Genomic DNA, 261183 nt, shown 5'->3' with positions numbered 1-261183 from the left:
TTTATGTAACGAAAAAGGTGTAACCACAATTTTGGCAAACTTAAAATCTTTTAAACTTGCAAATATAATGAAGTAAACCATAAATATACACAAAACATACTTTATACGAGGCAATAATAATAATTATAATAAATAGTTTTTAAGTTAACAATAAGTTAAAACTACAAGCTTAAAGTCGCCCAAATAATACAAGTTTGTTGGCGCTATTTTGAATTTTTTCAGTTTAAATTATTTTATGTTGCAACAAAAGCTACCACAGACTTTTACAAACACAATTGAACACAGTTTGATTGAAATAAAAGAATCTAACTAAGTCTAAAATCTGCATACACTGTTAAAACTGCAACTAATTAGATAATGGAAGAAAAATAAGCGAATCAATGCAGCCAAACATAATCTTTTGACCCATGTGTGTTCTCTATGGCAACATCAACAACACAAATACGCTCAATTAACAAGTGAGTCTTGATATGTAAAGGAAATAAATAAATTACAGAAAAAAATGATATTTGAAATTGACATGGGCTAAAACTGATGATATATTTAGACAGTATTCCTTTCGAGGTCATTGAGAATTGTTCTATGAAGTCAGCCTAATATGCAGTTGAGTTTGCATGGTCAGTGCACAAATTGGGGCTGAGTAGGTGATTTTGGAAATTTAGCGATCAGAGCTCTCAATTGTTTCCTTGATATTGTTATTGTTTTTGTCTGAACTTTTGCTCCTTTCACTCACTCTTCCGCGTACCTTTTCAGTGTGACGTTTAATTTCTTTTTTTTAAAAATATATATTATTTGTTCTCAGTCAATATAAAAACAAAGCACATTGCACTTACTGTTCCATAGGAAAGTTTTTTTGTCTTTTCAAATGATTATTGATGTTGCTCAAGCAGTGTAGTACTATTTCCTGTCATGGTCCTTGCCTCTCTATTGTAGGCGTAGGTCTTTGTGTATGAAAGGTCATTTCGGGCTGTGAGTTCCACATCTGGACACGGCTGGGTAAGCAACTCCAGCTGCAGTTCTGCAAGGCCTGTTATCTCCACTGTTCCTATCGTCTATCACTGGTCTCACTCAGTGCTCAGTCCTGCAGTGCTATCTCATGCAAATCGCCCCACCCTGGCGTATCTGTATTAGGCTTATACGTATATGGTTGGCTTGGGATATAAAAGCAACAATCATTCCGTATCTGTATTTCAGGAGGCGAAATTGAGTCAGATTCAAAGATGCCAGAGTAAGTGGTCACAAGACAAAGCATGATATATGTTGGGGGGGGTGCATAATGTGAATGCTTGCAGTTTTTCCCTAGTCAAGAGTTGAATCGATCTTTGATAATTATGTACTTATGATATGCCTTTGTTATCATTTGGTGCCTGCATGAAATGTGTAAATGTATAATTTTTTAGCATTTGGTTCGTGTCTTTTATGTTCTCCAAACGCAAACCGATATGAACAACTTAGATATAAAATAACGATAACTGAAATCTTAGAGGGTCCCTCAATAAATAACACAGATTTGTACAACAATTTTTCAGGGATTCATACAGTCAGTCTCAATTTGTAGTTCTCGGTACTGACTTGTAAAGCAGTTCTTTGGCAAAAATATTTGATCTATCTAATTATGAAGAATCCTGCTTGATGCTCATTCCAAATCTGTGGGCCTCTTTATTTTCAGCAACTCTTAAGTTTTTTCCAACTGGATAATGAGTTGGTCTCACTGCAGCTGTGTCTGGGATTCTCAAGTCAAAGAACTTCACTTCACCCCGCCATTATTGAGGCAACACTATACACCACTTCAGGACAAGAGATGCACGTGTATCTAAGCACTCAAACGTATAGATGCGTCTGTCAGGTCACAAACCAACTGTTTAACTTTGTTTGTTTTATTTTGTTTTTACATCAATTATTTCGTTTCAGTTGTTTTGACACGGTTGAAGGGTTAAGTTTGTATGAGATACAATGTTCCTACACCCTATCCCTAAATCCCCTCCCATACACTGGATGTTTATTCCCCCTTATCTGCAAAGATCAGAGGGCTTTAAATAAAGCCATGCGATGTCACAATTTTTCCAAGCTTAAGAATCTGTAAAAATTCAGCTCAAGGTCTTGTTCCTTTGTATGTATAAAAATAGATTTATCTCTACTGTAATCCTTTCAAAGAGATCGTCCTCTTTGGCTTACACAGCGTCATTTAGAAAAGCAAAAGCAACAATGTCTTGAATATACTTAACCTTTAATCTATTATTATGTGCAAATGTCTTGATATTGAAAGACATAAGCCCTCCCCACAGTAAATCTCAAGCCTGTTCCATAACAGACATTTCAAAAAGACAGATTGGCCTTAACATTTCATGAGGGGTTCCATAAATAGTTTTCGTGCTGTTGGGTATTGATTATTTTTAGGAATGCTATTTTTGTGGTCATGCCAAAGAGATCTGAAACAAACAAACAAAAAAAATCCTTCTGTTGTTAACAGAAGTGCAATTATTACACATTTGTGGGCTTCATTTTATGCAGTCTTATTTTGAAAGGGCAGACTTTGAATGTTTCTGGGAAGCTTTGAAAAGAATAAATGGCTTCTTACTGTAACCGAAGGGCATTTGGTGTCAATCTTCTAATCGTCCTCTTCAGAGAATCAGTGATCATTTCAACAAGGCCAGATAAAATTGTTCATACGTGTGACTACATTTTAAATGTTCAGGCATTTGCAACGGCACATGTTAGCATTGACAGTATAATCTAGTCGTCTTAGTAGATCGTCTCTCTTGACCTTTGGTTGGAGGGATTTCACACCAAATCATGGCTGAAATGGCCTGAGACAAGCAAAAATAAATTTTCTTTTGGCTTGGCTGCATTATGGTGAATTTGTTTAACCCTTCCTGCTCTTTTTGGCCTTATCCAAAAGGGAAATATGAATAAACACTATCACCGAGAGAGAACTGCCATGTCATGAGATATTAGAAGAACGACAGGAACCTTTTGTTTTTGTTGGCTAAATATGTGTATATGTTAGTGGCCTGTGTCTCTGTCGTATGTCCTAATGTATACTAGTGTGTGTTGTTTAGTGTGAGGCAAAGAGTGATTCTGATGGCTTTCGTGTTACTCTGTTCTGTGACCAGTATTCGTTGCTCTAACTAAATCTTATTGGGTCTGAGCTACCAATATTAGGGCAGATGAACTACCTTTATGCTAGGTGCCACCTAATGCAGGTCAGGAAACAGTAGTCAAAGTTTCTAGAAAATGCTTACATATCTGGCTATTATAACCACCTTAAATATTGAATATATAGTTATATTTTAATAGACGTATATAAGAGAACACTGTTTTTCAATTTCATTTTCTTTGATCTAAACAAAAAAATAATAATCACTGATTCAAAATGCCCAAGTGTAAAAAAAGAAAAAGAAAAAGTGACTCCATCCTCTCCGGCAAGATAACGTGAGAGATGTTGGGGAAACGGTTTGGGTAAATTGCACATATTCACTCATTTCAATTTTTGATCGTTTTGTTCGTTATTTGCCTGAATTCAATCAAACACATTCTCTGTCACATTCGTTAGACTGTCTCCTAAATAGATCGCCCTTGCTCCTACCCAACAACCAGCTACGCACCCCTTCTAATTAAATCCAGGCAAATATAGGGAGGGACGAGCATGTTTTGTAAAGAGAAAAGAAAAACTCCACTCTTGTGTTTGTTTGAAACTGACTTGTATATGCTTGCTTCTGAATATGTTTGGTTATGCATGTACATGTTTGTGTGTATCTGCATGTCTGCCTTGGTGGTGATATATTATAGCTTTGTGTTAGTGTGTCCACGAGAGACTCAGTCCAGGCCCATATAGAGTGATGGCGCAGGGAGCTCAGGTTGCCATCCCTGCAGGTTGAAGGAGCTGGTGCAAGCAGCCTCTCTTTCAGGCCTTGTGCTGCTTGCTGGTCTTAAAGGATACCTGCAGCACTCGGTCACCCAGACGGTAGCCGTTGAGGCTAGCGATAGCCATGGCGGCTTCGTCGTAATTGGTCATGGTGACAAAGCCAAAGCCCTTACATTTGTTGGTGGTGAAGTCACGGATAACCTTGACGTTGGTGACGGCACCGAAGGGCCCAAAGAGCTGCCACAGGACACTCTCGTCCGCCTCGGGGGACAGGTTGTATACAAAGATGCACCAGCCTGCTCCAGTCGGACCAGTAAGATTGACCCCGGCAAGGCTTGTCATGCTGTCAATGGTGATTGGGGAGAATCTGGGGAAGAGAGTGGGAGAACTACCATGGGTGTCATTCTGAAGTTCAACACAGGATTCAGTGCTCTACACCGACTCTTACGGGTGTGTTTGATTAAGATTGTCGTTTGGTCTGGAGTCAGGAGACGCCATCTCCTTCCCCTCTGCTGTACAGCAAGTAGATAAATATTTCTGGGCAACACAGCAGCTCCAAACTACCTTCTTTCATACAAAATCACTTTTTACCCTGAGACACAAACACCAACAGAATGCGCACATTTGCTCATGTTCCTTGCTGACCAAAGCCTCTGAAAGAATTAAACACATGAATCACAATGTTCAAAGAAAATCACGGCATAGAACAAAACACAGAAACCTAGAGAGGGATGAAAAGCAAATCAGAATCAAATCATACACAAATTGGAGCAAACAGAGGAGACGCAAACGGAATCTGGTATGTCCATGCTGGTGAAAAAAAGGGGACATTAAAGCAACTAAAACTGACAATGTTAGTTCATAAATAAATACATACAAATTATTTATATTAATTCAAACAAAGGAATGAAAAAGTAAAACAAAGCCATGCCAGAATACCCTGCAGTTTAAAAGCTGCTCAGTACCCCCCCCCCCCCTGGGCTTCTTCTGTGAGGTTTACGGGAAGTGGGTGTTAAAAATTATGGCCATTATATCTGATTTTTTTTAGATGAAGTCAGCAGGCGGTATTCCTGGCACTTTGTTTGAGGTTTTATTTGGCATGGATGCTTTTGAAAGTACACCTTTGGCATTTACCTCTTGACTCCGTAGCTGGCGTTTAGTAAATTGTCGAGTCTGCAACGCAAGAGGGAGAATGAAGGGGATGCAGAAGTTAGTTATGAGATCTACAAGGAAAGGGGGGCTTTCAGTTAACAAGTTGCTCCTTCACCAGCTGGCCTCCAGAGGGCATCCTTTACTGCAATGCAGTTCCAAACCATCCAACCTCAAACTGATGGCATTGGAAATAGTCCTGCGAAATGCGTCTCAGTTGATAATTTGTATTTTTTTCCCAATTGTGATTCAAAATATATTTCCCTTTCCGTTTCATCTCAGCTCTGCAGGTTCAATAAAGTCATCCACACTGAGCAAATAATCATTCCAACTTGAGATGTTATGTACAGTTGTTTGTGAGGGTACATGAAATCCTTGACACTGGAAGCCTTTTATGTTTTCAAAACACTTAAATCTATTTAGCTTTTTTTTTTTTTTTTGGATTGTATTCCGAAAAATCGTTTCTCTTACATTGGTTTTGAGCTGTTATTTGGATCTGGTCCCTTTCCAAGTGAAGGGATCATGCTGCAGTTTAAAAGAAAGTCAGAGAGACAGAGTGAGAGGCAGGAAGGATGCAATGTTGCCTGTTCCTTCTGCACTATAAAGCAAGAAAGTAGCTGAAAGAAACACTTTACAGTTTGTTTGTTTGTTTGTTTTTACACATTTCTTACACAATTATATCACATTTGGTATTTTCTTTATAATTTTTTATTCCACCTTGTCTAATATTTCATATTTTATGCCACACATAGCTTGGTGTAATCTTAATTATTGCACCAAAAACCTTAAAAACCTGTATCATATTACAACAAATAAACACACAGCACTTGTCACAGTAAAATACACAAGGCAACACAGCAGGAGGACATGTGGTTCTTTCTTCAAACAGCAGCTAGGATCAAACAGGATGCAGGATGCATGGGGCCGGTAACGGTTCAGTACCTGAAACGCTGAGTCTGGTGGTGCAGGGGTCCCGTGTATCGGCGGGCAGCGGTCTGGTACAGCTGAGTCAGTAAGGCCTGGCCTGTCTTCTGGCTGGGGTTGTTGGCAAACTTGACAGTGATGGGCTCAGCAGCACCCAAAGGCTTCTGTCCGTTCAGACCTTTGATAGCTTCCTCTGCTTCATTTCGCTTGTCAAACCGGATGAAGCCGACCCCTCGTGATATGCCTGCTCCGAATAAGAAAACAGACCAATGTTACTACCTTGGCATCAAGGACCATGAAGGACTGCCTACCGGTCTGTTGTTCAGAAATGGTGCTTGTTTGACATCAGAAGTGATATAAGGCTGTACCTGTAACTTGATCTACTAGGATGCGGGATGTGATGATGCGACCGTATTGGGAAAACAACTGCTCCATGTCCTTCTGGCTCATGGTTTTGGGGAGTCCACTCACGTAAAGGTTGGCATCGCGAATAGAAGCCGAGCTTGGCCGGGCATATGATACCTATAGCACCCAAAAAAAAGAAAGAAAAGTGCATATTTATACAGAAAAATCAAAAGGTTTGTCTCTGGGACTAAAGAATCCAATTTAAGGAACAAGTTAGTAAGATATGATAAAGATATGACGGAGCAGGCCCTACTTTGTCATTTTCACAGACCCTGCTGCCTTCTCTGTGCGTGCCTTTAAGCTCACACTCACACACAATGCGAGTCACAGACACACTAAGATGACATTAAACATGACCCCAAATAATACCAATAGAATATTAAAATCAACAAGTCCAAGACTCAGCCTTGTTTTGCACTGAAAAACATCAACTATAGTTGCAGCATTTTCCAGTATTCACTGGTGACTTAATTAGTGCACAGCCATTTTTGTTGCATCTGTGCTTACATCCCTTATGGGTTTCCGTTGGTCTACTTTTCTGTTTTACCTCCAGAAATACAGGGGCTATCAAGATCGATTGAATAAAGGCGCGAGCATTTTCTTATGTTATCTTCATGGGATTGCATGAACGCATGTGTGGTAGATAGTTCAGCACCGCGCATTGCCGGAAGTGCAATGTTTGTGTGCGATGGAGAGACAGAGTGAGTGTTGTCTGAGATAGGCTGAGCTGCCCTCCGTGCCCTGCCTCTTTTCTTTGTTCAGATCCTCTGGGGGGGACAAAAGCTCCACTGGCAAACGGCAAACAATCCAAGTGCATCACAAGACCTGCAGGATCCTTGACAACTTATAAACACACTTACATACAAGCTGTGTATTTACGCATTTGTGTGGTGACTATAAATAATAATAATGATAACACAAATATTGGGGTCATTAAAAACTGCAATCTGAATTAAAATAAGTTGTGTTTTGTCTGTAAAATGAATACAGGTGTTCTAATTTCATCCAGCACCAGTGTGTACACAGACAGACTGTATGAGCAGGAGGGATGTGTGTGGTGCAGTGATTAGGGTGTTCTGGACGAGTCAGGGGGGGGGGGCTGCTGTGTTCGGGGAGCAGAGGCTGCCCTATAATTAACCCTCTCCCGGTCGCTCCCACAGTGCAGATGGTGCCTGAAGCCCATATGGCCTCTAATCCTGTCATTGGCATTCTGTTCACTCAGCTGCCCCCTACCCGTCCGCTGCTGCCCCCTCGCTATTGAAGCCTCCTGCAAAATCTTATAGATGAATCTATTGTGTCAAGAAGTTTGGTTTAGTATTTCAGAAAATAAATAGCAGATGTTTGAATCACAGATCAATACATAGGTTAAAATATTAATCCATATTTATTATTTGCCTTTTACTGCATTTTCACTTAGATGCCAAACTGTCAAAAAAAAAGCAAAATCATATTTAATATCTGTTATAATATCCAATTTAATCGTGTCTAACTTTATATCTGTCATGAAAGATGACTTATTATTTCACTATTTTGTCCTTTCTAAAATGAAACAGATCCATGACTCAACTTTTCCCGTTTGTAGATTATTATTCATAAAGAACGTCTCTATTCATGACCAGCTGCTGGTAGATCGCCTGCTCTGCTACGTCAGATACTGAATTTCTCCACCCTGCAGTTCGTCTCGATCTTTGATCTTTCTATGTTTATTTTTTGTACTTTTTATTTTGGGGGTGGGGCAGGAGGGAGGAGGGGGAGGAAGTAGCATTTAATAATATGCCTCTGCTTTCCCCTCATCTGATTTTGAGACAAAGACGCCCCCTAATTAGCCTAGATTGGAGGCAGATGGGATAACCTGGACTGACCCTTGTGCACTGCAGTCAGCCTATCTAATTGCATTTCCATCACAATAACTCACGCCTGCTCTCCGCCCCTTGCTTTCTGACCTCCACTCTCCTTCTCTTTTTACCCTTTCTCTCGCTCTTTGTTCTTAGCTCCTGCCCCCTTCCTGCCTCCCCTCCCAGAGTCCCTCCCCTCCCTCTGTCATGTCTGCTGCCACCTCTGATGCTGCCCCTCTCAATAACCCCCCTTGTCAAAATGTCCACTTCCTTTCTTTTTTGCCTTGCACATCTTGAATAATAAAAAAGAGAGAACGATAGACATTGATGCGGGACAGGAGCTGCTCACCTTGATTGTTTTAGTTTGCAGTTTGAGACCATTCAGTGTGTTGATGGCCTTATCTGCATCATTTGGATCCACGTAGTTTACAAAGCCATATCCCAAACTCTGACCTGAGACAAAGAAAGAAATCGTGGTCAGTCTTTCTCATAACCAGCGACAGACGTTATGTTTCTTCCAATGTGGACAAACTGTTGTACCTGTTATCTTGTCTCTGACAAGCTTGCAGGACTCGATCTCTCCGATGCTACCGAACAAACTTTTGAACTCTTCCTGGGTCATGTTCTGAGGCAGATAGTTGACGATCAGGTTGGTTTTGCTGTCATCCGTGGAGCCGTTGGTGCTGATGACTGGACCGTTCGGCAGACTGGTTCCGCTTGGACCGTTGGACACCTGGGTTTCCATGGTGCTGATTATCTGCTGAGGAAGAGTGTGGGGTTAGATTCACGAGTCAAAAAGAGACACAATAGGATGCGGAGGTGATATGACTGTGTATGCATCAGCTAATACTTAACATAGTACATACACATATATAACTCACACACCTAACTATACAGATTGCCTACTTTGTCACTGTCAGAGGCAGAGGTATGGAATCAGCATAGCTAAAATGGAGATGGATGCTAGGCCTGATTTATCATCTGCTCCCTCCCCCCATTTACCCCATCTTCTCCTTCTCTCTCGCTCCCTGCCTCTGGTCCTGCAGATGTCACAGTCCTTTTTCGTTACTACTCCCCTCCCCCATCCTCTTCCGGGGTCAAACGCCATTACATCATTACACTAGGATGGATACTAGTGATGATGGTGTAGGACGATGGCAAGAGGCTGGGGGGGGGGGCAGCAAGGGTTGACAAAAGAGAGAGTGATAGCATTAAATAGATTTTGTGCTGCAATAAATGAGGAACGTATTTTTGGACAGTAAAATAAGTTGATGACTAATTGTTTACTCTTCTGACTTTGTTAAGATTTATTGAAAAGTGTCATTCATTCCTGCAAGTAGGGTTATGGTGTGGGTTGGTGTCTGCAGTATAGTGTCTCCTGTCTCTGGAAGACACCATTATGATATATTTGATCCACACGGGATTCTCGAGGAAGATGTGTGGTCAGAAACTAAACGTCCTGCTCGACTCCACTCATTATTTCTATAAATCTATGTAGAAAGCCATTTCAAACTTTTTAAAACAAAGACATAATAATTTAATGTTATTTTGTAATTATATTTGATTATTGTACTGCTCACAGTAGCATCAATGCCATGCATAATGCCATGATAGAGTTTAGGTTCAAGTTGTTGAGCTGCAAAGTTCTAACTTGTTGGTGTTATGTCTATCAATAAAACTAACTATGTTTCCCTTTTAATTTCTTATGATGTAGTCCAAACCAAAAAAAGAGACTTCAGAATTATTAAAAAAAAAATGTATTGAAGAAATGTCCAGAGATGTGAGAAACAGTATCTGTATCCCAAAAAAAAGAAAACCATCTTAGTTTGTTTCATCTAATAAATCATATCCATCCTAATTTCAATTTTGGAAGAGAAGTGAACCTTTTAAAATTTAATAAAATAAAATAAAATAAAATAATTCATTTATTTCTCCATCTCTGATAAATCCTCAGTTTTATATTTGCTCTGCTTCTTTCTTATAATCACATTAGTAAAATAATCAAATTGCGACTTTTCATCCGCTTTCCATTTCATGCGTTCTCTTTTCGTGCCTTTCTCCCTTGTCGCTGTGACCTGCCGTCTTGCTCAGAGTCTCACCTACACTCAGGTTGCCCAGGTAACAGCTCCTCAAAGACCGCTTCGTTTCTAATGACTGAATGGCTTCATGACTTCAAGGTCAGTGTGTGTTTTTGTCTGCTCTTATTAGGAGCACAAATACAGGTCAAACATTTTTCCTTCATGTTTACAGAAACAGGAAATATCAGCAAGTCAAATTGATAATGACAAGAAGAAAAGAGGAACTGCGACGGAGCTCATTTTTGCAGCCTAAAAATAAAATACTTTAGACACACATTTAAGCAAAAAGGCAGGGAAACTCTCATAGTAGTCACATTGAGATTTTGATGCATGCTTAAAATGAATAATGATAGTGTACACATACTGGCAAAACAGGGTAGCATCAATGTGTAATGTTGTGATGCATTTGACTGAGACAAATATTTGGAACACTGAATGTGTGCCAAATATGACAAAACCCTTTTAGAACAGAAAACATATTTGTGGGAAATTTGACTATAACTGGAAAAATGCTCAGCGTGGCAGAACACACATCCTGAGATGTTATATAATTCTCAGAGTCTTTGTGTATGGGCAGGGCACGGAGATCGGCTGACACAAGCAGCTACGGTACTTAAAATAAGATTCCCATATGAAAATAGAGGGAAACAGCAGGCTTTGAAGATGAATCAAATAAGATAGGCTGTCACGTGTTTACCAGTTACAAATTTAAAATAGTCTAAAATTTGATTTGTAGTAAACCACTTACTATGACAAAAAGAAAAAGAAAACATTACATTTATTCTAATGCTAAATTACGGATCACAATGGCACAAACAAATCTATTCAGCTATACATTCCAGACATTTAAAAAAATAATAAAGACAATAAAATTGCTCCCGTTTCAGATTAATGGTCTAATAACAATGGAAACGCCCAATAACATCATCTAAAAAAGAGAATTTTCAAAGTTTCTATTTGTTAGGATAGCACTACATGTCCCGCACTGCTTTGTTTTGTCTATTTCGGGGTTCTTTGAGATCTCCCTTAATATTTAATGTACTGCATCAGCATCGCCCACACATGGTCCCAGACTTGCACGCAAACAAGAGCCCTGCCTCCTCTGCCAAACACATGAACTCAGACTCGCACGAAAACAAGAGCCCTGCTTCTACTGCCATACACACCTACACTGTGCACAATCGAATTACAAAACAGAGAAGCATAGGTGGACTAAATGTAAATGTGGTCTATGTTTCCTGATGCCTATAATCATCGTTTCCCTATTCATTTCTGCTCCAAATGCATCACACCACTGGAGGCTATAATATACATAATAACTATTTGTGCATGATATGTTATAGTGCACCATGAATCATCACTGCTGATTCACTTTGAACGTCTAATATAACAAGTCTTTATCTGTATTATGTTTTTCAATCAGTCCCATTAAAACGATCAAATGATCAAATTATCTGAGTTTTTGTAGCTTTCAATTACCTTCTGAAATATTTCATTTAGGTGTCTTTGTCCAGTCATGAAAAACCGTACACCAAGAAGGACACTTAATAAATCACACCAATAATTATAAAAGCGTCGACAACATTTTTATAAATGACCTTGTCTCCAGTTCAGAATATATAAATATATACCTTTCATAACGCCCTGGAAGGCATGAATCAAAACTGAACGCCAGGCTGACGTGTAAATGAGCCTTCTAAATAACACAGATTACAGGATTAGCCCAAACAAAGAGCATTAGCCACACTTTCTGCATCTTAAGGGATCATGGTGGCAGCTGTAAAACAACAGGCCGACAGGAGTCACCGCTGCAGCGAGGCTCCTTCCCATCCCTCACTCCGCATTAGAACATATTTCTACAACACCCCGGCTCTCAGATCCATGTGCTGCTTTGATACAATGGGAGACGCACAGCGTCGAAGGCTCGGAGAGTACAAATCTGTCCTTCCTCTCGTCGTGGCGAGCGAGGCGCTATCCAGGGTGCTGAAAAAGGGAGTGGCTTTCCACGCGCTCGTTCGAGGCTACGGAGGCCCCGTGAATCCAGCAATCACAGACCAATCGTGTTGTTTTATATTTTTCTGCTGACGATTTAAGTAAGAAAACAAACAACACGTTATTTAAAGGTGGCAGATGCGCGACAGAAGCCCTCAATGTCTCCGTTTTTAAAAGGCAAAGACTGGAGGGATATGCAGGCATTCATGAAGCGGAGCGCCTTTTTTTTTTTTTGCTGAATAAACGTATTGAAACGACCAAACAAAAGAGCCACCCGTTCCTCCTCGTCGCCTCCGCCGAGGCTACGGCAGCACTATGAATATTAATGCCAACAGTGGCGCTTTGTGTCGCGGCCAGGGGCCGCAGGACTCCCAGGGAACAATGACTGTTCCAGAAGCCAGAGTCAAAAACCTCCATGATTAGACCAAAGGTAAATCAGCCCGGAATGCTGGATCGATTTAGTAACATTCTTTGAACTGATAACTGTATATTCAAAACTGGGTGAACACGTATAACAAATGTTTTTCCATAGCCGTAATAAAGAGATATAGCAGTACAGGCTGCCAACTTGACTTTCATTTAACTGTGCGATTAAATAATTTGACCGATATTTATTGCCTAGACATATGATTCTAAGAAAAAGCAGTCCCAAAGATTATCTTGCAGTCATGGAGGTGGACGTTCTCCACCTCTTTCTTCCCAGCAGGCTTTATATTAGTATTAATTACGTGGATGCTTTGGCAACAGGAGACAATTCTCCACTTACATAACATAATTGCCTTTAACGCCTCCTATAAGTTAGATGCCATTTGTGCTAACTGTAAAAAAATGATATTAAGCATTCTATTCGTTGCATTATGAGTAGAGCGTAAGATTTGTTTCTGGACTTTTATATCATAAGATGAAATGATCTCTGCTTATTTGTTTCGCCCCAGTGTTTTAACCTTCCGTGGAACCACGGTTTAGACTGGTTCCCAGTCAGGGCCTGGCTGCTCTCGTCCTTGGATTCTGTCTTTTATGTGCTTGGCACTGCAGTACAGGGATATACGACCGCGGCCCATGTGAAGGAGAACTACAGCCTCTGTCGATGAGATTGTTTTCGAGGCCTTCTGGAAACAATAGGTAATGTATAACAAAGAGAAACTAAAATTGGAACGAGAAATGTGTCGAGTGGGCACGTGGCGCCTCACAGATGATGAGACAAAGCAAACATAGTATTCTGAATATTTAAAATCCAGTAAAATAAGGGCTTAAGGTTTTCTCTAATGTCCTGTTCCTTCTACTATATATTGAGTCTCCACCATTAGTCATAGAATAAATAGCCAATATCTTATCACGTACAGATCACATGGGCATCAATTAATCCATTTCCCAGCAGTTACCTCATCAAATAAAATATTTTCTCGAGCAGGGTTTTTTAACAGCAGCAGGTGCATATTTCTGCTGATAATTCATTTTCTTGCTTCTGTAATTTTATGGAAATGCATCTGCTCTTAATCGGTCTGCTTAGATAAACTATCCGGTGACATCAAGCGTGTCAAGAGGTAGTGGAGTGGGCCTTTAGAGGCTTCAAAGGCCCTCGTTTGGATCTCCAGTCCAAAAGAGACACGCCCAATCCAGCCGTCTGCTGAGAGCAAAGATAATCTATCACCACTCGCTTCTCCATGCGCGATGCAACCATGGCCATCTTGTGAGTATGCAATGAAATACTTGGAGAATGCGCTTAAAATGGAGATGTCCGTGCGTGGACTCGCTGTCGCGGCCTCTAAGATTTCCAGCCCATTTATTCGGTTACATCGCAGCAAGAACCCTGAGGAATTTGGACTTTTTCTGATTCAAAGCAAACCTATGGATGCGTAATACGCCCCCCTCCTCCTCCCCCCTGGGAGTGACTCGACCCTTTTTTCTTTTGCTTCGTGGGATGGGCCCACAGCCTCCGAGGCATCATGTTTTGTCTCAGAAATCCGTCTCCAGCATCCTTATGCTGCACCGGGTAAAGAAAGACTGTCCTCCCCCCACTGAACCGAGCGCATCACCGCCTTTCTGCTTCCACCTCACTGTAATTCTACGGAATTCCTCAGCCTTGACTCCTACAACATTTGATAAATATAACCAGAGCTACGACATTTAGGGAGTCAGGGAGGCTGTGATACAAAATATAAGAGCCGTACTATCTAAAATGGCAGGATAAAGACATTATCCATCACTGATGGTGACTGGGGCGCAGCCAGCATGGCGCATAGCTCGGTATGAGATCGGCAATTACTACTCCAGAGTCTTAATCTTATCATAATAAAATGAATATTGAACAAAAATACATGACATTAATACGGCAAGTTGGAGTAGCCTTGGAGCCCCATTTAAATATTATACAAAATAACATAAATATATATATATCAGATGTGAAATGTATCTGTCTAAGGCTACATCACGTCTACATCTATCCAATTTTAGTGCATAAAGGTCTGAAATCTGATGCAGGCACGCTGCTACAACACCCCCCTTGAAAGTGATAAAGAGTCATACGTACAGTAACCATTCTTGATGTGCAATGAAAGAAATCTAGGTCCCGCTTAGTACTGGTCTTGAAGCTGAAGACAGAGTCTCTTCGGCCTTTGAATTATATGGCCCTTTTGTTCTGTCCGGAGTCCAAATGAAAAGAAAAAAAAAAAGAAAAAAATACAATCTTTGCCAGGGAATCTCAGCTCTCCGAGATTGTAGGTGTCCGATATAGAATGAAAATGAGGAGAAAGGGGTTTTCTACTGGATGATGTTGAGAGAGAGCGTTCTCTCCAAGTGGCGTGGGCGATGGTTCAGAAAAAAAAGAGAAGCAGTGATCCTCAGCAGGGTGTGTCCAGGGGAGGGTGTTCTGGTACTGCTGTTTTTATGTATAATTCCCTGCTCCTCTTGCAGTCTCCTTCTGTGCCTCTGCTGCAATGTTCTTCTTTTATGCATCCTCCTGGCTGGCAGAGGACGCTGCTGATTGGCTAATTGTGCAGGGAGGGCACTACACGGCAGCCATTGCTAAGCGCTCCTCTCCCATTATACCCGTCAGGAGAGATCACCAAGAGTCCCCCCTCCCTATCCACCCTCCCTCCATCTTCCATCCCTGCCCTTCCATCTCTCCACTCCCTTTTTCTGGCTGCCCTTCCTTTCTTCCTGCCCCCCCCCCCCCCCCCCCCCCGCCCCCTCTTCACACACATGCGGCGCGGAGTGAATAGGGCTCCACCTGCACTTTTACAACAGATGGGTGAAGCAAAAGACTGCAGACTTGTCTCTCTCATTCCCCACATTTTGCTCTTGCGTCTTTCTCTCTCTCTCTCTCTCTCATCTTCTAGCACGTTTTTTTAACCATAGTAAACAACTTCACTCATTATCCCTTTGTCTTTGCAAATAAAAAAAAATAAAAAAGATGGGAGTGTCAATTGAAAGACGTTCCACATTCTTGGCTGATACACATTGGAATAACACACTGAAACTATGCAATAATTTGCTGTGAATTGTACCGAGTAACAAAGCATTATATCCACACTTTGACTAATAACTGGATGATTTCTGGTCCTCTTGAATGCAAGGCAGATGGCTCCCCATAGGGTCAGGTGCAGACATGAGAATAACAAATTAGATTCCCCTGAATTCATTCATGTCTTTTCAGTGAAAAGTTGAGAATGGAGCAGTTGTAGCTCTGTTTCAGCTGTACTGAAGGATATATCTTTTTTAAGTTTAGGAACAGGAACAAGCTGCAGGGATTTTTTTGTATACTTCATGATAGCTCAGCATCCTCTTCCTGAGGAGTTCTCATCCTCCTCTGCTCGCCTCCTGCTGCTCCCTCCTGTGTCTAGCTGGGTGGTGAGTGCTCACCGAGATGTGCTGTTTGGGCTCATCTATAATGCATATCCCTGCCTTGGGACATCATGTGTGACAAATGACCTATTTTTGTGCCGACCCCCATTGGGCCTTGACCTGGGGCCTGTATATATATATATATATATATGTTTTTTGTTTGTATGTTTATCTTTTGTAAGAGTCTAGTGCTCCTGTTCATGTGAGAAATTGTGATGGAAAAAGGGGAATGTGCTTTTTTGAATCTGTTGATATCTTCCATTTGAATGTTCTATTTATCACTTGATGAGTGAACAAGCGGTGCTGATGCGAGCCCTTCTGTAATAGTGATCCTTTTCTCTGCTTTTCTTTCACAAGTTGACCTTGAGGAGTCCTCAGGGTTTCCTCATTGACATTGACAAGTTGCCTTCAATGCATCTGTGGATGCACGTCACTCTGAGCTCAGACGAAGACACGGCACAGGACACACGACCTCCTTGTCTGACTGTTACTGTCTCTCATCTTTCAGTCAATCCTTCCCGGTCTCTCCTGTATCCCCCCACTGTCTTTCTGTCATTGTCCTCCAGCTCTCTCCCAGTCAGGTTTTGAGCATGGTCCCCGTCTGATATTTTACATAATTGTCTTACATAAGTAGCAAGCTCGACTCAGAGCTTCGATGATATTAGTGGAGATGAATATTGCATGAGGAAGGCACTCGTTAAGCGTTAATAAGCGGATAGAGATGGAGCCCCTCTGCCAGTCTGCCTTAACCCCACCCCCATCGTTCTGTCAAGCAGTGACTCAACTCAGCCTGGATGCGTTGGAGCCTTTGAGTCAGTTTGTTAGAGAAAGAGGATGAGCGTCTGTGTCTCTCTCTCTCTCTCTGTGTGTGTTAATGAGTATCTGAGAAGAGACAGAGAGATTTGGCCATTAGGTACTCGAGTTTTTCCCCCCATCTTTGTTTGTTGAATAAAAATGGCTCTTGTATCACAAAGACAGCCAGGTCCACAACTGACTGCAGCCCCACTTAGAGTTCACACTTATTGTGAATAAAAGCGCTTAATTGCGGGCCCCTAATTAGGGCTGCTACTAAACAGGGCTGTTTAGTAGCACAGCAGCTGAATCCTCCGTGTGGGTAAGAGGGCATTTAAAGCACCTATTGTATATTACTGAATCACAGAATCAAGCATTGGTTTTGCTTAAAAGGTTGTTTGCTATTCTACTGATTATTTTTCTTATTGTTTAGGCTCTTTCACTGGCCACCACTAGGAGTCTTGATGCGGTGGGCCTGTTCGCTCAGCATATCGCAGAATTCTTGGTGCCAGAGGGAAGAACTGTAAGCATGAGGAAAATCAGTTCCCTGACTTCTTTGACTGAGGGAGCATGCGAAGCATTTGATCTGATTTGGTTTTTATTCTGTAGTATTCTTGGAGTAATATGTAAAAAAATGAATGTTTGTTGCCATTATCTGCAGTCAGGTAGTGGCCTTCTGTGTTTGTGTGTGTGTGTGTGTGAGAGAGAGAGAGCGAGAGAGAGAGAGCGCTATGGAGAAAGGGGGAGAGTTAAGAGTGACACGATGACAGCGTATCGGGGGTCGGATGGGATGATCCAGCCTCGGGCCTGGTTAGTTCAGCGATCTCTCCACTGGGCCCGGCTCTTGGCAAATGTAGGGTTTTGTGGCAGCAGCTCTTGCTTTCAGGAAGGGTTCCAAAATTAAATTAGCCCTTTTAAAAGGACATTTGTTGATAATGGCAACTGGCCTAATTCAACCCATTATGTATTATTTCACATTTTCCTGTAGTTCCCCTCATGGCTTCATTCTTGCACTTTCTCCCTGTCTCTCTCCTCCTTCTCTCCATGTCTTTCGCTCCCTCTGTCTGTCTGGATGCGTTGTCTCTGGGCTATTATTAGAGTAGACAGGCTGGTGGGAGTAAGTCTCTGAAGGAGATGCTCTTGTCATCTTTTTATTTATGGATTATATTCTGCTTTCCATGTGCCAGTTTAATTCTCAGTGAGCAGTTTTGTTTACACTATGAAATTATATTCTTATTTTTTTTTTTACCTTTTCAGGTAACACTACTGTGCTACATTCTTATTATTGGATTAAATAATCATGCATGTATATATGAATGTTCATGCGGCTTTGATTTTGGGTGAAACTCTCCTTCTGAGAGAGCGTTTCACTCAAAACCTTTTCAGATATAAGGCCGCTCTTATTAATGTTTAATTTTGTCCTGTCTGAGTCGGTATCTAGGGAGAGACCTTAAATACACAAAGCTCTTAGACATTCTCTTTGTTTTTCTCTTGTTCCTTTTCTTACTGCTTTTTTTTCTATCTGACAGAAAGAAAACACACACATGTGACCGATATATAACAAATAAGAAGACGAACGAGTATTGCTGCTTCTGTTAAACTGAGCGTCATTAATCATGTATATGCCCTGGCTTTTAAACGAACGCTAAATAATATAAAACACATTTCCAGCCTCAACCTGAAATGAGCTCACATTTAGCTTTTATGTAAGATTTGTTTCATCTTTACTCGACAGAAGAAGAATAGATTATTGGATGGATAACATGGGATGGAATATGATAACGCCTCTTAGACAAACTGGCTGGTTTAACCACTGCATTCAATTCTCTCCCCCTCCATCTTCATCCTCCCTCCTCTCTTCTATGAATCTCTTGCTCTCATTCCCTGTAAGTCCAGCACCCCCCCCCCCCAAATGGCCCTCCCCATTTCAGTAATAGGAGACGTGAGATCAATAGCACATTAGCCTTGCCGGAAACTCTTCCAGAATTAAATATGAATGACTGAGATTGCAGCTGTACCTGCTGCTGAGAGAGATGCATGATGGCTCCTGGGAATATGTTTTTTTTGTTTTTCTTTACCCCCCCCCCCCTCCCCCAAAGTCAGGCCATTTTCTGCTGTTCTTACAGGCTTAGGCTTTCAGTTCACCGAACTGCCCTGTTATGTCAGAGATCAGCGTGCAGCAATGTGCACTTTAATAGGTATTTGTTTGGGTCCTCAGTGCAGAGCAGTGACGGGTCAGACGCATTTTCTGATAGAGCAAATGGGATCGTGGATCGTCACAAAGCCGCGACAGCACAGGAGGCTGAAGAACTGACGGGCCACACCCAACCTCCATGCAGAGCAGCAGCAGCATTTGAATATGAAAGAGCTCTTTGGTTATTAGCAGACTGTATCTAACCCTTTTTTTTGTCATTTCCTTCACATGCAATACTAGCTTTCCCTTTCATTAAGTTTCAGGTTTCGCCACTCTGCACATTCATTCTGGAACTTTTTACATGCAAATTTCACTCTTCTGTAGCATTTTGTTTTCAAGAACCAGTTTGGCATGTAAAGTGGAATCATTTCTTTTAAAAGAATTGGCTTAAAAGCGTGATTTTCTCAGTGTGCTTCAGGGAATTGATCAAGGCTCAGGCACCGGTAAGATAACACACATAGATGATATAGAGCTAGACATATTTGTGAGCTATATTTCATCTCGTCAGAGATGAAACGGTTTGTGACAGATGGAGTGATATTGTTCCCCTGTACAGCCCGTGAGTGCAGCCCCTCCTGCTTCCCCTCCCTGACAGATGTAGGGGAGGAACAAGGTGCACTCTTCTTTTTTTCAATTGATTTGGGTGCTTGAACCCTTGGGGACTGGTGGATGATGACTTGCTTTTGAATTTCTACTGTAAAGAACTCATAAACACTTTATCCATATATGCATTTATTCAAAGATGAAGCACACTATTAGCAGAGTTCTTTATGCACGTCAATGTGTAGAGCTAGAAGCTAATATTTCCACACATTATGGTTATTTAGTGACATCTTAATGGGAATGCATGTATGTAACATTGGCATATGAATGTATATAGAAAGTAAGCTTGTTTCCTTTTGTGTGTTTTTCTTTTTTTGCCAGAGAAAGCAGGAGGAGGAGTGAATACCAAGCTATGTAGGTTTGTGTGTTTGGTGTCAATGAAGCAATTTTAAAGTGATTGAGAAATGGTCATTTTCCAGCAACCCCCACCATCCATGACAAAGGAATCAACATTAGAGGACGTAACAGCTGTCTTGTAGCAGATGTTTTCTGTTTCCATGCTTCTCTCTCTCTCCCTGGAGGAGAAAGGTCAAGACAGGGGTGGAGGTTGGAGTAGAGATTCATTTTGAGGATGCTACATGTTGAAGCTACGAGTAAAAGAAAAAAAAAAGCATCTGCCTGCTCCTTGCATGAGAGACACCAACAGGAGATTATAATTAAAAAATATGTGTTGCAATAATTCAGTCGGTTGTAATTCCCCTGCTTAAAGAGAAACTGAACCAGAAAGATGTATAATGAAGGTAATTAAAAAAAAATGCATTTTCTCTTTAAAAATGTTTTATGTTTGCATCTCTATTTAATTTAAAAACAGTTACCGTTAGTTTGTGTTTCCTTTTTAGTAGTTAATGTGTTTACATTTTTACTGCTACCATGTCCTGCTAGCAGACTCCTGTTAAAAAAAAAGTGGTTAATAATTTTAATGGGACTCCCTGGTGGGTCGGGATAGATAGGGGGTGTGCCCTGGCCACAGGCGCGTGGCAGTGGAGCAGGTGGATGACGGGCAGCTGAGTAGTGGGCTCTGGATGAGGGGGGGGGGTCCTTTTTTTTGGAGGACTCTTGGGGTTGGGAGAAACCCTGAAAAAAGGCAACCCCATCTGGAACGGCGGTGGGGGCTCTGGTGTGAAAGAGATCTAGTGGGTGGTGTCTGACACTCTCTCTTTTGTTCTTCGGTAACGCAGCAGTGATGCTGGTGGCGGAGGGGGCTCTCACTGCCTTGGGGGCTGGGCTCTCAGACAATAGTGCCGATCTAGGAATTGAAAGCCTTCGATGGACAGAAAGGCAGGGAAGCAGGCAGGGAAGGTGCAGACAGAAGGATAAAGCAGGCATAGGGTCAGCCCTCTTATAATTGGTGGGTTGTCCACGATACAAGGACGCAGCAAAGTCAAACAGACACACAATATACCTACCCAACGGTAGATGTGGAGACATATGGTTTTTCAGTTTAGTTTAATTTGAGATCTTTTTAGATTTATCTACATATTGAGAGAAGAATGGGAGTATTTTTAATTGACAAACAAATCAATATTGGAAAGCACCATTGCACAATCAATTGGAATTCACTGAGATTTAACGCAGCAGAGATAGAAAGATGTGCTTTGGCATTGTGATGTAAGGGTGCCTGTGTGAAGGAGAGATGTGAGCTTCATGTATTGTCATTAGAACCATGTATGGGCAGGACTCACGCATGCTACAAGCTCTTATGCTGCGCTAACTGCTGCTCCATGCACAAACATATCCCTGAGATGTCTGTCTCCCCTCTGCCCAATTTTCACATCCCTCCTATACAATTCATGCAATTCATTCATCAGCCATCTCACAGAGGACAGTCCATGTACCTGCAGCAGCTCTCCGTGGTGCTGAATAGGATGTCTGCAGGGTAGAAGGAGTGAGCAGTAGTCATGTGGGTCTGAGTGATTGCAGGGTGGGAGGAGGGAGATGCAGACCTGCCATTACAATGAACAGTCAAGTCTCTACTCATGGGAAGAGACACTGTCATTTCTATTTCAGTCAGGAGGAATGGAAAAGTATAAAGTATTAGTTTCACCCACGTTAAATAATCCACATCGTCAATTTATGGAAACTTGTTTGAGGAATTTGATTCTAAGCGACACCCGTGCTGCCCATTCCTCCTGTTCTTGTAGAGGTCAAATATAAGGACTAAGCAATAACGAAGGCAATGCGATCTTTCTTTTCGTGGTGAACAGCCCCACCTACTGGTGCTCTCGCGGTAAATCAGGCTTGATATTTCAATCAATCAATCAAATCTTTATTGCAGACACAATGGTCCAATTAAAAATTGAAGCTTGAAGCTTTGTTTTCTAGTGCGTTTTAACTTCATTTAAACAGAAAAGGATACAACAATGTTCACGTAATTCCACTGCGTATGAATCCATAACGAAGTTATCATAAAAGCAAGTCGGACTTTATTTTTGAAAGTTTACCGGATGTGCTTCAGTCATAAAGGCTACCTTGATGGCGCGTTTCCGCTCCCAGGCGCCCGGAGGAACAAGGAGGGATCCATGCCCAGTGCCAAGCGTGGTGGACAAGGAAGCGCTCTGACGCGCCGCATCCCCGCTGTCGGACGAGGAGATTCCTTCCAGTTTCACTCGGGAGAGCTTCTTTAAATGGGGACAAGAAATGACAACTACGTCGAGTGAAAGGAGGGCGTTCGCTCACAAGATCAATCGGTGAGAGAGCGACAGAAGTTCTCGTTTGACAGACGGAGTTCGTGCCGCGCTAGTGGACGGAGGTAGCCTGTATGCTAGGAGGCATTACCCACAGTAAACATGGCTCTATGGACACATCTGCGTGCTCGTTTGAACTAAACATGCAAACACCGCAGCGTTCCGCGCTCAGTAAATGACCTCTGGCGCTTTGAAGAGTTGGCGGCTCGTTCTAAATGCGTTGTCGTACGTCTCACGATCGAGCTACTAAAGCCGTCAAGCTGAGGAATCGCGTGTTGACGGCTCGACTTTGAATATTAAAATGTAGAAAATAACCCCAAGTGGGCCAAATGGCATTCGGAAGTTTTGTTTGCGTTTGGATCAAACGCCTCGCAGCGTTATGGTTGCAGCCTGTCCCCACACGTCGTGAACTGCTTTCCCTCCTCGCACCACGCAGACCGCGGATACAGTAGCTCGTATTATACCAATTGAGTATTGATCAGATCCCTTGACAAATCCTAAATCCCTCTCCTATCTATCGACTCGATGAGTAACGCTATTTGCTACGATAGAGAGTCTTGCACATTCTCCAAGATGAAATGTGTTCTCTGTTCCATTTCCAAGGAAACGGACTGCAGCTCCAGTCATGTGAGAAAGTAAACAGGAAGTTAGTCTTATCCTCAAAGTAAATATTAGTTTCGATCTAGTGAGAATCATGTTAAAGTCCGTTTTGTGGTTAATGTGAACATCGGACAAAGCTCCATCTCTATCCGTTGATCATGAATATCGTCTTTGGTTGTGCTGATCAGCATCGTATAACGCTGTCGGCAGCCACCGCGTTCCAAAAGTGTGGTCTTTCCTCTCCTTGGCTGGACCCTCCCCATTGTTCGGTGCCGGATGCAGGAAAGGGTGGAAAGGGACGTTCTCGTCGTTACCCTCGCTGTCGATAGGTTTCCTTTCCTTCCTGTTTTAAATTTCAGCAGGAATGTTTTCCACGTCTTTTGAGGATACAGGCCTTATTTTAACAAACAGCTATGTAATCATCATGGATTGTGAGACGATGAAGCATCTGTGCATCTGAGAGAAACGGACACTGACATCATAGAGCAGCAGCTGCCGGCCGTCTCTGAGAGGATTGTTTTTTTTTTTTTTCCTCTCATGGCTTTGCTTCTCTTTGAGCATCCCATTTGCTGTTCGTTCATGAAGGCCAGCGACGGAGCTCTGGCTCCATGCCTATTCCCCGTCGCAGCCTTGCCACCTCTCTGAGAACCTGCTTGAGTCCCGACCCACGACAGCTGCTGGGTTTCAGCATTAACAACCAGAAACCAAAAGCTCTGTGATGGGAAGCCAAGCAAATGCACAGAGTCAGTGAGGAGGGGGGGGGGGGGGGGGGGGGGCTCATTAGTGATTAAACACAGAATCAAAAATAATAATAATTGGCATCAATGTGAGATTTTAATTTAGAAAGTTTTTTTTTTTTAAATGCCGTATTCTCAAGCGCTGCAGAACAAATAATTTAGGCCTGTAATCTTTGGCAGCGTGTTTGAATTCTTGTTTGCTTAGTGTGTAGTATTCATAACATGATAACGTGCCGTGTGCCAGTCCTATTAATCACTATTCTATTTATCTGGAACAACTCCTCTTCTGGATTTATTGTTGTTTTTGCAGCATGCCTTTAAAATTGTGCCCGTCTCGCTTTGACTAGAGGACTGATTTATTTTTGCTTTTATTTCTCTTTCTCAGGACGGTAGCTTCAGAGGTCAGAAAGCAAGTGTCCAGAGACTATGGCTCGCCTCAGCTGACAAAGAAACGAGGAGGTGCACACCACCCTGTGAGTCACCCTGTGTTTAACTTGCCAGAGTTTGAAGATGGCAGGTCGAAAGCATGCACTTCAGTCCGTGTCTCCAGAACGCGATGGGAGTTGCTTCGTGAATTATACTTAAGGTGACATTCAACACGTGGGAACCAGATGAGCGCCATTAGTGTTTGCAGCAGGAATGAGGGGAGGTGAAATATGATATACTTGTTCTCATTTGTATGGTTTCAGCTATGAACCAGAGATCCCAGAAACCCTCTGCCTGTACCGGCATAGGGTTATGTTTGGATGGAGTTAGGTATTAGTCTTTAAGCTGAATTACCAGACCAGTAGGACCTGGTAATATTTCCTGGACAATGCCAGTAAGTCTGCGTTGAAGTGACGTCACAGGGACAAGCCTGCAAACGATTTTATTCATCAGACAAACGATGCTTTCATGCAGAGTGAGTGAAGCAATCATTATATTCTGCTGCTGGTGCATTTGAATCATGACTTCATGGATCAGATGCATGTTTCTGATTCAAATACAGGAGAATTTGTCCTCGCCTCACCTCGGCGGAGGGTAGTAACTAAACTGGTCAGAATCACCCAAATACAATTTCTTGTTCACGAGAAATGATTACTTGTGTCTTAAATTAGTTTGTTTTCCATTGTGATGTTAAATATCCTCCATGACTCTATCCTAACGGCGTCCCGTGTCCTCTCCGCTGCCGCTTCGATGTCCTTCTGATCAGATTAGGATCTCCCATTAAAGCCTTGTACGCTGGCACATAATGATCCGATGTTGATTGACAGATCCCACTGACAGAGGTGGTTGACCCGGTGGACTTTGAGGAGTATGTGACTAGTCACGCTCCTGGGGTGGAGCCAGGCCCCCTCAGACAGCTGATGGAGTTTCCCCAGGATGACCTGGAGCTCCTCCACGTGGACAAAGAATGTATTACACTGGAGCCCGCACTGCCTGAGGAGGAGGAGTGAGTCCCATCATAGCCATTATACTTTAACACGCATCTGTCATCTTGTCACTCCGCACAGATGGATTAATGCACCCTAATGCAGGTCAAACACCACTGTCGATAAAAGCTTTCTCCCTGCGGTGTGTCACAGAGACTTGTAACGCATTATTAAAAGCTTGCTTTGTTCACTTATTAATGCATTTGTCTTTGTAGCTCACTGGATCCCAGAGTGAGAGACGCCTTGGCAGTCTACACAGATGACTGGCTTGTCATTCAAAGGAGGCAAGTGTTGTCAGTTCGTGTTTTATCTATTGTTTAACAGTTATACATTTTAAAAGGAGCATTTATTTTTCCATGTAGATATCAGCGCTACAGTACCACATCTACCCCGCAAAACTCTGAGCGACAGAGGGAGAGGCAGCGAGGCCTTGTCAAACAGACCTTTGAACTTGACGACGTCGCTGCCGAGCGCCAGGATGACCAGGTAGCTGATGAAGAGTGACCTGGATGAAGGCGCGCCGAGAATAGCCAGCAAACAAAGCTTGTGTCTAGTTGTGATGGGGAAGGCAGTAAGAGCCAGTTGAATGTTGGAGAATTAGTCATGGATAAATGGACATACCGTGCCTATTTGTCATTATTCCGTTTCAATCATTGAACGGTAATAAGATAATTGAATCATCTCAGCTATCCATCTCGCTGTTGTCACAGGAAGAGGCAAAGCGGCAGTCGGTCGGCCTTGATGAGACTCCTCGGGGTAGCTGGGCCTCCAGTATCTTTGACCTGAAGAACTCTTCCCCGGATGTTCTCCTGCCGTCTGTGTTGGAGCGAACAGCTCCAGAGGACATGGACCGCCGCAATACCGAGGCACGCCAGCAGGGGCGCCACAGTGACCTGCTGGGCCTGTACCCTCCCCCAGATGAGGTTTGTCTTAAAGCACAGAACAGACCATGTCAAATTAAAGATAGAGCTAGTTTTAAACGGACCTGAATGTTACAGCTTGGCTGAGCAACAGAGCGCAACACTGAAATGAGCATGATCAGGATAAACGCTGATCTCTGTGACGGCGATGCTTTCATCTTCAGAGGGCTACACTAAAGGGCATTTTAAATTTGATGCATTATCTAATGTACTGATTGATCCCCCCCCCCCACACACACACACATCGACGCTTAACGCCATTAAGACTCCATCTATAGAGAGCAAAATTTGCTCAACGGTACCTTTTAACAGGAAGTGCTGATGATTGTGTTTGCCCTCCGTTCCGTCCAGAGATTCCCGCAAAGCATGTCGGTAACGTCTGCGAAACCAGCAGCTTCGAGAGAACCATTTGCTTTTCTTCCCTCGCTGTTCTCCTTTTCTCACTTGATCCTTCTTCCTTGTCTGTGTTCACGGCATCACTTTCTCTGCTCGGATGTTGCCATGGCGTCTGTGTAAATGTCGTGAGTTGTACGTGTTCCTTTTGTCTTTCGGTAGGATGAAGCAGTAGAGAGATGCTCTGCCATCGAAGTGCCTAAAGAACACTGTGGTCAGAGGATCATGGTCAAGTGTCTGTCTCTGAAGTGAGTAACATTTGGAATATAACAGCTGACATTTCTATGTTCCAGCCCTGATTCATTGTTAGCAATAATCCCGACACAGTCGATTTTTGACAGCTACTTCGAAACTTTCTGTTTTTCAGGTTTGAAATAGAAATCGAGCCAATATTTGGAACAATTGCTCTGTATGACGTCAAGGAAAAGAAAAAGGTAATCTTTGTTCCAGACTTTCGCTCTGAAATGCTGAGCTCATGGATAATTGAATTTCCCGTTTTCAAAAATGTCTAAGTGGTCTGGTGGCTGAGATCACTGAGTCAAACTAAATTAAAATCATTTCCTTTCCCTCCCTCTGCTGTTTGCCCTTTTTTCTCAATCTTCCACCACTAGATCTCAGAGAATTTCTACTTTGACTTGAACTCGGATCAGATGAAAGGACTGCTGAAACCCCACACACCTCACATAGCCATTTCTACACTGGCCCGATCTGCCATTTTCTCCATCACATACCCGTCCTCTGATATCTTCTTGGTCATTAAGGTACTGTTGTTGTTGTTTTCCTTTGATTTGAATGTAAATAAAGATCAAACTTGTGTGCGTGATTCAGAAAATACTTTAATGTGTTAAAACTGTGTGCTTTTAATCCAGCTTGAGAAAGTGCTTCAGCAGGGAGACATTGGAGAATGCTGTGAGCCCTATATGGTCATGAAAGAGTCCGATTCCTCCAAGGTAATGGGGCCAAAAATGTGTTTTAAGATGTTGCAATGCTCACGGCTGGCAGCCAGCATGCTCCTTTAATCTCAAATCCAAAAGCATGACTCAATACTGTACAGCCATCTTCAATATTTACCGTCTGTTGCACATCTGTTGGCTACAGCAGATATTTCTCTTACATCCTTTTCTCTTATCTCATCCCATCCACTCTGTGGGGTCAGCACAAGGAGAAGCTGGATAAGCTGCGTCTGCAGGCGGAGCAAGCATGCAGCCGCCTCGGCTGTTTCCGCATGCCTTTTGCCTGGACAGCCATTCACCTCCTCAACATCGTCAGCACTGTGGGGGGTCTGGACCGGTTGGACTCTGACTCAGACTCTGGTACTGCGGTCTTCAAAAGTAACATTAGTCGATCAGCAATTTATAGTCATGTACATACCTCTCTAACATTATATTATCGTATTCTATTTTTCTTCATGACAGAGCGAAAAAGTCATGGGACATGGAATGAGAGAAAGAAAAAGGCCTATGAACGGATGAGCGTGGGGGATGACATCTGTAACTTTGCCACTTTCCGCCCAGCGACGCTGACCGTCACCAACTTCTTCAAACAGGTCGGACTGTCTAGCGGTTAATGCTAATCACTCATTTCGTAATCGGTGTTGTTACTGTTATTGTAAATAAATCATTGTATGGTATTTGTTGTGGCCAGGGTACAAATGACTTTACTGGTAAAGATGAGAATCAAATAAATCATTTTAATTGCATGTCACTGATGAAACAAAGGAAACAACACAAATATGTATTTGTACCTGTACATGTTTTTTGTAATATCCATATAAAGTGTTTCTGTTTGTGTTCATGCAGGAGGGGGACAGACTAAGTGATGAAGACCTCTACAAGTTTTTGGCAGATATGCGCAGACCATCTTCTGTTCTGCGACGTCTGAGGCCTGTCACAGGTAAACATGATACTCGCGTACTTGTGTCACTTTTATTCAAAGACATTTTGTTCTCGGGTTTTTCCATCAGCCATCTTATTTCCTCAGGAACGGCTGAATGTAATTTGATTCTGGCACAAATGTCCATTTGGATTTGTTCCTGGCCATATACTCAAGAATTAATATGCTAATTATGAGATGGCATCCAGACGTTAATGGTTGGATCAGCTTGCTCTAGATATTTACGAGTATGCCGGTATATTCAAAAATACATGTTGTACGTTTTTTGTTTGATTTCCTCGATGACAACTACATTTATTACATAAGTTTGGACTTAAATTACATAAACTGTGGCTATTGATTGCGTCTTATAATATCAAGTTGGTAAATGTAGTTTCTGTTTTTGACTTATTTTCCCACGCAGCTCAACTGAAGATTGACGTCTCTCCAGCTCCAGACTTGCCTCATTACTGTCTGTCACCAGAGCTTCTTCATGTGAAGCCTTACCCGGACCCACGCGTTCGTCCAACCAAAGAGGTCATGGAATTCCCTGCTCGCTACGTATACACACCATATACCAGCTATGGGTGAGTGCTCACCTGTCACACACACACTAGTGTTTAGACCTATGTTTTGATATGGGAAGATCCTTGATCTTGGTAGCAGTGTTGGGAACAGTACAGAAGTGTGGGCTTGTTAATACTTTTATTCAGGAGAAGGTGGGGAGCAATCTGGAGTTCTCTGAGTTTGCAGTTGAACGACCTGCTTTGGTGGCTCAATTTTTTGTGTGGATCAGGGGATCGAATTAAGTGGTGGTATCAAGACTCTAAAGTGTCTGGCTCATTAGAGGCCCTAAACGCAGAGCTGAAGGTCACAATTTGGATCGTAGCAAAGGTGCCTGGGGAGTTTCTGTGCTGGAGAAGAAAGTGCAGCAGGCAGGCCAGACTGTGCAAAGTCCCACTTAACCTTATAGGCAAATTGGAGTGGTCCAGTTGTGGGACACCAACTGTAATGAGCAGCAACCTCTCCAGGTTGACAAGGTGATGCACTGAATCTGAAATATGACCTATTGAACAAATCTACATTGAGCCATTCATTGCACGCGTGATATGTTTGTTTGACTATTGATTTTCTTTCTGCTTCAACTTAAAACTGACATTTTGAGCAAATATGAAAGTAGGCCACTGAATTGCAAATTTAGTCATATTTTAATTCATATTATTGTATAAAATATTGTACAAAAAAGTATTATCTTGTTTTTAAACAAAAAAACAAGAATTTAAATCATATGTACATGTATACACAGTACATTACAGTTGAACAAAGTAGAGACACAAAACTGTTCCTTGAGAAACTGAAAAAATATTATTACTAATATGTGATTAGAATTGTAGTCCATGGGCAGGTTTGGGTCCTGACGTGGAATGGTTTTGGAACCAATGATCTGCGGCATACAGAGCAGGCTCAGAAGGGAGTGCGATGGAGCTACAGAGTATGGATCTTTATCTCATTCAGACCTCTGTTGAAAGGAGACTTCAGCGGTGAACCGTAAAGATGCCTATGCCACACCTTCACTCTGCCAAGCAGGAAATAAGGGTGTTAATTTTATTGTCTAAAAACATCACAAGTTTCAAACATGTTTTGAACAAGTGATTTACCATATTCTGCAGTTTGGTGAGTTGATTGCTCTGAGTTTCAATATTTTCTTTATGGAACTGGACCAAATGCTGCAAACCCTTCAGGACATCCGAGTGCTCCTGGGCTCGCTCCTAAAAGCAGGAATAAAGACAAACGTAAAGCTGCACGATGCCTTCGCTGTTTCTTCTGTCTTGCAGTTGTAACTCTAGAGAAGTTTTTATCTTCCTCTCACCTGCAGCTCTTTTACGCTAGTGGGTACGGAGTTGTTGAGATACATTTCCAACCTCTCCATTTTCATCTTCAGCTCCTCATCCTCCTGTTCCAGAATAGCCATCTGGTCTTTCATTGTCTTTGTTTGAGCCCATTGCTCAGTCAAGTGTTCCTGTGAAGAGCATTGGTCCATATTATACGCTTCCTGTGGCATTTTTATGACCTGTAGTTTAATGCGCTCAGCAAAATCAATAAAAGAAAAATCAGATGGTGATTATGTGTCACACAAAAATAAATGAATTCCCCAGGAACGGTTACATAAATGTAGAGATTTTGAATTGTTATGGTGTTGCACATTTTTGCGAATCGCCAAAGACCTGCTTTATTTCGTCTGTTTTCCGTTATTTTCTCTCGAGAACCGAGAATCACTGACCGTAAATCTGATGGGGACTTTAGATTCTTAACAAACTGTGCGTGCTGTTGATGTTGTGTCTGCTAGATCTGTCCTTTGATTGTAATGTCGGTTATCTCTCGTGTAATTGTACCACCATTCGGCAGCATATGAGGCTTGTTGGTTCGCATTTTGAGTTTCCTTACCTGCAGCAGCTGTATAACTTCTTTCATCTGTTTCTCCACTTCTGCAGCCTGCTCCGTCTCCCGCTCCAGATTTTGCAGAGTTGCCTCGTGATTCTTCACAGCCTGTCTGATTTTAGCTAACTTAGCCTCTGTGGTTTCATAAATATGGTTCAGGGATTCGCTGAACTGTAAGACCCCAAATATGAGCAGGTTTATTTCTTCCTGTGTTGAAAACTTGTCTTCTATCTTGAGCGGCTTCCAGACCGGACCTGCGTGGACCGCTCTCAATCCTCCGGCCAAAAAAAGCAGACAGAGCCCCCGGATCATTTTTTACAAAAAAGCAGTCCTGTTGAATGCGCAGAATCATCGATAAAACCTGCGAAGACAGCATTTCCCAACTATCTGATAGATAATGAATTTGGAAAGGGGGCAGGGCGCTTTATATTCGAAGTTTACATGCAATACCGTGGTAAAATATTAGCTTGGCTGTGGTTCGATGACGGCTCCTGTCTGCGGCCTTCGTCTCATTGACCTTGCCTTGAGATTCTAAATTTGTAATTTAGGTCACGAACATGTTTGACATGCAACATCGGTAGCCCTCTTGTTTGTTTCAGAAAATGGATGCGAGCGCGGCAGTCAACATTGTAAATGTTTGTCAAAGATATTTTCCTGTGGCTAAGTGGCTAAAATCAGCTGTCCCAAAATATGGACAACCTTTACCTCTAGTATTTGCCTTTGAGTTAAGGTGACTTTTTCTAGGCGAAGCCAAAAGGGGGTTAAACTCGTTCAGAGCTTTACTTTTCTGAGTATCGACTTTTGTTGGTAGGTTAGAAGTGTGATGTTGTTGACAACAAAACAAGCTGAAACTGTGTTTTGGAATAAATTCTCTCCTCTGTCATGTTTCTCTTTTTCTAATTCTCTTCCTTTGCCATTTTGCCTTTAGAAACTTGCTCTATGTTTACCCACAAAGCCTGAACTTCAGCAGTCGTCAGGGCTCGGTGAGGAACATTGCTGTGAAGGTTCAGTTCATGGCAGGAGAGGACGCCAGCCAGGCTTTGCCGGTGAGTCACAGCAACAGGTAATGATGATAATGAGCGACACGATCGCAATGCTCTTCAGAAAATTAAATTACAGCCACAGAAAACAGCCCAAGGCAGTGAAATACTGCAACCACAATCTATTCTTGGAAGAGTGAATGCTTTATTTTAAACAGAGTAGAAAGAAAAGTATAGTTGCTTAATACAGTTTTCTTCAGATAGTTGGGGCATAAAGGTTTTCAAAACATCTGGAGAAACCTCTCAAACCACTTTACCTTTTCTCATTTGCTGTTCTCATGCTTGATGTATTCAAAAGGCAAAAACACATCTGCTGTAATGCCATTAAATACACTGTTTGAGTACTGCAAGCTTTTTACAGCTACTTTCCAAGTCTTCGCCCGTGTTATCGTCATTCACGATGTTGAAATTCATTTAAAGTAGGCTCAGCGTAAAGTGTTTTGCTTTTAAAATATTTGTATTGTCTTTCACAAACGGTGAAAGTATGCGTTTCATTTGCAAAGTGATTAAACGTTTTTCCATCCAAGGTGAAATTCTGAAAGTGATGGAACAACAATATTTTTTTGCTCTGCTTGACCAGGTCATCTTTGGGAAGTCGAGTTGCGCTGAGTTCGTGAATGAGGCCTACAGTCCCGTTATCTACCACAACAAGTAAGGCTCCGTTTCCTACGAATCCTCGCTATTGACCATCTCATGGAGTCGCTCCAACTGTTATCCTTTGAGCATTACCTTTCCTTAAATGTTGTGTTTAACCCTCGCCCTTAAGGTCTCCTGAGTTCTATGAGGAGATGAAGATGAAGATTCCAGCTAATCTGACAGACAACCACCACCTGCTGTTCACCTTCTACCACATCAGCTGCCAGCCCAAGCAGAACACTCCTCTGGAGAGCCCCGTGGGCTACACCGTGAGTCAATACTCCCACACACTCACTTGTTTGATAGTTTCTTCTGTTGTCTCGCCATGGGTGCGAGGGTTGTGTGTCTTTCTTTCTGCCTTCAGTGGATCCCCCTGATGCAGCACGGCAGACTACGCACCGGTTCTTTCAGCTTGCCCGTCTCCGTGGAAAAACTTCCGCCGAGCTACTCCGTGCTCACTCCTGACGTGAGTGTGTTTTTAGTGTGTCCGTTTGCTCAGCAAATTACCTGCTCCTTTACGATGTGGTTGAGTGTCAAATGACTGATTTCACTCCGTCGCAGGTTCAGCTCCCAGGCATGAAGTGGGTGGATAATCACAAAGCGGTGTTCAATGTTGAAGTGACAGCGGTCTCCTCGGTTCACACGCAGGTACACAAATCTACTCCTCCTACTTTCAAAAGCCCTGTGGCATAACTAAAAAGCAGGGTTTTTTTCACACAACTAAGCACCAAAATAGTGCCTTTTGCAATTAGGGATTTTTTAGTTTCCATGGTTACAAGGTAATCTCAAGTTAATGGGTGTTGATTTCAATTATGCTTCCACACAACAATCAAGCGCTGAAGTAAAGGTAGGCATATTACCTGCAAGAGATATTGGTGCTCAAATAATACTTCATATTTATTCTGAAACTCCAGGATCCCCACTTGGACAGGTTCTTCACTCTAGTGTATGTTCTGGAGGAGTATTCCTTCCCCTTCCGCCTGAAGGACGTCATCATCACCGAGGCAAACATGGAGGGCGAGCTGAAGGCCAGCGTCGCTGCGTTGAGGGGGGCTCTGCTGGATACCTGTGTCCGGTTTCTGCACCAGCTGCTCAACAAGCTCATTCAGCTCATTGTTTATCCACCGGTGATTGCTGGACAAATCGGTAAGTGAATTCTGAAGGATCAAAACTATATCAATAGATGTTGATTAGCATTTACAGTTGTTGATCATTAGGGCAACTAATCCAGCTGAACTCATTATGCCTCGTGTCTTCCTGCCCTCAGTGAACCTTGGTCGGACTGCCTTTGAAGCTATGTCTTTATTGATCAACCAAATCCACAAGAATTTGGAAGGAAACCATGATCAACATGGCCGCAACACTCTTTTGGCGTCCTACATCCACTACTGCTTCCGTCTGCCAACTGCCGAGCCCGTGGTGCCGCAGACAGGTGAGAGTCCACCAGCCTCTACCTGAGAGGCCGAGCCTTCCATTGGGCTGTTGGCCGTCCTTCGATTGAGCGAGTGACTGTTGATGAGTTAACATCACTAATGTGACCTCTCCATTTGAAGCTGGTGCACACTCCTACGAGATGCCTTTACAATATGCCACCTTATCGAGAGCAACAGCCCGCCCAAGCAGCCTGCTCTTATCCCGATCCAAGAGCATAAGCAACTCCAACCCAGACCTGGCAACCACACCGGTTTCTCCTGATGAGGAGGTGCAGAGGATCATGGGGAGCAAGGTGAGTGGAGTCTTCTCTTGAGAGAGCTGTACAACTAATATTCTTGTAGTTCGGGGAATTTGAAAGTGATTATAGATTCCGCTCTGTAATAGAGACAGCGATAGAGCGAACTTTGTTAATTACTCGGGGAACATTCCCGCAATGATTCCCAAACATCTTCTGCTCCATTTTAATTTGCAGTGAGTAGAAAAGAAAGACCAGAATAAAATAAGTTGTTAAGTTTTGTTTGTTTTTCAGCCCTCTTGTGTCATGCTCCTATACTTTCTGTTTCTCTAGTATCAGGCTTTTGATAGCTTTCTCAGCCAACTGTAAACCAAGGTTGACTGAGAGCTCTACCAACAGTTAAGCATTTTGCTGTGTGTGTGTTTTTTTTTTTTTTAGCCTTTTTTCTTTCCTATGTCACCTCGACCTCCCTCCTTTGGTCTCCCTTCTCTGCCTTTCTTTGTTCTACAACTCCAATAGCTGATTTTTGGTTCAACCCACATTTGACTTTCAGATAATCTTGTGATTTAATTACAGGTAGCCTCCCTACTCACTGTGCCCTTGCCTCTTGCCATTCTTTGTTTGTGTGTTTTGTCTCTGGTGGCTTATGGTAGGGCATTGATCGCTCCCATTCCTGGGTAAACTCTGCTTATGCCCCCGGGGGTTCCAGATCTGTGTTCCGCCGGAACCCAAACTCCAGCTGTGAGCTCAAGCAGGTGCCAAATCCCTCCTCCTAATCAGCTGCACACTCTCACCACTTCCATCCTGAACCGTCTCTAATCACCTCAATCTCACACTTTCGACCTGTCATACCTTTTTAGCCACAAAAAAACACCTTTTCTGTCTTTTGCCATTCATCCTCTCATTGACAAGTAACTGACCGTCTCTTTCAAGAGACGTAATCTCTGCCTGGCGCTCCTCAGCTCTGTTCCTGCCATGTGCTCATCATAGAGACTTCTCTGGGCATCATCCGTCCACTTCCATTCACCCATTTTCTCATTCATTTGCTCTCATCTCTGTGTGTTCACCTCACCGTCACTCCATGTCAGGCAAACGACCGCACCTGCAATCGCATGTCTGCCTACCTGGACAGCGTGGCCTTGTTTTCAGTTCCCACAAGGCAGATTGCAAAGAAGGTAAAACTGACACTTACTGTAACATGTAAAAGTGACATTCTTCATGGTAAACTAACCCCTTTTAAACTTCGAATGTCATGAACATTCTTCACAAGTCATGCCATTTTAACAGCTAACAGACTCGGTACTCTATTAATTGGGTTCGTCAATGAATTCATGAATCTTTTGTGTTGACTGCTCCACAATAAATTTATTTAAATTTGCTTTTATATTGTCTTACACAATTATATTATATATAAGCACTTGCACTCGTTTGAACAAACACATGTAACAAATTTGTTATTTTACAACGTCAAATTCAGAAATATGTAAAATAAGAAACAAGTGTTGCTCCCTGATGGTTGCAACAAACAAGTTAGGTAGGAGGGATAGGAAAGAGTGTGACCGTTGAGGGGGCTCAGAGTAAACCTGTTTGAATCATTCCACATAAATTAACACCGTTTTTGAAAAAGGGCCTCTTCAAAATGTGTCCACATTCACAAGCAAGCATGGAGCAAAGTATTATCATTTTAACATATCATTGTTCAGAGTATATCACTACATTGGTGCAGAAGCACCTCACGAAACCGCAGTTAAACATCTTCCCAGCATTTGTGCAATCTGAGCTGTTTCCTCTTCTAAGCTTAGCTTTGCTCCGTTTTCCGTGCAGCTGCTCCACGAGGAGCTGGCGTTGCAGTGGGTGGTTAGCACCAGCGTTGTGAGGGAAGCGGCGCTGCAGCAGGCCTGGTTTTTCTTCCAGCTAATGGTTTGTATGCTTTTCAAACCCATTTCCAAAACAAAATTAGGCATCAAAATGCTTTTCTATAACGGACTACTTTTTATTATGTGCCACCTGACCAGACAAAGAGCATGGCCCACCACTTGTTCCTGACATCAAAACTGGACACTCCTCGCCGCCAGCGTTTCCCGGACCGCTTTGTGGACGACATCGCTGCGCTTTTGTGTGCCATCAGTGCAGACATAGCCAGTCGATACCACAAGGTACACAAACAACAAAGCTACACTGCTAGTAATTCAGGATGCTAGCCGCTGGAAGTTTATTTGTTATTTTTATGAATAAACTAATCTGTAATTAGTGATGAAGGTAGTTGTTCAATTCGAAATTTGCCCAATCATCGCTTGCTATTTTTTAAATCACTGATTTGAGTACAAAATGTACAATCACCAGAACATCATCTGGGTTTCTTCTTTTAATTTCTGGCTTGCTGTTTTGTAATGATATAAAAATGTTGATTTTGCTCATTTCGTTCCTCTCTTTTTTCCGTATAACTATCCTTTCAAGGACGTGGAGCTTGTGGAGAGGTTGAATAGCAGTCTCGCGTTCTTCCTCAATGACCTGCTGTCTCTCATGGACAGGGGTTTTGTGTTCAACCTCATCCGCTCTTACTACAAACAGGTAACTCCTGTCTCTCCTCTGTATTCCATTCATATCTAACTATTTAAAGCCCCATGCTCTCATGCATGTTTCAAAACTGCCTTCAATGGCTCAAACAAACGTGTTTAACAGATTGCCAACAAGCTTCACACGGCACAGAACCCCAGCTCTCTGAATGCCCTGAGGATGGACTTCACTCGTATCGTCTGCAGTCATGAGCACTATGTCATCCTCAACTTGCCGTGTTCCACTCTCAGCCCTCCATCCTCGCCCTCCCCCTCCACCTCCTCCACCACCTCGCAGGTACTGGAGCAGGCTTAGAATTGTATACGGCTGATTTACATTGCTATAGTGTCGTTTTCATATTACTCCTGTCCTTTGACTCATCTTCACTGTCCAACCTGTTGTCCACAGAGTTCAGTGTTTTCCAGCATCGTGCAAGACCAGGGTGTGGCGACCATGTTTGAGCTCTCTGTCCCTTTTCGTCAGCAGCATTTCCTGTCTGGCTTGTTGCTTAGCGAGCTGTCTCTCATTCTTGATCCTGATGGGGAAGGGTAGGCTCTCAATATTTCATATATGAGAAGCCGACTTGTCATTTGGTGTCCCCATAGTACAACAAATTTAGCAATTAAAGGAAAAGCAGTATGTTTTTAATTGAATGAGGACAGAAACAAACAATGTACTGGTATGTATATATATATATATGATACTGTACTTGTATTTTTTTTGCCTACAGGCTTTTCTTTCTCCATAAAAAGGCCATTAGTGCCATTCACTCCCTGCTATGCAGCCATGATGCAGACCCTCGCTACACTGATGCTCAAGTCAGAGCCCACGTAGCTCAGCTCTACCTGCCCCTTATCACCATCGTCATGGAGACGCTGCATCAGCTCCACGATTTCTCTGGTCAGCCCATGGCTACTAATATTGTTGCAGCTGTTCACTTCCCACAGACGGCTATTTCTTTTGCACAACATTTTATTTCCAATGTTCTTGCACCTCAGAAACTTTTTCTTTGCAGACTCCTCACCCACTCGAGTCCGCCATGCGTCAGCCCACGTTGACGATGCTGACCCAGACAGTGGCAACCATATAAGTCAGTCTGTTGCCATGGCAATCGCCGGCTCCCCTTTGCCCCATACCAAAGCCAGCCCATTTCCGCTGCCCACAGTGGTGAGTGATAGCAGCTGGGGTCGGGGGTGTTCCCCCAGCCTCCAAAGACTGACCAGACATAAATCGGCCTCAGTATGGGAGGAGGCTCCCTCCGTTTGAGGGACGATCACTCTGCCCTTTCTGTAACTCCTTACAAACACTCATTTAACTAGCATTTGCATTCCTTCCCATGTTGCTGCCGTTCTTCTCTGAAGTGCTCCTTCATGACTGTAGATGGCTCTGTGTCCCTTTCCTTCGCATCAATGCGTAAACAACCGTTTTGTGATGAAGCAGATTAAGACTGCCACTGAGTGTGTATGTTTTTCTTCTGCAGCCCGGGCGCCAGTCCAGCTCTCTGTCTGCCGAGTGCAGTAGGACTCTACTGGTTTGTTTCCTGTGGGTGCTGAAGAATGCAGACGCCACTCTCCTGGAGCGCTGGGTGTCTGATTTGTCTGTTCTGCAAATCAACCGCCTGCTGGATTTGCTGCATCTCTGTGTCTCCTGCTTTGAATACAAGGCACTAAAACCACACTCTGCTATGACAGTCCTTTATCACTCTGATAGGATCAAAAACAAAATGCAGTTGTTTAATTTAGACATGACAAGGCAATGGTATCTTTGTGAGAAACATGTCCTCTTATCAATCCTTCAGCATACTGTACTTTTGCTTTTCCGCAGTAGTTCAGCATACTATACCATTTCTTTGTAGTTGTATTTTTCTTAAGTGCTTGTGTGCATTTTTGTTTAATAAATAACTTTAGTTCTCTGTCTTTTGATGGTTGTAGGGAAAAAAGGCTCTGGAGAGGATCAACAGCCTAACATTCAAAAAGTCACAGGACATGAAGGCGCGACTGGAGGAGGCTATTCTGGGGACCATTGGGGCTCGCCAGGAGATGGTCCGTCGCTGCAGGGGTACATAGAATGAGAGCAGTGTGTGTGTGTGTGTGTGTGTGTGTGTGTGTGTGTGTGTTTGTTTGAGGTGATCATTCATTTGGACTCATGGAATTTGTAATTTGCTTGCTTTTCCAGAAAGGAGTCCCTATGGCAGCCAGGAGAATGTTAGATGGAGAAAGAATGTCACTCACTGGAGACAAAATGCAGACAGAGTTGACAAGTGTGTTTGTTTGTTTTTGCATTTTTTAGATCTTGAATTGTCAAGTTTGCATCATGCATACAACATAGTAACTTGAATTGAATCCATTAATATGTTGTAATAAGCTATCGCCTCATTTGTGTTTAAATTATGAACTAAAACCGGCTCTTGTGAAAACATCACAGGACTAAAGCTGAGATGGAGCAGGAGTCTGTGGTGGATGGAAACTTGGCTACTGAGGCTTCTCTGATTGTACTGGACACACTGGAAATTATAGTCAAGGTAAAACAATGAGTTAAACAAACACTGTTCACACACAGTATCGCACACTTTTTCAATGATTATTGATGATTACTTTTTTTTTTTTGACATGTGTGTCCTTCGCCAGACTGTGGTGGCATCTGAGCTGAAGGAGAGTGTTCTGGGTGGAGTCCTGCGAGTCCTCCTCCACAGCATGGCTGGAAACCAGAGCGCCCTCTTCCTGCAGCACTGCTTCACTACACAAAGGGCTCTGGTTTTCAAGGTATGTGATGTCATTTGCTGGTCCATGAGGAGCTGTTAGTTTATTTGTGCAGCTTGAAATTCTCATAGAAACTCAACATGTCATTTTTCTTCTTATTTATCACTATTACGAATGAAACCTCCTGAATTATTTTTGTGCTTTTCAGGAAAAACTAGCAACCAAAAAATTTTTAAATTTATATTTAGTCGGTCTTTACACCACATGTAGTGGATATTCCTATGAAGGCCTTGACTTTTAAAGAAACAAGTAGTCAATCGTTAGATATTTGTGTATGGAGTATACAAAACAAGAGTGTCTGTGAATGTAGTTCCCAGAGATGCTTTTTGAAGAGGACACGGAGCTTTGTGCTGACCTGTGCCTGCGTCTCCTGCGTCACTGCAGCAGTTGTGTTGGTTCTGTGAGAAGCCACGCCTCAGCTTCTCTTTACCTGCTCATGAGACAGAACTTTGAGATTGGCAATGTAAGTCTTACCAATGTCTTTATGTTCATTTAAATATTTTATTCACATTATGAGCAGGGACAAAAAAAAAAAACGTGGATGTATATGCATATGAGATGTCTGAGAAATTCACACTATTGCGAGTGAAGCCCGTCTTAATTATTTCCTTGGACCAGAACTTTGCTCGAGTGAAAATGCAGGTTACCATGTCCCTGTCATCCTTGGTGGGAATGTCACAAAACTTCAATGAAGAGCACCTGCGACACTCACTCAAGACGATCCTGACGTATGCTGAAGAGGATGTTGACCTGCGTGACACTCCCTTCCCAGAGCAGGTAGAAACCAACCTCTGTCTCATCACAACCTGCTGGAATGCATAAAACCTGACTAACGCGCTGTGTCGCTCTTTTGAACAATCAGGTCCAAGATCTGGTGTTCAACTTGCACATGATTCTCACTGACACTGTTAAAATGAAAGAGCATCAGCACGATCCAGAGATGCTCATTGACCTGATGTACAGGTACTGTGATGCATATTAATAATCCTCACGTAAAACCAAAAAAGGTTGCAAGAATGCTCTCCTTTCTCCAGGATTGCAAAGGGCTACCAGAACTCGCCTGATCTGCGACTGACATGGCTCCAGAACATGGCAGGAAAGCACTGCGAGAGAGGAAACCATGCTGAAGCTGCCCAGTGTCTGGTCCACGGTGCAGCACTGGTGGCAGAATACCTGAACATGCTGGAGGATTGCCGCTACCTGCCAATTGGTTGTGTCACGTTCCAGGTCAGGGCCACTGTATCATTTGGTGACTCATTATATGGGAGGCAGAACGAAAGCTGGATGTTGGACTGAAAATTCTAACTTTGCTCCGACTCATCTGTTTATCCCTCAGAATATTTCATCCAATGCATTGGAGGAGTCTGCTGTTTCCGATGACGTCTTGTCTCCAGAGGAGGAAGGGATTTGTGCTGGGAAGTACTTCAGCGAGTCTGGCCTTGTGGGCCTCCTGGAGCAAGCAGCTGCCTCTTTTAACATGGTAGGACGCACTTTCTCCGACCACATGGTGGTCTGCTAACGCAGCAGAAGGTTGCAGCGGTCATGTGATCTGGTGGTTTGTATAAAACTGGCTCTCTGGTGCTCTGACTCCAGGCTGCTATGTATGAAGCCATAAATGAAGTGTATAAGATTCTGCTGCCCATCCATGAAGCCAACAGAGATTTCAAAAAACTTGCTGCTGTCCACGGGAAGCTGCAAGATGCCTTCAACAAAGTCTACAACCAAGTGAGTTTGCACGAGTAACCAGCTAATAACTGCACTGATAGTGTTCTAAATCAATTATCCTGGATTCCTCCTCATGCATCTTTTTTTTCTTTTTTTTTTTACTTTTCCAGAGTTCAGGATGGGAGGTAACAATTTTATTTCTCATAGTACATTAATGTTAATCTAATTCAGCAACTCTTTTATATTGTAATAATATATTCTCATTCTCCTCTTCCCTCTGGTCTTAATATTTCTGGTGAGTATTACTACTACACTATTTGCTCTTGTACTACAAAATATCCTATCTGTATATATTAATAAGATACTCTTTGTTTTAGCATAGCGATCCTTCATGCTTACCTAGTCGTCACATAAAATATTGGAGAAAAGCAGAACATTTTAAAATATGTTTGAACAATGAAACCATGCTCTGCATGAATCTTATTTCTAGAAATCTAGGCAATTTCTCGAGTCAAAACCGTCTTATTTTTCTTTTATCAATGTAAAATAAGTCACATAACCTGCATGGTTGCAGAAATTAATTATCTGAATTTCTACACTCTTCTGTCATCTGATCTGTTCATTCTTCCTCAGTGTTCAGCGAATGTTTGGGACCTACTTTCGGGTGGGCTTCTACGGCTGCCGGTTCGGGGACCTGGATGAACAGGAGTTTGTCTACAAGGAACCATCAATCACCAAGCTGGCCGAGATCTCCCATAGACTTGAGGCATGCTGGCTGGTCATAGCACCAATAAAGGTGTCGGTAGTGGTTTATGAGCAACACATTTCTGAAGATGAATCTCTTCGCTCCTCAGGAGTTCTACTCATTGAAGTTTGGAGATGGTGCAATTGAAATTATCAAGGACTCCAACCCAGTGGACAAAAATAAACTAGATCCCAACAAGGTGGCGTGAAGTATACATGCTGTATGTGACTGATCATATCTAAGCTTAGATAGGATTGTGTTGCTGAGCTGGTTGTTGTTTCAGGCCTACCTCCAGATCACTTACGCCGAGCCTTTCTTCGACACGTATGAGCTGAAGGAAAGAGTCACCTATTTCGACAAGAACTACAACCTGCGTACCTTCATGTATTGCACTCCGTTCACTCTGGATGGACGAGCCCACGGCGACTTGATTGAGCAGTACAAACGCAAAACCATCCTTACAACATCTCATGCCTTCCCTTACATAAAGACGCGCATCAATGTTATCCACAAGGAAGAGGTGGGCGTCTGTTGCGGAGTGGGGTTCAAACAGTTCCTGTATGACTAGGGCATGTAGAGAGCTAACAGCTACTTTGAATGTCTTTGGTTCTCCAGATAATTCTTGTTCCGATAGAGGTAGCCATTGAGGACATGCAGAAGAAGACTCAGGAGCTCGCCTTTGCTACCAGTCAAGATCCTGCGGATTCCAAGATGCTGCAGATGGTGCTGCAGGGCTGTGTGGGAACCACTGTCAACCAGGTGCTTGTTGTTCTACATGCCTCTGATGATGCATCATCAGAAGCCTCAAGCGCCTGTGGAATAGGAATCTTATCCTAAGGGGGTGAAACATCTGTGTCAGTGTTTTAAGTTGTGACAGACATTCCTTGCCGTATAACTTAACAGTGTCTGCCCCCCCTCATAGGGCCCCCTTGAAGTGGCACAGGTCTTTCTCTCAGACATTCCTGATGATCCAAAGCTGTTTCGCCATCACAACAAACTACGCCTCTGTTTTAAAGACTTCACCAAGAGGTGATGACACAGACGCAGACTGCTGTGTGAGTAAATAAAACAAAATCCCATCTCCCTGTGTCTTCATGCAGGTGTGAGGACGCCCTGAGGAAAAACAAAGCCCTGATTGGACCGGATCAGAAAGAGTACCACAGAGAGCTGGAGAGGAACTATAATAAATTAAAAGAAGCTCTGGGTCCTCTCATCAACCGCAAGATCCCTCAGCTGTACAGAACCCTGGCAGCTCCGACTACGCAAACACAACGGTAACATGAGACATTACATACACACACACACACGCCTACGCATAGAAACGCTCAAAATGATCTCATGCTCGTACCGTCAAAGCAACATAAAACCAAACTTTATGACACTCCAGGCCCGAGGCTTAAACATCTCGTTAGTCACAATGAGAGGAAGAAGACTCAAAATCTCGTGTTCTTGCTCACGTTTTTATATTCATTTACAAAAGTGAAATGGAGCTCCAGAAGTCGTGGCTTGTTAGACCATAAAGACTATCATTGTAAGTTTTTTTTTCTTTCTGTTTGGTATGAGGGTATGAGATATGCTTATGGTATGAGGGCTGAAGGCAGCTGGTTCATAATCAAACACAGACTTACAGCACCTGCCAGAACTATGCTTTGATACTGAAATGCATATGCATTTTTAAGAAGATCTGTCTTCAATACTTAAACTAAATGCAAATGTATATAAAAAAATTTAGTGCATCAGCATTTTACCATAATTCTGTGTTGGCACTCCTCACTTATTTTTGCAGATTTACCCAAGTAAGCCAAACACTCAGTCTTTATCGTCTTGCTTTTCTCTCACAGGAACTCCTTCAGTAGATCTAGTCTCCGCTAAGTGGACTCCTGAGGAATAAACTGGATAACAACTCAGAATGAGAGCTTTAGAAGTTTGCTTCATCCCGTCCGTTACCCCTCCCCCAGCGTATCGCACACCAACTGTCGCAAGCAAACATCCTCGTCTTCTTCCTGCTCCATTTTACCCTCCTGCCTCCTCCTGACCACCCAGTCATGCCATAATCCCCCAACATTTCCACCACATACATGTAAATACACACACACACACTTGCCACCCTGCTGAAGCATCTCTCCCCCCATCAACACCACTCTCACACCTCTGTAGGAGAAAACTTCAGCTGTTTATACTGGAAGGTTATCTGAACTGTAAACATCTTCATTTGGAGCGAGACTCAGACGTGTCAGAGTCTTAAACCAAAGGTAAACCAGAAGAAGAAGAATCCTCTTAGTAATCTCTCAAAGCTTGATCTAGTTTTATCTTTTTATATGTCTGGAGCCGACAAACATTTTTTTTTATCCAAATAATTTTTGTGGTTTTTTGCTGGTGCATCTGTTTGCCTACTTGCTGCAAGCGTTGGATTTTGGAGAGGCATTAAATTGTCTGTTTTGTGTCTCAGCCTTATTTAAATTGTGAGATTTTTTATTTTTTTTTACTGTGTCTGGGAGTAGTCACTGCCAGTTGGTTTGTAGATAGTCCCGGGGAGTTTTCTCATTTGTTATCAACTGACCAAATAACTGGCATTCCTTCTTTTTTATGTTGTCACAATAGGGCTGCCTATGACTTATGAGAATTTACTGCAGAGTAGAGGTGGGACCAATCTGTCCAATGTTAGGCCTGTAGTGGCGGTTTAAGAATTAAAGGGAATATTGTCGGGAGGGGAAGGCTGGATTGTATATTTAAATGTTTTATTTTTGTTTATTTTCTAACTGTGAAATTGTCTTGTAATGCACTGTAGTCACATCACATGTAATTATCAGAAGCACTGCCTTAAGCCAAGCTATGTTCCTGACCCACGCAAATCTGTTCCAACTGTGACATTATTACCGTACAGTAACTGATTACATGTTTGCTGTCGTGTAAGGCAAGTCCTGTTTTTAAACTAATGTCAAAAAGCACTCCAAATGCCTTGTATTATGTCAACACTGTGTTTATATAGTCATTGTAGCTATTTCCAACTACTGTATCTAAGATATTGCACTATTGTAAACAAACTACAACACAAATATTGTAACTATTGAGATATCGTGATCTTTTGTTAATTTGCAAAACTGCAGAATCTTTTTTTTTTTTTTACCAATTAGATACTTTTTTGTATTTATTTACACTGTTTTGTACTGCTTTCTATTACATTCCTCTTCCTTCTTTCAGCAAGTTTTTATTTATAGAATAAACACTAGTCGAGTGGTTGAATTTTTATTGGCATGCATTGTGATTATCACATTAAGTGTAGTTTGTCGTGGCAACAAGGGAAAATATATAATTTTCCCAGTGTTTTTATACTGCATCATAATTGGCCTGTTTAGAGTCTGGAATGTCATGACAATACATGTAAAGGCACTTATTTTGAATTAAAAATAATCTAACAGTAGTTTGTGGATTGGCTTTTTACATATTGACACAGAACAGAAAAAAAATAAAGGATGTGGAAGATTAAAGTGCGATCAGATTTAAATTAAGTTCAGGACAATTTTTTTTTTAAATCAGATTAAGTAAACACTATCCGTTCCTCATTAGGTAAAATACTTGTATCAAAAAATATATCGAATTATATTTGAATATTTATATAGTGAAAAAAAATATTTTACTTGTGTTTGTAAGTTTTTGTCCAGTAATCATCTGATTACGGTATGGATGTTTTCTACATCCATACTGAGCTACGCTCTTCACTAAAGTTTGTGTCATGGTTAAAAAGAAAATAAATATCTCTATCTTACAGCACAAATCTTTTTGGGAGAAAAAAAAAGTGTATGTTTTAATTACATTCCTCTTTTGGCTTGTCCCGTCAGGGGTCGTCACAGCAAATCTACCTCTGATGCTGCATTGACTTCTGTGTTTGCACATGCCTGTATTAAAGTGTTTTCCCTTCTCTTTTGTCCTTGAGGGGCCTGAAGGTTTGTACACTTCTCAAATACCGCATACTGGTGGTATTTGTAACAATGCTTGTTTTGGTAAATATATCATATCCTTTAGATATTTGTCAGAATTGAAGTTTGATTGTTATCATGGCTTAACATGTTAAGAGCATCAGTTGCTGTAATTATTTTCTACGGATCTAAATTGCTGACTGTCTGTATACTAGCATTGTCAGGATTGACAACCAAAGCTAATGATGACCTTTCCAATGGGAATCATTTCTTAAAAACAAGAGGTTAGGACTGACGAATTCAGAGGGACACCATATACCAGGAAAGGCAGGAAAGGACATTTTACACATAGTTGACAAATGTGTAATTAGCCTCAAGCTTTTCCTGAAAGATCCCATTTATTTATAATGCACACCATCAGCAGCATAACCCACAAGTTTTCCAAGATGAACATGAACATGAATATTTTTAAATCCTATTGTTTTATTTTCTTCAAAGTAAAAAAAACAGACACAATTAACAGATGTAAGGCTTGAATTGAGATGCATTGCCTGGGCTTGAAAAAAATATATGGTTGACGTCGGAAAAGATATTGATGGAAACAATGTGTCTCTTTGTCGGAGGACCCACGGAGGGTACATGAAGGCTTTTCAGACGCTGGCCCTTTAAGAGGAGTGGGCGGGGCCGCGGAGCATCTTGGCTGCAGTGTTTTTGTCTCTGTCAGTGAGCGCTCCTGGGCCCAGGCGGCGGATGAAAGGATTTCCAGAGGACAGGTAGGAACCGCGAATAAGTTTCCTTCTTTTTCTTTTTCTTTTGTCTTTATCCACCTGCATTTTAAATCGCTTTTTCCGTGGCGCTTTTTTTTTGTGTGTGTGTCACTTCTTTTCTGACGCGTCGGTCCTCCCCATTCCACCCGCTCCCTTCTCTCTCTTTGAAGCAGCCGCTTCTTTATTCACCGCAATCCCTCCATCGGTAGTCTGATATATATTACAGCCTGTAAATTAGGTTCCTGCATTTCCTGCTCAGCGTCGCTTCATTTTAGGAGGACTCCAGTCTCCAGTCGCGCCTCTTTTTGTTCAGAGCATCATCGATTCACGCAGCACGACGGTGAGAAGCGCAGCTGCCGAAAACACGCCGTTATCTCTATTAGAATAAAACTCACTTTCCTGTATTAACCGGAAACAGGTTTTTTGAGACAAAATATGAGCCAAATATTAATGTATAGAAGTATAGAAGGTATTTTAAAGGAACATTCCCTTGCCTCTTTTTTTATCCCTGTTAAATTCATCAGTGTACTGTATTGTGATTTTTACTGAGGGTTCATCGGGAAGGATTTTATTTTTTGCCACAAGGCCTCAACTTTTGTGGCAATTTGTTATTAAAGCTCAATCCAGTTCTGTTTGATCTTTCTGCATGCTTTACTTCTCCACGGCATTCCTAAACTAACGCCACATTTCGGTGTGTTTATCTGTTTGCCTTTCATCATTAAACTTTCCCCTCATGCCTCATGCGTGATCATGTGCAACACTCTGGGTCGAGCCACTTTAGAATTTCACACACAAAAAAGGAAAAACTCAGCGAAGGCTCGTGGGAGAGGGTGGGCCCGTGCACGCTGCAGGTTTTCACTACTTCCAGATGTTCATCGGCTTTTCGTTGCCGCTTCTTGTCCTAAAATTTGCTCGTCTCGCCGCCTGAACTCGTCGCTGGTCAGCGAAGGGCGTGACCTCTGGACACTAGTCATCTTCTGGCCTGTCCCAGCGAAGAGGGATGAGAGCTGATGGAGGAGCAGCAGGAGAGCGTGAGACTCTAAAAAGGTTTTCCAGACGTGTATATGATCGGAACTAATGATAAACTCTTTAAATGTCACTTTATCATCATTCAAATCTAAGTCCTGATGGGTTTTCTGCTTCGAAGAAGAGAGTTGTGTTGGCGGCGCGAGTGAGTCGGTGAGGTACGCTGTCCTGCTTCATCAGTAAACACATCAGTTGTTGTTTTGATTTCAGCATCGGTCTGGTGGACTGTATCATACAATACACCGCTGTCCTGCTAATGTGTCCGTGGGCTGCCGACTGTATAAATCACCAATGAATAGTCAAAGACTGCTGCAGATGGTGTCTGTCCGGTCATTGGTGTAGCTGCATATGCAGGATGGTTGTCTGTTAGTCTAACACATAAGATGTGACAAGGGAGGACAACATGGCCGTTTAAACAACAAACAGCAACTGTAGAATCCTCGGGGTTTATTGCAGAAGTCTTAGCTGGACTTTACTTATAGACACGACTCAATACTTCATTGTTGGGGACCCCCCCCCCCCCCCCCCCCTCCCTTAAGAGTTCAGTCGGAGACTCCTGGGAGTCCCTCAATCCGTAGCTTGGGAATTTCTCGACAGGTTTGTCAGCAGCTGGAGTTCCCTTCAGCCATTTTCACGCGAGCTGGAATGCGATTGTCTCGCTCCCGTGTTTGAACCGAGGGGTGCTTCGCTGGAATGCAGGGCTATAAACCCCATTTGCACTCTGGGACACACGCCGGGCATTTAGAAGGTTTAGCGGGGCTAATGAAATTACTGACTGTATGAGACTGTCTAGGCCCTGTCCACTGATTCTCTGCTTCGACCTCATGATCAATTAGCCGTTCTATTAAAACCGATACAGAAAATGATCATTTCTGCCACTTGGGGACGTTTCCCCTTTTCCGTCACCTATGAATCTATCTTCTTCAGACCATCTCAGCCTTTCTTTGCTACCAACAATTCTTTAGTATTAGAGGTTATTTAGTTCTTAAGATAAAGATCAGAGGCAGCATTGTAGAAGTAGCATCTGCCAGTAAAAGAATGTTTTCAGTGAACATATGGTTAATCTGGCTTTGCAGCTCATTCATTATGTGATTGAATAATCTCACTTGATCTCTTTTAATGCATTGATACCCAGATAAGCACAATTGTCTTTGCAGTCTAGTAAAGCAGACTGACATGTCGCTGTGGTCGGCGTTATGGATGCGTTCCCCGTCCCGTCCTTTGATTAGCAACAGTCGCTGAATCAGGAAGTATTTAATCAGATTCCCGAGAGGGGCCTACTTTAGCTCTACTGTTGCAGCAGTGAGATTACTTCCTTTGCTCTGCCATGCTGTCCCGTTGGTACCTCAACACGCGCTGACCTGAGCTTTTAACCCCAGCCCTGCTGGGAACGCCCTACTGCCGTCTGGACCTCGTCTTCTTCCTCTCCAGCCCCCGGCCTCCTCAAAGCGCCGTGGCCTCTCTGCTCGGCATCATTTTTAATCCCCACCTCCGCAACAGCTCAGGAATTTTCTCCCAAATGCCTTTTTTTTGTTCTTTTTTTTTTTTCCGGTGCTGCTCCTTGCAGCTCAGCCCCACCCTTGCTCAGTTTCCTGTTGGAGGTTAGCACAATGACCAATAGCAGGCTGGCGGGTGTTTACTCTGCTCCTGCTCCAGGAGTAATGGGAGATGGCCGGTCCCTCCCCTTGGCCATACTCTTGCCTGCACCATACCACTAAGTCCAGCAAAGTCTGTTCCTCCACACCGCCACCTCATAATGTAAAAAGCAGGGCAGAGCTCTAGGAGGGACGCGCCTCTGGGTTATGATTTCGCTGGAAAGCACCAGCAGCAAGAGCAAACTGTATGACAAGCGTCCTGTCTGCCAGGCGGTGATGTGCAACAGATGACTGTTGCTGCTTCTGCACTGAGCATCATTTAGCTGTTCTGAATAGACGTCTGATACAGTTTTTATTCATCGAGAACCGTTTGGCTGAATGAAGCCATCTGTCCTGCAGAGGAAGAGGACAAGAAGTCTTCACAGACGGACCAAGAACGGTCTCCAGTGTCTTTCTGTAACATTTAAGACTCATCTATATGTATATATTCACGTATACTCGGGGCGGGGGGGGGGGTTTAGCTGGTTTTAGTCAGACCGAGTGCATCTTCTCGTAAGTATTGTCTAATTTCGGCACGGAATGCACAGATCACGGTCGTCTTTGAGGTGGAGGCATTTAAGATCGAGAGGAAAAGTCTTTTTGAGACTTTCTGAAGCCGTCGCGTGATTCTTCTTTCTGCTGCGACGGCAGCAAACCGCACTGTGGTGTCAGCATAAGCGTTTGCTGTGATTCATGCTAGCGGAGTCCAAATATGAAGGCAGTCATGCGCTTTTCTCATTCGTGAAGTTTCCATCTAAAACCATTTAAGTTTTCTTCCCTGCTCCTCTTGCACTTCTGCCTTTCTTTCTCTCCCACCCTCCATCACATACGACAGTCTCACTTTTTTTTTTAAGTTAGTCTCTCCCTCTGCTTGTTACTCTTTCTCCCGGGCTTAGAGGAAGTGGCTGTATCCTTTGGGGGATAGAAAGATGGAGCTCCCTTTCCTGTAACCCTTTCTTCATCAGACCGCAGATTAGTACACCAGTTATGTGTGTTCTTCGTCACATCAATTATCTTGTGGCACATGTACCGCTAAAATCTATCTACTTATTTAGGGTATAGTAAATCAGAAATGTATCCTTGTGCTGTCAGATTAATCATCAGGAACACAAACAAATTAAAAAGCCTTAAATCACTTAGCTTTCCTCTTATGGGTGCCCTCGAGTAACTAAATCAATGCAAAGGCTATGGCTGTGTCTGTGGAGCTGTGGGAGTTTCAGGCCTCAGCCGGTTGTGATGTGTTGGGAGATGTGTGTTTTCATCTCTATCGTGTGGGAGTCGATGGGAGTTGAAGTTGTCTCTCGTAAAGTTTGGCATTACTCTTAGACAAGTATTTTCCATCAGCACCAAGGCAGGGTTATAAGTACAATGTCCACATCGCTCACTGTCTTAAATCCTATCATTAACAGTAGTTCTTTGGCGTTGATATATATTCACGATATTGTGTTTGCTTACACGGATAGAATCGCAACCATTTTTGGAGTCATGGACACGTCTCTGTTTAGATATTAATTATGTGGGCTAGCCCTTTGTAATCCCAGAGTCCATAACAGCATCTCATCATCTGTTTGTTTGTTTGGAGGTAAAGTTCCTCGCTGCACCCGCTCGTCTCCCTCTCCCTCTCCCAGATGCCCCTCCTTGCTTTATATTAGAACCAGCTGTGGAACTGGAGGACCGAATGAATGGCTCTTTGTGATTTGGCTGTCATTCCAGTCTAAAAGGTTGGATTCTCCTCCTACCCCTCCCGTGACAAGGAGAGGGTATGGGGGGGGGGGAACGACAATTGACAACAACATGAGACAATAGACAGAACTGAAATTCTTATCGTGAAATACTGCATAGGTCAACCACCGGTGTTCTCTGGGCCGTGAGACCCTTCTGACAAAATGTCGACGACACTTTGGGCAGCCTGAGCCAAGATATTCAGCACAAGCCACGCTGCTTATCTGGTGGACGGGTGTGCGGGAGCTGCAGCGCACCATTCGAATCTGTGTTGTCCATGAAAGGAGCACTTTATAAGGCTCATGAAATCAGCCTTGGTTCAGGTCTTCAAAGCCGATCTGTGCAGATGACGGCTGTTCCCACAGAGGCTGGAGGGTGTGTGTGTGTGTGTGTGTGTGTGTCTACCAGTGGATTTGGGAGTGTTAGTCACAGAAGCAAGAAAACAGAAAACATTGCCCAATCACATGGCAGGGAGGCTCCGATTGATTAATGCTCTAAATTTGAGGGAGGAATGGGTTGGGGGGGAGGGGGGGGGGGAGGGGAGTCTTCCTAGACATCTGGGCGAGCGGCTATGCATGGCTGAGACTGCATTCAGGCTGTTTCTCAAGGAGGCCGGGCCATGATTGCCTTTAATGTCGGTATATTGTTCACAGCCGGCAGGTCGGTCCAAACCGCTGGATGTTTTGAAATGTTTTTTTAAGTGCCTGTTTTACCCGTGTTTACAAAAGAGCGGTCTGCCACAGGAGACCACTCTTCTGTAACCTGTCAGAAGTCTGTTTGTCTCCGTCAGCGGAGTCACACGCCTTGTAATGTTTACTGACGTCGCCTGATGACGACTTGTCTGGAAGTTTCCTTTTGTTTGTAATGCAGTTTTTCTGGGCTACGAACAAAAGCTGGGACTTGTGAAGTTTACTTTGTTTCTAATGTCCCACAGGTACTGTGTGTAAAAGTGCAAGAAAGAGAAGGGGAGCGCAAGGAGCCCGGGGAGCAGCGGTCCCATCCGTGCAGCGCAAGCAGCTGGTATGAGGCGGAAAATAAATCCCCCTTTTCCTAATTCACAAACCATACCCAAACCTGAACAGAATAGTAATCATGAACTTTCAGAGACTGTGAAGCAGTGGAAAAATCCACGAGGGTCTTCTCTGGGAGGTGGGACGGTTCTGAATGAGCGATACTGAGATCTGATCCTTTGTAATGGCAATAATATGAGATGCTACTCGATAGATGGAAGTAACCAATTTGATAAACTTGGGAGCGCTGACCTCCAAATGAAGCTCGGGATTTTAAAAGACTTCTCAGGGTGGTCTCGATCCATCAAAGGCATCAAAGAGGGAAATCTGTGTGCGTGCTGTGAATTCAGATTCTAATCCTCCAGATGCTGTCATAGAAATGAATAAACCTTATGCTGCCTTGCATGCCTTCAATGTTTCTCCAGTTGCCCTTAGAAGCCAAAGGACCTATGCTAGGATGCATTTTTCTCGTGACATCTTACAGGACATACCACAGACATGTAATTTGTGCTGGATGACCTGCGTCTTATCCCCAGAGGGGTTGTCTTAATCTTAATGGAAGGGAATGGAGGGAGTAAACCAGTCTATGTTGACTTCCGTTAGCATGGCATGCAGCTGTGTACGGAGGGTGGGGGGTTGTAATGGGGGGCAAGGCATTTGTGCCGGATGAAGCCAGCCAGGGGACATTATCGGAAGAATGGCAGTGTGGCGCTGAGGGAGGCTGCGCGCTGGTGTCTGTTCAGCTGTCATCTCAAAGGAACTCTGTTTGAGAGCTGGGCGAGAGGGAGGAAGGTCAACCGCTCCGCCCCAGCCGCACAGATTATACACACTCAAGAAGAGTATATTCATGCCCAATGAGCCGCTGCTGGAGAGGCAGATGTGGAGCATCTGGAGGAGGTTGTGTTGGGAGGAATGGTACCAGTAACAGAGAAAGAGACAGTTCAGGAACAGGGTAATGTGATGCCATTACTCTGTATCAAGTAAAGAACTTTAATGTAAGGATGTCTTAAAATTTACTCCACTAAGACATCTGACAGATTCCTCAACTGGATATATATGCCGCTATATAAATAGTAATAATAAATATTTTATGCTGAAATAAAGTTGTCTTGGTGTCTGTGGCTTATATGTTTTTCATGTTTTAGTGCTTTCAGTTTGGCAGCGTTCAAATCTACGTGCATTGTTTCCTTCCCTACGTGTGAAATGTGGGTACGAGAGGGTGATGAAGGGGCACAGATAAGGGGCCTTGCTCCAGGACATTAAACTATCTACAGGACTTAGAAACAGTGACTAACTTGACTTGGTATTTTATTTTTTTTCCCCAAGTGCCCTACTTTTTACAAATGAGCGAGCACTGTGCAGAGTCACGGGACAGAGAGCAAGAGCTGGACTTAAAGAAGAGGCACCGTGCTTTCTGCAGTAACAGCAAACGGCCTTAGAGTGTGCCCACGGAAAAAAAACAAAGGGCAGATTTCATCTTCTTTCATCCAATTTAACAATGTATCAATGACTAATGCCGTTACATTCCCGTTCCCACAACGTGATGACCTAGAAAGTTAATCTTTTGCAAGCAGACGCCAACCCGGGCGGCCGTGGCGCTGTCAGTTCAACGCACCGCTCTCGCGTGGAGTAAAACGCCTCGTCTTTTGTTTGCGAGTTGTCAAAATGCACTAAATCGCTTCTGTGGCGATGCAATGACAAGACAATGGGGGGGGAAATGAAAGGGACGGTGAATGGCTGAATTCTCGGGATTATCAGCTGGAGCAGGAGGGGAAGGTGTGGAGAAAGTGAGGGAGAGAAAAAGGAGAGTGCCTCCAAACCCCAAATCGAGAGGGAACGCCAGTGTGCACATCTGATTCCTAATAAGGTTGTAACTGGCAGTCTCAATCCTCTGTCCTAGAATCAGCTGCCAGGAAAACTTTCCCCTGTAACTCCGCTGAATGCTTGGAACAGAAACAAACACACAATCCACTGTGACCCTCCGCGCTCCGAAGAATGAACGGCTAAAATTAGGAGGGGGTGCAGGAGTGTGAAAGAAAAATAAACTATTTCTGGACATTCAAAAGAAACAATGCAGCCGCAATCAGTCATTTATTCTTAGAGTGCCAAATATAAAGTGGTGTGTTCTCATTTGCATTATGTTGTCGGCTTATGAGACGTCCATATGATGTTGTCGGGGTTCTTTAGACTGTCTTATGTGTATGTTTATTTATCATTTCAACACATCTCTGTCTACACAGGTCCGAGAAAGGGGGCGACTGAGCCGCCACGGGATCATCATGGCTCAGGTGCTGCATATGGACCCCAGCTTCCCAGGTGCAACTTCCTCGTCTTCCTAATATTGCTCTTCATGATAATGAAGTTGTTTTAAGGTCACTATTTTTAGTAGGATTTAAGTCATCGCACAACTTCTAATCTTCTAGTCATTTAATAGTTGTGTTATTCACACACTTTCGAGCAACGGTACCGTTTCCTTTTCGTACCTAATTTGGTATTTGTTTGAGAAATATGTTTGAGCTCAAAGTTTATACTTTTTTCTAAAGTCTGATTCCAGGATTGGATGCGAATTTCCATTTGTTTAACTCTGATTTCCCTCCCCCTCAGGGAAACTCAACGTGCCTGTCCCCCCTTCACTCCACGGCAAAGAAAAGGAGGCACCTTACTCTGTTGAGACCCCCTATGGCTACCATCTGGACTTAGACTTCCTCAAATATGTCAACGACATAGAGAAGGGAAACACTATTAAGAAGGTGCCTATCCAGCGCCGGCCGCGCTATGGCTCCCTTCCCCGGGGTTATGGCTACGCTGGCTCCTGGTGGACTTCCACAGAGTCCCTCTGTTCCAATGCGAGCATGGACAGCCGGCACTCTTCCTTCTCCTACTGCGCCCCAGGCTACCACACGATGCAGAGGCCCAGCTTCAGCACCGCCCGGGTGGAGAAGACCCTGTTGGATGCGCGGAGGAAGCTGGAGGAGGAAAAAGAGGGGCGGAGATTTTCCACCCTGGGAAGCATGCACAGCAGTGTAGCGGGGTCTAACACCTCTCTCAGCAGTGCCCACAGCTTCAACAGAGCCCAGGGTGGAAGTGGATCCTTCACTCCAGTTAATTCTGGCCTGTCCACGCCAGTGACCCCGACGCCAGCCCACCTGCAGCATGTCAGAGAGCAGATGGCTGCGGCCCTCAGGAAAATAAAGGAGCTCGAGGACCAGGTGAAGACCATCCCTGTGCTGCAGGTAAAGATCTCTGTGCTACAGGAGGAGAAACGGCAACTCAGCGTCCAGCTGAAGAGCCAGAAGTTTCTGGGCCACACGCTGGGTTTCAGCCGAGGTCGTCCCAGAGGAGAGCTCTACATCGATATCCCTGAAGAAGAAGGAAGCAATGGAGGAAAGAGCAGCAAGAAGCCGGCCGGGCCATTATCTCCCACAGCACCTGAGGGCTTAAAGCAAGATTCGGGGTGTGAGATTGAGGACACGGTGATTGTGGGTGGAGCACGGCCAGATGTAAAGCTGGAAGTCCGCACTGTGGGAGTGGGACCAGAGGAGGCGAGGGGCAGTCGTCACGTGGGAGTCGGGGTTCGGGAGGAGGATCTGGGCCTACTTCCTCAAACAGAGGCTCTTAAGAATCAAGTGGGTCAGCTTGAGGGCCAGCTAAAGAGGACGATGCAGGAGCTGCGGGCTGCACAGCACCAGGTTACTGCAGTCCAAAGCACCCCTCAGGCAGAGCATCCGGTCATGGCTACCAGCATGGGTTGGAAAGAGCCACAAGGCTGCAGCCTGCACAGTCTGGTCAGCTTCACACAGCTGTCCCACCAGAGAGAACAGAGAACTGTGGGAGTCCAGGTATACACACTAGAGCAACCTACCGTCGTAGAGGTGGGCACTCTGCTCCATGCGAAGACTTGCAGCTCCCTTCGACCCACTGGTGGATCGGTGGAGGACGACCACAGAGGACAAACTGAAGGTCTGTTTCGAAGCTGAAACGGCTCCTCTCTGAAACTAGAATCTTACTTGCATCCCAGGATTCATTGCGTTTCCTTTCTATTGTGCAAATGTACTTTGTAAATTTTACCTTTTATTTCTCAACAAGATATTTTATTTGGTGATGCTGAAAATGCTATTTTCGGTCTCACAGACACCCCTGTTGGATTACCGATCGCAGTTAGCTCCAAGCAAGTACGTGATGTCCTGAAGAGCGAGTTGTCCACCTCAGAGCCTGTGACTACGCCTATTGTCACTGTCGGCACATCTGGGAATCGGGTCGGTTTGCTGCATTGCAAAGATGGAGAGTCGCACCTCCCTACATCTACAGGGGCTGTCCAATTACAAGAAGGCCTTAAGAAAGGTAAGTGGACTCAAAAAAAAAATGCATCTTGACCATCCATCGAACCACGTCAGGATTTTGCTGTATGCGTGATTGTGGTGTGTTTTCCAGCCTCGTCTCCACAGTCTTCCCTGCGATCCATTATGAAGCGGAAAGCAGATGGAGAGCCAGGATCTCCCTCCACAAAGAAAAACCTTCAGTTCGTTGGAATCAATGGGGGGTAGGTTCCAGTCATTACTGTCCGCCAATCAGTCGAATGCTGAGCTGCAAAGACTAGGAGTTGTGAGACGGTGACACGCGTTCTTGTCTTTCAGCTATGAGTCTGAATCAGACGACAGCAGCAGCGAGAGCTCCGACGAGGGCAGTGACTCCAGTGAATATCATGAAGCCAGGGAAAAGCTCCCAGAGTCAGCCGCCCGGCACCAGCAGATATCCCACAGCGAGGCTTCTCAGCCTCCAGATAACAACAGTATGCCTCAACAGAATGTTGTCAAACTACCAGCCATCATCCCGGAGTTGCAGCAGAGTCGAAACTCTTCTGGTACTGCGGACGCAAGACTTCCAGACGAAGCCCTCCAGTCGCCAGAGATGGATACTGTTGTGCGAAATTGTGCTTCTCAGCCACCAGCCTCTCCTCTACGTCCAGCGAACGACTCTGCCTCTAAAGGACCTGCAAATCTGCCATCAGAAAAACACACAGTTACCCATGAGATCATTAGCATATCGTCAAGCACCGATTCCACTCCTGATCAAAGCTTCATTAAGTCCCGTGTCGCTGCATCACTGTGTGACACTGAAACCTCAGAGGTTGCCGAGCAGCAACCTGCCGTCCAGTCAGAAACAACTGCCCTCTCCAGCCAGTCAGAGTTAAAGCCAGCCGCAAATGAAAACGCCACAGCATCTACCAAACAATTCAGGTGAACAGGACTGATGTTGGTTTGATAATAACATATGTAGTAACACTTTATAACACCTGCGCATGAGCATCGGTGACTGATGTTGACTCACTGTCTGTCTCAGACTGGAGCTGAGTGACAGCCTGATGTCAGCACTTCATGCTTTGCAGAAAGCCCTGGGGGAACCCAATGCCTTCAGTCAGCAAGGAGCAGTAGGTGTTCATTTAGTTCACTTTATTTAATGCAGGAAACTAAGAGAATTCACACTGGCGACAACAAGCAGAAGCATGATCAAGAAAAAAAAGGCCGATTCTCAAAAATGTATCACACTGAAACATTTTCTGAATATTAAAAAAAAATTGTATTTAAGATTTTGGAACAAAAAAAAAGAAGCGCTTTTTGTGCTAGGTTTTAGACACAATTCTCCTTACATTTATGTCACGATTTTAGCAGACAGCGTAGTTCCTTGTATTTCTGCCAGATTTAGTTTCCAACGCACGGCATTCTCATTTTTGATTTAAAGAAATATATGTATTGCCTAGGAGTTTAGCAGTTTTATTTCTCTAACACCCTGGAACATTTCCGTGTCTCGAATGATTCTTCTTTCGTGTCTGATCTCAGAGAGCGGCTTACACCACAGTGCTGCAGGAGTGGCTGCGCGTGTCCTGCCACAAAGCGGCGGACACGGCTGTCGTCGAGGCCTATATGAGTGCCTTCGCCTCCATCTCCCCTCAGCTGCTGGAGTTTGTGATCAACATGGCAGATGGCAACGGCAACACGGCGCTTCACTACACCGTCTCCCACTCCAACTTCCCTGTGGTGAAACTGCTGCTGGACACGGGTCAGCTTTTAGTTCATACGCACCATTTTGCACGAGTGAATGATACGTTTATAGGATGGTGACTGAAGCATTGAAAATCCTTTATGTAAAAATTAAACTAGTCACGTCTTTGCCCAGTATACAGCCATTTGTCACATGGTCTAACAATTCACATCCTTCATGTCATGTGTCAGCCTGTGTCTTTGTCTATGATGCTGCTACATCACCTGTCAAACTGCCCCATATACCTGACAGGCCTGTGCAATGCTGACAAGCAGAACAAGGCGGGCTACACAGCCATTATGCTGACGGCTCTGGCTGCCTTCCACTCAGACAGCGACCTTCAAACCGTCCTGCAGCTGCTGCGCACTGGAGATGTTAATGCCAAGGCCAGCCAGGTGCGCCCTCTACTGCTCAGTCATGAGACTCGTAAAGATGCACGCTGCAGCTTGTAGTCTGCCTGGCAGCAATTTAGATTTGAAATTGGATCTGTGTGATTTTAGATTTTTCTTTTCTTTTTTTTTAACGTTGACAATTGTAGGCTGGCCAAACGGCGCTGATGTTGGCTGTCAGCCACGGGCGAGGGGACATGGTGCGGGCGCTGCTGTCATGCGGAGCACAGGTCAACATCCGTGATGACGACGGCTCCACAGCGCTTATGTGTGCCTGCGAACACGGCCACGTGGACATCGTGCGTCAGCTACTGTCTGTGCCCGGATGTGATGCCACTCTCACTGATAATGTGAGTACAGTATATGTTTCTCTGTCCTCTTTCTTATAAACCCGACGATCCAACCGTTGTCCTCTCTTTTCTTACAGGATGGCAGCACTGCTCTGTCCATTGCGCTGGATGCCAGTCAGAATGACATTGCTGTGCTGCTTTACGCTCACCTGAACTTTGCAAAGCCTCCTTCCCCTGTGAGAAAACGGACACACTACAAACACACATTGATTGTTCTCATAAGGGCCTTGTTTTTAGAGTAATAATTTACCAACATTCATACTGGGAGAAATCCGCAACAGACATTGTTAACTAACATAGAGGCAGTTCAAGCAAACCGAAGGTTAAAAAAAAGAATATCAACACAATAAAAAGTGCAATCTAATGTTGAAACATCACAAGCGTTTCGTATAGCCTTTATGAAACGGTTGTTTATGTTTCTGAACTTGGGATTTTCTCCTTAACACATCAGCTGACATTCTTTTGTGACAGCCGAGAGTAGAACTATGCAAAGTATGTTTATTCCCCTTTTAAACCGAGTCTGCAAGATTTTGCCTGTAGTTGATAAACTAATACATTTTTTAACTTGTGTAGGTCTCACCAAAGTCTCCACTATTGGGGTCGTCTCCTCCTACCAATGAAACAAGATAAAACCTAATCCTGAAGCGGATGACGGCAACCCGACAGCCAAGCCGCAGAAAATGTTCATGTTACAGTGATTTTGTTTTAATGCAAAGCATGAGTTTGAGTGTGATTTTCACCCACCACAGTTCCTTATAATTTACAGATGGTTATATGACAGCTCACACATTGTTCATCACTTTTTCTTCGACAATGCTCTAATTTTATTACAGTCGTGGTAGAAAACACCGATCTCTTTTTTTGTGGTACCATTTGACAAACTGAATATCTACTGGACTGTGTAAAGATCGGTCCAGTCTTGTTAGGATTAAGTACTGTAGTCATACCTGTTTTTTATTAAAAATGTTAAGTCAAACATGTTTGATAAATTCCCATTATGCGGTTGATTAATATGCAAATCTTTAAATTAATGTGTAATTAGAGTATTGTTATCATTGTAATGTGTAAAATAGTTTTTACATATCACCGCAATGTGTGTGTGACCATCACATCAATTTGGAATAACAAAAGCCGCCTTTCTCATATATGTGGCCTTCCATCAACTGGCTCATTGGTGCTACAAAAATGTAAGACAGACATTCCCATTTAAACAGTATATCGATATTTATACAAAAACATTTTTTACTTAGAATATTTTTGATATTTTCTTTTTTATTCCAACTCAATTCAGCACCTCTGCTGATCAAGATTTTTTATTTCCCATGCAATGTTTAAAATATTGCACCATTTTAACTGCAAGAGGCAAATAAGTAGTCAACCACACCTCCCAGAATAATCTCAGATATATTTCTCCTATCGGCTGTGACACTGTATGCTATGGTGACAATATTAACACATGACTATCATCAGTGTGAGGGAGAAAGATGTCTACAATGAAGGCTATGTTGCTATGATCTTTGTCTTTTTATACATGGAGGTATTTTGTATGGTTGTACAGAAACATTGGGGTGTATCTGTGTAATACTCTGTACTTTTAAGATTTAACAGGATTTAGTTGAATGACTGAAATGAAATGACTTAAAGCACTGGTGTAGCCGCCTGCGCCGCAGTCATGTGAGTAGGATTTGTCAGGGAACCAGTAAGTGACTGATTGGAGTCTATTAAGGATGTGGCATTGTCAGGTTTGTGACACTGTAAAAGAGAGAAAATCAGACCCAAGCCTCAGGACTAAACACCAATGATCATTTACTTGACTTGCGGCAAGAAACGAGACTAGTATTCTTTCTTTCAGCAAGGGAGAATGGATGCTGCTCATGAGCCGCCTCCTGCGATTCTCAGCGAGCATCTCTCCCACACCTAGTTTTATTCACAGATAAGAATGGGTACAGCATGAAACACACACACACATCCCCGAGGCCTCCGACATGAGGCCTCCACCCTTGAACAGAGACAAAGAGTGCACAGTCTAGTCAGCATATAACAATGATACACTTGTACCGTTCTTCAAGGATTATACGTAAGTATGATTATAAGTATGATTATGACGGAAGTGATTATACATGGTGTTAAAGAGAACCATGACATAACTACTGCTATACATTGGTGAAGTAGTGTGAATTAATGATAAACACATTCGCAGATTTATCTAACAGGCATGTAAGATGTGAATATCAGAATAATATATGTCAATATAAAGTGCTGGTTATTATTCCTATAGTCAAATTACTTGACAAAAAACTGTGTAGGCTATTGATGTCAAAACCTTTATTACTTTCACAAGATTTTTTCACAATTTTCATATTCACTTTTAGCAATTTTTATAAGATTTGAAAGTTTTAATTTAAGTGACTATCTTTGTATACATTTAAAATGTTAAGCTCTCACCTATGTAATCACGCAGCTCTTTAGTTAATGGTTTATTAAGGTTTTAGATTGTGTTTCTTAATTGATTAATAAATGTTGACCACACTGTTTCCATTGCATTTATCCAATGTTGCATGTAAATTGCCAGTAACATATAAAATATGGTTCTTTCAGTTAATATTAATAATAATGTTTCTGCTTTCTCTGGCTTCCTCCCACCACCAAAAAATATGCAACTTCGGTTAGTCCACAATGATTTGTAACAGTGAGCGGGGGTCTTTCTTTCTGTGTAGCCCTGCGATGAACTGCCCATTCTCCAGGGTGTACCCCACTTAGCCGGAGTCGGCTCAGATAGGCTCCGGCAAGGCCCGTAACCCCAAGGCAGATAAGATCATCTTCAAGCAGATGAATAAATAACAATACATGGCTAATTATTTTTCAATTGATGATTAATGTTTGCCACCGATCGGGACGCCATGCCTTGAGAGAATAGATACCGGTAGCTTATAATATATAAAGAATAATGTATGTATTTCTTTAATTCTGTTTCTCTCCATGTCTTCCATAAAAATAGTCACATTATGAACATTCAAATAGAAAAAAATATAGATGATGCAGAGATGTTAATCTATTAATTTGACTGTAATGGTGACATTGTTTAATATCGTTGGTATTTAGGTACAGGTCAGGGTATTTGTTGACCCATATTTTTATACCCAGTTCTTTAAATTTTCATGTTGTTTACGGTTTATCGTCTACTGTTTTTCACCTGGAAAATATTTGTACATATTTCAGATCATGTGTCTGAACATCACTCTAGAATATTCTTTTTAATCTCAAAGGCATTATTTCAAGTTCTTTTGGTAATTACTGACAAGCACCTTGTTTAATATACTGATTGTTTTATTTGCTTTATAGACCATGACAAAAAGCCTTTACTGAGATGATCGACATATAATGGTTCTCTGTTGCAGCTCTAATGGTACTGTCTTCCCAGGGCGGACACCACCACAGCCATGAACTTCTGGAATGCTGCCTGGACTTCACCGGTGAAGGATTTACCCATCTTTGAAGCAATCACGATGGTCAGACAATCAGACAGCAGCTGCAACACAAGAATCAGGAAACATTAGCACAAATATTTGAACGTTTAGGGGCTTCCAGAACAATCATAGAATAGTTTAATGACACAATTCATCCAATTTACCCTGAAATTGTCAGGATCCACATGCAGTTTGTCGGAGTGCAGCACACTCAGCTCAGCATAGGTGTTCTTGATGTCGTCCATGTTCTTCACAGCCCGGTCCAGACCGTGGAGAATAGTAATTCCATGTTTTGCTATCATTGGATTTGTTGTGATGGCAGTGGCATTGTAGAGGTTTCCAAAGTTGCCAAAATATCTCTGAGTCCACGGGTAGACGATCAGACACCTGAGGAAAATGTGGAAACATACATGCTCCAAAGTCAGATGAAGTAAATTTAAGTCCCCATAATCCTGATCATTAGTTGATATTAATGCAACAAAGCATGCATGCCTCACCTGGCCAGAGACGCAGGTCCCACTTCTTCATAGTTTATGTTGGCAAAGATTTCCTGGATGGTAGCACGCTCAAACTCTGTCCATTGAACCATTTTGCTGGCTTTAGATTTTCCTGTTCAAGTCTGGAAATGTGTTCGTTGGTACCAGATGCAACTTTTAAAGCAGTCCTGCTCTCCTCCCAGAAGCATGTGACAGGTTTGGGCGGTGTCTGAAGCCCATCTGCAGCATCAAGATTGTTTTTGAGACACACCTAGACACTTGTTTAATTGTGAAGTTTAGCAAAAACATCTGTTTGCTGAATGTTAGCAAACGGATGTTTTTGCCTAAAAAGATTGGCCTAAAAAAAACTTGCTGTTAGAATGACTAACGAATGTGATTATTGGCATGAGAAATGTAACTAGTTTTATTTCCATGTGGGCTGCAGACAATTGCAGAGATGATTGTCAAGTACAGGAGTTTATAATCACGGAATCGAGGAGCAGAACTCTGCCTGTAAAGATGGAGCATCTATTGTTAGGATGGAAACTGGCACATCTGCTACAATTCGTTATACAAGTGGAAGCAATATTATTCAAGCCTCATTAAATGTTAGGTTTATTGTCTGAATATTTTACTTAGCAGCTGTTTATATCATAAACAGATCCCACAAGAAAATGTTGAAAAGCTTGACAGACTCAACATAAAATGCAACAACGAATGATTGCACTCGAAATTATTTAACCACCTGTGAAGTGTCCCTCATATAAAAGCATATCCTTGTAAAACAGATGTGAAAATACTATGCCCGCCTACATAGTATTACTTTAGCAGGAACTTCCTTCGGTACCCTCTCTTTAGGCTTCGTACAAAGGCTCCATGCCTGAACTTTTAAACACACACAATTGCTGACCAAATATAGCCAAGATGCAGATATTTCTAGGATAGTGGTCTGTTGAGTAATGAAACTGGAACTTCTTGTGGCTAGGGATGAGCAGTTTGTCTGAAGGAGGAAGACTAAGGCATATTTTGAAAAGAACTCCATACCTTCATTGAAGCATGATGCCTCCTTTGCTTCCTCAGGCACTGGACCCCTGCAGGATGTGGAGGGTAAGTTGGATTCCTCAAAGCATCAGGAAATTCTTGAGGAACATGTCTTGCCATCTGTGAGGAAATTGAAGGATGTGTATCACTGGACATTCCAAAGGGACAGACATCCTATAAAAGAGTCAACTGAGACTTGGATTGAGAAGAATTCCTGGAAGATTCTAAAGTTACGTGACTTGAATTTCCTAGAAAATATTTGGTGGGATTTGATGATGATGGTTGAAACATGATAGCTACGGAGTATTACAGTAAAAGAAACTGGTGCTTGGATGTGCATCACATTTGTACCAGGTCATAGCAGCAAAAATGTTCTCTCCAAAGTGTTAGATATGTAGGTCATTACAGGTTAAATCGTTTAGTCAGTAAAATAAGTATTTTGTGTTTTATTTGGGGAAAATATTGAAGATACCTTCAGCCAAAATGAGATTTGCATCTGATTCCTGCTGATGGAACAGAAGTGTGAACAGTCAGATGGTTGTTAATGTGTCTTTTGAAATCAATTCTCATCAGCTGCCATCATCAGTGGACCAAATCAAATATGAAGATTGCAATGACTACTGGGAGAACGTTGTTTTGCATGGTTCTCTGATGCCATTACATCATCATTGCTCTACTTAGTTGCTCAGAATTGTCATTTTACGTTAAATGAGTCAGCAGTTTGGAGCTTTTCTATAGATATCAGCCTACAGAGCTTATCTATATGTTCTTTTGTGCGGATCCACCCTCACCGCTGTATGCTGCGACATAGGAGGTTAGATAAGGGTTAAGAACAAACCTTAACATGAATTGGCAGGAAACCAAGACTTATATGATCACATTACATCATGTAACTGTGAAATCTAATAATATTACTTGGTTGAAGCATTTTTTTATTTTATGTTTATGTTAAATATACACATATTGAACAAAGGAGAGACAGATGTTTTGTAAATGATTATGAGTCATCTAAATCATATTTTACCTCACCCAAACTGTGGAAATCATTTATGTTCGAAATAAACTTTATTCAATTAAAAAACGAAACAAAAAAAAAGTTCAGGAATGGCACACTTTCTCAAATTGGTCAAAAAGGAATTGTGAGGCTTTCTCGGCTGCTCTGCTATTTTAACTAAAGTAACTGAACAACTTGTATTTTACACTGAAATCAAAACAACACTGCTGCCTTTGCAGAAGATAATTAAATCATAAATGGTCACTGTTGTATGAGTGCAACATGGGCTCAGTCTATCCCAGTGCTCTGTGTTTTCCACATGGACATTTACAATCGTTCTACATTTGTTGTTTGTGCTACAACTGTTGAGCTTTCTGATGTGACTTGAGATTATCTTCATTACAGTGTTTGTTTAAAATAATATTACAGTGAAATAGATCCATTTTTCTTTTCCTTCTGTCTTTCAAATGATCAGAAAAATTGGAGTCAGTTCATTTCGAATCAGCAGGCTTCTTTAATGACAAAAGCAATGTCCATTTCTGTGCTGTTTACTTTTCTTGTGTTAATGTTAATCATCATGATTTTTAAATGAATTAGAAACATTGTCCTTTTGTCATTTCTTGGTAGCATTATAAAAATAGGACATTTGCACTTTACATGCTCTAACTATATCGTACTTTACTGACAACATTATCATCAGTATTATATTGTCAATTTGCAATATGATAAATAACTTTATATTTATTTTTAATAATGTACTGAACTGAAAATTGAATTAGTACAGTATTATGTTTAAAACTGCTGCCAGTTAATTGTTGTAAATTCAGCATGCTCATTGTTTGCTATTTTTTAACCTCATCTGAAATATAGGAATTTTTACATAGCATAATAATTTCTTGAAAATGTTGATATGTGTCCTTGCCGTGTTAATTTACATTTTACTTCCATTATTGTTTATCTCATATTAACTGTGTCTGATCTTTTGGCACGCCCTCTGCAGCCTATCTTGTAGGCTGGTCCAGGTGTGGTCATGATCCGTTTAAACCATAAAACCCCATGGGTTTCTGCTCAACAGTGCATTGAGGCAAAAACTCAAAGACAAGATGACCAGTCTCACTCCAAAAGACAAGGATGCTGTCAGAGCTTTCTGGAGCAAGGTAGCAGGAAAGTCGGAAGACATCGGCGCCGATGCAGTGTGCAGGTAGTTCTGAGAAAATACCACTGATGTTGGCCTAATCTGGTCCAGCAATGATTCATGAAGAAATTATTATTGTTATTATTAGAGTTTTTAGTATTGTTATTGTTGTTATTGCAGGATGCTGACTGTGTACCCGCAAACAAAGACTTACTTCGACCACTGGAAGGATAAAAGCCCAAACTCTGCCTCTGCCAAGAAGCACGGAGTTACTGTGATGAGTGGCGTTGCAGAGGCTGTGGCCCAAATCGATGACATGAAAGCAGGTCTCCAGAGCCTCAGTGAGCTGCATGCCTTCACTCTGCGTGTGGATCCCGCTAACTTCAAGGTACAGAACCAGTGTGACTGAAGAATGCTAATACATATGATGCTTCCTCGGAGCTCCATCTATTGGTGCCATTTAGAGTTTAAAGAGCCAGATTTAGTTAAACCTGTAAGTTGAAAGATCAGAGTGAGGAGAGGACACTGATAATTAAAGGCAAGGTCTGACGGATGGACGGATGGAGAGCTAAAAGCCTTTAAATGTAACATCTGTTTGTCTTTTTTCACAGATCCTCTCTCACTGCATCCTCGTGGTCATGGCCAGCATGTTCCCCAACGACTTCACCCCTCAGGTCCATGTGGCCATGGACAAGTTCCTGGCTTTTCTGGCTCTGTGCCTGTCTGAGAAATACAGATAAACTGCAGCAGAAGATTATGGAAACTGCAGTATTCACTTGCAATGCAGAATGATTAATAAATGCATGAATGCAAATATGTGCATATGTTTTTTTTTTCTTTTCTTGTTGCTTTTTGATGATTTGTGTCAAAAGATACAATTAAGCGATAAAGATCATTTCAAATAACTGGGTCACATTTTAAAATTAACATTACCTACAGCAATTGTTTGATTATAATTAAAGGGTCTTGTGACAAATATAGACAAAGTCAGCAGTTGAAATTCTAACCAATAATAATATATCCAAACCTTTTCTCTAACAGAGATCCACATTGTAGACTTGCCCCATTTTCCCACTGTTAATTATGTAGTCAATTAAACCTCTGGCTCTGGCGGTCAGAGCACATAAGGAAATGTCATTTTATGTCCAATACTTATGTTATTGATAGCTCACTTTCTGACATGTGTACTGAAGTGAATTGAACAGCAACATTTGATCTCACTCATTCCTACTATGTACCATCCATTTTTTTCTTACATAGCGAGAAGCGTATGTGTGACAGCAAACTGCACCGATACAAGAGTGTGAAAAGGCGATGTAAAGTCTTACAAGGTCTACCCTGGCACCTGCCATACCCTGGTCGCTGATAACTTTTCCTTGAAAGGATCGCACCTGTCTTCAAACATGCTGAGGTCTATGAGGACATTACTTAAATGTGTTAACAATCACAAAACTCTTTCTTTGTCTTCTGCTGTTGATGCAGGTCCGGGTTTTTTCACAGATTTGAGCGAGATTTGAGAAGTCTTTACGTTGCTTTGTTGCTGTAAAATTTCACATCATGCATTTTTGCAGCTTTGACTTTCTTGGTGAAAAGCATTGATTCCATTTACATGGCTGATGAATATCCAAGCATCACTGCTGTATCCACCTTGAACATTAAAGGTGTCACACGTGAGTGGGATTCCCCCCAATCTACATATGAGATTCCAACCCATAGAATAATTTCATCTATTATTTGTAACATAATAATATGAAAACAGTGTTATTACATTTTCATTTTACCTAATTATAATCTCTTTTTTTTGTACGTTCACAAACATGCCATGGTAGCGCGGTTAGCAGCGTCCTCTGGTGGCACGTTGGAAGGGTGGCAGTTTCTTTCTTGACGCAACAACTAACCAACCAGGCGAACCACGGTCTATGGTTAGATGATCTCAGTGCATTTCCTTACAGTATTTACAGTTCTAAAACTACATATATTTTTTAAAAAAAACTGTTTTTTAAAAATATATGTAGTAGTATTTAAAAAATCTATATTTTAAATAGTTTAAAAACTATTTAAAAAAAGTTAAAAAAAACAAAAAAAATGCCCCCAATCCTTACCAAAACTAAAAATAAATAACACCGACAAACCTTTGGAGAAGGGGCTATATTTTGAATTAATTAACGTCCTTCTTATTAATTAATTGTAATTAACGCGTTAATGTCCCACCCCTACTTAGAATATATAAAATAAGTAATTGATGAATCCAGATCCGTCCAGAACGTTTTGATTTATCTTACTAACGGACGGAGGCAGACAGAGACAAACGTCGGCAGAGGTAATAAATAATGCATGCCTCACCTGGCCGGAGTTGCAGGTCCCATTCAAGCATGTGGCCGACTTAATGCGCTCACTGGACCAGATGGAACGCACTTAAAGCAGTCCCGTTCTCCTCTCAGCAGCATGTGACCCTTTCTGGGCGGTGACTGAACCTCGACTCGACTACACCTGTTTTGAGACACATACAAACACAAGTTCTGGAAAAAACTTCTGTTTCCTGAATAGCATCATACAAGGTCATACGTCCTAAATCTTTGATTTTAAATTTATATGAATACGATTGTTGATATGAGAAATACAATTGCCTGTATTTAACGTGGCCCGTAGTCAAATGCAGAGACGGTTGTAACCTCAGTTCACCAGTAGAGGACGCGCCAGACCATGATTGGACGAGGGGGCGTATTACGGTTCCAATCATTTCGAGTGCTGTCACATTTTTTCCGCATTCAAATTATGAATTAACTAAACAAAATAGTGTATAACCTTTGTTACCAAATATTTAATGATTTTGTGACTGAGAAATTATTATTATTATTATTATTATTATTGTTAGTAGTAATAGTAGTTGTATTTTTCATTTGATTAATAGTATTGGTCATCAAGCAGGACACTATACTTTGAGAGAAACATATAATAAATAGCATATAGATGAATAATGTATTTCATTAATTTTGTTTCTCTCCATGTCTTCCATGAAAAATAGTCACATTATGAACATTTAAATGAAAAATCATACAAAATGCAGAGACGTTAATCTGTTAATGCGACTCTAATGGTGACATTGTTTAATATTGTTGGAATTTATCATATGTTGATTTATTTCTATCACATTAAGACACTTCTTTCGATTTTTCATCTTTAATAACATTTCTAAGATAATGCATCCACTTTTACCACATTTGAACATTATTGTTCCTCATGCATCTAAATATTATTTATGGGTATTTGTTAACCCATATTTTTTATACTGAGGTCCATCAATTTTCATGTTATTCATGATTTATTTATTTACTGCTTTTCACCTGGAGAATATTTGTGATTTTTTCAGCAGCGTTTTTAGATCATGTGTCTGAACAACACTCTAGAATATTATTTTGCATCTCAAATGCATTATTTCATGTTCTTTTGGTAATTACTGACAAGCACTCTGTTTAATATGCTGATTGTTTATTTGTTTTAGAGACCATGATAACAAGCTTTTGAGGAAATGAGAAATGTGATGGTTCTTTGTTGCAGCTCTAGTGGTACTGTCTTCCCAGGGCGGACACCACCACAGCCATGAACTTCTGGAAAGTTGCCTGGACTTCACCGGTGAAGGATTTACCCATCTTTGAAGCAATCACGATGGTCAGACAATCAGACAGCAGCTGCAACACAAGAATCAGAAAACATTAGCACAAATATTTGAACGTTTAGGGGCTTCCAGAACAATCATAGAATAGTTTAATAACACAATTCATCCAATTTACCCTGAAATTGTCAGGATCCACATGCAGTTTGTCGGAGTGCAGCTCACTCAGCTCAGCATAGGTGTTCTTGATGTCGTCCATGTTCTTCACAGCCCGGTCCAGACCGTGGAGAATAGTAATTCCATGTTTTGCTATCATTGGATTTGTTGTGATGGCAGTGGCATTGTAGAGGTTTCCAAAGTTGCCAAAATATCTCTGAGTCCACGGGTAGACAATCAGACACCTGAGGAAAATGTGGAAACATACATGATCCAAAGTCAGATGAAGTGACTTTAAGTCTCTATAATCCTGATCATTAGTTGATATTAATGCAACAAAGAATGCATGCCTCACCTGGCGAGACACGCAGGTCCCACTTCTTCATAGTTCATGTTGGCGAAGATTTCCTGGATGGTGGCACGCTCAATGTCTGTCCATTCAACCATTTTGCTGGCTTTAGACTTTCCTGTTCAAGTCTGGAAATGTGTTCGTTGGTACCAGATGCAACTTTTAAAGCAGTCCTGCTCTCCACCCAGAAGCATGTGACAGGCTTGGGCGGTGTCTGAACCTGGTGTGTTGGAGACAAGACTAGACACTTTGGTGTATCTGATTTGAAGAAACCTCTAGGGTGCAGGGAAAAGTCTTCAAGCTTTTCTTACAAGTCCAGTTGATTGTATTCTATACAGAGATTAAATTAGACTGTGATGAATTGTGAATTTCCACAAAACTATCTCTGTCCTGAACGTCAGCACACAGGAAATGAGATTATCCTAAATAATGCTGAGCATCAATAAGCTCCAATAATTTTGTGTAGCGTGACAGAATGAGTTTCTGTATCAAAATCAGGGAACTTACAGTAATTATACAACATAAGGTTAAACCCCTCAATACAAAATAGTTGGTGACTTTGAACAAATAACTGAAATTTAATCTCCTGACATTTTGTCAGAGAGATGCAAATCAGATTTGAGGCTAAGATTCCCCAGAAGCAGAAGATTGTGTCTGGCTATGCATCATGTTTGCAGCATACCATGCAAGACGCTGCTAGACCCAGTGGGAGCAATTTGGGATTCAGTGTCTTGCCAAAGGACACTTCGACATGCAGACAGTCAGCGCTGGGATTCAAACCACTGACTTAGTGATCACTGGACGACCCACTCTACCAACTGAGCCCCAGCTGCCCCAGAGCTATGTGAATTTTGTTTGAATTTCTGTTTGAAATTTTCATTTCAAATTTAGGATGCATATGCTAAATTCAATATGCATCTGATTTCTGCTGATGTGACAGAAGTATGATGATGAATATATGAACAATTATAAGTGTTGATGTGGCCTTAAATATAAACAATACTCAACAATTGTCATCAATAGTAGATCAACTCAAATATGGAGCATCTTGAAGACGGAGACAGAATTTATCAAAAAATAGCGCAGACTGTAATCTAACTACAAAATTCCTTATTATAAGATAACATGCATTGAATGCCTCATCACTACTTTTTGCTATTGAGTATAGACTGTTGCACCTATAATGTTTCCTGTTGTTCAGATGCTTGCTCATAAATGTGACGTCACTTTCCAGGACAGATAATTCCATTTTTTTTTAGCACATCTGAATGAAAGTGACAAGGCTTTACATTAGACATACAAATATTTTCTGTGCTCCATCAGCACTGCTGCTTTCTAAAACATATCTTGTTCCCTTTGAGCGTATCCACCCTGAAGGCACCAGACCTTCCCTCTGATAAGCCAAGTAGTATCGCAGAAAAATTCACCATAGTTGACCCCAGTCGTAAGTCACCCAAAGATGAATTGAAACTGATTTTTATGAGTAAATATATTATAAATTTCACACAGCTCTCAGCTAAAATGATCAACATTCATCTTAAGTCAGATGTAAATGTGTTTCCAGCTGACGTGACAGAAATATGAACAATTATATTTCTTGATGTGCCTTTAAATTTAACCAGTACTCATTAGCCAGCAATGGTGGACCATATCAAAGATAGAGAATCTGTAGCTTTTAATTTTAAATGCAAAATTCCTTAATAAATGAAAACATGCAGTGAAGGCCTTCATTGCTATTTTACGACTGAATATAGACTGTTGCACCCATAATGCATTCTGTTGTTCAGAAGCTTGCGTATAAATGTGATGTCACTGTACTGATCTGTTAATACTTTCATTCAATAAATATGTAGAAAAAAGGCAGGTCAGTCGAAACAAATGGCTGAATCAAAGTTAGGAGGTCTACTTCACACATACACATACACATTTTTTATGCTGTATCATCACTGCTACTTTCTAAAAAATATCTTTATCTCCTTCTTAGCATATCCACCCTGAAGGCACCAGGCCTTCCCTCAGATAAGCACATAAATATCATAGAAAACTTCACCTTATATGACTCCAGCCTTCACATTTGCCTCAACTGAAAGATAACAACATCAAAATACTGCACAGCCTCGATTTCACATCGAAACGCCTAACTGTTATAGTTCAGAGGTTAAGAGCCGATCTTTTCATCCCAATCTGTGATTCAAATTTCCCTTTGTTGTAAATTTGGAAGAAATTCAAAGAAATAAATATGTACTAAATGACAGATAAGTCTATAAAAAAAAACTGCTGAAACAAATTTATGAGATCTACTTCAATGTTTTTTCCATGCTGTATCATCGCGAGTGCTTTCTAAAAAATATATTTGTCTCTCCCGAGCGTATCCACCCTGCAGGGCACTATGCCCTGTCACACAGCTAAGCCCACCTGCCCAGGTGGTCTTAGTATCCAAACACACAAACATTGCTGACAACAAACAAATGTGGAAAAAATGCAGAAATATTTGATTTCAATGAGAGTAAAGTCAGACATCGATCAGCGCACCATCCTGCAACTTTAATTAACAAAATTGTGACCCTTTAGGTTGCGATAATGAGGCTAGAGAATACAAAGCAGAAGACGAAAGTAGAGAGTTGGTCACATTTTAATTTCAGTTTTGATAGAGCCCTCCCCAACCTGACTATTCTAGATTTATTAATATTGAACGTGTCACACATTGATCAAATTGCACCAATGTCAATCAATAAGTTACTTTCCTGGACCCGAGCAAAGTTAAGTGTGTCTGATCTTTGGGCACGCCCTCTGCAGCCTATCTTGTAGGCTGCAGAGGGCGTGCCCGTGATCTGTTTAAACCATAAAACCCCATGGGTTTCTGCTCAACTGTGCATTGAGGCAAAAACTCAAAGACAAGATGACCAGTCTCACTAAAAAAGACAAGGATGCCGTCAGAGCTTTCTGGAGCAAGGTGGCAGGAAAGTCGGAAGACATCGGTGCCGATGCAGTGTGCAGGTAATTCTGAGAAAATACCACTGATGTTGGCCTAATCTGGTCCAGCAATGATTCATGTAGAGATTATTACTGTTATTATTAGAGTTTTTAGTATTGTTACTGTTGTTATTGCAGGATGCTGACTGTGTACCCGCAAACAAAGACTTACTTTGACCACTGGAAGGATAAAAGCCCAAACTCTGCCTCTGCCAAGAAGCACGGAGTTACTGTGATGAGTGGCGTTGCAGAGGCTGTGGTCCAAATCGAAGACATGAAAGCAGGTCTCCAGAGCCTCAGTGAGCTGCATGCCTTCACTCTGCGTGTGGACCCCGCTAACTTCAAGGTACAGAACCAGTGTGACTGAAGAATGCTAATACATATGATGCTTTCTCGGAGCTCCATCTATTGGTGCCATTTAGAAGAAGAAGAAGAAGAAGAATCTTTATTGTTGTTATTGCCATGCATGAATATTAAAGGAACTGTCTGATGGATGGAGAGCTAAAAGCCTTTAAATGTAACATCTGTTTGTCTTCTTTCACAGATCCTCTCTCACTGCATCCTCGTGGTCATGGCCATCATGTTCCCCAATGACTTCACCCCTCAGGTCCATGTGGCCATGGACAAGTTCCTGGCTTCTCTGGCTCTGTGCCTGTCTGAGAAATACAGATAAACTGCAGCAGAAGATGATGGAAACTGCAGTATTCACTTGCAATGCAGAATGATTAATAAATGCATGAAAGCAAAAATGAGAAGTTGTTTTTTTCTTTTCCTGTTGCTTTTTTGTCAAAAGTTACAATTTTGCGATAAACAGAATTCCAAATAACAGTCAAATTTTACACTTAGCATTCCACCTGCAGCATTGATTTTATTAGCAAATTTAGAACAGCATTTAAAGTATTTTATTTTAGTGAAGGCCAGCATGTCAGGTAAAACATATATTTTGCTCCAGTGCCTCAAATTGTCGACATTTTCAAAGCTTTTTTTCATTTTTTGATAGACTTTTGAAATGAAATAATTTATTGTTTTATTTACAAAATGATCATGAGAGTATTCCAAAGACAAATTTATCAATAGTTGCAAACCGGCACTTTCCATTGAAACAAAAATAAGCTACATACATTAGAAAACATTAAATGCTGTCTGTTTTTACAAATCTAAAATATCAACTAATTCATTGTTTATTAATTAATGACTAATAAATCTCATCGTTGTATTAGGCTATATTTTCTTCTTTATCATCTTATTATTACTGAATAAATAATGTTGATCATCAAGCAGGATGCTATACTTTGAGTGAAACACTTAGAAATATAGCCTGTAGCTGAATAATGTATTTCTTTAATTTTGTTTCTCTCCATGTCTTCCATAAAAAATAGTCACGTTATGAACATTCAAAGGAAAAATCATACAAAATGCAGAGACGTTAATCTGTTAATGCGACTCTAATGGTGACATTGTTTAATATTGTTGGAATTTATCATGTTTATTTATTTCTATCACATTCAGACAGATCTTTAGATTTTTCACCTTTAATAACTTGTTTAAGATAATGCATCCACTTTTACCACATTTGAACATTATTGTTCCTCATGCATCTAAATATTATTTATGGGTATTTGTTAACCCATATTTTTTATACTCAGGTCCATCAATTTTCATGTTATTTAAGGTTTATTGTCTACTGCTTTTCACCTGGAGAATATTTGTAATTTTTTCAGCAGCGTTTTTAGATCATGTGTCTGAACATCACTCTAGAATATTCTTTTGCATCTCAAATGCATTATTTCATGTTCTTTTGGTAATTACTGACAAGCACTCTGTTTAATATGCTGATTGTTTATTTGTTTTAGAGACCATGATAACAAGCTTTTGAGGAAATGAGAAACGTGATGGTTCTCTGTTGCAGCTCTAATGGTACTGTCTTCCCAGGGCGGACACCACCACAGCCATGAACTTCTGGAAAGTTGCCTGGACTTCACCGGTGAAGGATTTACCCATCTTTGAAGCAATCACGATGGTCAGACAATCAGACAGCAGCTGCAACACAAGAATCAGAAAACATTAGCACAAATATTTGAACATTTAGGGGCTTCCAGAACAATCATAGAATAGTTTAATAACACAATTCATCCAATTTACCCTGAAATTGTCAGGATCCACATGCAGTTTGTCAGAGTGCAGCTCACTCAGCTCAGCATAGGTGTTCTTGATGTCGTCCATGTTCTTCACTGCCCGGTCCAGACCGCGGAGAATAGTAATTCCATGATTTGCAATCTTTGGATTTGTTGTGATGGCAGTGGCATTGTAGAGGTTTCCAAAGTTGCCAAAATACCTCTGAGTCCACGGGTAGACAATCAGACACCTGAGGAAAATGTGGAAACATACATGCTCCAAAGTCAGATGAAGTAACTTTAAGTCTCCATAATCCTGATAATCAGTGGTTGATATTAATGCAACAAAGAATGCATGCCTCACCTGGCGAGACACGCAGGTCCCACTTCTTCATAGTTCATGTTGGCGAAGATTTCCTGGATGGTGGCACGCTCAATGTCTGTCCATTCAACCATTTTGCTGGCTTTAGACTTTCCTGTTCAAGTCTGGAAATGTGTTCGTTGGTACCAGATGCAACTTTTAAAGCAGTCCTGCTCTCCGCCCAGAAGCATGTGACAGGTTTGGGCGTTGACTGAACCTGGTGTGTTGGAGACAAGACTAGACACTTTGGTGTATCTGATTTGAAGAAACCTCTAGGGTGCAGGAAAAAGTCTTCAAGCTTTTCTTACAAGTGCAGTTGATTGTATTCTATACAGAGATTAAATTAGACTGTGATGAATTGTGAATTTCCACAAAACTATCTCTGTCCCGAACGTCAGCACACAGGAAATGAGGTTGTCCTAAATAATGCTGCGCATCAATAAGCTACAATAATTTTGTGTAGCGTGACAGAATGAGTGTCATCACATGTTTCTGTCTCAAAATCAGGGAACTTACAGTAACTATTCTAAATAGGGTTAAATTAAATGAAATGGAGCATCTTGAAGACAGCTGGGAGGCAGAATTTATCAAAAAATAGTGCAGACTGTAATCTAACTACAAAATTCCTTAATATAAGAAAACATGCATTGAATGCCTCATCACTACTTTTTGCTATTGAGTATAGACTGTTGCACCTATAATGTTTCCTGTTGTTCAGATGCTTGCTCATAAATGTGACGTCACTTTCTAGGACAGATAATTCCATTTTTTTTTAACACATCTGAATGAAAGTGACAAGGCTTTACATTAGACATACAAATATTTTCCGTGCTCTATCAGCACTGCTGCTTTCTAAAACATATCTTGTTCCCCTTTGAGCGTATCCACCCTGAAGGCACCAGACCTTCCCTCTGATAAGCCAAGTAGTATCGCAGAAAAATTCACCATAGTTGACCCCAGTCGTAACTCGTAAGTCACCCAAAGATGAATTGAAACTGATTTTTATGAGTAAATATATTATAAATTTCACACAGCTCTCAGCTAAAATGATCAACAGAAATATGAACAATTATATTTCTTGATGTGCCTTTAAATTTAAACAGTACTCATTAGCCAGCAATGGTGGACCATATCAAAGATAGAGGATCTGTAGCTTTTTTTTTTTTTTTCAGAAATAGTGTGAACGATAGTCTAAATGCAAAATTCCTTCATAAATGAAAACATGCAGTGAAGGCCTTCATTGCTATTTTACGACTGAATATAGACTGTTGCACCCATAATGCATTCTATTGTTCAGAAGCTTGCGTATAAATGTGATGTCACTGTACTGATCTGTTAATACTTTAATTCAATAAATATGTAGAAAAAAGGCAGGTCAGTCGAAACAAATGGCTGAATCAAAGTTAGGAGGTCTACTTCACACATACACATACACATTTTTATGCTGTATCATCACTTTCTAAAAAATATCTTTATCTCCTTCTTAGCGTATCCACCCTGAAGGCACCAGGCCTTCCCTCAGATAAGCACATAAATATCATAGAAAACTTCACCTTATATGACTCCAGTCTTCACATTTGCCTCAACTGAAAGATAACAACATCAAAATACTGCACAGCCTCGATTTCACATCAAAACGCCTAACTGTTATAGTTCAGAGGTTAAGAGCCGATCTTTTCATCCCAATCTGTGATTCAAATTTCCCTTTGTTGTAAATTTGCAGGAAATTAAAATAAATATGTACTAAATGACAGATAAGTCCATAAAAAAACTGCTGAAACAAATTTAGGAGATCTAATTCACACATACAAATGTTGTTTTCATGCTGTATCATCGCTACTGCTTTCTAAAAAATATATTTGTCTCCCCTGCTTTCCACCTGCCCAGGTGGTCTTAGTATCCAAACACACAAACATTGCTGACAACAAACAAATGTGGAAAAAATGCAAAAATATTTGATTTCAATGAGAGTAAAGTCAGACATTGATCAGCGCACCATCCTGCAACTTTAATTAACAAAATTGTGACCCTTTAGGTTGCGATAATGAAGTTAGAAAAGAAAAAGCAGAAGACGAAAGTAGAGAGTTGGTCACATTTTCATTTCAGTTTCGATAGAGCCCTCCCCAACCTGACTATTCTACATTTATTAATATTGACCGTGTCAGTCATTTATCGAATTGCACCAATGTCAATAAGTTACTTTCCTGGACCCGAGCAAAGTTAAGTGTGTCTGATCTTTGGGCACGCCCTCTGCAGCCTATCTTGTAGGCTGCAGAGGGCGTGCCCGTGATCTGTTTAAACCATAAAACCCCATGTGTTCCTGCTCAGCTGTACATTCAGTCACAAACACAAAGACAAGATGACCAGTCTCACTAAAAAAGACAAGGATGCCGTCAGAGCTTTCTGGAGCAGGGTGGCAGGAAAGTCGGCAGACATTGGTGCCGATGCAGTGTGCAGGTAATTCTGAGAAAATACCACTGATGTTGGCCTAATCTGTTCCAGCAATGATTCATGTAGAAATTATTATTGTTATTATTAGAGTTTTTAGTATTGTTATGTTATTGTTGTTATTGCAGGATGCTGACTGTGTACCCGCAAACAAAGACTTACTTCGACCACTGGAAGGATAAAAGCCCAAACTCTGCCTCTGCCAAGAACCACGGAGTTACTGTGATGAGTGGCGTTGCAGAGGCTGTGGCCCAAATCGATGACATGAAAGCAGGTCTCCAGAGCCTCAGTGAGCTGCATGCCTTCACTCTGCGTGTGGATCCCGCTAACTTCAAGGTACAGAACCAGTGTGACTGAAGAATGCTAATACATATGATGCTTCCTCGGAGCTCCATCTATTGGTGCCATTTAGAAGAAGAAGCAGAAGAAGAATCTTTATTGTTGTTATTGCCATGCATGAATATTAAAGGAACTGTCTGATGGATGGAGAGCTAAAAGCCTTTAAATGTAACATCTGTTTGTCTTCTTTCACAGATCCTCTCTCACTGCATGCTCGTGGTCATGGCCATCATGTTCCCCAACGACTTCACCCCTCAGGTCCATGTGGCCATGGACAAGTTCCTGGCTTCTCTGGCTCTGTGCCTGTCTGAGAAATACAGATAAACTGCAGCAGAAGATGATGGAAACTGCAGTATTCACTTGCAATGCAGAATGATTAATAAATGCATAAAAGCAAAAATGAGAAGTTGTTTTTTCTTTTCCTGTTGCCTTTTTGGCAAAAGTTACAATTTTGCGATGAATAGAATTCTAAATAACAGTCCAGAGCGTGGAGGATAGTTTTTGAATGTTTTGCTATCATTGGATTTGTTGTGATGATCTGATTAATATTTTGTTAGACAAGCTCAGAGAGACAGGAAGATCAGATATTCGGTTAAGATTCTCCAGGATACTTGCAGAAGATGGTGTCTGGCTCTGTATCATGTTTGCAGCAGGTCATAGCAGGATAAAGGTTTACAAAGTGCTGGATATATGTAATCATTTTAAGATTGCAATGTTTTATTTTGGGACAATACTGATCACTGAGCTCTTTAAAACGTGCATGTGTGATCTGATTATTGCAAGGATCAGATAAATAAGATATCTTGAGAATAAACATGATACATAAGTGGGTAGGAATAATTTGACACATTTTTAGTTTCGTTTTTTTTTTCAAATCCACAATACTTATTCAACAGAGAAGCATTATTTGCCATTGATTTTTTTTTTCTACATCCAACTCTCACAAAAAAAAGTCAGGCTGATTAAAAAGCAAACGGAGCAGAGAAGCTGCCCTTTCTGCTGCTTCAATGGGCCGTTCCTCTGTTTATTCTATATTTATTAATTTTTAACGTGTCGTGTATTATTGAATTACACCTAAGTCGAGAAATAACTTTTTTTGTACTCAGGTAACGTAAATTAAATCCACTTTGATGCCTTGCCGCCTGTACTTGAAGAAGTGGGAATCTTATACCCGAGTCTCGTTTCCAACCGAACCGTTTTCAAAGTGACACAAAACAATCGCGTGGATGGATATTTATGCTACAGTATAGCAACGACTGAGTAGGCCTCAATTCAGAACCTGTGGGGGACTTTTTTGTTTGTTTTTTTGTTTATATCGTAGCTTTACATGGAACGATCTAACTTCATCTGTCAGGACACATAGCTCGCGACAGACTTCTCTGTGTCGCAGCTAACGTAAAGTTAGCGAGAATGCTAGTATTATGTTCAACCCATTAGCCGGGTTACCTGACGACCGACAATCCATGTACAGTCAGTCACAAAGTAGCGGGTTTAAGAGTGGCGATAAAACAAGCCCAATCAGCGTCATACTGGTTAGTTCTGGGAGTCGAGGAAACAAACTGCTTTTTAGATACCCTTTCCAAAGAGTGCCAGAATGCCCGTCATCTCTTTCAGGTAAGGCAATAGTTAGCATTATTTTTTATTTTTGACCAGTGAGTCACAGTTTCGTTTCTCTTCAGTCACGAAATATCAGATGATTTCTAGATTTACTTTGTTACTGGAAAACATCAATGATCAAACCAGTTGCAAATTAGCGGATGCCTTAATTGGGTTAAAAATGACGTGATTTATTGATTTCAATAATCATGTGAACTACCAGTATTCTTTCTGTTTACAAGCAAAACAACGGAGTCCATATGCTCTGAATACAACCGGGGATGGTCCTGAGGATCAGGATGGTGATTCAAGGTATTTTCGTTCCTCATTTCTGGGCTTAGAAACTTATTGCAGGGATATTAACAGCAAATTTTGAGATCTGCACTGTAATTATGCATTATGACCAATTGAACAATCAGCAATAACCATGGCTGAGGTTGCATGAAGAAACTGTGCAAACCGCTTTAACTCTTCCCTGTTCGTACACTAAACCATGTTGATATCTGTTTGTAAAAAACACACAATAACAAGCCGAGAACCATTATTTCTCATCTCTTGTTTTCCAAAAACGTTTCCTTTTACCACACTCTAAGGATGCTAATGTCGATCAGTTTAAAAATTTACTTTGGTAACGGGGTTGTGATAATTTATACTCTTGCAATTTTTTTCAGACAGGAGTTTATAATATTTAAGAAGAAGAAGCAGTAGCTTTATTTGCCATTACTGTATACAACAAGGTTACGAGTGTAAAGTTAGCCCTGAGCCGCTGCAACCTGGCCGACAAAGCCTAATGTTCCTGTTTTGTTTTTGATGGGCAACTAGAGTATCTGGTGAAAAATCCATTCATACATGGAGAGAACATGCAAACTCTATACAGAAAGGCCATGTTAGGGATGCCGGGATTTGAACCCGTGACCACCTAGTTGTGAGGCAACAGTGCCAACCACTGTGTCACCATGATTTTAACCATAAATAGGGATTAATCAACTGTACTTTATTCATGGTCTTAGTTAATATAATATAAGTTATATATATGACCTGACAATCTTGGTATGAAAGCCTTGGCTTTTGAAAGTCATCTTAAAAATCATCTACTCTATTACTGTCTTACTCCATAAAATAGATTTTTAGATCTTTTGACGAAGGAAGACTTTACTAAAATGTAAATTCATATATTGTCATTAATTCCAAATAGGTGGCTTATTCAGTTAGATCAGGTGTGCAGTTCGACAAGCAGACCAACATTTTCACATCACACTGTCACCCGTTTGTTCAGATTGTGTGTTGTATTTTTCTTTTGTTTGCTTTATTTATTCTTTTTATGGCCCAATTCCCATTTCAGAGAACATTCTCCACTAACTGACGAACAGTTGGTAGCAGGGTAAGACCAAATCATTCTAAACCACCTTTCCTTTGCTTAGATCACCCATGTCCATTGTCAATATCCTTCTTTCCTATTTCGTGTCCTATATGGAACTCCACCTCCAGTCTCAGTAAAGTCCTGTTTAATTATAAGGAATGGATCCAGTCGGTTAGTGCTATGGTTAATTATGGGTTTCAATTTTGCTCAGTTCTTTACTGTACACCTTTTATGGCAAAGTTTGAATTCAAACCATAATTAATTTTAATTGCCATTGATTATATCCTGTAACATGAAGAAAATGCTGATCACTACTGCAACAACTTGTGTTTGTGGGATTAATCTATAGTGTGTTTATTTTATAATATTTTTTGGGAAGATAATGGCTTCATCTTCATCCAATTGCTTTGAGTCACTGAAATAAAACCAGCACCACCAGTCTATCACGTTCTTTATTTATTTATTTATTTATTTGAAAGGATGAAACCATCTCGTTTATGCAAATGGAGACATCACTGGTTCAGCAAGGAGGTCTCTTCCTCTTCTTTTTCCTCTAGTAGCCACACAGGTTTTTGATGTACTGTGATTATTTTATAATATTGCAGGCAGATGTATCTGATTGATGTAACCACTGTTCAAGACAGGAATGTCAAAATTTAAATTTCAGCTAATTTACACACTCTTTACTTGTCTCAGGTGTCAATTCTGTCGCTTTTAATCCCAACCAGTGCACTTTTCTTATTGAGTCTGTTCTTCCTTCTAAAGGTTCTCTGACATCATTCTCTCCACCATCCTGGCCACAAAATCTGATATGTGTGGAAAAAAGTTTGAAATGAAGATAGACAATGTTCGATTTGTGGGTCACCCGACTCTGCTCCAGCACCCTCCTGTCATACAGGCACGTAAAAAATGGTTGCTACTAAAAACAGCTGAAGTCATGCTTGGTTAGAAATTAAATTAATTATTGAATTCTTTATCATTATATTATGTTTTAGGTTTTCTGTCTGACTCTACTTAATAGGGCCAGTTTTTAATCAATGTGACCTTCAAAAAAGATTTTATATTATTAATTTTCTACTGCATTTTTCTGTTCTGCGGGTCACGGGAGTTGCTGGAGCCTATCCCAGCTTGCTCATATTAAAAATCACTGAAAACAAATCTTCTTTCTCTGTAGGTTTCAAAGACTGATCCTTCACCTAAGAGAGAAATGCCTACGATGATCTTGTTTAATGTGGTGTTTGCTCTAAGGGTATGAAAAAAAAAACTTCTCAGTCACATTTTAATTGGGCATCTTTACTGTTTGCTTTTTACTAATTTAAGAAATTATGAATTTAAATTAATTTAATTTATAGATGTTTATTTAAATTATGTGGACTATATACACATTATCCAAATACGTTTAATTTTGATAGCAAAGTCAGATGACTGTGGGTGATGTGTGTTAATCTGCTTCATGATAATATTCCACTATACACTATCTGAAATATCTGGAAACTCTGAGGGTGGAGGGGCAAATTTATAATGCTTAGTCATGCTGTGCAGGCTATTCCTACCCATGCTGAGTCACACCCAGTTTCTTTCCCACTATGATGAGGTAGAAAATGCTCACTCATATTCTGTTTTTGTCTACCAAGGAACTGAGTTATCTGTAGCCTGGAAATTTCCTCAACAGTAACAGTCAAAATTGAGTGACTATTTTTAACATACAATCTCTGGGCAGATATGATTCGAACCCGGTACCATCTTGGTATAAGGTGACAGCACTAACCACTCCGCCATCGTTCCGCCGGCTAATCACGTATCATGTTTTAAAACATAAAAACGACAAGCATCCTGTATTAAGTATGTATTTTAAATATTTGGTGTATAATTCAAATTATATGTCTAAAGTTTGTTACTGGCTAAAATCTTTATCTCTAAAAGAATTACATTTATGGAATAAAAACTCACATAACAATGATTGTTAAACGACACTGTTTAACTTGGTCTCGACAGGCAAATGCTGACCCGTCTGTCATCAGCTGCATGCATAACCTGTCACGCCGCATCGCAATAGCCCTGCAGCACGAGGAGCAGCGCTGCCAGTACCTGACTAGAGAGGCCAAACTGATGCTGGCTTTCCAGGAGGAAATTACTACCATGACTGAGAGTGAGATAAAAACTAGCAATTTAAAGCTCTGTTCCATTCTCTAGATTTTGAGCACACAACATTATTAATTTGAGCTGTAGCCCAGATATTAAAATACAGTATATATTATATGTTTCTGTTTTTCCTCATCTAAGCTGATGGAAGCCCCCAGTCCCCATTTAGACAAATTCTTCCCAAATGTAAGCTGGCCAGAGACCTGAAGGAGGCGTATGACAGGTATGTGATGAAACACATATTACTTAGTTATTTTTGTTTTCTTATTTCCTTATTTTTATACCATTGTCATAAAAATGAGCAGGAATATGGGCTTTATAGTGTTCATCTGTCTGTGCATAACTGTTTTATGTATCTCACAAGATGTACACACGGAGTTTCACCAGTTCCTACACATTTATTAAGCATGATATGTAGTTGCACCTTTCAAACCTTGTTTTTTGAGTTTATCATGTTCTCCATAGGATAAAACTGAGCATTATACAGGGGGTCGTCGACTTGCGACCTATGCGACTCGCGACAGTTCGACTTTACGGTCGCACCGGTCTGTTGTTTTATTTGTCTGTTTACAACGTGTTTTTATGACATACCGGAAAGCGAGCGAGCGAAGATGAAATTGTCTCTTTCTGCTCCTCATTTACAGTATAATGTCGTAGCATAATATACTTACGATAATTTAACATGGGGTGACTTATGACCGTGTCGGCAAACAACAAAACCCTCGGAACCAATTGTGTACCCTGTGCAGCCTGCTAACGAAAAGATGGAGGATATATTATCTTCAAACGCTTTGTGTTTTGCTATGCTCACTTGATTATGTTCCTTCAGCTGATGTTGTTCTTGCAGCCTTTGCACAACTGGTGTGGTGCGACTTCATATTAACAACTGGCTCGAGGTGAGCTTCTGTTTACCACACAAGATCCACAGGATTGGTGGCAACTATATTCCCCCCGAGGCATTAGAGCGTAGCCTCAAGGCTATAAGGTGTGTATTTTGTTTTTAAGTAAGGTTATTGTTTTGTTTTTTTGTATGTTTTCATAAAAGTCTATTTTCATTGGCAGGATCCCTGAAATATAAGTTAATGAAGCAGATCATTCATACATAATGTACAAAGAAATGTACAACATTTACTATATGTCACGATAATTATCTTCTTTTTCTGAACACAAATGCAACACGTTTTCTAGCTAGATAATATAACATTTATTTTTGATTTATACTGAATGTAGGATTGTGAACTTTGCTCATCTGACTTACAAAAATGTAAACTGATGAACTAATAAGCCGAACACATGCACACTTATGTAAGTAAGCACAGATTATTATTATTATTATAGCATTATTGTATCACAGTTAAGACTGTATAGCACTTTAAAATCTCAGATCTCAAAAGGTGTCTAATCCCCTTCAGTTTGCTAAAACAAAGTAGAATTGTGTCTTTTTAATCTGATTCAGGCCTGCTTGTTCAGTGAGCTTCAGTATTTGAAGCGTGAGAGAAATCATGACGTTTTTTGTGGACCACACTGCCACCTACTGGTACCTCAGCAAACATACATCAGAGTTGTCATAAATAATTACCTCCGCCGATGTAATCCTCAGCGTTTGTTGGTCTGTCCGACTGTTAGCAAGATAACTCAAAAAGCTCTGGATGGATCTGGATGACATTTTCAGGATATATTGGGAATGTTACCAGGAACAGATGATTATGACAGATGATGGTGAAGATCCAGGAGAGATGCTGGATTCTGGATCGCTTTGGGATTTCAGCTAACATTGCAGTCAATGGAGCTTCAAGATTTGTTCCTCAATATTTCTGTTGATTATTGACCGATGTTTATGGATTTTGGCACAGTCATGTAGGGTGGGGGACCTCTATCATACTGCCTAATTTCATCCAGAATGGAGTCTGTACAAAAATATTTAATTTTAACATTGACTGATTCACTTACTTTTCATGGGTTGTGTATGACGATACCAAGAACAATTCGGAACCTTTTGATGATAGTCCAGATCACCATGTGGATGGTGTAAATCCCATTATGAGGGGAATGAGCTGCTTAATGAGCTTAAATCGAAAAGGCTGTAGAGGGAAAACATTTTATTTTTAGTTACTCAGTGATTTGTTTCCGTTGGATATACAATTCCGATGGAAATGTGCAGACTGTTCAATTAGTATTAAAGGAATGTGGTTTTATAAGTTCTACTGATTCACACACAGTCATATGTTGTTTCATCCTGCAGACCCTATCATGCTCTGTTACTGCTAGAAAGCGAGAAGGCACTGCTGAGCCAGCTACCTCTGGACTGCTCACCTGCCATGGTGCGCCTCATCAAAACCTGCTCAGCAGTGAAAAACCTGCAGCAACTTGCACAAGATGCTGACCTGGCCCTACTTCAGGTTCTTACCAAAGATTTTAGTTCCTTTTTATTGAATATTGAATATCAATTTAGAATTGCATACAACTGTAAAAACAATGTGAAATCAAATCAGAGACGACACAAATCTAAGAAGTACAATGTCTTCCTCCCTACCATTACATTTTTAATTTCAAAACATTTTGTTGTTCATCTTAATTTCATTAAAAAAAAAAAATCTTGCAAATAATTACTAGATATTTCAAATTGCTGCTCACTTGGTGTACTGGGGCAAAGCAATCATCATCTACCCCCTGTGTGAGAACAACGTCTATATGCTGTCTCCGCATGCCAACATCTGTCTGTGAGTGCTCATTTGGTGGAAACTACTTTGCTTTACGTACTTCTTACTTTAGAATAATGAACCATAATAATGGTAGAGCAGCCTTCTGTAGTTTGCATCATAAATAAAAAAAATATCTTCGTTATTGTTGTTAAATTCACAATTAAATAACACTGAAACACTTGCCATATCCTTTCCATAACAAAGTGTCCCATGTCATTTTGGATAGCTACTCGCCTTTTGCTGAGCAGTTTGCTCAACAGTTTCCTGGTCATGATCTGCCCTCCATGCTGGCTAAGTTCTCACTGCCTGTGTCACTGGCTGAGTTCAGAAACCCCCTGGAAGCTCCTGCACAGGAGGTAAATGACGGTACTCCTCCACCATACACACTACCGGTACATATATATGCCCCTGGGGTAATAAAGTCCTGAAATATGAATACTAAGAGTACAAACTTATGTTAGGACTGTGCAAATCGACATGCTTCCCCTGGTTTCTTGGTTATTTCTAAAGTTGGTGAAATAATCTGATTTATGTAGAACGCTGTTCTCAGGAAATATTCCAAAATATTTAGTAGCTGTAATTATGAAAGGAATATTTGTAGGAATACCTAGCTTTTACATTAAGACATTTATGTACAAATTATAAATAAGGTACATTTCCAGTACATTTTTAAAATATAGAACTATTACTGTTTCATCATAGATGCTAGAGTGTAAATGGTAAACGGACCAGCTAAATCTTTCAGGAGAAAATGTTTAGCGCCATGGCTCTCTTTTGTTTGTATATCTACATCACGTATGACCTAGGAGGGCCTGCCTCAATTGTATGTTGCTCTGCTCCTGACCAGATCCAGCTGATCCAGATGGTGGTGTGGATGCTCCAGCGCCGCCTGCTGATCCAGTTGCACACTTATGTCTGCTTGTTGGTACCGCCCAGTGAAGAGGAGCCTGGCGTGAGGGATGAAGACCCTCCTTTGGCTACCCGAGTCGGAGGCCGTAGTCTGAGCACCCCTAGTGCTCTCAGCTTCGGTTCCCCAAGTAAATATCCTCACTTGCCCCTCTCTCCAGTAACAAATAGCCACAGTAATAAATAGTGTTTGATCATCTGCCTCTTTTTATACAGCCAGTAGTGATGACATGACCCTCACCAGTCCCAGTATGGATAACTCCAGTGCAGAATTGCTGCCTGGTGGGGACTCTCTGCTCAACAAAAGGATGACGGAGACATTACTTGCCAGCCTGTCAGAGCATGACAGACGGGCTATTCTTAACATCCCTTCTGCACAAAATCAAGAGGATCTGCGGATGTTTGCCAGGTAATTAATCTTCCCCATAGTAGGAGCCTGGTGCACATTCTGTGCACTATTTAGGGGATTAAATATTTCTCAGCTCTCTATTACTCGCTTTAATGAGTCAGTTTAAAGGCATTTATAGGCCACACAGTTTTTGACAAACGTTGACATGTGTTAAAATCTTCAGCCATCAATTTCAAACAGTGGTACTACTAGGTCGTGAGATATAAACACTAATTGCCTATTTAGAGCTATGGTGACCAAATAGCCAGTATCAGGAAGTTAGGGTCACATTCTAAATTGTTAATTGCAAGAAAATAGGAAATTTCATTCAAAAGTTAGTCTTGAGAGTTTCTATAATTTTCCAGCTATTTGTTCTGCTTATATTGAAGACAGTACATTACTAATATATTTACTGTTCATGTTTAACCCATTTTTATGCCTGTCATGTTGACTGCTTCCAGGCTGCTTCATTATTTCCAGGGACATCACCATCTGGAAGAGATTATGTACAATGAGAACATGAGGCGCTCGCATCTCAAGACGTTGTTTGACAAGTTCCGCAGTGTTCTTGTGGTGACCAACCACGAGGATCCTATCATTTCAATCTTTCAATCACCCACGGAGTAGTGGCAAAGACACTGGATCAGCTGACAGGTGGAGAAGATGCCAGTTTGAGAGCATATAATAGGCTGCTGTGCTCACAGCTTAGTGCTGTATCTAACAGTCTTGTTTTAAAATGAACTTGTTTGCATGAATGTGCACAACTTCTTTTCCTCTTTATGAGCCAATGCTTGTTTACAATATTAAATTATTTTGTGCATACATTTAATCACTTGCGTATTTATTGGGGGGCTTGGGTGGAAGTAAAGTATCATCTGTTCTGACCGTAGCGGGGCACATGGAGAAATTATCCTTCCAGATGTCCAGCTCTCCTCCGGAATCCCAGAAGTGGGAAAAGAAAGACAGCATAACTGCAAACATCAGACGGGCTGTTCTTGCTTTGAGGAAAGACAAAAACCATTCCAGACATCTGTGAAATCACTGAGAGTGTTTCTCAAGTGTCTTTATTAAATCTAAACCCCCCAAAAAGATTGAAGCAAATAAAGGCCAGTCCCTGCAGTGAGAAACGATGTCTTGAATCCAGCCTGTAGCCCCATCCAACAAAGACTCCACCGCCCCTTCAACCTGCTGTTACTCTTATCCTCACAACATAGAACTCTTATTTAAGCGTCTCTCCTCGTCAAACCTGATGATACCGTTTTGTTTTTTGTTTTTTCATCTTTTGTTTTTTAATTTTTTTTAAATAAAATCGATTGTTGAAAAAATGGGCTGCTTTGTTGTGTATATTTTAGGATGGTGTTTAATCATGCCGCAGATTTTCCACCAGGGGGCGTCGTTCAAGTCTGTGACTGTCTCCAGAGTCCATTTCCTTTACGTTTGTGATTTGAAAGGAATATTCGCACAGTTTAGACATATACCTGCTGAGATAAATAACTCCGGGAGGGGGGGTGCATGGGGATGTACCAGGAACAGGAGATTGCATTTTGTTGGATCCCAGAAGAGATGATAGAGATGATGTGTACAAATGACGAAATGTTGTGGAGGTTGAATTCAACCTCCACAAGCTATGAGAATAGATCATTCTGATCTGAGAAAAACGACTGAGAGAAACTAATCAGGCTGCAGGTTCTCCACAAGGGGGCGCCGTTCAATCCGTGACTGTTTCTCCAGAATTTGGATCTGCACCGTCTAATTAGTGCTTTTATATTTGTGATTTTACTTTGAAAGGAATATTCACACATTTTAGAGATGACACCTGCTGAGGTGATTCTAATTTTATTCTGTAACCATGTTTTGTTTGTGTTTTAAAGAGTGTTACTTGTCGGTTAACAGCAGAAAATGCCTCGATTGCATGAGCAATTAGTTAAACCTGAGGTCTGTAGTCTCTAATACACACACATGTACCTTCTCACCTCCGGTGCTATTTTGTCCTGTCAGGAAGAACAAAAAAAACTAGAAAACGACAATCAGAGATTGCAGACCCTCGCCTCCAATACACTATTGGATCTTGTGAGACAGTAAACAGGGCTTCCGGATCAGAGGGGCCAAACCTGCTCTAGCTTGCTGCTCCGGAATGTACTACAAGACTCCTTCTGGACTCGGACAGACAAACAAACAAACAGACAGACAAACGCACCCAATTGCAATACCCTCGCCTCCTCTTCGGCGAGGGTAACAACCAGGTGACTGTGAATGGGGACGCCTCGCTGGCAGAGGAATTAAATCATTTCTTTGCCCGCTTTGAGGCTGACAGACCTGTGCTGAGGACGGTAAACCCCAGGAAAGCTGCAGGGCCGGACGGAGTACCTGGGAAGGTACTCAAAAAGCCTTCACCACCATCTTCAACCGCTCCCTGTCAGAGTCCATCGTCCCCCCCTGCCTGAAATCTGCCACCGTCATCCCGGTCCCCAAGAAGTCGGCCATCGACAGCCTGAATGATTACAGGCCTGTTGCACATACGCCTGTGATCATGAAGTGCTTAGCGAGGCTGATCGCTAACCACATCAAAGACACAAGGAGATTCTAATCTGGGTGGGTGGGGGGGGGGGGGGGGGGTACCTTCTGAGGAGAAGACAAATGAAATTTCTCCTCATCATGGATGGAGGTAATAAAATGGATGGCAAAATGTGTAAACTAAAAACAGAACCTCAAACTTCACCATTCTAAGGGAAAACAAACAGAACAAATTGTCTTCATGAGCTCAAAAGTGATCATTGTGGCAAAGATGCTGGTAATTCTCTCCTTGATATTATCTTCAGCATGTTGATATGCATAGGTATAATAAGTCAACACAGCAGTCCTTATAATAAGTCTCGTAGAGATTTTGAAAGCATGGATTAAAAATTGAGAAGCAAAAAATTTGCTTTTATCACTAAAAGGTATATTAGTTATTGTCTCCATAGAGCAATCCAAACTGTCTTGTGCACAATTCAGTCAAATTTATAAGATGCCATTTCAAAGGACATGACTTCAAAGAATGTGGGTAAGAAGAGATCAAAGTTCCGGGGGAAGTTCCGCCGAGGCGTTTTCTGCTGTTAAAAAACAAACAAAACTAGAAAACGACAATCAGAGATTGCAGACCCTCGTCTCCAATAGACTATTGGATCTTGTGAGACAGTAAACAGGGCTTCCGGATCAGAGGGGCCAAACCTGCTCTAGCTTGCTGCTCCGGAACCTACTACAAGACTACAATTATATTAAATACATTTAAGAGTACACCGATCCTTTTGATATGGTGGAGGGAGAGAGTTGATCCTCTCCGTTGGACCGCGGGCTACCGGCCGCTGCTATGAACCGGGGGGCCGCAGCAGCGCCTCCCTGCGTGCGCACCGATTGGTTGTCAATCTTGACGGCCTTGCCTTCTTCGCAGACCGTCTCCGGTCCAGGGCGGGGCTGACTCTCCGTCAAACTGGATTAGGCTACAACCGGCGGAAGAAAACTTACCCCGGGTTGATCCATGGAGCAGTGCGGGAATGCTGCATCCGTAGCTGGGACGCGGAGAACCGGACGGGAAGCCGCATTTTCGTCCACAACATTCCGGTCGGCCTCAGCTGCCGGTGTGATTAAAAGTGAGCAGAATTAATAGCGCGGCACCGTGCGTCTCTGCTGGGTGGGAGAAGAAGCGCGTTCATTCCTGCGCTGCTCGTAAGGATGATGTGAGAAGAATCACTTATCCGCTGCCTGGGAGAGAAATCAGTGAGATTTGACCACGGGGGGGGGGGACATCGGAGCTGGCTATAAGGGTAAGTTGTCATTATTGCTTTACTGTCTCCCGTGGTCGCCCACACGGAAGGTAGCACGCGGAGGACGCGCCGGCGCGTCGTGATCGGGGAGAACTCGCGATTGGAACGCGACCGGGTTGACTGTCCGACATTGGAATCCTTCTCGTAGGACCCAGCGCATCAGTTGAGGTTCAGATTGTTGGGCCTCGAACTGCGTTTAGAGGAGTTTTGATACTAAAAGTAGACTGTTTTAAAAGGTCACGTGGTGTAATTGAATCTAACCTACTTCTACGCCTAGTTGCATCCATAATAGTGAAATATGCGACCGTTCAATACACGTTAACTTGGAATTACTGAGCAGTGAAATTTATTGTCAGACACTTTGTCGTCATTCTTCTAGTTCCTCCTCATCCCACCCTCTGGTCACCGGCATCAACATCATCTTCCTCAAAGCTGCCTTTGAACGTTTCTGCACGTTTCCGTGACTCACCATCAGCACCTTTCGTGTGTCATAAGTAGGCAAACCAAGCAGCTCATTCTGAACCTGCTGGTATCATCTCCCTGCCCTGAACCACTATGAAACCTGAATGCATTGTTCTTCCTTCAGTCAAACAAAGAACAACACAAGGAATTCCACAAAATGCATGGTAGTGCCACCAAATGTCGAGATCTCACTCGTCAGAGGTTAAAAGCTCCAGGGCGGTATAGCTGACATATCGGCGAACTGCAACACATGTTGACATCAGAAATGCTACATGCTTTAGTGTCCCACAATACCTGGGCAGCCTGAAGTGAAACTACACACATACAGTATTAGAAACTACTGAGTTATTTTGGCACTGAGGAGTTATTTTGGCAGACAGGACATAGGAGCACATGGCCTGGTTTGTGTGCCCAGTGTTCCTGAAACCTTATCACACGGAGGGAGGAGAGATCATGGTCGGGGGTGATGTAATGACACCAAGAAAAAGCAGGACCCCAATGTGTGATAGTGGTATTTGTGCTTATCCACCACATCGTCTCCACCTTTACCCCTGAGCGAGTATTCCCAATGTGTGTGGGTTTGCGAATGTATTTGGGTATGTGATACTGTGCAGCCTGGACTCGCTCCGCTGAGGCAGGTGGACTGTCCAGGCTGGCCTGTGTTGACTAGCTGGTATGTGAGTTTTTCATGGGGCTGCTGAGGGGCCAACGCTGTAGCCATACCCACATGACTCATGGCGCGGTATCTGTCTGACTGGTGCACAGTCCTGTACAAGTGCTTCATGATGTTGCCCTCAAAAGAACCACAGCGCATGGTTCTACATGCAATTATTATGTAAATGGCATACCTTTTCTGCAGTCATCATCAGATTATGCATCACTGTCCAATAGCACAATGCTTTTTATATGTGGCCTAATAGTTTAAGTGATCAGCTTTTTCTGTGAAATCGGTGAGCTCTTTTTGAGCATGATTTTCTTTAATGTTTAGATAGAGCTCTCAGAGTTCAAGTTTAAATTATGGCTGGACATCACCATATATGCAGGACGTAAGCCTGCATATAGGCAATTTCGCTCACTAACATATCTATGTCACGAGTTGAATATTTAACATGTGATCTAAAGGTCACACGTGTTACTGGTTATCGATTAACTAGTTCTGACTCGTAATTCCAAATAGTGGACTTTTACAATGTCATACTATTTCATTTTTCTTAGAGACCACAAAATCAGTTTATATCCTTTAGGATAATGTGATAACTGTGTGCTTGTCATTTCACATTGCCCCTAAACACTCACCAAGATACTGATTTTCCCATAAACTTTGTTTTTACTGCATAATGCCACTTAATTCCATATTCTGCATTTCCTGTGTCAAATTATCTTATCACATGGTAATATTCTAGGAGGTTCGTGCAATTTTATGTTCTCTTTTCAAAACGTCTGTTTGAGGTATTTGCTTTTCTTTGTAAATTTTGGGTCCTAAATTGTGGGTGTTAAGTGTTTACCTGCTCATCCTACTTCTGTAATGATTGATAAAGTTTTTTTTTTAACTCATTAGCAGTGTACAATGGAAACATATTACATATTTGCATTAGACTGTGATGTGCAGGTGTCTCCTTTGTGTCACAATATCCCCTGGGCTGATTGGTGAATGTGGGGCATGGCAGCATTATCTGCAGAGGTTGAACATGTTAACCGACTTGTTCTACTACTTTAGAAACAATGAGCATGACTTCCTGCTAAATATATTATTTACAACTGCTCCCACTACTGAACTCTGTCAGACTTTGGCTCAAAAAACATGTCAGGTATGATTTACAGCGGGTTGATGGTGAGAGAGCCCACAGGCAGTGTTTGATATAGACCTCGCCAATGCTCGCTGAGCTCGTACCTGTTCGACTTTGATGTGGCTACGGTTTTTAACTAAGTTGTCAGGAAACTGGATTTTTTTTCCACGTGTCAAACAATGTGGTATTTGTGGGAAAAGCAGAAGCCAAGTTGTTTTTCATGCAGACCATGCATGCAGTGTAAGCAGATTCAGTTTGTGTCATCGTGGGAGGAGAAGACGCAGCATCAAAAGGTTTTAGCTGGATGTTTGCTCCTTGTACAGACCGTGCTATCGCGGCTGGTTTTTCTGTGTGACAATAAATCACACCAAGTATTACAGGACCTCATAGTGTTTCCCCGTTTCACAGCTCAGTTTGTGTGACTCACTGACATAGCATTCAATTGTTCACGCCCCATGACATCTCAGTGGTGGATGATGCAGCGGGTGCCATGACAGTGTAGTCAGTCGTGATGTAATGCAGAAGCAGGGCTATTTCAGGTCTACCTCTGAGCCTCCAAGGAGTCTGTCTGCCAGCATGCCGTGCTGGCAGACCCTGTCCCTCGCTCAGTCAGCGCCACATCCATCATGAACTGGTATCCTTAGAATTCACTAGAAAACCAAACTGTAAATACAGGTTACTGTGAATTATATTCTCATTGATTTAATTTAAACAAAACTAATAAATAATTCATGAGTGGTGTTTCAGGATGTTTTTGTCAAAGTTGCTTGTTATCAATGGTATATGGTGTCTGGAACTGGTTAACCACAGGACAAACCTAATTTTCAGCCCTGTGGGAATGATGAGTGTGTTTTTTTTTTTCACAAGGCTGGCGCTAACAGACGTGCAATGACTCCCTGAACTTTGATCTTCTTCTTTGAGTATGAAGAGATCTCAGAGGGAGTGCCTGCAGATAAACCGATCAATGTATTTCTTTACTAGGTGCTTCAAAGCAGAAATGTATATGCCAGATAAAATTGCATATTTATTTTTTACCTCAGAGGATTTTGTTTCAAAGCTTACACATATTTGCACTAAGAGAAGCAAAACTAGATTTTTGACCTAATAATAATCACTGCAGATGTTTATTTTTAATATCTATTATTTCATTGTTGTATTTGCCTGACCAGTGGGAGAGGGGTTGCCCTGTTGCTGATCAATTACAAATCTACCTATAAAGGTAATTTATCTTTTATAAATTTTAACTTATTATGACAGGCCTAACAACCATCTTTAATGGGGTGATGTATTTTGTGTTTCTTGTTCTTATATTGGGAGTAAACAAAAACTATTTAATGGCTTCTCCTGAAACTTTGCAGGGCGGTTGGGCATGTCGCCAGGCAGATCCCTTTGAATTTCAAAGTGGATAAATTAAGAAGAGGTTTCAGGCCAGATCATAAATGAGGGAAGCCATTTAATGGTGCACGTGTCTAGACTGTTGTGCATGGCTGAGGTATGCAGAGGTGTGCTCTCTAGTATTCAAGATGCATTCATTACATTTTTTTCATGTTGCTAATCTGTGTCGTAGATTGCAGTGCAAGGTCTCGACTGCATTAGTGGCAGCACTACATTGTGTCTATTAACTTTTTCCTCAGATTGTCCTTACACTAGTGATGGGACAGCAGTTTTAAATGAGACGGCTTTTCCCCCAGGTCCCTTCAGCAACCCCCCCCCCCCCCCCCCCCAACACTATGGCAGAATTGATCGTCATACCCAGAGGCTGTGAATCATAGTTGTGTAGACTGTTAAACTCAAGTTGACTGTTCCCTGAATGGAGCTGCTGTTATATCTGGACAGTTTCAACAGTCCCACCAACATCACATACCATGCACCAAACTCACTCCAGCAGCCTTCCCAGAAATGAGGGTGTGTGTTGGACTCCTCTGTGACTTCTCTTTTACCGTTTTTTTTTTCAGAAGAGATGAATCTCGCTCACTTTGAATACTGTTTTCTCTTGACTTGGCATTTATAAAAATCCCCGTGTTGGGAGTATGCCTGCGGTTTGTCTGAAATCCCGGTTTATGGTCGAGTTGATATTGTTTTGTACAAATACCGCTCGATTTTGTTTAATCTGCAGGACTGTATAGAGCTCATCCAACCAGGCCCTGTAGGCATATTTGAACAACTACCTGGTCCTAAAGCTCTCAATTTTCATTTTCTATTGCCACTACATTTCTTCACATCAGTGCCAACTTTCCTTCCCATTTGCTGGTGGCGCTTGTAATACTGCATGCCAAGGAAAATGATGTAAAGCCTCTCATTTATGTTGCCCAGTCACGCCTGAAGTGAAGGCATCGCTCCTGAAGCCTAATATGTGGTGTCCAACTTAGAACTAGGCAAACGTAAACATGAGCAGTAATGCAACTCAAAAATCATTTGTTACTGGAGGCTATTGGGGGGGGGGGGGGGGGGGGGGTGTTACGTCCACTAGTTACACTTTTAGTTAGACATTGTGTCTCCACTTCAATAATTACTTTTCCCAGTCATTTTTTTGTCGCTTGCATGTTAAATCTGCTTGTTGACAAACCATGAGCAGAGAAAGGAAGAGTTCCTACATGTGATCTCTGTGACACGGAGGGAAAATCTGACTTTTTTCCATATACAAAGAGTCTGTGTGTTTTCTTAAGTCATGGCTGAGGGAGGCCTCCCCTTCGCTGGGGCTGTGACTGTCCCAGAGGATCTGACCCACCTTTGTCAGGAGTTTTCCATAGATCTCTGAGCCCAGCTGCATGACTTTATTCTTTCTCCTTCCTCCCCTTCATCCTTGCTTTGATAACTGTGTCACCCTGCTCAGAGACCCCAGCTTCCCCTCTGGGTATTTCCCTGAATGTGCCCTTGCTTCCTCCATGCCTATGTCGTGGTCTATATTATTATTTGGTATGCATGAAGTTATTATATCATGGATAATATAGATGAATGTCTTGTAAATGAGGTTAATCTGCTGTGAGCATTAGACAGTAGTAGACAGAATACAATGATTTTCTGTTGTCTCCTTTGATGTGGATAGAAGACGTAAACAAGGGATCAGAGAATCTTGAGATAAACCCTGCATTTAAATGAACAAGTTTTCATTTATTAGGAAATTATCATCATAATTAGAATCAGATATATAAAAAAAACAATTCTGTTGATTGTTTGATTTAGTGTTCCAAATTTAGCCTTTCAATTAGCTGGATGGATGGATAGATGGATATTGGTATTGATCCCAAGGCATTTGGGATTATTTGAAATTATTTTCTAAATGCTTTTTTTTTATGAGTTGTCATGGAAATTAATTTTCATGTCATTGTAACGCCATCTTTTTAATTCGTAATTCTTAATGTGCACAGTCTCTGCTAAAATATATTGTGTCCCACCGCTGCGACAGAGCTCTCCAAATGTCAGAGGCTTTAACAATGAGCTATAGTATATGAGGCTAAATTGTAGTTCTGGGATTGATGTATGCTCTTCCCACCACATGCGGTGCTGGGAAGTAGAACGCATACTTTAGGTGTGAATAATCTGTAGGTCAAGCCACTTTATCTTCTGTAAATCACGCCCAACCTGATAAACACCATACACAGGAGACTCATTTTCTTCATGACTCTCTGCCCTTTCTTTACATGCATTTATCTGTGTAATAAAGGAGCAATATTCAACTATTCAGGAGTTGTTTTAATTTTTTGTTATCTAGTTATTCTGTATAAAACACATCACTTCCATCTTCCTCCAATTCATAAGGTAAAACTAAATAGGTCCCTGAGGCTGTCTGCAAACATAAAATAAAATCCTCCTACATGTGACAGAATCAAGTTTCCCGAACTGGGAATCAGGTCTGGCTCCATGCAACTCATTAATCCAAATGTGTTTTTGCACAGAGGGAGGATGCTGGCCTCGGTTGATACTCCTTGTCTCTTTGCTAACTCAGTCTTTCAACACCTACATATATACCGGTACGCGTGCAAATGGTCACCCACCCATGTGTGTGAATGTGTATACTGTATATTCACAGCCTGCACTGGTGAAAATTAATTAAGTCAATAATGTCTACTCTGGACTTTTGTAGATTTGCAAATCTTTCAGGCATCTTAAGAACCTGCTTGTGAAGGTTCCAATGATCAGGGGTATGTTAGTAATTTCATCAAGAGCAAGCAACTAAATGTTTGAAAGATTTAATAACAAGGTCTAGTTAAGGTTTTTACACTTGTCCTCCTCTATGATGAAATCCTACAGGCTTTTGTCCAAAATACTTAAACAGCTGTGGGTGATTGATGATGAGTCATGATTTGTGTAGAAAATAATGTGGTAGCAAATATCCTAACATTATATTTGATGACTAATAAGCGCTATCCTGTATTTGAAATTAGTCTAAATTGGCGCTAATAATTTTTTTTCCATGCAGTAATCTTTCCTTGCATCTAATGGTGTTTGTGTGCTTGTAATCACGCAACCTTTTAACTTGCATCCTTGATATGACTGTTCCTCCTCGCCCACTGATACAGGCTCACTTTGGTGTACTTTCTGAAAGATTTGGCAACATGGAAAACCATTTCCTGCTGCCAACAAGAAAAGAACTGAGAAGGGGTTTTCCAACTTGCTCAGTCCTCTTGACAAAATCCTGAGGAAGAAAAACATTTATTGTGAATTAATACGTTTCCCAAACTGTTGTCTTGACTTTAATCAAACGTGTAATGAGTGAGCCTCTTTTGAAAAATCCCTTTTAATTATTTTGTTAGGTCCAACGTACTTTGTCATTGTGCTACTGATTACTTTTCCTTTTAACAAGTTGAAAGACATCGCTTTATTCAATCATTAATTTTCGCCTTTGGAAACCACTTTCCAAGACAAATTTGAGATCTGTGACATGAAAGACGAGATAGCCTTTCAATTTAGCCTAACATGAATCATTCCCATTGTCCCAGTGCTACAGTGCTAATCTGCTGTCCTCTATAGACATGTCCTCTTCAGTGTCGCACTACACTGAGACCTTCCTCTCTGACTGCTCTGCGCCGTGCCAGAGTGGGACGGCAGGCCTGCCTCAAAGAGGGCCCATTATTTTCTGCACACAAGGACGTACGCTTCGTCCTGGCGAGGGTTGGGATGCGTATGTTTACTTGTGCTGTGTGGATGCATTCCTGCGCATGCAAGCGACTATGTGTTGTTTCCGTCGTTTTATGAACCGGATGTGGATATTGCTCCTTGCAGTCTGCTTCCTGCTTCAGCTTGCACGTCTTCCCAGCCTCTGATTTGCACTTCCTTCCCTCTCTCCAGCATGCTGGTGGTCTCCCACAGAGGATGTGGGAAGACAAAGCTGATGTTTGTCCTTCGTGAGTATTTTTAAACCCTACTAATTGACCAGCTTGCAAATATAAATCGAAACTGTTTTCATAGCGACTTGAAACTGTACATTTTCTCAGCCATCAGGCGCGGATGTAGCTTTTGTTCTTTAACCAAGAGGTGAAGAGGTAGCACACCCTCAGCTATTATCTAGACTGGGAATTTGCCTAGTTTGGCATATGCAATGATGGACAAATGAAAACTTTAGGCTGGTCTTTTTTTTTTCTTCCTCCGCTCATGCTCCACAATGACTGTTGTTCAACCCAGTCCCCATCAGGGAATACAATGGAGCCATTTGTAAGCAGGAATTAGGCTGGTATCATGCTGGAAACTATTTAGATGGGGATCACATGTTGGCTAGGGCACACTGCGTCTGAGATTCTTCTCTTACTCACTTAATGAGAAAATGTCCAACCTTTGGTCGACAATGAGGTGTTTGTTACTAGTTGCAGGACACAGATGGGAGGACTGGGCACTGCAAAAAAATATAGCTTTTTTTTTTTTAACTTATCTAATTTACTCGTGCAGTATATGTATTTTCATGATATAATTTACCATTATCTGCAAAATGCAAATAGTTTGAAATTACCTACTATTATTAGCAGACTAATATGTGGATAGTATTCTATCTTAATCTAATTATCTTCTATTCCTGTTATTATAATCAAACGTAATATTGTGGGGTAATTCTGCCTCTATGGATGTTGGTTTTAAACACCTACCACAGCTCTCTGTTTACCTTTTGAGATTATGTGAGGTGTCTGGAATATCATAATGGTTGTAATCCATCGTTTATTTGTACATATTCTCTTTGCCCTCAGTGTGGAGTGGTACAGTTGGTCTTGGAAGCTGCTGGGCTCTCCCAGATTGCGGTAGACAGTGAGCTTCCACATTAGGGTCCAACTGGAAACTGTAAGTTAAAGATAAGCTCTCTGGTAAACAAAGAGGTTTCAGGTCTGGTAGCTGTCCCAGTCTAAACTAGGTGCTTATCAACAGCTTTATCCCAATGTAGTGAAGGCCATGTTGCTGTGAGCTGATTCAGCAGGGCGTTACCTGATCTAATACACATACACATCTGTCTTTGTTGGGAGGAACCATATGTAGTTTTGTTGGCCTGTGAAGTATATATAGCCAAAGCCAAGGGAATTTTACTGTCAGCCTCTTCCTTAAGTTTAGAGATACAAATGGTCTCTGGACAGAGACGTAAGACAGATTTACGATGAGAAAACAAGTCTTTCCAATCTGTTTATCCCGTTAATAATCCGCAGAAAGAAGCCAGCGGGCCTCTACCGTGTAAACAGCAGCCTGAGAGGAAAAGATGTAGTAAATAATTCACCTGTGCAGAATCACTAAATAATTCAAGTGTTGAATTAGTCACACATGCAATAAAGTTTGGCCTGTAAAGTAAAACGTAAGAAGCCTTGTGTTAAGCAGAGTTTATTTATTTGGTTGATTTTCTTCTGTAAATCTGAGATTAAAATTATGAAATAAAAAAAAACTGATATTGTGGTGTTTGTGCTCTGATAACATGTCTCATCTAGCCTCTGTATTTATTTCCTTTTGCAGGATATTGCTGCACATATAAAGTCTGGTGTTGTGCTGATAAAATAGCCAAGTGCAATTTTCTGGGACCTGCTTTCACTTAGGAAGTTTTGTCGAGGAAGACAGGAAACAGTGCTGGGCTCATGATGGTAAAAACAGATATTGCTTCTGCTTCTGCTGGATGTATCTTGTAGAGATAAATAGACACAGTTTCATCAAGCTACCGCTTTTGAGAGGTGCAGTCGTGATTGCTTTTTACAGTAAACAGCCCACTGTGTGATCTGAGGAAGCGTGCTTTTCATTTTGAGCTTCAGTTTTATCCCGATCCCACATTTGCACTTGGGCTCTATAAATAGACCACATGCGTGTACCCTGCACTTAGGATGGCATTTATACTTTCATGTGCTATTCATATCGCTGGCATTCAATCTTGTCATTTAGTAAACACTGTTATGACAGTGAGAGACCCTGCCAAGTGACCTGATTCAAAAACTATTCCTCCTGACTGAAACTAAGTCTCCATTGTAAAATCCCATGGCCAGCCTGAGCTGTGAAAAACATGGGAAAAGCCACAAGTTACATCGCCCTTCTCAACCGGGTCTGTCAACCATGCCTACGATCAGCCATCCACCTTGCCGCTCTCCCACCATGCTCATCCCTCAGCTGGCTGCGACACTTGATCCCAGGGTCAGCTGTGATGGATATTTCTGCTGTGTGTGTTTTTTAATGTCGTAAGGGCTCGTTTGGTGTGACAACCTGTCACATGTCGCTATAGGTCAACTGAGATGACTGTAGCAGTGCTGAGCTGCATTTCACTGTCTGTTCTGCAGCTGGTCTGGGGGTAGTTTAGTTCCTGCATGATGCCCTCAAACAGAGATCATAAGCTTGGTCTGTGGACAGCTGGACACAGATCTAGTTCATATTCAACTAGGAACAATTGTTTTTGTCAAAGCCATTTGTGTCATTTTGTCTTGCCAAAATTAAATATCTGTAGCTTTGTCATCTTAAGGAAGTGAGATGTGCTTAAAAAAGATCAAAAGCATTGTTCTGCTATTAATCTGCAGATGCGCCTCGTATGCTTGTCGGGCCTACTGAAAGCACACGCCTGCAGTGTGTACAAATGATTGATGTTTCAATTGTCTGTCGGGCTGAATTCCCAGATGCAACTTGCTTCCCACATGCTTCATTTCCCAGAATAACTGGCCATGAATTTCTGTTCATCATTATGACATTTTCATTTAGGAGAACCACAACTACTGTACATTGAGGTTAGTTTCACAGTGGCTGCACCACATGTGTCTGATTGAGATGGCATGCTAGTGCTTAAGTGCTGGAATTGCTTATATTGGGAAAATCCTTTTGTGTTATATCAGTGAGAGAATGATCCAGTGAGAGTGACTTCATGAACGGCCCACTTTCCCTCCTTTGTTTCATGTCAAGTATTGTAATGCAGCCTCAGAGGTAGCACGGGTAGCGTCTCCCTTGAGCCGGTCCCAAGCCCGGATAAATGCAGAGGGTTGCGGCAGGAATGGCATCCGGTATAAAACGTTGCCAGAATTGAGCGTGGAATCAACTACTAGAAGGATGATTTGCTGTGGCGACCTCTGACAGGAAAATGCTGCTTTCAGAAAGACCGTTTGCTTATTGCAATAACAAGACCCGACATAAAAAAATCTACCATTAAATGGAAAAAATCTACAGGTAACAGTAGGTCAAAGTGATAGTCAGTGATACGACGCCATCAGCCGGCTTCAGCGTGGCTCCTGTGGAGAAGCACATAGCAGCAGAGTAAACAGAGTTCCCGGAAACCAGTCTTCTCCTGTCCGTAATTGTTAAACTTCATGTGGTTTCCCTCTCTGTAATTTCAGCTCGGTACAGTTTCAACCACAGATGATGTGGAATGTGACCATGGTATGTTCAGATATCGGAATTAGAACAATTAGAAACAGTCCCAACAGAATATTTAGGCATGTTTCAAGTGTTTAATTCATGAATTATTTTAAAACAGTGATAAGGTAGACATGCACTTTATTTATCTTCCTTTACTGTAGGGAATAGGAAATGCCAAACAGATGACTTAGGCTTAAAAAATGAAGAATCCAAAGTTGAAAAGATGACAAGGCTGAATTGTAAGAAAAATGTTATGTTGTGCACAATGAACTGCACAGATGAACCAACCCCAACCCTCATTAGGCTTTTTTTTAGTCTGCTTTTGGTGTATTCAAGGTGGACCCTAGGGCTCCATCCTTTGAGACAGACTTTTATTTGACTTTAATCCTCACCTGTGACAGTTAGGCTTCTCTCATCTTAAGTCAGTGCCTTCTTTATGTGACTGGAGACCATTACTCATTAATTTGTATGCAGAATGTATTCCAATAAATTATACCTTCCCAGATGGATAGAGTGCTAGCTGCGCCTGTTAAACTCAGTCATTATGGTCCGTTGGACATCTTCGCACCTGGAGAGTAGTCAGCTCGTCCTCTGTGTTTTGTTCTGCCTGTCAGTCTCCCCTGCTTAATGGAGGGAAGGCGTTGCATGGAGCGGCGATGTCAGCCTCAGACAATCCATTAAGGCTTCTAATTGGTTTCATGGTTGAGTAGGAAGTGTTAGATTCAAACAAGGGCAAAATGACAGCAGGGAAGCATAAAGTTATGGTTTTTAGATGTGGATCTTGATGTCAAAGCAAATCATTTTGAGAAACTATATTATAGATCATAGCGAGCTAAAAATGTCAGCCGCAAATAAGCTCTGGGAATGTTAACACTGTGGGAAAAGATGGATAGTTGCTTTATATGATATTTCAGGCAGAAAAAAGCACTGAACGATTACAAGATGCAAAATTCAATCAAGTTGCCTTACCTCCATTATGAAGAAATGACTGATGCATGCAGTTCTCCCTCAAATAAGAAATGAAATGGTGGCTGTTTTGACTCAACGCCATGCTTGCGTCTGAACAATGATTATGTCAGATCAACTCTTCCCTTAGGAAGAGTTGATCTGACCCACACCATTTAATTTGAACAAAGGAAGAAGCAATAAAAAGAGTGACATAGACTTTCAATGTGTCTGACTTTGTTGTCTGTCCTCTGGTATCTGTTTTTTTGAAGCCATCCGGTATTTTAGCTACTCTCACTTCATTTACGCAGTTTGACTGCTTCAGAAGTCTGGTCATGGGTGTTTAATCTGGCCAGAAAGTTGACAAGAGACAATAAAGAAAGCATGGAATTGTAATTGTGGCAGAAATGTCAGTTAATGATAAAGTAAGAGAGATAAATTATGTCTGTGCTGATTCCTCCAAACATTAATTACGTATCAACACATTGGTGGCGACTACCGCTGCCCTTAGTCTGAGATTTTCATTCCATCTTTGCTGAGATCCACAAAATGGCAATGAGAAGCAGATGTGGCCACTGGGCTGTTTTTATGCAGCAGAAATCATAAGAATGGTGGTGAGAACAAGAATTGTTGTGACTGCCAGAAGCTCAGGGCCCCTGATCTCACAGTGGGACTCAACAGGATGCTGCCATTCTGAGAGGCATTTTAACTAAAAGTGACTTTGAAACAAAAATAACTATTGACATACTTGTGCTTTTTATTTTAGTATCCCTCTTGTCTGCAGAGTGAAAGTGAAAAATGACAGCTGATTTAAAGACACAAAAGAGCATTTCAATATTATAACATCTAACTAGACTTTTTTTTTCTTGTTTTGCAGACTTGCATCGTGCCAAATAATTCCAGTGGAATTGCGTATTTTATTCTGTAGAATTCATTCAGTTGTCTGTCTCTCCAGTGAGGAAGTCAGTGAATCAGCTATTTGAAACTGGAATAAAATTTTCTAAAAATGCGGTTTTCCGTGTTTTGATTACGAGATTTCATGTGGCAGAAATCACATACTTTGCATTAAAGGGGTAAAGGTTTGCTTAATTTTCTGTGGGAATGATGATAATTAAAGAAAATGCATGGAAATTTACCGCCAGGCCCGCGAGGTTAGACAGTGGGATAAAAAAAAAGAGGTGTTGTTTAGAACAATCCTGCAACTACTGGCATGCTTTTGCTGAGGTTTATTGTGCACCTCCTCATGCCCACAGGCGTCATTACAAGAATACATCTAGTCATTAGACTTTCCTCTGGAAGCAGAGCAACTCTTAACCACAAGTAGGGATCACATTTTAACTGTAGAATTAAGGGATTCCTTTGAAGACTACAAACCTTCTGACTTTCCTGGACTTTTTTTTATGGTTTAGAGAACTGTTTTCAGAAGGGGCAAACGGCTGTAAATTATTCCCATTGGTTTCACTTTTACTCCCTTGTGAAAATACATCAACGCCCACTGTGAAATTAAAATAAGGCCTTAGCACCCTCTTGTGAAACAACTTTGCAAACAATGTTTGCGTTTTCTAGTTAAGATTTTGTGTACCTAATGTCACTTGTTTTAATTGTATCTTTGCCTTCTGTGTTGGTTAGGTGGCAGCCCTGGGGTGGAACAGTGAAGATGGCTGAACCACGGCGGGAGAGCACCAGCAGCCTGCAAAGGAAGAAACCTCCCTGGCTGAGACTGGATATTCCCACAGCTCAGATGTCACTAGACGAGCCTCCCAATTTTGTTCAGGTGTTTATTCTTGCTGAATTCACTTGTCCTTTGTCATTTTTTATCCCGATTTCTGTTTAAACTGCTCATTTTATGTGCTATTGTCAATGCAGCCTGTGAAGAGGCAGGGATTCCTGCGCAGCATTAGCATGCCAGTGGAGACCTATCACATCCAGTCCCCGCCCCGTGACCTCTTTGACACCCGGCGGCCTGTCCTACAACGCCAGTCGTCCATCACTCAAACCATAAAGAGGTAAAGGTCATTAACAATGCAATGGATTTATACAGTGAGATGTTCATGTATGTTTTATCCCGTGTCAGTGACATTTTTTTGGGGCATAAAATTATTATATTTTACATTCATAGGCTGGCGCCTATCAATTTGTCTTGATGGTGCAGATTGTGGAGAGAATTGTTATGTAACATAAGCAGCACATTCTTATGCAGGATTCATGGAGAATACTGGCAGCCTTGTGTTTTCCTACTTTTTACAACTGCATAGTTGTTTTTAAATAATAAATTCTGATGTTATCTGCTTGGTAATAACGTTCCTTATGTTTATTAAAAAAATGCAGTCTGCTTTGCTCTGTCTGCATGAGAGCTACACCTCTGTCCAGCTGCACTTTTCCTTCTCACTGCCCCTTGTCTTGTCTTTTCTCTTTCCTCCTTCCTTGCATTACGTCTTGCCACCTTCCGGCCCTGCTCTGCCTGGTCACAGCAGCAGAAGGGTGCACTTTGAACGGATTAACACGGTGCCCATTAAGGGGCAACGGGCTGCTCGGCGCAGCGCCAGGAAACACCACTCACTCTCCAGAACCCTGCTCAGGTACTGCAGGAAGTCCCTCACATGATGGTGTGTTGGGATCAGGAGGCAAATGCGTAAACTTTCTTATTTACTATGAGGATATAAGTGAGTTTTTCTGCAGTTAGTTTTCGTGCAATGTTCATTCTGACATGATTTTTGTGACTTACTTTTAAATGAATTGGAAGAAAAAATCTAACCAGACCTGTTACAAATCCTTTTTTTTAAATTCAGTAATGACCCAGACGGCCAGTGGGAGAGGCCCCATTTTTCCCTACACATACAGTATGTCAGCATTCTTTACGAGAAGTTGTTGCTTCAGAGTGTTGCTTGTTAGTGAGCCAGCATTTTATGCTTGACATCCCAGGTGTGTTGGCTTCTTTAGCAGACACTGATTAAATAATTCTGTTCAAACATACTCATAGAAACCAGGCATGGCAACGGAATGCCCAGTGCTGCAAAGAAAGGTGCACGTTTGCTAGACTGCTGTAATTGTTACACATATTTTGAGAACAGAGCAGCAGCGAAACACGGCCGCTGAAAGAAAGATTGAGCTGAGCTAGTGAGAAAGAAAACTTCACTGAACATTCGCTCCGGCGCTGGTAATTAGTTTATTCAGAAAGTCAGCTTGCCTGAACTTTCCTTTGAAGAATGTTTCGACTTCCACTTCCTGCCCTTGGGGTGCTGTAACGTTGTTTGCTCTGGTACTCATTAGGCTTCAACTTCAACAATGCGAATGCAAGTATGCTTGCTTGTTAAGGAGAGCAGAGTAGAGCGTGATTGAAACATCAGGAAAAAATAGAGTTGGATTTGCGTGACGAATATCTGATTATGTCGGATTTTATTTGCAGTGCGAGAACTGCTCTCTCTTTCTTCAAAGTGTGCACCTGACTTTCTGTCTGTGTCTGGACAAAAACATGTCCAGGCTTGTTCCCTCTACTGTGCCTATGACTCTCCACTATAAATCCCAGGAAGTTGTTCTTATTAATCCCACACACGTTTGCTGACCCGCTCCTCCGTATGCAGTGCTCTTCAGAGAATCTTCAGTTTCTGTGTCTATGTCTCTCTTTGGCAGGTTTTGCCATACCACGAAAGCGTTTTAGCATCTCTGTGAGAAATGACGTGAATGTTTCGTGACCTCGAGCTGAGCGGTTAGCATTTGTGATGTTAGGGGAACGGCGGACTGGTTTGGGGTCAGTAAGGACGGTGATACCACCCAGAAATGGCAGAGGAAAAGCCTGCGCCACTGCAGTCTGCGCTACGGCAAGCTGAAGCCACAGGTGATGCGAGAGATGGATCTGCCCAGCCAGGACAACATCTCATTAACCAGCACTGAGACCCCTCCTCCTCTCTATGTCCCCTCCTCACAGCATGGCATGCAAAAGGTAAAGGGGTTGATTGATTTATTTAAATTATATGAAATGTGCTTTAAATTACAAACATATGTTCTTGAATAAATAAAATGGGACATCAAAAATACAATGCGTCTGCATCAAGATAATGGATTGAATATCTGAGGTAAAACAAATTCATTTCTTTCCAACTCCCACTTGTTGAATTCATGCTTGTCCAGATTGTGGATCCACTGGCACGGGGGCGAGCCTTTCGTATGGTGGAGGAAGTGGGTGGCTACAGCGTGCCTCAGACCCCTATCACGCCCGGGGCCACGTCGCTTTGCTCGTTCACCAGCTCCCGCTCAGGTCTCAACCGGCTGCCTCGCCGACGTAAGAGGGAGTCTGTGGCGAAGATGAGCTTCAGGGCTGCAGCGGCACTTGTCAAAGTTAGTTTGCCCAAATAAACATCGAGAGAAGTAACCCTAAAGTGCTTGTTTTGTACACGTTCCTTTCTCTGCTTGTATTAGATGTTATTTGTGTAGTTAACTGTGAGTGCGTCTGAGTGGCATGTGTGTGTTTCAGGGTCGCTCATTACGGGAAAGCACTCTACGACGGGCCCAAAGACGCAGCTTTACTCCGGCCAGCTTTATCGAGGAGGACATGATTGACTTCCCTGATGAACTGGACACATCATTCTTTGCCCGAGTAAGGCTGAAAACCAACGCTTTTGATATTCTCACTTTCAGATTTTGCATATCTCTTCCCCCCTATTTAATTAGTGTTATGATCTTTCTAGGATATTCTAATGCAGGAAGAGTTATCCACATATGCAGATGAGGTGTTTGAGTCTCCCTCAGAGGCTGCCATGAAAGACACAGAGCCCAGCAGTAAGAAGGATGAGACGGAGCTGACTGGCAGCGCCCTAGATAAGACTGAGCTGGAGAGGAGTCACCTCATGCTGTAAGTTGCTATACTGTGGCCATAGCGATAGTTAGGTCTTAGTGAAATGCAAAAAATATGAGTACAACTGAATCGCACTCCTCCAGGCCTTTGGAGCGTGGGTGGCGTAAAGCCAAAGAAGGAACTCCAGGACCACCAAAGGTGCCGCTGCGGCAGGAGGTGGTGAGTGTCACCGGACAGCGGCGTGGGCAGCGCATTGTTGTACCTGTCAAAAAGCTGTTTGCTCGAGAGAAGAGGCCTTATGGACTGGGCATGGTAGGGAAGCTCACGAACCGCACCTACCGAAAGCGCATCGACAGCTACGTCAAGAGGCAGATAGAGGACATGGACGATCATAGGTATGACTCATTCTGAGTTATTTGTCAGTGCTTTCCTTAGTGAACAACACTGATGGATGGAAGGATTTAAAATCTTCTCACTCTCTGTCTTCTTTAGGCCTTTTTTTACGTACTGGATCACATTTGTCCATTTGCTCATCACCATCCTGGCTGTTTGCATCTATGGCATTGCACCAGTCGGGTTCTCCCAGCATGAGACAGTCGATTCTGTGAGTCTGAGCAGCTCAGTCATGATGAGCTTCTTTTTTTTTTTTTTCGCTCTATACAAATTTTCACAGTATTTTACTCACAAAATTTCCCTTAATGTTGTTTGTGATTTGGATGTCTTCTGATTTAGGTTTTAAGAAACAAAGGTGTGTATGAAAATGTTAAATTTGTACAGCAGGAGAACTTTTGGATTGGACCAGGTTCGGTAAGTGTTATATATATTCTTGAGATTATATAAAAATAAAAACAATAATAATAGAAAGTCACGATTATAAATAAAAAAACACTAAATTCAATATTTATTCCCTTTTTCTGCCCAATGTTAGGAATATCTGATTCATTTGGGGGCCAAATACTCTCCATGCATGCGGCAGGATAAGCAGGTGCATGATCTTATCAGGGAAAAGAGAGCCATTGAACGCAACTCTGCCTGCTGTGTGCGGAACGATCGCTCTGGTTGTGTCCAAACCTTGGAGGAGGAATGCTCGGTATGTAAACAAACCCACATTTGAGTTGTGCTCCCTGACTCTAATAATTCAATAACAGAACAAAGCTGCAATCTGTTTTAAACAACATTTAAAACATGCTTATTCCCAGAGTACTCTAGCTGTGTGGGTGAAGTGGCCGAGGCACCCCAGCACGCCTCAGTTAAACGGTAAAGACAGACAGTATGGCTCTGTGTGCCATCAGGATCCCGGGTAAGATATAATAGCGGTGTCCTAATGTTTCAAAACACACACAGCATTTATTGACTGATACTTATTGGTAAGTATTATGTATGCATGCTTTTGTGATCACAGGATATGTTTAGAACCAGGCTCCGTGTCTCCTCATGAATGGCCTGATGACATCACCAAGTGGCCAGTGAGTACAGTGTAACAGAGGGTTGACTAAAAAAATAAACATCAGGTGACCATCCTCATTTGATCTTACTTTTATGAAATACTGGAAAGAATGAATCATCATGTTTCTTTAGATGAAAAATGAAAAACTCTTCTCTTCTCTAAAGGAACAGTAAAGGTCATTAAACATTAGGTAATACAGTTACCAAAAATGAATTTTAAGCACAACTATGGTAATCATTTGCTTTTTTTTGTAATGTTAGCATCTGCATATTTCAGTCTTTGTCAGTCAAGCTAGTCCTCTTTCTCTCTGACATAGAATAGCATCGATGTAAAATGTAATAATAGGTTTTACAAATTATGAAAATTGAAGGTTAAAGTCTAATATTTTGTTTTATGCTTAAAAATGATACTCCTTTTCTTTTTGATTAATTCAGAAGTTATGTATGTGATATACCGGTGTACCGGTGTATATATATATAAAAAACTGCTCTGGCTTTAAGATTTGTACCAGGTACAATACAGGAAACCACACCAACCTGCCTCATATAGACTGTACCATCACAGGCCGACCATGCTGCATCGGAACAAAAGGAAGGTGAGACGAGCATATGGACGAACACGCACTCTATACAAATTTGCTTTTCTAAATGTCTTTATTTAGTAATTGTTACTTATATTTGTCAAGGTGTGAAATCACATCCCGTGAATATTGTGACTTCATGAAGGGCTACTTTCATGAGGAGGCTACTCTCTGCTCTCAAGTAAGCAACTTGTTCCTTATTATATAAAAATAAAGCATTGTGCTGCATCTGTCGCTACCGTGTTTGAATCTGTTATGGGGTTTACTTTTTTTGTATAAATCCTGAACAGAAAAACAGATGTAGTGAGAGCTCATCAAATATATACAGTATGTGTGTTAAAATATATCATGACTTCGCATGTCAGTGGAGATTTCTGAGTCTTTTTTATTGTATATGTAGTAGCACATATTTTTTTCCTGCTTTTTCTCCAGGTGCACTGCATGGATGATGTATGTGGACTGCTGCCTTTCCTCAACCCTGAGATTCCAGATCAGTTTTACAGGCTCTGGCTTTCACTTTTCCTACATGCTGGGTGAGTCAGCACCTATCAGGATCACAGAACGTAGTTTTTATTTTGACATTTGCCTTGTGAATGAAAGAGGTGGTGTATCGGTTGTGGACAGTTATAGTCAAAGTGTTTTGCCAAATGTATTTTTCAGCAAAAGAAAATAAATATAAACATGTGAAGCTATAACTTCCTGGTTGTGCAGTTCAGGTCAGGATAAGGATTTAAAAAGAGCTGAAAGTCCGCTTTAAATCAAGGACTGTTTGTTCCCGCAGAATATAAGATACGTTTATTGGCCAAATATGTTTGGTAGATGCAAGGAAATTCAATTTAGTGGTCGGCAGCTACTGGTTTCTTCATGGGCACAACAGAACATAACAAAATAAAACAATATGTAATAAATGGATGTAAAGCAAATACGTAAAAGACAGACAGAGAAATTATACATATGCCAAACAACAGATCAAAACAAATACAGTGGGTAAATCAAGGAACATGTGGGACCTATACTAAGACCATGATGTAAATAATGTATGGGTAGATAAATAATATTGTGTAGGAAGGCTAAATACACATCGCTGACTATCAGAATGAACTGGGAAAGGTGCTTTCAAATTTCTCTTATAATGAGAAGTCTGTCAGTCAGCACAAAGAGCTGACCCTACTGTTAAGAGGACTTCATCTTCCTGCTGTCTGTTAACCGTCTACAGGGTAATTAAACAAAGTGCCCTTTCTACGCGACTCATTAAGCCTCGGTGAGATAGAGGACCTGTTGGAGGATTTACCTCTTTTGCACAGAGGAATTATCTTCCCAACACGTGCGGCTTTTACACTGCATGCACGTGAGCGTCTTGTCTGTTTCTGCCTTCCCAGAATCCTTCACTGCCTGGTGTCTGTAGCGTTCCAGATGACAATCCTGAGGGACCTGGAGAAGCTGGCTGGTTGGCTGCGCATCTCAATCATTTACATCCTCAGTGGCATCACTGGAAACTTAGCTTCAGCCATCTTCTTGCCCTACAGAGCAGAGGTGATCAACGGTCCAACACGATGCAGAAATATCAAAGTGCATTTATTCGTATATGCCCTGATACAATCAGCAACACCTTGAAATAATGTTGTACATTTAAAAAAAATGCATTGTACTATAGGCTTGCAATCTCCTCTATTTTTCTTTTCCTAGGTTGGGCCAGCTGGCTCTCAGTTTGGGATTCTGGCCTGCCTGTTTGTGGAGTTGTTTCAGAGCTGGCAGATCCTTGCCCAGCCATGGAGGGCATTCACCAAGTTGCTGTGTGTGGTGCTCTTCCTATTTGCCTTTGGGCTGTTGCCCTGGATCGACAACTTCGCCCACATTTGCGGCTTCATCTCCGGCTTCTTCTTGTCCTTTGCCTTCTTACCCTACATCAGCTTCGGCCGCATGGACCTGTATCGCAAACGCTGTCAGATCATCGTCTTCCTGCTGGTGTTTGTCGGACTCTTTTCAGGCCTTGTGGTGCTCTTCTATGTCTACCCGATCAAGTGTGAGTGGTGTGAGTTGCTCACCTGCATCCCTTTCACGGACAAATTCTGTGGGAAGTACGACCTCAACGCTCACCTCCACTAAAAAGCGGACAGAGTGAGTGAAATAGGAAGGCATCGGGTCAAAGGATGATGTCAGCCACTCTGTGTCTTCACTCTGCCCACTTGAGTGACTGGGGAACTGTCCCCTTCTCTGTGAACAATGAAAATATAGTTGTATTTTTTACCCTGTATGTACAAATACCTATGTCATTCATTATAAGGACATATTTTATCACCTCCCTGTTTGCCTGCAGTCATTGTCACTCCCTCAGTGTCCAGTGAATCAAAGACATGGCGCTTCTGAACCTCATCAAATCTCCCAGCTACCCTTTACAAGAATTAGAGAAACCAGCACTTGTACATGGAGAAGGTTTTTATTTATTTTTACAGTCACACTCCGGACAATGTTTTTATTATTATAATTCAGGCAACCTCATACAGAAGCAGGGACAGATATCTATTATTGATACCTTTGGTGCCTTGTTGATAGATGTACCAACTACTGCCATATTTTTGTTACATTATGCTGAGCACTCCAATGTTTTCCTTCATTTATTTATTGCTTCTCAAGAAGTGATGATTGTTTTGAACATGGTAGCGTTTTAGCTACCTGTCTACTCACATGTAATGGAAAACCACGGCAAAAAAAAAGTCTACAATTGAAAATAGTCTGTGACTTCATCTCAATTAAAAGACAATCACCATCCTGGCTGTATTCATACTGAGTTAAGAATTTCAATTAATTCATACTGTGCAATGAAGAAATGTCTGCAACAGTTGTTCAATGGAAGCATGTTTATTGTTATCGCAATCGGTATTCACATACCTTAGAGAACTCACATTTACAGTAATATCTCAAAATTCACTTTCAGTTCACCAAAATAGAACAGCATTTACAACGTATGTAGAGCTCTAAATATTACACATCTAAAATAGTTTATATCGATAGATCTAAAATATTGTAAATAAATAAATAGTCTCTATTACACTACAATGTATTTTGAATGATGTGACAAACTAATGGAAATATATGAATGCAAAAAACAAAATTCGGTTCTAAGCTGAACTTTTAAATGTAATTTGATTTGTCATAAGTCAAATTAAGTGCAACGATGCTGTTCTAGTCTTGTATGGATCCCCTTGTGGTCCCCTCCACTCTCACGCAATCCTCACTCCTTGTTTCGGTTGGATACAGTGAGGTGCTGACGGTAGGAGGTCGAGATCAATACCTAACCCAGACTGCTGGTACATCCGTGCTCCATGCCTTTATCTATCCGTGTGTTAACTATCTTTTTTATTAATCATTTCTTTATGGAGTCCATGCTAACTTTGAGGAAGCAGGTTAGGATAGGTGCGGAGGGACCAACAGTCACTGTTTCGCCGTGCGTATGCCTGCCCGACGAGCATGTACTCCATCTCCTGGAAGCACATGTTGGATATGGAGATGGCTGACGGCCCTTTTCCCTTGAAACCGGCCTTGAGATAGAAGGGCACCAGGAAATCCTCGCAAATCAGCAGGGCTCGGCGGAGTCCTGGAACACAGCGCAGGTACTGAAGGTAGCGCCACAACAGGATGGAGCCCTTGCCTTGCTGGCGACAATGGCGGTGCACTGAAAGCACATGGATGTGCACAGTCGGGGTGTCTGGGATGTGCCGAGTCATTGCCTCCTGTAGAAATAAGGAAGGTTTGACAAATTTGCAATTGACATGGAAAACAATGTTGGTTTTATTTCTTCACTGTTTCCACACCTGTGAAAGCCTCTCCTTGCCCCAGCCTGAGCCGATGATAAAAGCTACCAGCTGTCCTTCCTCAAACCAACCCAGCGACAGCTCAGGACACTGACCCAGGAAGTTTAGCACCTCATCCAGGGTAAGTGGACACACTCCAGACACGGAGACAAATGCTGTGTTAATGAAAAAGGGGGGGGGGGGAAACTCCACTTACACAATCTCTTAATCAAAATGGAAAAGCACTAACATATAAGGGTTAAACGTATAAGAAAAGGTCCAATTATGAGCAGAAGAAGCACATCTTACCTTCTCTCTCAATCTCAAACACACTGATTGCATCCTGTGGTGTGAGGTTCCTGAACTCGCTGGCGGGGAGCGTGTGTCGTCTCTGTCGCAGGTGACTGACGGGAGTCTTCAGAAAGAACGGGAGGAACAGTGAACCGATGACCTGCTGTGTCATGCTGCCTCGATGATACGGAAAGCTCTGAAAATGTATCTTTTCTGCCAGCTCTTTTGAAATATAACTTTTGTACTAACACGATCCTGCCAGCGGTACTTTCTGTTTCTTGTGTTGTCCTACGCTTCTGACTGCTGCGTAACTCCAATCGCCAAGGTATTGACCTTCAGGTCTCTCCTCCTCCGCTGCTTTCTCTCTGATCTCATACCATAGGGTGATTGTCTTAAAGCAGGATAGCTGTCTAAGCACCTGCCACTAAATCCCCTGCTTTCAAAGGACAGCAGTTTGTTCTTGGGTTAGTTTTTCATTTATACATGTCTTTAAACATCTCAGTTGAGAAACAGACAATCCCCTGGGTGGATCTTTTGATTATGCACATTAAAAGTAAAATAAGTACGATTAACCTCAGTTTAGTCTGGTGATGGCATAGGTGTGCAGACACATTTATTTAGATATTCATGTTGTGATTATCTAAATTAAAAACAAATTAGGATTAGGTGTATTTTGGTACATTTGGGATTATGCTATTTTTGAGGCTGGAGATGAACAAGACCAGGTTTGACGAGATGGTGTGACACGTGCATCTTTACTGAATGAGGGGGGGGGGGCGACTTCATGTCTCAAAGAGGTTTAGCACAGACTAATTAAATGAGTGTACTTGTTTTAACAGCTTTGAGGTAACCCTGTTTACGCAGACTTTTTTGACTGTCAATACAAAGGACATTTTATTTTACACATTATACATTAATCTTTATACATTTTTGACTCCCAGGCCCCAGCTAATGCGGCCCTGAGTCCTTGATAATAAATATAAAAATATACCCCATTTTATAATTTATTTTCTATCTGTATTTCCAGTTTAGTTTTGCTTTTCTCAGTTAACAAGCTGTTCTGTTGATTTATTTAATCCTTAAAAAGATTTGCTGAATGTGTTCCTTGATTGGTATATAAGCCAAAATTAACCATGTCCAAATGGAATTTGTTGTTCACCCTGAACTGTCGTGTGTGGAGTCCTGGGAAGAATGTGTTGAGATATTTCTTCATTTACCTTGTACTAAATATTTTCCTTTAATTTGAAGGTGACATTGGCAACATTTAGCACATTATTCAGCATTAAATTATTAGCAACCTTCTGTTACTATTTGAATAAAGTATAATTACAATAAACATAATTTTGATAGTTGTCATTGCATTTCATTCATATTCGTGAAGACGAGACGATTGCAATAGACTCGTTTTTTCTCAGAGAAAAAAAGTATTTTTGACAGACCAGAAAATCGCAGGTGGCTAAAGTACTGATTCTTTGTGCTCTTTATTATTACACACATGCTGCTACACATGAGGAAAGGTTATTGATTTTACAGAGCCACGAACCCCCTTCTGTGGACTTATCCTGGATACCAGGTCAATAGTGGTCAGAACAGCAAAAGGAAGGCACAGAGTCGAGTTGAAATGGCACAGGATGAAGGGGAAAGACAAAAATAACCATGTTTCTATAGTTTAAAGCAACAAGAGGTTTAAGCCTCTACAAATTGACATGCAAAATGAATCCCAATTATTAAAAAGCAACGTTTTGCATTTATTGCATTGGATCTAATCCTTCCAATAAAAATTACATGAAGATAATATATATATTTATTTACATTTTGCAAAGAGCAGAAATGTTTTCCGGTAGTTATAGTATGCGATAGAAAAAAAAAAAAGGCGTGGTGTCCTGCGTAAGCGCAGAATACCTGTACAGTATATTGTAGCATCTAAAGAAACGCATGTCCAATGCAACAAGCAAGCAGCCATATCAATTCAAGGCACATTTATCCATTTGGCGTGAAACGTAAATGAAAAAGATAAATAAAGGCGTTGCGACCACAGAAGCAAAACTACTTTTCTATTTTGTAGTTGCATCACGTATGCAGAACTTTAGCGGAGCCACAAAGACTGTACGACAAGCTCGATAACTGGGAATACAGTCAGCACACGTGTATCCGGCGCATATGCTTGTAGGAGGATTTAAATATTTTTGAGTTCAGCTGTTGTTCTTATCAACTATACAATAACTTGCACACTAACTGAAAGGAGTTCTATTACTTTTGCTGTTATTTTTTCATATGTAATATGCAAAAAATAATTTTGTAAGAAATCACACAGGATTCTATTACACTTATAATACATAGACATCACATAGTATGGAATACTAAAAAAGTGACTTGTAGGAGTTTAAGACTGCATACAATTTAAACTAATCTCACAATAGTATCTTGTTAGAAGGAATGGATTATGAAAAAAATTTGAGTCTTCAAAAGAACACACATTTTCAAATATGAGCTCATAAGAAATTAACCTCACTGGAAAAACAGGTTCTCGACTCCTGATGATGAATATTGTACTATATTTAAATATACAATGAATTTATGAATTCTTCTGAATTCATCATCAAGCAGTTGGTAGTTAAAATATGTGTGCTTAAAAGCTTCACCATAACAGGCAGGGAAACATCTCTGGAATCCACATTACTAAACCAAAACTCTGACAGAGACCCAAGACTAAGCATCTTAATAGTTAATGAAATGTTTTCAATGCAAGGTATAAATTGTCTTTTCTTTTAATGTCGGGGATACTGGCAGAATAAAGTGAGTCCTTCGTGATCCTGGTGGACGCCCTTTCAGGGCTGCTGTCGGCTCCGATTGCAAATGTAGAGGAATCGGCTGTAAAAGGTGCAGATTGATCGGATGATCTTTAAAAACAAAATGTGTTCCGATAAATGGGATGGGAAACGGCTGGATCAGAGTCAGGGGTTGAGGTGTTCGTCCTCCAGGTGAAGGCTGCTTGAAGGAGAGAGGAGAGGCTGGCTGGAGCAGTTTGTGCTCTGACTTTTCAGGCTTTCTGTCGACTCTGATGAACCTGTTGAGGAAGGAACTTTCCGTGAGACTGTGGAAACGCTGATCAATCTTGATTGCAGGAAATCCACTTCATAATACTTATTGCACTGTTTTCTTTTTCTACCTGTGATAAATGGGAAATTGATCTACGTAATTTGTGAAAGGAGAGCTCATGCACAGAGAAGCAGAACACAGAGGAAAGCCTACATACCAGTTATTCCTCCATACCAATGGAGCAGGCATCAGGACCTAGTGCTGACCAGTGAGGTGGTACGAAGGGACAGAACCGTAGGAAATAGAAGTGTTAGGAAACAGAGAACTACAAAAGCCCAGTGGTTAGATGCAATAAACTGGAAATCACAGCTTTGAGTGTCAGATTTACGAAGAGAAACGTCAAGAGAACAGATGTATTAGCCAGAAAGAAGGTACCAGTATGTACGAATCAGAAATCTGTCACTTAAATTGCTAATAGTCTTTATACTTAAAGCATCTGCACAGAAACATTGATTTCCTTCTTGTTAGGAGGGATTTATTAAATGTTTTACAGTCAGATATTTCCAATTTCTTGTTGCCAGAAGACACTCACCAGGCAGAGACAAATCCCCTGGAGGGTCACTTTCTGTTTTGGTCAAGCTGCTGCGTTCGCTGCTGCAGTCTTGCAGAATGTCTCCTCCAGAATGCATCCTGTCCTCTGGATCAACCACGAGAATAAAAGTCAATGAATCCATTTCTCACCAACAGTGCATATTGATCAGTGTCACATTATTAACAGGGCAGCAAATGACAAACTCACCGTCATCCGGGGACAGGGATTCGGCCACATCCTCGGTTGCTGTGGCCTGAAAGACGGTGAAAGATCCCGTTAAAGCCTTTGCTGCAAGTGTGACACTTTAAGCGGTGAGATGGCAGCTTACGTCTGTGGGCGCTGGGCTGCTGGACAGCATCGTGTGTGGCTGGGCATCAGACATCTCAGAAAGCTTCTCCTCGTCTTCCTCTTGGATCGGAGAGGATGGAGATCGGAGGGTGCTAGCGGGTACAAGAAAGAAAGTTAAACTGGTGTTACAATAATTAGCATCTAATTATTTTATTGCAATTATTTTTACTATGGCCAAAAAAGATGCAACACGCAAACAACATAAATCAATGTCTCATTTTGTTTCCTGTGCTAGCCTGATGACACACGACAATGTTTGTGTACACGAATGTGTTTCGTACACATGAGATTACCTGTCAGGGGATTTGCTGACTTTGCCTTTCTGCAGACCTCCATCACTTAAATGCTCGGGGGAGCTCAGCTGTCTGCCATCGCCTCCCAGACCGCCAGAGAAGTTAATTTCATCATAGAGCGGGGCTGTTGGGATAGCAGGCGAGACTGAGCGGAGACCGTTCAGCGCCTCTAACAGCGAGATGGGTTCAAAGCCAGGAGGAACCGAGTCTGCGCTCTACCGAGAGAAACAGTCAAATACCCGTGGGATCAATGCACAGCTCATCAACATGTTTTAAAGCATCTTTAAAGGAAGATGTAACTATTTGGTAGCCAATGAGCAGTGTAATATTATCAGAACAGAAAAAAACTGAAAATGCGATGTCTTGTTTTTTCACCACGTTGCATTATGAAACAATTTCCCCAGACACATGCATGGCCATTGGAAATTATGAGTCTCCCCTTTTCTGTCAGGTTGCGTAATCTGAGATTACGTGCTACAATGCTGTGCTGCTGCTTAAATATGTCAAGTACACATCTTGTCTGCCACTGCTAAACAAAGCCATCCAGAAGTCTTGTTTCTGATTATTATACAACATATCAGCTTGATGCTCAATACATGTTTCTTTAAATGTAGATCACATTAGTTAGCTTTGTTTTGAAATAGTAAAAGAGGAATTAATGCAGAACTTCACTTAATCCATGCCCATCTTTTCTTTAGTGGTGAAATCTTTTCCCAATTTCAGCATACTTTAACTGGTAACACCTAGATGTGCATGAGACGCACCGAGTGTTCGTCATGGTCCATAGTCTGAGCCAAAACAGGGCTGAAGGACACCGGGGAAAGAGCACCGGGCTTTTTCCTGACAGCTCTGATCTGCAGCAAGGCTCTGAAGGCTGATGGGAGGAACAAAGGGATACGCCAAGTACATTATAATTCATTATGTTAAATGATGGATGATGTTCATAAACTAAAATATTGTCACACTACTCACGCAGCCTGCAGATTGGACAGTTGTTGGCCTGGTATCGCAGGGTGTCTGCGCAGGAGTTACAGAGACACAGATGTCTGCAGGGCAGGATGAGTGTATCTCGCAGGTCAGACAGACACACAACACACTCGTTGCTGTTGTCGCTGTTTTCATCATCGGATGGCTGGAAAAAGAAAAGAAAAAGTCACACAATCAAAACATTCCTTAAGATTTTGCAGAATTGTGATCCATGCATGCGGTGATATTTCCACGGAACCTTGGTTTCTTGGTTGTTTTTGTTCTCAATCCCATAGATCTCCTGTAAGAGGTAGCTCACACGGTCCACCTAGAGATTCAGTAAGAAGAATTTCATCTTCATGATTGAGAGATAAAAGTCTGCAAGTTCCACGAGAGATGACAAGAGAAATGTACAGCATTTTCTCTCCACTGTTTTGTTTTCATTATTATTAACCTTGTTAATTTTTTTTACGTTTTTCGAAAGCAGAAGATGGGTATGAGGTGTAAAACATCCTGTAATGAATGCATACGATTCTGTAACAACCACAGTATGATTTTGATTTAGGGTGATTCACTACAAATGAATTTTCCAAAAACTATTTTGAAATAAGAACTTACAATCTGCTTCTGCTTCAGAGGCTTGACGGAGAAACTGCCATCGACGTGCTGGAGATAAAAGAAAGAAAGAACGAAAAGGAAAAGGTTATTTAGCATATACAAAAAACTGTTTCTGCATGCTGAAATCATTTTATTTTACTTTGAGGTATACATACTCTCTCAAAGGCTGCCAAAAGTACATGCGCATGTCCAAGGCAATCTTGAAAAGGAAACACAGTACGCTGGTCAATGTAAATTTAAGTTGACAAGTCTAAACTGAAATATTCTCCAATTCCTCATAACTATTGATGTGCCTGTTATATTTGTGCATCCAGTGTAAGTGACCGTTAACCTACCATCCCCTTCATCAACCACAGCCTGGATCACCATGGGAAACACTCCTCGGTCAAGGTCAAAGTTGAGCTTTCAGGACAAAGATGCATTAATCAGGATATTCATTTTTCACTGTAGTATGTGTTGCCAACTGCTGCAGAAACTTACTTCTTCCTCTTTCCACTCGCTGAAATCTATTTTGAAAGCTGGCATGGAGAACTGCTGGCTCACCCCTCGCTTGTAATGCACAGTTTCAGAGGCCAGTGATGGACTCTTTGGGCTGTACCTATACATGGGGGGGGGGGGGGGGGGGGGTCAGTGTGTTTGCAGACAAAGGAGGCTTGCTCTCCTGTTTCCCCACAATCCTTTGTTTTGTTTTTTCCCCATACCTGTTGCTTGATTCATTTAAATTGTATTCCTCAAACTTGCGTAGATTAAAAACATGGGTAATGCAGATCAATTTTAAGATTGATTCATAAACATACGTAAACCAAGATCACCTTTTTGTTATATTGACTACAATATTCGTTATTACTATTATTCAATTTAAAGAATCAAATTCTTACACTGCCATTCCATTGGAGAACTCCTCAAAAGCTTGGCAGTAGAGGGTGATGGCCACCCGTGCATCAGCATCAAAGGTGAACTCCACACCGTACTGAACCTTTGGTTTTGCACAGTCCTCCTCCAGCGGGTCAGAGTCATCTTTATACCTACGACAAGGAGGAAGTATGAACAGAGGAATGTCTATTCCTCAAAGCAGTTCTTTACTTGAACTGGGGGTTTTTGTTTGAAGCTTTCCTTGCTAGCTTTACCTGACCAAACGCAGAGAGTCCTTTCTGATGTTAACTAGACTCCTCAGGGTTTTCACAGGCTCGTGGGGAGCAGGCGTCACATACGGAAACTACTCGAATAAGAGGAACAGTATGAATAACAATGTAGTCCTGCATCACAATGGGTTTAAAGCAATCTATTCTCACCTGCACTGGCCTATTTCCTAGAAAATTCAGGTCCATGTTTTCCCCGAAAAGGTATCCCTCAGGGTGTGGTGTGTCAAATTTCTCTCCTCCCATGAAGAAGTGGCTTGCAAAATAATTCCCTGGGCATGAAAGACAAGAACAAAAAACAATTGAAATTGATTAGTATCAGCATCTCTTGTCAGATTATGATGATCAACAAAATAAAATTAGCTAGACTTTATGTTAAATTGAGGATAGCCACTGCATGCTAGGCGTCTCCGTGTTTGCTCTTGCTTTATTATGATACATGTCCCATGTTTATGGGAGAGCCGAATTCAGTCAACAGATATTCTTACCGGATTTAGGTGGAAATCGATATGCTGAGTTAGCCTGGATGTCGATATCTTCAACTCCAGCGATTCTGCGACTCAGGATGGAACCCATCTTCTGTCGGGTGGCCGATGTTAACTAGCGTTAGCTTACAGGCTGACAGCGCGTTAGCAAGCTCCGACTAGCCCTGCCTTTAGCGGAAGCTAACGCCCGAACAAATTTACAACAACCAGAAATAAACGATTAATGTAACATTTTAAAGTCTGGATTAGCCGCGGCTGGGCTGTGAATGTTACTGCATATACAGCAGAGGGAGTTTATTTGATGCTGTTTTGTCAGACCTGAGCTAACATTGAAGATTCTACCTCCTGATTGGCTGTCTCCAAGTGTTTTCGGAAGTCCTGCGCATGCGCACTGAGATGGGATCTCCCGAAGGCCTCTTTACCTCAATGTGAATTACGCCCTCTTGTGGTTATAATTAAGAACTGCGACTATACTTTGATTGATTGATTGATTGATATACGTGAATCAAGATACACAACGTTTCCGGCACGTGCTTTCAAAGTAATATAAAAAAGTCAAGGAGATAGTGGTAACACCGAATCATCAACTCTATTGGAATTACTTTGTTTTCATTATCAGCAATACTACGAAACGGTAAAGAGTAAATACAAACTAAATAGGTGTATGTATTTCTATACGTACTCATTATCATTTGTCTACTTGATCAAACCTTGAGCTGTAATGATTAAACATTTGTCACTATAAAAATAAATAAATAAAACATAATGACGTCAGGCGTAAATCCCTCTCAGCGGACGTAGACTCTCAGAAGGGTCGGATCGAACGTCAAATAACTTCTGTTGCACCGCGATCAGGCTGCGTCTCTCTCAATACCAGGTGATTTTCACACACTAACAGCTGCGATGAGCATTATTTTACAGCGCTATGTATTTACAACTCAGAACATTCATTTACAATTCAGAACATTATCTCCACTTTGTTGTTTTTTTATACAATAAATGGCGACGCTAGCTTGCTAGCTAGCAAACGTAGCATATGAAATCTTAAAAACTGCTTTCTGTTTCGTTAGCTAACAAACACACCATTGTCTCCTTAGTTACCGAACTGAACCGAGGTTAAAAACAAAAACAACATTCGTTGACAATCGTTCCTCGATATATGTAAGCGCCAGGTATGCTAAATCTTTGCGACATTCCAATTAGCCAACAATATTGACGTAAAGTCCCGTGTTCTCTCCGATAGCCACCATGTCAATGATTATGTAAGATGTATTGATGCACGGGATGCATTTAATAGATGAAGATAACGCCAGGGCCGGTTTCAACTAGCTTCCATTACATAACCGAGTTATTTGTGGTTAGTTGTACAAGTAGCTTTGAGCTGGATTATCTGGGAAAGGAATTAAAAACACACCAGCTAGCGTGCTAGCAGAGATGAGAAGCAGAAGCGTTCGCTGAGTTCTGTTTTTGATTTTTTTTGTAACATCAACCAGAATTAGGACAGTGATTAATTACGGTAATGTGTGAGTTTTTTCTACCGCTTTATTTACATGGATCACTTGCTTCCATGAACATGATTTTATATTTTATGCAGAATATTCCAATGGTATTTGATGGATTTGCTGAACATTTTTTAACAAGCGAGGAAATCTCATTTCCTGCAGAAACATAATCTCTGAGACAGGAGTGGGGAGCTCTCACTTGTGCTATTTGTTATTTCAATTATTCTCTTGTGTTATATTAATTCATTAACAATGGGGCATGACACAAACTCTTTTTTTAAGTTCACAGAACAAAAGTCCAGAGGGGAGGTCCGTGTCCATCTCCTTTCCCCAAACAGATATCCGGCCAGTATGTCCAGTGACCCTCCACCTCCGTACCCCGGAGGTCCCAGTGCACCTCTTTTTGTGGAGAAGAATGGACAACCTGGTATTGAACCATAACTTGCAGCATTGCACTGGATACACAGACTATTTTGCATTCACTGTGAAGTCTGCTGTCGTCTTGAGCTTTGCTGTGCCGTGTGATAGAAATGGAACCTGTTTGCACTTGCATTAAATATAATTTTATCTTGTTTGTGTTCAACAGTAAGAACTGCACCGCCGCAAGGGCATCCCTTACCACCGGAATATGGTCCTCCACCTTATGAGGCTCCACAACCATGCTTCCTTCCCCCACATGTCCCTGGAGAAGGGCCCATGCCCATGGCCATGCCTCAACCACCTCCAGGTCCTGTAGACTCCTGCACTGAAAACATTATAAAGCATCAACACTTCACACAAAGATACAGCATACTGTATAAACATGCCAAGGCTGATATATTAGTATATAGTTCCACGCTTTCACACATTTCTTTTTAATCTACTGCCACAGAATGGTGTTAAAAGATTTTCTGAACATGAATGCCACAGTACATGATGTGTCATTGACTCCTCTGCAGGTGGCCCTTACCCTCCTCATCCCGGTCACTTTCCTCACCTGATTCCAGGACAGATGGGCCCCGGCCCTGGGCACTTTGTCCACATGGGGGGTCACACAGCAACTGTCCTTGCTCCTCCAGGAGCAGCCACCACTGTCACTGTACTGCAGGGGGAAATGTTCCAGACCTCGCCGGTTCAGACTGTGTGTCCGCACTGTCAACAGGCAATCGTCACCCACATCTCGCATGATGTCGGTCTCATGAACACCCTCTTCTGCCTCTTCTGCTTCTTTGTAGGGTAAGTAGATCACAGGTCTCCCATTCCAGTACGATGCCTGTGAAAAAGAGGCTCCCGTTACCTCATTTTTTGCATCCTTTTTCTGGCCTGTTATTTTTGGATATTCCATGAGATCTTGATCTTAATGAAAATTTACATTCACTATGGATGCACTGATAAGCAATTGGTAGTCAAATACCACTTTAATCAGGTTCACTATGTATGGTATTTGCAACGTAATTTAAGAAAGCAAGGGAAGATTGTGACCATATTTGGTGAGATCCTGCATTGGTGACACGAATCCAGGGTGCCCACCTTCGAACTGAGGTGATTGTGTTCATGCTGCCAGGTTGAAGATGTGAGAATCACATATAGGAATTTTTTTCTTTTCCTGCACGTGATTGAATTGTTGCCATTTTGTCTGTTTCCAGGTGTGATCTCGGCTGCTGCTTGATTCCCTGTCTGATTGATGACCTCAAGGATGTGACACACACCTGCCCTTACTGTAAGGGCTACATTTACACATACAAGCGTATATGCTAACCACCGACAGATGTACACTACACCATGCATCAACTCACATCTCGTGCTGGTAGTAAGAGGTTTCCTCCACCCTCTTTTTCGCATAGTGTTGTGCAGCCCTCTTAATTGTAGGGGCAGTTTCCTCATGCGATCACATCACATTTATCACACACACACACACACACACACACACCTTTTGGCATAACAATGCGTATACACAAGCTATTTAAATGTAGAAATGCCTGAGCTACAGAAGATGTAGGTCACTAAAAACATCCGTTGGGATACGAACAGACCACATGCACATCAGAACACCTGTGGAAACCTGGAGGAAGTGTTGATGTTGCACGTTAATGGAAACGGAGGTTCCAGGTAGAGAAGCGTGTTAAGATCTTTTGAAGTTATCTGCGAAGCTTGAGAAATAAACTGTACTGAAGTTTGTTTATTTTAAATACATTTAGTTATTGATAACTGTGAGTATTTTTGTCCATGTCTGATACTTGTGTTTTAACACAATGTTTTTTCCTTTTTTAATGTGAACAATTTTCAGCTTGATAAACTAAACTGATGCATTTGCTTGCTTGTTTGAGAATGCTCAAGGTTGACGTTACTTGCTTTATTTGGGGTTCAGTCGTAAGGCACCAGTGCCCTGTCCCTGAAACACCAAATTTTGCTAATAAAGATTTGCACTTTAAGTTGACATTCACATATCTGATGCAAAGAAAACTATGAACCTTAGCTATCATTTTCCTCAGATGGATGGCTCTGATGGGAAAATGTGATTTATACTGTAATCTCAAGCCAAAGCAGCATTTGATCTTGATTATTCCTCAGTGACTCATTATACGTGCACATTATAGTAACACTATATTAGTCAAACTGGAGCTGCCGGACTGACTGTAAATGGCTCAGCACCAGGTCTTCTCACTGATGCCATGAGCAAGTAGCGAGTTTAAAATAGATATGACATGATACACCATCATCAATTTAAGTTTCAACTGCAACGAGCCTTTGAAGAGTACCTGCACTGCTCAAATGCATGTTAGATTACGAGGATATCTTGACTAATGTACAATAAAGACCTCTTAATACGCTTCAAATACATTATTGTAACAGATCTTGCAAAATGACAGTGAAACAACCATCGTTCCACCAAAGCATGCCCAAACTGCCACTAATTGCCAAGTGGCTTGTCTGCATCAGCAACGTCAAAATGAATACTTCTCACTTGCTCAATCCTTGACGCTATGTGAATGTGATTTTTTTCCCCTCTTTGGGATTTGCTAATATGTGAAGGAAAACTGAATTTGGCATTGGATTGCTTGAACTTTAATTCAAGGTACTGTATGCCAGTGTTGTGAATAATGCTGAGCTGCATTGCTCTCTAAATGTCTGTGATATGTTTAAATATGTAAGTCAACACATTTTTGACTGTTGTATACAGGTATTATTTTATCAATAAAAAATAAGAACAAGATGTTTCTTTTTTATTGGAAAGAAATATGCCTGAGTAGGGAATAATCTGCAAGGACACCGAGGAAATGAAAACAATATTCAGCTGAGTCTTTAAACAGAATAAATCACTCAATATAGACTGAATGATTTAATATATGCCTCATGACCATTAAATACATTTTTGAATTGTGCAAAGTTTTCAGTCTTTCCATCTGTGCCCACACTGGGCATTGCAGCATTTGTAGAAAGTTGTCATTGGTTCATCAGCTGATCTGGTCTGAATCTGCATGAAATATGCCCGGAGGTGCGCACACTTCGGGCAAGTTTCTGCAGACATAAATGCAATATGTTAGTTTGGAAGGACTATAAATTCTGGAATTTCAATGTCTGGATTATACTATGTAAAAGATGGTACGCATGCAACAATATGCTTTTAATACCCTGTTAATTATGATTACAAATCTATATCTGGGTGAGACTCCACAAATCAGAGCAGCTTTGACAACTATAAAAGAAGTTCAAGGAATTTGCAGTTTTATTACACTGTTAAGGCTTTTCACAATGCTGTGAAAAATTAAGGTTCATCCTTGAGTTTTGGTAAAGCTTATATCCTACTGAAAATAAGCGCACGTGTTAAAATAAATTATTATAAACTAAAATAGTGCATGGAGAATAATATACACCGTTTTGAATTCAGGGTTTTGAAATATTACACTATTTCATATTAAATATTTTAAGTTTTGAAAAACTTCCACTACAACTAACTGAAAGATGTCAATGAATTGCCATCACAGTATTTTAATAATTTAAAATAATTCTTCACATTTCCACATTCTCAAGTCACTTACCGGGAGTTGAGTCCACGTTTTCCCAAGCAGCAGCACCGCCAAGCACATCATCGACCTCCTTCATCTTCGGATACTTTCTGTTATTTACCTGTAGAAAAAGAAATAATGTCACGAATGGAAAAAAATTAGCATCTTTGTAGCCAAAAACCTTCACGCAACATAAAGTATGCCGTGGTTTTTCATCTCGACGGAGTATAACTCACTTTTCTTGTGATGTTGTGAACATAAGGGCAAGTGTTGCAGGCGAATCTCATGCACTTTTGTCCTTCTTCGACGATTAGAACATTCCCACAGGTTGGACAAAAAAGAAGCATGTTACTCGGGTAAACAGCAAACAGCTACAAATTAACACAAAAAAATCCCGAGAAGTAATTTACACAGCAAATGTCACACTGTCTGCTTTAGCTAAACAGCTCGTTTACTGCGAAGAACGGAAGTGAACATGACGTAAGCAGGTCCGACGTTTGTTTATCAGTCGGTGACAAACAAAAGCTAAAAGCCGTAATTAATTTATAAATTCAACACATACAAGAAACGTCAATCAACTATATTAATAGCAAGCATTTTAGCTGTATATATGAGTAAATATTAGATCATATATAAAATTAGAGTCAATTTATGTCGAGAAATATGCGGTCACTTACAGGACCATTTATACTCAGCTCCAGTTTCCTTCCGGAAGATATTTCTACGGGACATTTATTTTTCCACAATTCGATGCTCGTTAAAATGTGTCAGATAAAGTAATCCAAACATTTTGACATGCTGTTTTTCACATCCTATAACAAATAATTCGAGTAGTTTTGACATTTTCTAACTGTGGCTGTTTATTATTATTTGTGAACGACTTAATTACCTGATAATGGAGGAGAAAAATCTGGATAGGATTGAGGGAGAAGGACAATCTGTAAAAGTCGAAGTGGTTGAAAGCAACAACGAAACAGACAAAACTGAGGTACCAGGTCCAGACGCAGAGGAGGAAGATGATGAGGCTCTTCCTCACTCAGAGATCCTGGACATTTTCGAAGAGGGACTTGCTCGACTTGTCCAGGACCCTTTGCTCTGTGATCTACCAATCCAGGTTAGATTCATTTTCCCTTAATATAACAAATGCAGTGTCATGAGATGATAAACCAAGAAATGAAAAAGAATATGTAACGTTATAAGATAGCAATTAACACATTCACTATATTCTGATTGTGAGCAGTATGTGCTCACCGTAACAATTATTTGATTCTTTACATTAAATCCACCATGCTTACTTTACTCTTTCTCTAACTTAAGATAGTTTTATGGACCCCTCTGAGACTTTAACAATTGCTAGTTAGTTATGTGCGTTTATTAAAAATGGGTTTGATAAAATATCTATTGATTGAAGAAGTCCTGTAAATTTCCCTCAATCCTGATCTTAATGTTTATCTGCAGGTGACTCTGGAGGAGGTAAATTCTCAGATTGCTTTGGAGTATGGCCAGGCAATGACTGTGAGAGTTCTAAAGGCAGATGGAGAAGTAATGCGTAAGTGTTGAGATATTGGTTTTGCAGCTAAGAAAAAAGATGAATGTGCTGTATATGTTTTCTGATTACATAATACTGTACATTCTATATTCTGATGTTAATTTAATATGTTGAATATCCATTATTTGAACACTCTTTTATCCTTTAGCTATAGTAGTGGTACAAAATGCCACTGTCCTTGACCTGAAAAAGGCCATTTGCAGATTCATGGAACTGAAGCAACAGCGTGAAGGTGGAGTGAAACATGTCAGCTGGTAAACACAAAGCCACATTCTCAAAAACAAATTTAATGTGAAGTACTACATTCAACTTTTTTCACACACACTGTTTATCTCCTATAATTTACAGGAAGTATGTTTGGAGAACTTATCATTTAGTATTTCAAGGGGAAAGGCTTGAAGATGATAAGATGAGACTTAAAGAGTAAGTGTAAGAAATATTTACCTCCTCTTTCAACGCTGCTGTTATCGGCACTGGTTCACTATTTTTTTCCTCTCTGCATTCCTTTCTATGTTTAGCTATGGCATCAGAAACAGAGATGAAGTCACGTTCATGAAGAGACTCAGGAAAAAGTGAAGTATAACCACCAACATGGCAGATGATATGGTTTTGTTCTATGGTGACTGATGTTGTCTGCTTGATCATTGTTTGCATAATTTTAATTGTTTAGTGATTGCATGACAGGATATCTTTATACACTTTATAAAGCTCAAAATATTTATGCAGAAACTCACTTGGCAAACTAATGTACGTCTCTATGAGTCGACATTTTACTGCTATTTTGTGTGTGTGTTTTATTGTTTGGAAACATTGAAATAAACAACATTATTTTATTGTGATCACGTGGTTGTGTTTTAATTGAGCTTGCCCCTCAGCTGAGTTCTGACACATTGTCCATTTGGCAGCTAAAAAACCAAGCAGTTAATCGATACCAGTATTACCATAAAACCTTAATTTTACCTGCCAAAGATATATGAAATTATCTTTTTGCTATTACTTTGTGATGTTAACTCATGTTACAAACACATTTGGGCCATAAAATGAAAGGAAAAAGTTAACATATTAGTTGTCAATTAAGCATAATGATTTATTATTGCTATTTATGAGTAATCCTGGTTATTATAGTATGCTACCTGGATAGATGTATTTTCTTCTATTTTTTGCTGAGTGAGGAGTGATGGACTGTAATGGCATATTGGTCATAAACCTGCTATGAAAATCCAAACTAGATTTACAAACTTTGTTTATATAAAGCTTAAAACAACCTAAATTGAGGCAGTTTTCTTGCAGACTGTATAGTGTATGACTGTCATCCTGAGACCCTTGACTCAGATTAGCAGAGGGGGAGCAAAAGAGGAAGATTCTTCTCAGATAAAGAAGAAATAGGCCAATATAGTAAAGCTACAGTAAGGACAATCAGGATGGAAAATGACAGCTAAATATTCCAGAGGCAAAGCTCAAACACATCATTCACACAGATAGGAGCAACAAGAAATAGACAAACACAGAGAGAGGGAGACAAATGAAAAAATTCACATATGGGGAGGCAAGATGAGAGGTTGTAGCTCATGGAGGACAAAGACAAAGCACATAGAAAAGGCAACAAAAATTGCTGTTATACCTGCTGGCTTTCGATCAAGGTATAGGATTTCTTAAGCAGGGGTTTAACAACAAGCATCTAAAATGCAGTGAGGACAGAGCCAGTCATAAATCAGTGGTATTCAGCATGGGTCCCATAAATGGTCAGAGATCTTTAGAGCCAGTTTACAGTACAACATATCTTGGTGATGAGTTATACGTGCTGTAGAAAAGACAAAATATTTCTCATTTTATCACATAGTCCATTTTAAAGGGTGACATTTCGACTGCTAAACACGACACTACTGTGTTTACAAGGAAATGAAAAATTGCTGCTATGTTTATATTCTGTTTTGTAGATTTTTATCTAAAATATTGAAGGCTGTTGAACTGGAAACGGTTCCTAAACTCAGATCAACAGTCAGTGCAGTGATCTTTAGCTCACACCTCACCTAATTCCCCAGAAACTATTCTGCTGTGACACATTATGTGACAATAATGATTTCCTTGTCACAAAATCTTTATTGCTTCATATCAAAAGTCAGCCTTTGCAACTTGTTATAAATAAAATGAGTAAAAACTTGATTTGATAAAGCTGATTTGGTTCAGATTGCGACCAGCAGATGTCACTACAATACAAATTGAATTTAATGCATCAGCATATATTATTTTTAATAAGCAGTGAATGAGACAAATCAGCAGTGGTTCATATGAATATTGTTATTACTGCATGTTTCTGCGTGCCTGTTGAAACATTGCTATGCTGTGCACAGAGATGTTGGTTTGGTTTCCTCTACCGTGCAATAAAGTACTTACAAAAAAATCCAAAAAGCCCTTTTCAATAATTTTTACTCCTTCAAGAATCGATCTGCCGTTCTTTAGAAATGTTAGTGATGCTGCAAGCATAAATCTTCATTATCCATTTGAACACAGTCTTGCTTGGTGAAGAGAGTATTTCTCCATTTTAAACCTGTCTGAGTTTACAAATAGTAAACACATTGTTTTAGAGATTTAGACGGTGGATAAACGCATATTGTGGATGCAGGAGTTAAGATTTGTTTGATGAGACCATGGTTTCATCAAACAAATAGTCAGCACTATATTCTTGTCATATTTATGCTCCCAAATCAGTTGCACATCTGGTAAACGCAGCAGAAATTAGACATACACAGCTGCAACAGTTTCAGTTGTGTGTTTATAATCTGTTTCGATAGTGATCATTGTAACCCCACATGGCCCCAGCTACATGCAGTATTAATCCATACCTTCTTTAACCAGGGTTTGTACAGTTTTTCTACTCTTTATGACATTAACAAAAACAACACTGTGTTGAAAGTGTAAAAACAGATACAGAATGAAGTGGAATAAATTGAAATTGAAATGTTAAAAGCTAATTGTCTTTGCAATCAATCAGTACCAGTTCCAGTTTATATCAGTCTCCCCAAACAATCTCAAAGAGTTCAAAGACCATAAATGATGCAATGCAGCAATGTCTAAACTGACACTGCAAAATGGGTTTAGAATCGAGCTGATTTATTGGCCCAGAGAGCAAAACAGAGCTGCTCCAAAACTCAGGAAGTCCTACATTTTCACATAGGAAATATAAGGTATACTCTCTTGCATAGAAAAGCAAATTCATCTGAAATAGTCTGATGGGTGTAGGCATTCACCTGAACAGCATTCAGTCCCAGTTCAAGTGTAGTTCACTGGAGTCCAGGAAGTCGGAAGAAAAGACGCCCACTGGCGTTGACATGTCTAATGAATTGACCCCCCCTGCTTGCACAGAAAGGTTGAGGTCCAACCAGTCCATATTGTCTATGTTGGCACTGTGCAGGTTCAAATATGAGGGTGGTGTGTTTTCAACAGCGTCCACTTCCATGGTAACTATTGGCGAATGCTCTTCCATGAGCTTTAGCGTCTGTGGCTCAGTCTGAGTGTTCAGGATGCCATCCAGGAGGGTTTTAAGTCGCGTATCAGAGGTCAGGGCTGCCAAGCTGGCAGACGGGTTGATTTGGGCGGGAGGCAGCTGGGCCACTTGGACCAAAGGTGGAGGGTGAGATAAGACCATGCTGATGGGAAGGATGGTTACGCTGGCCGTCACTGAGAGAGCCTTGTCCTGGCTGGGAGGATTCTGACGGATCAACGGGGAGATCTCTGGAAAGCATCAACAGAACATAAAAATTAGAAATCTATAATTATTTCAACTTCATATTTTGTTCTTTAATTTTCAGCATTTCCCACCACCGCTCTCGATTAACACGTCAAAAAGGTCGTCCATCTGCTGGCTAGCTGCAGTTGGAGTCTGCAAATAAATAGAAACAAGGTTTAAATGTGTATTAACTATTTAAAGCAGGGGTCCCCAAACTACGGCCCGCGGGCCGGATCCGGCCCATTTCCACATTTGGCCTGGCCCCCTGAACAATACCAGAGACCCAAAATAAAATTTACTTATTTTCCTTTCCATACAACATGAGTAGCCCCCCTTTTATTTTTAATGACATACAGCCAGAAAGTTAATGTTCCGATGTTCTGTAATATCAACTTACCGTATTTTCACGGTAAGATGCACGTAAATGTCTTAAATTATCTTCTAAATTTGCCGAACGTCCTATCGTCCGCGCGTCCTATGTTTTGTTGTAAGGCGGACTCCGTCAGGCGCCTCGCGGAGTGATATGTACCGATGCTGTCCTTCAGCATAGTATTATAGTCAGCCAGGCGCCATAGTATCATGGCGTGCTAACGAAGCGGAGGAGGCTGTCGGCCCCGCAGCAGAACACGGGAATAGAGCAGCGGAGAGAGGATCCAGCATTAATGAATCCATGGAGGAAGAGGAGGAAGCAAGGAGAAGACCTACGGCAACTCGGCTCCTGCGATCGGCGACGCCGTGCGCGCTGGTCTCACCGATACGGTCTAAGCCGGAGTGAAGCAAGCTAACGCGCTAACGGGCTGACTAGCATCGTCCCCGGTGGATTAACCAAAGACCGCGCAACGTTAAACTGCGGGCTGCGTGGGAGCGCCGGATAACGGGAGAACACAGTTCCACTCGGAGTGGAGGGCAGCGCAGCGTCACCGTTTGTGAATGGAGTGTAGCTGCTTCGGCTAACTGTTTGCTAGCATTGTTGTACGAGCCTTCGCAGAAGCCGCCGCCGCACGGAAAGAGACTGGCGATGAAGAAAGGGAGCCCGGCATGTTTGACGGAGATCTAGCGCAGCTGTTCAATTAAAAATTCTGTGTACCAAACTGGTTTGCTCCGGCTCTGTTTTTGAAAACGCGCACTTGTTTGTATGACGATTAAAGATGTGAGTACCAAACTCGGTTTTGCTCCTGCTTTATTTTGCGCACAGATCATGCCGGCGCCCTTTGTATGTTTAAAGAAAAATCAACTGTTATGATGAAAGGGCAAGTTTCCTGGCATAGTTGGCAGGGGGGGGCGAAATGGCCCTGGTATCGAATCCCACTACGGGAATGAGGTGGAGCAGGGGCAACAGGGCGGGCCCGGGGCACACCTGGGCGCAATGGAGTGGACCAGTGGGCCACTCCATTCGCCCAGGTAAGGCGAATGGAGTGGAATTTGAGGTTTGTTGTTTGCTCCTCTGCAGCTGCATTGGATCAGCTGATTGATCCAGTCGTTCTTCGCCGCTGCTGCACTTCGTGATGATGCTGGAGAGAGACTGAGTTTGGGTGTGAGAGGCATTGCGTGTGTGACACTCGATTCATGTCACTGTGTGTAGTTGTGATGGTGAGATGAAGCCTAAACTACAGCCTGCCTCCGCATTCGGCCCCTAAATGTTTAGGCACCCCAGCCATCATCACACTTTTCCTACAAACTGACCCCGGCCCTCCATCAGAGAAGGAAAAGGTGATGTGGCCCTCACAGGAAAAAGTTTGGGGACCCCTGATTTAAAGGTTATACTGCACTGTAGTTTATTTAATGGTCACCTGAACAGCTACTGGCATGCTGCGTGTCTCTTTGATTGCATCCTCATAGCGGGGTGGGTCTTTACACTTTGGCACGTGGCTTGTAAATTTTGGCTGCTCCGAGAACGTTTGCTGGGTGGTATGGAGAGACTATTGAACAGGAAGACAAATTTCCCTTACACAAAATGATAAACGGTTTAAATCTAGTAAATCAGCAAGCACACCCTAATAGAGGAAAGCATCATCCTCTACCTCATTTGTAGGCGTTTTAGGGCCGGCTTGGTCAGGGGAGGCTCCCACATGACATTCACCTGCTGGAACTGTGCCGAGCAAACTTTGCGCTGTGCTCTCCATCCTCCACATCTGCAGAGAAATCAGGGCAGAAGCATGAATGAACAGCCTTAATGCTATCAAGCCTGGTTGTTTCTACCCTCTTTATGAGAGCAATAAACACATTTATTAAATAATAATGGAGGGAATTGCAGAACCTAAATGAAGACATGACGATGCCGTTTGCCCTGTTATGCACATCGCGCGAGGGCTCTCCTCTGTAGTATCAAGTTGTTTTTTTAGCTGCTAATTCTGGATTGGTGTTTGGCTCGGAGCAGAGGGACAACAGAGGGCAGTCGGGTTACCACTGTCAGCCCTCACTCAGCACCTGCTCCAGCAACCCAAGTTTCCACAGGCCTGAGTAGGGAACCATTTCAGCATCCAGATGAGGCCTGCTATTACTGTGGCAACAAGGAAGATACACTACCCATTTTATGAAACCCCCCCCAAAAACATCTGATGTGTGGCAGTGGCATTGAACCCACCACCAGATGAGTGGTGTGGAACATAGTCTAAATTTACAGCACAGAAAACACAGTCACAGATAATAAGGATGATTGATGACACTAACTAAGGCATCCATTAGTATGCGTTCTTACTGTACCCTTGTCAGTGGCTGACTGCTGCATTGCAGTGCTGCGGTGGACTCTATTGTCTGTGGCACCTGTCCAGCAGTCTGGACGAGGCTTTCGTCTGCGCTGCTAGCAGCAGTGTGTAATTTAATGCCACTGGCAGGGAGTGGAATAGTTGCTGCTGCAGCTGGAGGGGATGCTTGAAGGAGGATCTGAGCTCCAGCCTGGACAGGCTGCAGAGTTTCAGACATCTTCACAGTCTGGAGGCTTTTGGTGAACTCATTGTTAGGAAGTAGGTGGCACTGATCCTCAACCTTCTCCTGTTTGACCATCGCTCTAACATCAGGAGAACTACAGGATGCTGAGCAGTTTGAAGGGGTTCTGTTTTCTTCTTTGACCTGGACAGGAGGAAGAGGGCTGAGGTGAGGTGGTGAATTGCCCTGCTGACTCATCTTCTCAACTTCCAGCTGGATCTTCAGCTCCTCCACCAACCTCTGCTCCTGCTCCAGTTTCCTGATCAGCTCCTCAATCTGACGCTCCTTCTCGTGGAGGCGCTTGTCCTTCTCAGAGTTCTTCTCGTTGGACCTCGTTTCTGAACAATCCTCCACTCTTTGTGTGGCGTTCACAGGCAGAAACACAGTATTTGAAAGCTTGGCGGTGCCGTCTGCCATAATGCTGTCCGCTAAGCCCAGAGTAGACACCTTTGACGCGATAGGGGACGCAGGCGGGGTTATTTTTTTGCTTTCTGACTGCAGAGCTGCTGTGACAACTGTTGTCCCAATGGAAGTCAGGGTATTAGAGCTCTCCAGATACAACTTTAGCCTCTCGATTAGGTCTGTCTTCGTTCCAGAAACTGGCAAAGATCTGAGTTTTAGTTCCATTTTTAGCTCAGCAACCTGTAAAGACAACAGGTATTGTTAAAACTCAAAATTCAACTTTTCCCTTCTCTATAGCACGAGGTGCATAGAATCAAATTATGTCCATGTGTCACCTTCATCTCATCCAGTTTAGCTGGTAGATGATCCGGCTTGCGGTTTGTCTGACTGCGCCGGGGGTGCACAGGGTTAGATGCAGAGTTTTCACTTTTCACAGCACTGGAACAGCTGGTTTGCACCTCAGTTGTCGGTCTGTTTTATTAAGATGAGAAGATAAAAGGGAGGATAGACAGAGAGGGAATTTAAAACTGTTGTTCATTTTCTATGATCAACAGCTTCTGTGTAGGATGTAGACAGCAAGTGTGATGCACTGGAGACAAACAACAGCTGTGGCTAAATGGCTAATATGATCCGTAAATCCAGCCTTGAACTTTTAGATGATTGAAGTTCTAATGAACAAAGCACAAAAATATCAGTCTGATCACATGAGAGCAAAAGTGGGCTCAACCAAAATCACATTTAACTGAATAAAAGGAGCGTTTGTGTTGCTAAATACAGTCATACTTGATTGTGGAAGGCACCACAGCCTGGTAGTTGTACTGCTGCTGACTTAAGATTTGGAGCTGCAGGAATTGCTGCTGCTGCTGCAAGAGGCGAGCATAAGCCGAGTCCATCTGCACTTCATGGAGCTCCAGCTTCTGGTCCGGGGGGATGTACTGATGGTACTTTAACTTTTTCACCCGTGGTTTGGGCTCTTTGCTCCTTTTGCTGCGGCTTTTATCGCTGGACAGCTTGGGCAGGCTTTGCTGCAAAGCACAACACAGAGAAGGAGCATGTACAACCAGAGTGGACCATCTGGAGGATAAATGATCCCGCTGACTGATCTCAGTCCAGTTTATCTGGGAATGCAGTTCGCATTGCCAGTACCAACACCACAAGACTTTGAACTGAGACTGTATTTTTATAGATGGAAGTGTTAAGGTGGAACATTGTTCTGACACTCGATGAAAACAGCAGGAAAGGGAAAACCTCATTGTTTTACCACCTACAGTTACAGGATAAAAACGTGAAAGGTTTGGCATAAGAGCAGCAGGGTAGCTATGAAACCAGAAATTAAAGATGGGCTAAGCAGGCACTCACCCTCCAATATGATAAGATCATTCCCTTATCATATCTCAAATGAGGGAGAGTTTGTTGGACAACAAGTTACTGCTTCACTCCCATCCCTTGGTTTTTGGCTTACATTTTACACAGCTTGACTGAGGAGGGCCTGTCATTTGACCCTAATTGAAGACAAACTGTGGCTGGCAGAGATTTAAGATCGAGGATTGGTGAAACGACTTTAAGCTCCGTAGTTCTTTGAACTATGTTTGACTTGGCAGAATGCTGACATTCAGTTCACCCCCCCAAACTGATGTGACATTCACTATGACAAAACACAGCCTATATGTCTTCTGACATCACATCACCACAGCAGCATTTTTCCAAAGGAAACAACAAGTAGAAAGGACAGTTAATAAATCACAGACACTGAGCGAGTGAGAGAGGTCAAGACTGAGATAAAAAAAAAACAACAACAACGATGACGGTGCGTCTAAGAACAGTTTGATGAAACGCAAAACAGATAAAAATATATAAAGCTCACCTTCACAAGAATCGGTGCAATTTTGGGAGCAACGTAAGTGATTGCCTGAGGTTGAGATGCTTGTTGATTGCTTAGTTGCTCACTGGTGACGCTAAGGCTTATGGAATCAGGGGCGGACTGAGAGTTAGGTGGCGGGGCCTGCTAAGAAAAGAAGAGACAGAGAGAAAGCACATGATGCTTTGGTAAGAACATTCAAGTCGCTTCATCTGTTAATCATCATTTCTCACAGGGAAAAAAAGGCCTTGGAAATGGAAAAATAGAATCAAAAACAGTTTGATAAAGAGTCAGAGAATAATAGCACGAGTACTACATATTTAAAAAAATTACAAATACGCAAGTAAAAAAGTTAAAAACAGACACACAACGAGATAAACATTCAGACCCACAGTCACGCTTATGGATAATTTATACTCAGCTATTCACATATTAGAATTCAGAATACACATAAATGCTGACAGAAATCTGCCAGATACGGATCTGAAACCAGAACCTTCTGGCTGTGAGGAATTCGATGTCCATTTGTTCATAAATTATTTTTCGTAAAATAATGTTGTAATTGTGAAACTCTTTCTGATTCACAATGGCAGCTCATGTTTTGTGAATTGTAATGTATTACTATTAGTGTACCTGCATGGGAGTGTTTGAGTTGGAGGAAGTCACGACGGCCTCCGTCCCTCCAGACTCACTCGGTGAGACAGACGTAGAGCTGGGAGGCTGTTCTGGTGATAAGGCATCGCTGCTGTCCTCCTCAAAGCTGTACATATCTGGTGGCTTAGAGTAGATTACCTTATCACCTGTGGGGCAACACACATAACAAAAATATGGATTCATTTATTTTTAAATGATAAGTTGGTTAACTTTCTGGCTATCAAAGTGTGTGACGGTGATGGTGGGTTAAAACAAAAATAAGATTAACTCAGGTCTTCTGACGGCAATGGTATGACAGTATTTTAAGTATCTACCATGGACGGCCTCATCAACAGGCAGGATGTTTTTCTCCACCAGCTCCATGGGTCCAGGCCGCTGGGCGATCTTCTCATTGAGGTCATTGGTCAGTCGAGCTCGCTTCAGCTTCATCTGCGTGGCCTGCAGGGACTGTTCAGCCTGCGTCTCTGATAAATACACCGCGGTTCATGAGAGGTGAACTCAGCCGGCATCAGTCAGCCTCTTAATCATTTTGTTTGGTGACTCACTTCAAAGCCAAACCTCACAAACTCGTGTCTACCTCAAAGGCATGTTGCATTATCTCCCTATGACTTTGTAAAACAAATTTAAACAGGCAGAGAGTGCGATTAAACGAATAAGCACCTTATTCATCTCTGTTATCTAGATGTCGTTGCCCAGCAAGAACACACAGGAAGATAATTACCTTCTAATATGTGCATACGGACAAGCTCAGAGCGATGTGGTCTGCTGCAGAGTTTGTGCTTTAAGAAGTTCCCAGTCTGAAAAAAAAAAAATCACAATTGATTAGGGACTGATTAAAATCATGAGCTGCACGGTGTTGTTATTAGATGAAGACTTACCCTGGCTCTCTCTAGGTTGCGAATCTGCTCATGAAACGCAACAGGTGTTTTCAGAGCTGGCAAAAGGTGAATAAACACAATTCATAACTTTCCTTGGTGAATATATCATATTTCCACACATAAGTAAACTATTCCTTACATTTCAAGATGAATAGACATTTATTTAACTAGCAAATTATGTATTATAAGAGGCATGTCCAAAATAATAGGAGCAATGTAGAACACTTTTAACTAGACATCAGGTTTCCTCTGTGCACTCTCTGTAATGGACTTTATTTATGACATTTATGACATCCTTCAGAGACACAGAAGTGCTCAGAGTTAAAGATATTTTCACACTTTTGTTGTTGTGCAGGTGTCTGACATTATTAGGGTGAGTGTCATGGGAGTCAAACAGGAACTGCCGGCTTTACTGACCCAAGCAGAGAGAATGTTCCATGCAGAGAGTTACTCTTTGATCTCATTGAATAAAATCGTCCTGCTTCACTGACTGGGCTATGACGAGCTCTGATTTAAAGACCCATCGGCTAAGGGGGCAGTCCGAGGAGTGTGTCAGAGAACAAAGAAATACATTCCTGCTCATCACCAGAAACTCACTGCATACCTACCGTAAGCCTGCAAGTGTAGGAGCAGCAGAAATGCTAAAGCGGAGAGGCTTGTCTGCTGATCAAGGGATGACTGGCCTCCAGTTAGGGCTCAGCTGCTGACTGATGTTCCCGTGTGGAGCTGAAGCCTGACTACAAGGCTGACTATAAGGATGTAGATCTCTGTCTTTTTCTTTTTCAACAATCTGAGCTACCAGCAGGGCTTCGCTTCAGATTCAGCTCATCTTTTATGGGGCACTCTGCTTTTGTCCCATCGCAGGAGGAATGGTCTAGAGTAGAAGTTAATTCTGGTGTGCTGCTTTAAGGCAGCAACCATATATAGGATGACATCCTTCACACTTTCTGGACTAAAGTAATGATTTATGTGGAAGCTTACATTGTAATTTATGCCTTTATGTACTAATATAGTTTAAAACATTAACTTTGATGATCCCCAACATCATTAAGAACTGCTGTACTCGGTCTTGTGCATGAAACTTGTACTTATAAATGCAATAAATCCAATAAGGATTAAGAACCACAGAAGGTAGAAAGTAGAAGTTAGAGAGAAACATGTAACTCAGGATATATTGGTTACAAGAATGGACGGTGGAATGAATACTCACGTGGCATGATGCCTTGCTCTATGAGCTGCTCCCGAGTTCTCCTCTGCTGCAGACGGAGCTGCAGGACTGTGAAAGAGCAGACACTGAGGTCAGAGTTGAGCCAAGTTCACTCCGGCTTTAATTGTGAAACCTGTTAGATTTCAAATAAAATAAAGTACATACTTATTATTTCCCAATCAATATGCAGCTCCAAAAACTCAGAGTAAACCCGCTCTACAACCACAGACATCCTATTTGCTTCCTGTATGGCTTTTTACGAGTACCACAAGTTTTACAACATCATATTCCAACAGGACGATGCGATTGGCCAAGAGCCTTCCCAAGAAGACTCAATATGGCTGTGTGGGATGCAAATGCATAAAAGTCAAACAAATGCTGTGCAGATGACAGATAAATGAGGGCTTATTGAGGGATGCAACGTTGATATTGCGCAAAACTGGAGATGGTTGATGCCATGAGTGAAGGCCAAGTGAGCCGTTTCAACTGGGTGAATTGTTTTTAAAATGTAATGTCGCACTGGGTAGATGAGCAGACGTCCATTACGCCACTGTGGCATTTAAAAGACACGACTAGCTTCAAGCAGAAATCAATGAGTCCTGCAAGCAGGCCCCATATACAGTACTTGAATGATCATTAGTGTTACTATCACATCAGTGTAAACTGAAGTAAGATCCCAGTTTAAACATTTACAAACATGTGAGCATGGTCATGCTTTTTCAGGAGAATAACACTGCCTCATGCAGAAAAAACTGTTTGAAGAGGAGGTAAATAGGTGATGAGGACGAACGAGGCGCCGGCGTGAAGAGCATGAGGCTGTTGCTGGCACCACTGTAGAGAAGTGAAGTTAGTTTAGCTAGAACTACTCAGTGACATAGGGAAAACAGCTACTCCCACTCAGATATAAACACACACACACACACACACACACACAGACCTGTTCAACTCTCCTGGGACATGCTGCGTCTGTACAGGCCTCTGTGACTCACTGTAGCAAAAATAAACCGGGCAGCTGTGAGAACAAGGCCTGGGAACCAAGAAATGTCGGGGTAGTTAAGGGGGTGGGATGTCCACTTGCATGCAGAGCAGAGTGGATGCTCATGGGCTTCCGTTGGTAGGCAGAGGGACGCAGAATGGCAAGTACCGAGGCAAAGGGTGGGAGGTTGATCCTACTCTCAGAACAGCCCATAAACTCTGGAGCAGAGGACACAGTGTGCGCCTGCCTCGCCTGCTTTGTTTCCTATTACAAACCCAGACAAAGGGTGTAATGGTAATTCCAAGACAGATCATACCAAGAGATTGTAAAAAAATTGCCTCAGTGATTTGTCTCAATAATCATGTCCGCTGTGAATTGCCACAGCCAAGAATGATTTATGACTAAAACTGCATATCAATAACACAAAAAGTTGTCGTCCTGTTCCACAAGGGAATGCAGGGTTTAATCTGACCATCAGTGTGGGTCAGCGGCTCATGCCTGGGGTGCTCCTCACTTTGTGTCATCTCGTGTTTAACCTGAACCCTGGATAACCTCTTGGCGATGTGAACTGGCTCCACTCGCTCGCTCGCCAACAGAGCATAAACAGAGGTTTTTAGGGACATAGAGGAACGGCTTTGCTGAAATCCCTGCCTACTTATGACATCTCTAATCAGACCCTTGTTGTTCTCAACAAATCGTCCCTGGAGGTATCCCATTTTATATGACTTTCCCTTAACCTACAAAAAAATGTTTTGTATTTCTTCAGATACTTCTAGTTCAGACAAAGTTGAATTCAATTCAGAAACAGACATGCTGGGTCATGTTGTCTTTATGGTTATAAATACCTCAGAGTCTAAACAGAGTCTCATTTTCTGCTAGCTTTAAAATCGAGCCATCTATATCCAGAGGTAGACTAAACCACAAATATTCAGATTACCGATACATTGAATTATAAAAACAAGAGCTGTCAGTGGATGACATATTCCTCACCGGCCCCTGCAAACCCGACTGAGCATATCTGCATGGATACACACATAATAAAATAAATAAAGGATCAACATTTTGTTGAAGAAAGTTAAAAGTACATGTAAAAATTATTATAGAAAGAAAACTTAATTTACAAGTACAAAAGTACTGTCTGCATTTAAAGGAGCATAGTTCTGTTTAAAGGAAGGGACTTTATGAAGAAGGTAGGATCTTCACTTCACTTCCTCTTTGCACTCTTCTGTGTCATGATGACAAATACAACCAGTTCCTTTTAAGCAAAGTTCAACACCAAACTGTTGCCATGGGAAAGAAAAGCCAAAGATTAATGTGATGTGTATAGGTATGCTTCAAAGAATAGGAGTCAGGTGTTGCCATGAAATCAAATAAAACGACAACTGTTTTTAATAGGAAAATGTTCTCATCCAGCATTTTGATATACTGTACCGGTATATTTGAAAATTGAAATAGTTTTAAAGATATGCTCTAGATGAATACTGTGTATGTTAGAAATCATGAAGTACCTCTCTCATGTATGTTTGATGTGTTTGCCAAGTTTCATGAAATAGGTATTTAACGGTATTTAAAGTATTTAAGGTACGTATTATTCATGAGTTATGTAGCATTTTAAAAGCATCACTTCTACCATTTTTTTCAAATGCAAATATTTATCTCGACATGCAACATTGTTGCCTCATGAACTGTGAAGTGGCGTGTAAATTATTTGCATAAAGTTGACTTCACAAACATGACCCTAAGTTACCCATATATGATTGCATAACCTTAATACAATTGTCTTAAAAACCGGCAAACCTCTATGTATGTAAGAAAGGAGCCCACAGCTTCTGAGGACCGCAAACAACCAAAATCTGAATATACAAACAGTGACTACAGTTTTGACGAGCAACTTATTTGTATATCACACAAACTACAATAGTGTGAGAGTGCCCATGTAAACACAGGAGGTTAGAGTTGATGAGTATTGTGTCCTAAATCATCCACAGATTCTGTGACCTTTTCTAGGCGTTTGATTAATCAGCCATAAGAATACAATATCCTCTCCTATAAGAATGATGAATATCAATTGTCTTTGCAGCTGCCGTTTCCTGTTACTACAATATCCTGCTGAAGGCTATTGACTGCTGCCAGAAACATTTATATTGACAGAGGTAAAATAGTGTTTAATTCACACAGCTATTCAAGCCAAACAATGGATTTCATGTAGATTAGACATGAAACAGAAAAAGCACCTGATTTGAATTTACCCATGCAGATGGCCGGGGTTTCCACATCGAGGCAGGCCATAGAGGACAGTCGTGATGAGCTTGGCCTCCAGGTCTGGAGTCCCATGGAGCGTTTGGGCCAGTGGAGGAAGCAGAGTCAGGGAGAGAAAAGATCCAGCTCTGCACAAACGACAGCGAGGGCTTGGAACTGCAAGCAGTCCCTCCTCTCTGGCTGTGTGTTGGCCTCAGCTAAGACAGTGTGTGTGTGTGTGTGTGCGTGTGTGTTCAGTCAATGTCAGGAGGAGGGAACACAGCGCTGCTCATTTTAACCCTCGCCAGGTCATCTACTACTTGGGCTCAGTAGACTACAGCAACAGAGCTGAACTTTTGATTTTAGAATTAGTTTAGAATTATTAATTAGCCTTTGTTTTGAGATGTGGTGGTCAGATGATGTTATTTACTACTAACTCTAACAGGAAGTGAGATAAAAGGGAGTCAGGCTAATTGTAATTCATGGATTGGAGTGTCTCAGTGGGACAAGGAGTTCAAACATAAGTGAATAGCTGACATCTAGTCCACCAGAGGATCTGATGTCAAGGTGAAGCTGCAGAGACACAGGATGCTCCGAGACCTCCAGTCACTCCTATTACGAAGGGAACAGAACTGCCGTGTCCTTGATTTAATGTCCAGTTGTGGGATGAAGACATATGCATGTCAAAAAGCAAAAGTAAAATGTAGCTATTAAAGTGAATGGGACAGTCAGGCACTATGTGTTATTAGAGCTCACTGCTGGGATGGAATGATATTAAGCAGGATCATAAAAATATGTGAGTAGGTGGAGCATTTGGAATGTGGATAACATCTTACCACATGTCACAGTGTCTATAAATACACTGTTTTTTTTAAGTTTTTTTTTTACATCATGCAGGTGCCGTTGGCTTCAGAGAAAAAACCACAGATTTTCCGAATGCCTTATACACATGTTTTGTCCTGCAGTTAAGATTTTGTCTTTAAATGTTCACGACTGGTCTTGTTTTATTTGCATATATTTATTTACTTTATTTAAGTTGCACCAGGATATTTTGCTCAACACTTTCTGTTTTACTTTCAGTGCATTTTACTTTGACGTTCCTCCAACATGCAAGAATAAAACCCTTATATTTCATATCCTTCTGTGTACCAGCAGACACCTGGTGCTTTAAAAGCAACATCTGGTTAGCATTACCTCTGATTTACCTACCAGAAACACTGACTGCACATTGTTGATGATTAATTATCACACTCATCCTTTCATGAGAGCTAATTTATGACACTGATTGGTGTAAATATACATTTACATCATTTCTATTTATGTGCGTCAAAAGCTTTCAAGGCCTTCATTTTTAAGAACATTGGTCCATGACCAGTGCATTTTGCTATGTACTCTGTGTACTGTGTAATTGTTCTTCTCATTGTACTTGTTACTGCATTAGAATAGCTTTTTGTGTTCGTGCGAGAAACTGAATCACAGTGATGGTAGATGAGTAATTTCAGTGACACAGAGCCAAACATTGCGCAGTCAGATCCTCCCACTCTGGATGATTAACTCTGCATCATGAGCCACACGTAACCAAACGGTGGCCTGTCTCATCTGTCCTGTTAGTAAAGACTTTCCAACCGTCGTATTACATTATATATTAATGTTTACATGAATATCTACAACATTTAACAGTATTTGACTGGCAAAGAAATTATGACTGATGACTTGGCATTAGGAAGACGAACAAATGAAAAAAGTGGCTGTGATTAATAGAGTACAAAACAGACTTGCATTGCTGTAATTTGTAACAGAAGCCATGAGTCGTCAAAGTGTTGTCTATGTTTGGTCAATTATTTCATTCTCAATGACGTTATTCCCCTAAACTGTTACACCAGAGACTAAAAATAATATTGGGTAATGTATGCTATTAAATGTTATATTTAGTGCAAATACACACACATAAACACAACTATACCCCCCCCCCCCCCCACACACACAGACATGCATACACAGAATGTTAAGATATTTGATTCCTGTTGTGCTGGTGAAACTCCTTAAAATGCTTTTAAATGGATGCTGTAACTTCATCCCACTTGTCATCCACAGTCCACCTTTATCATGTTCTTATGTTATAATAGAAATAATAGAAATAAATAAATTAAGGTGATTCATATGGCATGACCAAAACTACATTACAGGTATTCTTAATCTGTTTCCTGTAGTTATTATTATAATTACTTTTTTAGCAGAGGTGCCAGGCATAATTTTGTCCTTGAGGAAAGACTGTGCTCTTACAAATCACAATAATCCCGGCAGTCTCTTTAGACTCTTGACACTTGGTGCCAAACTATTCGTCAGAGACAACATCTATGTCTTCCTTCCCAGACAAAAAAAATAATATTTAAACATCAAAGCACTTATTAACAGCAAGCCTCATGTGGAGGGCTTCAAACTAACACACACTCAGATTTGCACACATATTTTAGCTCACAATGATTAACTGGAGTTAATTGATGAAGCAATGCAAGAAGAGCAACATTAAATGTCAAACCACTCTTGAAGGAATAGTTCTGCTTAAACGTGTGATGGGCACATAATAATCAAATTCAGGTGCACAGGGAGGAAGGAGTCATCTGTACAGCCCCTCTAAGCTCACGTAGACATTTCCAATGAGAATGAAGACTGTAAAATTCCATGGATTTCCGTGGGTTTTACTGGGTTGATTCCAGGACGAATCCCAGGGAAGATCTGGTTAAGCAGCTAATTTGAAAAAAAATCTGGATGTGCAGCCAAAACGTAACAATGAAGGAGTTCGCTTAGATCTAAAAGTTTTTTTACAGTCCTGGGTTGTGTGTGACAAATTACAGGGTTATATACCACTGACAGCGCAATCCTTAGAAATATTTATAAAGTGAGTAAAAGGTCTGGACGGCTGCCATGATGCTATCTTCAATAAAAGCATAGGTTGTATCGTGTTGCACCTGGAACTAGATTTAATGAGAGAAAATAAATCAAGAATATTCTTCCGTTGTCAGATGCAAACCCAACGTCCTGCACATCGGCATCTAAATATACAAAAATGAACAAATAAAAGAATGTAAAAATAATATAATGTAATAATTAAATAAGAGATATTGGACACCCACAAACATTACATCCCATGAAGGCCTCTGCAGATGGTGGGAAATCCAGAAGGAATTCCCTGTAGGCCTCCATTCTTCTTTGAAGCTACGCTACATGCAGCTGCCACAAGAGGCTAAAAAAAAGCAGGCCTGTAGCAGCTTTGTTCACATAATATCACCACCAAAAACAACTAATTGCGTACCCTTCGCAGAAACTAAATGTACAACTACACGTTTGCCTGTAGGCAAACTACAATTAAGCTTAAGTCCATGCATTAACATACATAGCTAAACATAATTTGTCTTTGCTGTTTTGGATAATTACAGAACCTTAGGCATTCACCCAAATTCCTTCCCACGAGCTCCATTTCAAATATGTTGTCGTGTCAATAAGACTCACAAAGCTTAAAAATCAATGTTTAACTCGTCACTGGAAAGCTATAATGTTGTTGTCCCCCATGACTTCAAAATACCATGGAGCTTAACTGGACCAATTTACCAAACATATGACTAAAACACCATGGCGCAACAAATCCAGTCCGTCCCCGAGTCATGTCACAACGTCATATGCATGGATTTATTCCATTGTTAGTGGTATTTTATTGAAACGCTCAATGACATCTGCTTTTGGTTACTTTCTAATCTTCATGTTTACTCTTTTTCACTCAAAGACATAAATGCAACTCGTTGAAGTTTGTATCCAAAGTCACCAAATACATTCCTGAGTGAGAACAATACTACAGCTCAAGAACCAATGTTATTCTAGTAATATACAGTATGTATTGATGAGGCAGTGGTTTACACAGCTATATCGAACAGAAGAGTTTTAAAATGAGGTAAAATACCTCGTGGTGAAAGAACAGCACAGCGCAGGCACAGAATATGCTGGGAGAAATAGCTGATCGTAGAGCCAGAAGAAGCAACTGGACGAGGAAAAGAGATATTCTCTGCCTGGGTCTGGGGTTATAGCATAATGCCCACAATCTGGTCATCAAGTAAGAAAACAAAAATGTTACAATTGCAGCACAGTGAAGGGCAAGCAACTTCTTTACTTCCTCTCTAACATTCCCTGATTTCAACAGCCATGACTTTCCCTAGTGTAATTAACCCTTCAGTGGTTGTTATTTAGAGCAGTCACACACAAAATGAGACCTTCCTGCTGTCCTCCTGGGTGCACCCAGCCAGCAGTGTGCTCAATAAGGGGTCAGATAGGGGTCAATCACAGACAGAAATATCCTCTTGTTTGCTCGCTGGCATGCTCCATCTCATGTTGTTGTTCTGGGAGTCGGGCGAAGGCTCTGCTTTTTATGTCTCATATCATACTGGATACTTAAAAACAAGTGATAGTTGGTATTTAATGCTGCAAAATGTTGTTAAGCTCATATCTGACAGTGCAGAAGGAAAGGATGGATGGAATATAAAAGAGTTTTTAAAAGGCAATTATTCTAAGAAAAGAGACTTAGGAAATACAATCACGGCAATTCTGCTGACTCGAGGGAAAAGCATCTAACTTGATGACAATGTCTTCACATTGCATTAGATGTATGTGCTATAAATTCAAATTCTATTAGCAGAAACCTGGTTTTTGTGTCTGGCTCAGGCACAGGTCGTTGTGACGATCCCAGCGGAAAATCAGAGGTTAGAAAATCCAGATGTGTGGAAAAAGTCATTAATCCATATTACCTTTATTGAACTGCCTTAAAGAACAGCAACACATAACTTTTTTATGTGGGTTTGAAGTGAAAACATTTTCACAAGATATTTAGAAAGCTCTGCAATAAAAACATAGAAACATGGTTAGATTTTAATTTTAGAGTCACAATTCAGCATGCAGATGCCTCCTGAAAAATGAAACTCCTACAATACACTTAAATCAACACAGTCAGGGTATAATCAAAATATTCACTAAGGGCCACATTGATCATTACACAAATTAACTTAATTATAGCGGAATTGTGGTAAAATTCTTATTTTAAGAGTTTAATATAATGCTATATTCTGAGTTGAACTTTGACACAAAGTGGGTTCCTAAGGCTTGCTTAAGCCCTCTCCCCTTTTTATCGTCTGTCAGATATGCTCCCTCTATTCATCTACTGTCATCTCCATGTAACCAATTTACGTTCTGACTCAACTATGGGAAACAGCGAGGTTACCCTGATTGCAGACATTTCCTTCCTCCACCATTCACAGCAATGCTTGGAATGGCAGCAGTATTTACTCAGGCCCACAGCGGTAAACTGCAGATCCCACACCCACATGGCATGTGCATCATGGCTCCAAAGGCCAAAGGGTTCCTGGGAGAGAAGTTCTTCTTATTTAAAACAGAAAAAAATCCCCCACTGTTTTCTTTATCCAGTAACATGATGCAATTCAGTAATCTGATCAAGGTGGTTGGCATTTCACAAGCCTTTGCTGTGGTTGAATCCACTGGGACCTCTGTCTAGACCCGAGACTAGATTTATTTTGCACAACTGAACGAGAGTGCATTGCCTCCCTAAGTAGCCTCCTCTGGTTTGGGGATCCCTGAAACTCCCCAAATTGTGGTATGTTTGGATCCTAAATCGCTTTTCATGCTGACTTCTAGTGATTCAAGTTGTTTTTAAAAAATCCCCTGTGAGTACCATTCCTTCTAGCTGGAGGTTGTGCTAACCCCTGTAACACTGACAGGAAAAAACAAATAAAATAAAACATGACAATAAATAAATAAATGAATAATATATCGTCATATATAAATCCTTGTGTGCATGCAAGTCAACAAACTACTTGCTACGCAATTGGACTTTTGCGGGTCAATAAGATGGTCTCGCCAGCAGGGGCATCATGAGCCGATGCCTTTTATTTGAGAAATAGAGTAATCACACGCCCATGATAGTAATTGTACCAACAGGCACTTTGATAAATACACTCCTAAATATAAAACTCGGCACCACAAAATGTCAAAATCTTCATTGTGGGATTTTGGAAAGAAACTAAGATATGATTATTATACTATAGATTTATTTACAACTCTACAAATTAAGGTCAAAATCCATTCATTCCAAATAGGGATTGTAGATGGTTGTCAGCCGTTTTGATGGCTCTCATCCACATGTCAGCAGAGATGGCTGGGACTGATTGAATAGTGAAACGGTGTCTAGCACTGCCATCTAGTGAAATAAAAGGAGACAATAATGAATGCCTTTATCTACTTTCCATGTAAATCTATAGATATCTTTCCATTTCATATAGTGACATGAAAATGAATGAGCCGGCAGGCATCATCAGCTACAAGATTTTAAATGCGACAAGATTTGACTTTAAGGATCTGATTGTCTCAAGTAATTATTCACAAAAACAAACCTCGAACCTGAAATGCGCTCTCCAAAAGGAAGGGCAAAAAATAATAGCCATGAATTAATCACATACACAGAGGACAGTCAGCTTTTCATGAGAAAGCTTCTCAGATGGCTCCTTCGAATCTCTGAGGTTAAAATTACAGCTGAACGGTTGCTGTAGAACCACACGGTGATAATTTAAAAATCTTTTCAGTCTGTATTCCCTCCATCAGCTTTTTCCAAATATAGATCTAATTATGAAGCGACAAAAGTGTGATAATATTAGTCAGTGATTCTCTCTCTCAGAGGGGAAAAGTTGGAGTGAATCCTCCATGATTCTGCAGGATATTATCTGTTCTGAAAAGCCCAGATATATTAAAGTAATGGTAACTGAGTGTTAGTGATCAGGATAAGTGTATTTTAATTTATATTCACATTTATTTAACTACATTAAAAATGTTATCTTTATGAAGTGTAACGAGCAGGACTAAATGGTTTACGATAGTACTTTCTGCATATGAGCGCAGCTCATTTTAAAAGAAGCTCATTGTGAAGAAGGTACACTTAACAAATACAACCAGCTAAAGCTCATTCATCTGCATTACAGAAAACAGTCTAAGCAGTATATGGCTAAAGGTTGCCTGGAGTAAGACAGACTAATGCCACTACGGCGAACGGCCCCAGGAGGTGGATTACATGAATGTGGGAGCAACGGATGAAGAATTGATCTTAAAGCAGCAGGCGATAGAAAGAAACTGAGAGGGTTAAATTGTAGCAGGGATTGGGTTTGATGAAGGAGGTGTCCAGGATGACACATGGTGGCTGAAGGATCTAGATACGCTCGAATTATTAGAAATCTCAGTTTATTAAAGTAGACTGAAATCCATCAGTTCTTTTGTTTTTTGAGGCATCCTGCACACAATGAGGAAAATTGACAGAACATGAAGTCAGTAGCAAAGCACAGCTTGAGTTATCATGAAAAACAAGCACTGTGCTCCATGACTTTTCACTTGAATTAAACATCTGGCAAATACAAACCTTTCTGTTGAACTTTCTTATAACCTTTCAACTATTTGCAGAAAAAAACACTTCTGTATCAAAGACTGTCTTAACTCAAGTTTGAATACATAGCAGCTAATTGTGTATTAATAAGACCGAGTGTAGCCACATTTATAGATCACGATGGACTGGGCAGACCTCAAAGGTCAAATTTAGCTCCAGTTTGAAGACGTCTACTTATAAAACAACAAATAGGAAGACTAAAATAGAAAGACAAAGGATAAGGGAACAAAAAGCCTGCTTCTAAAATAATGTCTAAAAATGTCCTCAAAACCTTTTTAACACCTGCTTTAAGCTCAGGAAGAGTTCAAAGCTTTTCCTGTGCCTATTTCTAGCTATAGAAGAATCAGATATTGTGACGACTGTCTTACTGGATGCATTAGCATATTAAGCAGACATACCTGCTGATATGTCAATCTCAGAACACTTCAGCAAAGGTTTAACTGTTTCTGGTGACTTTATTCTGTTTGACGCAGAGCCTCCTGGCTAAGTGACCAATAGATTGTGGTTTTTTATCAAAATCAAGATTCAAAAGAGACATTTTGCATAGTAAATACAGCATCTTAAACATCATGAGATCATGGTAACATGATATATATATATATTGTATGTGTCAAAACTATGTAAGTATTTTTTTAAATATTTTTTAAAAAACATTCTGCTTTCTCATGGTAAGATTAAGTACAAACAATATAAAACATCACTTCACATCGAACACTCACAGCTAACCGTGAACTAATCAGATTTTTGACCAGCATCTCCTTGAGGAGACTGTTTTTAAAAAGACACTACTTCAAAGTAATATCCTGCAGCTGTAGAACCAGGCCATGAAATGGTGATGGTATGGTGTGCCATCGGCTCTGTCTCACTCTTGGTCATCCGTGCAAAGCTTTTGTTACCATGACAACATGTCTCTGCACTCTGCCTCTTGATTGTGTTGAAATTGCACAGGAAGAACAAGGAAACATTTTCAGACACCGAGAAGCAACGATTGAACACAGACAGTCACCACTGTCAGGCCTCTCTCTCTCTCTCTCTCTCTCTCCTTCCCTCCCTCCCTCCCTCACGGGGTTTGCTCTAGCGCTCCAGTTTGCGGCTACATATGGCGCTCAGGATCAGCACTGGACAGCTCCATAGGATATAGGATATGGAGCTGTCCAGTGCTGATCCTGAAGTGCCATCTTTTCCACGGCATTGACTCGGGGAATTTTCTTTATCTTGCCCACTTCGGTTGGTTTTTTTTGGTTTGCGCATGTCCATGACAAGACAAGGTGGTGTCTTTTTGGTTTTGCTTTGATTTTGTATCGATTATCTTTGTTCCTGTGTGATGATTGCATTTGAATGGAACTTTTCCCTCGTTATTAGATGTGTTAATTTATTCCCATCACAAACTTTGGTTCATGCTTATGATTTTTCTCATTTACAGTATGGCTTTATCTCTAACAACTTTAAGTTACAACCTTTTCAAAAAGTGATATCAAAACTGAATATTTTATTGTAATTACTGTGGCGGCTAAAGAGTTAAACAGCATGGTGGTTAATTTTAGCCACTCTATGGAATCCAAAACCAAAGTGAATCAGTCTTATTTTAGACAGTTTAGTCTGTAAAAATGACTTTTTCTACACCAGCTGGTGAAACAAGCCATTTAAACTTATTTTGTTCAGTGTTTATTGCTGATAACAGACTGACATATCAACCAAACACCCCCCAGCTTCTGACTACTGACACCTACAAACAGTAATAGCTGAAAAAAAGGGCCTTGACAGACACTGGTGTGCAGAAAAGCTCATTGACAGTTTATTTTTAGAGAAAACGTTTTAATCTAAAATTACGATTAGTGTTGAAAGACTTATTCCTCTACCGCGAGAGAAATGTCAGTTGTTCTCTTTGATGTCGAATTGTCGCAGCCACGGAATTTACAATTAACTGTTAGGATAGTGTTTTTTTTTCTTGTCTTGTCTTTCTGCATCTTAAACGTTCCTTATAAATAGTATGCACAGTCCCCAAGAATGAAACATTACGGTTCCTTTGAAGTGGAATACAACAGCTTTCTTGAATTTGCATGCAACATTTTGGTTTCTGTTTAAGCACATTTTGCAACAGTAATTGTAATAATACGTATTGTTATTATCATTAGTCGTAGTAGCAGTAATAGGCTAGCACATGCATTACCTCAGCTATTAGCCATTGTGCTGGGGACCCTGGTCCATTCTGTTTTAGATGTGCCTCTTTTCCAGCACCCCTGATCCAAGTGATCATGTTCATCACCAAGCGTCATAATGATCCAGTTATTTGAATCAGGTCTGTTCAAATAGAGAAATATCTAACTCTGTAAGGGTAGAGGGTCCTTTGAAACAAGAAACTCTGGATTATAGACACGATAATCAAAAATCATTAATTTAATAAATCTTACGTACAGACTGTACCTCTCTGCAATTTAACAAGATCACAGCGTGACATCTTCCATTGACTCTGGGATTGAGCTGTGTGAAGTAGAGACATGATTTCAGGTTTAATGAAAAAAATTGGTTCCGACAGTTCTGGGCCCTTCTCTCTTTCTCATTTGTCTTCCTACCATTTATTTCTCACCTTCCTCCTCAGAATCTTCCAACTCACTGCTACGCAGAAGCTATGATTGGTTTTGTTTACGTCCTGATTAGATTTCTTGTGATGGTTCTACTTGTTGCAGAATCATGTTGATTATTTCAACATTCTGTATGAATAATATTGATATCTGAGATTGTGTTCCTTTAGTAAATTAGGAATAAATTGAAAAATTACACTGTGCATCAAAAGGTGACACATTTCTTCAGGGCTGAGCAATCAAATGTGTACATGAATATATTTCAATAATTTGTGTGCAGGGGCTGCTGCGCCTGCATGACAACTTCCTGACTTGCAGGTAAAAAATGTTTTAGCGTTATTCATTCTATCACAGGTAGTATGTAGGAAGATAAGGGTTGTAATGTTGCTCAGTCGAGGAACGAGCCTGATCAAATTTACAGACACTGGGGGATTTTTGCATTTTAGCATAATGAAGATTAAACAGCCCTGAAAAAAACAGCATCAAAATGGAAAAATATAAATATTCGGTGGTGTTTTTTGCCAAAAAGTATGCTCACACATAATGAAAATTACATTTTCTAAAACATTGATGACAGGAGATCAGACAATAATGAACTTATCATTATATCATATCACTTACATAAAAAAAATAAAATTAATGATTTACTCAAATTAAAATGCATGACTTGAGGACATCTCCCTCTCTCTCTCTCCATCTCTCTCTATATCTCCCTCTCTCCCTCCCTCCCTCACTCACGGGGTTTGCTCTAGTTCTCCAGTTTGTCTTGCCCCCCCCCACTCTCTCTTTGTCTGATCGCCACTGGAGTGAATCAGTCTCAAAGGAGTCTTCCTTCCAGTGCAGCCAGGTGCGCACCACTAAAGTGATGCGGCCTTTCACCAAGTCTTTACTACAGTAGGATTCCTTTTGAGTCTACAAATTTCACAAAAAATAACATTTTGTAAGGATAGAAAGGCACAGAGGCTCGTTGTGCGTCAACACATGGGAGTTGGAATCGGTCTCATCCCAATTACGCATGGATTTGTCTCGTTGGCGCGGAAGAAGCGTCCGGATTTATGAGATAATTTCGGAGCATAAAGGTCGGGGGGGAAAGTGAGCAACAATGCGGGGTACCGAGCTGCTGCTCGGCTACTTTCTGGTGAAAGTTATGGCGTGCGACGCGGAGGACGAGCCGGATCAAACAGCTGAAGACTTCATGATGCTGACCGGGTTTAACTCCTCAAAAGAAAGGGAGATCGAAGTTACCGACAGTCCACACATGGAGGACAAGTGCCGAGGCTACTACGACGTGATGGGTCAGTGGGACCCGCCGTTCATATGCAGGACGGGCAGCTACCTGTACTGCTGCGGCACCTGTGGCTTCAGGTTCTGTTGCGCGTTCACAAGCTCTCGGCTGGACCAGACCACCTGTAAGAACTACGACACCCCGCCGTGGATGATGACTGGGAGGCCGCCGCCCAAAGTGGACGTGTCGTTGGACACCGCCAGGGATAAAACCAATCTCATAGTGTATGTAATATGCGGGGTCGTTGCCATAATGGCCCTGATAGGAATTTTCACTAAGCTTGGTTTGGAAAAGACGCACCGCCCACAACGGGAAAATATGTCAAGGTAGGTTATTTGATCAAATAAATTAGAAATGTCCCTTTTTTTATGTCCTGTCACCTCAGTAATGCCCTCTGCAACACAAGCCAGATGACCTCCTGTCTGTTTTATCTGTCAAATCATGTTTAAATGAGCCAAGAGATGTTTTAAGTTACCTGTGTTAGCAAAATAAATTACGTTTTATCACAGTCACCAACAAGTTCTTCATAAAAAGCTGTGCAACAATTTAAAAAAGAAGTTACGTTGAAAACATTGCAGGCTTAAATGTTAACAGTAATATGTCTCATGTCCTCCCTCACTACGTCCATGCATCGTCTCCTGGGTCGACCTCTAGCCCTGTTCCCTGGCAGTTCCATCCTCAGCATCCTTCTACCGATATAGTCCCTGTCTCTCCTCTGGACATCAAAGTCTGTCCTCTCTGACCTTGTCTCCAAAACGTCTAACCTTCACTGTCCCTCTTATTGTCTCATTTCTGATCGAACCTGGTCACTCCCAAGGAGAACCTCAGCCTCTTCATCACCGCCACTTATAGCTCCGCCTTCTGCCCTTTCCTCAGAGCCACTGTCTCCAAGCCGTTTATCATGGCTGGCCTCACCACTGTCTTGTAGAAACTTTCCCTTCATCCTCACTGACACTCTCCTATCACAGATTACACCTGATACTTTCCTCCACCCGTTCCAGCCTGCCTGCACACGATTCTTCACCTCCTTTCCACATTCTCCATCACTCTGCACTGTTGACCCGAGGTACCTGAAGATTATCTTTCCCTAATGTGGGTCATTTCTTTAAAGCTCGACGTGACAAATTAAAGCCAAAGTCAAATTCGTTTTGGACAGGCTGTGATAGTTAGAGGGTAGAGAGAAATGCTTTACTTTTACTTTGTCGTTTACTGCAGCGGGACTCTGGCGTGCACTGCTGTACTTGAGTTTGTTATTTACTGACAGACGTCCTCTCTGACATTGTTCTTCATCTTTCCAGAGCTCTTGCACATGTCATCCGACATCCTGCCTCAGAGCATATGGACGACATTGGACTTGGCCAGCACTATGAGAACATACAAACCAACGTGGTAGCTCAAAGTCTCCGTAAGTCATAAGTCACGTATTACACAGACAGACAGACAGATAGATAAATCTTATTCCTGTGGAACAGGAAGCGGAGGCAGAGAAAATGTTCATGTGGGCTGGTGAAGTAATTAGTCATGTCCCAGCCATTTCTTAACATTCACACCAATTACCCCTGAAAACCTCCTGCTCCGCTGCTCAGCCAGAACTTTCTATATGGAAGAGACTTACACATCACATCACACTATCATCGCTTCGTCATCAACAGCAACACCTACGCACTCCCACGGAGACAGAAGTTTTAAGAGTTAATTGTATGCCTGCTTACTGCCTTGACAGCTCCAGTCAATAAAAGGTCCCTCTGCCTTCTTCAGTCTCTCTCTCTCTCTCTCTGCAAGCTGGATAATTAAGGCAAATGGCATCTCATATTTAAAAAAAGGTTTTACTGACACAGTTAAGTAGAATTTTCATGGTTGTATTGTTCAGTTTTAAATATCTGTTCTAGTTGAATAACTGATGTTCAAAAAGGAAACGACAATAAGAGATGAATTGATGTTTCTTACTCTAGATAGCACTCAAGATGTTTTCCTTTCGGTAAATGTAGTGATTGTGATGTTAAATGGAAGTTTACATGATCTCAGAGTGCTGCGGGTGATTTCATTGATCCTTCAGGAGCGTTTTCTAATCAGACAAAACACCTGGTGTAACCTGCCATTGAAACCAAAACCGGCCTGCTATTGACAGACATGTCAGACAACTTCCCACTTCCATGTTATTTACTATAAATATTGCTGAAGTGAGCAATAAAAATAAACTTCAAGTACGATTCCAGATTCCAAGATTTTATTTTAAAAACTCTGTCAGTTTTGTTTTAGGTGAGATCAACTTTTTACTCCCTAAAATGTGCTCAGGTGAGCTCTGACATGGTGGTAATTAATATTCTAAAATATCTAATATATAACATGACTGCTAATGGCACATCGGGAACCTGTGATTCAAAATCTTTCCAATGGTTGTATTGAAATGCAGAGGCGCAGGTTGTATTACATGAAAATGCAAAGGTCTTGTCAAAATAGGGTCCAAAAATTGAATTTATAATCTAAACCAACGAGATTGTTTCTTTGAGTCAGAAAATATATGGAGAGAAATTTGTGTCAAAAAGATTTGCAACCGCAAAATAGATTTGCAATTTTAAAAAAAGATTGAATCAAGCGTGCAATCGACTAGATTAAGGCTATTTACTGTGGCGACTCCTGGCGGGACAAGTCAAAAGAGGAAGAAGAAGAAGAGATGAAAACAGCAGACAGATGATAGCTGTTTTCTTGACAGTAATTCGTGTAAAACTACAAGGGGTGTAGTTATATTTTTTGCCCCAGGGAGTCGTTCTTTTTGTGTCCACTCCAGCCGCGTTTTCCAGTGTTTGGTGTGACTCTGCCCCAGCTGGAACAGTCACTGCATATAATAGATAGTGGTGCAAGGCAGAGATCGAAAAGCAACAGATGAGGGAAAGATAACGAGAATATTTCAGACTGGCTGTGAGATCTCATTCGTCTCAAGACACAAGTTAAACAGATTGGGTGGCGTAAGTGATAGTGGCTGCTTTGGCTCATGCTCATGTCCTGTTGGCCATGTGAGGACATGGGGCAATTATGAAGTGTGGCCTTGTTTTAGTGCAGGCAGTCAGCCAGAGTGAACAAAGTCTCTGCTCACTGCCAACACTCCACCGGGCCATGACAGTTCATTTCCGAAGAGCGAGATAGAAATGTGGCGTATGTCAGCAGCATTAGCTCTGACAGCAGCAGTGAAATTTAGTCTATCTAGTGTGGGTCTATTTTCCACCTGAATGTCATATACTGTAATCTAAAATGTGAACCCAATCATTCAGCTTTTAAGTAGGTAATTACAGACTGACAGGACATGAGAGGGGATGGTGTTGGGAAGGACGATGCAAAGGACAGGGTGAAGTGGAGACAGTGGATCTGCTGTGGCGACCCATGAGGCAGCTCACAAATAATTGCATGGACAAACTTTGGGTCAACTATTGACTTGAGTGTCTTTTGTGTTTGTCGTTTGTGTTTGTTCTGTTATCATAGTTGCTACTTTTTTTGTCAGCTGCCAGCAGAAAGTAGGACACTTCTGGAGACTTGTAAGGTTAAATACTTCACGGGAAATAAGCAAGTTAACACTCCAGACACACACACGTCTCCCTGGAACTCATCAGAGAGTATTTTGGGAGCTGTATGCTCTGAAATAAATGGTCTTATTTACAGACAGCCTACTTTCAAGTTAGCATCAAAAATATGCTATTATCTCTGAGTTGATATCTTTGCCATTTTTGGCAGACTCCTCAAACTTGCAACATCAAACGCTCTATTTATATTGCATAAATGTGTCCATCTTAAGTATGAGATAAATATACTTGTGGAAAGACTTTTATCTATTTATTTATATCTTTGAAATAATCTAGACCAGTGGTTCTCAAAAGTTTTACACCAAGTACCACCTGAGAAAATACTTGGCTATCCAAGTACCACCTAATGGCCAACATTAAAGTAAAGTAGCGTAGTAGGCCAAAGATTTCATGAAAAACAAGTTGAAAGTTTATTTAATATTTAATATCATACACAGATAGAACATTGTGTTTAAAATTGGAAAATAATAAGGCGTATTTAAATAATAAATCAATTAAAAATGTACTGCATATGAAAATTAAATAAACATTGTAAAACAAAAAATAGTTATTTGAAAATGTACTTAAAATGTAAATAAAAATGTGCTGTGCTGATGCAGCTTGTGCTCATGCAGCCTGGCATCACTTCTGTCAGCTACAATTATGAAAAAAACATTTAGAAAAATAGGGGGAAACATACATTATATATGTATAAGATTGTCATAAACACAAACTTTCCAAAGTACATATTTTATTTGTTAATTCTAAAATGTTTAATAACCAATAACTGACTTAAATACGTGAAATCTTGTCTTTTCTAACAACTCAAGCTTTAAATACTTACAGTAAAACCGGATAATACAGGATGTTTGTTTCTAAGAACAGATTGCTGCCACCTTGAACAACCTCACCTTCTGATCTTACTCTTTACCCCACCCCCCTCTTTGAGATGCGTGGAAGTCAAAGCTGTTTTCTTAATTGTTTCATGAGACAGCATCGACAATTTGAGACTAACCAAATTAATTAGCACAGTAATACATTTCTTGCTGACCAACGGGGAATAAGAGCCTAATTAACCTATTTTCTGTATTAATGATCTGTTTTTATCGGACACGATCCAGACCAAAGTCTAGTGGGATTGATGCCTTTTTTTTTTTAAAGTTTAGAAACTTTAACCACTGAAAATGGTAGTGATGAGTGGATGAACATTCTTTGCATATTTATTTCCAAAGTTGTTGGTGTTGGATATACAGAGGATTATTTTCTTTCCAATTCCTTTGAGCCAAACACAACACTCACAGTAATCTTCAAACTGTTGCCTATGAATTGGTACACACTAATCCCCTCCAAATCTAAATGAGGAGAGGACACTGAACATCTGTTTGTTCTGTCATGCCAGTAGGCAGGGGGCCAGTCTATTTGTTGTGCACCCTTTAATTTACCAGCTGTCTACTGTAGGATTAGTGCAGTTTTACAAAGAGCAATCATGACTCTCCAGCTGGGTCCATAAAAAAACCTACTTAAGGGAAAAAAGATGCCACCAAGTTAGAGCGACAGTTACGCATATCGTGGGAATTTAACATCATGCAACAGAGACTTAGAGGAAACCAACGAAGTTTAGTAAAAACACGCAAATAAAATAATGTTAGGATTTTTCTCAGATGCCTTGGTTAATTACAGATATTACCTTAGTGGTTTAAGGTCATTTGTTTGTACAAATACTAGAAAGAGCGTCTTGTTTATTGTATTAAAGGTGTGTTTCCCCTCCTTTAGATAGCAACCAGATGAACAACATGGCTCAAACATCGATGCTGATAGCCCAGCCGTACCCAGCTATGGGACAAATCACCAGCCCCTATGATCAACAGACGCTAATCGAAGATCTCAACAAATACGCCACGCTCAAGGCTGTGGGTAAGAACATGTTTACGATGAGACAGGAGGACAGAGGAGCAGGTTGTATTTGTAATTTTGCTCATTACATCCACTATTATTAAATGAACCATACTCTCCTTGTGTTAATGAGCATCAAGGTTTATCTGAGTGAACATTAAGCAACAGAATACGTAACCTGAATAATAATTAAGCAAATGCTTATCAGTTAATGGGGCAGAAAAGTCATAACATGTTACATGGAATAAGTGTTTCCTATACATTCATTTATTTGCAGATGGTCACACCAGGATAATCATTTCAAACCAAATATACATACCAAATATTAATTGTTGGTTTATGGAGCTGTGCCTGTCTCTCTCTCTCTCTCTCTCTCAGACACACACACACACACACACACACACACACACACACACACACACAGACTTAACTTTGGTGGACCACCCAGGCATATGAGTGGAGTGCACAGTATATTTGCCATCCCAATTTAGCAAATCTATATTTATTTTTTAACCATCTGAGAGGACGTTGCCATCTGCGATCAATTAACGAGTGGACAAGGTCCCATCCCTCCACCCCTCTCATCTAGTGATGATGACACACGCTCTGCAGATAGATGAAGAGAGAGAGAGAGAGAGAGAGAGAGAGAGAGAGAGAGAGAAAGAAATATCACTACGCTCAAACAAATGTCCTGTGTTGTAAATTAAATGTAAATGACAAATACTTCATGACAGTATGATCAAACAGTCACTGTTATATTTAGACAGTAGATAGAGTAGAGGCTGATACGGCGATGGTACGCTCAACTGGAAAAAACAACAATGTAAATGCTAAATTTACTAGATGACACATTTGATTTTGAATTTGCTGTAACTGTATTAAGTTCATTAAGGAGCTCTCACCTCAAGAACTCTCAAAATAGAGCAGCGTTTGAGGGTTTCTGGGGTTGTTGTAATACTTGGCTATAAACAGGCTTCTATTGCATCCATTTCAGATACTGCAATAATCCTGTTTACGCAACACATCCTAGATGTGTACTGTACTTCAAATTCCTTCCCTAATTAGGAACCTTGTTGGTTTGAGCTGCCATCAAATCTCAGGTTTATAAAAATCTGACTCACTTATAGTCCATCAATGCCAGCAGATGAGAAATGAGAGTTTATATGTAAAAACAAGTGTGTTGTTCTTCCAATTATGTTGTTTATATATATATTTTTTTTTAGCAGCGAAAGCTAATGACAGCTTCTACAGCATCCAACAGCAAGCAATGGAGATGACCACCAAAGGCAGCCTTCCCATGGAAGCCGTAGATATGGAGCCAGAGCCGTGCAATCCTTATAGCCCACCCAGACAGCTGACTCGACACAAGTACAAAAGCCGCAGGAACCACAGCTCCCAGTCACTGTTGTATGGCTCCAACATTGCTGCCAGTCCCGGTCTGCTAAGATCCTGGGACCCAAAGGACATGCTGGGACTCCATCAGAGCTGTGGCCCAAAGAAACTCTGTATCATAGAGAAAGAGGTTCACACAACTCGCTATATGCCTCCACAACCTTACTTTGTCACCAACAGCAAGACAGAAGTGACTGTATGAGGGGATCTGTGAAATATCAGGCTTAAAGTCTGTATTCAAGAATACATCTACTGCCTGTAGCTGACTAAAAAAATCACAGCTTGAGCAGCCTGTGATTTCAGATGAAATGCTTTACCAGACAATGCATAGATAGCTTGAGAATGAACAGCCTGGTGCTATTTCAGGATCCCAGGATGGTAAATTCGGCAAAATTGTGCATTAGATATATTGTTTATTTGGAACTAAACAGCCAGTAGTTCCCAATACAGCACACAAGTGAATCAGAAACTTAAACGAGTATAACTGACACTCTGAAAGCTCACAATGGACCGGTTTCATGCCAGGTAATTTTTATTATTATGTCCCTAACAGAAGTCATGTTCAGTGAAGGTTTAGAGGACCAATACTTAAATTCTCAGCTTTATTACAAAAACATTCCAAATCTCATGCTTTGGGCTATTTAAAGCAGAGGACAGGGCTGCACCCACAGCGAATGCACAAGTGAGAAAAGGGAACTGTTAAAGACGTACTCGTATCATATATCCAAATCTTAGCTGTTCCAACCCAGTTGAATGCACAATCTGCTGAAATCTGTATATCAACTGCATCCGTGTTGCACATTTGATGAAATCTGTTATTCACGCTGTACTCACTTATTCAGAGGAGATATTTATTCACAAACAATATAGTGACTACCATTGAATGTTCGTATTCTGTGAGTGCAAACTGTTTTAAAAAGTTTTAAGATAAATGACACCTTATTTACACAAACACATCTACTATAAAACCTTATGTGCTGAATAATAATATATATAAATGTGAGAACACTGCCCCATGATAGAAAAAATTATTACAATATTATTATCTGATTACCCAAGTGCTCTAATACATTTTTTGTGTACAGAACAGAGCTACTTTGTTTCAAGGTGTCCTTTATTAAGATATTTTCATCACCTCTATTTTGGACAATGTACACTTTATTTCCATAAGGTTTTGTACTGTAAATCCATTTGTTGCCAGTGTGCAAGCAAATACTTCAATCTCTTCTATTTCTTAAATTGTTTTGTTGTATTGATAATTGATTAATTTTAAATTGTTTTGATGCAGTCAAGAAAAGTTCAAGGTTCATGAAATATTTTCTGGATGTGAAAACTTACGGCTGCTTTCTATGGTGATCCAAGGTTTCTGTAAATGAATGATGTCAGCTAATTTTTCTGTATTAAAATTAGTGGACTTTCTTCCCCTGTCAGTTGAATGTGAAATAATTCCAGTAAGCAAAAGCGTCTAGCATTTTGTAAAAGGGTTGTTCACCTGAGTTACCGCTGTCTTTGCAGCTCAGTAGAAAGCATTGAAAGGTCGATGGTCAAGTGTGTATGCAGTAAAAAAGAGAGCCTATAATCACAATAATAGAAAACAAATGCTGTCTGTAGCATTTTTTGGTGCTGAATGTAACAGCTGTTGTTGTTTTCTTTGGCTAATTCTGATTCTAGCTGTTGTTATCACCAGTACACACCACACCAGATGGTATCATTACAGCTCGGAAGTGCATGCAAGCACCAAAAGCACTCATTCAGCTGAATATGCTATTTAAAGTTTATTGCACTTCCTGTTTTATTGTACTCCAGCTATAATAAGTGGTGTCATTATATTGGCTATATTAAAATTATTTTTTATAACTCTTTTGTCTTCAGAATTTTCTAACGGCATTATATGGTTGAGATGCTGCTTTTAACTCCGGTTGAATCATCTCACAGCTAAAGTACCTGTGCCAAGGAAGGTTCTGTTTTCACCCATATGTGTTTGCTGACTGGTTGGTCAACAGGATTATGCAAGAACTGTATAATTATTTTAACAACTATTGGGAGGATGCATCTAGTGACAAAATAAACTCAATTAAATTTAGGTGGGGATCCAGACTAATGGGTGGATATTTCGGGGGGTTGATATATATTATCTATAATAATCTGGATCAGATAGATGTTAATGTTAATATTTTTTCTTTGGAGGGTAGCCTACTGTGAAAATAGTTGTAGTTCTATCAGATCTTTGGTTTGAACAAGCCTCTGAAAACACAACAAAAAAAGAGATTGGGGGGGGGGGGGGGGGGGGTCAGGAGACATTCTTGTTAATTAGAAAATTATGTTTCCTACCACCCGAATGGTTCCCTCTGGAAATTAAATTGGTACAATAACCTAAATCAGTCAGACATATGAGTCATAGCCAAGTCCTGATGTGTGAGGAGTCTTGATACTATTTTATATTCTCAAAGTGTGAATTTTATTTTTTATTTTTACAAAAATGCAACCGGTTTAGATTCACCCAGTTTAGGTCCAGGCCAAACATTTGGGGTCATTAAGGTAATTATGCTAGACTGAGCTGACTCTCACTTAATAGCCATGCTCAGGGTGGTTTTTAACAATAAAATAAATAAATAATAATCCAATTATGAGGGGAATGAGCTGCTCGGTGGAGGTCTGCGCTCTCTGAGTACTTTTTTTTAGATAATATTTTAATTTGGATTGAGTTCAGGTTGAGTTCCGGTTCCTTGGAATCAGATATTATTTGTCGCTTTGCTCTGCTGCTAGAATAGAATAGAATAGAAAGCCTTTATTGCCATGGCATAGTAGCTACACAATGAGACTTAAAGACAAGGACTAAGGACAGATCTTTTCATGCACTCTGCCACTTGAGCAACAACATGAGGCAATCGGTCACTCTGTTGTGACTGTGTGTTCTTTTAACAGAGGACATATGAAAATCCACAGCAGACATCACTGGCCACATTTTCCACCATACTGCAGTCAAGCTACATGGATAATAGTGGATCAATTCCTGCCATATAGCTAGATACCAGCAGGGCCAGAATGGGCTGTAAATGCATCATATTAATCCATTCCCCACACTAAGACAGGGTAGCATAGCCCGGATCATTGTGCACTACAAAAGCAAGTGAAACAGATTGGTGCAAAATCTGAGCATTTCTGAAAGGAGGCACACAGAGATTAGGGATTTGGAGCTCATCAGACAGATGCCTCCAAAACCACCAAATACTCGTGTCTATTTGAAGCCTGAAGAAAGGTCATGTAATTCTGGGACAGGCTGATTTTTCTGGGTTGAAAATCTAATACTGTCCTGAACATCATGTTATCATCGCTCCAGTATGGCTTTGAATCCCATCATGCAATTGGTATAGCAAGCCTGCATGAGTTAGAGGCGCTTTGTTGGAAATTGTACACATAGTACATTATTGCAATTTGATATAAATTACGCTGTAAAATGCTGCATGGGGAGCCTAACTAACAGAATATAATCGCAATTGAAAAAACAAGAGTCTAGTGACAGGCACTGTCGGCAGAACGTTTAGTGTCACCACAGTTAATTAAGAAATGTAATGGAGAGGGTGATATGGTGAGGGGTGAAATCTATTATCAGATTTGGTTTAATAAAAGCGAAATACGTGAAAATACGTACAAAGAAAGCAACAGATTCCTTGATGTAATTTAGGAATTGAATATCTCCTCTATTCCTCTGACAATGTCTTCTTTGTATTCAATGAATGCTGACACACAATCTCGACACAGACATGGCTAATACGTTTCAGCCCCTTTATCTTTTCAGACGTGAAGCATTTCTTATTACTTTCTTTAACATTCATCCTATGCCATCTCAAATGGCATCTCACCTTTGCCAAGATCCACTAATCAACCACAAAGCTGTATTCCCTGCAGATGATGAGAAGCCCTGCACCTTCATTTATATGGCAGCCAAATTATTTTAAATGTAAACTAAAAAGACAAATGAGAAGATGGAACAACTGTCAGCGAGCCTGTTTACACAGCAAAGCCTTTTTTTCTTCTTTTATTCTGAAGAATCATCAAAATGGTATCTTCTTGAAACAAGACTAAAGCTTGTCAGTGGATGTGAATGACGTCGGCACAGAGGAGAACAATCTTCAATAGACCAGCAGTGCTCTCTATTGGCAAGAGAAAATACAGCTGGAATTAATTCTGCTTTGTACTTGGGGATCAGGGAGGTGGAGCTTGGTTGGTTGGTAGGAAGTAGGAACACACAAATATCAATCAGGGTCTCAGAGGGAGCAGTTTGGTCGTTTCACCTGATGCGTGTCACACGTCAATTTAGAAAGACATGTTGGAGTATATGCTGGAGGTGAGGTCTTAGGACCTCTCCTCGCTTTGATGGGACACTGTGATAATATGGCTTATTAATTTAATTGCTAAATACCGGTATTTACTTTTGTTGCTCTAAATATGTGGGCATATCATTTTATGTGCATAATTAAAATGTATAAAAACTTAAAGAACAACATTGCACATAATGCATTTCTCTTTATATGTAACACACATTTTATATATTCAAGGTAATGGTAAGGATACATATTTTATTCAAAATTACCCTGTTGGTTAAACATAATTAATGCATTGATAATATTGCCTGTTTAATTACACTTTAACCACAATGGAAATCAAGCATAGATCCCAGTTTTGTCTGTGACTCTTGATAAATAAAGCTCCATTAAAATCAAAATCATCAAAGAAGTGATTCCTGCAGTTCTGCTGAGTGTTAGGAAAGTAAAAATAGTGAGGTTAATCATGCACAATGGCTGCCTGATAACAGTTTGCATAATTACTGCAGAAGAGCCCAAGCGAGGGTATATTCAACATGGCAGGTAGAAGGTCAGTCAGTGTTATCTGAATTTGGTTGTCCCTTAGAGCACGACCAGTTCACGGTTGTCTTGATACCAAGAAGAAGAGTAAACATAAAGTTAGTCATTACAATCATAGATGTGATTAGGACTGGACCTCTGTTACTGACCTTGTCCTGCACTGTCAAATGATTGAATAGAGCAGAAATTGCACTGACATTGCCGTTTTTATGAAATCTTTTACAAAACTGTTGTCATAGTGCAGATTATATACGGTTGACTTTAATCAATTAAAACGTATAGAAATATGGAGACTAAATTTAGGGTTCAAGTGTGAGTTACAGTCAAATACATTGTTAGAGTCAAATACATTGTCACCAGTTGTCAAATGCATCCTTTTTAAAAAGGTTAAATAAAAAATTATGTTAATTAGTAAAATAGAAAAGTCATAAACTCAAATGTCTTTTGTACTAGATTAATTTTTGAAAATCGTTTTATCACTATATCTATACAGAAGATGTACTCAGTGACAGTTTAGTAAATGCCAAAGGCCAGTAACAATAAATACCTTTCTGTTTTGACAGTAAAGTAAGTGTGGCATACCTTAAGAAAAACTGATGTACAAGAAGGAATATAGTATTTCTTAGACTACTACTGGAGTATATTGAAGTAATGAAAAGTTCTCATTTCACGTGCTTTTTAAGTAATTATTTTGTAGAAAATATCAAAGTTTGTAAGTATAGATACATTAAGTTAGGGAGTCCAGTTAGTACAGTGGGCATGAATGGGTTAACATATTCAGTGTACCCGAGGGTGACTCCATTCTGCGTGCAAACATTTGCACAAGGATCACTCATTCAGGATTTCACAGCCTGTCCACCATTCACCAAGATCTCTCAGATTAAAGGTAACATCATTTAAGCCTTCAATCAACCAAATATTGAGACAACATTTTGCATTCTGAAGCAGTTTGATTGAGTGTTTTTTCTGATCTATTCACAGCTGGTATGCAAGCCATTGTGCTGTTTGTGGTGTGGGTACTGGGAACATCACTGGTGTTGCTAGATCCCAGCACCGCTGCGGAGAAAGTTATCGAAGAGCCTATTCCATGTTCTAAGGGATGCACCTGTCTGCTTGATGACTACAGTTTAGAGCTCAACATGTACTGTAGTGCTCGGAACTTCACTCAAGTCCCATCTGTCATGCCCTTAGCCACTCATTCGATCTGGCTGGATGGCAACTTGTTCACCTCACTTCCAGCAGCATCTTTTAAAGACCTCACTAACCTGGATTTTCTGAATCTGCAGAGTGGCCAGCTGGTGACGCTTGACGCTCAGGCTTTCAAAGGTCTAAGGTCTCTAGCACACATTCACCTTGAGCGAAATCGCCTTCGAACACTACCAGCTACAACCTTCAATAATACACCTAACCTTGCTTCACTTAGTCTGCATAACAATCAGCTTGCCCGTATTGAGGACAAACTGTTTGCTGGACTCTCACACATGTGGTTTCTAAATTTAGGGAGGAACTCAATAGCAGTTTTACCTGAGACAGCTTTCCATGAATTGCATGGTCTACGGGAGCTTGTTCTTGCGGGGAACAGACTTGCTTATTTGCAGCCACAGCTTTTCCAAAATCTTGCTGAGCTAAAGGAGTTGGATCTGACAGGAAATCACCTCAAGGTAATTAAAGCTAATGTGTTTATTAAACTCACTAAACTACAAAAGCTTTACCTGGCTCAGAATCAGATTGCGACCGTGGTGCCCAGAGCCTTTGCTGGCATGAAGTCTTTAAGATGGCTGGATCTCACCAACAACAAACTGACATCTCTCCATGAGGACACTTTCTTTAGTCTGCACAGTCTTCATGTGCTGCGTCTTTCCAACAACTCTATCAATGGAATAAGGCCCCGGACTTTCCGTGATTTGCAGTACTTAGAAGAGCTAAGACTCAGCTTCAACAGGATCCGAGGTCTTGGGGAAAGGATCTTTGAAGGGCTTGGTCATCTGGAGGTCTTAGAGCTTGAGCACAACCAAGTACAGGAGGCACAAGTTGGTACTTTCACAGGGTTGTCTCATGTGGCAGTCATTAACTTATCTGGAAGCTGCTTCCATAGTCTGCCAGACCAAGTTTTCAATGGTCTTTCAAGGCTACATAGCCTCCATCTGGATAGAGGTTGTCTAACAAGGATCACAACTCAGGCTTTCCAAGGACTGTCTAGCCTACGGAGACTTTTCTTGCAGCACAACAACATCTCTGTGGTGGAACGCCAGAGCTTTGTGGACCTGGTGGGCCTACTGGGACTAGACTTGAGTTTCAATAAGTTGGAGATTCTCTCAACCCATACATTCTCTGGTCTTAGGAATCTGGAATATTTGCTCTTGTCCAACAATGACTGTCAACACTTTTTGCAGAATAGCACAAAGCAGTTACTCCCAAGGCTGCGCTACCTAGACCTGAGAGCTAATCATTTGACAAGCATGATCCCTGATTTCCCAGGGAGTTTGGAGAAACTGTTACTGTCTGGGAACCGGTGGAAATGTGATTGCAGTGCCTTCCCACTCAGAAACTACAGCTTGAGGAATCCGTTGGTGATACCTCGTCAAGTGGAGACCCATGCAGAGGGTGAAGAGCCTGACACAACAATCACCATATACAACAACATTACATGCACAAGCCCGCCACGCATAGCTGGTCAGGACTTGCGGGACATTGAGAGTGAACTCTTCCAAAGCTGCTAGACAAGCACAAAATGATGTTAAGGGATTGTTTGCTACCTTTTGTACTGTCAACAATGTAAATTCAATTACTTTCTGATTTTATTTGTAAAATGATTTCACATTTACGATTTACAATTAAAGGTCTTAAATATGACTAAAAATGGTTTCAGAATGCTTAGAATTGAATGACTTGTGGGAAAACTTTTAAAGTTTGTGAAATCCCACTGTAGAAAAAGGAGTATTTTACAGAATGTACAAAGCTTTGAAAAAAGGAAAAAACAAGCAAACCCCGCCCCGATGTTGATACTCTTTGAGAGTTATGTGTCTTCACAAATCTCAGTTTCAACAGTATAGAATTGGATTCCCAACTTGAGCTTGGATTCCACAAAATATTAAAAGGGACAACTTAAAACATGAACATGTTGTATTTCTTTGCATGACAAGACTCATTAATATAATGGAGTCTTGCAGTCACAAGTTTGGATGTCACGCAAAGGGAATGGTACATGGAGTGTTCCTGTCATTGATAAGTTCCAGATATTTTGTGTTCGTTTGTGCTTGGCGTCTCCTTTCTAATACCGAACATAGACTCAGACATTTTCACTGGTGTTTTATGACTTCAATAGAATCAGGAACAAATCCACTGTCAGTGTCTATTAAAAGTATTGAGCACTGAATGGTTAAATCTTTATTCAAAGGTTAGGCTGCCATCTGCTGGCAGAGATGATGAACGGAGGAAATTTGTTGCTGCAGGACTGAAACACTTGGTTTGATTTTTGAACAAAATGGCTTACGTTGTTAGCCGGTTCTGTTCTCTTAAAAAGATTGCTCATCTTTCCAAGGCACCCTGTCTTGTTGTAGCTCTGCAAGGGGAAAATATTACACCAACATGTATAATAATTCACTTTCTATCATTTCTATCAATTTCACTAATCTATCATTTATTTGAACTTATTTAGGCTGTGCCTCTCCTCCAAGCCAAACATTTGTGTTTCATATTTGCTTGCTTGGCTCCTGAGAGCTGGTACACCATTGTGGAACATGAAGCCAAAATGCTTGCAGCAGCATAGAACCCATTCCCAGTGATTCAGATCCACCAGCTGGCATTTTCTCAATGTCTGCTTCTAAAACATAAATAAAAATTTCAGTTGCTCACAAGCAGCTAAATTTATGTAATATTGATAAGTCACTGTTATGTAATGGAATCTTCCGTTACTTGGAAAACATTTATTTTATATTATTTGTGAATTGTATTTGAGACAAAGAACATTCACACATTTCAGATGAAAAATTGTTTTAATTCTCAAGATGATAAAAATAATTTGTGAACTCTGTCAACCATTGCATAACTTTAGTGTAACAATTTAACAAACTAGTAATACACTACAGAAATATGCAGTACACAATCGTCAATGTAAAAAAGAAAAATCTAGTAATCTAAACCTTGCACCTATTTTTGTGTTCACAACACAAAAAATAAATATACTAACAGAATCATTTCTACAATTATCAGTAGAGACTTTCCTACGTATCCATACAATTTGTCATAAAACAAGGGACATTTTTAAATCTATAAATAATGCCTAAACCCATTGACATTTAAAGAATAAATTGATGCAATGTGGCTTCCTCAGATATAACACATTCTCCATCAAATCAATGCATTATCCTGAGAAAAACATTTCTATCCTTATAAATCTGCATCTCGCTGACAAATAGAAAGTTGAAAACTTGCATCTGGTATAGTTCTAATAGATTTTATTGAATAGCAGTTCACAACTAGATGCTACATCATAATGACTTTACTGCGCTCCATAATATCCAGTGACCTATTCATTGAATATCTAATTTAGAACAATACATTCAATATTTCAGGGCATTAATGTTAAAATAACATCTACTGAAGTTCTCTAAAGTAAATATGGAACAACTGGTTCCACATTCAGATTATTTACTTTGACACTATTATTTTACTTAATTTGAACAGCTCCATACATCATAGTCATATACATGTACAAGATTGCATAAAGTTTCAGGCTCCATTTCCATTATATTAAAAACAAAAAGACAACACAACAACTAACAATAATGCAAAATAGATAAACTATTCCAATACAGAGCGTAATCACACATCTATTAATGTTCATTTACAAGAACCTTCATATTTGGTGCTTTTCCTTGCAAACAATTCTTGGTTGGGATCAAAATATTTTAGTCAATGGTTTAGTGCTGTGTTATTGTTGACATTATGGCAAATACAGACTAAAGGAGATGATTATCAGTCAATTTTAACTGCGTCACATTGTAAACGTCATTTAGCAACCATACTGTGGTCCACAAAAATATTGTAAGGCACTGAAATTTTGATTCTAATTAAAATTTTTGCATTTGTCACCCATCAGCGCACCTCAGACATACAATTCTAAATACCAATCAACATTTTGCAATTATTAAAAAGGCACAGATGCATTAAAAAATGTACCAAATGTAAAGAAATGTAATGAAATGCAAGCTGTGAGTAACTTTCATTTCTTTTTAGAAAGATTTGGACAAGTACACCACGACGGAGACCAAAGGCTGACAATAATTGATCATTTTAATTATGTCTGTATCTGCCATTAATATTTGCAACAATCATCAATTTCCCATAATTCAATCAAAAACTAATTTGGACCAGTTTAAAGCAATAATCAGAAAACAGCACCTTGCGGTTACTGCTGGCCTTTCACACCAGCAGATAATGCGTAACCACCAATTTCCAAAGTGAGATTTAGTGACGTAAAATCCAAGAATCAAAACAAAACAAAACTTCAGAACAGTAGCTGTAATGAAGTTTATATGGCCACGTCAGAAGCAAAAATGTCATTCACCTTTGACATTCCTTCACTGTAGACGACATTTAAAGTGACACATGAATCTTTGCTGAGGGTCAGCATGTGCTCGTCAATATTGCGCTACCCTGCCACAAACGTCATTGTATACTTAACACGAAATCAAATATACAAATGCGCATTTTGGAAGGATCTGACCCATGCATGTTCGATCATTTGTGTATAACTCACTATACCTAACTTTAGATAGAAAAAGACGCCATTAATAAATGTTAATTACATTTCTTTTATTTAAGGTACTAGGTGATTATAAAAAAAAGAAGAAGTCAAATTAGGTTTCTCATTGAAATAAAAGAAATGATGAAATGTCTTCAAAAAAAAAACTGCAGTACAGGTCTTTGGTAAAACTGCAAAAAAATGGGCTCACGTCCATTAATGTTGTAAGAAAATGGCATTAGCGTAGTCCTGAATTACTAGGAGGATATACAATATGTCTGACTGAATGAAATATCAAATTAAAATACCAGCAAAAAAAGGACATCCTGCCAATCACAACTTTGTTATACTATTATCTAGATGGCCTTGGTGTGAGGGGAGACACCTGTTCAGGCTCATCTGCCCGAGAGACATTTGAATTCTGTTCAATGGGAAATTTTCCCTGTAGAATACGTATTTGGTTCATTAATAAATGATCATACTAGCATCACTTTACTCAGATTCACAGGGAAATTAAAATAGACTAGAGGGCCCTGTGAAATTAGCTGCATGATACACTGTTCTCTAGTGTATCCAAACCAAAACGCATTAAACCAATTTAATAAAACTAAATGATACGGGACAATCGACAGCAGTACAGGTCTGGTGACATCATTCTAAGTGACATAGAAAAGTACTGAAACTTTGACTCAAAACATTTACAAATTAATAACTCAATCAAATTAAGATTTAGTCAAATTAGATACAGTTGACAGATTATTTTACAGTTTCTAAAATCTGAGCTGCAGATGCACAACAACATTCAAACATCTAACTGTATAACAAGAAACATCTTTTCCAGTAGCAGCGAAGCTCAGAGAAATGATTAGGCCTTTACGACACTAAAAAGACATTAATACAAATACTCTGGCAGTGACAGTGCGTCCTCTTTTGTTAAAATCAGTTTTGGAGTTGGATATTTTATTGCATGACATGCAATGCCAAAAATGTTTAGGCTGCTTTTCTAATGTATTCAAGTAAATGCTGAAATAGCATAAACTTAAAAAAAAAATATATATTTCTCCTCCGAGTTTCTTAATTCTTAATTATGTGAATGTAAACAATGTGCCATCCTATATTTATACTGTAAGTAGCAAAAGGTGAATCTCAAGACACATGATTCTCTATTGAATTAAAAGTAAAAGTAAAAAATATATTTTTAACACAGTCGAAGGTCATTTCAATTACTGGAACCAAATCACAAAATCCTATCAAATAAAACTGATTACTAGTAAACTGCGGAATCCTTCAATCACTGCAGAATTGTTACAGTAACAAATTAAAGTTCTATAACACAGCATTTTTATTTGCTGCGTTATACATCTGCGTGTCCTCTGTTTGCATACTCTCACATGATAGATTGAATAAGTTAAATTCAAAGACTGAAGCTGCACCAAAAGAGCACCATGACCAAGGAACGAGATGGTGTGAAGTTGGAGAGGAGCATGGAGGTTTATTTCTAAGGTCGAAGTCAGGACACAGGTACCGACAAGGTTTGTTATCGATTACCTTCTGCAGAAATACTTGCTGGGATTGGGCAAAATACACTGGTAAATATCTTATATTTATATATACACATACATTGTCAGAAACATGTCAATGCTTCTGTAATGTCAAAAAAGACAGATTATGCAGAAAGCTGTGGACAAGTTTCAACTGACAATTCTAAACATAACATTTTCAACTCAGGCAAGGCACTTTAGAGTTAGAGGCCGATATGTTCCAGACATGGTGAAGAGGCTAGATTTCTACAAAAATCACCATTTCAGGCGTTAAGCAAACACAATACATGCTTCTCTAATGGCTAGGCTATATAGAGCTCTACAAAACAAAACAAAATTGACTGATTAACAACCTTGACATGTAGCATGTGCCTTACCAACCTTACAGCTGCTGGTTATGCCTATAATGCAATTTAAATTTGCATTTATGTGATTGAAATTTTATAAATCGAACTAAGAAAGTAGAAACTATTAAGTACGTTTTCTACGAAATCCTAATATGTAGAACCATGCCATGTTTTAATAGGAAACAGGAAATATTCAAATTATGTTTCACAGTACACACAAATGCTTCAGACATTAGCTTATATATAAAAAAAAAAATGTAAAAAAAAGTCTCAAAAGATTACCTAAAAAGCAGCTTAAAGCAAAATTTCTAGATACCCTTTAATAAAGTCCCAAGTCTACAAAGTGCTTTAGTAAAGTAAAGTAACTTCTTTAGAAAATTGGTCAAAATAATGAAGCTAGGCTGTTTGCATTGGAATAAGTTGCAAATTGGAGTGGAAAGAAGAACACTGAAACCTTTTTTTGAAAAGACGTCCTTGTTTAGCTTTACAGATGGAAGCGGCTTCAGCAGCAACTTTTAACGAGTCTGGATGATGATGATGATGATAGGCTATCCCAATCTATTCCTCTTATTGTGTGAAATCCATTAATTCTTGATTTTTAATTAGTTCCTCTTGATCTTTGAGTTTTGCCCATTTTATAATAATCAACAGACTAGAGTAATTCTTACATTTAAACAGTGATCTTCTCGCATTACCGCAAACTACTGTGGTAAAATATCGAAAAATGGCCACGTCTTTATCCCCCCCTCCCATCACCAAGGTGGAATTTTACAATTTAAAATCATACTTGCAGGTCCCCTTGACATAATTACAGAGGAAACTTTATCAAAAATCTTCCCCCCTCAGTATGATGGAAAAATGTGCTAATACAAGTGCATGGTTTCTTTTTTTTGTATTTTAAAAAATAGATAATCTTTTTTTCATTTAATATATAATACGAACATTACAGTGAGCAAGTTTTCAATGGTAGGTATATAGGTTTACTGACGACTTCAAATAACTTCAAATATACTTCTGCAGTCTCTCCTGAAATAAGTGGCTGAAATATATTCAAATTTGCCCTGGATGGATATTTAGTGCATGAAGAAAAAAAAGCAACTTTCAGTTGTCGAATTTTATCCACACTAATTTGTGTGAAGCAAATGTGAGGTTGGCAATGAATAATAAAGCTTTGTTTGCAGAGAGCATGGCTGCACTGTCTACGTAACAAACTCATAACAAAGGGGAAGGAGTGCAGCAAGGGAATTTAATATTCTAATTTCAGTGCTATCCGTTTGACCAATGTCCACATAAAAAGAACAAATTTGTTTTTGAATAGCCTGCACACAATCTGATTTGCAATACTATTTGTTTTATCAGTCAAATATCTAAATTCTAAGAGAATTCAAATCACTATGAAACAGACATTGCTATTTAGACGATGCATGAGTAGTTCTTCAAGGGCTAAATCTTTAATTTGTACCTTGAATTGTACATCACCACTTCAATATTTTTGTTCTACAGTAGGGACATTCTGTTTTAGTAGGTGCACAGTTCTCACAGAGTACATAATGTTGGCAAGGCTGCAGAACAATGCAACGATCATGCTTTTGGCAAACTATACATTTCTTTGACTGAAGCTGATATATTACCTGTTGGAGAAAAAAAAAAGAGCATCAGCTGCATCTTAAAAAAACCGGTTCATGCAGTCTTTTAATGAGCATGCTTGATGACAAAATGTGAATCTGAATGCTAGCCTATGTGTACATGCTACAAATTCCATACTGCGTGTGAGCTAGTCTTTCTTACCCCGTCTATAAGGTCTAGGTCATTACGCAGCTGACTCTGGATGGAGTGAAGCTTTGTCAAGGGGAGTTGATCCAGCTCTCCATAGCTTCGTAGAAGAGGTCTTCCAGGGGTGCGACAAAGCACATCAAAGTCCCCTTGGAGTTCTTTCAGCTTGCGCTCCGTTTCTTCCCATTTCTGTTCTGCCAGTTGTCGCTCTGCCTCGGCTGTTTTTGCCTGTTCCTTTGCTTCATGAGCATCTTTCTGGCAAGCTTCACAGGCCTGGAACAAAATTGAGCCTCGTAATTAAAATAATTACACTTTGCCAACATGCATTGCAATAGGAGCTCATTTGTAACACTGACTTGTTTAACCTGGTGCCAGGCCTCCTCCCATTGTTTGATCTTCTTCTTGGCTTCGTCCAGCTCTCTAAAAAGACGAGCTAAATCTGCACTGCTGGTTGTGGAGGTGAGGCTGCTGAAAACTGGAGACGGACTCGGTGAAAAGTTGCCACTCACAAAGTCCCAAATGTTGCTCGCCCCTCCATTCAAACCTGGATGAATGACGTTTTCAAAATGTAAAACCAATAATCAGTGTAAAGATAGTTGAATCACTCTGTGCAACTGGAAAATGGCGGTAAATACCCCCTATCAGCTTACCCAGCGAGTTCTGAGAGGAGGAGGTAGGCGTTCCCAGGAGAGCATGCTCTTGTTTGGCTAACATATTTGAGGGTTGATTTTGCTGTGGTAATGCCCCAGACAGCAGGGACTGTGACAGAGACAGGGAGAGGGAGCTGAGCGGGGAAGTGGACAGCGATGACGAGGAATTAAATGAAGACGATCTGGCCAGGGAGCCGGGAATGTTCACTGGAGCTGATCCACGTAGCATGCGTTGACCTGAACGGACAAAGGTTGCTACTGTTAATATAGTGTGCTAGGAAATGATAACAAATTCCTTGATAGCCAATAGGGCAAAAAGTTGGAAGGAAATTAGGTGCCCTTACTCGCCAGGCCTACACTGTTATCTTGCTCTTCTAACTCCTTATCAAGAGATGCAACATTGATGTCACTAAAGTTGAGGTCCAGGGCAGATCCTGAGGGAGAAGAACACGCGTGGTTGACATCTGACACCAAAATACAGAGCCAGTCGTCAGCTCAAGTGCCTGATGTTGATTTAACAGACACATACCTATGACAGACTCGACTGTGTTGCTCCCCGGGTAGAAAGGAGTGGCTTTTGCATTCATCGTTGATAAGGTGGTTGGTGAAGAACTTTCTGAGCCAATACTAGAGGCTAAGCTGGATGTTATACTCGAGGTAAAACTTGATGCCAAAGGGTTCACCACAGAGAATACAGCATTTTGTGTCTGAAACAAAGAAAAGCACAGAACACATCGGTGTGATTCATATCATTCAGTATAATTCTTCAAAGCTAAGAAACACTTCTTATGTGATGTAAACATTCTACTAATCATTTTGCATAATAAATAAGTCACAACAATCAAAAACAAACCTGTTTTTCTTGGTCCATCAATTTGGGATCCATTTGCCCTTTGTTCTTAATCTAAAAATGACCAAATAACGGAAAGGGGACATTTCAATGACAAAACTCTATTTTATATCCACATAGTTCACTTGAATTATACATTTGCACATCAGCATTAGACACAGGCTGACAAAAATATGAGTCTACTTAAAGACTGACAGTATGCCCACAACTAATATGCATTTTCCTTTTAACAGGACAAAGTTAGTGTCACAGTTTGGAACTGCAGCCAATTCTAACCGTTCTGGCCAGTCAAGATTAACATGCTAATTAATTACACCAGAAACAAAAAAGTGTATGAACTGATCATACACTTCTACTCTGCCCGAGGACTGTTTCAAAGACACTGGCGAGAAGACAGATACGGGCTATTTATTTAGTGGGCAGCATTCTTCTGTAAATGCAGCTTTAAGTGCAGTAGGTTCACAAGGTGAAACACAAGTTGTCCTTTTTTGTCAATTGAACAAATGACAAATACACAGAAAATTATCACATAACATTTCATTTGTGTGTTACACAGTGTCGTGACTTTTTTCTTTTTCTTTAGGAAGCTGTGTAAAACTGATTTGTAAAAGTTCTCCTGGCTGTGAAGACGGCGTGTAAGTATTCTTGTTGAATGAACTTAACCATTATGGAAAACTTCCTTTGATTATGCAAAATCTGTCCTGAAATCACTTGGTACTTTAGAGCCTTCTCTCATTGTTTAGAAATTATCCAATAGCTGAGACTTAAAACCAGCACAATTCAGGAAAATGATTAAAATGATGAAATGAAAGTGGAATGGCAAACAATAGGTCAATAACACAAAATGCTGATTCAAACTGAAAACAGTGACATATTAAGTGATGAAGTGCTAACTTTTCTTTTATATTGTTCCTAAAGCTTAAGAGATTGGTCTGTGTACCTGATCCTCACGTTCAAAGCCCGGAGCTCTAGGATAGTTAGACATCAGAGGTGACACACTGGATGTGGTGGACTCTGAACATAAAGTACTATTAGGTAAGGATTTGGGCCTGTTGATGGATCCCACTGGGGATAACAAACTGTCACTTCCTGAGCTTGGAGTTAGAGTTGAGCTATTAGAACATGATACCTGAGAAGAGAAGATGATGTCCAAATTATATAAAATGAAATAAATAAAAACAATATTCTGAATGACATTGAAGTCGGTCTTTCCTAGACAGAGAATTAAACAACAGTCGCAGGCTACCGGCAACTGCTTTTGCACATTTACTAAATTGTCTCTGTTCAATTAAAACAATGTAATACTGAAATGTGAAACACTTAAATAAAATAGTGATAATGACAAATCAATGTGCAAAAAAAGAAGAAATCCAACAGAAAAATGAGAGTATTATGAACAACACTGAAACATAAATGGCATATTTGCATTGACTGAATTGAGGTTTGAAGTGTCAGACCTGGTAAGACCATGCGTCCTGAGTGATCTGATCCCATTGGACAGCGCTGGGCACAGGTATGAACGTGTCTACATGCACTGACATGTTTCTGAGGTTAACGATCTGCATGGAGGCCTACATAATGCCGTAATGTCGCTTTGGTATAATGTACTGTAATGCAAAGTGCAGGATAGCGCTCTGTTACCTGCCAGAGTTAACAAAAGGGAGTTGAATATGCTGCATGTTTCAGCTGATTTCACCACTGAACTAGTAGCAATAACACTCCCACACTTACAAAAAAAGATACGAGTTGTTGAGACAGCCGAATCTTTTTTTTTTTTTTTATTCAAAATTATTTTACCTATATTAGCAGGGAACTCAGATTAAACAACAAGTGGTTAAATGAGATGCCTTATAATGCCAGCTGTGAACAGCTGGACTTGGAGTTGTCCACCTGAGGTCAGATCATCCAGGAGGTGAGATAATAGCCGAGAAAGCTGGCGCCCATAAATATTTAGCCTTTTCTTGAAATCTAATATTCTGCTCAAGCCAATTACCTATTGGCAACCTGACAACAAAAAGAAAACGTAGACGTCCTACTTGTCCGTTGCTACTGGTTGCGTTGCCTCCACTGTGCCACTCACTAACTGGACACTCTGAATACTGCTGGGAGCCCAGCTGGGACTGTGAACTTGACTGAATCACTGTTAACAATGAGCTCATTGTCTCTTCTGTAGAGGGAATTCCTGAAAGGATTCAAATAAATATTTGTATAGTAATTTAAAAAAAAATGATTGCCATTAACATTTTCTGTGGTTATTTGTAAATCAATCAGAAACTTAGCAGTGCACAAACGCATCAAGTCAAAAACACATGAATGAACTAGATTCATAATCCTCTACTTGAGTAATACAACTTTAACTTACTTTCTACATGTGCAAACGCACAAAAGGGTCCTCTGGGACAGTACCCAGTTTGTCGCATATCATTGCATTTGGTAGATTTGTAGATCTTTAAGGGAAAGATAAATACAACATGAGTCAAGACAAACTTACAATGTCTGTAATAAAATGACAATAAGCCATAGTGTTACCAAAGCTACAATGTCATTAACAAGACAATAAAAAGCTTAAGAATATAACATCTTTAGCTTGTAACAATAAAAACAAACACATGGCACATTCAAGCAGTCAAACTCACATTAACAGAGCTCACTAAAAACAAAACGTACATCAAAATACAGTAGTAATAATAATGACTTGGTCAAACCTGATACTTAAAATAATAATAATTTAAAAAACTCACTTCTGGGTGAAATTGCTGTTCGGTTCGAGAGTGACAATACTGGCAACTGTCTCCGCTGTCACACTTTGAGGGCTCGCCCCATTCATCACCGTGTTTGACATTAGGGCATGGAGTTGACCTACAATCAGAAGTCAGAACCTATAACCTATTGCAATCATACAACTTTCAATCGTTAATTATTTTCACTTGAAATGGGTTATAGCTTACCTATATTTGAACGTTCTCGGGTTTCGCCTTCGATCTCTACTATTGTGGTAATGGGGGCAAGCGTAGCCCTGTCTGCATAGCCTCGGGGGCTTGGTACACTGATCTGTTTTATAGTTTGCTAAAACAAAGTTTGTATCTGCAAAAAAACAATACATCGAATGAAATAAAATGGCAGCAAGTGCTGAGAGAAATTTTGAAGAAAATTATATTGTGTTTTTTTTTTTTTTTTTTGCCCTCACCTTGCCATCGTGGATCTTCTGTCAGAGTTTTCTCAATCATAGCTTGGCTAGCTAACACACCTGGCTGCAGATCAGGAATGCCTTCTCCAGATCCCAGTTGTCCATTTTGAAGAGCCTCTTGTGCTTGGATCTCTCTGTTAACATAAATTGGATTTTTTTTGAAAATGTAATCCCTCAAACAAACAAGCAAACATTTTATTTAAATGAAACATGGTTGCTGTCTTACTTCATCAAATATACTGCTAAGTTACAGAATTTCTTGCCTCTCTCACTTCAAAAATAACTATCAAATATTCACAGCACAACACAACATCTTTATGTAACACAATCGTTTCGGATTCACTGATAAGTCATATATTGGCCTCCTACGTGATGTTCAGTTGCCGTTATCTCTACACTGGCTGCTTGTTTGGCTCCGACGTGATGCTTATGAGCTAAAAGTGTGGCAGGGAAGAGAGAGGCCATTATTTGCTTTAAATGTCACCTGATATCATAGACTGGCGGTCGGAGATCATGTGGTCCGTGAGCAAAAGCACAGTGGAGGCCATTCTTCACACAATGCCCTCGAGCATCCGTCTCATGGATACAAGTGCCAGTTTTGTAATAGCGTAGATGGTACTTGCGTTCTGTGTCACCAGTGGTGCGGTGTAAATATGGACAGCTAAAGAAGAGATTGACAAAAATAATGAACAGCCGATCTAAAGATAAAAAACAACAACCACATGATTTTTCATGGCAGTTAAATAATGCAGGATAAACCCCAACCTGGCCAAAAAAAAAAAAAAAACTCAGCACAAACATATTTTAAAATACGTGATTTTCTTTGAAGTTCAAAAAATGTAATATAGTGCGCAAATCCAAAATGTCTGTGCAAGGAAATTGTTTAAATTTGACTAAAACATGAATACTGCACTATACAGATATTTAAAGCATGGTCTATCTAATGAGTCATTACAAGGCCAGAAGGAATATAAATAGTAATTTAATGAAGAACTTAATCAGGAGAAACAGTCTCGTGTGAATGCAGGGCAGACACACCAGCAATTTCACAGGAAATATACGGACAATAAGACTGGTGAATGAAGTAACTTTAGCTTTCTTGTGTAGCAACAGTTGCTATAGCAACACATACGGTCATATAAAAATAGCTGTCATTGGATGAGGGGGAATTATAAAGACCAGTCATACATTTACCATTATTTTAATCATTTTACTTCCTTATTTATTTCTATATGCTCTATTAAATCCTGTGCATTCTTTTTTTCCTCCCCCACTTAAAGAAAGTTCCGTTTATTTACTACTTGCTGAAAAATTGAACATTTGCATGCATAATTTCCGAGACAGTTTGGTCAATATTTAAGAACAGAACACTCCTGACTACGCTTGGGGACAACAAGTGTTAGCTGTATGTTCATACATATGAGATACAAAATGTGAATGTGATTGTCGGGAACTGACAAACTTCCAGACATTGAGCTTGGCTACAAATTCCGACGCACAAAAGGGTATGATGCTGTTAGATTAAAATAAGAGTAGCCCTTGTGATTAGAGGGCAACAAAACCCTGGCAAGCCATTTCTCTTCAACGTTAGCGAGCCACATAAGGGGTGAATTCAATCAGAAACTTTAAAGTTGGTACAGAGAATACAATACACACAATACAATTAACTAAAGTATTGTTTTAATACTGAATCTGTAAGATCCCACATTTATAAGATAAGTAACAATCAATCACATTCCATTTCCCTGCATAAATAAATAAAATGCAAAGAATAGAATCATGCTCTTCCTTTTGCACTCCTCTTTACTTGCAAAGAATGCACACAGTTATTTATCTTATCTTCACAGCACTCTTTCCAGTGTTGCAAAATGTAGATTACAAAAGTCCATTGCATCATAATCATAGCATTCCATATAAGCAACTCCTGCAACAAATTATCTTTTACAATCACGCTGACAGTTAATAAGTGCATTTCAGGCTCAGGGAGTTGACACACACACGCACACATATGCCATTAAACACAGAACGTGTTGTCCTCTGAAAGAATTCAAATCTTTATTTCTCTCGAAACAATAACACACTTTCAAGCATTCTGTTGCACAACAGCTGGGCGACATAGCTGCTCCTATTTGATCGGTGAGCTTCAGCGGTTGTAAAACTTATTTTACAGTGCAACAGCAATAAAGCACAACTTCAGCAAAGAAAAAGGCATATAAACACAATTATTTCTCAAGCGGATTTGCAGTCCATTCGATAAAAAGGCAAAAACTTATGCACCGCTTCTTCCACAGACATAACATTTCCATGCAGCAAAATGACTGCTAGTACTGAAACGGGGACTTACTCATCTCCATCCGGACAGATGCCTGTGGTCTCATCGTACTTCGTACAATACACGTCAGGGCTGTAGTTAAAAGTTCCGTCTCTCCTCCTTATGGGTCGCCTTCGCCGCTGGTTGAGAAAATGCCAATTAAAGCACGTAAAAGGTCTGTGCTGCGTACACTTGTGCTGGAGGAACAGCGGGCACTGCTCTGTCCGAAACTCCTTTAGGTATCTGAAATAATAAAGGAAAATGTTTTGGGAAGAGAAATTTAAATGATTTTTAACTTATTAGTCAATCGTAGTAAAGGAAAAAAAGTTCAAAGACAGCAGGATTTCATGTTGCGCTACAGTGTATATATTTATGGAGCGCTCACATTAGCTCTGTATTCAAAGAGCAAATACGTACGCATTTTGACGTAGCACTGGTCTAAAGAAGTAGAGCGTACGTCGATAAATGTGCGTAGTATGAGGGAACTCAAAATAAGGCCGCGCTATTTACAAGCAGACTGGTTAGCGAGTTTCTGGCTAATCATTTAGCAGCAAGTTGACGTTCCAGCATATTATCGATGATACAAAACAAGCCAGCAAGTCCCGAAAACAACTATTAAAGTCCGATTAACATTAACATGTCACTTAAGTGAATAAACATGTCCGCATTTCCTACTTTAGCATTGGCGTCGCTAGCGTGCAGTCCCGCTCGCTCTGTAACGTTAGGTAGTCACAAAGCCAGGAAAAGCACCATGTTTTTAAACAAACACCAGAGTTGAGGAATGCAAGAAATGCAAATGCACATACGTGCACGTGAAAATATCATTTTCGGAAACGAGCCACGCTGTTGCTTCTTCAAAGCAGGTTTACTCACGTATAGTGGGTAGGTTTCTCGGTTTGAGGGGACGCATTGGCCGCCGTTTTCGAAACCGACGGCATTTTCAGTCAAAACAATGAAGTACGCATGCGCGGGGATCTGTCGCCTGCACGGCAGTGCACTGCAGAGCAGGGAGCCCTGCGAGGAGCAGACGGGGCTGCGCTGCACTTGGAGAGCTGCTGCAAAATATTTATTCATCTCGTGTTTATTATTATTATTGTTTGCAACTATATATTTGATATTAAAATCAGGAATAGTTTCTCTATTATCGAATCAATAACGAAATTGTCTTGATTTCCTCTAAGCTAATTTTAGAAGGTATCCCCAACGCTTAGAATCTCTGTAAACAACTATCTTAAACTATATTTTTCAGTAATTGGCTCACAAGTATTCTTATCATTATTTGAATTAAGAACTAACATGAAACATGGCCTCAAACAAGCAATAAAAGTTATTGCAATAAAAATCTCCCCAAATGTAATAATGTTTGTGCATTTTAGACACTAAATTATTTCCTCCGCCAAGGAGGTTATGTTTTTGATGGCATTTGTCTGTTTGTTAGGATTTCGGAAAAACTGCTGGATGGATCTTAATGAAAAACAAATCTGGAGACGGGTCTAATGTAGAGTCCATTAAATTTTGAGAGTGATCGAGATGTCCGGATACAGAAAAATCTAGATTTTCCCTGCATTCAATTCACTCACCAAAAATCACAGTCATGAAAGGGTCCGATATGCACCTTCATGCAAAAATATATTTTGGATCGGATCATTGAAAACCCCATTTACAGATTCAAAAATCAGTTAAAAATACACATCAACTCAACTCATCATGTGGATGTTGTAAATCCAATTAGGAGGGGAATAAGATGCTTGCCGGAGGTTTGAGCACTCCGGGTGCTTTTCTAGTTAATGCATAGTCTCTGAATTTGTTTTGCATTTAGTTCTGTACAACTCACTTCTTAAAATCACAGCTCCAATAAAGATGAGAAAATTATTGGAGCATATTTTGTGTCTGTGTGAGGCTATCAAAATGTTGCATTTCTTCTTTTGACTCAATGTTCTATACTTCCATTCATCCACAATAATACATAATGAATACAGCATATAGACAAATAAATATAGCAGATGAAAAAAAAAAGATTTATATTGATGAAACCTTACTAAAAAATAGAAGAATATTTTACAATCTATTAACACTTAATGGAAATGCAATCTAATTTGGAGAATTTTCAAGTGAGTAGTTCTTATGCTATCATGTGAATGTTCCAATTTAATCTTCAATTTTGTTTGGAGAGCCCAATATCATTCAACTGCCTGGCTATACAATATATGGCAGTAAATAGTTTGATGGCATCTGCCACTTCATTACTTCTGCATTTCAAACCCCCAGTCCTTTTTCTTTCTTTCTGTATCTGGGAAGTAATCAGCTCTATTCAGCTTCTTTTCCCTGTAAGGGAAATTTTAATTTACAAATGCAATTATACATCTAATTCCTTATTCAGCTGTTGAGGTCAGCCAAATGCACTGCCTAATAATTATGTATAAACGCTGGACTATCCAGTTGTAATTGCTTTGATATGCCAAACCTCCACTGAGCTTGCAGTTGGACAATACATTATTTACATCGTGGAACATTTTATGGCGGGTTCACTTTTAATGCCAAAAAAACTCATACATTTCATAAAGTAGAATATATAAATTTTCTGTAGACTTGCATACTTTCAACTCTCATCTGTGATGTCATCAAAGTTTAAAACCTGGTTAAAACCAATCAATTAAAACATTGAAAATTGAGTCTGTTAAAACAACATACTTTTAAGAACCAGTTCAATAATCACGTTCATATAGTCAAATAGAATCTGTTGCAACAGCTCTGGAATTAATTGTAATTAAAGTTGCTTCAGTTTGGACTTGACTGGGCCTTGTTAAAAGACGTTTCTGTTTTCTGTATCGGGAATAATGTTAACTATCATGTAGTTAAACTAACGTCTCTTGGAAAACTTAACTAAACAATAGGACATATTATTTACAATTGGTACATTATTTTATTCCAAAATGCATTAATTTATTTTAAATATATTTTTTTCTTGGCTGAAAAAGTCATGATTTGATCCAGTTTCATCCAGAGGAAGTCCTGAATATAAACAAGGGGAAATGTCACACCCTTGTTCCTTTCTGTGACGTTAGTTATCACAAACTTTTAACCTCATTCAGTAGCCTCAGCTGTACACACAGTTCACTGTTGGCTTCTTCTCACAGCACACCCAATATGCGTTTTCATGCAAGTGGATGTTTGTAAGTGTGATTTAAGCATGATCTTTACTTCTCACATGGATACGGCTCTGATGTAGAAGTTGTTTGTATAACGTTGTGAATTTTGATGTATATCGAACTTCAAACTTTGCATTTGTACTCAGCAGCACCCTTGTGCTTGCCATCTCTGTGTGCCTGATGTAACCATAAGTGGTTTACATAAGATTCCAGCCTTCACGCATGCTTAAATCCTTATGCAAAATGCAAACATATACCGTAAGACATATTAAAACCTGTTTTTTTTTTTCAAGATTGTCAAAATTAGATTTCGGCCTTTTGGCTAAGTTCAAGTGTAGTAGTGTGTGTAGAATGTGCAGAGTGCTTCATTGCATATTTTGGATGTGAGATAAAACAGTATCGTGGAAACATCATGCACAAATGTATCATTCACCACAACAAGGTTTGCATTTTTGCAGGCCTCTAATAAACAATCCCTCAAACAATTCTCATTGCTGCTTTCCCAGGCTGCTGGGACGGTTACAGCTGGAATAACAGTTTGTGGTTTGGGCTCCAGCCTTTCCCAGTCACTCCATTATCAATGGCTCTCTCATGTACAGCTCAGGCCTGAAGTTGGCTAGATTTTATATGTTGTCGTGCAATCCTGTAACTGTAAAATGATGGCATCTAAGAAAACAGTGCAGTATTATAGGTCAGAGAAAGGAATTAGAATTTATGGTGTACAATTAGAGGATGCAAAAACATTTATGACATCATCAACATCTCCAGGGTGACATACAATATGAAGTCTTAAAATTGCTCCTGTGTGTCCAGGTGATGCATATCATTAACCTGAGATTAATATGCTAATGATCATCTTTGTTCTGTTTAAAGACATGTCATCTAATGTCCGAGGTTTGACTCGAGCTCCTTTGCTCATCAATAAAACAAATCGGCAGTAGAATTATTTTTATATGGAAGAGTTGCTAAGATTCCATTTCAGGTTGGATGTTGCTTGTTTATCAGAGTAATATATGTTAAAGACAGGTAAAAACAAAAGACTGAAGCAGTTTGACATCACCAACATTAACTGATGTGTTTACACAGTCTCATTCCTTGCTGGCAAAACAACACCTGCTTCTTTTCGTCATCCTGATAACAAGAGCTGACACGCGGGGCAATAACCCAGCCATCCTACATTTACCACAATAACATGAGTTCAGTTTTTGGAGATTAATCAAACACAAATGGAATTGTACATAATCATAATTCACCATAATTCAGAGCAACATTTTTCTCATTTCATTACATTCATCATTTGATATGCATTAATCTGGACTAAATTAGGTTTCTGTTTTTTGTCTTCATGAAGTCAGAGAAAGACATTTCCTGTTAAAGAATTTATTAACAAATTCCACCTTAGAAAAAGTAAAACATCTTTATTCTTAAAGAGTAAAACAAAGTTTGTGAACATTTTTTGACATTGTCAAATTCCTGATTATACATAAGGCCATTTTCTGTCAACGGTAGAAGAACGTTAGCTGAAATGCACAAAGCATGGGATGCAGTATTAGACAGAGATAGAGAAAGAAAATCACTGCAACTTGTGTGTAAATTGTTTTATGCTGTGAGACAGACAGCAGCAGTCATTTCTTAATGGATTATCCGGATGGCATCGATGTGGATTATGAACATGTAGCAGGATTCTTCAAATACATCTTTGTCTTTATATTGAGCAGGTGAAGGTACACGTGGATCTAATGGAAATAAATCCTCTCTTGTATACGAAACAGATGACTTGACTGGATTGGATGAGACACAGCATTTCCTCTATAGACGGTACTTTGGCTGCGATGCAGATGTCCTGGAAGGTTTGTTTTATAGGTTACACAAAATAAAGGTTTTATTGTTGTCTGTTTTAAACTGAAGCTGTTCTCTTCTGAGTCTCATCACAGCACATTAATTATCTTTTCCCTCAGGCTGTACTTCAAAGGTAGATGCAGACATTTTACTCCCCACTATCATTTCAATTGCTGTTGCTTGCTTTTCAATCCATCTTTTGAAGTAATAACACACCAAATGTCAACAATCCATCTCGCGGATGAACCCCAAAATAGCTACAAGCACTCTTTGTGTGTTGTTAAATACTTAAAGGACTGCACACACCGAGTCATTTTCATGCTTCTTTTTTTTATCTGTATTCTTGGTGGTTATGATTTTGTTCAGAGTGAGACTGATATATGAAGCAGGGCTAAATGGCATGCAAAGATGAGGTATTATTTCACAACTGGCAATATTACACTGTGGTACGAAGAATTCAGTTACACCTCTGAAACTTCACTCCTGACAGGAAGGTGTAGATCGGAGTCCGTGGTGGCAGAATCGGTTCACTACTGACCAGCTGGCCTTCTGCTTAATGAAGAGACGCAGCTTGTCCCTGAAGGTTTCTCCCAGAAAGCTGTAGATAATAGGGTTTAGGCAGCTGTTGGAGAAAGCTGCCAGGTTAACAATGTGGCCTGTGAGTGGGTAATCATGCCACAGGGTGGTAATAGTCCTCTGGGATGGGTTCGCTGTGCCCTGCAGCAGCTGGATGCTGATGAAGACGTTTTCCGGCAGCCAGCAGATGAAGAACACCAGAACGACCACCACGATCATGCGCAGGGCCTTCTGCCGCCGAGGCCACAATCCGCGGTGCTTCTGGGACCTCATCAGGATTCTCCCAATTAGAGAGTAGCATAAACCAATGATGGAAAAGGGCACTAAAAAACCGATGGTTACCTCGAGCCACTGGATCTCAAAAACATTGGCGAAGCAGAAGTGCACCTCACCCCTGTGCTGGGTCTGCACAATGGTGAAGGGGAGAAGGGTGGCCAGAATGGAGGCCATCCAGATGAGGCCACAGCTCAGCTTGGCATGCTGCATAGTCCTCAGTGGGCTGCTACTCACAGAGCTAGCCAAGGCAACGTATCTGTCAAAGCTCATCCATGTGAGGAAGAAGATGCTGCTGTACATGTTGACCTGCAGAAAAAGGGACATGAAGGTGCAAAGGACGGCGTAGTCATAATACTTCTCATTCAGATTGAAGACCTCGATGAGGGAGTCCGCCACCAGGATGAGGTCAGCGACAGCCAGATTAACAAAATAAAGGTCGGGGATGGTCATCTTGTCTCTGTGGTTCAGGTTCACCACCAGGATTAAGATGTTGCCAATAAATCCAATGGGAAAGAGGAGAATGGTGTACAGACAAGACAGGAAGAGCCCAATGATGTAAGATTGGTGTTTGTCTGAGTCTTCAATCAAATATGTTGCGTTGTACTCATATGAGGCGTTCATTTGTTCTGTACCGTTAACATATATCCAGACCAGAGAGGTTGTCTGCGCTTCCATGCTGACTGTTGTTGGACTGTTTTGAATCATAGGCCATATGTAATTCACCTGCCGTTGCTACATCATTAGTTGTCATTAGTGCCCAGTAAAGTCTTTTTAAGGGCTGAATCATTTATGCTGTCAACACAGCTTGTTACAGTTTGTTTGACCTCATGTTAACGTCAAGATTCATCCGCCAATATAATCCAGATACAAAAGAGAAGCACCTCCATGTCTTCAAATTGTCTGTTGTCTTGGTAACCCGTTGACTCACGTCATCCAGACTGTCCAAACTGTGGTCCTGAGATCATTTCATTGCTGCTTTGTCTCCTCAAGTCAATGTGCATCTTTATTCATTGAGCCTTTTTTTTTTTTTTTTCACTGCCCTGACACCTGAGCTTTAGAGAAGAGAGAAAAAGAAAACGGGACACAAACATGTTAAGGTGCGTAACCTTGGAAAAAGCAGTAATCCTTGAGCAGAGAATAACTAAGATGCATGTATTGATGCTCGCTTAACTAATTACTTAGTAAAATTCTTCAGAATCAAACATGAAAATTCAGTTAACTTTGCTGAAAGTAGTTAGAAGGGTTCTAAAATGGTCGACAGACAATCCAGAACACACATTAACATTCAAGCTTCAGACTTAAACATATGCATTGAAATGCTCTTCAGAAATCCTCAACCAATCAGAGCTCACTTGTTTGGCGAGGCTTGATGACTATTAATTGCTGCGATAAAAACATATTTGTCATTAAAATTTAGCAAGCCTCTGTTTGACCCCTTCAGTCTTCACTTGGTCAGTCAACATGAACACACTCAGGTTGGAATGCACTGAGTAGTACACAAAATCGAGTGTTAAACCTTAGAGTTTAATTTCCGTCCAGAGCCACCAAACATTTTAGTTTACTCTGTTTGGTATCTGATTCCTGAGTTATTTTTTTGGTGACTACATGAAGGGAAAGGATTCTTCTGCTCTGACACTGTCTTGATCTGCATATTTGTTGACACAAATCAGAAAGATCTAATCAACCACAAGTAGCAGAATAAAGTTTGTGACATAATAAGCAAGTCATTACACAGCTGGGGGACAACATATGGGAATGCCCTCATCTACAGTCAAATTTAGAAGACGCCATGAAAACTGCAAATTAAGAAACAGTTTACTTCTTTTAAAGATAGCACTTAAAATGGGCATAAAATACATGAAGCACTATCAAATACCCACAACTAGAAACAAAAAAATGCATGAATCAAAAGCAGCACTTACTTTTAAAAATTTGGGGCTTGATTTTCACCATGCTTCTCCGGTGCAGAGAGACAGAGATTGCTAATCCCATGTCCGCCTTCTCTTCTGCACCACCTGCTGTTTGACCCACCCCTGTCTCAAGTGGAGAGAAGGGTGGGAGACATAGAGAGGCAGGGGACGATATGTCACCCATTGTTTGTCACCGTGCTTCACCAGCCTCCCTTTGCTCTGCCTCTTTCCTTGCTTGTCCAGTTTGTGATTACAGGTGTCTGCTGAGTATCTTCTATCCAATCCAGTGGATGCATGACCTTCGAGATGATTTTAAGACAAGAGAAGTTGGGACAGAGTTGGCCTTGGGTGGCTTGCGTCGTTATGGAGACCATTTATATATTTTACAATATTTGTTCACCTGAGTTGTCAAGCTCTTATTCTTAAGAGCCATGTAAACACGCTGCACACGACCTTCCTTTCTTCTTCCATCGATACGAGTTTGTTTTGCCGACTGATCTGTACAAAATATTGATTTCCATTTACGAAAAAAGAAACTGACTCCGGCCTGTTTACTGTTCATTCTTAATACTAAAATTATATTCAGATAAGGATTAAAACAACTGTGAGCCTTCACCGTTAGTCAGGGGGACACAGAACAGGCTCCTCCTGGGGAGGAGTAATATAATGTAATTTAAAGTAACCTATGTGACCATGATATGAATATGGAGACCTATTTGGTGTTGGCTTTGGGACGCATTAACTGCAGGTGCATGCCTCAAAAGCAGACCTATAATGCCCATCTGCTCCAGCAGAGGTATATACCGTAGTAAATGTTGATAGAACTCATCATACCAAAGCAAAGTTTTAAATTACCCTTAAGCAATTAAAGCATTAAAAAACAATTCGATTAATTCTCAAATGATTCGAGTCCAGCTGCAAAAACAGCAGAGGGAAGAAGAAATCACATCAAATAAGGATCCAATGAAGAATTGAAGGGGAATACAAAAGGAAAAGCAAGACTTTTTAGTCTCCTTCCGAGAGAAAACAATGTGGCTTTAAGGTCTTCACAAGGTTGGAGATTCACTTCCTCCGTGGAATGAGAAGTCAAGGCCAATGCTGGATCATTGCCTGGAGGTATGGGGATGCAGGCCCTATGGTAGCACTGTGCACCATAGTGATGCAAACAACATTAGACAGCCGGTGGACTGGACGCCATCATCAGGGGTTTACAGACATTACAGGTCACGACAATGTCAACATCCATCCCTCCAGCTTCTGCAGAGATTGAGTTGATAAATGGAGTGATGCCTGCGAGCTGCCACAGGGGAGATAACACCAATTCTGTGACAACATATTCCCCCTGGTTCTAATTATATCCAATGCACCCAATTAGGCAGCCTGTTTAATCTGACCATACCGTGCCCACTATTTGGCTCTGCTGCCGGTCATGTGGCCTTTTAGAAATCTGCTAACAGTCTAATTACGCCGCTTTACGATGTTTGGGTGCTCCAAAAAGCAGGAATTGTTTACTGCTCTAAAGTAGATGAACTAGGTCAAAGCAATCTCTTCCCACAGGGTTGATGCTTGGAAGCTCGGTTTCACTGTCAGACTTGAATTACATGACTTGAGGTCTTGATTTGGTAAAGCTGTTTTTGTGGATATTTGAATCTTCTTAATGATTCCGCTCTCTCACAGGTAGACAGAGAGGAAAATACTATTAATATAAAGGACAAAGACAAGATCGGAAGGACCCGAGAAGTTGTTGTTTACAGAGGGACTTAAGGATCTGCCTTGAAACAAGATCAGATAGGGATAATTAATAAATTCAGCTGTGATGAAGATAGCATTTGACAGTTGGTTCAAGCTCCAGTGTCATCCTGGAAAAAACAAAGTACCTCTTGCAGATGGCACATGGCCCCATGTCATGGAAAAGCTCATTTTAGTAGTCAGGATACAGTGCAGGGGAGAAGCAGTCATGGTCTGAAGGAGCCAGCAGGGTCAGTGCAGTATCAGGGAGTTGGCAGTCTGAGAGGTCATATAGCAAACCAGATTGGTACAATTTTCTCTGAGCTACCTGAAATCTCAGCTGCTCAGTTTGCATGAGTTCACACAGATAAGGGTGAGGTAGGAGGTCAGCAGTAAAATGTGCTGCACACTGTCAGAGAGCTGAGGGAGGAAGACAGGAAGATTTCAAATGTTTTCATTGCATTGTATTGAATTGAATTGTAATGATGTGAAATTACAGAAATGTTAATGCAGTGTGTATTCCTAATGCAGCGCAGGTATCATAGATTTTTTGTTCTCACCTTGCTGAAAATATATCTAATACATACATATAACAGTAAAACTGAAGATGCATTTGATGGCTTTGTTAGAATAATATTTATGTTCTATGAATAAACGTTAATGTTTCAAAAAACTGTTTTCCAGTTTATCCTTCATTTACTTTGGGATTGTAAAACTGAATGCACTACCTCTCTACCTTCACTGGGTGGCGCACTGACATAAACAGTTGAGTAGGTCGCACGCTTAGATGAATAAGATAAAATGTTCACGTGAAGATAGTTTATGAAGATAATCAGGAAAGCATCATCTTGAATTTTATATTTTCAAAAATTGGAAGAGGATGAAAGTTAAATGACTCAATTATACTGTGTGCCGATTGTTTAGCATTGGGTTGCACAATGAAATGACTCTTTCATGCTAAACATATAAATGTGAGTCATAAATCAAGTAGTGCATTCCTCAGTTTTTCATTACCATAAAATTATAATAAAACTGAGCAAACACATTTTAACTAGAGAACAGTGTATCGCTCCAGAGGTGGTGATGTCAATAAAGGCATATTGCCTCCTTCCATGTATGTAATTTAATCATATCCAATTATGAGCCCCATCTGGATCCAAACGTGGATAGTGGTGGAACATCATGAATTGGTCCTACCTAGAAATTATTGTTTTGAATTTTCTTCTATTATACTATATTTTATAATTTTGCAAAATGCTGAAGCCAGATTTATTCCTGGATTCAATTCAAAATTTTGTCAACCTTTCAATTGCCCGAGACCCCTACAAAACAAACAAAGAAACAACAAATAATCAAAATCCAAATTCTGAGTTATTTGAGAAAAATATTTTGTAAAAACACGTGACAGAGTTGGATCTCCTCCAACTCTCATTGGCAGACGTGTTTTGTTTACATTTACATGCTTGAAAATACAAACAAAACTTCCCATCCAGTGACATCTAATAAAAAAGACAACCGTGCTGTTAATGGGAAGTTGTGGGGTTTAACTGCTTGTGGTTGGAGGAATGAAGTTGGGAGGTCTACAGGAGGGAGAGTACAACTCCCTCATCTGCCTCCACTTACCAGTCTGTTGTGCTTCTGGCTCCGTCCAACATCTCCCACAGCCACAACCGCAACCTTTGAATGGAACTTCATGCACAGGTCACCTCCTCGGCACTGTTTGCAGGATAATGTTTGATATTCAGCTGATGTTGGGATTTTATTGTTAGCGTGTGTTTTTTTAAATTCTCTGCTCCGGTTTCTAAAGAGGAAACGCAAAGGCCAAAATTGGCCAGAGAGGAAGGGTGGATTGTTTTTAAAACATCTGCCCTGGTCCACTTGTCTCCCCAGAGCTGAAGTGATGTGGTGGGTTCAAGAGGAAGACTCCTTCCTGGAACCAATGCTCTATGTGCTCTGATTCATATGGCAGGAGCATTAGTCACGCGTGAAAATAAACCTAATCATGATTCCTCTTTGCTTTGAACCACCTCCCTTGTTCTAATTCCAGTGTCCTCACCCACTGGGTCAAACACCTTGGCTCTGTTGCTGTTTTTCAAGGATCCAGGATTCTGTTTCGGTACTGCCCTCTTTCTGATAGCCACACAGTGGGAAACGTTTCCTAAAATACTTGTAACCTGTCTCGTCTTGTTCTCGTCTTGACGTTCTGCAGCCCAATTTGACTCACATTAACAAAAACAACCGTGGCGTTTGGGGGTGTGTGTGTGTGTGTGTGTGTGTGTGTGGAATCTGGCTGGTAGTCAGATAAAACATGTCAAGCCACAAACCAAATGTTCTGCCTGTATAGGTGGTCTGATGTGCGTGGCTATAAGTTTGACGGAAGCTGACCTCAATAATTCTGGTCTGACTGCAGCTTCGACATTAAAAACTGAGTGACTTGTTCTCAGTTGGTTTTAGTCAGGAGCCTTGGAGAAATAGCCATATAAATAGCCACATCCATAGAAAGGTGTGAGGATAACATTTGCAACCATGGCGGTGTCAACATGATAGTGACTGTGCCATTAGTGCACATCAAAAGCATCCAAAGGTTGTACAGCCATGCGGAGGAGTATTACAATGTATATCAATTTCTGATTTTGTTGTCTCCTTTATAATAGTACCCATATCTATGTATGTGTATAGCATAGCCAATGCTAGTGTTTACATTTACAACCCAGGTCTGAAAAATCTACCTCCCGTTGCATCATTAGCTTCCCGTTCTGTCGTTTTGATGGTCAGAACGCCGTCAGGCGATTCACGTTTTTCATGCCGTCGTGAGTGAACAGAATTAAGTGAGAGCTCCAGAAAATTCCAGTCCTCTGAAGGGAAAAATGGCAATCATATCCAATTCATTCCATTATCATATCATTTCCAGATGTAGTACACATAATTCAAGACACCCCCTGTCAGACTGTGTGCTGTATTTTGGCTCTGCAGATGTTGTAAATACACTGTTGTTACGGTGTCTGGGTGTGCCTGAAAAATAAACACAGTAGTGGTAACAAGCGCTTATGCATCGTTACACCCCCCCTACAGCTTTACATCAGTTTGTCGGTTTTTAATCGCAACACCAGCACAAAGTTAATTTTCCCAGTGATCCATCACTGCAGCAGTCTTCACTTCCTGCTGTAGCACTATTTCCTTTCCCCAGCTACACTCAGGCACTTCCACATATGTCAGTTTGCAGGGTTGTTATCAGATGTAGCCTACACAACATTGTTTTCATCCAGATTGTCTGCAGTATAGAACTGTCAGACCCAAAAAAGACAAAACAATTCACTGAATGCCTGGAATGTTGCTACTTTCCCCAGCCTGAGTGGCGTGGTTGAAAGGTCTCGCCACGAGAAATGTCCCGTTAGCAGTGCGGTGAGCAAGAGGAGAAAGGAACCGCAGCAACCTGCCCATCATCCTGACCTGATCACGGGAAGGCACGGATGCAGAGCTAGAATTAACAGTGCTTTGTTTTCATGTACATTTTAGACAAAAACGCAGAGGTTGAGGAAAGCACCTAGGCATTTTCAGACACATTTACAAACTGGGAATATTTTGTTTTTCCATTTCATCATACATTTTTGGAAAAGACGCATTAGTTCAAAAATCTCCCCTGAAATGGGTCACGTTTGGTTAAATTGATGCTCGAACAAAGACTACTGTCTGCTGTCCGTCTCGTTGTAAACAACTAAACAGCCTGCCACAGAACATATTCTCCCATTAACACAAGTGTAGTCAGACTTTATTGATCGCTAGTTTTGGAAAATCAATGTTACTTTATTGTTTTTAGAAGTCTTTGACTCAGATGACAGTAGATTACTTACAGAATCTAAATATATCTCTCAGAAAAAGAATACTGTATTTTTTTGAAAGAACACGGTATTTTTCAGTAAATCTCTCAAATACAATATATACAAATACACTACACATATACACTTGTATCCACAGTCACAAATGCATCACATATGAAAAGTGGATTCATTTGCACTTCTGAGGTTTTGCAGTTTAATTAGCTAAAATGCATCTGCATACATTCAACACGTAACCAATTTGGGGATGTTTTTTCTGCATCACGAATTATTACTGATGTGAGATTACAGCCTCTTTGTCTCTCTCAAGGAAGCTTTTCCAAATATTATTTGATGTATTTGAGTGAAATTTGGTAAAAAGCCAAGGCAAACGTTATGGAACACTAAATAGATTTAATGATAAAAGTGTGGCCTTTGTGTGGTTGCTGCCAAATTCAGATATTTAGCACACATGGTGGATCGCTGCAGAAAGAACCTCCTCAGTTGAAATGAAAACGTGAATGTCAAAGTTAACCTGGCACTACTTTGTCAAGTTTAATTTATTTTGGATTTTTGTTTTGCAACTTTGGATCATATTTTATGGGGAAATATTTTTTACAGATTTCACTATAAGGCTCTCTAGCTGCTCTTAGTGAGTCATGGAGTTTCCTGTTGGACAGACTGTATAATTTATTTCTAAAGTAACTACCAACAGCTGCTTGCTGTAGCTGCTCTTAGCCAATCATGCCCATTAGCTCTGCAGCTATAGCTAGATGATGCTATTACAGTTGACTCAGCTCAAAATGGGAGTTGAGAGCACCAGGAAAGTGTTGGCGTTTCGACCGCTCCAGCATGAGCTTCCGACCACCGGAAGGAAGAGGTTTTTCAGGCCCAGTGTGGAATGCTGGTGAGGAACAGAGCTGGAGTGGGTTCTGGACCTGGTGCCCGGTGAGCAGAAAAGCAAACCAGGCTCCAGTTACTATGGCTGGATCCAGAATGATCCCACAGCCTCCGAGACCAATGTGGGTCAGGCTGACGACAGGCAATATAGTACTGATGAGGTTTTCTTGCAGGCTTGGCTTCTGTACCCCAAAGCCTGACCCTGCTGTAACACCCACTCGTGCCCCAGGGGGCCCGACCTCCCTCTCACGCTGCTCTGGGTTCCTGGTCGAAGTCACTGTAAATCACCTCAGTACTGTATTCCCCGTTGGGCCTGAAAACCCCCTCCAAATATAAAACAAGCTGTTCTCCCTCTTTTGTCATTCAGTGTGTGTAGTTTGATGTAAAAACTGTAAAATCTTCTAAAAGCAACTAAATCAGATGTCTTGTTCAAAAAAACCGCCAAATTCAACTGTGACTTAATCTGAGCACTGGCATTACGTGACTATAATTTCAGTGTTCTATTGATATACAGTATATAAAAATAAAAACTGGAATCCTGATTTGGCTGCAACTGCAATCTGAAAGAACATTTTCAGGGAGAGAACAAACACAACCTCAGTAAATGTGGCTCACATTTGCACCATTCGACGGTTTAAAGCGTGTATCAGTTGAACATGCATTACTGCCTGCCTTTCAAACATAAATGAACATGAAATATTAGGATTTACTCTTGATGTTCCATCAGGCAGCACATACTGTGGGACAAAATGTAAAAATAAACAGCAATGTACTTTTCACCAATTGAATGCTGATACACATGAAGAGGGTGGGGCGATGCAGTGAAAGATGTGCACGCCCCACCCCGCGGGCGTATCTGTTCACAGGAAAAGTTATATACTGACCTTCTCATTCAATAACAACTATTACACCAAACTATTGCAGTGACGTGTCAGACATGCAGAAACACAGTTTTTTGTGTTAAAGGTTATAATAGTAACTGGTGATAATCAGTGTCACCAGTCATTTCACCAAGTGGCAGCCAGAGAGCAAAGCATCTTTGCCAGTAATGTGCAGCTTATCCTAGTGCATTGAGCAGCACGACAGTTCCAACTCTGTGACAGACACTTCGTCTGCAGGTGCTTGGCATGTCGTCTGCATGGAACCTCTCAACCACTAGATGTTTGTGTGTGCTCACACCACTCAGGGAGTGTACATGCCATGCCCTGGGGGGGCCCTTTCTGTTGCCCTGTAAGGCCTTTAATGAGCCTGTGTAAGGCCCTGCATGCATATTTGTCACAGAGACAAAACACAGCTTAGCAAATCACATGCTTGGCTGAGAGTCCCTAGTGAAATTAATGAGCACAATTTGAGTGAGCTGATTTGAACTACTTATGGTTAGCACATGATGTGATTTCAGGGGAAATCACCAGAGGTATACTGGTTTGAGCCCTGAATACAAGCTTTACACAACCATTTCATGTCCTTTGTAGCTGTGTGGAGAGTGTGTGGGTGTTGTGGAACTAAATGTGGGGAAAAACAAAAACAAAGTCATGCCTGTGAGTATCAAAACTATAGAACTGCCCGCATCTGTAAAAATGATATGAGGACATATCGTCAAACCAGTACCTAACTCTAGCTACGGGTTAGGACTGGTATGAAGGAAGGAAATAGCTTTTGAAGTTAAATGAAGTTGCAAGTAATGCAAGAGGCTATCAGTATTGTGTTTCACCTTTAAAATGCAAAAATCTCAGTATCCCTGTATCAAAATAATCTTCTTGGGGCTTCAATTGTATCTAGTAGCATAATGTGTCTCCGCAGTGATCTCTAGGTCAGACTTGCACACCGTCACCATAACAACCCTGTATCAAAGAGGCTACACCCACTGCAATGGTGTAGTGCCGAGACGTGTCGATAACAGGATACCGTTGTTTGCCATGTTTGTGTTTTGTGTTTAGCTCAGAGAAAACAATGGCAGAGCATTTGCAGTTATCAGCTTATCGGGCCAAATTACCGACCTCAAAGTAGAAGGCCAAGTATCTTAGAGGAGAACTCCACGGCGCGACCAGAAATAACAGCACTTAGTGGTTTTTGCTTGGTTTGGCCCCTCGCTACAGAATTGGAAAGATCCGATGGAGTTCTGGAAGGTGACAGGAAATTCCACAGTTAGCCATGTCGCTCTTAATACAGTCCAGAGCAGTGAGGGAGTCCAGTTAGATATGGCTCTGTAGGGGAGGGGGGGGGGGGGGGATGAAGTGTCAGTGAGGCAAGAAGTGGAAAAAGGGTTCAGGAGGGGCCCTTCTAAGAGCTCACGTCACCACTTGCTGCACTGTTGCGTGTTCGTGAGGGCAGGACTGGTCTCTGCAGTGCAGCCTCCTGAGCAGCCGCTGTAGCTTGTTGGAGAAGTTCTTGTTCATTTGCCTGTACATGAGAGGCATCGCAAAGCTGCTTGAGAAAGCCAACAATTTAGACACGCATCTTAGAAAGTAATAGGTGGGCAAGTAAAGTATATTGCTGATGTACCCTGGCGCACCAGCAACAGTGTGCACCAACAAGGTCATGTAGTAAGGGGTCCACAGCATGAACTGCACACAGACTGAGGCTAGCAGCAGTCTGTGAATAGAAGGGTCCAAGCGTGCAGAATCCTGATCCAGAGGTGTAGACTCCTTCCTGATGCGCAAAATGAGCACAAAGGCATAAAGAACAGCCACAGCCGGAACCACGTAGCCGATGAACATCATGATGGCGTCTGCTGCCTCCTTGTTCTGCATTTTGGAGCACTCGACCACCTTAGTGGAGATGTGATTGCACACATAGAAGAGCAATGAGGAGAAGCTGGTGAGAACAGCGCCACCCCAGATGAACCCACATACATGCTTGGTGTTGTACACGCTGGACATGTATGTACGAGGCAGCGCCCGCTCTATGTAGTAGTCCAGACTGAGCAACGTGGTTGAATACATGATGACCAGGGAGGATATATTAAAAAGGATGAGGAGGGTGATGTAGACCTCATTGTTGTACTCCCAAACATGCCAGCGAGTGAAAGTGGAGCTCAGTAGCTCCACGGGGGCCACCAGGTTGAGCACAAGGCCTGCGATGGCCATGTTGACGAAATAAACATCCGGCATGGTCATGGACACCTTGTTGGAGAGGTTGACCACGACCAGCAGCACATTGTAGCACAATCCCAACGGGAAGCACACCAGGAGGTAGATGAGGGACAGAACTGACAGGATGAGGCCATATTCCTGGCAGAGCCTGAGGTCCGCGCCGCTGTCCGTCTCGTTGTAAACAACGCAGATCCACATTGCTGGTCTCTGACACCAGGAGAGTGTCTCAACAAGCCAGCTGCAGGCAGAGAGTTGGGGAGAAAGAAATTAGATATCAAGGAGACAGTGTTTTATTGGTCATCACACACCAGGATTGCAGTTGGTTAAAACCAATATATATATATATATATAAGATTTATGTAATGGTGTCGTGAATAATTAACATGGGTTTGGTTGAAGATCCCGAGGCCATCACAGGTCAGCGGCGAGGACTTCACTGTATTTTGTTTCTGCTGTGGTAGTTTGGCTGCAATGTTTCCACATGTTTGGCTTTGCTCCCGATGCAGAACTATCTGAAAACCTCCCACTTGATAATATTGTGGAAAAAAACGCAGTGGGGCAGTTTTGCTTTTGGGAGGATGACTAATGATGCCAGTAAAAAAGGGAAACATTCTTCCTTTTACTTACGTAACACCACTAGAGGGGCCGCTCTGGCCTTAAGCCTTAGACGCAGACACACATACAGTACACACACAGAGGCCGAGTCCCGCCTCCATACTAATCCAATTGGCTGTAATGAGACTACACTGGAGGCTGGGGCTCAGAACTGGACTGGAACTGGATCGGGAGGAAGACAGTGTCAGATGTCTTGTAAACATGGTTCACTTACAAAAGAAGCTAAGTGACTGATTCACTAAAACGGACACTGAAAAAGCACATCATTATCTATGATCCACTCCTATAGATTGTACGTACTTTCCTGAATGCAGATTTAAAGTCGTTTGAAGACATCAGACTCCTTCGAACAACCTCTGATCACTTAAAGAGAAGTTGGTGATAATTAAAGGGAACACGGTGTCTGGCCGGCTCTATTCATTGGCACCTGCAGAACACTGACATTTAAACCAGCCTTTCATTACCACATTGGCTCACTTTGTAGCTCGTGATAACTACAGTGCACTAACATTTCATGGGTTTGAGATGTACTCGTGTTAAATTAGCTACTGGCTGAGACATCTCCTGGCTCAGCTCTGTGGAGAACATTAGCTCTGTAAATGAAATGAAACATCCGAGATCAAATCCCACATTTTTTATTAATCAATAATGATGATAGGGAAAGCAACTTATAAAAAGGTATTTAATTTTAATTCTAATGAAACATAATTAAGCAAAATTGTATCAGAAAACTATTACTTGCTGTTTTATTATGACAAAGTAAATGTAGAGTTTTGACATGCTATGAATATGATGATATTTAGCTGTATCTTACAAAAACTGATTTTTTTTTTATTATTGATCATGCTGGTTCAGTAGAAGAAACCTTTCAGCCTTGTGCCTTTAATACGGCACATACCCAAAATCTAATGCCTCTGATTTGGCTTTGCCTTGCGATAAGATTTTTTGTAAGTGGAAAATTGCTGCTCTGTCGTCTTTGGAACACATTCTTTGCAGTTACGGAATCATTTCTTAGATTATATTCTCTTCCCCCTTCTCCTCCTCGGTGGTGGAATTACGGTACCTATGTAGTTTCTTTCAACTTACTGGTCCCAAAACTCACCTTTTCATATATTTTTCTAATTTACTAATTTATATGAATAATTCTCAATATGATATTAGTAACTGTCCCCATGGAAAGACTTGAACAAATTGTGGCAAAATACTCCTTGGTGCTGACACAATGTTTTCATTTTGGATACACGTGTCTGGTAACCGACATTGCCACTAGGCTAGTCATTCAGCGACTGGATTGCTAACGATAAATACCTTTGCATTTCTGTAAGTCACCAAAGTTGTCTGTGCATATCAGTGTTGCATATGGGGAAACATTTAGACTTCATGAGAAACTTCACAGTCAAGCCAGGCATATCAGAGGCAGAGTGGGGCAGGTTATGACACTGCCATAGTAGGATTCAAAAGTTCCCCAAGTGTAAAAGAAGGCTCTTTAACAATTGTTACATAATCATCTGCTTGCAATCATTTGGAGAGTGTGTAAAATAGCTTAAATTAATCTGTACAAAAAAAATATAGCTGGATGAATAGAAATAGCATACAGAAATTAATCCAGCATAATTTACATCCTTATGTTTGAGAGTTTTTTTTTTAAATGACTGAACATGATTGATCATTCTGTGTCAAAGCCAAACACCACAACAACACTTGTCTGAACTTTTAACCTTCTGCTTCGGTCCCACCAAACATGATCCTGTAAGAGTGACGCACACGTGCTTGACGCCCTTGCGTTTTGAAGCTCATCTCAAATACTCAAATAGTGGCACATACTTGGCCCACGCCCCTCAGATATCCTTACAGGAATTTACAGTCTCTTCTCAGAACGTAGAAAGAATGATGTCACATGAACTGCTTACTTGCGACTCCTGCAGAGTGCAGTGAAGCAGCAGCAGAAATTTAGAAGTGAGGTACAACACAATGATATTTCACAAACAAACATTACTGCTAATTAAAGCTGTTTAAATGAAATTGAGCACCCATAAAACTACCAGAATATTTACAGCATGAGAGACCATAATAGCTGTAATGGTACATTTAAGAAAGTCCAAATATATTTTCCCTTATAGTGTGTTTCTAAATGTCCTGTTGCGCTTGGGAAGTTGCCCATTAACGCGAGTATTATGAGGAAACTGGCTTCAGGTAAATGCTAATACTGCATACCATTTTGCAAATTAAAATCCATCGAGCTGTAGGTGGTGATTAAAATAGATGTCATTAACTCAATTCCTGCGGTTTATATAACATTTTTCCCAAATCGCTGTCAGTCCCTACGGAATTGAGTCAGAGATGTGGAATTTTTTTATAGGCAAAGGTTGACTGGAAAACCAGATAAAAACTACAAGGTCCAAAATGTTGATATTAATACTGATTAACTGCTGCAAAGACAGTGCCCAATGTCTGATTTCACAAAGAAAAAAAAAATGCATCTTTTCCAGACAACCTGATGTGTACGTTGATACCTAACACACGTGCAAGTCCGATAAGGCGCAGCTCGTCATCAGTCTCCGACAGCATCCTTTGTGCCTGTAGTCACATGTTTAACTGTCACCGGAATCAACAAAATCAGGGTTCAATGGTCAGCACAAAGCAGGCTTACCATCATTAAGCCATTGCACACATGCCTACGTCCCCTCTGGCCACATGGATGAAGTTGTGGGCAGCAACTATAAAGCCTGAATCTACAACCCCTTCATGAAAAACACGACTTATTCGAGCGGAACAACTTTGCCAGAAAGTAACATTAACCCAGCCTCTTAGTTGTTGCGTAATATGATCAGGCGGAGGCTTTAACCATTATTAGATGATTTAACAACTGGATGCATCCGTTAATATCTGATAGTGACTTTAAGATAATTCGTTTAATAAAGTTATGCTATTTAAAAACCACTGGATAAAAAAAAGAATAATACACACAAACTGCAGGCTACAAGTTAGAAACAATGACATCTCATATGCTGCACGTTCCTGCGGCAGAATTCAAAACAGACGATATATTATAGGCCATCATTCTTCCAAACAGCAGTCTGCCACAGAACGGACTTGTCAAACAAACAATTTAATAGCTTTTGAGCACAGAGGCGACTGATAAACTCTTCCCAGGAAGATGATCCCGTGAGAAACGTATTCGTGAACATGTTTCGCAAATAGAAACCTCTCGTTAAAACTGTGGATCCATTAGAAATGAGCGAACCAGTCTGTCACGGTCTCTATTTACTACCGAGGACGTTGCGTCCCCCCATCTCAGCGTGGGTCGCTGTCACGGCCACGCAGCTTACAGCTACACACGCGCATCTTCAAACGGGGTATTTCAACTTATTAACTCGGAAAATTAAAGCGCAAACACATCTCATTAGTGGCCCGAAATAGCAAAACTCACCAGAAACATGCAGACTTAGGTCTGCGACCAACCTACGGAGGCATCGGGTTTGACTGGAGAATTTCCGCTGGCATTTCGGAGTCGTTTCATTCGACAAATCCCGGAGACGAACTTCGGCTCTCTCGCGTCACCGAAGCCCCAACGCGGTGAAAAGAACCGCCTAACTGCCTGTTGGCAGAGACTGACTTCGGTTCTTAACTTTTGAGACGAGGCTAGCTCTGGAAAGGGGCCGTCCGTTCGACTTTACTACCGGAGCGCTGCTCCGTCCCACAGTGTGTGTACACACGTGACCCTCCCCCCACCGTCTCCTCGCTCTGTTCTGGGGCGCGAGGGAGATCAAAGGTGAACGCGCACACGTTCAAAACCCGCATGATATTTATATGTAAAATCGACCTTTTAACATGTGCTTGTATGTGTGTGTGTGTTGACTGGACATTTCCATAAATCTGGGGATCATGCAAATTTAAAATCATTCAAGAAGAAGTGAATGGATTCAAATTTGCCATAATGGAAAGTCAGGTTTAAATCGATGGCTCGAATATTGATCATGACACACACTATTCTGAATGCTCGGACCAGGTTTCCACAGTCAAAGAGGTTAAATTGTATTCTTTAACTCAGAACATTCATTCATTGATGCTTTTATTTTCTTAACAGCCTGTTCTGAAATCTGGGTCGCTGGACAGCGCAGAGCAGTTAACAATAAACGGACCTGCTTTGCATACGTTTTTGTCCATGGGGATCAAATGGAGTTTTCTACCAGGCATCAACTACAGTATAAGGAAAGTACATTCGGAAGGGATCTTTTAATGGTCAATATGAGCAAACCAAACAAGTCTGCGACTTGTTTTTAAACATTGTAAATTGTGGAGTCAGTGGGGTCCTGGTGAGATGTAAAATATGTTCCCAAAAAATCAGTATGAGTAAAAGGTCACCGAGTTTCACAGTTGGATCAGATAAAATATCAAATGCCATCCTTAAGAGGCTGCCTCAGAAAAATTGTCTGTTGACATCTTGAATGTTATCTACAGTTTAGTACATCCTACGGCAAACAAAGCCCCTTTTTCCAAAGATGAAAGAAAAGTATTGTGTTTGAAATCTCAAAGGCAGTGAAACGGTGGAAATAATATCACATTCTGAGCTACAATAATATACACAGCATGTAAGAATGCCGTGTGCCTTTGTTTTGCTTTACTTTTTAATGAAAACTCAATTGAAGTTTGCTTTGAAGATTAAAAACCATCCGGTCACACATGGTATGAATTCTTGAAGCACATATACTAAGAAAACTGTTTATAGTTTGTCTGAACATCAGCTACTTTTTTGGACTTCTCTGATAGCCCATTTACAATGACTCAAGATTGTAGGTACGTCAGCTGTTTTTTATTACAGCACCACCAATCCGTGCTTTGCGACCAAAGTTAGATATTATATGGTCCACCACTGCAATGATTTCAAGGCCCCATAGTGATAATCTTTCCAGTACAGCATTAACTTTTAGTGAGTGCCGATGATTCACACAGAGACTGCACATAACCTAAATGTCATGTTGAGTTTTATAGCAATTGTCACTACAAAACCTTAGCTCATTTAAAATAATTGGTTAACCCTCTCCACGGGCCTAAGATAACATTGTGCATGCAGCATAGTAACATCAGGTCTCAATCAGTGCTTCACAGTGTGGGGATCCATCCCTTAATTTCCTGCTCAGCACCAGAGGGGGAAAGAGGGATACTGAACAAAGCCCCGGAGTGAAACCTGAAGGTCTGCAGTGTTAGAAGAACCTAGAAGCACATATTTCATTAAAGTCTAAAGGAATGTCTCCATGCCCCTTCAGCATTAGCAACTAACAAATTAGTTTGAGCCAAGTAATAAAAATGAAATGCAATAATAAAAGTCCTCTAGATTGAATATACAGTTTCAAAACAAAAGGGCTTTCCATGGCTTAGCTATCTTTGTCGAGTGTGCGTAGGAGTATGTCGGTCTCTTGTGCTACTTTGAAAGCAGAACACCATATTTTACTGATCTTATATTTGACTGTTTGTGTAACCAGAGTTCTATTCAGCCTTTTCATCCATTGCCCTTTTCCTTGGTTCGGTTTCAATCTAAGCTCCGACCGTCCACATGTCGAAGTGCCCTTGGGCAAGACACTGAACCCTAAATGGGTTCCCAGTGAGCCTGGCAGCGCCACTCAAGCTGTTCCTTTGTTGTAAATGTCACTGAATTGAATCAGACAAGTAGGAGGAGAGGAGTCCATGAGTAATTCACTTTGCCGCTTCACACCCAAAATCAGTCTCTCTCACAAAGTGCAGAGGCGAAAAACGACTAGAGAGCGCGCATCTTAAGCCGGTTGACTCAATCAGCTGATCCAATACAGCAGAGGACCAAAGAACAAACCTCAAATTCTTGTAAAAAAAAAACCCTGTATGCCATTTAACGGACCCGGAAACTTCTGGCTGGAAGTCAAGTGTGCTATGGAGGACACAGACCATGAAAAGTAAAAGTGAATTGTAGTTGATGTGTATTTGTAACAGATTTTTGAATCCGTAAATGGGGTTTTCAATGTTAAAAGTCGTTCTGGATCCGATCCAGATGAAATTTGGTAGTGAGATAGCGATCCCCACCCAACGTAACTGTCAAATTCCATAAATATTGGTCAATAATTAACCGAGAAATTGAAGAACACATTTTGAAGCTCCATTGACTGCAATGTTAACGAAAATCTCAAAGTGGTCCAGAATCCAGGATCTGTTCTGGATTGTCACCAAAATTGACAAATTGAAAATTCCATCCAGATCGGTCCAAAACGTATTGATTTAGCTTGCTAACAGACGGGCAGATGGACGGACAGACAGACAGACGCCGGCGATTATATAACCTCCGCCTCATCTCGGTGGAAGTAATTAAAGGATGCAATGATAATAAAGTTTCTGTAGAGTCTGTTCTTGTAATTGTTTGCAAGTTTAAACTGTAGCTGCATTTGTGAGGCTTATAGCGTACAAAAGGATAGACAGTTTAGTAGTTATGTAGCTTCTAGCCTGCAGAGTCAAGTCAAACAAAACAGCAACTAAGCACTGCAAGTTGACAACCAGATGGAAAATCCGTCCTGCTGCTCGCCAGCAAGCCTTCGTTTCTGTCTTTTATCTTTGCTTTCAGACTAATTGAGGTTCACCAGTGGAGCAACACTCACAGGTTTCTGATTCCTGCAAAAGCATCACCTTGGAGACAGAGATCAGGGTCGTTCCTGCAATTATACTGTTGACTGTGTATCCTTATCAGATCAGTTAGAATTTTCCATATTGATAGTAGAACACAAAGTGCCCATTCAGTCACATATCTACTGAAAGCTTTTTAAACTGATTAAACAAATGAGAAAGTACACAGTATACATACGAACAGTATGTACCTTGACCTCGAACCTTTTGTATTTTATTCGGAATGGATAAATATTGAGGAGAAGATAATGAATTTGCTGAAATCTGTAATAAATACAGACTCCTCATGACTGATAGTTTCATAGTGTGAAGGTCGACTGTCAAGACAACAAATCATCACATATAATAGTTTGAGCCGCACGACATTGGTCTATATACTATCACACATGTTAAAGTTTACTTTAGCTAGTATGACTAATACTGCAAGAATGTCAGTTGACTGTAGCTCAGAGCTATATAATTTAATATATACATATATTTTTTTATGCTGTCCATCCAGATAGCTCATGGTCACACATGTGCCAAACTAGAACATTATTCTAACATCGATACGGATATATAATGAGGCAGATAGAATATGAAGCTAGGAGGAATAAAAAATAAAAAATCACTACATTGATTTTCTAATTTATTAGATATTTGTGTACAGCACAGAGTGAATATCAAGTTATTTTTGTTTGTTGAATTTAAGTTTAAATAGAGAGCAAATGTTGACTAATGTTGTTTTGTGTAGCAGTTCCAGTTGCTGTCATTATAAGCATCTGGGGACAGGAGAGAGTTGGGGTAGAGTGGACTATGGGTCTGAGGAATAAATCACAGTTTATCCCCAATCAAGCTCTGAAATCTGTTCCTAGTCTTGGAAGCCTCAGCACCGCTGTAAGGCTTCGGTCTGCATTTACTTTTCCCTAAAGACTTTAGGCTTCATGACGACATATGGCTTGCTTTCAAATGAGAGTCTATGCTCAGCCTCAGTCAGCCCTGGATCCATGTCAGCTGTTTACAGTCACTTTGGCACCAGATGGCCATAGACACGTAACGTGAGTCTAATGATGATGATTAAACCACAGTGTCTGTGGCACACTGAAAGTCTGAAATATTTCATGAGATTCTAGTCACGTCTATTCTCATGAAGGGCTGCCACCCACCGAGGATGTGCTTCTGTGTTGCAAGATGATGTCAAAAATGCACATTTAGATATCATATTATATTACAACAGCAGGTAAACTTCAGTGCCAAAACTATACATATTTTTATGTGGAGTATTATACAGCGGCAAACAGTACAACACAGCAGTTGCATGCTGTGCACATGCCTTTAAGCTCGGAGGCCTGGGAGTGCACATTAAGCTCATTAAGTCTGTGGTGGAGATTATAGTGTGTCGTAGACCCGGCACCAGCGTCCAGTAGCTGGAACGTCTCCTATTTTTCAGATGGCAGGGAAGAAGTGGCTAAATGAGGGTAGAAAAGCTACTCCTAATCACGTAAAATATAATCCATGTGTCACACACACCCACGCCACTAAAAACAAATAAATGCACTGCTATGTACCACAGGCGAGCTTGGATAATGCGAGCTGCCTTGATAATGCAAAACAAGTTCAGAACATAAACATCAAGATGAACCCTGCAGCTTGTTTTTGTATTTCCAGGCGCTATAACTGATTCAGCACCACACTGAGATCTGACATCCTGTCACACAGGTTCCTGGAAAAAGGCTTCCTGTGCAGCAAGATGCATTTTTATTACCACTTATTATACACTCCATGCTAGCTTGATTGTAGAGGGAGTGGATGTGTGTAATGGCCATGTGAGCTAACATAAAAAAGTACTAAAATGTTTGAACAGTTAACTTTGTGTGCGAACGTATACAGAAGATGATGTTGCTGCAGAGAGAGAATGATATACCAGCGCAGCCTGGATTAATGGAACAGCCCATAAGCCCGTCTGCTCAGATGGTGTCTCAGTGTGTTTCCCTGCTGGGGCAAATAATGCTTTGGAAAAGATTTTTGATGATGAATTTTGATTTTCCCTTCCCATCTATAAAAGATTCATTAATCTTTGGGGCTTTTAAAGCTCAATAATGTCACAAGCAGCACTGATTTCTGCTTTAACCTAAGCAGTGGCAGTTTGCAGAAGATGGCAAATAGTGCATTTGCTACGCTAGCGCTACATACGCTTATCTTGAATAAACATTCGTGAATTGAAGCATAATTTTGTTGCGTAAGGGGAGTTGGTGTTTTTGTTGTAAGCATGTTAAATGGAAATGCTATGTGCCTAAGGTGGTGCTCAAGTGCAGAGATAAAAAAAAAAACATGGAGGCAGCTCTTTCCATCTAGAGCCCCACGTTTAACCTATCCTCAGCAAAATAATGAGCTCTGACCTCAGGGCAACCTTGTAATGGAACCTTTTCAATAACATCCACCTCAGCTGTCTGCTTCAACAGTAGTCTTGCGCCACACTCTTTGGATTTTCTCTGGGTCTCAAGGGACGTTGTTCTGTTGCCTTTTATCACAGAGTATGAGTCTACATTAAGCCAGTTTGTAAGAGCCCTTTAGTGCAAAAATAAATCCAGAAGATTCCTCCATTAGGAAAGCCTCCAGATCACGTGCTTCGACTCTCACAGGCAAATCATCACTGTAATTGTACTACTGGTGGAAATATCACAGCCATGTTCTCTTCTATCTGCTGCTGCTGCTTCATTTATTGTGCAAAAGGTAATTTAAAGAATTACATTGCTTAAGCTTTTATAGGGATACAAGCTCATGGACCCCAAGAAAAAAGGAAAAGGAAATTAACATACTATAAGAGTTGCGTGTTTTTGTTTATTGTATTTTCAAAGCACAGATGTGCATATCGCTGTTGTTCCAAGAAAGAAATATACAATCTGGTTTATGAAAACTCATCATTAATAAGCAATAGTGCACAAACATGAGTGAACAAATGATATAGGAAAATACACTGATTTCATGAATGTATGTAATCTAAACAAGCATTAAAGTATTATGGTCCTGTTCAGCTATGATGTTTGCTTTGAGTTTCTGAGTCTGGAGAGGGCATCCAAATCCTCATGCCTAATCTAGTTAAGGTATTAGTTTTAATTACTTTGTTATACAAGAGTCTTGTTCATTTTGTGAACCTCCTTTGTTCACTATTTGTTATAATAAAAATAACATGGACACAGTTTCATTAATGAAATAAACCAAAACATGTGTTTCAGGTTCATGCGTTCTCAAGACATATTTCCTGTTTACATGATTTCTTTCTCTCAGTGGGATGTAGAAGGAGTGTTAAGCAGCAGGGGATCCTGAGGGGGCCCCTTGGACACCCACGTCATGGAGCCTCTGCTCCATTCTGTTGTGGCCGTAAGCCAATATTATTCCACTGTTTGGTTCCACCAGATGCGGCACCACCACTGGAGGGGCACGTCTGGACCTGGTGAACACGTCTAAGAAGGATTAGTTGCCTGTTGTGGTAAATCGGCAAGAAAGAACAGTGGGAGGATCTCCACACACACAGCTGTGTGCTTGTGCGTTTCATAAAGCTTTGGCCCTTGGCCTGTCTCTGGCTTCATTCATTCAACCCAGAACCACCTTTCCCCCCCACTGACCTCTCAGATAGTGGACAGCGGGAAATCAGAAAGTTTTGGAAAAGCATGAAAGGTTTCAAAGAAACACGAGTCTCCCTGAAGGTTTATGGAAGAGAAGGTAGACTGTGTTGTCTAAAAGTGTTGTCTTTGTGCCCATGGCTTTAGTTGGTCAAGATTTATAGACTCGCACACATTTAGGCGTTCATCAACAAATAGCCTCTGAATATAATTTCCTGGGTAAATACTGGAAAGAAAAGCCCCCATATATTGGGTGCGAGGAACTCCTCTTAAATTTGCTGGTAGCCCTCCTGCCAGAGCCGACAGCCTCTGTACAGGTGAAGTTGCCAAGTTGTGTTTCAGTGACTGCGGTCATATTTTAAGCAGCTTCACTGTTGGCTGGGGACAGTTTCTATTTACAGAAAACAATCCCCATGGACAAAGAGTTGGTGGAAAATGTCAGACGCTAAATGTCTAATGGGAAAAATATCTCAGCATGCCATTCTTTAAAGACACTTTCTCAGAGAAATATCTAAAAACAGTTAGTTATTATGGGCTTTGCAAGTGTTGGAAACTGAAGGTATTGAAGCCATTTATCAGTTTCATACATAGAATTTTATCCCCTCACACTTATGGTATGAGAAATGGAAATAGTGTTGTGGATTTTATTTGAAAAGCTCAATCTTTGCCAGCCATGTATATTCAACATATACGATGAATTTTTGCCGTGATTTGCCAAGTTTGGGAGATCTGTAATATAATATAATATAATATAATATAATATAATATAAATACTGTTGTTGTTGTTACTGCCGTTGTTACCAACGCCCACTCTTCCATCGAGTTACATAGAAATTTGTAATGTAGTGTCAGTGTAATAACAAAAATAGCAAAAATAATAATGTTCCACGAAGTAATGTTCCACGAAGAACAAAAGAAATCCTTTGTCTGAAGCAGTGCCTGAAATTTAATGGACTCTGCTCTGTTGTGAAATCCTGCTACCAGACAGAGCGACAATCGGAACTGATCACTCGACCTCCTTGGCAAAGGTGAAAGAAAATGAGTTCAAAGCTGTTTGCTCTCATTCTTTTGGTAACCAGAGTTTTGTTTCAGGCTTAAGCTGCACTGTTTTCTCTTTTTCCTTAAACCGCCTTTCCTCAAAGACTTTCCCAATAAATTGGAAAGCGGGACAGTTGGGAGAAAATGCTGTCCTTCCAAGCCTTTTATCTTAGCGGCTTCAGTCCACATACAACATTACTAGCTGTGTCCCTTTCCTCTCTGTGTGTGTTTGATGTCGTGGTTTGGCTGTTCCCTAAAGCATTCATTTCAGAGTGGTCACTTTGGGCCTCATCTTGACTCACACAGGCTGTCTGTGGTCTACAATCCACTACAACTGCCTGTATTTATGTGTGTGTGTGTGTGTGTGTGTGTGCATGTGCAATATTTCATATTGTGCACTAGTATTGCACATTCCACTATAAAATCTTTGCTGCACAATGTATGTTGTTTTATGTGCAAAAAGAGGTTGTTTAGTCTGCAAGGGAAGGTGAAGAAAAGCCCCAGGCTGTGAGCCAGTACAACAAACAACGTCCAGTTAGCTCACAATTATCAGCTCATATTTGTAAGTGAAGGAATTCAGGCTAATTTACTTACATTGTGTTGACCAAGGCGACACAACTTTAGACATCTCTGTGATCTCTGTGTGTGGCCACACTCTGAAACTCTTGAAGTCAAAATCATTTTAATGCATGTGAAGACCAAATTGGTTGGCCCCTTTGTGAGCCAATCAGAGATGAGGCATTGTGTTTTTGAAGTCGCATTACTTTATTTTTGTAAAGTGACGACATCACCACTATGTTTGTACATTTGTTCTGTGCTCTGGGTACAATGATGCTATTACTGATGTCCTCCTCACTGTGATATATTAAATCACACCTCTTTCAAATCAGTTGTCAGAGGTATGCCCAGTTTGTTTTTAATCTGTTAGACAAAAAAAATCAAAGAAACCTCATTGAGTGTGCTGCCATATATCTGCCAGCTTGAGCTACAAGATTAATTGCAGTACTAATTTAAGAGTTTCAGGAGTGGCTTTCAGGGAGGCCTGAAAAGAGGGCTTGGCATGTTTTTTTTTTTTTTCATACTTCAGAACGTAGCTTATTCTTATTTCCCCAATTTTACCATCTTCAGTTAAAAAAAACACATGTCAAGTACATTTTTGTGGATTAAGATACAGAACCAAAATGATCATATTTACGTAGATGACCTTGAAATTCTGGAGCAACCACTGCCAACCCTTATTGTTCATTGTGTACCTGTCAGGGTTCAGTTTGACTCATCAAAATTATTGTGATTTAGCTTCTTCCCAGAGGCTCAGCTCAGAACTGAAAGCTTTGTCAACATGCTAACATTGCATAATAAATGTGGTTTTGCCTTTTCTTATTATTTCATCAACTAGAACCCTCTTTGACACTTTGAGACTTTATGTTGAATTATTTTCATCGTGCGTGCACGATGCCCGAGGGGAGTCTCTGCATTTTACCTCTGAAACGGTTTCAGAATATCTGAATCAGAAACATACAGGGACTGTGCAACATTTGAGAGAAAGAAAGGAAGCCAGGAACTCTTTGAATGGAGAACAAAGAGCCCATGGACCTAGCTGTTTATGGACTTTGTCTTGTTTGAGCTTTTCGCAGTGAATCAGGTTGGTTTCCCTGAGGATGAAGAATTGAATTGGTGTGGATGTTTGTACAAGGGAACGGATGACAGCAGGGGAGGAAATGCTAATGATCTTTATGGGCAATAAACAGGACGTATATCTTCAGGTTGATAGACCCACATGACCTTAGGGGTGATTTAGTTCCACTCAGGAATCTCGGTTAATGTCTTGAGAAGTTTGACGCCAATGGCCTGGAGTTCTACCGACGGAGACGAGCCAGTGACTCACTAACATTGATGAGTCCGTTTTATATGTGTAGCATTATAAATCTTTCCAGTGCCTCCCAGTCTTTGACCTGTGTGCCTCTGTGTGTGTTCAGCATTCACAGCTTTATTCTTTATACTTTGCCATTACAGATGAGGAGCTGCCTTGTTGGTGGCAGTCATTCACAGTGGACATACTTACAGTCCTTTAGCAACATTTAATGGTGTGGAACACCCCCACCTTTCTTGTTTTTCTCATTCTCCTCCCATGAGCTTTGTCAGGCATTGCCAAGCCTCATGCGATGACTTCAGGGCCCCTTCATCAGATAACACTGCAACTGATACCGACTTGTCTGCTGCCTGCACCACTCTGAGAGGCCTTCCTTTCACAAATGTTCTGTTCAGATAATGGGCCCATGGAAAGTGAGGGTGCAGATGTTTTTAAAAATGTGCCTCAAAGACAGAGTATAGCAGTTTATGGAAATGTATTGTAACTCTTGTTGTGAGTTAGATGAGAAAGATTGATATTGCTTTCATGTATAATAAATATGAAGCAACATGTAAAAACATTCTAAGAGAATGGAAACAACAAAAAGAGAACTTCTAAATATGACTGATGAACATTTCACAGTTTACTGAATCCATGCAAAACATTTCATGGTTTGTGCAAGAGGCCGTGCATCGTACAATTTCTTGGTGCTTTTGCTAAGCTAAAAATAGATGTTTTTTGTATACATGTGTTAGTTAAGAGGAGGTGGTATGCAGTCGTTACCTCATACTTAATGGACAGACACATCCATCTGTCCATCCATCCACCCTTCTTTCACTTATCCAGGTTTGGGTCAAATTGGTAACAATCCACGCAGGGTATTCCAGAAGCCCCTCTCCCCAGCAGCACTTTCCAGCTTCTCTTGGAGCATCGTGAGGTGTTCCCAGGCTAGATGAGATTTGTAATCCCTTCATCAAGTTTTGGGTCCAATCTGGGATTTTACACATCACAACTGACTCCTTTTAGCAGGACGGAACAGCTGCTCCATGCCAAGATCTTTCCTGACGTTAGAGCTCCTCACCATTTCTCAGTCACCCTCTTAGGGATCTCATTTTAGTCACTTGCATCCTCTGGCATTTCACTAGATAAGGGTTTTACTATATAGATTAATAAGTCAATAGAGATCTTTGCCTTCTGGTTCAACTGTCCAAGAAAACTGTATCCTAGCTGCTTCCACAGCTTCACCCTTTCTTATATGTGCTTCATAAAGCTGGCAGAAAATATTTTCCACACATGTGTTTTCAGGGTTAGTGAGTAGAAAATGGTATTCCCAGACAATCCAAGAGAGTGTAGTGATCCTCCTGGTTCTTCTTACTGCTTCAAAAATGGTTTCTGACAAGTGCTGACGTCAGTGCTTTTTATTGTGGCGTCTGCCCTTTTGATCAGCCAGTGTGGATTTCTCTTAGGCAACAACTTTGCATTGTTGTACAACATATGAAATCCACGTTTTTGTGATCAAATGCTCTATACGTTCTTGTTGTGGTTATGGCTCATGTTGTAGCTTCACCACCAGATCAGGAAGAAAACCACAATTTCTAAGAGATTTGTCTTTCTGCACACTTGTGGTGTACCATGTGGTAGCCAGTGGGGGGGGTCGAGCTTCAACCAGCCATTTGTAGAGAATAAAGCCACAGGGATAGGACCACATGTTCCACAGTCACGTAAGGTACAAGTTGGCTTAAACATATTTACATAGCAACAGCTCGGGTTGTGATTTCTCACTGGAAAATACATCAAAGTGACCTCAAAACAGTATGCCAAAGTGGCTTGAACAAATTATAACCACTATTTTACTTAATCATGCCCTGTCAGCACTGGTAAGCATAAAATATGTCAGATTAAACACCCTCAAATGTGCTTTAGTTAATATTTCTTGGCTAAGCAAAATACTTGCTTCTAACAGGCTAGCAGGTGTCCAATAAGTACTTTTGCAGCGATCATGGTGAATTGACATAGTTGGGGGACTTTTCAGACATGTTTTATTATTTCTTATTGCATGTTACCGTGGTATAAAGTCATAAAACTCTGACGTGTGACATTCTAGAAAATATAATGCCTGCAGAGTCATTTTCCTTGCCGAAACCCATTTAGCATTTGTGGCCCCTTCCATTGCAGCATTTTCTGACATCTGAAAAATTCCTGGGAATATAATTGAAAACACAACAGCCAAGTGAAATATTCAAATTGTAGGAGCTAAGATTTATTTTCTACAATGGGTAAAAGTGTTCCACTGAAGCATCATGGTGCTATGTTAGAGTTCTCATGTTAGCAATCATATTCTCCTGCACATACAGCCAGACTCTGCATTACGTTCTCTGCCAGGTAGCCATGTCTGCCAATGCAGTAGCTGCCTCTCAGCCAACTCTGAGTTTGCATTTTCTAGTGTTTGTATAGGATTTTCTTAACCTTGTGCCTCCCTGTCGCTCATGTTCACCACCACCTTGAGTAATTTGTTTGCCTACTTCACACTGCTCTTTATCAGGCTACCCTCCTTCCCTGCACACCAACTCCTCTACCTTCTACTCTCCCACGGAAGACTTCTGATCATCATCTCACCCAGCTCCTTACTGAATTTTTCATATAACACATTTTCCTTTTTGAGCTAAGATTTATTGTTGCAGTAAGTCTGCATCACAGAAATGAGCAGCCGGTCTTTAACTGATGGAAGATGTTGGCAAACCACATTTGTTGTGCTGTTTTCAGAACAGTGCTTTCAGCACCATGCGCCTCCCTCTCTCTGTGTTCTTGTGCACTATTGGCCTTTTCAGCCTCCCCATTCGGGGCCCCCATCCTTTCCAAAGCCCTCCTCCTCTATTGTTCTTATGCTTGCCGTCTTGTTCAAGGCCTTCCCTTACCCGAAATGTGGGCTCCAACTTTCCTATTTATAACATCGCTCACATCTCCCTATGAATTTCCATATCCTACTTGCTAACAAAATGCAATGCCGAACATTGATCAGAGAGAATTGTCTGATAAATCACTGAGCCATATCTCCCTGCTTCCTTCATGTATCACCACTTTCTCTTCTCCCCAGACATTTCCCACTCTCGGCTTGCCAGCAGCCCTGTTTATTAGCTTTGTAAACGCATTGTGGGAGGTTTGCGTGGAGGTAGAGTTGAGGTGGCCACCCTTGTCTGGAAACCTTGTTTTTTGGGAGGTCGGAATGGCAGAATGTTGGTGATATCTACCACCGTTTACCACACAGAACCGGGCTGAGGACATTGTTGTGGCATAACACATTCTCTTTATATTCCTTACATGGACCTTATTTGTGTATTTAAGGTGGTAGAGGTTACGTGAGCAACGTGAGGTCATGTAGAGGTGGGACTCCATGTTTATAGCCAACACATGGAAGACCTTGGGTAGGTTCACTGAACCACAAGGGTGTCATTACACAGTTTTTCTTACATCAGCCACATTTCCTTCACACCCAAAAAAGCACATGAATATAAGGCAAACAAAGAGTGTGCCTCTTCTCCGTCCAGAAACACAAAGCTGTGAGAAATCATCACTACAATCCCCTGGGTTTGTCTTGGTCACATCTTGTACTTGAGTCACTCTGCTGCAGATGTTCAGGAGAGCCAGTCCTCGGGGTTAGCCAGACTGTATAACACAACCTGAATAAATGCATGGGCCTCTCTGTGCTTTCAATCAGATAAGAACAAGTCCAGGGAGCAGGCATGGACTTCTATGAGCATTCCTCTGCTGCTACACAAGGCAGCTTTTGTCTGCCCTCCATATCTGAGGCCACTGTTCCAGAGGCAATGCAGAATGCATGCTGTTTATTAATTGGAGATGTCTTTCGTCACTTGTTCTTAACTGGATCCAAAAAAAAACAAAACAGTTGCACCAAAAATAAAATTTCAGGTGCTAATATATCCTGATTTTTCATTCAGCTGAAACTATAGGAGCGTAATTGTCTTTACTGGGACAAATGCTAAGTAAGTATGACTATGCTGCATTGCTGACTTGCAGCCCCTGGATGTATTAAATGCAGAACTATTATGTTTCACGAATAAAACCACTAAGAGAAAAAAAAAACTTACTTCCATCATTGAGGTTATGGTTTCATTTGTTTCTTAGCTACTTGGTTCCACAGAACATATACGATGAATTTCCTAAAACTGATGGGGCATTGGCTAAGAGATTGTTAAACTGTGACGCAGCGCCGGATAATGATGGATCCTTGAATCTATATAATTTTCTGCTTTGGTTGTTCTGAAAAAAAATATGGAACCCTTTTTGATGACATTTTGTGGCAGGGTGGGGAATGCGTCAAGCAAGCAAAACAGAAATGCAACATTGTTTAGCCTTTTCATAGGCATAACCTTCATTGATTTGCATTTTAACTTACATTGTGGTGGTGAACAGGAAATGATCTATAGTGATTCTTAAAAGCCGTTTGTGACTAATATGCAAAAGTTAAAAATAGGTATCTTGTTATATTTGCAACTCTGCTTTAATCTTAAAACCAATATTTACTAGTTTATATCTGTTCTGGTTCTCAAAAACTCTTTCTGGCTACAGTTTTGCACTACTTGGGTTTAGTAATTATTTAAGTAACAATGTATAGTTGTTTCCAGACCATTCATATCTGATGCCATTATGTAGGCATTTCTTTTATCCAGAATTAGGCCTACCATAAATACTACTTCATTATGCCAGGTCGTCTTACAATGGCCAGTTCATATAAGATTTAAACCAGGGTTTCCTCCCCGATGCTCAAAGTCATTGCTCCTCACTTCAAAGAGAGCAGCTGGATTTTCCTGTTGTGTCAGACCCATGGGGTGTTTCTGGGATTCAAATGAAAAGCGAGCCGTGTGTGTGCGTGTGTGTGTAGGTGCGTGCGCGTGCACGCGTGTTTGTGAGGGTGAATGAACTTCATCTTCTCAAGTTTGCCTGCTCATGCATTGATTATCTGTGTGGTATTCCCGAAATAAAATTGGGGTCATAATCCTTGCAAAAAAGAAATGGCTACACTCTACATTACACTGTGTTCTAATGCTGGAACAAAATGGAGTTAAAGTGGGAAAAAAAAGTTTTGTTTGTGAGTTTATGATGATCCAATCTTTGTGTTTCTGGTGACACACTAGAAGGGCGTTCACAGAGGCCCAGTAATCCCTTGACATTGAATTAAACTTCAATTCCGATTCCAATTTTTAACCTCATAAAACTGTCCACATCATGTATCCATCGTCAGGGTATGTTCAATGCTAAAGTAACAAACAGATGGAAAAGAAATTGCCATATCATCCCTGAATTCAGAAAAAGTACCTCTCAAAATGTAAATTAAAGAAATCAAATCAGAATGGAAAAATTCTACACAGATTTTCACAAAATATGCAAAAGTATTAGTAGTACTCTTTAGCCATCTGGATCCATGCGCCTGTGTTGGCACCATTTCCCAGATCGTTTCAATGAAGGGTCTCAAAAGATGTGCTCGTGACAGATTGCTCTGCTGGCACTCAAAAGGTTTGCCATGTTTTCTGCAGAAGGCAGTGGTGAATATAGCACGAGACAATGTTGGTGTTGCCGAATAGCAGGCATCTGGATTGAGTTTCATACTGGTGGGGCCGGGCCCTCGGTGCTTGCCAAACAAGCAAAGCAACTCTGATTGGAACCAGAGAGGTAGCTATTGCATGTAGTGTATGTGTACTCATTTCATGCATGCTTGTCAGAAGGCCAGTTTTAATATCATGTATCTCAGAGAGATGAGTGCTTCAATGCTGCTCTGCGGTCGGGTCAGGGCAAGCTTCATTTACCGTTTCAGCAAGTGATAATTGATCAGCTGTGCTTCTTCCTGTTTACTTTGTGGACAAACTGCAAGTGTTTAGTCTGAATATGCAATTTAGGTAGTGATTTATTGTGGGCAGTGTTTTCCTCAGCATTTAGGCAACCAAATTGTTTTCAAGAGGAATTTTGCCCAGATGTTGTTGTATTTGCAAATTGAACTGTCTTTGCAGTAAAACATCTTCATCAAGCTTGAAAGTGAGAACAAACATATACACAGTGATATAAGAGTAAGATGTCACCGTGCAGCCAGCTGGCACACAAACTCACAGTTTACCATCTTTACATCCAGACCGAATGCGCCCCCAAATTACTGCGGATTCGCTCCTGGATCATTTGCAAGGAGAGAGGAGAGGGGAACCAAGCTACTCTTCTGCTGCAATACAGGATGTCAGGTTCTTTTGAAAAGCTCACCGCATGATGTCTACATGGCACAAAAACACAGCGCAGCACTAACCCACAATAGCCACAGAGTTTACTGGTTGTGTGGGAGCTGATGAGAGCGGACTGCAAGTATTGGTAGCTGTCAGGGTGGTCGCAGAGCCTCAACGACAACATCCATCAGGCTGTGAGCAGGTTAAAGTGGCTGAATGGTGGCTAAAGCTAGGCGATATGTAGAGGACTAGGCGTGGTTAGGACTTGATTTGCTTTGGTAAACTGACACCATCAATTTATTTGTCTAGTGCTACAGTGGTATATCTGTTCTTTTGAATCAAAAGCGAGATCTACAGATCTCATAATATTCAAAAAGGATTTTCTTCTTTTTTTTAGTCAAGGATCATTTATATATTTCAAAGAGAGTCGAGAGTCAAGAGTCTCCTAACTGAGCAACATCTAAACTTGTTGTCAGAGGTTGGATGGGCACACTGTGTTCTCACCTGCTCAGATCATGTTTCAGCTAAATGGGCTCTCAGAGTTAATGGTGGATCACAGGTGACTGTGAAACAACAACATGAGACAGCTGAGCCAGTTGAGAAACATTATGTGCTTGGACAGATAGGGTAATATTTTAACAGCTGCTCCTGTCTAGGAAAAAAAAAAAAAACCTTTGAAAGTGCCAACAACCCATTGCTGACCCTGCACCCCCACGGGAACAAACACTCGAGCACATCAGCAGTGCTGTGTGCTACACACAACGCTGCTGATTTGGACGTGGTGTTTGGCCAGACGGGGGCTTTGTCAGCTGATGTGACTTATGTGAAGGTTTGAGGGCAGTAGAGACAGGCTGGTTTATGCTGTCCCTTGTGTGCCCACAGAGGCTCATTTAGGTTTGTGATTCTCACCCTTATTCCCTTTTGGGAGGTATCCTACCATCCTTTCCCACAACCTCTAAGCATCTATTTTAGAGAAACAGAGAGCTGCATACAGTTTTGACTCCCACCCAGTGAACTTTGACCTCTTTAATAAACTACAACGGAAAATGTCCCCCACCTTTGTTTTCTTATATTTATATTCGTTGTATGATCCCCATCATTTAATGCATGGACTGAAATTTGCCACAATGTCCTTTCTGTAAACTGACTGGATATCTTCCAAGGAAATTGAATAGTTGGCACCGGAGAGCAAGACTCTACACAACACCCACGTACACTCTATGAAATATTTGCAATCAGTACGTGAGCACTGAAGGAGAAACAGAGAAAGCAGATTGTGTTGAAGTCTGTTTCAGAGGCCAAAGAGTTCTGTATGAATCACAACATCACTTTCAAGAAAAGGTCCAGCACAGAATGTTTAGCAAGTCTAAAATGTCTGCTGACCTTGACGTGAACTGGGCGATTTCATCGGTGGCAACCAGTCACATTCTCTCTCTTTCTCCTCCGGTGGCCATGGATACAGTGTCTTTGTTAGTTACTGGCCGGCACAGACTTCAAAGAGAGAACTGTGAACACTTTCACTTTGCCAGTGACCACTTGACCCCGTGGAACACTGTAATAGGTAATGAACTGACGATTGCTCTGACCAAAGTCATTCAGGGGTTAAAAAAACATGGCTTCTCACCATAATATATTAGCCTTGGCAGCACGGAGAGGGAAGAATGCATGGCCCTTTCAGATATAAACGCTAGGGTGGCGGTCCTTCAGATTCAATTCATGCTGACTTAGGGTGGCATGATTGCTACTCTGAAGTGTTCAGGCTTCAGTAGTTTCTTGCATTTAAAAAGGGCAGCGGTGACGAGGAATGAATAACAATAGGACTGAAGAGCTCTGGTCAAAATGTCATCCCGGTCGCAATGGTGAGAATTATTTGATTAGATACAGGCAAATATATTTTCGGTCTGCTGCAGTCTCCACCTTTTGTGACCTTCAGTTACAATTGAGCTTTTTACTTATAAATCATTTGCAGTCAACACTGGATAAGAATGATTAGGTTTGGATTTGCTTGTATATTGGAGGTAGTCAGAGTTAAGTGTGCTAGTTGGTGTATGACCAGGTTGCTGAAAAATAGACAGATGAAGGAAAAGGATTCCATTTCAACTGTTCTATTGAGGTCAGCGTTCAGGTCACGGTTACTCGCATGCTCGTTAACGGTTCTCTCTATAATTCTCGAATGCTTAAGCGAACACTGCATAAATGTGCAGGAATACAGAAATACTTCTCATTTCTTTTAAATCTGTATCTACAATAAATACTTTATCTCATCTTGAGGACTCTTGAACCGATCCTCCTTGAACAGGACATTATAATCTCATACATTCCAATGAAATTACTATTTACATTAGCTTCTCTTCTTTGCAATATAATATTATTTTTCTAGTAATTTATTTTATATTTTAAAGCTTTGACAGGAAGTCAGAGCAGTTTTTCCAGCTTGTGGGCCAAGCGATTCCAGGCACACTTCAGAATGTACGAAAAGATGTTTAGCTTCAAAAGCCAGTCCTGCTCTCGCTGTGGGGCAACACAAATCCAGTTGGCAGGATATTTCTATGTAAGGTAAAGGTTTCAACATCATCGGCCAAGTTTGGAACATTTAGTCTCCCTTTCAAAACATACAACAAACTGCCAAGAGAAAAATAAAACCCTCAGGCTCCTACAGACTTTGCATAGACAGAGTATAGCAGAAGAGTTTTTAAATGATGTGTAAACACATGCACTTCCAATGCAGACACCCTGGTTCCGTCAGAGCACAATTAAGAAAACATGAATTTGAGCTAAGAATCTCAGTCTCAGACTTTTCCACCACTGTAATTTAAGAGATTTGGAAGACTACACACTTCTAAGGCGGTACGTAAGCCATTTGGTTTGTTGCAGAAATAGCCAGGGATGTACAGTGTATGCGTGTTCTGGACCGAGCGAGCGAACCACAGTTTGTGTGCCGAGTGAATAAACAGAGGACTTGCCCCACCACAATAATGACTTCTTTAAAGACGGCTCTGTGAGTGGAAAAAAAAGGATCGGTTTTCATTTAAGTCCCAAAATGAGCACAAGACATCAAACTATGGCCTCCATCACATGCTCTCATCTGCTGCTCTTTCTGCAGAATCTCCCCCTCAGCTATGACTTGCCCGGTCATCATCTATCAAGAGAGTAAATTCCCAAACAAGATGTCCAGTTATCTCAGACATTACAAAATGCTTATTTATTTCAGAGGAAGCAAATAATCTCTTACATGCAGATTACAGATATAAAGAGGGAAATCTGAGGCTGTTAATGGGATAATTACTTTTCATGAGTGCTTTAGCACATATTGCTCTTTAGTGACCTTAACTTAAGTTAAAGTTTATCATTATTACTATTTCAGGGGATGTAACTGGATGAAGGAGGAACAGGAATAAGACAAAAAGAGAGTTTGTGATAGTAATGACCTTTCTATGGTATACAGTTAATTATGGCAGTTTATTCAATCCAGGTCTGCCTCCAATATCATATTGCTGTTTTAGATAATAAAAACAGCTGTTGAAAATAATCATTGGAATCACAACTACACAATCATTGCTGCTGAGTCGTGGAGATCAAATCTAAGTATATTTTTACTTCTCAACAAGGGTCTGAATTTTCCATATTTCATTTACTATCTTCTTGAAACCAACAGTGCTATAAACCATTGTGAGGGCCCTCGAGATGTCCTTTGGTACAACAGTGGGATAAAACTATAGATCAGTCACTCTGTTTATTCCGATTGTTGGACAGTTGTCTGGCTTTGAAGATGAAGGAAGGATTGGTGGCCGATTCTGTTAAAAGGCTCAGTGGAGTCTCTGGCTTTGGGCCAAGCACTGTCCCAGTTGCATTCCTCAGAGGCGAGCTGTCCAGTGTTATCTCAGCTCCCTCTGACAGAGGCCCCTGAAGCCACAAAGAACTTGCTGCGTTGGTCTCTCATCACTCTGGCCTCAAATTTGTTGAAGAGTACAGGCCAACTTCATAGGTGACTAATTGTGCTGATGCCACAACCACAGGATGCACCTGCACACAACAGGTGTTTCTTTCCTTATTCTGCAAATAACCTTCCAACAATTCAGAGTAGAAGTCTCAGGGCCTGGCAGGAGGAATACACCACATTTATTATGTGGTGTATCAGACTTTTCATTTGATATCCCAAATGGAAGACATTCTTTGATCCTTTCTTGAGACTCTTAAAATAACTTATTACATGTAAGCATGTACATGGAGATACTGTCCATGCTGTTCACATGATAGCCTGGCTAGCCTGAATTAATAATCTCCCTTGTCAGATATATCAGGACTAGGAGGAATGGTGCAACTAGACCATTAACGTTTGCCTTCCAAGGAAGGCCACTCTGCATCACATCAGGGAATTTGCAGGTGTGTAATCTAAAATCTGTGAAAGGAGTGCCTGTGTGGAGTGATCCAGGATGAGCTTCTACAGTGTGTGTGTGTGTGGAGTAACATTAGGATTAGGGTTGTATGAGGGGAGATGAGACAACACAGGATCATCGAGCTATTAAATGTGTCTGCCAGAGCCAGCAGAGAAGCAGCAGCAATGCAGAGACACCAATATTCCAGGGGGATCAGCACCAAGACCGCAACCTCTCCCCCCCGCTGCCTGAGCAATATCTGGTAAGAGAACCTCTCTGGAACCTGCGACACAACTTAATGGTCTAAAAAAATGAGGTACTTTTATTCGTGAAAGGTTTCAGTTTTGACTTGAGGTATTTCAGGATTTATTTTAGACATGCTTTTTGGTTGTCACCAAATCACCTCACATTTTGGCTCGAGGCTTCTTCAATAAGGTCAGGTCCCAGGACATGCGCTTGGTGTCAGCTGCTAGGAAAAGGTTTTTTAACAGGCCGAAACCTTGGTGTACGCCCAGATTCAATGTGGATCTTGGTGCTAGAGGATTTATTTCCTTTATTGAGGATCATACTTTGATTTGTCCTCAGAAGATCAGTATCTGAAGCCTCCAACTAAGATCTGAATGCAGAGGGTTTTCCACATTTAAAAATATGCCGTCAGTTCTGATCTAAATTATGCTTTCTGGGATGTTAAAGTTTTAGATGGCGGAGCAGTAGCCTTTGTGATCCCAATCTCAGAAACCCACAGATGTCATCCGCTTGATGGAAGCAGTAAAAGTCTTGATTTAATACACTGTGCTGCCATGACTCTGTAAAAGATCAGATTCAGAGGTCATGGCTGCCAGGCAACCCAAAGCTCATTAAGGTATTTACAAAATTACAGGGACATCTAGTGGTTAAAATGAGAAGCTCCAAATTATTTCTTTTGATTTATATTTCTTAGTCACTTATCAAATGTGTTTTAGTTTCTAAAAAGCAGTTAGATTTGAGGGAATCAGTGAGTATATAGGGTATAGTTTACCTCTGTACTGCGCAGCACCCTCACGAACAAGGTTTCTCCGGGTCGCCCTGACTGTTGCCGTGTCTTCCCAGGATTTAAGGTCGATGTGGCACTTCTTCATGTTTGTCTTGAGGTTATCCTTAAACCTCTTCTTCTTTCTCAAGGGGAGACACATTCCACTTTAACTCCAAACACACAGTTTTTTGAAATTGCAGCTTATAAATTTTACAGAATCGTGTACAATAGGCCGTTCGAATTGCTTTAAACAATGTCAGATTTCTTTGAAATCACTCTGAGATTTATGATAGAAACTTTCGGGGGTACTGTGCTCAGCTATGCTCTATTCCCCGAAACAATTCCTTTCTGGAACCGCTTTTCCAGCGCATTTTGTGTAGCTCTGATTATCGAGGTGCTGTGCGGCACGCCAGATGAGCTGAAAACCTTATTGGAGCGTATGAACGAATTTAGAAATTTGCCAGGAATTATACTGCAATGCTACCAGGCCATTGCAGCTTTAAGGCAACAAGGAGAGGGACAAGGGGAGGAATGATGATGTAAGGTTTTAAATTAAGACATTTATATAATTAACAGATTAGATCAGCGCTGAGGTTCGATCCTGTTTTGTGTGTGTGTCTCAAGTCCTTTCCCGAAATGTCTGCTCCTAACCAAAAATAGGTTCCCGTTATTTGTCCCCTTACTAAAGAGAAATTCCTTCCCATTAAGTTCGTGAGCGTCCACTTCCCAGTAGAAGCGAAGATATAATTCCACTCAGCACATCCCGTTGACCATAATACAACTGATGGGAAGAAGAGTCCAGAAGGTGTCTTGTAGTACGTTCCGGAGCAGCAAGCTAGAGCAGGTTTGGCCCCTCTGATCCGGAAGCCCTGTTTACTGTCTCACAAGATCGAATAGTCTATTGGAGGCGAGGGTCTGCAATCTCTGATTGTCGTTTTCTAGTTCCAGATGTAAAAATAATTCTAGAGTATGGATCCAGATCCGGATCAACGGCATTCTCGGGGAGGACCAAGCCACGGACAGAACCTTGCTTGTGTAAATTTCAAGTCGATTGGGTTACTAGTTTTTGAGTTATGCGCTCGGACAGACAAACAAACAGACAAACATACGCACCCAATTGCAATACCCTTGCCTCCGCTTCGATCTTGTGAGACTCAACAACACACACACACACACACAAACACACACACACACAAACACGATTTGACTAAACTGAGCTCCTCATGCAGCTCAAATCTAAACACACTCAGGACAAAAGCGGCGTGCGTCGGCGGTTCAGCTAAACGGCCTGTCGGCCGTCGAGGGCCTACAACGCCGCTTGCGGCTTCAATTACTTTTTATTTTTTACAGATGGATGTAGAAGAAAAGCACAGACATCCGCCAAGCACCTCAGTCCCACTATATTATGCTTTATCAAAATCGCACTTTACTGATATTTCTAATGACTCAGCTATAAGAAGACGCTTGTGAGAAATTGCTCTCTAATATCAAATGCACAGTAGGCCGAAATGCAAGCGTACCCCTATTTAAAAAAATAATACTTGCGGTAATATCCACAACCCGGATCCGATCCAGTTGAAATTTGGTAGCAAGATAGCAGTCCCCACCCGACATGATCATGTCAGATTCCAAAGACATCTGTCAGTAATCAACTGAGATATTGATATAGATACATTTTGAAGCTCCATTGACTGCAATGTTAATGACAATTTCAAAGTGATCCAGATTCCAAGATCTTTTCCAGCTCATCACCAAAATGTAATCATATGTTCCTGGTAACATTCCCAACATTTCTTGAAATCTGTTATTAAGATCCATCTGCAACTTTTTGAGGTATTTTGCCAGCAGGTAGACAAAGGCGGGCACAAACACAACCTCCTTGGCAGAGGTAACTATCTGGCGGCGGCGAGAGGACTGAGCAGACTTTATGTGCTGTGAGGCTGATGAGTAGATGAGCAGCAGGTGTCCTGAGAAGGATGGTGGAGCTACGTGGTGCAGGAAGCTTCAGCCGGGTGCCTGACAAATTTACAGCAAATTTAAATGAAAAATTCAAAGTGATCCAGAATCCAGGATCATCACCAAAATGTAATAATCCGTTTCTGGTAAATTTTGTCAAGATCCGTACGAAACAGACAAAAACATAACCTCCTTGACTAGAGGTAATGATGCACACCTTGGCCTGCACACAGCTCATCAGTCAGGCTGGACTTTGCATTCAACCCACTTAGCATAACACAATGAATAAATGTACAGTGTCATTGCTATTTTCAATTTGGAAAGTCACATGCATGTGTCCAAAAAAATACCCCCCAAAAAATGCAATCATTTAAGTCCCATAGATATTGCATGGGATGTATTTTATATGTGTTATTCTTGTGTGTATGAAAACATTTATCCAATTTATTTAAGTGACTGAGTGACTCTAAAAGAGGTCTGACACCTTGTTAAGTGTTAATGTTGGAGGATGGCTCATATTAAGTTGATGACCTTTTTCTGCAGCTGTCTGGTGCCTGCAAACCCCTGAGGTCCAGTGGGGGGTTTCCAGGCGTTGCTTTGTCTGATAGCAACATTACCCAAAAGGTTATGGACAGATCTTGATGAAGTTCATTTATTTATTTAAATGCTTGATGCTCAGGTCAGTGAAAGTATTGAATTCAAATTTAAATACAATCTTTATTTAAGGGCATAGACATTTCCCAAAGGTATAATCCAATAAACAGCAACACAGGCATTTATAATTCAAGGACAAATAAGTCACTTTTACAATAACAAATCTGTGTTTTGCCTCTTGAATATCTTTTTCACAAGCTGTTGCCTTTATAATTAGATGGCAGATGACAAACGAAACAGTAAATTCACCAATATTTCCATATTAATATCTAAAATAAAATATTCCAGCATTGATAGTCATGAATCCTCATGGAATTCTGTTTTGCTACTTCTTGTCATGTTTTCCAAACTGGATACTGAAGCCTTCAAACTTTTCTTTTTTCTATTATGACCACCTTTTATGAAAGACAATTAATGAAAAATAATGCTATGTTAATATTAATGCTTAATACTGTCTATGAATTATCATGAAAAAAATTAATTAACTAAAACTTGCCAGATTGTCAGGCCACAAAAAGACACATTCAATGCTGAGACTGAATCTAGACAGTTACATTTACTGTCTATATTTTACTGTTTCCTCACAAAAATATTTTTTTCATTTAAATTGACCCTTTAAATACTACCGGTATTAGTTTTCATGATTTACTATATATTATCTTTATTTAACTATTTAATGGTTTAGAATCATATGGATTGGATGCAGTCCCTTTGAGGTTTACAGTGTATTCTCAGCAACAACAAAAAAAGTGAAAGTACAATGAAAATTTCAATAAACACAAACACCTCCCTGTAAAATATCAAAAATGAAAGACAAAACATGTGTTGTTCAACTGTGTTGTGGACTGAAGGATTGCTTGCGCAACCCCTGCAGACACACGAACAATCCCTGTAATGCAACACACTGTCAGGCATAGAAACAGATTTTGCTTCATCCTCAAAACTCCACAGAGTAACAACAAAGCACGACACAAGCAGCTTCTGTTAATGTACATCACTATCAAAATGCTGTCGGTGTGAACATTTTGGTGCTAAGTACTCGATACTTGCTACAGATATTTTTCTTCTATATATCCGTCACTATTTTGCATTCCTGTCCTGCCATGCAATGTCATGAAATCCATTTATTATTTTATTATTGGAGGAGAAGAGCGTACCATGTTGGCACTTTTACAAATGCCGGACAATATGTTTACTGATTGTGAACTTTAGGCTACATTTTTGTGAGTAAGTGACAGTTTCCTCGACAAATAAGCTTAAATACAGTCTTTTTATAACGTTTCAGTTGCATAACAGTGTAATTTTTTAGTTTTTCATTATTCACAAGATGGTACTGTCTACTTAGTGTCTGATCCTTACTTTTTCTGCAGAACGTTAAGAGCCTAACCTTTCAATCATAGACAAGACACATTTGGGGGCAGACGAGAGGTGGCCCTTCAGAGGTCTTGTCCTACCCCTTCAGTATAATTATGCCACAGCAGAGGTTCATTGTTCTTTTCCTCCTCTCTTTACCTCATAAGATTAAATCCCACAAGGACACACAATCTCGAGTTTTGGTCTTTGTAGAGTAAGCCTGTATGAATTTCAACATAATAAAGACTTTGTCCTATTTAATAGCTGTTTCCAGAATGTCCTGAATGTTACATGAGCTATCTGTAATTTGCTGAGCTTCTCCAACCGCATGTTCTTGAAGCTGTTCTACTTGGACCTAAGGTCAAACATCGTATTATCTTTTGGTTACATCATTTTCTCCCATTCAATTATCAGGCATCAGAGTCGCCTTGTGCATCTCCATAACCAAGGATGTAAAACTTCCACGGAATATAGTTATGGCAAGGTAAAGTGAAGAATCATTTCACAAACGTTGGCATCAATGATTGATTTATGTGGCAAAAGATGTGGCCTTGCATTTCAAAGAATTTGAAATTAGTGTGCTATTGCCTGAAATGCTGTCAAATATCAGGATGTTGACTCCCTGGTTTGAAAAGTTAGGAGGGAGAAGAGTTAAAAGAATTAATCTTGGACAAAGGTTATTGCACCTACAGTGACCCACTGTGAGCCAAGCTTTGTGAAGAGCAATCTAAAAAGAAAAATAATGAACCAAAGCTGTAGCACGTGTCTCTTCTGCTGGTCTGTCTCACTGGCTTTAAAACATGAAGCCAAAGTGCAATTCTCCAAAGTTCGCCTTTATCATTTACTGAATTAATGATGTAGGTAATTATTCTAATGACTGTTATATAGTATGCCACTTTATGGCCAGGAAAATCTATGTGAGTTCAAGCTTACACATCCTAAATACGCTTTCATGCAGTTTATCCATACAAATGTCCATCTAGTCTGCGAAATGCACCTGCAACTAATGAATGTATCTGAGGTATAGATTTAGACTTGGACTGAATGCTATGGGATATGTAAGCTACTTCCACAAAATAGCTAAATCTATCATATCAAAGATCATACAACAAAGATAACAATTACCTCATTACAAAAAATATAGACTAGCAACATTAAGGATCAACTATCCATTAACTTCTAAAATATAGTTTAACTGAGACAGTATAGGGTTGCACAGTGACAGGATGTTCATCCCCCAGTTAGAAAGCAGTGATATGCTCCACTGTTTCTTTTTTTTTCTTTTCATTTTGGTATAGTTACTGAACAAACAATACATTGGAAAAATTCAAATGTTGTAAACATTGTACCAGTACAAAAGCACATGTTGCAAGACGTGGTCAGAAAACACCAATACACGGAGCGCTGACAGCTTTTACTCCTCTTCCATTGACTTCTCAATCTCTTTCAGCCTGCGGACAAACTCCTGAGCCTCCCTGTCTCCGATGCGAGCGTCCAGCATCCTCATGATTGGCTTCTCTGGAGGGGAGAGAACAAACAGATGAGTGTTGTTCCTGCACTTGACACAAATTGAATAGTTTTTCATGCTACGTTTGAGAAGAAAATGGCAACCCTCCTGTCTCCAAAAAGTCAATATTAAGTTTCTGTACCATTAAAAAAAAAAAGATTTATACAGCCTCGAGCGATATGTACCACTGGGTTTAGTGCGAGACAAGTGGAGAATGACAGGCTGAACGCTCTTGCCGGCGGGTGAGGCGTTCGGTCTCCCCGGCCAGCAGAAGTCGCTGAGAGGAGCCACAGCTTCACCGGCAAAGTCATTGGTGGAGAGCCAGTCATAGTCCATCACAGTGAAGGTCAAACAAGCAAACCTGTGTCTGTACTGTTCAGGACTGACGTGGCTGGAAGACACAAATCAGCATTAGCGTCTGCAGAAATAAAAACGGGAGAATAGAGAGGGTACTCACAAGCAAAAGAGTTCATCAAATACTGGGTGCAGCGTCTTGAGTTTTACTTGTGTGCGTTGGCTCTTGGCCGTTGGGAAAAGGTGGTGAGGACAGAGCTCCACGATAACAAATGGATCACTCAGTCCTGAGGAAAACCAGAAAAGGTGAATGAAAACTCAACTTTAAAACAACAACATGCATTGTAGTTTTAAGTTTTACCATTGGCATCCAGTGCAATGATGTCTGCAGCGTGCAGGATCTCCACCGTCAGTCTCTGCTCCGGCGCATCATAGTAGAATTTCACACTGATCCGGCCGTAGCGGGTGTGTTTCAGTGTTTTCTGAAACATTAAACATAGGTTTCACCACTGAGGACTGGTGCTATCGGCATTAGATGTGCACTAACGTCACAATATATTAAGAATGTGTCAGTCTACATGTTGCATCCACAGACAATGTTGTGCTTTGAAAAGTCCAGAAGTAGACAGGTTTCCGATTAGCAGTACAACTACAGAAGACAGAGTGCTCCGCTGTTAAATCAATACAAGTCTCTCCACTTCAGGGTTAAATTAAATTGTCAGGTGGGTTAAGTTGACAAAGACCTGTTGGGAAATCTTCTCCAGATAGTACTGTTCAATCAGCTCAAAGGAGGAGCATTTATTCAGCCTGAGCTCCTCATCCAGGACCTAAAACAGCATGAACATATGCAGAATACAAATAAAATCTTAAATAAAAGTTGCAGAGTAAAACCATGTCTGTCCAGACTCACATAATACATGTAATGTCTGAGATCTTATTCACATGGAGCAGCAATAACTACAATAATAACACACGAAGCTCAATATTTTACAATGCTTCAAATATGGATCAAAGGCATCCATGTGCCTACCTTGTATTCTCCGCTCTTCATGTCTTCCAGGGAAAGACCCTCTCCCTTAGCATGTAAGAACTGCAGCAGGGTCTAAAGCATTTAAAAATATATATGTATTTAAGTTTAATTTGCCTCTGTAGTTTAATTTAGTCTGAACATGTGCATGAAACCACTGGAAACACGGAAAACTCATGTGGCGTGGCATGAATTTTAATGAAAATGTGCCACTTTCCTTGCCAGCTGGTTAAATTGAAATTACACAAGTATACTGGCTCCTGATTGTCATTCAGGATGTAACTAATTTTAATGTGGGACTATTACCCACTGACTACTTTGATATTTAATTGTGTGACAGTAAGTGTGCCGAGCTAATTAAGAAGGGGTGGTGGTAACAGCTGGGAGGATAATCTCATCACATCTTTTTCTAAGCGTACTCTGCCAGAATGGAAACAGCTGTAAGTGAGTTTTGGTGTGATAAAATGTGTAATCACTGACCTCCACTGTGTATTGGAAACGGTTGTAGAACTCCACCTGAACGCCCCGGTTTTCTGCAACTGCTTCCAGAATCATCCGCAGAAGCAGCTCCCACATGCTTTGGAGAACTCTACGAAGCAACAGACACGATGAGACACTCACAATATTTGTGTTTTCACCTGGTACTTCAAATAGATGAAATCCTGCTCGTGACTTTACAAGTCAAATGTAGGCTGATGACACACTATTTCATCATTGAGCTATACTAAAGTGATGCACAAATAATATATCTTGTGCTACATGTGTTTGTTTTTAATAATTGTACTGAATGTTTTCTTTAAACTTTTATCATTAGCTACACAGGCACACCAAATGGAAATGTGCAAAGTACATCAGCATTGTTCCTGTAAATTAGAAAATAAAAGAAGCAATATTTATATTAAGGACAGAAAAGTAATTACCGAGCTAGATTCTCCTTCACCAAATTCTCAACCAGGATGACCATGGTGTCTTGTAAGTACTTCATGAGTGGAGCCACAGCCTGGAAGTTTGTCATATTAATATGTATTAAAGAGGTACCATTGCTGGAAACACCACTGACAGAAGAATGAATGGCTCAGACAACCAGTAGCAGGCCATACGTCATCATTGTTGATGGAGTCTGGAGAGAGGCTGATGTGCTGGATGTACCGACGCAGTTCAGGTAGCATCTGCAAAACATATTCTCTCATTACATGTGCATGCAGTTACATAGGAGTGCACATAAATGCAATAGTGTGACATTGGATTGCAAAAGAAAACATATACCGGTAGCTGTTTGTTATTATTTATATATTTTATTGCTAAAAAAACAAACCCTGACCCCCCCCAACCCACAAAATCAGGCTACTCAGTTACCAGACCATCGGTGTTTATGGCTTGTGTCCAGCACCTTGTCAGAGAGCTGTGAGGTGAGACGTTTGGCTTCTCGCTGCATGTCCAGGTCCATGTTAAAAAGCTGCCCATTGAGAGCCTTATAGACCTGCTCCTTCCCATCCGACCCACAGGACTCCTCCATGGCCCGCTCCACGCCTTGCCAGTCCAGGTCCCGGGGAAGGTGACCCAGGAAAATGCGCACATGTTCCATGTTGTTCAGGCCGATGCAGAGCTAGCAGAAAGCGAGGAGGCGCAGAAGACGAGAAACAGAGGGTGGAGAAACAGAGAAGGAAAAGAAGCAAGCTACAGAGAGGTGGAGAGGTGGGGTGCATGTGTAAATGATTGACAACAAGAAATTGCAACTGCTTTTTTTTTTCAGTGTGAACATATTTGCTCTCCAGCTCAGCCCTTTGAGGTGCCAGGGAGAAAACTTGGTGACATTTTCATCCCACGTCATCGTGTGCCCTTCGGGTGTGTCTAGCCACAGGCATTACCTGCACTGTGAAGCTCTTGTGGTCTCGGCCCAGCTGGTTCCTCTCAATCTTACGTGTTATCATCTCTGAGTAGCACACAGCCTCGCTGCAAAAATTCTGTGACAGATAAAATTCCAGTCCCGTCATTCCAGTCAAGTTGAAATTGACTCTGACACCGGTAAAAGTATTTTATTCATTCTGTGGGTATGCGCTCTACCACTTGTTGTGATTTCATGCATGCGAGATGTGCGAATGTGAATGTGCACTCACGTCTGTCAAACGAGTGATAAAGATGAAGGCCCCCGCAGAGTCTGGCCAGGCCATCTGGAGCCAGATCTCGTGTACCTGGCCGAAGCATGCCGTCACTGCCACTGCTGAGGAGCTGTGTTTGGATTGCTGCAGGTGCTCAAGCTGCACACAAGCAAAGAAGACCTCAGCATGCGTGTAACAACCATGTTTATTCATGGGGCGACGGTGGCGCAGGTGGTTGAGCGGGTCGTCCAATGATTGAGAGGTTGACGCTTCGAATCCCGGCTCCTGCACATGTGCACACGCGACCTTGGGCAAGACACTTCACCCACGTTGCCTGTGTGAATGTGGTAAGCGAGTGAATGTCGATGGTGGTCAGGAGGGACGATGGCGCAAATTGGCAGCCTCGCTTCTGTCAGTCTGCCCCAGAGCAGCTGTGGCTACAATAGTAGCTTCACCACCGAGTATGGCGTAAATGAATAATGCACAATGAAAAGCATCTTTGAGTGTCTAGAAAAGCGCTATATAAAACCAATGCATCAAATTTGTGTAGCGTTCAGAAATGAACCTGGGCATTTTAACCATTGAAAATGCTGCTATCATAGTTAGCATGCATCATATTATTTGATTAATTTCAGAGACAGATGCCGCTTACCTTGTCTGTTTCCACAGCCTGACGAATCCTATCACAGGATCTGTCATGGACAATCTGCAGCCACTTATGAATGGAGGACTTGAACCAGTTATGAAAGCCTGTTAGGGCCAACATCTTAGAGTCCCTGTTAGACAAGAACACAATTCACAGAGAATTAAATTCAAAGCTGAGGAAAAGGTTGAAGCTTCATTTGAAACAAATGACCACCAGTCAGAGGCTTTTACGTTGCTTTATGAATTGTCATTACAGATTAAATGTTAACCAACTTCAGGGGAAGAAACTCCCGAAAGCCTTTGAGTATTTTCAAGGACATGAAGAGCTCAAAGATGGCTTCTCCCATTGACTGAGTCAGCCTGGAGCTCTCCTGCTCCAGAGTCCCACAGACCCGCTCCATCGCTACATTGACATCGTCTGCAACCTGAAGGATGACAGAGTATGGCTGTGTTGAAGGCAGTCTAACACATCTGCATGACTCTAAAAGGAAAGTTATCAAATGAAAGTTAGAAATTTAGTTCATATACCTGTTTCTCCAACTGCCTGTATGTAATGCTGAGGAAGTCTACTTTCACCGCACTGTGACAATACACAAACCAAACATGAATTGGTGTCTGTCCATCAGTAAATAACCTAAATCATATTTTCCACACAGTGGATGACACCATTGATATTCACCTGTAGAAGAATTTGTTATAGATGTTCTTGGCTCTCTGCACGTCAGCACACACGCAATCAACCACCAGAACCAGCTTCTTCAGCTGATCCTCCAGAGTCTGCGGTATCCAGTAACCAGGGTTAGGGATCGTCCTATGTGGTCTTAAAAGGCTAATACAGTGGTACCTCAGCTTACGAATTTAATCCGTTCCGGGACTAACCTCGTAACGTGAAAACTTCGTAAGTAGAGACGCATTTTGAATGTAAATGCACTAATCCGTTCCAAGCCCCGCAAAAGTATTGTAACGGTTCATGTTTTAGGAGTGTTCATTATTCCTACGCTGCAGAGAGTCCGCAAAGGCATCCAGGGAGGAGGGGCGGTGTGTGTGTGTGTGGGTGCCGCGGGGAGGAGGAGGGGAACGGGAGAGCTGCGGGAGCTACGCAGCTCTCCCGTTCTCCTCCTCGCGGCACCCACACACACAGAGAGTTACCCGTCGTGTGCTTATTCCAGCGTCCGACGGACGCTACATTATGATATTTTTTAAAAATATTAATCTACCTGTTAGCTGTTACTTTTTGTCCTCTTTGTTTACTGGTCCTTTGCGGTGTTTTCTGCCTCGCGTTTCTTGAAAAACTGATCCGATGACGTCTGCTTTTGCCGGCTTTTGACAATCCGTCGGAAATGTGCAAGGCAGACGTCATCATAATGAGCAATAGCCCGACTTGTCAACACTTTTTCCGGGTGACACGAGGGGGACACGAATAGCATGCTGAGATACACGCATACGCAACGGGTTGCCAGGCAGATGGCAGAGCAGCTACAAGTTTGTTTACGTTCGGTGAACTCTGGGAGCGGTGAATAGCGCTATTCGCCGCTCCCAGAGTTCACCTCGTATCCTGAAATGCTTCCGTAACAAGAGGCAATATTTTCCCATTCAGAAACTTCGTAACCTGAAAATTTCGGATGTAGGGACATTCGTAAGTCGAGGTACCACTGTACTAATAACGATAATAATTCAGCAAGGAGACCGACGGCAGACGTTTGGAAACAAAATATATTCAAAGTAAAAATGAGTGTCTTTCATCTTTCTATTAATCAGTGATGGAATGTGATTTACTCAAGTACTGCGCTGAGGTACCTGTGCTCAAATGGAGTCTTTGCATGGTCTGTTATTTTATACATCCAGTCCACTAAATTTTAAATCAAATTATTGTAAATTTTACTCCACCTTAATCCATTAATTCAATATGTGGAGTCAGTATTATATGATATTGATCCATATCCAGGGAATCAGTTCTCAAGCCACAATCAATACAATTACAAGACGTTATTATTTTGGTGTCGGGTTTTTATATAAAAAAGGAAATACTTACCCCATCCTCTGGTTTATATTTTGCAATTAAACTCTCGTACCACTCCACACTCCCTTTCTGAAATAATCACACACATTAAAAGAAAAAGAAAAGCGCTGATTTTACATCTGAAACTGTTTAAATGTAATTCTTCACATTGAAAGAAAATACATGTATGCTTCATTTGCATCTGCTCTTCCTCCTCTTCCTCTTCCTTTGCATTGTGGTTTTAACACCAGCAGTCACAGCTATCCAGAGCAGTAATGCATTCTGTGTTTGGCAGAGACATGCATCACATTCATCTTATTCATAATGATGCACATGCATGCCCATATTTGCCTGCTTCTTTCATTCAGTATAAATATATATTTGAATGCCCATCTATTAATTAATGTACAGCACCACTAGGATAAAAATCAATCTTTGTTACCTTGACAGCAGTGGTGATGTCCAGATGGAGTTCATTTCGAAGAGGACAAACGGTCGTAAATGCCCTCATGTTTTGCATGTAGCCAATTCCTCTGGCAAGGAAATGACAATGAATTAAACTAAAACCAAGTAAATGGTTTAGAGAGAGAGAGAGAGAGAATGAGAGAGAGAGAGAGAGCGAGAGAAAGTGAGTGCATATGTGTGTGTGTGGTTGTGAGAGGTGTAGGAAAAGTATTCCGGAAGTTGTTGATGTTATACTTATACATAACATTGGTGCGACTCCTGGCTTGAACTTCAATGAATAATATAATTTAATTTACATTTGAACATTTATGCAGAGCATTTCTTACCATTACCCAATTCTTTACTGTGAAGCAAAAGCAAAACACTGACACATTCTTCAAATTGATCAAATCTAGAATAATTACCAAAGGTTTTCGACTAATGATTTTTTCCAAACATAATTCCACAGAGATAATCATCTCCTTCAAAAAAATGAAGGCCCAAGATTTCCAAGATAACATGCACAATTAAAACCTAAAAGAAACCAAATGTAATCCTTTTCAATACAGTCATGCCCTGAAGGGATCATCTTTCCACTACAGTGTGGGCCTCATACCAGTGTGTCTCGCGGTCCAGGTTCTGTTTTGACAGGTAAAACGGAGACATAGCATTGAGAGTGTAGTTTATATCAAAATGAATAATGAGCAATGATTGAGAGATTTCTTTTTGAGTCAGGACCACAGAGTGACTGCTTGATGTGTTTCAGTATCTGCGGGGGGTGAGAGGTTATTGCTGTCGTGAAAACAAAGGTGATTGCATGATGTGATGGCGGTGTGATTTTTACCTCAGCATGAGCTCATAGCGTGTAATGGCAGCGGCGCTGGTGCAGGGGAAAACCTGACGCATGTTCTTCATCAGACACAGGCAGTGCTCTGTGTACAGCCTGAAGCTGTCTGACAGCTGCCTCTCCTAAACATAGGAAGGGCCCCCAGTTATGGCTTCAAGTACGCTGGCTGTGAGACATTTTTGGCTGAACCAAAAACCTTGATGAATGTCAGTGACGAGCCGAGCTAATGAGGTGTCTGTTTCGAGGTGATGAAGGGTTTTTCTCATACTGAGAGGCCGGTTCTCCTCAGAGAACCTACCAGGTCACCCCTCACAGCGGTGGGGTCCCACTCTGCATCGATGGTCCTCAGGAGGCGCAGCAGCAGGGAGTAGCACACCCTCTGGGTCCGATGGTGGCTGCTGTAGCACTGCCAGCGGCTATTGAAAAACACCTTTTACCTGGTGTTTAAGCTTTCACGTTTGATGTCATCTATTTTATGTCTTCCATAATACTCACATAATGGCCTGTTGGAGAGGAGAGAGATCAGTTTGCATGGCGTGGTGGGTCAGTGCGGTCCATGCCGGAGGGGAGACTTGCCCGTTCCAGTTGTAGGGCTCCCTCTGCAATTATAGACGGCAGATTAGCATTTTATTTAAATCACAAATTACAAATACAGACAGGAACGACGCAAACACGTATTTTCCAGCCCTGATACAGCTATGAAATCTTCTTTCTGGCATTTCAAATCCTGATTTATATCCAGACTGCAATCACAAAACACACACGGCAGATAATCAACATGTTGTCTGGCACGACTGAGGAGTTTTCAAATACATGAACTTATGAGCTGAGCAGAAAGGTATTGTTGAAACGGCAGAATAAGTCCCATTCTCATACATGCACAAAATGAAGAAACCAAGTTTAATCAAATTCAAATCCCCTTTCCTATTCTGCGCTCCCGAAAGGCCATGCTGCAAGAAACTAATGTCCTTATTAAATCTCTGCACCACCATAAAAACATATATAGCTCTACTGTTTTTGGATGAATACATAGAAAAATCTTACCTTAACATGAGCGTGCTCATATTCTATGATCTGACTCAACAGTTTCTTGTGAATTGTGACAGTTGGGTCTTTCTTGGGCAAAGCCGTATCTCTCTGTAAGAAATAAAATAAGTATTCATGTTTAATTCTTGAATTAGTATCATTGCAAACTGGATTATTTCTGTGCCACAAATACCTGGTTGGTGAAGAGCTTCAGTATCAGGTGACACTCGCCCTGGACTTTAGACATACTCGACCGAGGCTCCAGTTTAAACCAGGTGTCATAGCCGATAACTGGGATCTCCTGCAAGAAGTCAAATAGCTCAGGTGACACATCGCTGATTTGATTTGTCATTGGCTCGGTGGCTAGCATGACCACTGAGACATTTTGTTTTATCCATTTTTAACACTTACATTCAAAGGGATGTTGATACACCCAAGGAAGTCATCTGCGTTCTCCTCAGATCCCGATGATGCAGATCCATTGGCGCGCACTGACTTCGCTATTTGCTTAAAATACCTAGCAAGAAAAGAGCAAGAATAAAAGGGGTCATGTTTGTCATTGGTTGAACTCGTGTTCAGCTGTGCCGCATGAGCTACTACCAAATTTAACCAATGCCTTTTCTTTCCTCCTCTGTGATTTGCAATTACAGAACTGGCAAACTGAGTTTCATTTTCAAAGTCAAGTTGGCTATTGATCAGAATTTGTCTTCAAAAGGAAACTGCTCATTTGCCACCAGGGGGAAAAAATCCTTTTGTCGCTTGTTTGTGATTGACATCCTCAGGTTTTCATTAGACAGTTCTGCTCTTCATTAGTCTCTCCACGGTTACAGCTGAACTCCCTGAAGGCAACGCGTGTCAGCGCCAGACTTTCCTTCGTGTTAGTTTGGTTAAAGGACAAATAAATGATAAAGATATAAAAAAAATAAAACGTTGGTTGATACTATTCTGTGTGACATGACATATATCGTGTACCTCCCCATTCCACGAAGTCCGCTGACTTCATTGAGCTTTTTGCAGGCCTCAGCGACAGAAACGTCGTCGTCATGATCCCTGAAGAAAAGGTGATCATTCATGAATTCAGGTTATCACCACCTCTCGTTTCTCCTTCTTCTGGTCTCGCATCAAATCAAATGCAGCACATAGTGTGATGTTCAATGCACTCATTTACCATATGTCCAGATGTAGGAGGTCATTGTGGACATCATCTATTTCACTGTAAGAAAATCAACACCCAAAAAGCAGGGAACTCATTCATGTATTGGTCATCTTCATGAGTCAGTGCTGAACATGAATACCTCCTGCTTTCACCCCTTCCACAAAGATGACAGGAAGCTGCACTTGTCACACAACTAACAGCTTTGGTGGTGAATGAAAGGAAACTGTGAATCCTGTATGTTGTACATGTCTCTGATGAAAGTCGAACTGATGTACTCACAAAACAAAGTGCTCGCCCCACACTGGATTGAGAGTCTCTGGTTTGACATCGGTCACCTGGATGCACCGCGCAGGTAAGGCCTCCTTGGTGCTGCAGCGTTTCTCCAGCTTCTCCCTTCTCTTCCTGAAGCTGAACTTTCTCTCCTTCTTCTCCTCCAGATCCCGTGGGTTCTGGCCCACCAGGATTCCAAGCATGCAGTAGGGGTCACTGTACCCTGAGCCGCAGGGTGGCACGTAGAAAAAGTTAGCCCATGCATGAATCTGTTAATATTACCCCAATGATGATGTTAAATCAGCAGCTAGCCCAATGCCTCTGCACACTGATGTATTTGACTGCTTTGTGGAGGACAAGGCTGTTTAATACTTCTAATATCTCACCGTTTGCATCCTTGGCCATCAGATTCTTTGCTTTTACAACAGAAACTCTCAAGGAGAAACTGGCTCGCTGTGAAAATAAAATTGTAAATGCGACAAATCAGAGTAAGTGAGTAAATTATAACTTATAACAAAATGATATAAAACAACTTGTCTGGACTGTTCCAACACATGCTAAATTATGAAATGGCAGCATATTTTCAATGCTGTTTGAAGTCCACAATTCATAACAGCAATATTTGAAAGGGCCCTGGCAGTCAAGTGAAAGAAAATCATACAAAACGGGGCTTTCAGGAGTTCAAAGTCTTTCATCTCGCAGCGCTACATCAGTCATGCGCTCCAGCTGATGCTCAGCAGGACATGTTTTTACCTTGTTAGCTCTTCACCCTTCAAACTGAGCAATGGGAAATACCAGTAAAAACACAATTCAGGATTCAACAACTGCAAAACTCAATGTAGAGACTCAGAATCTGCGCTGGGGTGGTCATTCTATATCGAAACCTTAAAGGATATAATGTAATGTCAAGCCTTAAAGGACTGTAGCAGAAGTTTAGCATGTTGAAGCATATTTACCACCAACTACATAGTAGTTCATTAAAAATACTTTCAATACTTTCTCCTGTTACTACTGTTCCTGTCTTACCTTAGATTCTTGAACTTTCTGAAGAATTATGTCATGTTCTTCTTCACCCATATCAAACACCTTGAAAGCAATTAAAGGAAAAATACAATAAACATGCGTCACAGAAACCTGAACATGAGCAAAATGTCTTAATGAAATATTTCCCTGTGATGAGCGTGGCTTAAATCCTAAGTATGACATCATCTGAATGATCAGTGCACACTCTGACGGAGCTTTCATCTTTAATCAGGCCTGAGACGAGAGCATCTGCTCAGCCTGTTCACAACAAATAACACTCTCTGTCACACAAGCATCACTGTTACTAGTACAGATTTAATAGCGTCTGTTACTCAGATAGATGGATGGATAGATAGATAGATGATAGAAAGATACCTTCAGCAGGTAACCAAACAGCGCTTCATCACTTTTCACATGCTCTGATGAAGGCACTCCGACCCTGTTGACCACCGTGTAGACGGCTTCCTCATAAAGCAGGTCCAGCTACATGAAAACACGCTTTGCTTAATCGCAGTCCTTCACAAAACAAACTGCTCCTTTGCTTCCTGCTCTGCGCTGACTGATCCGTCGACTCACCTCCGTCCTGCTGATCCTGTCAGGGATGAAGGACTGGTCCACATACTCCTGCGGCGGAGGCACTGTGCAGGCCCCTCTTTGACACTGTGAGGGGACGGGAGCAGTTCAGGCAAAGCAAAAAAGCATTCATCTTAAGGCTGGCGAGGAGATGACAACTTATGCCACTGTCACAGCCGTTAAACTAAAAGACATATTGAGAAAATAGTATGTTCTACATATCATGAAATACGGATATTTCTTCTGAGCTGACGACTACTAGCTCTTATTTTTTTTTTTAACAGAAAGTTGAGTGTACAGACATCACTGGTCCTCATCACGGGTTTTAATACAGCATCATCTCCTCTCCCGCGGTGGCAGCAGTAGGAGCTCAACAGCTAAGCAGCCAACTCAAGCCAGCCCTTCTGTCTACAAACTACTGGCCATGATGGTGGTGAATATGAGCGCTGAGGCCGACATGCAACACAAACATGCTTCAAGTGTGTAGCAGATGGAAAGCTGGAAGTCGGGGTGGGGGGGCTACCTCAGCCTGAGCAGCCCGCAGCATGTTGTCCTGCTTCTGAAGGACGGCATTCACACGCTCAAAGAACTCCACACTCTCCTCAGAAATCCTGCCAAGATGAGGAAACAGGCTGACAGTTCGTCTCTATGAAAGCGACAAATTTGTTCATTTAGGAGAAAAAGTGCAGTAAAATGCATATTTATTTATTTATTCTCATTAGTGGGAGTGGAAATGAGTGGCACAGGTGGGATCAAGGACATTTCTTTTGCAAATAATGCTCTGCTCCCTTTATCTTTATGCTGACCTGCTGGACCCATCACCTGCGGTTAAGCTCATTAGCTGTCAAACACTGTCTTATCTCATGCACTAATAATCAAAGCAGATTTAGACCAAAGCTCTCACCGATCCAACATGCCTGCACTCTGCATGAAACGTGTTAATCTACCGTGATGAGGAGTGCTGTGCGCAAAATGCAAATGATGATTGCCGCTTCCTCCAGGTGTGAGTGAATTCCCGGAGGTCCACAGGACCCAGTTGTCATGGTGATACAAGTTCTTAGAGGGAGGGAGTAGATGGCTGAACACCTAGGGAATCCCTCTCCTCCCCAACCCCAATGCCTTACCATCGTCATCTCTTCCAAACCTTTCACCAGGATGCTGCCCCCCCTCCAGCAGAGCTGTTGGGATCAGCCGCGCTGTCTGCCTCCTCACCCCAACCCCTCCCAGATTCTGTCTCCTTCCTGCTCTCAGCCAGACCCATCATATTGTACACAGGAGCCTCTGTCATATTATACAAGGGAGCAGGCGTGTGGCAGCCCATCCCAGCACCCACTGACTCCCGCCGTGATGGGGAAGCGGATGGCGAACCCCTGAGGTATTGACGAGGACTAATGACAGCCATGCTGGGAGAGATGATCAGGTTCAAACTGCCATTACTCAATAGTCCTGAAAGGTGGATTCAGATAAAATGGAGACAGACGAACAGAGTATTCTCCTCTATCAATCTAGAACAAGCTGTCAACCGAGCATTTTTTTCAGCTGTGTTCAGTATTTTCATGAAAGGATGGAGAACAATGTGGTTTTTGTCTTTGTTTTCTTTCAAAATATTTTGGGTCAATTTAATTTAATTTTTTAAAGAATTTATATATAAAGCTAACGTATCAAAACTGTTTGAAAGTTGAATGTTTTGAAAGATTTACCTTTTCCTCTTCAGATCTTGTTTTGGACAAATCTAGAAAACATCACACATTCCATCTTACGCCTACCTCGAAGCGCTGCACGACATTCAGTGCTGCTTCTTCAGCGTTAGGCTCCTGTCAGCTTTCAGAAGGGGTCACACAAGGCCAGGCTTACCAGGCTGATCACACTTAACCCTTGTTAATTATCTCCATGAAGGCCATAACCTTTCATGGATGATATGATCAATGTAGCCAGGGCTTTGGTCATTGGATTACCATCCACGATGCTGATGAGAATTAAATCTGTCTCAAAGTCTTCAAAGCTTTGTTGATTTTGGAGCTCACAGTTTTCATCTGCTCTAATATCGCTTGAGGTTAATTTGATTGTAATATTTGCATGGCACTCAATTCTCCCTGCGTTCACCTTCCGTCACTCAGGTTGCTAGAAAGCGTCCAGAAATCCTTCCCATCATGTGCTGGCGGAACAGAGTGATCATTTGTCAAGACAGTCTGTATCTTTATTTTTCTGGGAGAACATGTTCATGAGAAATATCCCCCAAATCCATCTTATTCTAACTTGATACATCTCAAAAAAATCATTCTGAAATTTTTCACCCTTCCTCTATCTCCCCATCTCTCTGTCTCTCACGCACACGCACACGCACGCCACCGGAATAACAAACTGATTTGATGTTGCTAGGAAACAGGTTCCTTTACAAACAGTCATTTCATTCTAAATTATTTTCAGAATTTAATGCAATCATGTTTAGAGCAAATCATTAGGAATCATAAATAAACAGGAACACTAAGCTTCCTCAATCTGCATGTTTGAACATGATTAATTGGAAGTGTGACGGTGACAGCGACCTACACTCCAGACTTATAATGATAATATAATATGGCAGCGGATACACAGTGACTAATAGTGCAGACATTACTGTTGTCTGAAGCATGGAGGACAAAATGATGCCAGTCTTCATTCTAACAAAATAAGACATTGGATTTGTCGCGGTTGGCAGTGCGTAATCAGGATGTCCAAGATAAGGAAGCCTCAAAATAGTAAACACAAGGCTATTTATTTGACTCTAATTACACACCTGATGAAGCAACAACACATTACAGGTAACAAAACTGTAACATAATCTCAAGTAGTACTAGCAGTTCTAGGTCACTGTGACATATTACAAATGGGTATTCATTCCCTGGGGATTAGATGTGCAGCCTATTTATCACGGTCGCTTCAAACTGCATCCTTTTTACTTTGCATCCTTTGCTTAAATCATGAAAACTAATAGACCAAACACAGTATGAAAATGCCCAGGCATGGCTGGCTCAGGATGTTCCATGAATGGTTCCAGATCGGAACCCAGATCTGGAAGATTAAAATACACATTTGGAGGAGGGTTTATGTTTCGGGAAACTGTATGGGGTTGAGACAAGGAATTGCTGCCTATGCGTAGCTCGGATGAGGCAGATTCAGAGACATTAAATACATTAAGGCTAGAAGTTTTATTCAAATGATCCCAGATGAATCACAGCATAAGGCAGATCCTAGTAAAGCCAGGCTATCAAGGTGGCATCACTGTGTGTACTAATGGCCTTGACTGCAGTGTTACGTCAATAGAACTCCTCTCAATCGAAGGCATATGCAATAAAAGGAATGCGACCACTTCAGGCTTGATAGTAAACAGTTGTTACAAGGTGGTGTGTTTTTTTTTAAGTAGCCTGAAAACAATTTTATAAAGATTTTATTGAGAATGGCATTAGTGGAGGAACAGAATGGACTCATAGCTGTCTAAAGACTGGAATGTGGAAATGACCCACCATCCATTCATTTCACTTTCTTGTTTTTTAAGTAATTGATTGAGTATTTAAGCCTATAGCAAATATTTACACTGACGCAAAATATTTTTTTTTCTAAACATTTGGAACCTGTGATTATTTTAAGATGTGAAAAAATAGAAACGTCTGCACAAACAGGGCTGAAAAGGATATTTTCACAGCAACAACAACCAGTTCATATAGAGGGAACACATCATTTGTTGGCCTGCATTAACATTCATCTCCAGCGTGCCACTCCTCTGACAGTTCGGCTCTGACTGACTGTATCACTGGGTGGGTCAACATATGTGGATGAAGAAGCCCAAATTCAACCGGCCTCATTTGCAAATTTACCAATTCAGAACAACAGTTCTGGCAGTGTGGGGACTATCTGAATGCATAACAAAGATCAGCAGCCTGCATCTAATGGCAGCCACTCCGGGTACGTGCCTGACTCGGGCTCAGGGAGCTCGAATGGGAAAGCACAAAAAGGCGAGGTACTGGCCTCCCTCTGACACTCCCTCTGCAATGAACGACTCAAAAGGGGCATATCTTACATTGTTTAAAATATATGGTCAAGAAACATGGAGGCAGCATTAAATAAGTGCATGGATAAGCTCACCTCTGTATGTATGTGCGTGCGTGTGTGTGTGTATTTCTCTTTCTGTGTTCAACACAGCAACTGAGGTTATCTTCCATGTTAAAAATAGACATGCTCGTCATTACAAGTTCACATCGTGAGAGCAGCCTGTGTTTAGGTTGCTATAGAAACCTCAGGTTTAAACTATTAGTTTGGGCTTACAATGAAGCCTCAAAACAAGAATGAAAAGCATGGGTTGATTTTACCCTGTGCCACTTTATTTGTTGCTGGGAGGGAGATAAGAAAAACGAAATAGAGTTATTTATCATTTCAAGTGAAAAACAAAAACAAAAACACAGAACAAATCTTTATTTATCGATTTAAGGATTGCTTCTTCAGAGAATGTGCAAAGTCACTTTCAGTACGAAGCAAAACATTCACTTATTGGACACGTGGTCAGAAACGGGAACTGAAGGAATACCTTTTGATCCTGCTAACAGACAAACACACAAACAGACAAACAGAGACAGGTGAAGACACAATAGAAGATCAGTGAATAATATATTGGGGCTGTCATGATATCAGATTTTTAATTCCAAGAATATTTTGCTCCAAAATAATTGATAGAAACAAGATTGCAGTGTTTATCGGAAATTAAAAAGATAACACATCATCTATCGTACATCAATCAAAGTCATTTTCAGCTTTGTTCACTGTGTCTTATTTTTTTACCTCTTAGAAAATACACTAAAAATATGTGCAACATGAAAGATTTTTAAAAAAACAACAGTTATACTTCACAAACAGATCAAATAAAGATGCAAGATGCATTTGTGTTAATTACACGATATTATCATGCCTGTATTCAGTATAAACATTGTTATTGGTCACTGGTCATCTATAGCAGTATGTCATGACAGCCTTAAACACACAGTACGTGAAATCAATATAAATACATAGAGACACACATGTAAACTGTATATGCACAAGTGTATTCACGAAAAAACACTATAATAATGAATGGCAGACAATAATTAAACACAAATGAACACAATATTGTTGAGAAATATTTATTTTAATAAAACAAGGAAAATAAAATTCACATATAACAGAAATGGTTTCTGCTAAGAGTAAATCCTAAAAGTTATTACTATAAAATATAAATACAGCAGAAATAATTGTTTAATGCCCCTTATCTAAGTGTGTGCCCCTTGTTTAATGCTTAATCTTTTAATTGTTGAGTTTATACAATGTAAGACTGAAACATAAGCTCTGCTATTTCCCCGTGCCTGAGGTAAAAACCATCAGCTTGCTCCTTTTGTTCAAGAGTTCAAAACTTAAAAGATCTTCAATGTATTACAATTTAGGATGAGAAAATAAAAGCATGCAGAAAACCTAAACAGGTAACTTTAACGTTTAATTAATTTACACAAAAAACATACACATAGACTCAGGACAAGGAGTTGTTCTCTTGCAATGGGATATAACAACATTGATTTAGCACTAAAAAACAAAAGGACAAACAGCCGTGATGTTGTTGTTGTTGTTGTTGTGCACCCTGAAACGTGGACATCAGACCCACATAAACATATTTGCAATGAATTGTACTTCTGATCCCATCAGAGCCTGACTCTGCATGTAAAAGAGTACTTCATGTTTCCATGTGGCACCTTGTGCGCCCCAGCTAAGTCACCACTCTGGTGAATGGCAAATATACTTAAACTCTTTTTACAAGACATGGAAACTTATGTTGGGTGGATTGAAGTGATTCTTTCTTCTAAATGGTAACAACAATGCAAATATGAACTACTGCTCGCTACCGGAGGGAGCAGTGCATCAGTAAACAGCCTACAGCTGGCATCTCGCTCTGATGTCTAAAATGTCTAACCTGAACTCGATCAGACTTGTAGCTTCCATGTTGGAAGGTATAACTGTGAAACCCCTGACTGCCACATGTTACCGTGTTTGTATGCACACATGTGATTCACCTGCAAGATAAGGGGTCGGGACAGTGTGTGAGGGGGCTGCCGGGGGTGGGCGGCGGCTCCCTTCGGCTCCTCAGCGACTGGCTCCTCTGCACCTGCCTCAGCACACTGCTCTTCAGATCCAGCAACGTCGTCATGATCTTTCACTAAAAGCAACAGACACAAAAAGTAAAGGGAGTCAAGATATTTAGATTCAGTTGTGGGATGCGAGGTTTGATTGATGCAGCAGGGTGGAAGATTTTACCTCCTCCTTTAAGCCTGGAAAGTTCAGAGTCAGTGAACCGTTATTTTTGGGGCGATGCTTTGTATAATTTATGTAAATCATAAAGCCTTAGAGAGTTACAAGCGCCAGATAATGGCAATTTCACAAAAGTGATTGCATCACAAAAGTAAGAGGCAAGAAAATAGCGCTAAGTGAAAGCTGCAGTATGTTTTCTGAATATCTTAATTATAGACCCGAGGCATCCGCAGGGAGAAGGAGGATCAAATAGCTGCAATAAAACCATCTGAGGACCAGATGATAATGAAAATAGAGAATATTAAGATTATTACCGCCATCAAAAGAGGATCTTATAGCAGAAGAAAGGAAAAAAAAGAAATTCAGTTTAGTGAGACACTCATTTATACAGCCTCTGCAAGTCCTTACATTTACACAAGTATCACAATTAGCATAATTAAACTTACATTACATGTTTCTGCCATACTTGAATCCTCTTTGTGCCAGCAATAAGCTTTTAACCTGCATTAAGCTTCCATGTTTCGCCAGGTAAGCTGCAGGTAATGCCGGTCAGAAAGAATCTGCTTGTGGTGATTTCATATTATTCTTGTACATATTGAGCTTTTTTTGAAGACTAAAAAAAAAAGTTTGAAACCTAAAATCGTTTCTTTTTAAGGCTTCTTTATGAGTTGAACAAAGGTGTGTTGATTATCTAATCACTGGCGTTTGTCTGTCTGTCTGTCCGTCCGTTAGCAAGTTAGCTCAGCCCTCACCATGGATGGTGGATGAAGATACCAAGAACAATGTATAACCTTTTGGTGATGATCCAGATCACCATGTGGACGGTGTAAATCCAATTAGGAGGGGAATGAGCTGGTCGGCGGAGGTCAGCGCTCTCAGAGTGCTTTTCTAGTTTGTTCGTGTCATTAAAGCGCCAGGCTAACCATTTCCATCTGTTACCCTTCTGCTGGCTGTATACCAGCATATGGTGGCATTTCAGCAAGAAAGCAATTAAAAATGCATTTCTGTTATTAGTACATAAAAAACAAAAACAAAGTGCATGTCTTATAACATTTAACAAACCAAACAATTTATCTTGAGAACAACTTGAATCTTTTTTTTTCCTTTATCCATTTGGGACTAAGGATTATTTATAGATGAAATTGATGATAAATTATTTATGTTTAATAATGTGACTCAGATATTAAAACAGAGAATTAAAAGAATGGAAAAACAGACAGACATTCTATTTTAATTTTCATTCTGTTTTTAAAATTGCATTAATAATTTATCCTAGATTTGAGAATATGACAGACTCCAACTTTGAAAAGGTGTGTTATTTAAGTATTTATAAGGAAGGTATTCTCAGGTCATTGTCCATATAAATGAGCCTATCTGGTGACCCTCCAGAGACTGGCTCTTTGTTGCTAAGCGATTGAGCAGAGTGAGTGTCATGAAGTGAATGCTCATTTTGGCTTCATGGAATCTTTTCAGTATAACTGAATTATATGACCTCAGATCAGTATTGGATGCTGCCAGAAGTCTCCAAAGATGAAGAGCTAAGGAATAAAATAACCCTTTCTACAGATATTCAGTGAAACTGCGCATGTTTGCATCTTCCACAAAAAAGGGTGAAGATAGAAGGTAAAGGAAATGGAAATCAGTAGAGTTAGATTATTATCTGTGGTTTGATTTGAAACTGCAGTGTTTCACTTTGGTGTAGTAAAAAACTCACAGTGTGAATATTGAATTTAATGCCCTACTGTGACCTTTTTGTCAAAAGACAGACTTGGACATCCCTTATTTGTGTGCAGAATATCACTCTTTATTAGGACTTAATCCGATGGATCTTAACAGAAGATTGGGCATCTTTGAATAATCCATTCAATATTAAAGCGGGTCACTAAACCCGACTCACAGGAACAGAATCCACTTAACAGCCACGGATTTCTAGTAAAACACCACAGTTTAAGACAGTGTGACAGCAAAGCTATTTAGATATAATGCAAGGGAAAAAAGCATGAATTTGAAAGCAAGGTCATTAATAGCATTAATTTGAGTATAGCTGCCCTGGCAAGACACTCAGAGATGCTCACACATCTGCCTAGCAACTAAGGAAGAAAGTGGAGACTCTTCAACAGCATCCAATCACTTTCGTCTCCGCGTGACCAATTTACAGCATTTGAACTGTGAAGCGAGGTTCTTCTAAACGACACCGGGTCCACCTGTGTGACTAGCTTGCTTTTGTGTGCCTCCAGGCTTCAGTGTGTGGATGAATAGAAGCGAGGAGGGATGAGACCCAGCAATAAAATAAAAAAAGAATACAGGAATGACAAGGACACGAGCGAGGGATTGATTAATGGAGACGTTGCTTTGGGAGAGAGTCAGACGGGGTCAGATTGTCAGAATCTCTGCTCAGTAGCTGACAGCAAATGTCTGAAAATGACGAAATGAAGCATTGAAAAGCTGCTTTATTTCGTCTGCGAAAGGCACAATAGTCGAAATGTTCACAGCATGCTACAGCATGCTTGTGGACAACGATCCTGAGCTGATGCTGCCCATTTTCTGAGCAATATTGACTTGTTTAAATTAATTTTTTTGTATATAGACAACAAGAAGCACTGATACCAAATGGATCCCAGAAATGAATTAAATCGTATTGATTGCTCTCGGACTGTCGACCTGAATCCTAGCAGAGAGCAGCATGCAGTCGGCTTTCCGGCTCTCCGGATCTCAGCAAACTGGAAATTCATGATGCATCATTGGCTCAGCCAAATGACAGAGCGTTATCAGTTCAGCAAGCTGGCACTTGTTCTCCATTTGGAGTAGCCTCATGTTATTAAACTGAAGTGTTGATGCTCCGTCTCCGTCAGATATCATTAACGTGGTATTTCCAATCCTGCTATTTCCTCGGTTCTTTGTGTGCGTGTAGGTGGGTGTGTGTGTGTGTGTGTGTGTGTGGGGGGGGGGGGGGGGTCCCCAAAATGGAAGTTGGGTTGCTTACAATTTTTGGTTATGGTCGATTGAAGTGAGCATCTATCTCCTCAGTCAGTATAGCTGCTTGAAGGACGGATTTATCTTGTATGCTTTTTGAATTCAGAACATTCTTTGACTGAGTTGTTGACGTACCGTGCTGTCAATCTCCATAGCACAGGCACCGGAAATAGGTCACACACGAGTGTGTAATCACAGTGTTTACAGGCTGATATTTAACTGCAAGAAGGAGAAACAACCCTTGAAACTGTGTGGATGTGGGACCATCAGGAGGTGCGGCTCCATTAACCACAATGACCTTTGTGCTTGGACTTCCATGAGAGAAATCAACCAATAAATAATGCAATACATTAGGCGAGAAGAAGATCAAGTCTGGGTATGTTTTCAAGTCAAAAGCACCGGTTGCTACATAGCTGTAAACTGTTATTCTGATACAGAATAAGCTAAAAGGAGTTATTTTATAAGGACAAGGAGAAAAAATGAATGCATCCCTTTTAGTATCATTAGCATATCAGGAAATGTAGGCCAGTGACTGTAGGTTAGAAAAAGCAGTGGACCAAGCTAGACATGGGAGCCATCAGAGAGCTGCTGTAAGAACTACACTGCAGCCCTCAGGGTGGAAATCAGTAGAAAACCCTGCTTATTATAACGCTGAAACACTTAGAGAGATGCAAAAGAAGACACGGTATTAAAACTCTGGATGTCCTTATTACCGACCACCAGGAAATGCATTGACCTATTGGCAACGGCAACGTGGAGCACTTTGAGGAAGCTGAGATAAACCTCTTATTCACGGTGCAAACCAAGAGCAGACTACAATCCCCCTCCTCAGCCCCCGGGCTCTGAATCCCTTTACAGCATCAGCAGCATCCTCTGCAGCGGTCGCAGCCCAACTCACGGCGACAGACCGTCTGCTTGTTGCCTCTGACCTGCGAGACATCAGGGAGACACTGCACACGGGTCCAGCTCTGACATTCAGCTAAGATACATAACACTGTTGCGTGCGCAATCGAACATGGAAATTAGAATGCAATCGCCAAAGTTTAATTCAGTGCAGTCATTTCCAACAAGCTGCTGCAATATAAAGTGTTGCGATTCCCAAATCGTTCAGCTGAAGCCTAAAAGAAGAGGCTGAATTCTTCAAATCCATCAAAGACCAGGATATACATAATGAAGTCAAGAAGATTGTTTCCAGCTAAGAATAAATCAGACGCCTGCATGATAGTGTGCACCGCGTCTCAGTTATTTATACATGTATACCCTGCAGATGATTTTAAAACTCTATTCAGACACTGCCTCTTTTCAGGCCCAGCTTATCTGGGGATCTAAATGGATGAACAGAAATTGAACCTCGTGTCACTTTCCCACAGGGCAGCAGATAACCCTGACATTGAATTAAATCAGACAGGCACGAAGCTGGTGCACCTCTGGCTTTATATCCCAATATAGTAAACAGCAAGACTCTTTATAACAAATTCTATACTCCACAGCTATAAGTGTTTTTATTTGCAGTCACAATCCTTCCCTTCAGAGAAATCCAGATGCCAATACACTTTTTAAAATCCGCCAGTAAGCTGTGTAATTTTAAACCTGCATATGATTCAGAGACAGGAGAGACACGCTCATCAAGGTTTGGAACTCACCTGATGAGTTAAACAAAATGTTCTAAACAAGGTCAATGACATCATTAAGATGCTTAATGAGGCCTCTATTCAAGATAACCTTATAAAAAGAAATGCAAGCCTGTCAAAAGCACAAATACACCATTGGAAGAGATAAATGCATTCCCGTAGAAAAGCATGCCTGAACCAAACAGCCCATCCCTGCACAAACAACGCAACATGCAAATAGGATGATAAAGTAGATGCAATATTTTGACCGATTTCGGAATGCTTTCTACTGTCTGGTGTAAATGGGATGCATCCTGGTTGTGGGAGGGCACTGTCCTGAGGAATATCAGACTGTTTCCCCCCCAAAAGAGAACCGTGCCCCATGGTGGCGCCGATGCGCTCGTCCATGTCTGCAGTTTTGACAGATTGTCAGCCTCCTCTATCCGGCAGCAGACAACCGTTTTCTACCTCTGCAAAAGAGGCATTTCCTGGACAAGGTACAGTCCAGGAAAAAGAACACGTTAAACTGTGGTGCAGATCCAGTCAGAGACAGAAGCAGGAACTTTGCCTCTATCCCCATTCAAAGGTGTTCACCTTCAATGATTAACACTTCTCTGGGCGGGTGATTTCCTTGGAAATATTTTTTTTGTTATTGCCATGAAGCTTCATTAGGCATATAGTTTCTACTCTGTCCTTTCCTTGTTATTTCTTTCGACCTGTGAAATGTCAATGGTTTGTGGTTTACCGCGACATTTAACGCTGCCGCCCTTAAATGGTTTAAGGGGGTGATTTCAACATGCTGATTACAAATAGTCTGGGACACTCATCGATTTAAAGATCAAATGCAATTTAGTCAGGTGGGTAAAATCAGATTTAACACGCAGCACAGGATATTCTTATTTCCCTCGATTTGTCTTTCGGTGCAGCTTTTCATCAGCGGAGTTACAGCTGCTTGTGTCCTTTAATGATAATTCATTCAATCACTATCAAAGGAAAGGTATATCTAAAGTGAAATATTGGATTATGTTATTTCATTATGCAAAAAAAGCAGTGGACAATCTTAATTAGATTCTGGTGATTTTAGTCAGGCATAAAAACATTCAGCTACTTCATAAAATGAAGATTTCATGTAATGTACTATAAAAATCCCATTTTCCTATCCTCCAGTTTATCTGCTAACAGAACGACAGTTTAATGCCAGAGGCTTCTGCTTCATAAGGTGAGGAAGTGTTCACCGCTTTTATGATCCAGTTAGCTGCCTGATGTGTTAAACAGGGACAACTTGAAGCTGGTATCACATAATAAATAAATAAATAAATAAATAAATAAATAAATAAATAAAATGTGTAAGGCATCACACCATTTTCAATCCATGCAGGTTGACTGCCGGTAGCTAACGGGTAGCACAGAGCAGCTGTCTCCCAGGTTAACTAATTTCAATTACAAGAGTGGAGCTTTCCCAGCTGGATTTCACTCTGTCTCAGCCGTCACCCCGGAGTGACAGAATGGGTCGACGCGCCACCGACGGTGGGCGCTGCCACGCTGCCAAGGAAGCGCCGTCGAAGCCAAGTAAATGCCTTTCCCGCTACGCTGGTGTCGACATTGTGCCAGGGAAACACTTGCTCACCAGTGCCCCTCTCCCCGGAGAGCCAATGAGCCTGCCAGCCAAAGGCGCCTTGCTGATAGGGATGAAGTGTCTCTATGGTAACAGCGCAGGAAAAGGAGCTGGTAAATACAGGTAAATGAAATTCTGATGTGATTGGATAAGGGATCCTTGATCTTAAGATGCATTCGGGCTAATAAATAAATATGCAATCACTCACATGTACAAACATTTTATTGTGAAAAAAGAGAAAAAAACCACAAGACTGCCAAGTGTAGCAGACAGCAGCAGCAACAGGTCAAAATATAAATATAAAACATATAACAAGCCAGGAGCATCTCAATCTGCCAACACCAGCTGGCTGTCGAAATGAAAAACACGCTAACGTGACTCTTGTGCTCCAGTGTAGCAGCTTAATTCTTCACATTCATCCTTGTTTTATCGAAATGAAAGGAAAACAATCAGCATCCAAATGACATCGGTGCTTTTTGTAACTGAATCAACCGAGACCTTTTGACCTTAACGCTCCTCTTCTCTTAACCCAACCACATCGGCCTGAGGGGACACACGCTCACGCGATGTCTGTGTGTCTCTGACGTTAAAAAGCATGACTGTTAGACAGAAGCTAAAAGGCTCGTCATCAGCCATCAATGCTATAATGTGATCGGCCCTCAGGGATGTAACAGCTAAATGGATCAAGGTGCTTCCTTGACTGGATGCATGAGAATGTCGACATCACTGTGATCTATGCTGCACACACCAGTAGATAACGTAATTCATTATCCAGCAGGCTCTGGCCTGAAGCAACACTTAACATCTAGCTGTGCCATTCCCAAAAGCTCCAGGTGTCCATGTTGTCGAGACACATGATGGGCACTTTGCCTTGAAAATTGATTGCTGGAGAAAATCCCTGGAACCGACATCTGTGAGGTTCTGAAAAGTCCGTCTGCATCACGGCGAAGCAGCAGAATTCACTGGCAGCCATACACCCAGTATAAGATTTAAACACTGGTAATAATCATCGCTCATTATCCCACAAATAATGCCTTCATTGTCACCCCCAAAAACACTCCCATCCAGACGTAACACCCCTGTCAAAAATAGCAGTCTTTATACAAGGGCAATAGCACCACCTCCACAGTTCACACGAAAGCATCAATCTGCTTTACAACACACTGTGCTACAATACAAGCGATTCTCTGAACTCACCCAACTGCCCACACAGACTATAATTAATAGTGCACTTCCGATCTGAACGGCTGAATACTATATTTGTACAGCGTTACCACACATTAACCTTGTGAAGCCGTCTATGGGAATTTCTGGCAAATGAAAAACGCTGGGGAAGCTGTCTCGATCAGACAGAAGTATATGTGAGCGCTGATAGATAGCACTGATTGACTAAAGGATAAGAAATGATATTAAATAATGATGGATAATGATTAGAGTGCATAAAAGAGGTAAAAGTCACATAATTTATGCAAACCGACACGATTTTCTATCAGAATAATGCACAATCCTCCTATTAATGATCTCTTTAATCTGCCAGGTTATTCATTGCCAATGTTAAAATCACTGGCAGATTTCTAGTTCAAGTTCACTCCGTCTCCAACACACAGTTGATTTGATTGATTTACACACAGTACGAAGCTCAATACGTGGCTCAAAGAGATGAAAATCACATCCCGATCAAGCTGTAAAAAACTGCTTGTATGCTCATATATCAGGTAAACACACAGAATACCCACCGACAGATGCTTCAAAAGGTTCATTCTAAATGTTTGCAACCAGTAAAATAAATGTGTGTGTGTGTGTGCATGTGTTCATTCTTGATGGGCGTGTGGTGTCTGTGGATTATCAAATGTACTGAGGTTATACAACAGATAACATTAGCTGGAAAAGGCACAGCTTTGTCCACCTGTCGAGCATCACCTGAGAAAAAAACAACACTTCACTGTTTGGATTCCAAGAATCTGTAACTTGTAGTTTTGCAGTAAATCGTATTTTTAGGATAAAGATTTGATACCAGATAAATAAATGAAAAAAAGCCTTTATAATGCTTAATCACAATAAAGGTGGAAATTATTTGCATGCATAAACATAAACAAGGCATAAAAACAACTTTAAGCTGATCCCCCCCAAAAAAGAAGAAGAAAACAAATCATCTTTGAACGACAAGGAAATTCAGATCAACAAGTGCCAATCAACATCGTAAACACTGTCAGTGTGAGTCCGCTGCTGCGTGTTTGTTTGTTTCTTCATTAATTATTATAAAGAAATTAGAATATTGCTTCACGCTTTTAAGTCGTTCTTTAAAACCCACTTTACCTGGTGTGCTGACTGTATCGGTGTGGCTGCTGCGTGTCTGCGCGCCGGTGGATCTGCGCCCCGGTGGATCCGAGCTCCGGTGGATCCGGTGTCTGCGACTGGACTCTGCTTCCTCCCGTGACTGTGGCGCAACTCGGGTGGACGCGACGTTTGACTATTCTCTGTTTACAGACGACAGACAAAACCTTATTTTGGTCCTCAGAAAAGCTTTCCTGAGCGCACAGTCGAGCTCTAATCACCCAAATATGGCCAAAGGAAGTGCAGCGAGACTTCACAGACCCCAACTACTGTCGGAAATGTCGCACTCGAACGGAGCGCACTTAAAACAACTGGATTTTTTTAAATAGAAACTCAATACGTCTGACGTTAAGTGTGCGTCGATGTGCGGCCAGCTGCTTGATCTAAAACGTGTATCGGTGTGTAGCTTAGTTTACTTATTGATACGGAACGTTTTTAGACCTTTCTATTTTTTAAATTCATTTTTTTATTGTGGCACATGCTCCATTATTGAACCGATATACACCAGCATCTGATTAATTCAAATCAATAAAGACAGAAACTATGTATACCAGCAATAAGTCAAACCATTTTATTGAATATTACATTAAATATTAAAATAACCTTTCAATGCATTATTATCTTAAATAAATAATACATTAATTTTGTTTACTAATTCAATACAAAATATGAATATAACTGATTCACTGGCTCTGCTTGCTTTGCTTATAGAGATGATTATTTATTTTTTAATCCCACGAAGGAGCGCGACTGAATTGCAGTTGCGGAGAATCCGGAGCCCATGAAGGCATCATTTGTCTGTTGCTGAGGGACAGTGCTGAGAAAAATCCTTTCTGACAGAGGTCAAGGTTCAGCTGTCAGTCACACAGGGATTCTTACACTTTTACTTTGTTCTTCCTCATCAGCTCAAGTACAGCTTTAATTGCGTTACATCTAATCAAACATTTAATGATATGATAATGATGTTAGTGCGTTACCAAGGAAACCAGGAAACCATCATCAGGTCTATCTATAAAAGAAATGACACAAAAGGCGTTTCACATGTTTTTCAGTCTGACAACATGACACAAATACATCTTAATCAAAACATACAATACAAACACATCCCATTCTCCCCACACATTTCATTCCACATGCAATGATAAACTACCGTACTATTGGAAAGATATTAAAATCCAACCCAATGTTTGACTTTTCAAAATTCTCCCCAATATCACATTGCCCATTTAAGATGAGTAATATCACTTTTGATTGATAATTTAGAGGATTAATTATGAAATTAATGTCTAAACACTGAATATAAACATAATTGCTTGAATCAAATCTCTGTACTTACACCTGTTTTGCCAAAATATGTACCGCATATAGAAATAAGGATGAGCATAAGCACTTTGAAGCTCTTGCATCATTAAACTTGTCAGGCATTTTCTCCCTCCCCTGTTGGCGCATTAAAACACGGGAATGGAAGGGAATTTGCACAAATGCTTAAAATAGGCACATCTAATAGGCAAATTAATTATATACTTGTAGGGGAGAGTTGCCCCCTCTTGAAGCATGTTAATCTTTTCACACATGGTAATTATAATATAACCTGCAGTTAAGACCTATCTCATTGAGTAGTTATGAGAATATAACCCATCAACGGCATTGCCAAAGTCACACATTGTCAAAGTATTTTCTTATCATTGTTTCCCTACATTGATTTACATAAGAGCCCTTTCTCATGCTTTCATTGTGCCATGTGAATTTTGGGCCATGTTTGGTGGAGCTTACCTTCTAAAACACATACAGATACAAAATAAAATACCAACCACACAAAAATGCAGGAAGGTGTCAGATTGCTGAATTTAGTGTGATTTCAGATTTCAGAAAACCTTCAGTTCTTTAAACATTGATGAGGAGAGAGCGAGAGAGATCCACAGCAATGTAACATGATTGTGATGCTTCAACCTGTGGCCAGAAGCCCTATAAGCAAAGACTGCTGCACAAAAACAGCTAAATTACACTAAACAATCAGGAATCCACTCCACCATGGTTGTCTTCAGCACAGGATACTCTTTTCCACCAAGTTAATGAAAGCTAATCAAGCAGTTCATGTATAAATTATAAATGTGCAGACAAATGTCTTTTTTGTCTTTTGAAAACCCGTCTTTATCTGGATCCACTACGAAATAAAATGAAATCCATCAGATAGTTTTTGTGTAACTGTGAAAAAAAGTTGGATGTGGATCAAATCCACAAAATGTGTCCAATTTGTCCACCACGTTTCATAAACATCATTTTATGTAATACTGAAGCAACAGACGAACAAACACAGGGACAGCGTAGCCTGCTTTGTGGAGGTTATATAATGCCGAAAATACACGCAGGGTCGCTGCACACCCTTCTGGCAGGTCCGGATTGATGTAATTCTAATACTTCTGGAAATACTTCAACACATACTAAGGTTGCGTTTTCAGATTTTCGTACTGCAGAAGAGGAGACTATTGGCTTTGATGGGCCTATGTACTTTCCAAGTTCGAGTTAACAGTAGGTGCTGGCATCTCTTCATATTCTCAGCAAAATTGAACAGAAGGCTTTTCTTGTGCTGTGTGATGAGACAAATGTGACCTTTTGCTTGGTTTCCATGGACACATCATTAGAGAATCTCCCCAGCTGGCCCCAACCACTTGGAGTGTCAACAGCAAACGAGAAGTGAAGGATTTAGTAATAACAAAACAAAAGCAGCACGCTGGAACTCATACATGCCTGAAAATAACTTTTTAAATGTGATTACTTTCTGTCTTTATTAATTGGGTAGTGTAATAAAACTTGCATTTATGTATATGCCTATGAAGAGTAAAGTACCGATGTCACAAGTCACATTGCTTTCTGCTTGTAATCATTTTTAGATTCTATCCTCTTCTTTGAAATACACATTGAACATTTTTCCACCTAAAGCACATCTCTGGTCTTCTCCCCTCTCCCACTCATTATGTTGCAGAGGCTCTAATCCATGTTTTTATTACATTCAGTCTATTCTAATACCTCTGTGTTTATATAGTACCCACTCTGGGATTAAAAATAAAAAAGACGAGGATGTCTCCAATTCCAGTGTAAGAATTAAATGTCACATGCTAGCTTTTGGGCATATCACATCGAAATACTGTTTGAAAATATTTCACTTTTTTTCTCGTCTTTTTTCCATGGCTCGGTACCCTCCAGAAAGAAAACAGATCTCAGCCCCAAACCCACAACCATGGGGATGGAAATGCATTTTCAGGGCTATGATTATGTAAACTGGATTCAGAGAACTGTTGAAAAGGCACAGAAATGCATTCAGCCCAGATTTGCCTCACTTTGTTCAGGGATGAGCAGTATGGAGCTGCTTCTCAATCTTCCAAAGCTTCAGTCGTCAGCTGGTCTGAGATACTGAGATATCTACTGCCACCTACTGCTGAGTCGTTTACTTCTTCTTACATTCATATCACACATCCTGTCTGTGCAAAAACACGTAGAACAAACAAAACAGTGCCTGAAATGGAAAATAAATCCGCACTCAGACTGAGCCGCAGAGCAAGCGCATCTCATCTATAGGTAGATAATGGAGATCATGCCATTATCTACCATCCAATGGTGGATGGAGATGTAACATGTGACCATTAAAAATAATTTCTGGTTATTTCTTATAACGTTAATTATTGCAAAAAGCATGTCTAACAAGTTTAACTATTAAAACGAACATGGTTCTTCAAAAATGATGTTTTCTAGCCAGTCCAGTAGGTGGGGGTAAATGTTGTTGTAATGCTTTGCACCAGATTTCAAAATACACACGAAGAAGTCGAAGACAACAACGAAGAAGAAGTGTTTGGCTCAACTGTGTGACATATATGAGGTTAAGCAAATTCGAACACGATTTCTGCTCTGCCATTTTATGCATGCCATGGCGGATCGTCAGTTTCTTTTGGCTAAGCGCAAACCCCCGAAAAGGGCGGTTTCCTTTTTCGGTTTGTCTTCTTGTTATTGTAGCTAGCGCCAGCGCTAACTACTTTAGCTAATACTGCTAGCCTGGCTCTCAGCTTTGGCGATTGCTGATTACT

At 40.9% G+C, this 261183-nt stretch overlaps 23 protein-coding genes across 25 annotated transcripts; 11 read left to right on the top strand and 12 right to left on the bottom strand.

Annotated features, from left to right (window-relative positions):
- Positions 1–3904: 3904 nt before the first annotated feature.
- On the bottom strand, positions 3905–14787 carry LOC137912930 (ELAV-like protein 3). 2 transcript variants are annotated; one of them, XM_068757058.1, is made up of 7 exons: positions 8719–8932; positions 8528–8631; positions 6307–6460; positions 5957–6182; positions 5000–5038; positions 4304–4306; positions 3905–4232 (listed from the first exon to the last, which is right to left on the bottom strand). In XM_068757058.1, exons 1-7 carry the CDS (start codon positions 8921–8923, stop codon positions 3905–3907), a joined length of 1059 nt encoding a protein of 352 aa, XP_068613159.1. In that variant the 5' UTR covers positions 8924–8932. The 2 variants fall into 2 exon arrangements, with proteins under 2 accessions (XP_068613159.1, XP_068613158.1); XM_068757057.1 differs by lacking the exons at positions 4304–4306; positions 5000–5038 and adding an exon at positions 14779–14787 and having other exon boundaries at positions 8719–8935.
- Positions 14788–22226: 7439 nt separating this feature from the next.
- LOC137912948 (dedicator of cytokinesis protein 7-like) lies at positions 22227–43705 on the top strand. Its single transcript, XM_068757077.1, has 50 exons — positions 22227–22367; positions 24087–24174; positions 24955–25133; positions 25329–25397; positions 25476–25599; positions 25824–26036; positions 26589–26674; positions 26794–26860; positions 27038–27187; positions 27296–27376; positions 27583–27739; positions 27842–27972; positions 28226–28319; positions 28723–28885; positions 31666–31783; positions 32358–32428; positions 32544–32682; positions 32778–32879; positions 32975–33061; positions 33328–33559; positions 33681–33845; positions 33967–34139; positions 34736–34837; positions 35171–35257; positions 35907–36002; positions 36098–36238; positions 36540–36653; positions 36765–36935; positions 37047–37186; positions 37369–37538; positions 37654–37805; positions 38119–38301; positions 38570–38696; positions 38814–38898; positions 39063–39159; positions 39266–39400; positions 39708–39860; positions 40016–40174; positions 40260–40360; positions 40432–40624; positions 40734–40877; positions 40991–41122; positions 41233–41247; positions 41703–41828; positions 41917–42006; positions 42091–42327; positions 42423–42566; positions 42730–42836; positions 42908–43081; positions 43649–43705. The coding sequence occupies exons 1-50, from the start codon at positions 22318–22320 to the stop codon at positions 43677–43679; spliced, it is 6345 nt and encodes a 2114-aa protein (XP_068613178.1). The 5' UTR covers positions 22227–22317; the 3' UTR covers positions 43680–43705.
- LOC137912952 (angiopoietin-like protein 8) lies at positions 29857–31049 on the bottom strand. The gene is made up of 4 exons (XM_068757081.1): positions 30744–31049; positions 30169–30318; positions 29957–30067; positions 29857–29874 (listed from the first exon to the last, which is right to left on the bottom strand). Exons 1-4 carry the CDS (start codon positions 31047–31049, stop codon positions 29857–29859), a joined length of 585 nt encoding a protein of 194 aa, XP_068613182.1.
- A 10457-nt stretch (positions 43706–54162) lies between the features above and the next one.
- On the top strand, positions 54163–59291 carry LOC137912958 (KN motif and ankyrin repeat domain-containing protein 2-like). The gene is given in 11 exon segments (XM_068757089.1): positions 54163–54199; positions 54488–55864; positions 56015–56224; positions 56315–56423; positions 56518–57120; positions 57224–57311; positions 57721–57940; positions 58175–58317; positions 58461–58661; positions 58739–58837; positions 59235–59291. Coding segments are annotated over 11 exon segments (3144 nt in total).
- Positions 59292–62061: 2770 nt separating this feature from the next.
- LOC137912934 (hemoglobin subunit beta) lies at positions 62062–62726 on the bottom strand. Its single transcript, XM_068757063.1, has 3 exons — positions 62626–62726; positions 62293–62515; positions 62062–62190 (listed from the first exon to the last, which is right to left on the bottom strand). The coding sequence occupies exons 1-3, from the start codon at positions 62715–62717 to the stop codon at positions 62062–62064; spliced, it is 444 nt and encodes a 147-aa protein (XP_068613164.1). The 5' UTR covers positions 62718–62726.
- Positions 62096–66514, top strand: LOC137912933 (hemoglobin embryonic subunit alpha-like). The gene is made up of 5 exons (XM_068757062.1): positions 62096–62170; positions 63685–63711; positions 65715–65840; positions 65955–66162; positions 66386–66514. The coding sequence occupies exons 3-5, from the start codon at positions 65743–65745 to the stop codon at positions 66512–66514; spliced, it is 435 nt and encodes a 144-aa protein (XP_068613163.1). The 5' UTR covers positions 62096–62170; positions 63685–63711; positions 65715–65742.
- Positions 66515–69248: 2734 nt separating this feature from the next.
- On the bottom strand, positions 69249–70014 carry LOC137912947 (hemoglobin subunit beta-like). Its single transcript, XM_068757076.1, has 3 exons — positions 69899–70014; positions 69566–69788; positions 69249–69463 (listed from the first exon to the last, which is right to left on the bottom strand). The coding sequence occupies exons 1-3, from the start codon at positions 69988–69990 to the stop codon at positions 69335–69337; spliced, it is 444 nt and encodes a 147-aa protein (XP_068613177.1). The 5' UTR covers positions 69991–70014; the 3' UTR covers positions 69249–69334.
- A 2761-nt stretch (positions 70015–72775) lies between these two features.
- Positions 72776–73614, top strand: LOC137912954 (hemoglobin embryonic subunit alpha-like). The gene is made up of 3 exons (XM_068757084.1): positions 72776–72889; positions 73004–73211; positions 73410–73614. Exons 1-3 carry the CDS (start codon positions 72792–72794, stop codon positions 73536–73538), a joined length of 435 nt encoding a protein of 144 aa, XP_068613185.1. The 5' UTR covers positions 72776–72791; the 3' UTR covers positions 73539–73614.
- Positions 73615–74674: 1060 nt separating this feature from the next.
- On the bottom strand, positions 74675–75476 carry LOC137912946 (hemoglobin subunit beta-like). The gene is made up of 3 exons (XM_068757075.1): positions 75344–75476; positions 75008–75230; positions 74675–74905 (listed from the first exon to the last, which is right to left on the bottom strand). The coding sequence occupies exons 1-3, from the start codon at positions 75433–75435 to the stop codon at positions 74777–74779; spliced, it is 444 nt and encodes a 147-aa protein (XP_068613176.1). The 5' UTR covers positions 75436–75476; the 3' UTR covers positions 74675–74776.
- Positions 75477–77681: 2205 nt separating this feature from the next.
- On the top strand, positions 77682–78527 carry LOC137912957 (hemoglobin embryonic subunit alpha-like). Its single transcript, XM_068757088.1, has 3 exons — positions 77682–77797; positions 77917–78124; positions 78323–78527. Exons 1-3 carry the CDS (start codon positions 77700–77702, stop codon positions 78449–78451), a joined length of 435 nt encoding a protein of 144 aa, XP_068613189.1. The 5' UTR covers positions 77682–77699; the 3' UTR covers positions 78452–78527.
- Positions 78528–79548: 1021 nt separating this feature from the next.
- On the top strand, positions 79549–88471 carry LOC137912953 (GATOR1 complex protein NPRL3-like). Its single transcript, XM_068757083.1, has 13 exons — positions 79549–79741; positions 79966–80035; positions 81849–81981; positions 82258–82332; positions 83079–83232; positions 83367–83448; positions 84073–84210; positions 85468–85624; positions 85839–85945; positions 86154–86283; positions 86775–86964; positions 87050–87242; positions 87683–88471. Exons 1-13 carry the CDS (start codon positions 79549–79551, stop codon positions 87846–87848), a joined length of 1788 nt encoding a protein of 595 aa, XP_068613184.1. The 3' UTR covers positions 87849–88471.
- A 16170-nt stretch (positions 88472–104641) lies between these two features.
- Positions 104642–112635, top strand: LOC137912936 (inactive rhomboid protein 1). Its single transcript, XM_068757064.1, has 18 exons — positions 104642–104779; positions 104872–105011; positions 105477–105584; positions 106732–106945; positions 107134–107340; positions 107477–107599; positions 107691–107854; positions 107941–108192; positions 108290–108401; positions 108530–108604; positions 108726–108887; positions 108997–109097; positions 109200–109263; positions 109745–109839; positions 109930–110005; positions 110257–110357; positions 111204–111357; positions 111511–112635. The coding sequence occupies exons 1-18, from the start codon at positions 104663–104665 to the stop codon at positions 111928–111930; spliced, it is 2685 nt and encodes an 894-aa protein (XP_068613165.1). The 5' UTR covers positions 104642–104662; the 3' UTR covers positions 111931–112635.
- Positions 112636–113210: 575 nt separating this feature from the next.
- Positions 113211–114078, bottom strand: LOC137912927 (serotonin N-acetyltransferase-like). The gene is made up of 3 exons (XM_068757055.1): positions 113925–114078; positions 113637–113791; positions 113211–113555 (listed from the first exon to the last, which is right to left on the bottom strand). The coding sequence occupies exons 1-3, from the start codon at positions 114076–114078 to the stop codon at positions 113211–113213; spliced, it is 654 nt and encodes a 217-aa protein (XP_068613156.1).
- Positions 114079–116860: 2782 nt separating this feature from the next.
- Positions 116861–121477, bottom strand: LOC137912944 (probable E3 ubiquitin-protein ligase MGRN1). 2 transcript variants are annotated; one of them, XM_068757072.1, is made up of 16 exons: positions 121390–121477; positions 121055–121173; positions 120890–120978; positions 120641–120787; positions 120243–120360; positions 120098–120164; positions 119918–119961; positions 119763–119810; positions 119404–119472; positions 119151–119310; positions 118943–119052; positions 118179–118393; positions 117866–117977; positions 117745–117790; positions 117538–117642; positions 116861–116973 (listed from the first exon to the last, which is right to left on the bottom strand). In XM_068757072.1, the coding sequence occupies exons 1-16, from the start codon at positions 121475–121477 to the stop codon at positions 116861–116863; spliced, it is 1650 nt and encodes a 549-aa protein (XP_068613173.1). The 2 variants fall into 2 exon arrangements, with proteins under 2 accessions (XP_068613173.1, XP_068613174.1); XM_068757073.1 differs by having other exon boundaries at positions 117538–117650; positions 117747–117790.
- A 728-nt stretch (positions 121478–122205) lies between these two features.
- Positions 122206–126073, top strand: LOC137912959 (cell death-inducing p53-target protein 1-like). Its single transcript, XM_068757090.1, has 5 exons — positions 122206–122263; positions 123171–123315; positions 123475–123615; positions 123827–124103; positions 124514–126073. Exons 2-5 carry the CDS (start codon positions 123240–123242, stop codon positions 124623–124625), a joined length of 606 nt encoding a protein of 201 aa, XP_068613191.1. The 5' UTR covers positions 122206–122263; positions 123171–123239; the 3' UTR covers positions 124626–126073.
- A 1560-nt stretch (positions 126074–127633) lies between these two features.
- Positions 127634–129238, top strand: LOC137912964 (U11/U12 small nuclear ribonucleoprotein 25 kDa protein-like). The gene is made up of 5 exons (XM_068757095.1): positions 127634–127988; positions 128333–128423; positions 128572–128677; positions 128772–128846; positions 128942–129238. The coding sequence occupies exons 1-5, from the start codon at positions 127770–127772 to the stop codon at positions 128997–128999; spliced, it is 549 nt and encodes a 182-aa protein (XP_068613196.1). The 5' UTR covers positions 127634–127769; the 3' UTR covers positions 129000–129238.
- A 1958-nt stretch (positions 129239–131196) lies between these two features.
- On the bottom strand, positions 131197–143384 carry LOC137912945 (myocardin-related transcription factor B-like). The gene is made up of 14 exons (XM_068757074.1): positions 143285–143384; positions 140078–140143; positions 138868–138923; positions 138711–138786; positions 138304–138453; positions 137969–138144; positions 137342–137482; positions 136261–136502; positions 135813–135948; positions 134854–135717; positions 134172–134282; positions 133941–134069; positions 132243–132303; positions 131197–132155 (listed from the first exon to the last, which is right to left on the bottom strand). Exons 1-14 carry the CDS (start codon positions 143382–143384, stop codon positions 131683–131685), a joined length of 2781 nt encoding a protein of 926 aa, XP_068613175.1. The 3' UTR covers positions 131197–131682.
- An 11074-nt stretch (positions 143385–154458) lies between these two features.
- LOC137912965 (protein shisa-9B-like) lies at positions 154459–161682 on the top strand. Its single transcript, XM_068757096.1, has 4 exons — positions 154459–154967; positions 155940–156046; positions 159969–160109; positions 161312–161682. Exons 1-4 carry the CDS (start codon positions 154459–154461, stop codon positions 161680–161682), a joined length of 1128 nt encoding a protein of 375 aa, XP_068613197.1.
- Positions 161683–167331: 5649 nt separating this feature from the next.
- Positions 167332–169065, top strand: LOC137912962 (insulin-like growth factor-binding protein complex acid labile subunit). The gene has a single exon (XM_068757092.1). The coding sequence runs from the start codon at positions 167332–167334 to the stop codon at positions 169063–169065; it is 1734 nt and encodes a 577-aa protein (XP_068613193.1).
- Positions 169066–175261: 6196 nt separating this feature from the next.
- On the bottom strand, positions 175262–183688 carry LOC137912951 (putative E3 ubiquitin-protein ligase UNKL). The gene is made up of 17 exons (XM_068757080.1): positions 183624–183688; positions 182784–182993; positions 180924–181100; positions 180440–180573; positions 180201–180336; positions 179994–180111; positions 179615–179699; positions 179289–179434; positions 178970–178978; positions 178193–178381; positions 177256–177306; positions 176932–177109; positions 176747–176836; positions 176403–176639; positions 176109–176296; positions 175768–176025; positions 175262–175610 (listed from the first exon to the last, which is right to left on the bottom strand). Exons 1-17 carry the CDS (start codon positions 183686–183688, stop codon positions 175455–175457), a joined length of 2427 nt encoding a protein of 808 aa, XP_068613181.1. The 3' UTR covers positions 175262–175454.
- Positions 183689–188077: 4389 nt separating this feature from the next.
- On the bottom strand, positions 188078–189265 carry LOC137912942 (G-protein coupled estrogen receptor 1-like). The gene is given in 2 exon segments (XM_068757069.1): positions 188078–188241; positions 188243–189265. Coding segments are annotated over 2 exon segments (1065 nt in total). The 3' UTR covers positions 188078–188199.
- Positions 189266–199231: 9966 nt separating this feature from the next.
- On the bottom strand, positions 199232–200233 carry LOC137912967 (probable G-protein coupled receptor 146). Its single transcript, XM_068757098.1, has one exon. The coding sequence runs from the start codon at positions 200231–200233 to the stop codon at positions 199232–199234; it is 1002 nt and encodes a 333-aa protein (XP_068613199.1).
- A 30540-nt stretch (positions 200234–230773) lies between these two features.
- Positions 230774–248471, bottom strand: LOC137912961 (BAI1-associated protein 3-like). The gene is made up of 33 exons (XM_068757091.1): positions 248338–248471; positions 242793–242880; positions 242273–242356; positions 242072–242179; positions 241700–241759; positions 241060–241126; positions 240683–240896; positions 240416–240460; positions 240220–240297; positions 239659–239764; positions 239441–239548; positions 239266–239358; positions 238717–238820; positions 238520–238637; positions 238219–238343; positions 237373–237463; positions 236964–237020; positions 235611–235708; positions 235460–235511; positions 235205–235356; positions 234939–235062; positions 234305–234445; positions 234056–234151; positions 233578–233793; positions 233288–233356; positions 233108–233187; positions 232668–232776; positions 232191–232262; positions 231904–231987; positions 231522–231642; positions 231324–231447; positions 231052–231257; positions 230774–230877 (listed from the first exon to the last, which is right to left on the bottom strand). The coding sequence occupies exons 1-33, from the start codon at positions 248469–248471 to the stop codon at positions 230774–230776; spliced, it is 3528 nt and encodes a 1175-aa protein (XP_068613192.1).
- Between the last annotated feature and the right edge of the window lie 12712 nt (positions 248472–261183).

Source organism: Brachionichthys hirsutus, unplaced genomic scaffold (assembly GCF_040956055.1).
Source record: "Brachionichthys hirsutus isolate HB-005 unplaced genomic scaffold, CSIRO-AGI_Bhir_v1 contig_851, whole genome shotgun sequence".
NCBI lineage: Eukaryota > Metazoa > Chordata > Actinopteri > Lophiiformes > Brachionichthyidae > Brachionichthys > Brachionichthys hirsutus.
Note: the sequence above shows the minus strand (reverse complement) of the source record. Positions and strands in the feature narration are given on the sequence as shown.

Bases quoted from the DNA above. Each gene is read 5' to 3' on its own strand.
- LOC137912946 (XM_068757075.1), bottom strand. From the start codon at position 75,435: ATGGTTGAATGGACAGACATTGAGCGTGCCACCATCCAGGAAATCTTC. The intron at 75,231-75,343 runs GTGAGGCATGCA...CATTTTCCTCAG, and splicing joins GGACCTGCGTGTCTCGCCAG to GTGTCTGATTGTCTACCCGT. The intron at 74,906-75,007 runs GTAAATTGGATG...CTTGTGTTGCAG, and splicing joins TGGATCCTGACAATTTCAGG to CTGCTGTCTGATTGTCTGAC.
- LOC137912957 (XM_068757088.1), top strand. From the start codon at position 77,700: ATGACCAGTCTCACTAAAAAAGACAAGGATGCCGTCAGAGCTTTCTGG. The intron at 77,798-77,916 runs GTAATTCTGAGA...TTGTTATTGCAG, and splicing joins GGTGCCGATGCAGTGTGCAG to GATGCTGACTGTGTACCCGC. The intron at 78,125-78,322 runs GTACAGAACCAG...CTTCTTTCACAG, and splicing joins TGGATCCCGCTAACTTCAAG to ATCCTCTCTCACTGCATGCT.
- LOC137912944 (XM_068757073.1), bottom strand. From the start codon at position 121,477: ATGGGTTCCATCCTGAGTCGCAGAATCGCTGGAGTTGAAGATATCGAC. The intron at 121,174-121,389 runs GTAAGAATATCT...TTTCATGCCCAG, and splicing joins TCGATTTCCACCTAAATCCG to GGAATTATTTTGCAAGCCAC. The intron at 119,053-119,150 runs GTGAGTAGTGTG...TCCTCCCATCAG, and splicing joins CTGTCCAATCTGCAGGCTGC to CCTTCAGAGCCTTGCTGCAG.
- LOC137912953 (XM_068757083.1), top strand. From the start codon at position 79,549: ATGTTCAACCCATTAGCCGGGTTACCTGACGACCGACAATCCATGTAC. The intron at 82,333-83,078 runs GTATGAAAAAAA...TGGTCTCGACAG, and splicing joins ATGTGGTGTTTGCTCTAAGG to GCAAATGCTGACCCGTCTGT. The intron at 85,625-85,838 runs GTTCTTACCAAA...AATAATTACTAG, and splicing joins CTGACCTGGCCCTACTTCAG to ATATTTCAAATTGCTGCTCA.
- LOC137912948 (XM_068757077.1), top strand. From the start codon at position 22,318: ATGACAACTACGTCGAGTGAAAGGAGGGCGTTCGCTCACAAGATCAAT. The intron at 27,740-27,841 runs GTACTGCGGTCT...TCTTCATGACAG, and splicing joins GGACTCTGACTCAGACTCTG to AGCGAAAAAGTCATGGGACA. The intron at 42,007-42,090 runs GTGGCGTGAAGT...TTGTTGTTTCAG, and splicing joins ATAAACTAGATCCCAACAAG to GCCTACCTCCAGATCACTTA.
- LOC137912959 (XM_068757090.1), top strand. From the start codon at position 123,240: ATGTCCAGTGACCCTCCACCTCCGTACCCCGGAGGTCCCAGTGCACCT. The intron at 123,316-123,474 runs GTATTGAACCAT...TGTGTTCAACAG, and splicing joins GGAGAAGAATGGACAACCTG to TAAGAACTGCACCGCCGCAA. The intron at 123,616-123,826 runs GTCCTGTAGACT...ACTCCTCTGCAG, and splicing joins CATGCCTCAACCACCTCCAG to GTGGCCCTTACCCTCCTCAT.
- LOC137912933 (XM_068757062.1), top strand. From the start codon at position 65,743: ATGACCAGTCTCACTCCAAAAGACAAGGATGCTGTCAGAGCTTTCTGG. The intron at 65,841-65,954 runs GTAGTTCTGAGA...TTGTTATTGCAG, and splicing joins GGCGCCGATGCAGTGTGCAG to GATGCTGACTGTGTACCCGC. The intron at 66,163-66,385 runs GTACAGAACCAG...CTTTTTTCACAG, and splicing joins TGGATCCCGCTAACTTCAAG to ATCCTCTCTCACTGCATCCT.
- LOC137912927 (XM_068757055.1), bottom strand. From the start codon at position 114,078: ATGACACAGCAGGTCATCGGTTCACTGTTCCTCCCGTTCTTTCTGAAG. The intron at 113,792-113,924 runs GTAAGATGTGCT...TCATTAACACAG, and splicing joins GTTTGAGATTGAGAGAGAAG to CATTTGTCTCCGTGTCTGGA. The intron at 113,556-113,636 runs GTGTGGAAACAG...TTATTTCTACAG, and splicing joins GCAAGGAGAGGCTTTCACAG to GAGGCAATGACTCGGCACAT.
- LOC137912947 (XM_068757076.1), bottom strand. From the start codon at position 69,990: ATGGTTGAATGGACAGACATTGAGCGTGCCACCATCCAGGAAATCTTC. The intron at 69,789-69,898 runs GTGAGGCATGCA...CATTTTCCTCAG, and splicing joins GGACCTGCGTGTCTCGCCAG to GTGTCTGATTGTCTACCCGT. The intron at 69,464-69,565 runs GTAAATTGGATG...CTTGTGTTGCAG, and splicing joins TGGATCCTGACAATTTCAGG to CTGCTGTCTGATTGTCTGAC.
- LOC137912936 (XM_068757064.1), top strand. From the start codon at position 104,663: ATGGCTGAACCACGGCGGGAGAGCACCAGCAGCCTGCAAAGGAAGAAA. The intron at 105,585-106,731 runs GTACTGCAGGAA...TTGTGATGTTAG, and splicing joins CTCTCCAGAACCCTGCTCAG to GGGAACGGCGGACTGGTTTG. The intron at 108,888-108,996 runs GTATGTAAACAA...GCTTATTCCCAG, and splicing joins CCTTGGAGGAGGAATGCTCG to AGTACTCTAGCTGTGTGGGT.
- LOC137912945 (XM_068757074.1), bottom strand. From the start codon at position 143,384: ATGGGACTCCAGACCTGGAGGCCAAGCTCATCACGACTGTCCTCTATG. The intron at 138,454-138,710 runs GTAATTATCTTC...TGTATTTATCAG, and splicing joins CCGTATGCACATATTAGAAG to AGACGCAGGCTGAACAGTCC. The intron at 136,503-137,341 runs GTGAGCTTTATA...TGTGCTTTGCAG, and splicing joins TTGCACCGATTCTTGTGAAG to CAAAGCCTGCCCAAGCTGTC.
- LOC137912934 (XM_068757063.1), bottom strand. From the start codon at position 62,717: ATGGTTCAATGGACAGAGTTTGAGCGTGCTACCATCCAGGAAATCTTT. The intron at 62,516-62,625 runs GTGAGGCATGCA...CATTTTCCTCAG, and splicing joins GGACCTGCGTCTCTGGCCAG to GTGTCTGATCGTCTACCCGT. The intron at 62,191-62,292 runs GTAAATTGGATG...CTTGTGTTGCAG, and splicing joins TGGATCCTGACAATTTCAGG to CTGCTGTCTGATTGTCTGAC.
- LOC137912954 (XM_068757084.1), top strand. From the start codon at position 72,792: ATGACCAGTCTCACTAAAAAAGACAAGGATGCCGTCAGAGCTTTCTGG. The intron at 72,890-73,003 runs GTAATTCTGAGA...TTGTTATTGCAG, and splicing joins GGTGCCGATGCAGTGTGCAG to GATGCTGACTGTGTACCCGC. The intron at 73,212-73,409 runs GTACAGAACCAG...CTTCTTTCACAG, and splicing joins TGGACCCCGCTAACTTCAAG to ATCCTCTCTCACTGCATCCT.
- LOC137912965 (XM_068757096.1), top strand. From the start codon at position 154,459: ATGCGGGGTACCGAGCTGCTGCTCGGCTACTTTCTGGTGAAAGTTATG. The intron at 154,968-155,939 runs GTAGGTTATTTG...TCATCTTTCCAG, and splicing joins CAACGGGAAAATATGTCAAG to AGCTCTTGCACATGTCATCC. The intron at 156,047-159,968 runs GTAAGTCATAAG...CCCCTCCTTTAG, and splicing joins CGTGGTAGCTCAAAGTCTCC to ATAGCAACCAGATGAACAAC.
- LOC137912951 (XM_068757080.1), bottom strand. From the start codon at position 183,688: ATGCCGTCGGTTTCGAAAACGGCGGCCAATGCGTCCCCTCAAACCGAG. The intron at 179,435-179,614 runs GTAAGTTAAAGT...GAATCCTTTCAG, and splicing joins TGCGTTTGCACATGTAGAAA to GAATTCCCTCTACAGAAGAG. The intron at 177,307-178,192 runs GTACACAGACCA...GGTCATTTTTAG, and splicing joins GCTTTGAACGTGAGGATCAG to ATTAAGAACAAAGGGCAAAT.
- LOC137912967 (XM_068757098.1), bottom strand. From the start codon at position 200,233: ATGTGGATCTGCGTTGTTTACAACGAGACGGACAGCGGCGCGGACCTC.
- LOC137912961 (XM_068757091.1), bottom strand. From the start codon at position 248,471: ATGACGACGTTGCTGGATCTGAAGAGCAGTGTGCTGAGGCAGGTGCAG. The intron at 241,760-242,071 runs GTATCTTTCTAT...ATTGCTTTCAAG, and splicing joins TGTTTGGTTACCTGCTGAAG to GTGTTTGATATGGGTGAAGA. The intron at 240,298-240,415 runs GTAAATGAGTGC...CCTTTTCTTCAG, and splicing joins CTCCTACATCTGGACATATG to GGATCATGACGACGACGTTT.
- LOC137912952 (XM_068757081.1), bottom strand. From the start codon at position 31,049: ATGATCCGGGGGCTCTGTCTGCTTTTTTTGGCCGGAGGATTGAGAGCG. The intron at 30,319-30,743 runs GTAAGGAAACTC...TGCTCTTCACAG, and splicing joins AAGTTATACAGCTGCTGCAG to GAACACTTGACTGAGCAATG. The intron at 30,068-30,168 runs GTGAGAGGAAGA...TCCTGCTTTTAG, and splicing joins CTAGCGTAAAAGAGCTGCAG to GAGCGAGCCCAGGAGCACTC.
- LOC137912930 (XM_068757058.1), bottom strand. From the start codon at position 8,923: ATGGAAACCCAGGTGTCCAACGGTCCAAGCGGAACCAGTCTGCCGAAC. The intron at 6,461-8,527 runs GTGAGCAGCTCC...TGGGTGCTATAG, and splicing joins TGCAAACTAAAACAATCAAG to GTATCATATGCCCGGCCAAG. The intron at 6,183-6,306 runs GTACAGCCTTAT...TATTCGGAGCAG, and splicing joins CCTAGTAGATCAAGTTACAG to GCATATCACGAGGGGTCGGC.
- LOC137912964 (XM_068757095.1), top strand. From the start codon at position 127,770: ATGGAGGAGAAAAATCTGGATAGGATTGAGGGAGAAGGACAATCTGTA. The intron at 128,424-128,571 runs GTAAGTGTTGAG...TTTATCCTTTAG, and splicing joins GGCAGATGGAGAAGTAATGC to CTATAGTAGTGGTACAAAAT. The intron at 128,847-128,941 runs GTAAGTGTAAGA...TTCTATGTTTAG, and splicing joins GATAAGATGAGACTTAAAGA to CTATGGCATCAGAAACAGAG.
- LOC137912962 (XM_068757092.1), top strand. From the start codon at position 167,332: ATGCAAGCCATTGTGCTGTTTGTGGTGTGGGTACTGGGAACATCACTG.